We start from the raw sequence: 281,492 nt of genomic DNA on the forward strand, positions 1-281,492 counted from the left end.
GGGCACCCGTCCCCCTCCTGGCCTTCCCGCTCTTCTTCCTCCGACATGGAGGCGTAGGAGACGAGGGACTCATTTCTCAGAGGCGGGGACATGGCCGACATCTCTGGAGTCCGCAGCTCCGGCCCCGATTCGGCTGAAAGAGAAGAGAAGCTACCAGGTCAGTCTATCAGCTTCACCCCCTTTGGCGCCATGCGTTAGATTCCCAATTGGTCCCCTCTCCCCACATCCCTGGGACCGCCCCAGGGTCTTCTTCTGACTAAAAATCACTAAAAGCAGCCACAGAAAAACACACCCTGGCAGGGCTGCATGGGCGCTGGTCAGACCCAACAGGAACGTTCCTTTCCCGACAGAGGCCAGAACCAGCTACTTCACAGGCAGGTGTAAAAAGCCAGCGGTAGCAGATATGGGATAATCTGGCCCCCAGTGGGAGTCTCCTCCTAAACCCTAATACTTTGAGGCTGCCTTGGGCCCTGAATCATGAGGTTGTTACATCCCTTCCAACATCCTTTTGAGGATTAAGTTGGATAATGCTGGTTATTTTGGTCATCCATATAAATGCTCAATCTCTCTTGGAATCTTGTTAAATTCTTGACCTTGACGACATCCTGTGGCAGTGAGTTCCACAGGCAACTTGTGTGCTGCAGGAAAAATATTTATTGTCTTAGATCAGTTTGGAATTTGCTGCCTTTTCGTTTCGTTGACCGTCTCCTTGTTCTTGCGTTAGGAGACCTGGACACTAGAGGGCAGGAGCGCTGGAATAGTCACCCACAGTTGGAGCACTGTGAACGCACAAGTGTTTGCCCTGAAGCTAACCACTAGGCTGTTCGACACTGACAGTGGGGACACGTCCTTGCAAAGAGTTTCCCTGGGAGTGCGTGGAGGGCTGAGATTTGACTATGGGGCCCTACTCCATTCCTGGTGCAACTTCACTGGGGCTACGTAACAGATATGCTTGGCCCAGGTTCTCAGAGTCACAATCATTTCACCATTTTCAACAACAAACACTCCTTGGCCTTCTCCAGCATCCCCACTGCAGCGCCTGCTGGAGACAGCGCGTCACAGACAAGTCATGGACAGTGTGATCATTTCCCCCATGCTCAGGATTCCTGGCTGACCCTTTAACAGGCACCAGCAATAGGCCTGTGCCCCGGACAGTCAGCCTGGCCTTTGCTGTAGCTATCGGCAGCTTCCCCATCACCCCTACCTGAACTGCTCTGCCCCTCGCCTCGGCTGTATTCACAGATCACAGAAGGGTCTGGACTCTGGACCGCGAGCCGGGGCACAGCGGAACCTTCCACGTCAGGCAAAGAGGAGGGCTGCCCATTGGTGTCTATGTAGATGCTGGGGTGGCTGACTGCAGGCTGGAAGGACATGATCGATTGCTTGGACGCACCTGGGAAAAACAAGTCTGCAGGAGAAAGAGACGATTGACTTAAGAGGATAGACACGATCATTCCACAGGCTTCGTGTATCACAGGCTAGGATTCCCCTAGGGAAACTTCCTATATGACTTTTCAGAGATCCCAAGGCCAGAAGGGACCATTGTGATCATCTGGTCTGACCGCCTACATGACACAGGCCAGGGAACTGCCCCAAAACGATTCCTAGAGCAAATCCTTGAGAAAAACATCCAACCTTGATTGAAAATGGTCACTGATGGAGAATCCACCACCACCCTTGGTCAATTCTTCCAACAGTTAATTACTCTCGCCATTAAAAACGTATGTGTTATTTCCAATCTGAATTTGTCTAGCTTCACCCAGCCATTGGAATTGGGATGAAACCCACAGGGGCATGTAAAAATTACTCCAACAAACTACAGAACTTAAGAGAACTAGATCCTTTCTATAGGTTTTCTGAATGGTCCTATAAAATTCTATAGCAGGGAGTTCATTCTCTGATCAGCTCTACACGACGGTCCAAAAGCACCCTACAGAAAGATCAGGATTTTCTATTAAGTCCAACTGGATATTTCCATTGTGTTTTTATATAAGCCACGTCTAGCCCCAAAACAGCCTGGATTTTTTGCAGTATATATTTAAACTAACAATTTGTGCTTGTATGTCCCTCTTTCACCAAAAGCTAGTGGTCTGATCTGAACTTAAAGGTGACCAGCAAAGGGAACGAAAATTGGATTTGGCCCCCTTTATTTATTTTTGGTCCTCTATAAGGTAGAAAAGGCCGCCTGAAATGGGTCTTTAAACAAACGAACAAAAGAATCAAGGTTTTGAGGTTTTGTTTGTTTGATCTTCAACATATTGAGAATGTCCAGTCTGGTCTTCCCTGCTTTACTGGCAGTTCCAGACATCTGGACTAGGAGTTCTTTCCATGTTTTGTTGAAGGAGGAGGAGAGTCTTTAACCCTGAGGTTTTTCTCCCAAGTGTGTCTCATGTATTTGAGTTAAATAGTGGGTAACAAAAAGCAAATAAAACAAAGAGTTTTAATCATTCTGGAAAAAAAAATCACTCTCTCAATTAGGCCCCACTTCTGCAAGGTACTTAAGCACATGCCTAACTTTAGCACCAATTCAGCAAAGCACTTAAGCACGTGCTTAACTTTAAGCACGTGTGGGTAAGTATCACTGAAGTCACATGTGCTTAAGTGCTTTGATTAACAGGGATGACCTTAAGTATGTTAAAAAAGTTAGACAGGTGCATCAATGCTTTGCTGAATCAGAGCCTTCATCAGGTGACTCCTGCATGATTTGTCTGATGTCATGTTCCTTCAAGTTCTACAGTAGCGCAAAGAGTCTCCCAGGAAAAAGAGGGCAGAGGACACCTACATTTCTAATGTAAAAACAAGCAGAATCCCTTGTGCCTCCCCATCCCACCCATTTTGATTTTTGGATGTGGGGGGAGAACCCTCCTTGATACACCTGAGGACTTGTCGTCACTGCAGAGTTAACTCGAGTGCTGCCCAAATCCTGCCCCCACACAAAAGCCCTGAACTCGCGTTGGCTGGCTTAGCCGAGGATATAGGCTAAAGCTCAAGTGAGCATAACGTGTCAGCACGCGCACCCACTCTGCACACCTCCAGAGCTATTTCACAGTGGCACTGTTAACTCAGAAGAACACATACCCATGCAGTCAAAAGGGGGCACGAACCCATGATTTTCCCCCCGGCAAGTCACCTGTAAAAGGGATGTGATCAGGCTAGACGCAGTATTTCGATGTTTTTAAAAACAAAAAAAGTTTTACAAAACCGAAGATCAACAGGAATATTTCCACCATTTTTTTTTTAAATTCCAGGGAAAACTATTTCCTTTAGTTTGGCTATTTGAGTATAAATATTTCCCAGCAGCCCTTGCCACCGAGAGTTTACAGTATTCTCCTACTGCAGGAAAACCCAAAAGGGAAACTGACTAGAAAAAAGGCAGAATTGACAGCCTTTTTTCACCATCCTCTCTGAGCTAGCACAATAAGTAAATGTTCACCAAGAACCAAGTCCCAGAGGGCCAGGGATTTGTTACATTACTATGAGGTGAGGCTGGTGTGTTCAGATGGTGACAACAGGGTGGAAACAGATGTTCATGAAAGCCCCTTTCCCTGGAGGAATGGTCTTCTGGCTCCATCTCCTTTACCCATAGACCTCCCCGACCCTACCACCATTGTGAGCTCATGCGCACCAGACCTGCTATCAGAAAAACCCAAAGCTTAGCTCACCGGGGTCAAAGATAATCTCGGGCTCTGAATCATGGCTGGCCTGTAAGAAGGTGGAGGCCACCATCTTCTCCAGGGGAGTGAGGCGGGGTTTGTGGAGAGGCCCCCCTGCCCTGTTCATAGGGGGATGCTTCTTGGAGGTGATCTTCTTCTTGACATCCAGCCGAAGGTCTCGCCACTTGTGCTTGAGGTCATCAATGGAGCGCTCGGTGTAGCCCAGGAAGTTGACCCGGCTCTGGATCTGGGTCCACAGCTGCTTCCGCCGCACAGGGTGAGCTCGGAGGGATTCGGAGCCGTAGAGGGCGCTGAAGTGCCGAACCACGTTCCAGACCAGAGTCTCCGTCTCGTCGTTGGAGAAGTTGGCTTTCCTCTTCCGGCCAGATGTGGCCAACCCCTGGGAAGCTGCGGCAGAAGTGGAAGGGGCACAGTTGGACCTAGGTCCCCACTCCTCTCGGTCGGCTCCCGAGGAAAACATCGGGCTCCGGGACCCAGAGGGAGCTGAAGAAGGAGGAGCAGAAGCCAGAGCAGCTGAGGAATCCATGGTGCCAGGGGGGAAAAGGCCTGGAGCCAATCCTGCTCCGGGACACAAATCCGGACAGAGATGGGTGGCTTGGGGAGATTAAATAACTGCTCCAGAGTGCCAGGTGGCGGGGGAGACGCTCATCCCAGCTTGAAAGCACCTGAGAGAAGAGAAAAAGCCAGAGGTAAACGCGGGCTCTCTAAGCACCCTCCTTAGACAAACCATCTTGTAGTGGAACAGTTAATAACCCCCAGTTTGACCCAGTAGCCCACTCCAAGCCTGGGATCCTCCGTGGGTGGAGAACCAGAGCTAACACCTGCTCGGTCAGACATGGATTACAGAAGAGAGACTTGCCAGTCCTGCTAAGCTCTATGTGCCTCAGTTTCCCCATGTGCGAATGGGGATAATATGCTCCCTGGCCTCACTGGGGAGTTATGAGGACTGCAAGGTGCACAGAGACCACAGCGATGGGGACCAGCGAAGTACCGAAACAGCTGGATATCAGACCTGGTCCAAAATTGTCCACAGAACCCTGGTTTTCGGTCAGAAAATGCCCCTTTGTCAAAATCGAACTGTTCCACGGGAACCTGCCCATGCCAGCAAAATTCGGTTTAGAGAGTGGGGAAAACGGTGAAATCAAGCGTTTGGACAAGGCTTGAAACGGCCCCTTGAGACCTTATCCAGGCGGAACGCTCTGACGTCTCGTTTCAAAGTGACTTCAGAATTTGGTTTAGTGATATTATTATTTCATTTGTAGATATTACTCTATAGGTTATAAAATATAAGCTATAGCGCGCACACACAGCCATACCGTGGAGAGACACACACAGAGCCATACTGTGCACACACAAACATGCACAGAGCCATACTGTGCACACACAGAGCCATACTGTGCACACACACACACACACAGAGCCATAGCATGCACACACACACAGCCGTACTGTGCACAGAGCCATAGCGTGCACACACACACAGCCGTACTGTGCACAGAGCCATAGCGTGCACACACACACACAGCCAGACCGTGCGCACAGAACCATACCGTGCACATGCACACACACACAGAGCCCTACCATGCGCACAGAGCCATAGCGTGTGCACACACACACACACGCAGAGCCATAGCGTGTGCACACACACACACACACTCCAAGCTCAGCATTTTCTGCATACCACGGCCGGCTGGGGAGCTAATCTGCTCTGCTCTCCTCTCCTCCCCCTCCCCAGCGCTGAGCCGCTCAGAGGCCTCCTGCGAGCTCAGCCCGCCCGGCTGGGGGCTCGGGCCGGCCCCCCGCGTCCGGCCCCCCCGGGCTGCTCCTGCGGCAGCGGCGGGGCTGGCAGGCGCAGCCTTTTGTTCGCTCTCCCCCTCCCCCGCTCGGTCCCTGCCGCGGCGGGGAGCGGGGCTGGGGCTGCAGGGCCGGCCGGGGACGGGATTAGCCGGGGGGCGACTCCGGGACGCCTGGGCCCCCCACCCCGGGCAGGCCCTTCCCAGGGCCGGCCTGTGCACCGCCCCCTGCTGCTCCGGCCCCGCTCCCGGCGGCAGAGCGCGCCCAGCCCGGGGCGCCCCGGCCCCGGCCGAGGACAATGGGAGCCGCTGGCGGCCGGGTGGGCTCCGCGGTGCCGCGGCAGCGGGGCGCAGGAGCCGCCTCCCCTCCGCCCCGGCGCCTGGCTCGGCTCCAGCCCAGCCGAGCCGCCGCTGCAGCGGGTAGAGACGCGCGGAGCCCCCGGGGTTCGCCCCGCAGCCCGGGGCCAGCCTGTCCGGCGGCCCAAGTTCTGGTGCCGGGGAAGGGCCCTGCCCAGCGGGGCAGCCCCAGCCCCCTGCAGGGACCCGCGCTCCCGCCGCCCCGCGCAGCAGCAAGTGGGTCCCGCTGGCAGAGCGGGGACAGCGGCCAGAGCCTGCATCGCCCCCCGGCAGAGCTCGGCTCCGCTCCCGCGGGCGGCCCGCAGGGGGAGGGCGGCCAGGCGCTGCGCCCTTGTCCGCGAACTCCCAGCCCCGCCGCTCGCCCCGTGCCCCGGCTGCGGGGGCCAAGCGGCACCGCCGCCCCCGCCAGCCCCGCTGCCAACCTCCCACCTGAGCAGGGCGGCAGCGCTCGGGCCCCCTCCGCCGCGGGCTGGGCTCCGCGCTCCGGCTCCCCGCGCCCGGACTCACGGCGCTGGGCGCTCCAGCTTCTTGGGCTAATGGCTCCTGACTCAGAGGAACTCGCCTTCATTTCCTCTGCCTCCGAGTGGCAGGCACGGCGAGCCGCCGGCGAGCCTGCTGCTGCCCTCTGCTGGCTCCCGCCCTATGGAGGCTTGTTCTCCAAAGGGGGTGGTGGGGGAGAGAGGTCATCTACCGGGTTTGCTCGTTGGAGGCACCCCCTAGTAAACGGTTCCCCCCCCCCCCTTGGCCTGGCACAAATGCTGCCTTCTCCCTCCTCTTCTTTCTTTCTGCTTGGTTGAGTTCCTCAACACCGAAACCTCAGATGGAGCAGGTGGAAAGAAGCCCTCAGGCCAGGAGAGATGGCCTCTACTCTGGGCTCTGCTACAGCCTTCCTGTGTACCCTTGGCCACATCCCCTAGCCTCTCTGTGCTTCAGGTCCCCAGCACTAAACTGGGGACAGTAATGCTCCCCTACCTCACAGGGAGTAGGTGAGGATTAATCCATAAATATCTGGGACGAGCTGCTCAGATGGGGGGGGGTAGAGTGTCTAGGCAGATTGCAGTTACATGAGGCAATTTTTCTCTGTTTCTGTATCGTTTTGTTTCTCTTATCTCCCAACCCCGGTTTGTTATATCCAATTGTTGCATCCTGTCTGACACCTAGATGGTAAACTCTCTGGGGCAACGACTGTTTTCTTTGTTACTTCTCTGTACAGCAGCTCGCACAATGGGGCATGTCTCTTACATTCAAACTGAGTGTAGGAAAAGGAATCTTAGAACCTAGAAAGCTACACCGTTGGGTCACATGCAGTCCATCTAGGGGGAGCCTGGGCAGGATATTTCCTGATGCATAATCGAGATAGTTTAGTTCAAAGCTGACTGTGAAGAGTTACAAAGGGGTCTCACTAAAATGGGTGACTGGGCAACAACATGACAGATGAAATTCACTGTTGATAAGTGCTAGATAATGCACACTGGAAAAAATAATCCCAACTATACATACAAAATGATGGGGTCTAAATTAGCTGTTACCACTCAAGAAAGTGGTCTTGGAATCATTGTGGATAGTTCTCCGAAAATATCCACTCAACCTGCAGTGTCAGTCAAAAAAGCAAACGGAATGTTAGGAACCATTAGGAAAGGTAAGATAGATAAGACAGAAAATACCATAATGCCACGGTATAAATCCATGGTGCACCCACACCTTGAATACTGTGCCCAGTTCTGGTCACTCAAAAAGGACAGAGTGGAACTGCAAAAGGTTCTAAGATCATCCAGGGTATGGAACAGCTTCCATCTGAGGAGATATTCAAAAGATTAGGGCTGTTCATTTTAGAAAAGAGACAACTAAAGCAGGGTATGATAGAAGTCTATCAAATCATGAATGGTGTGGAAAACAGGAATAGAGAAATGTTATTTATCCGCTTCCACAATACAAAAACTCAGGGTTACTCAATGAAATTAACAGGCAGCAGGTTGAAAACAAACAAAAGGAAGTACTTCTTCACACAACGCACAGTCAAGCTGTGGAACGCATTGCCTGGGGATGTTGTGAAGGCCAAAAGTATAACTGGGTTAAAAAAAAAAACTAGGTAAGTTCATGGAGGACAGCTCCCTCAATGGCTATTAGCCAGGATGGCCAGGATGCACCTCACTCATCGGTTGTCCCTGAACCTCTGACTGCCAGAAGCTGGGACTGAACCACAGGGGATGGATCACTCAAAATTGCCCTCTTCTGTTCATTCCTTCTGACGCACCTGTTGGAAGACAGGATACAGGACTAGATGAACCATTGGTCTGATGAAGTATGGCCGTTCTTATGTTCTATATCCAGTCCAAGATGGAGGTTCCCTTGGGAGACTAGCCCAAAATCTAATAGCTTGGTAGAGAAAGTCAGGGGTTATGGCTGAGATTTGAAAAGCAGATGGTGAGCTGATAGGACAGAGGATTATGTTTTGTCTACACACACATTAGAATCCATTTAACTATACCGATATAATGAAAGTGGTACAACCCTCCTACTGTGCATGCAGTTCTGCTGGTCTAAAGGGGCTTATACCGGTATAGCTGATACTTGTCAGAAAGGGGAATAAGCTATAAGACACCTTTATACGGGTGAACCTGTGTCCACACTAGCAGTTATATTGATCTAACGAAGGTGGTTAAAAAAAATCACACCCTACTCGAAATAGTTATACCAGTACAAAAGCTATCCCTACTGTTACTCACAACTTCTTGTCAACTGTTGGAAATGGGCCATCCTGATTATCACTACAAACGTTTTTTTTCTTCTGCTGATAATAGCTCACCAAATAGCTCACCTTAATTAATTACCCTCGTTACAGTTGGTATGGCAACACCCATTTTTTCATGTTCTCTGTGTATATATATTTTCCTACTGTATTTTCCACTGCATGCACCTGATGAAGTGGGTTTTAGCCCACGAAAGCTTACGCTCAAATAAATTTGTTAGTTTCTAAGGTGCCACGTTCTTTTTTCAGTACAAAAGCTATAAGGTGAGGTCTTATAGGAAAGTTACAGGGAGAGAGTGGCCGATCTGAGACTCCAGGAGAAATGCTTTTGTCCCTGGGGCTCCCCTGTGATGGGGTCCAGGGACCAAGTCAAGGACAGGATTGCGGGCGGTTCAAGAGCCGAGTAAATCCCATTCCAGAGTTGCATATTAGCCGATCACGGACAGCTGGTGGCACCCTCGAGACTGGATGCTGAGTTTGTCTGGAGGAGAAGAGCTGCTGTTAGAGAGGGAGTGAGCTAAGGAGGAGGAGGCAGCATCTAAACGGGAGTGGGCGGGAAGAGGTGGCGGGTTCATTCTCTGCCCAGTGACAGCGCGGCAACAACCTCTGCAGCCCTGGAAACCAAAGGAGGGAGTGGCCAAGCAATATCTGCGGGAGTTTCGGCAGGAGGCAGGAGGCAGGTGAAGCGCGAGGGTGTTTGCCTCTGGCTCGTGGACCGCATCTGTCCCCCAGGAAGAGAATGGCTGCAAATGGTCACCAGCGAGGGAGCAACCTTTCCTGGCGTTCTGCTTCCTGCAAACAGACTTTCACAAAGGGCCTGATCCTGCCACTGCCAGGTCTGCGAGGTGCTGCGCACCCTCAGCTCCCACCCTGCACTGTGCTTAATCATAACACAACAGCACCGCCTGAGGAGCAGTTTGCTCAGCGTGCCAGGGTGACCAGATGTCCCGATTTTATAGGGACAGTCCCGATATTTGGGGCTTTTTTTAATATGGGCTCCTATTACCCCCCACCCCATCCCAATTTTTCACACTTGCTGTCTAGTCACCCTACAGCGTGGGATTAAGAATATTAGATTAAGAACGGCCGTACTGGGCCAGACCAATGGGCCATCTAGCCCAGTATCCTGTCTTCCAGCAGTGGCCAGTGCCTGTGCTTCAGGGGGACTGTACAGAACAGTCCGAAGTTTAGGGTCATCCTGAGCATGGAATTGCATTCTTGATCATCCTGGCTAATAGCCACTGATGGATCTATCCTGCATGAAGTTATCTAATCCCTTTTTTGAACCAAGTTATACTTTTGGCCTTCACAGCATCCCACGACAATGAATTCCACAGGTTAACTGTGGATTGGGTGAAAAGGTACTTCCCCTTGTTTATGTGAAACCTGCTGGCTATTAATTTCATCGGGTGACTCCTGGTTTTTGTATTACGGGAAAAGGTAAATAATACTTCTCTGTTCACTTTTTCCACACCATTCATGACTTTACAGACCTCTATCATATCCTCCTTTCGTTGTCTCTTTTCTAAAATAACAGCCCTAATCTTTTTAGTTTCTCCTCATATGGAAGCCATTCCATAGCCTTGGATTATCTTTGTTCCCCCTCTCTCAGGGCCAGCTCTGGCTTTTTTGCTGCCCCAAGCAAAAAAATAAAAAATAAAAAAATAAAAAAAATGTGCAGGGCGGCCGGAGCAGCGAAACAAAAAAGAAACCCAAAAAAAAAAAACAGGGTGCAAAATTTCAGTGCCACTTATTTGGCGGCTCGCGGCTGCCTTGTCTGGCCGCGCTGGCGAGCCTCTGGGCAGGCGGTGGCTGCACTCTGGCTAGCGGGACTCCCTGTGCTGCAGATGTGCCCCGGGCAGCGGAGTGCGCGCCCCGGCTAGCGGGGGGGGGGAGAGATAGAAGGAGGGCGGCCAGGGCTTCCTTCAGCCGGGGCGCTCGCCACTCGGCTCCTCCCGCCGCGCCGCCTGCCGGGAGGGCTCCTCCCGCCTGCAGGTTAATTGAAGGTCGGCAGGGAGGGAAGGACGTGGGCTGCCGGGCTTGCTGTAGACCTGGCACTGGCTGGGGCAGACGGAGCAAGCAGAGTGCTCCCCTCCTCCGCGCCGCCGCCCCCTACGGGGCGGCTGGAGCGGCAAACCAAAAAAAAAAAAAAGGGCGGCCGTGCCGCCCTAGGATTGGGCGGAATGCCGCCTCTTAGAATCTGCCACCCCAAGCACGAGCTTGCTCAGCTGGTGCCTGGAGCTGGCCCTGCCTTCTCTGGACCTTTTCCAGTTCCACTCTATTCTTTTTGAGATGGGGTGACCAGAACCGGACACAATATTCAAGGTCTGGATTTATAGAGTGGCATTGTGATATTTTCTGTCTTATTTTCTATACCTTTTACTAATAGTTCCTAACATTCTGTTACCCATTTTGACCCCTGCTGAGCATTGAGCTGAAATTTTCAGAGAAGTATCCATGGTGACTCCAGGATCTCTTTCTTGAGTGGTAACAGCTAATTTAGAACCCATAATTATATATGTGTAGTTGGGATTATTTTTTCCAATGTGCATTACTTTGCACTCATCAATATTGAATTTCATTTGCTATTTTGTTGCCCAGTCACCCAGTTCTGTGAGATCCCTTTGTCACTCTTCACAGCCTGTGTTGGATTTAACTATCTTGAATCATTTTGTATCATCCACAAATTTTGCCATTTCACTGTTCACTCCCCATTAATGAACACATTGAACTGTACAGGTCCCAGCACAGATCTAGGGGGACCCTGCTATTTAACTCTCCATTGTGAAATCTGACCATTTATCCCTACCCTTTGTTTCCTGTCTTTTAACCAGTTATTGATCCATCACAGGACCTCCCTATTATCTCACAACTAGTTAGTTTTCTTAAGAGCCTTTGGTAGGGTGACCAGACAGCAAGTGTGAAAAATCGGGACGGGGGTGGGGGGGTAATAGGAGCCTATATAAGAAAAAGACCCCAAAATCAGGACCGTCCCTATAAAATCGGGACATCTGGTCACCCTAGCCTTTGGTGAGGGACCTTGTCAAAGGCTTTCTGAAAATCCAACTAGACTGTATTGACTGGATCACCCTTATCCAACTGCTTGTTCACACCCTCAAAAGAATTCTCCTAGATTGGTGAGGCATGACTTCCCTTTACAAAGGCCATGTTGATTCTTCCCCAACAAATCATGTTGTTGGATGTGTCTGATAATTCTGTTCTGTATTATAGTTTCTAGATGAGTTACTAGTCCAGGGGTCGGCAACCTTTCAGAAGTGGTGTGCCGAGTCTTCATTTATTCACTCTAATTTAAGGTTTCGTGTGCTGCCAGTAATACATTTTAACGTTTTTAGAAGGTCTCTTTCTATAAGTCTATAATATATAACTAAACTATTGTTGTATGTAAAGTAAATAAGGTTTTTAAAATGTTTTAAGAAGCGTCATTTAAAATTAAATTAAAATGCAGAGTCCCCCAGTCTGGTGGCCAGGACCCGGGCAGTGTGAGTGCCACTGAAAATCAGCTCGCGTGCCGCCTTTGGCACGCGTGCCATAGGTTGCCTACTCCTGCACTAGTCCATAATGCAGGAGTGGTCATTTTGACATTTCTCCTTGGTAGCTGAGCCCCTCACAGCAATTGGATTAACAGAAAAGTCCCTAGAAGCAGCCATTTAAAAAGTCCCAAGGGGTCCTGTATTTAGCTTTGTTAGAACTCTGCAACACCCATCACAGCACGTTATCAGAGTCACCACCTCAGCAATCCATGGGCAGAGGTGCCAGCATCTGACAAACGTCTTGAGTTAATCCCGACGCAGCGACATGCCAGCAAAGGAGAGAAGAAATACCATGGCACGAAGGCCAACCAGATACCCTCCCTGCAAGTGGCACAGAAAGTTAGAGCCAAGGCAGCAGTTAGACCATTTACCCCAACAGCTGATGTCAGAACCACCCCGAGGCTCCGTGCTACTGGAGGTGCAGGAGACATCTCGCTAGAACCAAGTTGCACATTGGCTCCCTTGTTGATGGACATCCCACAACGCTACCACCCGTGCTTCTGTGACATGCTGTAACTAGCCCCACTGCAGGGAGTGGCTGTGGGACACCCGTCCCGAGTGGCCTGGTAGCTCACAGGGTGCACCATGCACTCAGAGGCCAGCACTGTAGTCCTCCAAGCAGTGGGGTCTACGGGCTCCAGCAGGGTTGGCCCCTGCCCAGGCTCTCCTAGGATTGTCCCTTTTTTGAGGTAGCTGTCCCAGGAAATCTGCCAGGGTGCTCTGTACCCACTGCCAGCTGTCCAATCTCATGGGCTCAGGATCATCCCAGCTGTCCCAATTCTTTGTACCTCAGACTCCAGCCCTCCTGAGTTCCGCACACAAGTCACACACTCTGAGTGACAGCGGATTCCTTTCCTAGGGCCGGCTGAAATAAACAGGAGCAGGCACCTTGGGCACGGTTACTGCCCCAGTTAAACCAAGAGAACCCAACCGATCCTCGCCCAGACTTTGCAGCAGTCTAACACCTAACAAAGGCCTGGGTAACCTCTCCACATTGTCCGCTTGCCTGCAGGCCACAGCCCTGTGTCCTCCTGCTGTAGCTACAGCCAGCGCCACAATGTGTCTGTCCAGCTCTCAGGGCCTCCAGCCCCAGCTCTCAGGCTGTCCGCTATCCAGCCGTCCCTTTGCAGCCAGCTCCCAGGCTGCTGCCCCCAGCTCCCTTCTGAGCCAGGTCCACTGTGACCTCCTTCACTGATTGCTGTGCTGTAGGGATTATGGAGTCCTCTGCAGGCTGGGTGTTAAACTAGGGGCTAGCACAGTGCTCCCCCCCCAAGTACACCCTCCCAAATGTCTCCACCCCCTTGGTGAAAAAGAAAACCAGCAGCCGCTGCAGCAAACACAGGCTCCAGGACACAGCCCACCATAGCCACTGAGCAGAGCAGTTCTGATACCAAGAAGTGGCTGTGCGATCAATAAGCCACTGAGGTCGAGAGGCTCTTATCTGTCAGGGGCTGAGGTCGTCTCATGGCCTCCTTCCTTGACATCTCCACAGATGGGTTTATCCACAGCCTGCGTTGGTCTGTGAGGGTTGTTTGTGATTGGCATTATCGGGATTATGAAAGACGTTGTCATGAACATACAGCTACGGGTAGCATAAAATCCCTCCTTTACCTGTAAAGGGTTAAGAAGCTCAGATAACCTGGTTGGCACCTGACCAAAAGGACCAATAAGGGGAGAAGATACTTTCAAATCTGTGGGGGAAGGTTTCTGTTTTGTCTCTCTCTCTGTGTTCTCTCCAGGTCAGTGAGGAATCAGGGCAGGGAAAATACATCTCCCAAAGCCAGACCTGAACTAAGCATCTAAGATTACAAATTGTAAGTAATAGGAAGGAAATGCATTAGATTATCTTTTGTTTTAGCTTGTGAACTGTCCCTGTGCTAAGAGGGAGGTTTATTCCTGTTTTTTTGTAACTTTAAACTTTTGTCTAGAGGGGAATCCTCTGTGTTTTGAATCTTATTACCCTGTAAATTACCTTCCATCCTGATTTTACAGAGGTGCTTCTTTTACTTTTTTCTTTATAATAAAGTTCTGGTTTTTTAAGAACCTGATTGATTTTTAGTGTCCTAAAAACCCAAGGGTCTGGTCTGTGCTCACTTTGTTAACCTATTTGGTTGGTATATTATTCTCAAGCCTCCCCAGGAAAGGGGGTGAAGGGGTTTGGGGGAATATTTTAGGGAAACAGGAACTCCAAGTGGTCCTTTTCCTGAATCTTTGTCTAACTCACTTGGTGGTGGCAGCAGTACTCATCCAAGGACAAGGAAAGGAATTTGTGCCTTGGGGAAGTTTTTAACCTAAGCTGGTAGAAATAAGCTTAGGGGGTCTTTCATGTGGGTCCCCACATCTGTACCCCAGAGTTCAGAGTGGGGAGGGAACCCTGACAGACGTAACAGCAGAGAAAGGTCTGGCACCATCCAATGGCTGGGAGTTGAAGCTAGAAACACACAGACTGGAAATAAGTCCTAAATTCTTAATGGTGAGAGTAAATAACCAGTGGAACAATTTACCAAGGGTCGTGGTGGATCCTCCATTGCTGGCAATTTTGAAACAAGACTGGGTGTTTCTCCTAAAGGATCTGCTGTAGGGAAGTGATTGTGAGGACGTTCTCTGGCCTGTGCAATATAGCAGGTCAGACTGGATGAGCACCATGGTCCGTTCTGGCCTTGGAATCCATGAATGGGGGCAGTTGGGACTGAGTCCCGTCATCATGTGAGAGGGGGAGGAGCCTGTGTAGCCCTGACCCCATCCGGTGACTGGGGCCAGGAAATAACATTCAATTGTCTCTGACCAAGCACTCCTTTATTACAACCTGGCCAACTCCAGCGGAGCCCGGTGGCTGCTGGCACTTAACCTGGCATGGGGTCCCGAGCTGCCCTGAGCTGGATTCAAATGCCCGGTGGTCCCAATGCCGGCGACCTGTCTACATTAGGGAAGCTGCAGGTAAAAACAAAGGATGGAGCAAAAGTGAACAGCTGGTCACGCAATGAGTGACAGACAGATGCTGGCAGGGGGAAAGGGACAGAAGGGAATGCTACCCGAGGAAAATAAGAATTTGTGGACCAGGGGCAGTAGGTGGTGATTTTGGGCCCCACAGATCTGACGAGCTCATTTTCCAAGCCGGAAGTTCATTTCCAACGAGTGAGCAAAGCAGCCATTAGGAGAGACTGATCTGCAAGGGGAGGTAAAACGTAGAGCCGGATCTGCTGCCCTCTGCCCAGCGAGCCCTGAGAAACGCGATCCCCCTAGAATCTGTAGATGGCTAATTCAGAGGCGACAGTGACAGGGGAAGTGGCTGCAGGGGCTTCTGCCAAGGTGAGAGCTGGGCAAGAACAATCAAGACCAGACAGGATCTCTGGATTTGTCCTGTCAGTGGCTCTCTGTGGTCCTCAGAGTCTAAGATTTTGTTAGTAATAATGGCACATTTCCAGCCCTTCTGGTTGGGTAGAGGCTTCCGAATGTAACCCTGTTTCCCTGGGGGATCTGCATTGCTAGTGGCTGCACCAGCCGCTCCGAAGGAAGCATGACCTGTCCAGGGGTGATGGTGCCCTTTAAAGGCTGGTGTTGTTAACCCTTTCACTGCTGAGCTTCATGTCAGAAACACCCAGCGGGAGCCCTCATCCAGCGAGGCTCCGGAAGTCCCGCTCATGAGAGCAGATGTTCTGCAGCAATAAGGCTGAGAGCTTGGAAAACACACAGAATATTTGACTCTCTGATCATTGAAATAACAGCAGATCAAAATCTACCCTGTGGGCCTGATCCTGAGGGGTGCTGAGCTCCTGCAGCTCCCCCGAAATCATTCCATTCAGACCAAATCGCAGGGCAGGCCCTTCCCCCAAGCACGGTGGCTTTCTCAGCTAGCCCTTATCCTCCCCACACGGGATCTGGAGACTGCGGCACCCACATTACCCCCCCCCCCCCACACACACACACACAGCAGCACAAATCTAATGTAGCTGTGTTACCAGGGCCATTCCTGTCTCCACCTCCCCTCCCCAGGACCCCCATTCTAAGGGGGATTTCCCTCCTACAGAAAGGGCCCATGGACGAGATAATACAGCTCAGGTGCCATGATTTTTTCTGGGTGTTCTCCATGCAGCTGATGGGGGAACCCCCCCATCCCTCCCCAAAAAAACCAAAACAAAACCAAAACCACACCAGGCTGAGGGTCAGGGCCAGCCTGTGGACATGGAGCAAGCTGCTTACTATCAGGACCGAAGCGAAGGGCAGAGATCAGTCTGGGGCCAGGCCAGGCCAGGCTGGGTAAAAGCTGCAAAGTCAGAGTCCATTACCAAACTAAGAACTGGGGTCAGGCCTGACCTAGCCAAGGTCTTTCACCAGGGTTGTTACCGGCACAAAATTCTCTGTTACACACGCTCTAAGGCTTCCAACTTTACCCTACATTCGTTGTCTGCACACTCTAGGACATCCCACCTCTACCTAGTTCCTAGGGCTCAAGGCATAACCCGGTTGATTTAGGCACCCCCACCCTTTCCCAGTTCCTAGGGCTCCAGGAGAAAGGCACCTAACTTTACCCCTCCTTGGGCTCCGGGCTCGACTCCTCTGAGGGCTCTGGGTAAACACCATTCCCTGTGGACTCAGAGCAAACACCCATTCCCTGTGGACTCAGGGCTTAATCTTTTGCGGGTTTACGGGGTCTTTTCCCAGTGAAAGAGCCTTACACATGTAAGCAGAGTCAAAATTAGCTCTGTTATTACACAGTGGAGAGAAGAGGGGTAAAAGTGGTGTTTAGGGCCCTCAGAAGGGGCCCATACTATGGGGGAGGGGCCTGAAGACATATTGGTGAGCGGCTAGCAGAATGGCTGGCGGAGAGGCGTGACTAGCAGGGCGGCTAGCGGAGAGGAGCGGCTAGCAGGATGGCTGGTGGAGAGGCACGGCCAGCAGGACGGCTGGCAGAGAGGAGCGACTAGCAGGATGGCTGGTGGAGAGGCGCGGCCAGCAGGATGGCTGGCGGAGAGGAGTGGCTAGGAGGACGGCTGGTGGAGAGGAGTGGTTAGCAGGGTGGCTGGTGGAGAGGAGTGGCTAGCAGGGTGGCTGGTGGAGAGGAGTGGCTAGGAGGACGGCTGGCGGAGAGGAGTGGCTAGCAGGGTGGCTGGTGGAGAGGAGTGGCTAGGAGGACGGCTGGCGGAGAGGAGTGGCTAGGAGGACGGCTGGCGGAGAGGAGTGGTTAGCAGGGTGGCTGGTGGAGAGGAGTGGCTAGCAGGGTGGCTGGTGGAGAGGAGTGGCTAGGAGGACGGCTGGCGGAGAGGCGCGGCTAGCAGGACGGCTGGTGGAGAGGAGTGGCTAGGAGGACGGCTGGCGGAGAGGCGCGGCTAGCAGGACGGCTGGTGGAGAGGAGTGGCTAGGAGGACGGCTGGTGGAGAGGAGTGGCTAGCAGGGTGGCTGGCGGAGAGGAGTGGTTAGGACGACGGCTGGCGGAGAGGAGTGGCTAGCAGGGTGGCTGGCGGAGAGGCGCGGCTAGGAGGACGGCTGGTGGAGAGGAGTGGCTAGGAGGACGGCTGGCGGAGAGGAGTGGTTAGGAGGACGGCTGTCGGAGAGGCGTGGCTAGCAGGGTGGCTGGTGGAGAGGAGTGGCTAGGAGGACGGCTGGCGGAGAGAAGTGGCTAGCAGGACGGCTGGTGGAGAGGAGCGGCTAGGAGGACGGCTGGCGGAGAGGAGCGGCCAGCAGGACGGCTGGCGGAGAGGCGCGGCTAGCAGGACGGCTGGTGGAGAGGCACGGCTAGCAGGACGGCTGGTGGAGAGGCGCGGCTAGCAGGGTGGCTGGCGGAGAGGAGTGGCTAGCAGAATGGCTGGTGGAGAGGAGTGGCCAGCAGGACGGCTGGTGGAGAGGAGCGGCCAGCAGGACGGCTGGTGGAGAGGCGCGGCTAGCAGGGCGGCTGGCGGAGAGGCGCGGCCAGCAGGGCGGCTGGTGGAGAGGAGTGGCTAGCAGGGCGGCTGGCGGAGAGGCGTGGCTAGCAGGGCGGCTGGTGGAGAGGAGTGGCTAGCAGAGCGGCTGGTGGAGAGGAGTGGCTAGGAGGACGGCTGGCGGAGAGGAGTGGCTAGGAGGGCGGCTGGCGGAGAGGAGTGGCTAGCAGGGCGGCTGGCGGAGAGGCGCGGCCAGCAGGACGGCTGGTGGAGAGGAGTGGCTAGGAGGACGGCTGGTGGAGAGGAGTGGCTAGCAGGGTGGCTGGCGGAGAGGAGTGGCTAGGAGGACGGCTGGCGGAGAGGCGCGGCTAGCAGGGCGGCTGGCGGAGAGGAGTGGCTAGCAGGGCGGCTGGCGGAGAAGCGCGGCCAGCAGGATGGCTGGTGGAGAGGAGTGGCTAGGAGGACGGCTGGCGGAGAGGAGTGGCTAGCAGGGCGGCTGGCGGAGAGGAGCGGCCAGCAGGACGGCTGGTGGAGAGGAGTGGCTAGGAGGACGGCTGGCGGAGAGGAGTGGTTAGCAGGGTGGCTGGTGGAGAGGAGTGGCTAGCAGGGTGGCTGGTGGAGAGGAGTGGCTAGGAGGACGGCTGGCGGAGAGGAGTGGCTAGCAGGGCGGCTGGCGGAGAGGAGTGGCTAGCAGGGCGGCTGGCGGAGAGGCGCGGCCAGCAGGACGGCTGGTGGAGAGGAGTGGCTAGGAGGACGGCTGGTGGAGAGGAGCGGCTAGCAGGGTGGCTGGCGGAGAGGAGTGGCTAGCAGGGTGGCTGGCGGAGAGGAGTGGCTAGGAGGACGGCTGGCGGAGAGGCGCGGCTAGCAGGACGGCTGGTGGAGAGGAGTGGCTAGCAGGGCGGCTGGCGGAGAGGAGCGGCCAGCAGGACGGCTGGCGGAGAGGAGTGGCTAGGAGGACGGCTGGTGGAGAGGAGTGGCTAGGAGGACGGCTGGCGGAGAGGAGTTGTTAGCAGGGTGGCTGGTGGAGAGGAGTGGGTAGCAGGGTGGCTGGTGGAGAGGAGTGGCTAGGAGGACGGCTGGCAGAGAGGCGCGGCTAGCAGGACGGCTGGTGGAGAGGCACGGCTAGCAGGACGGCTGGTGGAGAGGCGTAGCCAGCAGAACGGCTAGCGGAGAGGAGTGGCTAGCAGGGCGGCTGGCGGAGAGGCGTGGCTGGCGGTGAAGACTGCAGCAGAACCCCACGGAGGGGCGTGGAAATCGGCCGTCGACCCGAGCAGCAGAGCATGTAAGCTGCCCCCATACCTCCCCTGCCTTTCACGCAGGCTGGGAGGTGGACTCTGTGGATGAAGTTTTGAACTCTGGGGGGGCTGTGCTGACCAAGGACAGAAACCATGGGTGGGGTGACTGTTGGGTTGCTGGACTTAAGACCCTGAGGAGAAAAGCACACTGCCAAACTTACTTGGGGGTAAGTCTTTTGCTCATGGTCTGTGTTATGAATCCTGTTTGTGGTGTTTCCCCACCATAATGCCGCATTGTTTCCCTCCTTTATTAAAAGGCTTTTGCGACACTAGGGTACGTCTACACCCAGCCGCTAGTTCGGCGGCTGGGGATCGAAGTTCCGAGTTCGATTTATCGCATCTGGTGTGGACGCGATAAATCGAACCAGGAAGTGCTCGCCGTCGACTGCGGTACTCCAGCTGAACGAGAGGAGTACCGCGGAGTCGACGGGGAGCCTGCCTGCCGCGTGTGGACCGCGTCTGAACCGCGGTAAGTTCGAAGTAAGGTATGTCGAATTCAGCTACGTTATTCACGTAGCTGAATTTGCGTACCTTACTTCGACTTGGGGGGTAAGTGTAGACCAAGCCTTAGACTCTGTGCTTGTGAGAGGGGAAGTATTGCCTCCTAGAGGCGCCCGGGGTGTGTGTGTGTGTGTGTAATTGTCCCAGGTCACTGGGTGGGGGCTCGAGCTGGTTTTGGACTGTGTTATTGAAAAGGAACCCCTAGATACTGAACCCGGCCCTTGTTGCTGCCGGCTCTGACGGGCAGAAGGGTCACACACAGTAATATCCTACTTAACCTCTATTTATTAACAATCACCCAAACAGAAGGCACACACTAAGCATGCAGTGCTCACCACTCCCAATAAGGCAGATGAACTTTCTTGCTGGCCAGTCAGGATCAGGTCATCTGGGGAACTCCAGCTCCTGCCCGGGGTCATTGGCAGAGTGTTGAGGTCTGGCAGCTCTGATCTTGGGCTGTGCCCTGGAGTTGGTTCCAAAGAACTTCCTCTTGGACCCCAGTTTATAGAGTGACACTTGAGTCTTGCTTAGCTGCACCTTAACCAATCATTTTACTAAAATATTACTAAACAATTTTCTAACCAATCCTAACATGTTGTAAACCAATCCTTTAGCCAATCATACCCCAACACCATGGTTGATTTACACCCAGGGCTGGCTCCAGGTTTTCTGCCGCCCCAAGCAGTGAAAAAAGAAAAAAAAAAAGCCGATCGACGGCAGCTCAATCATGCCGCTCCATTCTTCGGTGGCAGTTCGGCGGCGGGTCATTCGCTCCCTCTCTTCCTCTTCGGCGGCACTTCAGTGGCAGCTCAAAGAGGAAGAGAGGGACTGAGGGACCCGCTGCCGAATTCCCGCAGAAGACCGGGCCGGGCCGCTCCAATAGCGGACGGAGTGCCGCGCCTTTGTATTGACCGCCCCAAGCACCTGCTTCCTTAGCTGGTGCCTGGAGCCGGCCCTGTTTACACCTAGCAAAATTAGTTATGCAACAGACAGAAGCAATCAAAGAGCCAGACAGAGCCCAAACAGATAAACAATAGAGAAGTAGGGACCATAAAGGCAAAACAATAAAGAAGTGGGGATTTCACAACCACAACTTGTTGATAAGTGATTTCTTGTCAGACAGGATGCTATCAAACAAAGTTTTCTTTAACCATCTTAAGATTTGTTTCTTTATCTGGTGATGGTGGGTGTTATTAGGACAGGATCTCCTTCTTAACAGCCTGATATTACATTGTTTTAATATTATTTAGATGGAATGTGGGGATGTGACTTTCTGCCTTTTAGCTCACGGCTGCTGCTCTCTTAATATGGCCACTGACAAAGGCCTCAGATTTTACAATATGGCAATAGGAAAAGGCCTCATCCTTACAGGGTCAGGCACAATCTTAGGCCAAAGACAGAAAACCAGGAATGGGGGTAAGGAGCCAAGCCTACGTTGAGTGCTGGGAGTATGAGATCAAGGCAGGTGTGCACCAGAGGTCTGTGTTACTCAGACAACTCCCAGAAATGGCTTCCTAGTTTATATTGAAAATGCCAGCCAATCAGGAAACCACAGAGGGCTGTCGCTCATGCCCCTTAGGACAGGACTTCCTGCAGGGGTCAATCTCTCAGCACCTTCTGGTGTCCACCCTGCCTGTGTCCCTGGTGGTGAAGCAGAAGCGGCAGCTGTCTCAAACCCTTCCAGCCCTGGCTGTAGGCTGTGGGTTCTTACGTCAAGACTCAGGGTGTCAGAAGGTGCTGAGTGTATAATGCTTCTGATTGCAGGGCCCAGTGGGGTTAGGTGACATCGCTGCCTGTGTCTCCTGGGAAGAGTGGAAGGTTGTAGCTGTATCAGGATTTGATGAGGGAGAAGCACTAAGGGCTTGTCTACCGGATCAGCGGGCAGCGATCGATCCAGCGCTCTCCCATCGACTCCGGTACTCCACCAGAACGAGAAGCGTAAGTGGAGTCGTCAGGAGAGCGTCAGCTGTCGACTTACCGCAGTGAAGACACCACAGTAAGTAGATCTAAGTACGTTGACTTCAGCTACGCTATTCATGTAGCTGACGTTGCGTATTTTAGATCAACCCCACGCGGTAGTGTAAACAGGCCCTAAATGTTGACCTCGCTGGGTAAGGATGTCAGACCTAGGAGTAAATTGCTTCTGGATTATCAGGGATTTTCCTACACCCTCCCTGAATTTTCCCAGCACCCCCACAGTGGTCAACTAGTTAAGCAGTGATGCCAATTTAGTCATTGGTTGGAAATCTGAATTGAAATTGAAACTTTAATTCACACTTTAAAAGCATATACAATATGTGATAAAATAATTGTACCTGAAAAAGCATAACAGGTTTGAAAAGTATGAACAAAGACTAGCTTCCGCACACAGCTGTTGTTTTTTATGGCAATGTCGGCGCATTTGTTTCTGGGATGTTGGCCAACCTAATAATTTATATTATGATTTGTAAGCAAGGTCTGAATGAGCTCTTTCCCTGACAGCTAGTGATCAGCTGGGGGATGAGGGGGAAAGGCTTACATGAACACACCTACTCTGCCTCTCTATCCAAGCAGACAGAGCTGTGTTGCCCAAGTGATCAATGTTGGCTGGTGTTGGGTTACAATTTTGGCTGGTGTTGGGTTACAAATAGTTTCTTAGCCTACGTGGCTAAGACCATGAGTATACATTCTCAGGTACTGAGGGACAATCTTCACTCATTGATGTATTTGCTTTCCACAACCAGCCCTCTGTATAACCTTTCATGTGTGATGTACCTGAATATTTAGAGACCTATATCTAAACTGTATCGTTAAATTTATTCACCTAAATTTGGGTTATTGCCGATTATGTACTATATGTATTGCATGACTTTTAAACCAACCTTTGTACTTTTGGATAATCTAAGCACTATACCCATCTGTACAGACACTCTTTCCTTAACCTGTGTATTATATAATCTTAACATTAGCTTTAATAAAAAAAAAATTTGAATGTGGGGGGTAATTAAATGTTGTTATTGTATGAATAAAGGGCAGCAGAACTGTGCTTAGCCTGTCCTGATTGAGGGGGTCACCCTCAACTGAACTGCACTCGCTGAGCAGGAGGTTTGGATGGCAGATGCCGGGACGGGAAGGAGACAGGGGTTTTGTTCGGTGGTGTAGGCTCTGCCTAAGAGTCACAGGCACCATTTAACCTGCCCCTCTCCCCTGTTTAGAGATAGAGCTGATTAGGCTCCATAGAGAATCTTTTGTTTTAAGTGACCACTGGAGCTGAACTCATTGATAAGCAGGGGGGAGGGATAGCTCAGTGGTTTGAGCATTGGCCTCCTAAACCCAGGGTTGTGAGTTCAGTCCTTGAGGGGAGCCATTTAGGGATCTGGGGATTGGTCCTGCTTTGAGCAGCGGGTTGGACTAGATGACCTCCTGAGGTCCCTTCCAACCCTGATATTCTATGATTCTAAGTGCTTAGACCTGCTGTGGGACAGTGTTTCTGTGGAAGAGATGGCCCAGCCTGCACTAGCAGTGAGGTTCGAGAGCTGAAGTCCCTGAGAACTGGGTAGAACCTCAAGAGACCAACTCGCTGAGCTCACAGTGGCAAGTGGCAGCAGAAGGTGACAGCATCGGGCCATTGGCGACAGAGCGGTGGAGTGAATGGTGGCATGATTGAAAAACAGTGGCCAGAGTGAGTGGCAAGCGGCTGTAGGAACTAGTAAGGTGACTCCTCCTCACCCCTGTGAATTCATGTGAAAGCACCTCTGAACTCTGAGGGCTAGACTATACTGGCAGTGACTCCAAGATCTCTTTCTTGAGTGGTAACAGCTAATTTAGACCCCATCATTTTGTATGTGTAGTTGGGATTATATTTTCCAATGTGCATTACTTCGCATTTATCAACACTCATTGCCAGGGAACGTTGTGAAGGTCAAAAGTATAACGCGGTTCAAAAAAGAAGTAGATACGTTCCTGGAGGACAGGTCCATCAATGGCTATTAACCAAGATGGTCTAGGAAGCAACCCCATGCTCCGGGTGTCCCTACACCTCTCACTGCAAAGACAGGGGATGGATCACTTGATAAATTGTCCTGTTCTGTTCATTTCCTCTGAAGCCTCTGGCACCAGCCACTGTTGGAAGGCAGGAGACTGGGCTAGATGGACCTTTGGTCTGACCCAGTATGGCTATTCTTATGACCTGGAGCTGGGCACTCTCCCACCCCACCCCACAGATACCCTCACCCCACTTGGTCTCAGACAGTGAGTGCTGCAATCCTATGGGAGCTGTATCTGTGAACTCAGAGCTGGAATCTTAAGCACTGGGGTCCTAGATGAAACCAAACCCAGCTCCTGGAGGGTTGTTTTATTTTGATTGATCTTTTCCATGTTGAACTCATGTCTAGTTCCCACATCCAGTTCGTCTCTGGGGTGAGACATGTGGGGTCTCCAGATGAGAAACCTAGGGCTGTGCCTTGTCACTCTTTAGTCCCCCTGATAAGGGGCTGGCCCACAAAGTGCAAAGTTTACACAGGTCTGTGAGGCCCCCCCAAAGCATGGGCCCATCCAAACAGAATGAAAAAGAACGCTCAACTGTAGCTGTTGTGACTGGGAGTAGCAAGAGATGGATTCCTACTTCTTTCAGCCCAGGAAACAGAGCACAAAGATCGGGTCAAGTCACTAGTGATCATAAAAGAGAAGTTGCAGTCAAATCTACATGAATTCGTCGTAAGATATTCCACTCTGTGCTCAAATTCTCTATTCTGTCCTGATCACATGGCAGCCCCATTGCTGGTAGTGCCTCACTCCACTTAACCGTCAGTGTTTTATAGGACAGGCATTGGTAAAAACTACGTAGAGGTTGAGTAGAATCCAGAAGTTGCTGTTGTCGATTTGTAAGAATCAAGTCTGTGTGCTTTTTCAGCTGTCTTAACAAACACTTCTTGTTCTTTTCATTTAAGGATTCAGTATAAGTGCCTTCATTAGTCAACTTCTGGACTGAAATCTTTGCTTCTTCCGGTATGTTTTCAATTGATATCTCTCTGATTGATCCACGTGTAGCTTCCATTGCTGGACAAAGATCTACTACAGTTGTAGCAGATGCCTGGATGGCATTGTATAGTGACTCAAGTGGTTTCAACAGTAGACTTACAAGAGAGAGAATGGCGATTGTGTTCTCTGAACATAGTAGCAAAAGTAATCCACCAGCCTCACTACTTAGATCTGTCCCATCTTGGTAGATACTTTCCAAAGCCAGTAATAACGGTTGCAGTAATTTTAAGATAACATCCAAGGATCGCTCATGAGAAAGCCAGCGGGTTTTCCCAGGGTGGACTAATTTGAACTTCAGATCCAGTGTATCTTCTGTTTTTTCCAAGATGTTTAGTCTTTTTGGACTCTTGCTGAAAAAAGAATATAATGAAGACATTAAATTTATAGCTTTTTAAATGTCTTTTGAAGAGTCTGCAGCTCGTACTAGCGCTAGCTGGAGTAGAAGGCCTCTGCAGTGTGTGTATAGGAGAGATTAGGGTTACACTTTTCTCTGAGCAAAGCCTGTACTCCACTATGTCTTCCAAGAAGTTTGCAGCTCCATCAAATGCACAAGCAGCTATCTGTTTGGGGTTCTATCAACAAGCATTTAACTCTTCTAAGATGTGGGTTGTCACAGATGCAGCCGACGTGCCTTTTATAACCAGAACATCTAGAAATGCATCTACTGGCCTACCCCTGACATCAAGATAAGATATGCAATGACTTAACACTTGACACCCTTTTGCATCGGTGCATTCATCAGCCATGTATGCAAATTTTTTGACTGTGGTGAGAGAGTTCTTCACTTTTTCAACTGCTGAGTCTTTCACTGTTGCACTGCATGCTTCTAGCCAGTCAGTTGAGTTTCTTGCAGAAAGATAATGAGCATTTGCTGGTCTTGGTCGGAATCAGTGTCCACCTTCAGGATTAATAAGTGACAATGCACTTAACATGGCCTCCAGTCTGTAGTATGTGGTATCTCTTGCTTAAATACAAAGTATGATGTGACAGCCATGTTTGTTCACATAAACTGTGTTGTGTCTCCAGCATTCTTAACAGCCTCATTAAGTACTTCTAAAATTGGCTTTGACAGTAACTGGCTAATAAGGCTTTCTGCATGTCAGTGCAATCCAGAGGCTTGGTGTTTTGTAGCCTTTTCACGTAGTTTGCCAGCATTGGCTTTGCTGATTGATCTGGCAAACCAAGCTCCTCCACTTTTACCAATTGTAGCATTAGGAAGATTTCCTTCTTCATAAACTTTTTTGCAAGAGGTGCACCAATAACCATCTTTTGTAACTTCACTAAATTGGAAAACTTTGACCGACAAACATCGGGAACTGGCTTTAGGTTTTGGACAGACTGTTTCTTCAGTAGGTAGCTGTATTTGTGCTTTGGACTGGTTGGATGTAGATACACCACTTGAACCTTGAGATGACATGTTGGTATATTCTGGGTTCTTGATGTGTTCTTCATCTTGGTTGGTTTTTGAGGTCTTTGAGTGCAAAAACTGTAGCATTGATTTTTGTCTTTTCATTTTCACTTTGACCTGAAACATATAAAACATATATGAATAAATTAAATGTTCTGTTAGGATAATGCAAACTTAAAATACGGATAATGCAAGTTACGCCAAAACACATAACAGTTCTAGATTTTTAAAACAAAAAATATCAAAACATTTTAAAAATATATTTAATTTAAATTGACTTTTGAAAAGTAAGCAGTCATGGGATAAGAGGGAAAGTTCTCTCATGGATCAGTAACTGGTTAAAAGATAGGAAACAAAGGCTAGGAATAAATGGTCGGCCCTCAGAATGGAGAGAAATCAACAGTGATGTCCATAGGATTTTGGTGCTGCAGAAGGAGCTGTCGTGATAATGTGAGAAGGTCCTCTAGGCCCGTGATTGTCAGGGCTGGGCAGAGCTCTGTGCGAGAGCCTCAGGGCTGAGGACACAGACCTGGCCTGCCACTGAGCCCTGCCTTCCACACATGGCCCTAGAGCAAAGAGCGGGTCCTGGGGCACTGGGGGTAGGAGATTGGGGAGGCAGGGAAGTGGCGTTGCTGGATCAAGACAGTAACAGGAAATGGCTGGCAGTCCCCCTGTCTTAGGGACAAGAAGAGGGTAAGTGCCATCTCCATATGGACAGCCACGCTGAGGAGTGTATTTTGTATGCGTTAAAGGTTGACTTTTCAACCTGGAGTTATCACACAGGTTGGCAGAGGAATAGAGGGGAGTTTAAAATGTCATAACACAGAGTACACCATGATTTGATTTATTTTTTAAAAAAATCTCGTGGTTTTTGGGCTGATCTCATGATTTTTAGAGTCTGACTCATGATTTTTGATCTCTTGAGGCTGACAGTATTGTGGATGGGGGTGCTTAGGTACGGGGAGGGCAAGAAGGCTGGTATCCCTAGAGTTAAAGCTATGGTTGGCGTGTAGTCTTTGGTGTACAGCAGTGGGAAGCTGTGTACCTTTGGGTAGAAGAGTAGAGGCTACGTACTGTCAGGTAGTTTAACTTTTCCTTTTCTTGCTGTTGGGGCTTTGTGTCAGGTGTATAGGGTGTGGAAGAACCAGAACTGTTCCACAGCAAAGCCGTGTGTTAATTATCCTGGTGCTGGCTGCTTTATACTTTGTGACTCTGACATATCACAGGGTCTCATTCAGTCCCCAGTAGGCTTCACTTCACAGTGTTCAGCTTCATCCTGCTCCAGCCCCAGCAGACCCCTCCCCCACCCCCTAGCTTCCTGCTGCTTAGTTAGGCACTGAGCCAACAAAGCACTTAAGCATGTGCAATGGGACTGCTCACGTGCTTAAAATTAAGCACACATTTTAGTGCCTTGCTGGCTCAGCGCCTCGAGGACTTGCTGCTGTCAGCAGGAAAAGAAAAACAAAATACCTGATCCAGCAAAGCACTTAGGCCCCACTCCAACAAAGCACTTAAGCACGTGCTTAATTTAGCATGTGAGTCATCTCATTGGCTGGCTACTCACATGACTCCCGTGCTCGACTGGTTCAGGGCCTTAAGCATGTGCAATGGGATTACTCCCATGCTTAAGTGCTTTGCTGGACAGGGGTCTCTGTTTGCTCTAATCCCACTCAGGAGCAGGGGGAGAAAACCCTGCTGAAACAACACTACATTGTGCGTTGCTGCACATAAACCTCCCTCACACACAACCAGCACAGCAAGGGAATGAAGTTGAGCCACCTAACAATAGAGACCCGTCCAGAGACACTCAGCCTAGTCCCAGCTGCACAAAGGGGACGTCTGCCCTGGAGCCGGAGGGGTCATTTCCAGATCAGACTAGTGCACTCAAAATGGAAGTGTAGCTCCGGTGGCGGGCTCTAGCGCTAGCAGGGGAAAGTGGCCTTAAAATGCATCAATTACATTTCCCCCCATTTTCAGGCTCCTCTGGACTGCCAGAGCAGTGTGAAAATCCTTGATGTAAATGAGAATCAGACTTCACTATTAGTACAGGCAATGTATGCTACAGAGCGCACCTGTAACCCGAACTGCCTCAGACATGTAGCATCTCCTTCCCCAAGCTTCCCACAAGGGCAGAGTTGAGGTTGCAGCTCTTCTGTGAAGCCGGACTGTTGGGCACCACCTTATCTTCCCTTGGATCTCCCCGAAGACTCACACTGCCCGCTTATATTGGCCAGGCAGGCACTGAGCTGCGACTGCTGCTTATTTCTGCCAAATCATGCTTGTTCTAACGTTACCCAGCGTTCTCCCCCCCCATACTTGTCTGTTTCATCCCCCAGTGGTGCTTATCCTAAACCTAGATCGAGAGAGGTGTACAGCATCAAGCACCTTGAGTCTTGACTGGGGCGTCTGCATGCTATTGTAACATAAATAATTATCTCTCTGCCTCCAGCCAGTTCAAGAGCCATCTCCTATGATTCGAGGGCCGCCCTCGAGCTAGTTCTGTTTGGTGTCTGGGAACTCGTGGCCAGCAGCAGAAAACGCCAGCATCGGAAGTGGAGTTTGGCTCAAAAAACTGCCAGGGCTCAAATCCCTCCTCTGTTCTCCTCACCCCCACCCACCAGAAACAAGAAATTCCATTATGGCCATTTGACTGTCGCCCCGGAGCATTGGGGCTGTTGGCAGGGATGCCAGAGGGACCAGCCAGAGACTGGATGGGGCAGGGTGAGGGGAGGCCCCCAAAGGCCCTGATCTGGGCCAGTGAGCTCCTGGGAGAGGTGAAGCTACACGGATAGCCAAAAGAAGGTGACCCAGGGCAAGTACAGGCAGCCTGACGTGCCCACCCCAAGATAGTGCAGAACTGGCTGCCGGCTCGACCCCAGCATTAGGGAAGGTCCCCATGCAGTAGCAGCTGGAGGTGACCCCAAGGAGATGGGGATGGCCTGTAGGGAGGCAGTAGGAAGCTGAGGTGCTTGGGTTCTGGCTGCCCAGGGAGAGCGGGTCCCAGCAGTAAGCTCCGTGGTCAAAGGCAGGACTGGAGCTGTCCCTTGGCTGGGAGAGGAGGGCCTGAGGGATCGCTGGCCCTCACCCATGTGAACTACTGAGGCCGATCCAGGGAGACCAAGGGAGGAACCTGTCTCAGAGTAGAAGACAGATACACACACTCTGGCCACCAGGGCAAGCTTGGCAGTTCTGTGCAGGGAGTTCCACAGGAACTTACCAGGAGGATCCCAACCCAGCAATGTGGCCGCAGGGGGAGGAATGGGACTCCCCCTAGGAGAGACCCCACAAAGGGTGACACTTGCAGTGGCACATAAGCTAGCAGTCTAGAGAGCAGGAGACTGCCCGCCTGGGAACTGGGGGAGATGCCAGTACCCCAAGGAAGTTTGCCTAGGAGCCCAGTGAGGAGGGGGAGGAGTCGCTGACCCCACCCGGGAGCTGGCCTGATCGCACAGCAGAGTTGCCCCAGAATTCAGGCCACTTTGACAAAGTTGGGGCCATATCTGGAGGCCCCAGAACATCAAGGGCTGCAGTATTTGGAGGGCCCAAGCCATCTGTGTCCTGGCCTCCATGGGACTGAGGGGCAAGAGCTGTTCTTGGCCACAAAGCTATGTGGCTTAGGTCTCAGGGTATGTACACAGTGTAGCCAAACACCTTGAGACAGTGAGAACTGGGTCATTGCTAAGGGTGTTACATGCCTAGTTTTCTTGTATTTGTCTGCTGAGGTACCTCCTTAGCGTCTAAAGCCCATGGTCTGAGGAGGGGCTGGGGATCTGGACCTGTGTGTGCCAATATGCAATGCTCCATCTTGATCTATGCAGCCTTCTGCTTAAATAGACATCATCAACTTAAAATCACATTTCTGTCTGAGTTTTACCTCCAGTTACTAAAGGAACATCTGCGAGGGCTGTAGCGGAAAGAAGTTAGAGAGAAAAAATCTGTTCTTCCAGTGAGTTTTGTGCATTCAACAGCTCTCTGGGTTAAGCTGGTGTCACTGTTCCTTGGGTAGTCGGTCACTTTCCCCTGCTTCTTGTACCGGACTTTCACGCAGCAACAAGGGAGAGAAAGACGTCTGGAAAAATAGGAACCTACGATTGTAAACAACAAAAACAAAAAAACACCCAAAATTTGGCAGTGAGACCTTTTTGAAATTGACTAGATTTCAAGTTGTCAGTGTTTATTTGATTAATAATACAGTCATTAATAATGAGCAGGCGTATTTTCCAACATCCAAATGAAGGACAGACTTCACATAACTCCATATCTTCTACTTTAACTTTATTTAACTACACTTCGATACGCTCAGTCTCACATACAATTATGCCCTTACAAGTTCTTTATACAAATTGTAACAAAAATTACATTGACCAATATTCTCATTTGGATAAGTGTAAATTGTGAAGGGCTGTTTGAATCCCCCCAAAACATAATGTGTTACGTTGCACATTCTGGCTGTAGACTCCACTGGGCAAGTTCTCTGCATTGTAAAACTTTCTGCTACTTATGGCACCCACAAGAATAATGCAAAAAAAATGCTGAGTAGATTAATCCTGAAACTATTACAGCTGGGGCACTCAGACTCGGACTGAGTGGGGCTATGACAGAGGTCTATAAAATCAGGATGGCGTGAAGAAAGTAAATAAGGAAGCGTTATTTACCCCTTCACATAACACAAGAACCTGGGGTCACCCGATTAAATGAATAGGCAGCAGAGGAAGTACTACACACAATGCACAGTCCACCTGTGGCACTCACTGGTCATCAGTTCACGAGAGTTAGACTATATCTACACTGTGCACCTTACAATGGCACAGCTGTGCTGCGACAGCCGCGCCTTTGTAAAGGATGCCGAGTAGCTGCCCTCTGTCGCCAGGAGAGAGCTCTCCTGAGGACAAAATAAAATCACCCCCAGCGAGGGGCGGTAGTTTGGTGGCAGGAGAGTGTCTCCCACTGACGAAGCAGTGTCCCTACCAGAGCTTTCCTTGTTAAACTTATGTCGTTCGGGGGGTGTTTTTTTCACATCCCTGAGCGACGAAAGTTTTAACGACGAAAGTGCAGCGTAGACATAGCAACGCTGCAGCACGGCCTTCCTTCCTCCGGCTACTCGGAGGGGACTCCCCTTCCCCACCCCCACCCCCAGGCTGGGGGAGCTGCCATCCAATCCTGTCCACCTCCCACCTCTATCACTGTCCTGTGCACCCCCTCAGCCTCCCTCCTGCCCCCAAATCCCCCCATTCCCCTCTCAGCCTCCCTCCTATACAACACTTCTCCCCTGCTCTCCCCTCAGCCTCGCTCCTGCCCCCCATATTCCCCTGCTCCCCCCTCAGCCTCCCTCCTGCTCCCCCCTCAGCCTCCCTCCTGCCCCCCATAATCCCCTGCTCCCCCTCAGCCTCCCTCCTATACAACACTTCTCCCCTGCTCTCCCCTCAGCCTCGCTCCTGCCCCCCATATTCCCCTGCTCCCCCCTCAGCCTCCCTCCTGCCCCCAAATCCCCCCATACCCCCCTCAGCCTCCCTCCTGCCCCCCATAATCCCCTGCTCCCCCCTCAGCCTCCCTCCTGCCCCCAAATCCCCCCATTCCCCCCTCAGCCTCCCTCCTGCCATCAAATCCCCCCATTCCCCTCTCAGCCTCCCTCCTATACAACACTTCTCCCCTGCTCTCCCCTCAGCCTCGCTCCTGCCCCGCATATTCCCCTGCTCCCCCCTCAGCCTCCCTCCTGCCCCCAAATCCCCCTATACCTCCCTCAGCCTCCCTCCTGCCCCCCATAATCCCCTGCTCCCCCCTCAGCCTCCCTCCTGCCCCCAAATCCCCCCATTCCCCCCTCAGCCTCCCTCCTGCCCTCAAATCCCCCCATTCCCCTCTCAGCCTCCCTCCTATACAACACTTCTCCCCTGCTCCCCCCTCAGCCTCCCTCCTGCCCCCAAATCCCCCCATTCCCCCCTCAGCCTCCCTCCTGCCATCAAATCCCCCCATTCCCCTCTCAGCCTCCCTCCTATACAACACTTCTCCCCTGCTCTCCCCTCAGCCTCGCTCCTGCCCCGCATATTCCCCTGCTCCCCCCTCAGCCTCCCTCCTGCCCCCAAATCCCCCCATACCTCCCTCAGCCTCCCTCCTGCCCCCCATAATCCCCTGCTCCCCCCTCAGCCTCCCTCCTGCCCCCAAATCCCCCCATTCCCCCCTCAGCCTCCCTCCTGCCCTCAAATCCCCCCATTCCCCTCTCAGCCTCCCTCCTATACAACACTTCTCCCCTGCTCTCCCCTCAGCCTCGCTCCTGCCCCGCATATTCCCCTGCTCCCCCCTCAGCCTCCCTCCTGCCCCCAAATCCCCCCATTCCCCCGTCAGCCTCCCTCCTGCCCTCAAATCCCATTCCCCTCTCAGCCTCCCTCCTATACAACACTTCTCCCCTGCTCTCCCCTCAGCCTCCCTCCTGCCCCCATATTCCCCTGATCCCCCCTCAGCCTCCCTCCTGCCCCCATATTCCCCTGATCCCCCCTCAGCCTCCCTCCTGCCCCCAAATCCCCCCATTCCCCCCCAGCCTCCCTCCTGCCCCCAAATCCCCCCATTCCTCCCTCAGCCTCCCTCCTGCCCCCAAATCCCCCCATTCTCCTCTCAGCCTCCCTCCTATACAACACTTCTTCCCTGCTCTCCCCTCAGCCTCGCTCCTGACCCCCATATTCCCCTGCTCCCCCCTCAGCCTCCCTCCTGCCCCCATACTCCCCTGCTCTCCCCTCAGCCTCCCTCCTGCCCCCATACTCCCCTGCTCCCCCCTCAGCCTTCCTCCTGCCCCCATACCACCCTGCTCCCCACTCAGCCTCCCTCCTGCCCCCCACTCCGGCTGCATCTCCTTCAGCTTCCTTGCTGCCCCACATTCCCCTGGTCCCCCATCACCCTCCCTCCTGCCCCCCACAACCCCTGCACCCCCTAAATCTGCCTCCTGCTGCCCCTCACTCTCCCCATCCCCCTTTCACGGGGTCTCTGCTGCTCCTCACAGCCCCTGTGCCCTGTCCAGCCCCCTGAATCCTGCAGTGGCAGCCAGTATGCCTGTGGTCAGGGCTTCAATCCCATTGAAAATAGTGGGAGGTGGAAGCCATCTTTACTAAGGGCAGCCTCACACTCCCATGGGAGATCTCAACCATAGGGCCATGGCAGCGACCTTTCTGGCTTCAACCCATTGGCAGTAATAGGAGATGGCAGCCATTTTGAATAAGGGAAACTTCAGAGTGGGCCCCTTTCATGGTGTTTTCTTGAGACAGGTATAAAACCAGGCCCGGATGGCTAGAGCATTGCAGCAGTACTGCAAAAGAGGACTGAAGCAGTACTCCAAAAACAAGCACTGAAAAATCATCCATCAACCCTCAAAAAACCGGGCACCCTGAGGCTTCCTGGCATAGGGAGCAGGCATCTTTCCTGCGGGTAACCTGGCTTCACTCCTGTTGGTAACAAAGAGAAGCAGCACCTAAATCAGTGGTTCTCAACCGGGGGTCCGCGTACCCCTGGAGGGATGCAGAGGTATTCCTGGGGGTACATCAGCTCAGCTAGATCTTTGCCTACTTTTACAACAGGCTACCTAAAAAGCACTGGCAAAGTCAGTCCAAACTGAAATTTCATGCAGACAATGACTTGTTTATACTGTTCTATACAGTATACACTGAAATGTAAGTACAATATTTATATTCCAACTGATTTATTTTATGATTATATGGTAAAAATGAGAAAGTCAGCAATTTTTCAATAACTGTGTGGCTGTGACACTTTTTTGTATTTTTATGTCTGATTTTTGTAAGCAAGTCATTTTTAAGTGAGGTGAATTTTGGGGTACACAAGACATATCAGACGCGTGAAAGGGGTACCATAGTCTGGAAAGGTTGACAGCCACTGAACTAAATCTTCTTCTACATAGGCTGTACCTATGGTGCGTACCAGGCCGGGCGGGTCCAGTCCCCCCAAAATCAAAGGTCAGCTCCCTCAACCGAGGGGAGGAACCACTGAGTCCAGTCGGCAAGTGAGGACGGGACTGAGAGTCATAGAGCCAAAACAAGGGATCCAGAGGGGGACACCAAGCAGAGAACCTCACACCACCAAGCTCCTCACTACATAGACTGTAGGGAAAAGGCCTCCACTGAAGGATAAACCTTCAGTTACGAAAAACAACAGCAAAAATAGCCCTTAATCCCAGTTATTTCTTGCAAAAATGCCACCTTGTACCAGATCTTCTCAAGATGCACCTCTCAGCCAATGTTTGTGCAGATACACAATATTGTTTTGAAGATATACATCAGCAATATACAAATCTGACATCAGGAATCATAACACTCAAAAACCAGTAGGAAAACACTTCAACTTCTCTGGCCACTCAGTAACAGACCTGAAGGTGGCAATTTTGCAACAGAAAGACTTCAAAAACAGACTCCAACGAGAAACTGCTGAGCTTGAATTGATCTGCAAATTAGATACCATTAACTCTGGCTTGAACAGAGACTGGGAATGGCTGAGTCATTACACTACTTGAATCTATTTCCTTATGATAACTATCCTTACACCTCTTGTCAACTGTCTGTAATTGATCATCTTGATTATCACTACAAAAGTTTTTTTCCTGCTGATAACAGGTCATCTTAATTAATTAGCCTCTTAGAGCTGGTATGGCATCTCCTCTGTATGTATATATATACTTTTATTATATGTTCCATTCTATGCATCCGATGAAGTGGGCTGTAGCCCACGAAAGCTTATGCTCAAATAAATTTGTTAGTCTCTAAGGTGCCACAAGTACTCCTGTTCTTTTTACGGATACAGACTAACACAGCTGCTACTCTGAAATCAGCAATAACGTATAAGAAATCCATACATATCTCAGCCAGAGACCAATTTTAGATACTGCTCATCATAGATGCCGACTCTGTGGGTGCTCCGGGGCTGGAGCACCCATGGAAAAAAAATAGTGGGTGCTTAGCATCCACCAGCCACCAGCCGATCATCTTTCAGCAGCCCCCGCCGCTCAGCTGTTTGGTGGCGGGTGGGAGGCACTGGGGGGGAGGAGGTGGAGTGGGGGTGGGAAGAGGTGGAGCAAGGGCAGGGCGCTTGGGGAGGGGGCGGAGTGGAGGTGGGGAGGGGGGCGGAGTGAGGATGGAGTCTTGGGGAAAGGAGCAGAGTGGGGGCAGGGCTATGGGGCAGAGTAGGATTGCCAGGCGTCCGGTTTTCGACTGGAACGCCCGGTCGAAAAGGGGCCCTGGCAGCTCCGGTCAGCACCTCTGCCTGGGCCTGTTAAAAGTCCAGTTGGCGGCGCAGCAGGGCTAAGGCAGGCTCCCTGTACCCTGGCGCCGTGCCGCTCCCCGGAAGTGGCCAGCATGTCTGGACCCTAGGCGCAGGGGCGATCAGGGAAGCTCCGTGTGCTGCCCCCGCCTCCAACACCTGCTCTGCAGCTCCCATGGGCCGGGAACGGTGGCCAAATGGGAGCTGCGGGGGTGGCGCCTGTGGGCGTGGGCAGTGCGCACGGTGCAGAGTCCCCTGGCCTCTCTGCCTAGGGGTTGAACATGCCGGCCGCTCCCGGAAGCAGCACGGAGCCAGGGCAGGCAGGGAGCCTGCCTTAGCCCCGCTGGGTTGCAGACTGGGAGCCGCTTGAGGTAAGCGCCGCCCAGCCAGAGCCCACACCCTGAACCCTCTTCCCCAGGTTGGAACCCTCTCTCACACCCTAACTCCGTCCCAGAGCCTGCTCCTGCACCCCCTCCCACACCCCTACCCAAGCCCGGAGCCCCCTCCTAAACCCCAAACCCCTGAGCCCCACCCCAGAACCTGCACCCCCAGTCAGAGCCCTCACCCTCTACTGCACCCCAACATCCTGTCCCAGCCCGGAGCCCCCTCCTGCACCCTGAACCCCTCATTTCTGGCCCCACCCCAGAGCTCGCACCCCACCCACACCCCAACCCCTCTAGTCCAGTGAAAGTGAGTGAGGGTAGGGGAGAGTGAGCAAGGGAGGGAGGGGGGCTGGAGTGAGTGGGGGCAGGGCCTCAGAGAAGGGGTGGGGCCTAAGGGCAGGGGCAGGGCAAGGGTGTTTGAGTTTGTGCAATTAGAAAGTTGGAAACCCTAGGGCAGAGCCAGGATGGAGCACCCACCCATCTAGAAAACTGAAAGTCGGCGCCTGTGCCACCCATTACAAATGGATTACACAGAACCCAGCCAACACTACACCGGAAGTTCAAGGGGCATGACAGCTAACACCATATGAAATTTCACGTGGAATAAGGCTGCCTACATAACAAAACAACCAAGAATGTGTGTCTCGTTTTCAAGTGCATTCCAGAACTCAGCTTTTACTATGGAGTTGTTACTTTCTCCCAAGCTGCTTTGTGCAAGCCGGCTTTGCACTGTCCTTGACTCGGTATTCCAAAGGCAAACTCCATCTGTTTCGTTGTTCCGGCACCCAGCAGCGATTTGTAAGACCACCCTCTGGCCTTGGTCCAGCAAAGCACTAAAGCATGTGCTTAATTTTAAGCATGTGAATAGTCCCATTGCACGTCCTTGAGTGCTTTTCTGGACTGAGGCCAAGCTAAGCAGCAGGGAGCTGAGGTGGGGACATGGCGTTGAATGGAGCTGAACTTTTTTTTAGCGAAATCTGCTAAGTGATTAAATAAGATTCCATGATGTTTCATAGTTACAAAATCTAAACCAACATATAACACTGGTGTAATCTCCCAACCAGCTGTGTGCAAGGCAGTTTTACACGGTCCCCTACCCAGTGCTTCAGAGGCACCTTCCAACCTGACGTCTGTTTTTTTCATTACAGCATCCGTCAGTGATTTGTGAGCCCATGCCCGCTGGCCCCTCTCCAGCAAAGCACTTCAATACGTGCTTAATTTTAAGCATGTGAGTAGTCTCACTGCATGTGTTTAAGTACATTGCTGGATACAGGCCAAACCAAGCAACCAGAAGTTGAAGTGGTTTTTTTGCAGAGGTTGGTTGGGAGATGTATGGAGCTGAAGTCTGTGTGTGGGGGTTTTACTAAATGACTAATAAGGCTTCATGATGTTTCAAAGTTAAATAAATAAAATAATAAATAATTAATGGAGATATCCCATCTCCTAGAACTGGAAGGGACCTTGAAAAGTCATCAAGTCCAGCCCCCTGCCTTCACTAGCAGGACCAAGTACTGATTTTGCCCCAGATCCCCAAGTGGCCCCCTCAAGGATTGAACTCACAACCCTGGGTTTAGCAGGCCAATGCTCAAACCACTGAGCTATCCCTCCCCCCTCCCCCTGAGTGTTCCATATAAACCAGCAAACAGCAATCAAATCTCCCAAGCAGTGGCCTGCAAACCAGTTCTACACTGTCCCTCACTCATCGGTGAACCGGCAAATTCCAGCCTACCAGCATACACCTGTATTTTGCAAGGACACGTACTCTGGCTCTGAGCCAGAAAAGCACTTAAGCACGTGCTTAATTTTAAGCATACGAACAGTCCCATTGCACATGCTTAAGTGCTTTGCTGGAGCAGGGCCTAACTAAGCAGCAGGAAGTCGAGGTGGGGTTTTGGCAGTCTGACATTGGAGAGATCTGAACATTTTTTGTAGTCCTTAGTGCCACCTCCTGTATCTGATGAGCAATGAGCCGAATAGTACCCATCGCTGGCCATGGTCTCCTGTGTGGGAGAGCGGCAGAGGTGACACAGCTGGGTGTGGTGCTGGGTGCGCGGTGTGGAACAGCGTGTGCTCCTGACAGAGGTGCGCTGCAGGAGGGAATCTTTTGATCACAGATTTATACAGCCGCAAATTTTCAGTCACCGCTGATGACAGATGTCTCAATTTGGGCTCCCAAGCAGTCATACACCCAAGATTAGAGACCAGCAGAAAAAATATAGGCCCAGATCCACAAAGATATTCAGGCTCCTAATTTCTTCTGGGCCCTAGTCCCTAAATAGGAATCATGATGGCTTACAATGACTTAAAATCTCGGCGAGTCTGAACACCAGAGTGTTCCATACTGTCAGTGCGTCTGTGATGAACCTTTGTTACCCTGTTTTAATGGACTGCACGTTAATCTGAGCTGTAGAGGGAGCCTTTATCTGCTATTTAGGTGCCTTGTAGCTGAGTGTCAGAGCAATTTCTATGGCAGCTTCTTAACATCTTGATTGTGAAATACTGCATTTGCCTGGGCAGGTTTTGCACATCCATGCTGGAGATTGGCATGAAATTCAACGGTCTAGGGAAGTGTTGGGGAAAGCAGTAGATGGTGCTATTCTCCATGGGTCTATGCCGTATATGCCCAGTCGCATTGCCACGGAGGGTGTTTCGCACACCACAGTGACTAGTGTATTTCTGAGTACGTAGCAGCAATGGGATGCGGTGTGCCCGTCACTGCAAGCTGGTAATTGAGAAGTACTGCACTGCGATAGAGGCCGCTCGGCTGGGTGTGAGTGGGGGGTCGGGAGTGGGGGAATCGATCACACACTAAAGAAACTTTTCCCTCGCCGGTAATGATTTCTTGTGCCTCTTTGGTGTTTACCCCCATCAGATATTGGTAGACTGTTATGTCCCCCTCTCAAATGTCTCTCAGCCAAGACAGGAGGATTTAACTCATATGTTGATCTTTCCAGCCTCCTCAATCTTCTTGAGGCCTTTCTTCGAATAGGAGCCTCTGGGCTCCAAATCCCGCCTTCTCTTTTCCTCTTTGAAACCTTCTGTTCTTTTACTTTCTCGGCTTTTTTATCCTCTTTTCCCTCTGCTCCTTCCTCTTCTCTCTTCCCTCATCCTTCGATCTATTCCCTCTTTCTCAGCCCTGCCCAGCTCTCACCCTCCTCTTCTCCCCGCCCGCTCATTCACACCATCATTGTCACGGGCTCAGCTGCTCCTGGAGGTGCCTGGTGGGCCAGTCTGTATTCTGCCCTGATCCCATGGCCCACGGGGGATATTAGTTGGCGGCTCCTTCATGGAGCCGGGAGCAAGGGCGTGTACCTGGCAGGGTTCCCTGACACTTGCCCCTTTTGCAGCATGAGGGAGACTCTGGTGCACATCTACCTTGAGTGCGCCAGTTTGCAACCCCGTTTCCTTCTCCTCCAGAATCTTCTGCTTCGGTTCTAGCTGCACTTTTTCCCACACCTCCTGAACGCACATCCTGTCCATGGCCCCACGAAGTCACGAGACCTCCTCACCAACCTCCTCCTGGTGCTGGCCAAGGAGGCCATCGATTCCACCAGGAGGAGGATGCTGGATGGGGAGGTGCTGTGGGTCTGTGGGGCCCACTTCCGTTCCTCCCTTTGATCACTTGTCTGAGCAGAGCTCCTCTGAGCCGTGTCCGCTGGCTCCCTAGACACCTTTGAGGAGCAGTGGGTGCTGTCTGGGGTTCTCTGCTCGGTGCCCCCTCTGGATCTCTGATTTTGGACCTATGACCCTCATTCCTGACCCTATTTGTCATTATCCCCCAACCTCACTTGAGTCCTGGATTTGGTAGCTCCTCCCCTTCGGCTGGGGGAGGGGCCTTCAGGTGTGGGCAGGCACAGGCTCCTCCCAGAACTCAATAGGTGCTCCTGGAGGTGGCCAGACTGCAGGCATTCACAGACATGGGGGAAGAACACTGTGGAGGAATAAGCTGCAGTAGCGTGGAGGAGCTCTGTGATGTGAGGAGAGCTGGGTTTGAAATCCTGCCCCATGTGTGTTATCAAAGAACCAGGTGCGTGCGGACTGAGAGGAACTTCCAGTCCGCGCCATTTCAACCCAGAACTGCGGAGGTTGTAGCGGAGCCCCAAAATTGGGTCATTGCCAGGAGTGAGGCGGGACAGGAGAGCAGTCTGTGGATTCAGCGATGCGGAGGGGAAAGTCCAGGGCTAGGTGGTATCCTGTGTGCAGGTGTGACAGGGCTGTAAAAGGGTGCGAAGGGGTCGTTAAATCGCCCAAATGTGGCATTCTGTGGGGGAAGCAGAGTCACTGTCTGAGCATAGAGCAAATGCAGGCAGTGCCCTGTCCGTTACAGGGGAAAGGCACAGTGGGAGGGTGCGCGTTATGGGCAGCGCTCAAAGAGGGCAGAGTTAAGGTTATGTTGGCACACAACACAGCATGTCCTGGTTTTCAGACATTTGCGGTTTGCTGAGCTCAGCGTTCTCGAAGGGCACAAGCTGTAGAATCACAGAACCCTAGAAAGGGGGGCTGGAAGGGATGGGGTGGGGGGTCACCACGTCCAGCCCCCCTGCGATGAGGCAGGACTGAGTAAACCCAGCCCAACCCTGACGGGGGTTTGTCCAACCTGTTCTTAAACACCCCCAGTGACATGCACCTGCAGCCCCCCTCGGAAGCATTAAGGACCCTGCGAACTAGAGGTTTCCCTAACATGATCTCACCTAACTCCCGCTCGCTTAATGACGCTCCAGCGTGCCAGGGACGGTGCTATCCCGATTTTAAAGAAGGGGAAACTGAGGCAGCGGGTTCCGCAGCAGCGCTGGGATTGAATCCCGACTCCCAGGCGGCCCCGCCAAGCAGAGCAGAGGGGACCCTCGGAGCAGCAGCCGGCGCCGGGGCGAGAGCCGGGCAGGGCACGGGCGCTGGGGGCGCTGCTCCGCCGCGGGAGCCGCAGCCATTTCGCAGGCAAGCCGGAACCAGGGGGAGGGAGGAGGCAGCGTGGGCCAAGCGGCTGCCGCTGCCATCAGCTGGGACCGGGCCGCCCGCCCGTGGGCCCCTCCGCTGCGCTCCGGGCGGAGCCCGCTGGCCATGGCTGCGGCCCAGGTAGGGGCTGGAATGCGCCGGGGCCCTGGCTAGCGGGCTGGCCCCGCCGTGGGGCTGCGGCTGCGGGGGGCCCCGGCACGCGATGGCTCGGGGCAGCCCCCGAGCCCCCCTGCAGCCCGCACCCTGGGGGGTGGCCGCAGCCCCGGCCTTAAAGCCCCGTGGTGTGAGCACAGCTGAGCGCAGCGCCCCGGGGGAGCTGGCCGCGGGGCTCCCCAGCCCGGGGGGGTGGCTCGCCGCCAAAGCGGGCAGGCTGGCTCCGCGGTGGAGATGCGCTTTGGCAGGGGCGCCTGCCTGGGGGAAATCCCCCAGCTTCAGACCTCATCAAACCCAAAAGGCGGCTGTCCGCTCTCACCCTCTCCCTGGCTCGGCTCCCTCTGTGCCCTGCCCAGGGCTCTGCCCTGCACCAGGGGCCCCAGGGCTGGCCGGGGTCTTTAAGCACCGGCATAACCCTAGCGGTGGTCTTGCCTTGCCCCAGAAGCAGCATGGAGGAACTGCGGGGGGGGAACAGCCCCTCCATTCTTGGAGGTCTTTTAAACAGAAGGAATGGGAGAGGCGGCATGGCCTAGCGGTCTGAGCACAGTCGTGGGAGTCAGGAATCCCCCGCCCCAACCTTGTCTCTGGGCCCTGTTGAGTACTTCACCTCTTTATGCACTGCTTCTGGTTTCCCTTGGGGGGTGGCACTGATGAGACCCCCCGGGGGTTGGGAGGGAGAGGTGGTGGTCCTGCTGCGGTGTGAAGTGTGCACTTTGCTCTTCCTTTGCAGTGTGCGAAAGCACTTCATTTCCATGCACACAATTACCTTCATCCTTGCCGGAGCCAGTACTGGAATTGCTGGGGGCTGGGGTCTCTTGCTTCCTAAGGGTAACCGTGCAAGCTGGCATGGGCCAGCTGTAGGCGTCTAATTGCACTGCAGACATATCCTAAGCTGCGAACACAACCCCCTGCTGCCCATCTATCCCTCAGAAGACTCGGTAGAGGAGTTAGAAGTTCTGTGTTGGTGAAAGGTTCAGTGGCTCATGGGGGAGGAGAGACAGGCCTCGGTTGTACTGAGCGTAAAGGGGATTCCTTACAGAGGGAGCTGGACGCAGACAGACCCTGTAGTTCTCTTGCTCCCCTGCTCAGTAAACACAGCCTGTGCTGCTTTGAGAACTTGCCTATGAGCCTTGAGGAACTGGGAACAGCCAGAGTGCCGTGTACTCTGCCCGTGCCTCCGATCTGAGGAGGAGAGGCTGCGGGAACTGGGGTTATTTAGTCTGCAGAAGAGAAGAGCGAGGGGGGATTTGATAGCTGCTTTCAACTACCTGAAGGGGGGTTCCAAAGAGGATGGAGCTCGGCTGTTCTCAGTGGTGGCAGATGACAGAACAAGGAGCGATGGTCTCAAGTTGCAGTGGGGGAGGTTTAGGTTGGATATTAGGAGGGTGGTGAAGCACTGGAATGGGTTCCCTAGGGAGGTGGTGGAATCTCCTTCCTTAGAGGTTTTTAAGGTTTCTTTAGAGGTTTTTAAGGTCAGGCTTGACAAAGCCCTGGCTGGGATGATTTAGTTGGGGATTGGTCCTGCTTTTGAGCAGGGGGTTGGACTAGATACCTCCTGAGGTCCCTTCCAACCCTGACATTCTATGATTCTATGATCTGCCCCCGAACTGGGAGCAGGGCAGGCCTAGAGCTCTTACACCTACACTGGCTGGCGAGGGGATAGAATCAGGGGCTGTCTCCATCCACTTTCAGGCACCTCCGTGCTGCAAGAGTGGTATAAAGAGGCCTTGGTGTAACTGAGAATCCGGCTCACGTGAGACATGATGAAAGAGGAGTTGAACCAGCCTGTAGCAGCCCGGGCCACGGAAACAGAAATGGACGGTGACCTCCCCCACTGTGGGCAAACCAAAGTGGTTTGGTTCAGATGTTTGGTACGGGAACGAGGCACAGCTTGTGCAGTGATTTCAGGGCTGTCCAAGTTTTCCGACTCAGAGAATTGAAATGACCCCATTCGGGTACTATTGGTTTTTGACCCGGCTCTGCCACATGCTGCCAGTGTGATCTTGGACAAGTCCCTTAACCTCTCTCTGCCTTGGTTTCCCCGCTTGTAGAATGGGGATAACTCTCTTTTCCTACTTGACAGGAGGGCCGTGAGAATGACCAGATGCTCTGGGTTCCCCAGATGGAAGGTGCCATAAAAATACAGAGAACCGTATCCAAAGTATCTGTATCCCTGGAGCGCTAAGAGCTGTGGAGCCCCTCCTGTACATGGGCTCTTCTTACCCTCAGCCTGCAATTCCTGCCTGGAGGAGGTGCCATGCAAAGAACCATCACCTCTACCCCCAGGATGGCACGGAGTCTAGCTCCAGTGACTGCCAGTTATCAGATTCCCTACTTATAGGAAGGCTCTGGCTGTATGTTACTTTAGCACCAGTCAGGATCAGGCCCCGTTGTGTGAGGTGCTGTACACACACACACAGTAAATGACTGGCCCTTCCCTGAAGAGATTAGGGTAGGAGGTGTCCTCGGAAACTCAGGAAGGAAAACCCGGCAGTCTTGTCAGAGCTGGCAGGCGATGGACGCAGACAGGGTTGAGTAACTGCTTGTGATTTCAGGTGCAACTGACCTTTGAAGATGTCACCATCTCTTTCTCCCGGGAGGAGTGGGAGGTTTTATCGGAGTGGCAGAAGGAGCTGTATCGAGAGGTGATGAAGGAGAATTATGCCAGTCTGATCTCACTGGGTAAAGATCAGTGTTCGGTTTCTGGCATGGAGCTGTGGGATCTTTGGAGGGGTTTTTAAAGGGCTTTTGATTCAGGGCTAATCTCCTGACCCGTGGATTCCTGATGGAGCCCAGCTATGCCCACTCTAAACAAAAGTGGAGCAATCTCGCTTACTTCCTTCCATCCACGTGGAATGGGGCACGATGGAATCCCGGAGCACAAACGGACAGAAATAGGATTTACAGCTTTGTTCTGGTTTAATAGTAATATTTCTTTGTAACTGACATTTCGGGGTCTGATCATCCTCAGCTCCTGCAGATGGTGATCAAGAGCTCATGGGACTGGGCCAGCTCCTACCGATGGCTCTGTAATCCCTTTGTCTGTGTTCACAGGGTATCAATCTGGGAGTCCTGCCATTTTATCGCAGATTGACCCAGAGGAAGAGCCGGGCCTCTCGGATCAGCTGGATCTGAAAGGAAAAGAATCACCTGCGTGTGAGTGGCAACATTTGCATAGTCACTAGGCCTGCGCCTGCGTTCCTGGTGCATTCGAAACACCCAGGGGCAGATCTGCTCCTGGCATGGGGGGAAGCTGATGGAGCGTAAATTGAAGTTGTTGGAGCTGTGGCAATCCCACAAGCTGTGGATCCAGTGAAGTGCGGGTGACTCGGGCACATCAGGAATGCAGGATCAGGCATTGCCCCTGCAGGGCTGGCCCTTTGCACCCTGTTGAATTGCACCGGCTAAGTGCCGCGCAAGTGCTTGGTGCTATTACCACCTTTCTCGCCAGAGAAGAATGCTCAGCGTCAGATGTGAGGGGGTTTGTATCGCTGCAGAAAATGGCGAATGTGTTTTATTCTTGGCACCAGAGTCCACGTGTGACACTTTTCAGGGCTAACCTAGGTGCGTGGGTTGAATCGCTATTACCTGCTAACAGCATGAGGGAGTCTTGTCTGCGCCCACCAGAGGAAACTCTCCCGAAGCTACACAAATTCCACAGCAGGCTATCGCAAGCCCTGCTCTTTCCCACTGCAGGTTAGCAGTTTAGTACAGCCGAGTGCCTCGTCCCCTGTCTTCAGGACACCCACAAAGTGCGCTGATCTGTTGCCTCCCTGGAAGCAGTGCTCTTGGGTTCACTGGCCTCACCTCAGTTCAGCGTTCTCTTTGGCACAAGGCACTTAGATGTGTCTACGGTAAAACCAAATGGAAGTTTATTTAGCAAAGCTTCAGTAAAAGATTCAAATGAAAGCAAGTGAAAGGATTTGGAAACATAAGGATACAGGTAAAAGACATAAAACGCAAACTAGAGCCTGTAGTTATTAGACTGGAAAGGCACTTGTTAATAAGATATTTCTCACCCAATGGTCGGTCAGTCCGTCCAGCCAGCACTTGTCCAGCCCAGAGAGCGGGGATCCCCTTTCCATGAGACACTCCCGCTGGCAGAGCAGCACCTCTGGATGGATAACATCGTGTGCCCTTTCTTCAGCTCTTATACAGTCCCAGACTTTTTATCTGTTTTCATAATCGGGCCATCACATTAACTTCAGCTCAGCCCAGCCCTCAGGGCCCCCTAGTCGGAGTCGTCTCTTGGGGTCCTTTTGTCTTTGTCAGTGCTCAGGCCTGCAGGTGGTCAGACGCTGGGCTGGGTCGTGTTCGCACTCTTGATTGAGTTAGTTCTGGGCCCTGCCCCGCCTCAGGTGACATGCTGTGTCTCCAACACATTTTCCATCGCTCTTAAAATATTTCCTGTACTAACCTCTCGTATTCTCCATGAGGGTCAGCTAGTTCTGAGCTTTCGGCAGAGCCCACACACTACCCCGTCCTTAGGTGAAGTATCAAGAAGGTGATTGGATATGCAGTAGATCTAATGCCTGCCTGGGTTGGTCTAGGCATGCCTACATCATCACAGCCCCTCTCTGATTATACCAGTTTTCCTTCTTGTCTCCCTTTATCAACGGGAAGTTTACGGTGGGTTCTGTGGTGTCTGGCCGGATAGAGATTCCCTTCCTTTGCTCAACATGGCTCAGAAAAGAAGGTGTCTACAGTGATCTCTGTTAATATGGAATTCCTGCCCTGTATTTTGGGCAACTCAGAGCCGTTTTGTGCAGGTATAATCCTCCAGCCACTAACAGGGAAGGGGGTTCAGCTGCATTGGAATGACCAACCTTGCAACCCCCAGTAATGGTTGGAGTCAGGGCGATTAGAAATGTAATCAGTTCTCTCCCTCTGCCAAAAACAAAATTCTGCCGGTCTGTTGTTCCGGATGAAATGGCTTCTGCTGTACCCGCACTTAGCAGGGAAAGTGATGTGGGTCAGATCCAGGCCCAAAACCTCGGGGCGGAGGGGGCAGTTGTATTCATTTCACTGTTGAATTCACATCTTGGTGTAGAGGGTGGTGGGTTTTTTTTTACAATTCAGGTCTAGAGCACAGTGTCTGGATAGCAAATTACCTGCCAAGACATGCTGGTGGGTTTGTGGAGTCAATTTTGTCCATCTTAGGCCAAGTCTACACTACGGACCTTACAGCAACCCAGTTGTACTGCTGCAGCTGCGCCGCGGTAAGGTCTCCGTGTAGCTGCTCTGTGCCAGCGGGCGAGAGCTCTCCCACTGGCATAATTAAACCACCGCCAACGAGCAGCAGGAGCGATGTCAGCAGGAGAGTGTCTCCCACTGACTAAGCATTGTCCACACCGGCACTTTTGTTGGTGACACTTATGTCCATCGGGGGAGTGTTTTTCCCCCCACACACCCCTGACCGACAAAAGTTTTACCGACAAAACTGCCGAGCGTAGACACAGCCTGAGAAGAGCCCTTGTGTTCTGGACTAGGAGCCTGATGCTACACGTTGCAGAGTTCCTCTTGCCAAGTGGATTTGTGAGCCCCGAGCTGTTCCCCTGGCAGGCCCATACGAAGTTTCTGAAAGGCTCCGTGTCTTGGAATCCCCCCGTGAAACAAAATCTATTGTCATGTCAAGATTCTTTGTCTCTGACCATTGTCTGGCCATTGATTCTAATCCTGCAGATGCTCTCGGGGTCCGGCTCAAGGTGGAGAGGCATGACGAAGGGTATGATGGAAGCCTGGGACAAGTCAGTATATTACCCGGGGACTGTAGGGAGCAGGCCTTGCAGGTGTCCGGCGAGGAAGAAGACTGCCCAAGTGAGAGCAGTGTCTCCAAGCAGAACAGGAGGCTGCCCACGATGTTAGCTCTGTCCAGCCTGAGCCACAAGACGTCTGCTACAATCCCAAATCCCTCGGAGCGGGACAAGAAGAAAAGGAGCCAACGTGAGAAGCACTTCTCAAAGCATGCAGATCCGGACTGTCACCAGCTCACACATGCAGAGAGGACCCGTGTGTGTGCTGAATATGGGAAATGCTTTGCTCAAAAGCGAGACCTGGCAATGCGCCTGAGAGTCCACACAGGGGAGAAGCGGTTTAAATGCACCAAGTGCGAGAAGTGCTTCATTCAGAAGCAACAGCTGCTCAGGCACCAGGAGACCCACATAACCAAGCCACTGTGCCTGTGCAGAGAGTGCGGGAGACGTTTTCAAGCCATTCGTGATCTTCAGCGTCACCAGGTCACTCATGCAAGAAAAACGCCGGTCTCGGTGATCATGGTTCCAAAGTTCACTTTTCCTGTTGTGCGTTACAATAAAACAAGCCAGGAGGCTTAATCCGCTGGGCCGCAAGTTGCACAGAAAGAACAAAAATCTGACATTTCATTGCACGTGGGGAAAACTTGCCCGGACAAATGAAAACATATTGTGCACCCAAGTTAGGAACAGCATCCAAAAAGTGTAAGAAATATTCCCCCACCCATCTGATGCGATGGACACTTTAAAGCTCATTGTTCAGTTCACCCTTAATGAAACCACCGTACATCAGCACATAGGACTTGAATGGAACTATTGAAAGGGTGGTTTTACTCTGAAGAGTAAGAATAGCATGTTCTTGCTCAACACATCTGCTGGCTGTGTGTGTTTAAGTTTTGCCCCTGTGAAAATGACTTGAACTTAAACAATTCTGTTGATGATTCCTAGATTCCAAGGCCAGAAGGGACCATTGCAACCATCTAGTCTGACCTCCTGGATAACACGGGCCATAGAAAATCCCCACAATGATTCCTGCTGATGTCCAAGAAGGTTTAGAATCCAGCTCTCTCCCCCTTAGCTGGTCTAGCTCTGGAGAACTAAAAGGAGTCAAAGTAGTGGCCATCTTTGTCGTTAAAGTCGGTGGAGAGGACTGTGAAAACGTGTGTGCGCACACACAGATCTGTCACTTAGGAAAGTCTCCAGGAACCTCTAGGGTGGCTCAGTGCTTCAGCTGTCTTCTGGTAGAGGTGAGATGACACAACATGTGCTGAGGTGTTAGAGCTGATGGAGTCACCAGGCTTCGCAGGATCTCCAGGCAATTTTTAAAAAAGTCGAGGAGCACTGAAGAGCAATTCCTAATGAGAGGGTGAGCTTTCTGCTGCTAGGTTTAAATCTCGCTGGGGTTGATAGTGATGGAAAGTGGCCCATGAGAAATGAATATGCTGGGTCTCAGCCATTTTACCAGTAGACAGCTCTCCATGTATTTCCTGGCATTCCCAGCAGAGAGGCTGAGGTTTGAATGAGTTGTGCAGAATTACCGGTCCTGCCTGCTAGTACTGGACTTCCCCAGATCAAGAGCACGGTTTGGGTTGCTTGCACCACGCTGTCTATGTACATGCTCTGGGGATAGAGGAAGCCTGTCTCCGGGGCTGTCACCTTTCTCCAGCACCACACCGAAACATTCAGACACTTTTAAAAAAAATCTAGTCTGAAGTTTGTGTGCCTGATGCTTCTCTGAGCCAGGCTAGGGCTTGATTTTCCTGTCCTTGCACCTCCTCGTCTGTGGGAGCTTGGAAGGCCCAAGAACGGCTGGCATCAGCGGAGGCGTTGGGCGTGTGCTGCAGACCTCACTTGGAACGCACAATAATCGTTCGCTGGTGTGAGTAGCAATGGCAGAAACCAATGTCTCTCTCTAGTGGTGAGCGAAGGGCTTTATTGCATTGTTGTCGCGTGTGGTAGAACCGTACAGCAGTTAGGGATGTAAAATGTTAACCGATCAGTATTAGTCTTACCGTTAATAGATTCCAGTTAATGTTTAAAACAGATTGGTAAAATAATTTTGTGACATTGTAATAGCTAACGTGCACATCAAAAATGTAACAGCAATACCCAGGGGACGCGGGAGCTTGCAGCGCTTTTGCAGCTCGGGGTGCCGCTGGATCAGCCTGTGCCCGGCAGAGAGGGCACCGCTGGGGGCAGGCCAGCAGCCCCCCCAGCTCTGCTTCTCTTGCAGCTGGCTGCAGCGGTGGGTCTGCCCGGGAACCACTGGATCTGCTGGAACACTTGGATCTGCCCTGGCACCGCTGCTCTCCCGGCAGTAATCTGCCGAACTAGCCGCACTCAGCAGTGCCTAGAAACTGGGAGAGCGAGAGGTGGCAGTGCCCAGCCGTGCACATGCAAACCGTCCCGCAGCCCACTGCACTCCACCTCCGAGGAGAGACGGCAGGGTGGGTCCCCCCACGCCAGGGGTAGATTGTGAACTGGTGAACGATTAAACTGTTAACAATAGCATTTTAATAGTTTAAACAGGTACTTCCTTAAACGATAGTTACATCCCTACCAGCAATACCTGTGAATCCTGTGTAATCTCATGGACTGGGTGCAGGGTGTTTGGAGCAATAAAAATAGTGTATTACAAACCGAGCTCTTTCTGCAGATCTAATTAATTCCAGGGCACGGCCACTGTGCTTCTCAAGCACGGATTCATTACAGCCTCAATCCATTCAGCCATAGGCGCCGACTCCGTGGGTGCTTAGCACCCACCAGCTGCCAAGCTCCCCTCCCTCCCCTCCCAGTGCCTCCCCCCTGCCCGCAGCCCCACTGATCAACTTCTTCCCCTCCCTCCCAGCGCCCCCCGCCCGCTGCGGATCAGCTGTTCCGTGGTGTGCAGGAGGTGCTGGGAGGGAAGAGGAGGAGTGGGGACAGAGCGTGCTCAGGGGAGGGGGCAGAAAGAGGCGGAGAAGGGGTGGGACTGGGGGCAGAGCAAAGGTGGGAAGGGGTGGGGTGACGGCTTGGGGGAAGAGGTGGAGTGGGGGCAGGGCCTGGGGCAGTCGAGCACCCCACCAGGTAGAGAGGAAGCCGGCGCCTCAGATGTGGCAGAACTGACATAATGCCTCAACAAATCCCGCTAACGGTTTCCTAAATCCCCCAGCGGAAGGGAGTCCAATACAGACTCCACAGGACCTACTTACACAGCCCTAGAGTGGGTGGGAGAGAGTCGAAGTCGGTGTCATTTCAAGGCCACCCTCCCCTCTTGGTTCCTTGGTGAGTTCCACCAGTTTTGACACCCCTATATGCCATAGTCCATCTAAGGGCCATTTAACTTACAGCTCAGAGACTCTGTCCTTCACTTGTGCGTCTCCTCCAGCCTCCGCTCCATGTGGAACACTCTGTCCCGACGGCTCCTAGCCCGGGCTGGCAGAGGATGGATGAAGGCAGGTCTTCTATTCCGTGGTGCAGGGCCAAGGCACCCAGTCCCTGTGCTGCCCGCTCACTAATGGCAGCTTGTGACGCTTCCCACGACCCCACCACCACCTGTCCTTAGTGGGAGGATGTCTTGTCTGGACCTGCTGTGGATTAGCTCCCTGAAACCACCAGCCTTCCAGGCCTCCGCCGCCCTTGCTCTCTGTACAGGTTAGCGATAGGCATCTGCCAATGGCCAAGTCCTTGGAACATCCCTCTGGAGTGCTCAGCCCTGATCCACTTGTTCGAGGGCTTTCTTTTCACCCCCTCCCCCAGTTCTTGTCACGCAGACAGAAAACAGAAGACCAGAAGTCCGATGTGCAGGCAATGCAATCTTCATTGGGGTTAGGTTCAAACAAGCATGTCCATGATTCTGACACCACACAGCCTTGTTTCCCAGTGTCCTGGTCCCAGCTCCGACGCCGCAGAGCCTTCACCCCGCGTCCCCCTGCCCGGCTTCAACGCCGCGGAGCCATCACCCCGCGTCCCCCTGCCCGGCTCTGACGCCGCGGAGCCTTCACCCCGCGTCCCCCTGCCCGGCTCCGACACCGCGGAGCTTTGCCTGCGTCCCCGTTCCCTTTTAGCAGGCATAATTATACGTGCAATGCACACCCTCGGTCCCACCCCTTACAAGTTATGGTCGTGTCCCGTTTGGGGGGGGGGTCATGAGTCTGGGGTCTTTGTCCCACCTCTTTTGTACTCCATGGGAGGGGCAAGGAGTGAGGTTGTGTACCGTCAGGGACAGGCATTTCTTTGGCCTTTCAGTGTTTTATACCTTCCCCCCAATCCCCCTTGTCCCTCCCGACTGGTTGCTTGACTTTGCCTTGAGATAGGGATAGGCAGTCTTCAAGTGTGCACTCGTATATTACACTCCCACCATGCCCAGTAACGCTTTGACTGTTATCATGTGTTCTATACTTCAACTGCTCTTATCTGTTCCCGTTATACTAACAAACCCATCTGGCCAGGCAGAAGCAACACACACAGTGTCTTTGTCCTTTGTTCACACATATTAGTAAGAATATAAGTGTATCAAGAATCAAACAGGCAAACAAGGCCCAAAATTCTATCTCAGGTGAAAATACAGGCCTGAATCCTACATTATCACTTGTTCTCCTAATACCACTGAATGCAGAGCTCTCGGATTCGCTGCTCCCAAAGGATCAGAACACGCCCGCTCAGGGTCCCCGCTCTGCATCACACGGCTCTGGTAGATGTATAGCGACAACAGGGATATGTTTAACATCAGAGAACTGAGATTCAAGCGAGGGACAGAAAGGATGTTGGAAACAAATGGTTACATATGAAACAAAATCATAGCATGCTCGCTAGCACCTAAACAGAACTCTCAAGGCACGCCCCTGGCTCCTGCAAGCTAGCTGACCCCCTGTCCTTTCCCCAGCCTTTTCAACCCCTTCCCATAAGATCAAGCCCACTGGTGGTTTGTTCACATAGACTGAAGGAGAACTGGGGGTTCATCTACACCCCAGATATACTGTAAAAGGATAACCCCGGGTGTTCTTGTTTTGTCCTGCAACCTCCACAATCTAATGACTAGCATTTTGCTCATATGGTAAATGGCCGTCCATTGTGAATTGTACAGTACTTAATTTGCACATGACCGCAGAAATAAAGGAAGAGGGAGGCACGCATCAGGACCCTAATTGTGCCCTTGGTGATCACTACTTCCCACCACCCAACACAGATGTAATGAGGTTGAGTAGTGCCCATATAAGAAAAATTAAAACTACTGATTATGCCTCAAAAAAGGTTTTAAATGACTTGACTATAAAAGCAACACAGACAAAATAAGAAAAGCAAGATTAAAGACCAGCACTGAATAAGGATTAATATAAATGGCAAGTTATACTGAAGACAAGCACAAGTACATGTAAAATTATTATTCATTAGCTACTTACTACTATTTTAACACTATAGTATCAATACAACTTGAGATCAGTTCTGCCCAAGCAACCAGACTTCTTCACTCCATAACCTTACCCTGCATTCACCCGAGAATACATTACCCTTCAGTCAGCCGTTTTCTGCACGGCCAGGTACAGACGGTCGCGAAGTGCACGTCCCTTCGGTTCAGGGGGTGTGGGTCAGGTTTCCCTTATGTCCAAAACACACACGCAGTCCCGTGCCTTTATACTTTTTATCTGATCTGTCCGCCATGTCTTAAAACAGATCGACCCATTAGGCTCAGCCAAATCTTTATTGTGATTAGCGTTGTCGCCTTGGCTGTATAATTTATGCTTACGTATTTTCTTGTAGCCAATTGTTTTAATTGTGAGTTAGACAAGCTGTGCCCCCCTGGGGCACAGCTTATCTCCTTTTATAGGAGTTAGAATGTGTTATCTGGTTGCAGCGCGTTTGGATCACAAGTCTTAGTTGACTTCTGCCAAGCATGCCCCTTTCGCCTCTGCCAAGCGTGCCCTCTTTGCCTCTGCCAAGCGTGTCCCCTTTGCCTCTGCAAAGCAGAAGTTTGAGGCGTAACACTGACAATACCTTTGTTTATTTTAAGCTTGGCAATACTTTTGCTCAGAGATTAATCACAGCGACCAGCCAGAATGAGATGAGCATCAATTACCCCCTGCCTGACAGGAGTTTGTGGATCACCTGTCAGTGACTTGCCTTAACTCACCGACCTAGAAAACAGAGTTTTTAGCATAAAACAGAACTCAACATATTTTCCATACATGCATCTTGCAATGATTATGATAACCAGTGTGACACACACTTTCATTGGAGACCCTACATGACATTCATGGGCCGGCTACTGCATACATACCAGACCCGGGGGATCCTTGCAACCCTTATGTACCGCTGTGCCATCTGCAAAGAGGACCTTGGGTCACCATTATTTCATGAAGTGGTTGTAGTGGAGTTTTCTTGCAGTGGGATGCAGGCTGAAGAAGTGAGAACTGATAAATCAATCATTCCAGAGACTCGGTGAAATTTTCCTCTTGCTTTTACACTGCTATAAATCCAGAGTGACTACACTGGGAGCTGAGCAGAATATAGACAGCTGCGCCGCATGCTGTTATACACGTATCAGAGTTTGGCTTGGAGGCCCCTCAGCCCTGTGCCATGTTAACAAAGTCCAGGGCTGAAAAAGCTCTTCACCCTTCCTGATTTGCATCATCACCTTACACAACGAAAACTGCCTCCTCTGACCAACCCCCAAACCACCTCTGCTGGAAAGAAAGTACTGATCAGAGCATCATGGAATATTAGGGTTGGAAGGGACCTCAGGAGGTATCTAGTCCAATACCCTGCTCAAAGCTGGACGAACACCCACTAAATCATCCCAGACAGGGCTTTGTCAAGCCTGACCTAAAAAACCTCTAAGGATGGAGATTCCACCACCTCCCTAGGTAACGCATTCCAGTGCTTCACCGCCCTCCTAGTGAAATAGTGTTTCCTAATATCCAACCTAGACCTCCCCCACTGCAACTTGAGACCATTGCTCCTTGTTCTGTCATCTGCTACCATTGAGAACAGCCGAGTTCCATCCTCTTTGGAAGCCCCCCCTCAGGTAGTTGAAGGCTGCTATCAAATCTCCCCTCACTCTTCTCCACCAGTCACCCCGGGGCTGGGGCAAGTAGCTAATGGGAGGAACCAGCCCCCGGCCCCTAACATGCTTTAGGGTGGCTGGTTTTTGGACCCAGAACCAACTTCTGTTAATGGCTCCTTACAACTGGCCAGCCCGACCCCTGGCCCCGACCCCCGCCCCACCGAGGGGGGCCTGAAGCTCCTGCCCATTCGCACCTGTCGGTGTGGCAGAAACGCGCCGGTGGGGGCGGGGGCGGGGTCTCCGGTAATTACACACACGTGGCGCTGGAGCGGGGGTCAGCGAGCCCCGCAGGAGGCGCTGCCCAGGCGAAGCGGGAGCGTGCGGGGAGCCCGCGGCTCCCATGAGCAGGGGTTGGGAGCGGGGCTCGGCGGGGTCCCCGCTCGGCTGCAGCGGCGCCCGGGCGATGGCTGGCGGGGCCCCTGCTCGGGTAGGAGCCGGGGGATGCTGCGGGTGCTGGGCGGGCCCTGGGGGTGGATCCCAGCAGGGCGAGGGAGCGTCCCGGGGAAAGGGGCAGGGCCGCCCGCGGGGACCCCCGCACCCCGCTTCACCGGGAGTCAGGGGCGGAGTTTGCAGGGCCCTGGCGGCCTCCTCTGGGGCTGCGGGGAGCAGCTTCCCCTGCTGCCGGGAACACCTGCCCCGCTGCTGCTGCCCCCCGCCTCTTCCTCGGGGGGCTGTGAACTGGGGCGATTCCCAGGGCTGCCATCAGCTGGTGCCAGGCAGGGGCGCCCCCCCCCCCCCCGCGGCAGGGCAGGGGGTGGGTTCCCCTGGCCCCACTCCCCCAAGCTCTGAACGCCCCACGCTGCCGGGATCCTGCAATCCAGGGGGATAAGCCCTGGCACCAGGACTGGGCTCCAGCCAGGCCCCCTTGCCCAGCACAGGATCGGGGCCCGAGATTGGAGCAAACAGCCCGACTAGGGCGCTCGTTACATGCAGTGTGTCCCTTGGCCCCCTGCAGGTGTAACGCTCAACTCTTCTGCCCTTCCCAATCTGTTGGCTGGGCAGAGAGACAAGGTGGGTGAGGGAATCTCTCTTGTTGGAGCAGCCTGTCTCTCTCCCCAACAGAAGCTGGGCCAATTAAAGATCTGACCTCACCCAACTTGTCTCTCTAATCTCCTGGCACCAACAGGACAGACATGCCAAACCCGTGGAAAAAATGCAGAAATTTGGGCTTGTTTTTGGCTTAATTGGCTTGTGAGTTGCTTGTTGGCTAGTTTTTGGCTTGGAGCTTGTTTGGCTTGGAGCTTGTTGCTGCTGCTTTTTTTGATTGGCTCCCGGCAAGCAGGGCAAGGCTGCAGGGGCAAGGGGGCGAGAGAGTCAGGGGTCACAGCAGGCCCACCCCAGTCCCAGACTGCACGCTGGGGGGGTCTAGTCACATAGAGTGTTGGGGTTCTTAGGGATTGGCTATTTTGGCCTTGTTTTGAAATGGGATTAGCTTGATTTTTGGCTTATTGTGAAAGTCAGGGGGCCTATTTACCGTGTGAAAATTGGCAACTGTGCAACGGGGCTACAGCACTTTATAGCCTGCCGCGGCTGCTTGTGCTCTAAAATCAGGGAAGTTGGTGCTGTAAACGCTGGGCCTCCATCATCTAACCGTTAAAAGACAAAAATAAATGTCAGTGTCAGCCCAACATGTTCCAAAAAAAATTTGCATTCAGTGCTGTGAAGAGCATGGAAAAGATGCAAAAGTCTCAGGCCGCATTGAAAGCCCACTGGAGTCTAGAAAGACTTGCATTGACTTCAGTAGGCTTTGGATTAGCCCTCTGTGAGATAGACCATGCAGATGTGTTTTCACGAGAAGCCGTAATCTCCTATTAGGTGTGGAGATTCTATATGTGCAATTTATAGAGGTGATGGATTCAATACACTGTAAGGAATAACCCACTAATTGGGGCACAGAAAGGCAGGGTGCAGAACTATATACTCAAAAGACAAAACCTCTGAATTGTAAAGTGCCTCCAACCAATCAGGACTTTACTTTTCTCTCTCTGGAGGTTCTGATTGGTCAGAAGGGGCCTGTAGCAAGTGATTGGCCAATGTATGGTGTAAGACTAGGGCCTTGGCTACACTTGCAGCTGTACAGCGCTGTGAGGTAAACCTGTCTTCGTACAGCTGAGTAGGGAAAGCGCTGCAGTCCGTCCACACTGACAGCTGCCAGCGCAGTGGCGTGGCCACACTTGCAACATTTGCAGCTGTGTTGGGAGCGGTGCATTATGGGCAGCTAGCCCAGCATTCATGTGGCGCAATGTGCTTTTCAAAACGGGGGTGGGGTGGAGTGGAGTGTGACAGGGAGTGTGGGGGGAGAGAGAGTGCTTTTTGGAGCGTGTCAGCTCTCTATTTTGCAAGTTCCAAACTCCCGGCCCCCTGCTCATTCATTCACTCACTCAAAGCAAACAGCAAACTGTTTGCTTTTTCTCTGTGGTACGAGCTTTGAAACCGGCACTTCCACATTCCTGCAGCCGGTCACAACAATGGAGAGGATTGGCCACTTGACAAGGTGATCAGTACAGCGCTGCAGGTTGATTCCTGGTACACACTCACAGGGGAGAGTCCTAGCCACTCCGCTGTATCTCTTATGCTTCTCGGAGAGATGGAGTACCTGCAGCGGTGTACCCAGGGAGATACAGCGCTGTACGTGCCTTGCCAGTGTAGTCGGTCAGTGAGTTACAGCGCTGGGGGCGGCTTTACAGCGCTGTAACTCGCAAGTGTAGCCAAGGCCTGAGAGTTCCAGATGTCCAGGAAGAGTGGAGGACAGGCCTGTGTGTGTAGAGATGGAGCAATGAGGAAGCCATGTAGCGGCAGCAGTAAAGTTCAGACTACAACTTCTAAGCTCCTTTGGGGCTTTTTATCTCTTTGTTGAGGTGCTCAGATACCACTGGATAAATTAGTGAGCACTGACTCTGTACCAAACGCAGTTCCTATTCCTGGGAGTTTACACGTGTCCAAAAATGAGACTGTGTGTATGAAACATCCACAGCAGAATATAAACCTGCTGTACAGCATAGAAACACGTCCCTCTGCCTGTCTGAGTCTCAGGGCGTCAGCAGTAGGTGCTGAGTGTATGTCCCCCTGGATTTCAGGTGCCAGTGACATTTGAGGACGTCGCTGTCTATTTCACCCTTGAAGAGTGGGAGAAATTGACAGAATGGCAGAAGGCGCTGTACCGGGAGGTGATGAGGGAGAATTATGATCATCTGATTTCACTAGGTAAAGATCGGTTTTCATTGTTTGACTGCGTGTTGGAGGAGCTTTGACGTTCCTGGGTGGGATCAGAGATGGAGGCGAATATCCGAGCTCCCAGCTTTCCCAGGACATAAAAAGCTGCAGAGTTTTTGCAAATGAACATTGAAGTGCCGAGTCCTGGCCCCACTACTGAGTGATGCCGCTCAGATGCGGGTGTGGATTGCTAGCGCTGTCGAGAGCTTGCTCCAGGGGGTGGGAACAGGGAAGTCGAGCACAGGGTGGAAGGAGACTCTTTCAGACTGTTGTGTAATCCTGTCTTTGTGAACAGGGTATCCAGTTCCCAGACCTACTCTTGTGTTGCTGAACAATCCGGAGGAAGAGCCATCGCTCTGGGAGCATCAGGATCTGGAAGAAACAGAATTACCTGAAAGTGAGTAAGAATTTTACTAGCTTCCCTGCCATAGAAACCGTGAGCAAATTGCTACCATCTGAGACAACAGCAGCAATCAGAGATGAGTGTTTGTGTTGGGCTGTATTGGGAAAGTGATCCAGGCCGTTATCAATCCCAGGGACCCATGGGAGAGTTTACTGTCTAGTGAAAAGAATGAATTTTTGTTTCGGGGCGATTAACTGGAGGATGAGATCCAATGGAGTGTGGAGCTGGAGTAGAGGATTCAAGGAATTTTAGAGCAAACGCAGAATGGGTTGATCTCAGAGTATCCAGGAAAACTCTCTGAGGGGTCCAGGCTGTGAAACCTGTTATGTGAACAGGACTCACTCCGGCAAGTCCCTCAGCTACATTGATCTTACAACTTAATTCAATACCACACACTTTTTGGAAAACTGTTCTAACATACAGCCAGATTTTTGTCACCCGTATCTCACCTTACTCCAAAGATAGTCCCACTGATTTCAATGGGAGTGCTTAATGCAAGAGTGGCAGAATCAGACCCATAATTAGGCCTGCTCGCAAGTGTATTGAGCTGCAGCTGTAGCAGACCTGCGTGACAAGGGCTGAAATTCTTGGAAGCAAGGGTTAGTTGGTAACAGATTTGGTCTTTGCAACCAACACATGTGGATGCCCAGAATGTTTTTTTTCTTTTTAATTCCAGCAGCTGATTTCAGGCTCCTAATTAAGGAGGATGAGGATGATAAGGAAAATGCTGAGAACCTGGGACAAGTCGAGACACCATTCAGAGACTCTGAAAAGGAATATAATTTGCTTTTTTCTATCCAGGGAGTAAACCGCACTGGTCAGGGCAGCCTTGCTGTGGGGAGGAGAAAAGCCCACCTGAAAGGAAAGCATGTTGAAACCACAAATCCACAGCAGCTCAGCCCAGATGAGAAACCTCACAAATGTAGCGAATGTGGGAAAAGCTTCCAGAAGCGTGGGAATCTGAAATGCCACTTTCGGACGCACACCGGGGAGAGACCCTACCCCTGCCCGGAGTGTGGAAAGAGCTTTCGCCAAAAGCACCATCTGGTAACACATCAGAGAACCCATTCAGGGGTGGCACCGTATAACTGCCCCCAGTGCGGGAGGAGCTTCAGCACGTCTGCCCGCTTTAAAACACACCAGAGCACCCACCTGGGGGAGAGGGCATTGCATGGCAGAGAGGGTGGGGAAAGCTTCCAGACGCACGGGGTTCTTCACTTTCACCAGCGAACTCACGCTGGGGAGGAGCTGCACGTGCGTAACGACTGTGGGAGAAGTTTCAGCTGTAAGCAAACCCTTAGGATCCACCAGAGAATCCACGCTGGAGAGAAACCGTACAGAAGCCCTGGCTGCGGGAAAAGCTTTTGCATGCCCGTGCATCTCAAACTGCACCAGCAGATCCACATGGGGGAGCGGCCCCATACGTGCGACGAGTGTGGGAAAAACTTCCGGAAGAGCGAGCACCTGAAGCGGCACAATCGGATCCACACAGGGGAGCGACCCTTTGCATGCACGGCGTGCGAGAAAAGCTTCATCCAGAAGCAGCACCTGGTGAAGCACCAGAGGACCCACACGGGCGAGCGGCCCTACCTGTGCAGCGAGTGCGGGAAGAGCTTCCGGATACGCAAGGATCTCAGCTTTCACCAGCAAACTCACACGGGAAAGAGGCTCCACGTGTGTGAGGCTTGCGGGAAGAGCTTCAGCCACAGGCAATCGCTTATGAGGCACGCGAGAACTCACGCGGGGGGGAGCACCTACACGTGTAATGACTGCGGAGAAGGCTTCGCGGTGCACAAGCAGCTCCGACGGCATCGGCAAAGTCACGCTGCGCAGAAGCCCTCCGAGCACACCTGCAGCGAGTGTGGGAAGGGCTTCCGGAAGAACGAGAACCTGAAGCGCCATTTGCACACGCACACAGGGGAGCGCCCATTCCTCTGCACCGAGTGCGGGAAAAGCTTCATCCAGAAGCAGCACCTGGTGACACACCAGAGAACCCACACGGGCGAGCGGCCCTACCTGTGCAGCGAATGTGGGAAGAGCTTCAGCACCGCTGAGTGCCTGAAGATCCACCGGAGAATCCACACAGGCGAGCGGCCCTACCTGTGCAGCGAATGCGGGAAGAGCTTCCGGACACACCGGGTGCTGAAAGTTCACCAGCAAACTCACACCGGGGAGAGTCTCTTCATCTGCTGCGACTGTGGCAAGAGCTTTCGGCACAAGCAGACTCTGGTGACGCACCAGAGGACGCACGCTGGCGAGAAGCCCTAAGACTGCACCCTTTGTGGAGACGCCATCAGGACCCTCAAGCTCCTCAAGATGCATCAACACAAGCACACTGGAGTCTGGCTCTACGCCTGCAGCAAGTGCGGGAAGAGCTTCCAGAAGGGCGAGAACTTGAAACACCACTTTAAGACTCACACGGGAGAGAGACCTTACTGGTGCATCCAGTGCGAAAAGGGCTTCATTCAGAAGCATCATCTCCGCATGCACCAGCGAACCCACCACGGGGATAGAGCCCATGTGGGTGAGGGATACGCACCTGTCTTCCCCCAGGGTGAACGTCTGCAATGTCCCCTGGAAACCCACCTGTACACGGAGGAGCTGAGTGGGGAGCTCCCATTCCAGGTGGTCATTGTCGACGACTTTCCTTTTCCTGGCAATGAGGCACCGGGGTAATAGCCTATCCGGAAGGAGATGGCAGATGAACATCTCAAGCATTGGGAACTGAATCCAGGAAAATCTCTTGGGTGAGTGAAGATCAACAAAAGCTATTGGAGATGCTCCCAGTTGTTGTGAGCTAACAAGCCACAAGAAATCCAGGGTAACCATCTACCCCTTTTAAATATGGGGAGATGCAGAAACATATCTGGGGGAAAACTCCTCAGCAAAGTGGGCTGCCTTATGGACTTAGGAGTGGAAGGAACTCTTTCAGGTGTATGAACTTCTGGTCAGCCAGGGAAGGCTGTCGGAGAGTGACATTCAGAAACAAGCAATGAACAGTTCAGCACAAGGGAGCCCACACAGGAGAGAGGCCAAATCAATGGACCAATCAGGTGTATGACTGGGAGTCACTGAGCAGAGTAATAACCAAAGGAAGGAGAGAAAAGGTCTAGCGTGGCGAAGGGGGAATCACTGGAAATAACAGGCGGAAACGGAGCAATGGTAAATGTAGGCTGAATAACCGTCTCCAGAAGGGAGACCTACTTGTCTGAGACACGGTCTCCCAGAGGAAGCTGTGGAAGCCCCAAAGCTGGGACCTTTTGAAAGAAGATTGAGCAAAGCCTGGGGGAGCGGTGCTGCCATGGCAAAGGGGAGGAGTGCTTGAGGTGGCTTAATATGTCTCTCGCGTTCAGCTGCAAAATCAAGTTGCCATCCGCAGCAGACCAGTGATGGGAGAAACCAGGACTCGAGTACAACAGCTGGAAATGAAAACCAAACCCAACCCACCTACTGTTAGAAGGGATGCCCAGTTAAGGCCAGATCCTCCGCTGGTGTAAACTGGTGTAGCAACAGTGACCTCAAAGGCGTTATCCCAGTTTACACCAGCTGAGGATCAGGCTGTCCTTCAAAGCGGTGCCCAGAGGAAGGACGTGAGTGGATTTGCCGTTTGACAATGCTCCAAGTAATCGCCCTGCAAATTTCATAAATGCTCCTGAGAATGAGTCCTCCTCAAATCTATAGGCCAAAGGCATCCCTGATGTAAATCTCCTGACTTCAGTGGCAATACACCAGTGATTTGTTTGGCCCTTGGTCTCATACTATAAACAGGAGATGAAGCGTTGCCAGTGTTTGCGTGTATTTTGCTACTTAAAGAAACAAGTTGGCTGGGGTGTTACAGACAGGCCAACCAGTCGTCCAGGACATCCCATGTGCTTTGTTTCAAGGCAGTTCTATTAGAAATGTACCAAAGTTTATCTAGAGAAAAGACCCGACCGGGGGTACAGATGGGTTTTGTTTCTTTCGTAGTGCCCATCATGGAGCACCCTAAAGGGTCAAGTAGGAACACACCCCATAACCCCAGATGGGCTGAAGAAAGCTCCTTGCCCCAGTAGTTGCAGAGAGAGCCTCGTGAAGCAGGTTCCCGCGGGCCTGTTACAAGAGCCACACTTGTGACGCTGAGCTCATGGGATAAAGCTGGGAGGCGGGCATTAGCCACGTGAGGAAGAGCCATATAGAGATGTGGGGCTGGGCTCCTCATGGCGCTGAGCGTTCTGCCCGCCCACCGATGCCAGGGAGAGCATGCAGCACTGCCCGGGAGGGGCTCGGCGCCCAGCATCTTGTGCATCTTCTGGAAAAGAAACCCAAGTAAGAGGTCAGCTCTGACCACCAGCAGGGGAGGTGGGCAGAGGAGAGAGCAGGCATTGGAGGATCCCTGACCTCCACGGGTGCTGTGCATGCCTGGAATGTGCGGGAGAGGGCCAATAAATAGACTGCCCTCAACCGGAGTTGTGGCTGAATTTTGTCCAGCAGGTCTAACGGTGAGAGCATTGCGGGGGAAATTCAGCCCATGCAGATGGCCTATGCACCTCTCAAATCCCACTTCAGCCAGCGGCCCCGGCGTGCGCACACGTACACTAGCGCTCAGCGAGCGAGCACAAGTATCACTAGCAGTGTGGCTGTGGCAGCAGTGGAGACACGACTGAGCTGGGCCGAGTACAAACGTGCCTGAAAGCAGCGGGTCTGTGTTCTGCACGGCTCAGCCGTGCCTCCGCTACCCATGCTGCTGCCGCCAAACTGCTAGTGATACTTGTGCTAGCTTGGTGTGAGCAAGCGTGAGTGTGCCTGCACAAGCAGGAGCCTCGTGCCCCTCGCTCAGAGAGTAGACATAGCTTCGGAGTGAACAGAGCTCACCAAATGTAGCCACAGAGGCAGGTATGTTGTGAGCGACAGTCTAGGAGCCATGCGCTCCTGAGTTCTGATGCTGGCTCCCGTGGGGGCTTGGGAAGATCAGGTACTGTCCTGGTGACCTATTTCCTGATCGGGCAGACACAGGGCGGACGGGAGGGGGTTGGGAGGGTTATCTAGCACTTGAGTGCAAAGTGCTTTTGAGCTTGGCTGCAGCTCGTTGTCCCATAAGGAAGTTAGCGGTGGAACGGGAGAGCAATCCGTTGAGCTGGGGTGGCTTGGACGCTTTGGGCGGTATCCCTGTTCTGTCAGAATGTGCTGACACCGTTCCGAAATGAAAGGGGGGATCGTAGAGTAAACCTCAGCTGACTGCTCTCCCCATGGGGGGGAGGTTCTGAATCAGAGGTTTGCTGGGTCTAGCTTCTTGTGTCTGTTCTGCTGGACGCTTGGCATTAAAGCAACAGCATGTGTGTAACATGGCAACACCTGCTGCTGCTTCGTGGAATCCATTTTGCTGATTCGTGTTCTCTGTTTCTCTGCCCCCCACCTGCATTTTTATCCAATGCCAGAAAAGATCTGCATTCCTTTAGCGCTCAGCTGTGTCGACTCTCATTTGCCACCTTAACTCAGCCTCCCCCCCCCCCACACACACACACCGGATTGGTGGCAGCACAAATAGTCACTGTACTTTTGGGGACAGTATGTCTAGGGGGCCGAGTAGGGGACGGAAGATTCAGAGATTTATTTTTGATCAATATGGTTCTACAGGGTACTGGGGCGTGGGACAAAAAGCACAAAGCTGTGGGCAAAGTGCCCCTCCCCTAAATGAACCAGGACTCTGACCTGCTAAAGACGCAGGGAAAATACAGGCCGTAGGTCTGAGTCCATCAGTAAACAGGGCCCAGGAGAGCTTCCCCTGAGGTCTACCGCTCTGACACTCCAGGGAGTTGCTGTACATGACCTGGCTGGGAGAGGTGCTACTGTAACCACCCCTGCCAACCGCTATACGAATCCAGGGACTGTTCCCCTCGGGCCTTCTAAGGCCGTTAAACTCAGCGGGGTGGTACGTGCTGTCTGGCCTGACTTTCCCTCTGAGAGGGGCTGAGGGTGGTAGGGTCTTTTCTCACCAGGGACCTCACTGCGGGAACTCCTTCCCCAGGCTATCTGCCAGAGCCCCTGGGCCCTTTGCTGTCAGGTCTTTACAATGAGGGTCAGTCCAGCCTGGACATTTTGGACTCCATTTTTTTCTCCACAAGGAAGGAAAGAGGGACTTGTATCTAAAGCGTTGGCATGGGGTCAGGACACCCCAGTATTTGTGTGTGTGTGACCCCAGCCAGCCGCTTAACCTCTTTGTGCTCCACTGTCCCCAGCTGCAGACCGAGTAAAACTCGGCTGCTTGAAAGCAGGGTTGTGAGACTTAATCGTAATCAGGGCCGGCTCTGGCTTTTTGGTCGCCCTAAGCAAAAAACAAAAACAAAAAAACCCGGGACGGCTAGAATGGCAAAGCAAAAAAAAAAAAAACCTGTGGTGCGGCCGGAGCGTGGGTGCAGGGGGACTCCCTGCGCTGCAGATGTGCCCCGGCTAGCAGGGGGAGGGAGCGGGGGGGAGAGAGAGAGAAGGGGGGCAGCCAGGGCTTCAGCGGGGCACTGTCACGTGGCCCCGCCGCCTGCCGGGACAGCTCTGCGCTGCTCCGGTCGGCTGGGAGGGAAGGACACGGCTGCCCTGCCGGGCTTGTTGCAGGGCGCTCCCGTCCTCCGCGCCGCCGCCCCCTACAGGGCGGCCGGAGCGGAACACCACCAAAAAAAAAAAGCGGCCGTGCCGCCGGGATTGGGCGGAATGCCGCCTCCTACAAGCTGCCGCCCCAAGCACCAGCTTGCTCGGCTGGTGCCTGGAGCCAGCCCTGATTGTAATGAAGCATTTTGAAATGTTTGGACAAAAAGCGCTTGGGAATGGGAAAGCCCCGGGGCCTGTTCTATTTTCTACTTTGTCTAAAGAGCCAGACCCTGGAGCTAGAACTTGGCAATTACCAATACAAGAAAGTAGCCCTTTCCCCCGGCAATGGTTTTTCACACTCCTGCTTCATCCAAGAGATTGGGCAGCTCCACAAGCACTTTGAAAACAAACTCTTCAGCTCCCTGGTAAACGTTTCTGTTTTCAACCCCACCCGGCTCTTCTCTGTCTTTGCAGAGCCGAGACGCTGATTTCCCAGGTTTATCACGAATCGCTCCAAGGAGGGGCGCAGAGTGAGGGCTTGTCGACACAGCGAAGTTGACGGGCAGAACTATAGTGGTATAATACCCATGTAGTCCAGCTCCCAGTGAGAATCACATGGACATGGGATCAAACACAACCTGTAACCCTCGCCTGGGTGTGTTGTACCCTCCCCTGAGACACAGGCGAGGGGCCTGTCCTTTTTTTTTTTTTTCCTTCTTATGCTTCGGCAACACTTGTATCCTAACTTGTCAGGCCCATAGAGTTTCAGGGGATTGAACATACGCAGCAGGTGCTGCTGTGCAAGGCTGAAGACGGGGGCTAGTGATGAGAACATTTGCAACAGGATGGGTAAAAATGCTCAACCAGGCAGGCCCCCGATGAACTTACAGCAATGTCTCCCAACCTTTTTGGGGGGAGCTATCATTTACCAGCGGCAGAATACCAGCCAGTGTCTGCTGCCGCCCATTCGCCTCTGACCTACAAGGAAGCTGAGCTGCTCCTGACCCCGGGCTCATGCTCACCGTGCTGTGGGGTGGGCAGCAGTATGGTGCCAGGGCTCCTGCACAGAGGCACATCACTAAGGAGAGGGGGCAGCGTGCCTCTGGTACCAGTAGTGCTCTGGTAGGCACCAAACGTGGCCGCCTCTGCAAAACTGGTGGTACAGATCACGTGACACTGAATATGTTAATGGAATTTCTGGAGCTTTTTGCTTTTGACCATCTGTCCCCATTCAAGTCAATGAGTATATGGGCACCTCAAAGTTTAGGTTGAAGACAGCTTGTAACTAGTCTGCTGTAGGTCTTGATGATACCAGTTTTGCTTTGAGTTTTTCACTGAAAGTTGGTTTCAATCTTTCTCTAGTGTATGTCGAATACAGGGTATCTGCCCCACGTTAAGCTGTCTGGAAGGGCATGAGTACCAACCTCAGGGCAGATCGTTAAAAACTAGGGCACAAACTCCAGATTGGCTGAGAGTTCTATACTGAGATTTCACCAACCAAGTATAAATTCCTCAGGCACTGTAACAGTCTTACCATGGAGTCACAGACCGTCTCCTTGGGTACTCTGGTCTGTCTTGCCACCCAGGTAAGCTTGCTGTGCGCTAGATGGTCACTTACACCCAAAATCACAACAATATTCAGGTTGTTCCTAGTCCCAAAGGACCAGTTACTTACCTCAGGTCAATTGCACTTTAGATCTCACACCAAAGACAACCCTTGTAGCCAATCCTAGAGTAAACTATCTACAGATTTATTAAGTAAGGAAAAGAAATGAGCGTTATTTACATGGCTAAAGCAGGTAAACATACACACACAAATGAGTTACAAAAGGTGACAAAGCTGCTGTAATAGGGCAGTGCTATACATCTTTTAGGGCTAACCCAGGCAACACAGTCGGGGCTCCCTTCCTCATGCTTAGAAATTTGTGCCCTCCCAAATCTCAAGCAGCAGGGGGACTCCAAATTCTCCTTGTTGGGGCTTTTTATCCCCTTCTCCCCAGAGTCCGAGCTGAGGGGCTCATTCACACACGGGTTTGCTCTTCGGGGAGTGGGGAGGAAAGCAATTCAAGTCTGCGTTCTTTCATGTTTCACAATGGCTTGTTTGGTTTCCATGGGCCTCCTTGGTGGGCAGGACCGAGCATCATCTGCAGAACCCTGCAGTTGACGGGTAATGCTGCTTTCCTGGGTGGTGACTTACAGAGACAGAGGTTTACAATGCAAACACGATCACCATACAATGGGCTGCTGAGCAGTGAGATCAATACATGCAGCATCCTACAAGCGTTTCATAAAGTCTAAACACATTCTTAGAAGCTTAACATCTATTTGAACAATATTAACACACAGGGGAGCCAGACTGGTTTCCAGCTATGCATGGTCTAAGGGGCCTTGGCACGAGCTGGCACCTGGTCTGCCAGCATCACAGTTGGAGTCAACCTTTTTCTGCGGTATGAATACAGGGAACTTATATTCTTACAGCACATAAAGGGAGAGAACAGCTTGAATGGCAGGAGGGGAAACAGCACAATAAGGATAATGGAGTTCAACCTAGATGGAGCTACAATAAGGTGGGAGCATAACTGGTTAGAAAACTGTTCCCAGAGAGTAGTTATCAGTGGTTCACAGTCCTGCTGGAAGGGCAGAATGAGTGGGGTCCTGCCAGGATCAGTTCTGGGTCCAGTTCTGTTCAATATCTTCATCAATGATTTAGATAATGGCAGAGAAAGTGCACTTATAAAGTGTGCAGATGATACCAATCTGGGAGGGATTGCAAGTGCTTTGGAGGATAGGATTAAAATTCAAAATGGTCTGAAGTAAATAGGATGAAATTCAATAAGTACAAATGCAAAGTACTCCACTTAGGAAGGAACAATCAGTTGCACACGTACACAATGGGAAATGACTGGCTAGGAAGGAGTACTGCGGAAAGGGATCTGGGGTCATAGTAGATCACAAGCTAAATATGAGTCAACAGTGTTACATTGTTGCAAAAAAAGCAAACATCATTCTGGGCTGTATTAGCAGGAGTGTTGTAAGCAAGACACGAGAAGTCATTCTTCCGTTCTACTCCACTCTGATTAGGCCTCAACTGGAGTATCGTGTCCAGTTCTGGGCACCACATTTCGGGAAAAATGTGGACAAATTGGGGAGAGTCCAGAGAGGAGCAACAAAAATGATTAAAGGTCTAGAAAACATGACCTATGAGGGAAGATTGAAAAAATTGGGTTTGTTTAGTCTGGAGAAGACTGAGGGGGGGACCTGATAACAGTTTTCAAGTACATAAAAGGTTATTACAAGAAGGAGGGAGAAAAATTGTTCTCCTTAACCTTTGAGGACAGGACAAGAAGCAATGGGCTTAAATTGCAGCAAGGGAGGTCCAGGTTGGACATTAGGAAAAACTTCCTAACCGTCAGGGTGGTTAAGCACTGGAATAAATTGCCTAGGGAGGTTGTGGAATCTCCATCATTGGAGGGTTTTAAGAGCAGGTTCGACAAACACCTGTCAGGGATGCGATAGATGGTGCTTGGGCCTGCCATGAGTGCAGGGGACTGGACTAGATGACCTCTCAAGGTCCCTTCCAGTTCTACGATTCTATGGCGCGGGTGTAATGTCAAAAACTGCTACCCAACAGAATTTGCTGCTTGACTTGTATTGAGCATGTGCAAGTGGATTGAGCATGCTCAGTAGTATCTGCTGAAGCCACTGCCCTCCCTCTGCCCTTACTTGGGATTAAAATCTGCTGCCTCCCATTCACAGGGTTTCAAAAGGGGCAAATCAGTGGGGGGAATGAGCAGGGGGCAGAAACTGACTGCACATTTACATGCAGCCTCCCCCTACCCCCACCCCCACCCCCACAAAAGTGTGTTATATATTTTGAGTATTGAAAAGAATCCCTTATCAGTTTATATAGAATCATAGGACTGGAAGGGACTTCGAGAGGTCATCTAATCCAGGCCCTGCACCCATTCATGGCAGGACTAAGTATATGTCTGCATAACATCTCCTAGCAGTTCACAAATGTGTCTTATCTGCTGCCGATTCCCCGAATTGCACTTTCTTGTAATGAATTTTAAATAGAGTTTTGCTCCTTCTAATTTACTTTTAAAAAATGTTTTTACTCCTCTTATTACTCTTAGCACTTCCCTCATTTACCTTTGTCAACATTGTGCAGATGGAGATCACTGGGCTATTTAATTTATAGCTTAATAGCAAATAATCATTGAAAATATTTATAAGTAACTAGTTGCTAGCAGTTTTAGCAATGACACCTGTGTTTCTAGTATTGCACTTCCTATATTTTACTGTGATTTTTCTATTGGAATTTTTAATTCAAATTTGTTCTTTTTCTAGCACAAATGTATTCTGTTGGATCATGTGATTTCCAGTCTGACAGATTTCCTGGCCTGGTGTCAAAACATCTTCATTTTCATTTCATCCACCAATGGGGAGTGCCTTTCTCAACTCTTATTTTGCCTCTCAATCCAGCCCTTAGTGATTTTTCGCATGTGTGTTGAACCTGGTTCCCAAATATTCATTAAGGGCAGCATACTATCTAATATTAAATCCTTCTCAAAGGCAAAAATCTACTATCATTTTTACTGTACATAAGAACGACCATACTGGTCAGACCAATGGTCTATCTAGCCCAGTATCCTGTATTCCAACAGTGGCCAGTGCCATGTGTTTCAGAGGGAATGAACAGAACAGGGAAATTACTGAGTGATCCATCCCCTGTCGTCCAGTCCCAGCTTCTGGGAGTCAGAGGCTAAGGACACCCAGAGCATGGAGCTGTATCTCTAATCATCTTGGCTAATAGCCATTGATGGACCTATCCTCCAGGAATTTATCTAATTCTTTTTTGAACCCAGTTATAGTTTTGGCCTTCACAACATAATGAACACACATCTACAGTCCCAAGATTGCTTGACAACCACACGAATTCAAAAGTCATGAGTTATGCACCCTCAAGTCATGAAATTTAAAAAAGAAATAAATGATATTGGGTTCTCTTTATGTGCCCTTTTGTTCTTGAGCCTGTTGGATGCAGGAGGCCCAGATCCACAAAAGTAGGAGCCTAAACCCCTGAGTGAATCTCGGCCTCGCCTCATACTTTTGCCGTTACCTCTCCCGAACGATTCATATATCTAAGGCCAAACCTACACTATAAACTTATGTTAACTCAAGTTCTGTCAGCATACAGTTGCCGGAGTTAGTATGTCACTTGTGCGCGGGCCTACTTGGCTCCTTGTGTCAGCGGTGAGCGTACGCCCCAGGAGCGCTTGTTTTGATTCAGAGTGCGGTGCATGATGGGTATGTATCCCACTGCACAACTCATCACTGTCCACTGCACTGTATTTTGGGAACACATGTTGGGGCCCAAACGGGTCGCACAGGTGACTGGGAGCATGGGATCAGCTTCCCATAATGCAGCATTCACCATCCCATAATTTCATACATATCCCATAATTTTTGTATCTTTTTTCCTAAATTCCATAATCCTGCATGGCCCTCCCCACAGGGGCCCATTTCAGGATGGCGGGGGGAGGGAGGGGGCCTCACAACTTTATCCATGATTCCAAGGGCTACTTAGACACCTGAAAACTCTAGTTTCTTTGCAGATCATAATTAGAAATTAGCTGACAGGAGTCCTGCATCTAATTTTTATAGAAAGAAAGAAAAAAAAATACAAACCCCAATTAAAGCCACATTTTAAGTTTATATGTAAATTTAGAACACTCAGGAGATAATACAGCACGATATTCCCAATCCCAAACCTCAAGGTGTCAGTTTTGGAGCCTTAACACAGATCTCAGAAACACACGTTTGATACTTTGTACACTATCGATAGTAGAGATAAATAAAAATAAATAAAATCTGCTTAAAATCTGCTTACTTTCTCTAACAGACACTCTGTGTTACTGCCATTATCTCCTCTATTTTAGTTGATTGTTTCTCACTCCACTATAAACATATTTACTTAATTTTAACATGTGGTTAAGTTTTTTTCTCTTTTATTAACAGGAATTTATTTTTCTGATTAATTCAACATTTATGTTTACCGATCTCAATCATGTACATGACTCACTAACATTTGACTCCGTCATTACTATTAGTGGCAGACATGGTACCGCATTTATTTTCATCTGTATTAAATTATTTTACAGATATAATTAAAAATACAATTTGAAAATAAGCGACCTTCATCTGCACAGTGTCTAAAGTTATGTGTTTAGCTTTATTTTTTTTTTTTTTAAACCGGCACTGCTAAGGTGAATACAAGCTAAATTTACATTCTAGACACATATTATTATTATTTGACTGTACCACTTTAAATAATAAATGACAAAGCACAATATGTAACAATGATAATTACTCCAGCCAGGACAGGTTAGGCAGTTTAGCACTCACTACTCAAAGAATTCAATTTAAGCATAAGAGAGAAATAAAATTATGAAATGCACAGACCAGTCCAAAAACTCAAACAACAGCACTGTGATCCTTAACGAACTCTGAAAGATAAAAGGACAGAGAATATATGTGTCTTGCGCATTTCGACAGGAAGTACCAAGAAGTAACAACAATAATACAAGGGTGTGAGGGCGAGAGAAACTGCGTATTGCAGGGAGGGAGGGAGGGAGAGAGAGAGAGAGAGAATGTGTGTGTGGGGAGGAATGTGTGCGGGGACCGTGTGCCTGAGCAGTAGCGTAGCTAGCGGGGTGCAGGGGAAGCAGCCGCTCCCCTCAGTACATTTTCCAAAAGCGGCACCTTAGTTAGGGGTTACCATAGTGCCAGCGGGCGAGGCCCACGCTCCGCTCTGAAGCTTGGCCTGCCGGGCCGGCGCTGGGCTCCTACAGGCAAGGGGGGCAGCATAGCCGGAGGAGCCATGGGGAGGGGGCAGCTGCACGGCCGGAGGAGCCATTGGGGGGGCGGCGGGGGCGGCACGGCACGGCTGGAGGAGCCATGGGGGGGCGGCGCGGCCGGAGGAGCGAGGGTGGCCTCAGGCGAGGAAGGGGAAGAAGACAGGCGAATGGAGCTGGCGGCTCTCGCTGCTCCGGGGTGCGTGAGGGGAAGCGGGCGAGCCCCAGGGAAGAACAGAGGCATGCAGGGATGTCAGCCTAGGCGGGAGCCTCTGGCTCTTTGCCGCCCGGCCTGAGCCGGGCAAGCGGGGGATGAGTTCAGGGCGGCCGGCGCGCAGCCTGGAGCGCAGAGACTCCCCGAAACTGCCCTACTGCCCAAGGGGCTCGGACCCGCCAGGAGCTGTGTTCCCAGCCAGCCGTGAAGGGTCAGAACCCCTGAGCAGAGCTGGGCCCTGTAACCCCGATCCAGGCTGTAACCCCCTCTGTTCCCTGCCGCACCCCAGGCTTGAAGGGGGGGCACAGCATGGCCGCAGCACAGCCGGAGGAGCCATGGGGTGGGGGGCGGCACCGCTCTGCAGCTTGGCCTGCCGGGCCGGTGCTGGGCTCCTGCAGGCAAGGGGGGCAGCATAGCTGGAGGAGCCATGGGGGGGGGGGCCCGTGGGGGCGGCACGGCATGGCCGGAGAAGCCAGCTAAGGGGGGGGGGGGCGGCGTGGAGCGGCCGGAGGAGGAGCCAAGGGGCGGTGCCTTTTTAATGTTTGCTCCCCCTGCTCTTAGAACCTGGCTACGCCACTGTGCCTGAGTGTGTCAGCGCGCTGTCTCTTTAAATCAAGCCCTCAGGAGCCTGAATGCTTGTTCAGTACAGAAGCAGCTGCAGCTCCCACTCCTGAGCCAGAGGCGCCCTGCCCCCGCCCAACCCCCTGCTCAGCGGAGACCCACTTGGGCACGCCCACCTCTAGCATCGGGCAAGCTCCCCCCGTGCCACACCAGCCACGGATCAGCTTCCCATAGAAGGGGAGCTGCTGGCCGGGCGCCCAGCTCTGGGAGGGGTGGCTAAGGCAAATGTTGGGGTGGCAATAGCCCCCCCAGCGCTGCCCCGTCTATAGAACAGAACTGCCTCGCTGGGGAGACAAGCTTTCCAGCCACACAGCTCTGCAATTCTTAGCTGTCTGGCAGGTGCTTTCGGAGGGCGGCAGCAGCTGATTTTGACCTGCCAACTATAGGCACCTTTTGATCCTCAAAGGGAAATGCATTTGGAGGCTTTCCACTCTGCAACGTCAGGCTCCAGCCTCGTGGTGGAACAAAACCAAACGCCCAGCAAAGAAAGCGAGAGACGCTTCATAGCAGGAAATATTTAGTGCCTCTACAGCTGCCTGGTCCGAGTTCACGTTCGTCCTCTCGCCTCCAGTTCGAACAGCTGCACTTGTTTCGCTGTCAGAGCTCTTCCCCGGCATCGGACAAACGTTATCCCCCACCGAAACCTCTGTGGTAGGTCAGCACGAGAGTCCCTATTTCAGAGGGGAAACGGAGCGAGAAGGGAAGTGACGTGCCCAGGCACAGAGGGACACAGGAACTGCCTCTTCCAGGCGAGGTTTATACCCGCACCTGGCTCCCCTTCATTGTGAGATCCCTGGATATCAGTCATAGCATTGCTGGATCCAACGAGCAGCCCCTGAGCGGATCAGCGGAACACACAGTAACCCTTGGAAACGAGGCTGGCACCAGGGAAATGGTGGATGAGTTGACAGAGGCGGGGGCTGCCATGCTGGAGCAGGGAGGGGGAGGATTCCTGGTTGCTGGGAAATGGGGGTGGGAGACTCAGCAAAACCTCCCTCCCTAGTAGGATTCCACCCTCCCGCCTTGCCCTGTACCACCGCCCTGCCGCCCGATCCTGGGCATGCCTTCTGGCTGGGAACCAGCAGGAGGTGGCTCTGTTGGGCCGGCCAGGAATTGGCTTTGCATGGCGAGACTCCGTGCAGGGAGGTGGGGTCAGCCAGGGGTTCAGGTACTAGGGGGAGTCGGGGTGATTTTTCTCAGCTGGGGAAGAGAGGCGCCAAGTGTACGCATCTCCAGTGCCTCCCTTCAGAACCCAGAGGAGCGGCCCCCACAGCCATAGGTAAGTTACACCACTCAACACAGGAAGGGCCAAGCGTCTGCGTCTTCAGGGGCTTGTGGGCATGGATGCCCCGAGCATCTCTGTGATCTCTACCAGTCAACATGGTACCCTACAAAATAACGACACAATCCCTCCCACTCTGCAGGGTTCAACAAAGAACTAGATAAGTTCATGGAGGATGGGTCCATCAAGGGCTATTAGCCAGGCTGGGCAGGGATGGTGTCCCTAGCCTCTGTTTGCCAGAAACTGGGAATGTGCGACAGGGGATGGATCACTTGATGATTACCTGTTCTGTTCATTCCCTCTGGGGCACCTGACATTGGCCACTGTCGGTAGACAGGCTACTGGGCTAGATGGACCTTTGGTCTGACCCAGTAGGGCGTTCTTATGCACATCGGTGGTCTGACCTCATTTCACCGGAGCTGTTGCTGGAAGCAGCCCTTTGTCTCTCTAGCTCTCCCGTTTCGCTCTGGGACATTTTGTTTTACAGCCAGAGGCCAGAGCACCCCTAGGAGCCCAGCCAGTTGAATATTACAGACCTGGCTGTTTTCCACGCAACTGCTTAGCACACAGCGTGTTCTGAGAGCAGGTTCTCAACAGCTGCAATTGCCAACGCCGTTGTGCTCTGCGGTTTGATTTTTCCTCCCCATTCTCCGTTCCAGCTGCTGACACAACTGGTTACTGATGTTCAGCATCCCCGGCGGCTACCTGCAATCTGGGGAGCTCCCTAGCCCGACACTCTGCCTTTGCATCCAACGCAGTGTTAGGCCTTGATTCGGTAGCTCTGATATATGAGGTTTGGCAGGTGGAGGCTGCCTGTCCCACCCACTGCAAGGCCTGGCACTGTGGCTAGAGACAGTGACTCGGGGTTCTCTTCCTTCTGCACAAACCACACGGCTAAAGGTCTAGCCGTGGATTTTAAGGCCAGAAGGGACCGTTGTGATCATCTAGTCTGGCCTCCTGCACAGCCTAGACCCAGAACCCGCCCCCGCCCCCCCGCAATCCCCACACCAAGCCTGTATTTTGTGGTTGAACCAGAGCATGTTTATTACAAAGCAGCCATTTCTCGTGGGAATTTTCAGGGGCTGCGCATGATTCGACTTCAGAGGGAAACTTTCCTCACCTGTTTCCATATGCACCTTTCCAAGCAATCCGAGTGACCGCACTTAGAAGAGGCAGCATTTAAAGAGAACGGAGTTCTCCACCATCACTTGAGCAGAGCCACAGGGGGCCAGTCACCCCGCTAAAGCCACAGCCCTCCTTTAAAACAAAACCCTTTTCCCTTACCCCAGTCTGCAGGTCAGGGCTTTTCATTCCCCGATCTCTCTGGAATTCGGACAGTCCCCACCTCGAGGTAGGGGATGTCCCACAGTCATTTCAAATCCCAAACGTTTACATGCTCAGTTGCACCAGTTTAACAGGTCTGATATTGATCCTCTTTAATGAAAAGAGCCAAAAACCCATGTGAACACTTTTCTTTCTCTTTAAACCAGGCTTACTTCATTTATTTTAAACTGACCAGGAACAGATTTAATCTAAGCCCAAATAAACTGAAGTAAGAGTGTCCACACAGGGCTTGTACTAGTTTAACTAAATTGGTGCAAACTTGTGTGTAGACAACCCCTAAATCAAAAGTTCAGTCTCTGTAAAATGAGCAAACCAATCCAAACAATAGATAAGCTGCCCCTTCTTCTCAGAGACCCCTCCTGGCTCCCTCTGAGTCTCTCTCGCATTTGAAGGAAGGTAGATTCTTATATACCCCAGCCCTTCCTCAATAGGCCTATTACAGTCCTGGCTTCCCTGGAGCCTACAATTCCCAGAGTCCCTTGCTCTGTGGGTCTGGTAAAAGAGAGGCTAGATGGATCATACAGAACCAACTTGATCCCTCAGTATTAAGAGCAGAGGGTTCCAGCCCTGCCGGCACCTTGGAATCCCGGCTCAGGCCTTGAACAGGGGCAGCAGTCGGGAGATACTTCCCTGACCACACCCTGCCCTCCCAAGACCACTCCCTCTCCCTCTCCCTCTCCCTCCCCACATTCCTAACTCACAGATACGTCTCTTGGAGACGCTCCTGGAATGGGGCAGTGCCGGGCCCAGAGGGCTGGTACATGTCCACGCCCAGCTTCCATAAGCACGAGGTTACGGCTTCTTCCCCGCATGGCTTTTCAGGTGCTTGGCCAGTTCGTTCTTCCGATGGTAGCTCCTCTGGCACTGGGGACACTGGTATGGCTTCTCTCCGGTGTGGACCCTCTGGTGCGTGGCGAGCTCCTTCTCACTCCGGAACCTTTTCCCACATTCGGCACATTCCGGTCGCTTTTTCGTGTGGATTCTCTGGTGTTTGCGGCGCTGCGAGACCCGGTTGAAGCTTTTCCCGCAGTGGCTGCAGTTGTAGGGTCTCTCCCCGGTGTGGGTCCTCTGGTGATCCGTGAGCGTGCTCCTCGTGCTGAAGCTCTTCCCGCACTCTGCGCACGGGTAGGGGCGCTCCCCCGTGTGGATCCTCTGGTGCTTGACAAGCCCGTTCCGGCGGCGGAAGCTGCTCCCACACTCGGTGCATTTGTAAGGCCTCTCACCGGTGTGGATGCCCTGGTGGGAGGCCAGAGCCGACTTGTGCCGGAAGCGCTTGTCGCAGTCGCTGCACTGATAAGGCCTCTCTCCCGAATGGATCCGCTGATGATATTTCAGGCGGGAATTGGTGGCGAAACCTTTCCCGCACAGGGCGCAGGGGTATGGCCGCTCCCCGGTGTGGATTCTCTGGTGATACCTCAGCCCTGGCTGTGTGGTGAAGCATTTCCCACAGTCGGCACATAGGTACGGCCCTCCCTCCCCGGCATGACTTTTCTGGTGCGTCAGGAGCACCTTCCTCTGGATGAAACTCTTCCCGCACTCCAGGCATTTATGCGGCTTCTCTCCCGTGTGGGTTTTCTGGTGCTGGGTCAGGTAGACTCTCTGGCTGAACCTTTTCCCACACTCTGTGCATTTAAAGGGCCTCTCCCCCGTGTGGATGGTCTGGTGTGTGAGGAGGTTGGACTTCTGGCTGAAGCTCTTCCCGCACTCGGTGCACTGGTAGGGTCGCTCGCCCGTGTGGATTCGCTGGTGCGACACGAGGTGCTGCATGCGGCTGAACCTCTTCCCGCACTCGGTGCACTCGTAAGGTCTCTCTCCAGTGTGGATTCTCTTGTGCGTGCTCAGATTCTGCCTCCTGGTGAAGCTTTTCCCACACTCGGTACATTTCAGCAGCTTCTCTTTTGTGCGGCAGCTCTGGAGATCAGGGTCGCTGGATCTTCTGGTTTGTTTGCACAAAACCTTCTCTTTGAACGTTTTTGATGAGGTCCCTTGAGCTTCCGGGTTTCCATGACATTCTTGCAGGTCCGACTCCCTTTTAGTTTTCTTCCTGGACCAATTCCCTGATGGAAAATTACAGAGAAATTCCGCACGGATGATACGCTTCATATTAGAAAGCTGCATCACGATGAGGTGGGAATTAACTGTCTAACCACTGTGAAAGGTCAAGTTACAGACACTCTCAAGGTAAAATTCATACATATTCCACACAGAACAACTGCATTAAAGGAACGTTATTTAGGTGGCAAAGCCAAGCATCAGAATGTTGGAAAATTCAGATTGACAGATGCCCACGCAAACATAATTCAACCCCTCGTACATCCATCCTGTGTGCTGAATGAGGCCAGGGTCCTATGCAAAACCAATATGTGATCATGTAATTAAAGATCTTAATGATACCAGGGGCTGAATTTAAGTTGCATGGGGAAACATACATTTGGCATTTCCTAGCTTTGGAGTGTCTGACTCTGCAACCCAAATCACGGGATTTTAACATGGATTTTGTAATGAAATTTCCTAGTTATTTTTTAAATGGCAACAGGGAAAAAAACCAGTGATATTCTGTTCAACTGCAGCAACCCCACCCACTCTTTTATGCATTGTCAGTCAGGTTTGAACCCTGAGCTGTTAGCACTGCTGCCTAACTTCTCCCACCTGAGCTACTAGACTGGGGGTGGGCAAACTTTTTGGCCCAAGGGCCACATCTGGGTGGGGAAATTGCATGCAGGGCCATGAATGTAGGGCTGGGGCAGGGGATTGGGGTGCGGGAGGGAGTGCGGGGTGTGGAAGGGGGTGCAGTGTGCAGGAAGGGGCTCAGGGCAAGGGTTGGGGCACAGGAGGGGTGTGGAGTGTACGAGGGGGCTCAGGGCAGGGGTTTGGGGTGCAGGAGGGGGGAGGGGTGCGGCAGGGGGCTCAGGATAGGGGGTTGGGGTGCCAGAGGGGTTCAGGGTGCAGGCTCCGGCCCGGCTTACCTTGAGCGGCTCACCTTGAGCGGCTCCAGGGTGGCAGCGGCGCGCAGCTGGGCTAAGGCAGACTTCCTGCCTGCCTTGGCCCCGCGCCGTTCCTGGAAGTGGCCGGCACCATGTCCCTGTGGCCCCGGGGGGGGGGGGGGGGGGGCAGAGGGCTCCGCGCGCTGCCCTCACCTGCGAGTACCTCACCTGAAGCTCCCATTGGCCGAGGTTCACCGTTCCCGGCCAATGGGAGTTGCAGGGGCCAGATCCAAAGCCCTGACGGGCCAGATCCGGCCCACAGGCCATAGTTTGCCCACCCCTGTACTAGACGAACCACATTAGCTGGCAGTAGGAAAAGACTGTTATCCCAGCCGATTTTCGTGGTGTTTAGGTACCAAGGTCCTACAAGGGGCAGAGGTTCGTTTATAAAATGCTGCTTTTACTTCACTAATCTTGATGAAAACTCCCAGTTTATAATGGGCTGCACTTTGAATTCACTTCTCAGGTTCTGATCTGTCTCAACTCAGGCAAAACTTGCCTTAACTTCAACAGCCCAAATCCTGATCTCGTCGCTCAGGGAAAGTCCCAGGCTGAGCTGGCAGGGCTGGGTCTAAGCAGTCGTTGGGAATACTCACCCCTGGAAGCACTTGGAAGAATTTCTCTCCCCTCCGGGGCCTGCTGGTCCCCGACACACAGCTCTTCTCGTTCAAGTTTGGTTATGATCTCAGGTTTGGCATCTGCATGGCCTGTTTATGTAGAGAGAAAATTGCATTAGGTTTGGACAGATCCAGCCCCTGGCACCTGCAGGGCTCACTTGTCTGCCTGATTTCAGGGCTCTAAATGTCAATCTGGTTTTAACTTTCACTGAAGGGAAACATCAATTTCTACTCTTGTACCGCAGAGATGGCTTCAAAAATCTAACTAATCATCAGAGTTGGAAGTGCAGCACTGATTACTGAAGGGGCCCCCTACAAAGGGTTAATGTGCAGCAAGGGGAAAACCAGTCTTGGGATCTGTGACACTCACATCTGTGGATTCCGGCATATTTGGAGGTCACCAAACCAATCGGCAGCAAAGTTAGCGCTAGCCAGGCTAGCTTGGTTGGGGCTAGGGCTCCCTCTCTCTCCTGGCTACTGGCCAGCTCCCGGCAGCCGAACTGATTCCTGTATTGGCAAGCAGGGCGGCTGCATGGCTAATATCTGACTGAGTGTTACAAAGGGCACAGGTTATTTCAGGCCATCCCAGGATATTTCAAATGCTTATTGAAGGGATTCTGAACGTGTCTGAACACGAAGCAGTGACCATGCCTCCAAAATCCTGTATCCTCCAGCCCAAGTCACTTGTTACAGTACCTAGAAGAAATAGATTCTCATAGTTCTCCAGCATCACGGCCCGGTACAGCTCCTTCTGCCAGTCTGCCAGCATCTCCCACTCCTCCCGGGAAAACCAGACGGCCACCTCCTCAAACATCACCCGGCCCTGCAATCACAAGCATTTCACGCTCAGCCCCTGCTGCTGCTCCCACCTCCTGACACCTGCCGCCCCACACTCAGCCCGGCAGGAGGGTCACACCTGAGGGCAGCCCAGCTGTCATCTGATCACAGCACCTCACCTCACATGGGTGTAACGTCAAGGTCCCGGAAGGGAACAGGAGGCCCCCTTTGCTTTCTCGGGGCTCACTGGGCTGACAGACACTATCCGAGCTCTCTCATGGCTCATTCGGATGGTGCATATGCTATCCTGGGATATTAACAGGGAAGCCAGGCCTGAGTCCAGCCTCCACTCAGACATGCTTTTATTATCTAATACGTGCATTTCGGTAGTGCCCAGAGGCCCCAGGCAAACTCAGCGCCCCACTGCCCTGGGTGCTTCGCACACACAGACTAAGGAACAGCTGACAGTGTAAGTGGGCAAGACAAACCCGAGCGGGGAAAGGAGCCATAACACACAATAACAGAATCGGAGCAACGCGGGGCTGGACGCAACCTCGGGAAGTCATCAAGTCCAGCCCCCTGTACTGAGGCAGGACCAAATAAAGCTAGACCATCCCTGACAGGGGTTTGTAGCCACCTCTCTCCTGAAGTGAAGTGCCCCGAACTGGACACAGTACTTCCGCTGAGGCCTCAGCAGGACAAGACAATGGCCTCCTGTGTCTTACGTACGACACTCCTGTTAATACACCCCAGAATGCTGTTAGCCTTTGTCACAACTCCATCACATTGCTGACCCATATTCAAACTGTGCCCCACTCTAACCCCCAGCTCCTTTTCAGCAGCGCTGCCACCAAGCCAGTTACTTCCACATACAAGCAGAGCAAACCATGAAAGTGTCAGGGACCTTCCACAGTACTTTTTGTTTAGATCTGTAATTTGGGGGTAGGGTTTTCTTACATTATTATTAGGGCCCTACCAAATTCATGGCCCATTTTAGTCAATTTCAGGCTCATAGGATTTTAAAAATTGTAAATTTCATGATTTCAGCTATTTAAATCTGAAATTTCACAGTGTTGTTATTGTAGGGGTCCTGACCCAAAAAGGAGTTGTGCGGGGGGGGGGGGGCTTTGCAATACTGCGACACTTACTTCTGCACTGCTGCTGACGGCGGTGCTGCCTTCAGAGCTGGGGAGCCGGAGAGCGGCGGCTGCTGGCTGGGAGCCCAGCTCTGAAGGCAGAGCTGCCGCCAGCAGCAGCGCAGAAGTAAGGTTGGCAATACCACAACACCTCCTCTAAAATAACCTTGTCACCCCCCCTTGCAGCTCCCTTTTAGGTCAGGACCCCCAATTTTAGAAGTGCTGGTCTCCCCCATGAAATCTCTATAGTATAGGGTAAAAGTGCACAAAAGACCAGATTTCACGGTCTGTGATGCGTTTTTCATGGCTGTGAATTTGGTAGGGCCCTAATTATTATACATATTCGGCCTACAACAGGACAGGAGTGGGAGGGAAGGGAAAACAGGAACTGATTAGCTCAAAGGAAGATGCAGGAGAGGAAGTCGGGGACTGGGAGAGGCAAGAGCAGGGAGAGGCCGAGGGTGAGGATGGAGGGCAGCTGAAGTGAACAAATTGGAGGGGGGCGCAGGGGGTCTGGAGCAAGCAGCCAACCAGCAGACAAGAAAGACCATTCTGAGTTTATAAGGGCTTGTTGGTAGCTGCCCCTCACGTTCCAGTGGAGAGACGGCTGTATGGAGAGGACAGCCTGCATCTCACAGGTGGTGGTGGGGCTAATCTCGGTTGGAGACTAGCTGGAGCAACCAGGAGGGCATTAAACTAACAATAAAGGGGGAGGGGAAGGGTGTTAAGGAAGCAAAGGGGATATAAACTCACACTCAGTGTCTCACAAACAATTTGAATGAATGTGACAGAGAAGGAAGGGAAGAAATGTTTCGATTGCTTCTATACCAATGTAGGAATCTGGGTAACAAGCAGACAGAATTGGAAGTTCTCACTGATGAGAAGGAATTTGATACAACTGGCATTACAGTTTTCAAGTACATAAAAGGCTGCTACAAGAAGGAGGGAGAAAAGTTGGTCTCCATAACCTCTGACAAGAAGCAATGGGCTTAAATTGCAGCAACGGAGGTTTAGGTTGGACTTTGGGAAAAACTTCCTGTCAGGGTGGTTAAGCACTGGAATAAATTGCCTAGGGAGATTGTGGAATCTCCATCATTGGGGATTTTTAAGAGCAGGTTAGACAAACACTTGTCAGGGATGGTCTCGAATACTTAGTCCTGCCTTGAGTGCAGCGGACTGGACTAGATGACCTCTCGAGGTCCCTTCCAGTCCTACGATTCTATAATTACTAAAGCCTGGTGGGACAATTTGCAAGACTGGCATGTTAAAATGAATGGTTATAACATGTTTAGAACGAACACAGGGGCTAAAAGAGCTGTTGGGGGGACACATTTCTACACCTGTTTTAGAGTTTTTGATACCTCAGAACCTCAGGATCTTGAATGCATATGGATCAATATGCTAACTACAAAGCACAGGAAGGGGTACTGGTAGGGGTCTGGTACACACCACCTTATCAAGCCAAAGAACAGAGTGAGTTTCTCCATAGGCACCTGTCTGTAATGTGGGGAAAGAAAAATTGGGCCACTCTGGGGGACTTCAACTTGGAATGATGTGCTGGGGGCCTCATGCAGCCAATAATAAAACATCACTAGGAGTTTCTAAAAATTAGGAACCATTTTTTTGTTCTGTGTTTGTACAGTACAACGAATGGCATCTGGTCTGACAAGCACTTCTAGACACTACAGTAATGCTATTATTATTTGTCTAACCCAAAAGGTATTGCCCCCAACACAGGGTAACTATTTTGGACCTCATTCTGGCTGGCAAAGATAAATTAACCACTGGACTGGAAGCTATGGTTGCCTCAGGACCAATGATCACGACCTGATTACATTCAATATAGGCAAACAGGACAGTCCCAACCAGTGATACATATACATGGTGCTTCAAAAGGGCTAATTTCCCAAAGCTGAGGAAAATTTTCAGTGAATTTGAAATGTTCCCGCTCCTCCCCCTCCCTCCCAGCATGCCGCCAAATGGAGGGAAGCGCTGAGAGGTAGGCGGTGGCAGGGCCGGCTCCAGGGTTTTGGCCGCCCCAAGCAGCCAAACAAACAAACAAACAAAAAAGCCGCGATCGCGATCTGCGGCGGCAATTCGGCGGGAGGTCCTTCACTCCGAGCAGGAGTGAGGGACCGTCCGCCGAATTGCCGCCGAACAGCTGGACGTGCCGCCCCTCTCCGAAGTGGCCGCCCCAAGCACCTGCTTGGTAAGCTGGTGCCTGGAGCCGACCCTGGGCGGAGGAGCGGGGACGCAGCATGCTTGGGGGAGAGGAGGTGGTGGTGCGGTGGGGGAAGGGAGCTTGGGTGCAGAGCACCCACTAATTTTTCCCCGTGGGTGCTCCACGGAGTCGGCACCTATGGACACTCTACCAGAGAAGTAGATTGTATCATGGAATGGGCCACCCACATACCCCGAGAGAGCCTGCTTCCATACAGAACTAAAGCCCCCTGACTATACACCCCTAGTTGTCACCTACCACCCCCCACTGGAACCCATACGGGGTATCATCAAACAACTCATCTGTGACAGTGTACCCCATAAGGCTTTATGGGGGGGTGCTTATAAATGTATGTATGATAGAACTGGAATAGGGTTTTGGTACGTATGCCATGTAACATATCTATGTAAAGGTTATGATCTACTGGTTATGTTCATCCTAGTTGTATGCAGGCACCAGGTGTGTGTTCAAAGTTATGAATATTGGCTGTATAATTGCTTGATTTCTAAGTAGCCTTAGTTAGAACATTTGGTCACTTCTTGGGAAAGGAATGTGCAAATTAGGTGCTCAATCAGGAAGCACTTAACAGACAAAAGAGCTTGGAAGACTCCAATCCACATAAGAAGTCTACCTGAGGACCTTCAAGGTAGCATGTGGGTAATGGCTACTACCTGCAAGTCCTGAGTCATGCATGGGCATGTGACTTGCCCGTGTGATTCCGAATCTCCATTTTGTGACTGGATTCTACACAGGGTGAGGAGGGGGTCTCCACCCACAAGAGAAAGTCTATATAAACCCCTGGGAGACCCCTCCATTTTGTCTTCAGCTGGCTAAAGAAGGAGCCTCTCCACCCCCCAGGATACTTGAAGGAAACTGGAACAAAGGACAGTAACTACAGGGGGTGTGAGTGATTGCTGGACCCAGGCTAAAAGGAGATTAGCCTGTAAAAGGGAGCATTCTGGAACTGGTGAGGATCTTATCTGTATTCAGTTTGATTAGACATAGATTTGAGCATTTTATTTTATTTTGCTTGGTGACTTACTTTGTTCTGTCTGTTACTACTTGGAACCACTTAAATCCTACTTTCTGTATTTAATAAAATCACTTTTTACTTATTAATTAACTCAGAGTATGTATTAATACCTGGGGGAGAAAACAGCTGTGCATCTCTCTCTCTCAGTGTTATAGAGGGGGAAAACGGATTTATTTGGGTTTAGACCCCATTGGGAGTTGGGCATCTGAGTGCTAAAGACAAGCACACTTCTGTGAGCTGTTTTCAGGTAAACCTGCACCTTTGGTGCAGGTAATTCAGACCCTGGGTCTGTGTTGGAGCAGACGGGAGTGTCTGGCTCAGCAAGACAGGGTGCTGGAGTCCTGAGCTGGCAGGGAAAATAGGAACAGGGGTAGTCTTGGCACATCGGTTGGCAGCTCACAAGGGGGTTTCTGTGATCCAACCCGTCACACCATCCTCAATGGAGACCCCATCCTGAAAGAAATATTTCCTGAACCCCCACTTCTGGGCACCAAACAGCCCCCCACAACGCCAAACTCATCATCAGAAGCAAGCTTCCCGCAGACCTGGTAACACCAACTCAAAGCAGCACCAGACACTGCCAGAACAGATGCAAAACCTGCAGACATATCTCCACTGCTACAATGATCAACACCGCCCACAACGCACCCCTCAAGATCCATGGTCCTACACATGCCTATCACAACATGTGGGATACCTCGTCCAGTGCACGAAATGCCCTGATAGGAACCACATGGGTCACACCAGACCATCACGACGCTCTCAAATGACCTCACACAGGCAAATGTTAAAAGACAAAAACACCCTGTCACCTGTGGGTGATCACTCCATATCTGACTTCTCAGTTCTCCTCCCCAAAGGAAACCTGCACAACACCTTCAAAAGAGGAGCCTGGGAGCTTAAATTCATAACCCTGCTAGGCACTAAAAATCATGGACTGAACAGAGACCCTGGATTTATGGCTTATTACAACAATCTGTAAACCTTTTTGTCCCTTGACTGCAGAGGTGTTAACCAGCAGGGTCGGCTCTAACTTTTTTGCCGCCCCAGGCAAAAAAAAAAAAGCACCACCCTGCCATAACACCCCCCCCGAGCGCCGCGCCACCGAACCCCCCGCCCCCCCCCAGTGCCGAGCCCGGCCGCCAAACCCCCCCATCCGAGCGCCATGCCGTGCCGCCCAAACCCTGAGCGCCGGGCCGGGCCGCCCAAACCCCAAAAGCCGCGCCATGCCAACCTCCGCCCCCCCAGTGCCGCGCCGCCAAAGCCCCCGCCCTCCCCGCGACAGCCCCCGCCCCCCCAGTGCCGTGCCGCTGAAACAAAAACATACAAACAAAAAACCTCGAGCGCCACCCCACCGAACCAAAAATACAAAAAACCCCGAGCGCCCCCCGCCACCCCAAGATTGGCCGCCCCTTCCCAGGTGCCGCCCCAAGCAAGTGCTTGGTCGGCTGGTGCCTGGAGCCGGCTCTGTAACCAGCCACTCCACCTTGAATGATCCTAACTACTTACTCTCGGCTAAACAATCTCTTCCACCTTGTATTTAGCTGCGAGGCTCCAGTACCTTTCCCAGACCTGAAGAAGAGCTCTGTACAGCTCCAAATCTCGGCTCTCTCCCCACAGAAGCTGGTCCAGTCAACGATAGGACCTCACCCACCTGGTGTCTCTAATCAAGAGGACAGCTTTGGCTAACAGCCCATCCCGGTTCAGTGGTGAAGTAAAGGCAACATTTAGATATAAAAATCAATAGAAAAGTGCAGGGGCGGCTCTATGTATTTTGCCACCCCAAGCATAGCAGTCAGGCAGCCGTCGGCGGCACGCCTGCGGGAGATCCGCTGGTAACGCGGATTCAGTGGCATGCCTGCAGGAGGTCCGCTGGTCCCGCGCCTTCGGCGTACCCGCCGCCGAAACCACGGGACCGGCAGACCTCCCGCAGGCATGCCGCCGAAGGCAGCCTCACTGCTGCCCTCACGGTGACCGGCAGGCCGCCCCCCATGGCTTGCCGCCCCAGGCACGCGCTTGGTGCGCTGATGCCTGGAGCCGCCCCTGGAAAAGTGAAAAGAAGGGAAACGAGACAACAATCATCAGAGGGGTAGCCGTGTTAGTCTGGATCTGTAAAAAGCGACAAAGAGTCCTGTGGCACCTTATAGACTAACAGATGTATTGGAGCATAAGCTTTCGTGGGTGAATACCCACTTCGTCAGACGCAAGATGCAATAGACATTAGAAATGCAGAAAAAGACAGGAGCCAACCTCCTGTCCCACCCTGGGGGCAGGACCCCACACGCCCCCACCCCAGGGCCTCCCACCAACCCATCCTGGGCGTTCGCAGGACTCTCCCCCCAATAAAATGGATAAAACAATAAATTCCACCAAATCAAACTAACCATGATTAGAAAAAGCCGGGAAATGCGGGGGCTGGATCGGTCCCTGCTGGCCCAAGGCTCAGGGACTTTACTGGGGAGGGTAATTAAGCCCTGGGACAACGCTGCGCCGCGGGGCGGGCGGATTCCCCATCCCTGGCCGGGTTTCAGCCCAGCCGGGCTCTGCTCGGGGGTCACCTGCAGGCGGGTCTCTGGCCAGCCCAGAGCATCCCCAGGGCTCCGCGGGCAAACCCGCAGCTCGCCTGGACCGGGCATGCGGGGCGTCCCTCCAGCGGCTCGGCTCGGCTCTTCCCAGGCTGCCGGCTGCGCCTTCCCCCGGAGCCGGGGCTGGAAAGGGGAAGGGGGCAGCCCCCTGCGGCCAGCCCGAGGCAGGAGCGGACACGCCGCAGGCTCCAGGCCCCGCTGTGATCGCTGCTGGGCCGGGGGGCGCCCGGCCCTGAGCCCCGGCCTACCTGAGCAGGGGGCGCCCCGGCCCGCGGCCTCTTCCTCCCCATGGCGCGGCGCCCTCGGCTCCCGCCGCGCCCCTGCTGGCGCCCCGGGAGGACGGGAAGCGAGCTCCGGAGCGGGGAGCGATGGGCCGGGAGTCCTGCCACAGGGACGCCTGGCGGCCCCGCTCGGAATAGCCCCGACCTGCCGGGAGCGGCGGCACCGCAGGGCCCCAGGCAGCTCCGGGTCTCCTCGCCGGTCTCCTCCCCTTCCCAGCGCGTCCTGCGCTGCGCCCCCGGGGCCGCGCCGCCTGCCCCAGCTGGGCTTTGGGGCGTCCTCCAGCTCTGCGCCCCAGCCCCTTTCGCCGCCCTTCCTGGCTGTGCTGGGAGCGGGCCGGGCTGCTGGCTAGTTCAGGGGAAGGGGGGAGGCCTAGCAATGCCCAGCCTGGCCAGGGGAACCCCTACAAACGGGGAGCCTGTGGGCACTGGTACCCGGGCTCTGGTTAATGGCATGACAAGCTGTGACACTGTTTCAAGAGGCCCAAGAGTGGGGTCTATGCCACGTGAAAGCGGGAACACAGGACCTGCCCCCTTGGGTCAAACCAGGGATTTAGGACCATCTCTGACAGTGGGCAGCTCGGAGGAAGATGCAAGAAACCCCACTGTACATGTGGGATAATCTGCCCCATTAAGAGTTTTATCCTCATCTCCAATAGTTGGAGATTGTTTTAAACCAGTGGCTCTCAACCTTTCCACATGACTGGACCCCTTTCAGGAGTCGGATTTGTCTTGTGTAGCCCAGGGTTCACCTCGCTTAAAAACGACTTGCTTACAAAATCAGAGATAAAAATGCAAAAGTGTCACAGCGCACTGTTACTGAAACATTGCTGACTGTCTCATGTTGTCTGTATGAAATTTTAGTTTGTACTGACTTTACTGGTGCTTTTTCTGTAGCCTGTTGTAAAACTAGGCAAATCTCTGGATGAGTTGATGTACCCTGGGAAGACCTCTGCGTACCCCTGGTTGAGAACCACTGGTTTAAACCATGAAGCACAAGGTTTAGCTCCTTTCCCTTTTTGTTAGCATTAACTATCGAAACTCTGCCTATCCTGGTTAGCCATGTAAACATCAAATTCCTCTTTGAATCTTACTGCATTCTTGGATTCCATGTGGCAGGCAGTTCCACAGTCTAAGTGCATTGTGTGAAAAATATTGCCTGCGATCAGTTCTAAATCTCCTCGCCTCCCTTCCAGTTTCATTGATATAATGTACCGGCCAGGGGCTAGGGCTTTGCAATGGGTATGTGTCTCCTTCCCCTTCTCCCATACAAGCTTCCTTCTCGTGTTTGATCCCAAACACAGTCAGGTTTATTTGTAGGCTCTCCTGTGGTGCTCGGCATAGAGGGAGCAGAGCAGTTCACAAACAGGAGTGATTTTATCCTTATAACAGCCCCCCACGGGGAATGTTGGTGCTCGTGTCTCCATTCAAAAAAGAACTAGATACGTTCATGGAGGATAGGTCCATCAAGGGCTTTTAGCCGGGATGGGCAGGGATGGTGTCCCTAGCCTCTGTTTGCCAGAAGCTGGGAAGGGGCGACAGGGGATGGATCACTTGATGATTCCCTGTTCTGTTCATTCCCTCTGGGGCACAGGTGCCAACTTTCCAAAGTGCAAGGGGGTGCTCGACCCCTGGCTCTGCCCCAGGCCCCACCCCCGCCCCGTCTCTTCCCCCCCAGATCCGCCCCCTCCCCGAGAGCGCTGCATTCTCGCACCTCTCCCCTCCCTCCCACCCCCCACCTCCTGAATGCTGCGAAACAGCTGATTGCGGCGGGCAGGAAGCGTGGAGAGGGAGGGGGAGGCGCTAATCTGCGGGGCTCGCCGACAGGTGGGAGGTGCTGGGGGGGGGGATGGGAGGCGCTGGGGGGATGGGAGGGAGCTGATAGGGAGGCTGTCGGTGGGTGCTCAGCACCCACCATTTTTTTCCCATGGGTGCTTCAGCCCCAGAGCACCCATGGAGTTGGCGCCTATGCCTCTGGGGCACCTGGCACTGGCCACTGTCAGAAGACAGGATACTGGGCTGGATGGATCTTTGGTCTGACCCGGTCTGGCTACTCTTATGTGCTTATTATACAAATGGAATTGAAGCCCCAAGAGATTAAGCAATGCACGCAAGGCCCCAGAGGAAATGTATGTGATAGTCGGTAACTGAAACCAGGTCTCCTGAGTGCTGGCCCTGTGCCTTAATGACAAAACCACCCTTCCTCCCACATGTCTTTTCATCTTGGGCTTTGTGACGGAGTCACAGGCCTGATATTTGGGAACTGCTCTGTATGAAGCCAGCCAGGACTCCGGGTAACGTGACTCCCCTCAGGACTGTCCAGGGCAAAAAGCCTCCTCGGCTACGGCCTTCCCAGTCTGACCTCAGAGCATTCAGCCCCTCTGTTCACACTGCACACTTCCCTTGGTGGGTCCACATGGACAGGACCCTGGGGAAGCCAGAGGGCCCTGCACCCCAACTCTGCAGCCAGCCGTGACTCTCAGCCAGCGTGTAACACAGAAGGTTTATTAGTCAACAGGAACACCGCGTAGAACAGAGCTTGTTAGCACAGAAATCAGTGAGTTTTAGCAAAGTCCATCTTGGAGAATCCTGGGCCAGACGTCCTGGACACCCCCTCTGAGTCCCAAACAGGAGACTGCCCAGCTTCCAGCGACCCAACCTCCGACATGCCCGTTGCCCCTCCTCTTGGTCTTTGTCTCGCTTCCAGGGCAAAGTGTCACCTGGTCGCATCCCCCTCCTCGCCTATGTGCAGGCAGCTGGAGCTGCCTCACCTGCCCCCAAGGGTCTCAGCAAAAATCACACACCCTTATCCCCACCACCTAGGCATTGGTGCAATACACAGGGAAACTGAGGCACACAGTATTCGTGTAAAAGAGTAAGACTCACATAGGCTCGCGTACAACATAATGAGGAAAAATCCACTTTGTCACAGGCTTCATAGTAGGTTTAATGCCCTGTGCCCATCTGTCATTGTTTGGTCTGGCCTGGCAGGGGCAATATGCACATATGACCCATCTGTGCTTACCTGAATTTTGATTCTTCTTGAACTTCATTGTGGTGGGAACTTTAAAGTAGCACCGTTTTGCTCCTTACTCCCTGTGCACAGGCAGCGTCTGAGCTCCTACACTGTGGCAACACAAAGTTTTTCCTGGTTTTTACTCCTGTCAGCCCTGCAGTGGCAGAGAGTGGGTGAGGTGAGAGTTCTGGGAGAGTGAGCTGGATTTTAGTCCATCTCAGGCATCAGCAGCAGAACGTTAACCATGTTCTAATTGTGCAGTCTTCATGAGTGGCGGGTGACCCACCAGCTTGCAGAGACTAGCCCCTGGCCGGCCCTGCCCCTCCCACCCCCCTTCCCCCACCAGAGCCCCCACACACACACAGTCGCCAGCCCCATCCCTCCCCCCCCCCCCCGGAGCACCGGGCAGGCAGCATGCGCCCCCCAACCCCGAGCAGGGGGGTACTCCCCGAGTGCCAGGCGAGCAGCACGCAGCCCCCCGGGCAGGCAGCACGCGGTCCTCCCTAGCCCCCCCTGAGAGCCGGGCAGCACGCCCCCAGCACCCAGGGACTCCCCAGCATTGGGCGGACCCAGCTACCCCACGTCCCCTAGCCCTAGCCCCAGCACGCTTCCCTGAAGAGGAGCAGCCAGCCTGCCTGGGCTGGGGGGCCAAAGGGGAAGGGCAAGCACAGGGGCCACGCTGGGCTATTTGGGGTGCCATAGTCTCCCCCAGCCTACAATACGCGCCACCCATGGCAGTCTTTATTGCTGGTGACTTTTACTTTTCCCGGTGGCTGCTCCAACCCCGCTCCATCCCTTCCCCGAGGCCTCGCCCTCACTCTGCCTCTTCCCACCCCTGCTCGTCCCCCTCCCAAGGCCCCGCCCCCGCTCCGCCTCTTCTTGCTGTCATAAGAACGGCCATACTGGGTCAGACCAAAGGTCCATCAAGCCCAGTATCCTGTCCTCTGACAGTGGTCAATGGCAGGTGCCCCAAAGGGAATGAACAGAACAGGTCATCATAAAGTGATCCATGCCCTGTCACCCAATCCCAGCTTCTGGCAAACAGAGGCTAGGGACACCATTCCTGCCCATCCTGCCTAATAGCCATTGATGGACCTATCCTCCACGAATGTATCTAGTTCTTTTTTGAACCCTGTTATGGTCTTGGCTTTCACAACACCCTCTGGCAAGAAGTTCCAGAGGTTGACAGTGCGTTGTGTGAAAAAAATACTTTCTTGTGTTTGTTTTAAACCTGCTGCCTATTAATTTCATTTGGTGACCCCTAGTTCTTGTGTTATGAGAAGGAGTAAATAACACTTCCTTATTTACTTTCTCTATACCACTCATGATTTTATAGACCTCTATCATATCCCCCCTTAGTCGCCTCTTTTCCAAGCTGAAAAGTCCCAGTCTTATTAATCTCTCCTCATACAGAAGCCGTTCCATACCCCTAATTATTTTTGTTGCCCTTTTCTGAACCTTTTCCAAGTCCAATATATCTTTTTTGAGATGGGGCAACCACATCTGCATGCAGTATTCAAGATGTGGGTGTACCATAGATTTATATAGAGGCAATATGATATTTTCTGTCTTATTATCTATCCCTTTCTTAATGATGCCCAACATTCTGTTCGCCTTTTTGACTGCAGCAACACATTGAGTGGATGATTTCAGAGAACTATGCACTGACTCCAAGATCTCTTGCTTGGGTGGTAACAGCTAATTTAGACTCCATCCTTGTATATGTATATTGTATATAGTTGGGATTATGTTTTCCAATGTGCATTACTTTGCATTTATCAAAATTGAATTTCATCTGCCATTTTGTTGCCCAGTCACCCAGTTTTGTGAGGTCCTTTTGTAGCTCTTCGCAGTCTGCCTGGGACTTAACTATCTTGAGTAGTTTTGTACCCCACTTCTTCCTGCCCCTGCTCAGCCCCTCCCCCAAGGCCTGGCCCTTGTTCCGCCTCTTCCCACTCCCGGTCTGACCCCTCCCCTGAGGCCTCCCACATGCCGCTCACTACTCTCCGCCCTTCCCCGAGCACCTCCCGCCAGACGTCAGCCTCGCTGAACAGCTGTGGCTTGTGGGTGCGGAACACCCCCTATATTTTTCCATGGGTGCTTGAGCCCCGGAGCACCCACGGAGTCGGCACCGACGCTTCATGGGCCAGCATTGAGGCATCTTGGTATGGGGAAATATAGGCTGTTGTGCCCCTCCAGCTTTGTACCTTTTTGCTCAGGATCCAGAGACGTTGCATCTGGTATAAAGGTGTTTCTGGGGCCTGTTTCTGAAGGTTGGGAGGAAGGCATCTTATATCCACACGGGGAGGATTAGCTGGGGACGCATCGGTTGGAAGTAACGGAGGAGGAGAAGGACCTAGGAGTCCTGGTTGACCGCAGGATGACTATGAGTCGGCAATGTGACGTGGCTGTGAAAAAAGCTAATGCGATCTTGGGATGCATTAGGCGAGGTATTTCTAGTAGGGACAAGGAGGTGCTGCTTCCGTTATACAAGGCGCTGGTGAGACCTCATTTGGAGTACTGTGTGCAGTTCTGGTCTCCTATGTTTAAAAAGGATGAACTCAAACTGGAACGGGTACAGAGAAGGGCCACTAGGATGATCCGAGGAATGGAAAACCTTTCCTATGAAAGGAGACTCGAGGAGCTCGGTTTGTTTAGCCTAACCAAAAGAAGGCTGAGGGGGGATATGATTGCTCTCTTTAAATATATCAGAGGGATAAATACCAGGGAGGGAGAGGAATTATTTCAGCTCAGTACTAATGTGGACACGAGAACAAATGGATATAAACTGGCCGTGGGGAAGTTTAGGCTTGAAATTAGATGAAGGTTTCTAACCGTCAGAGGGGTGAAATTTTGGAACAGACTTCCGAGGGAAACGGTGGGGGCGAAAGACCTCTCTGGCTTCAAGATTAGGCTAGATAAGTTTATGGAGGGAATGGTTTGATGGGATAACGTGATTTTAGTCAATTAGGCAATAACGTGCCATCGCTGGTAAAATGAGGGTCCGGCTGGAGAATCTTGCCTGTATGCTCGGGGTTCTACTGATCGCCATATTTGGGGTCGGGAAGGAATTTTCCTCCAGGGTAGATTGGCAGAGGCCCTGGAGGTTTTTCGCCTTCCTCCGCAGCATAGGGCAGGGGTCGCAAGCTGGTGGATTCTCTGCGACTTGAAGTCTTTAAATCACGATCTGGAGACTTCAACAGCTGAGTTAAGGGAAAGTGGGTGGGTCAGCTTTTGTGGCCTGCATCATGCGGGAGGTCAGACTAGATGACCATAATGGTCCCTTCTGACCTTAAAGTCTATGAGTCTATGAGGATGGGCAAGGTCCTTGGGAGTGTTTACAACTCGGTCTTTTCCATCTCCAACTTGTGTAGCTCAGTGATGAGGAGACCTCAGCTAGGAGTGCGCAGGGAAGTGTTTGAGAAGGAAGTATTTGCTAGCGGAAGACAACGTCTTCCCACCCCTCTGCCCATGATGTGTGTAAACGTGATGAGTTAAAGGAATTATCCTGTAAATTAAGATCATATTACACAAGAGCTTGTCTAAAAAGACCTAGGTTCCTCCTCAATTCTCCCTTGAAGCTGCAAAGGTCAACAGGCTGTTAATGAAAATGACATCATAAAGAAAGGAAATATCCCCATTGGCTAATAAAGGATCTTGCTTCCCATTGGTTCATACCTGACGAATCAAAATGTAAGGTTGCCATCCTTCCTCCCTCCCTTCCCCCCACCACCACAGTGTTGAATCCTCAATCTGAGCCTCTTTCGCTCATCTTGCTGTTTACTGCACGGAGGGCCACTGAGCGGCAGGAATTTGCAATCATGTCTGGGCTGGGAAAAACCAGGGAGGCCCCTCAGGCAAACTCCAAGTCCCAGTCTTCTCAGGAGAAGTTGCAGTTCCCTGTGAACCATATAGAGAAGATGCTGCGTCAAGGACACTGCATCAAGCGGATCAAAGGTGGAGCACTGGTTTACCTGGCTGCCGTGATTGAGTACCTGACCACTGAGCTCTTGGCACTGGCTGGGAACGCCACCCGGGACGACCCGAGGAGATGTATCACGCCGCGGCATCTGTGGCTTGCCATCCGCCGTAACAAGGACCTCCACAAGCTGCTGCTGGGCGGTGATGCTGTCTTCCAGGGGGGAATCCTACCCAACAGCCAGGCCATGCTGCTGAAGGTCAAGAGCAGCAAATCCTCCAGGAACAAGAGTCTTCGCCTGCCGGGGGATAACACCCTCCAGGAGAAATAGGAGTGACTTTGACCCTTCCCTTTCACAGCCACCCACGTGCTCTATTAAAAGATACAAACCCAGGACTGCTTTTCATTGCCAGGGATGGATTCATAAAAGTGTATATGGAGAAGAGAAAGAGGGCGCCACGTGGGATGTATCTGAGCCCGGGAGGAGTGATGTCCTGAGTTCTAATCCCAGTTTTGCAGTCGGGCCTTGGGCAAATCCCCTAATCTGTGTCTCTCAGCTTCCCTATCTGTAAAAGGGGGGAATCAATTTTTACCTACCGTGGACTCCTCAATATCTCCACAGTGCTTTGCACATGAAGGGCCAGACCCTGTCTTGTTGACGCCAATGGGAGTTTTGCCATTGGCGTCAACAGACCAGAATTCGGACCGTAAAGTCCTAGGTGCTGTATGGATAAGTGGCTTAAAGAACCATGGCTGTCGGCAGCGTATTTTGCTCTCTGTCTTTTGTGATAGGCTGGAAGCCCGATCGTTCCTCCCATGAGAGCAGCTGAATTTGCACTAAGGTGCTGGAAGGTAAAAGGCAGGAAAACAAACGTATCCTGGGGCACGAAAGGCCTGGCGGGGGAGGAGAGATGAAACAATGTTAGATTTGTTGGTTTGAACCCCATCTTAAAATGTCGTATTAATCATGTCGGGCCAGAGCCTCGGGTGCTGTTGATCAGCAGAGCTCCAAGTCTTCAATGGAGGAGCTCTGCTGATTGACACCAGCTGAGACTCCGCCCCTTAGTACTTTTCCTGCTGCTCCACCCTCGATCCAATAGGCCTCTGCGGCTTTCAGAACTTCCCTCAGAGCTTCACTTCCTCCACGATGGCTCTGTCCCAAATCTTCCCTGGTGGAGCCAATGGCAGCAGCCCAGGGATGTTCTTTGGACCCCTAACCCTAGTCTTCCTGCAGGGGCGCCATTTTGGGGGGGCTCCTCCCCCCCCCCCCAAGTTTTGAACCAGAAGTCCGCTCATAGCGCATGCCCCAGCCCCCAGACAGAGCTTGAGGCCTTGGCTACACTTGCGAGTTGCAGCGCTGTAAAGCCGCCCGCAGCGCTGTAACTCACTCCCCGTCCACACTGGCAAGGCATTTGCAGCGCTGTATCTCCGTGGTTGCAGCGCTGCAGGTACTCCACGTCCCCGAGAGGAATAGCGAGTATTGCGCTGCCGCTGCAGCGCTGCGGCGCCAGTGTGGCCGCCCAATGCGCTGTGAATGGCCTCCAGGAGTATTCGGTAGTATCCCACAATGCCTGTTCTAGCCACTCTGGTCATCAGTTCAAACTCTACTGCCCTGGCCTCAGGTAACCAACCATGTGACCCGCCCTTTACATTCCCTGGGAATTTTAAAAATCCCCTTCCTGTTTGCTCAGCCCGGCGTGGCATGGAGTGCTATCAGCGAATCTTTCCAGGTGACCATGCCTCCACGCGCCAAGCGAGCCCCAGCATGGAGCAATGGCGAGTTGCTGGACCTCATCAGTGTTTGGGGGGAGGAAGCTGTCCAGTCCCAGCTGCGCTCCAGCCGTAGGAATTACGATACCTTCGGGAAGGTATCAAAGGACATGATGGAAAGGGGCCATGACCGGGACGCCCTGCAGTGCAGGATTAAAGTGAAGGAGCTGTGGAGTGCCTACCGCAAAGCCCGTGACGCAAACGGCAACTCGGGTGCTCCCCCCGCGACTTGCCGATTCTACAAAGAGCTGGATGCGATACTTGGGGTTAACCCCACCTCCACTCCGAGCACCACCATGGACACTTCAGAGCCGGGGGGAGGAGGAGGAGAAGGAGGAGGAGGAGGAAAACGGGAGTGAGGGTGGTGGGCCGGATGGAGACACCCCGGAATCCCTGGAGCCAAGCAGCCAGGAGCTCTTCTTGAGCCAGGAGGAAGGTAGCCAGTCGCAGCGGCCGGTACTTGGTGGAGGACAAACAGAAGAGCAGGATCCCGGTAAGCAGTTTTTTTTTTCGGGAAGGAATTTTTTCGGTGCGGGCTCTTTGGGAGAGGAGGGTTAGGCATGCATGCCTAGATGCGGAATAGTGCATTGATGTGGTTCATCACATCGCGGTAATCGGCCTCGGTAATCTCGAATGTCTCATCCAGAATGTGTGCAATGCGCTTGCGCAGGTTTATCGGGAGAGCCACCGTGGTCCTTGTCCCAGCCAGGCTAACGTGTCCGCGCCACTGTGCCGTGAGGGGCGGGGAGACCATTGCTGCACACAGGCAAGCTGCATATGGGCCAGGGCGGAAGCCGCATTGCAGTAGAAGTCCCTCCCTTGCTTCCCAGGTCACCCTCAGCAGCGAGATATCGTCCAGGACGAACTCCTGTGGAAAATGTTGGGACAGTGTTCAGTGTAGGTGCCCCCTGCAGCTGTTGGCTCTCCCCAAGGCACAGAAACCCAGAGGACAGTACAGCCCTGAAATAATCAGTCCCCCTTACTCACCATTTTGAGGCTGCCGTGGGATATGTGTGCTCTGTTTCAGATGGGAAAATTATGCTATTGTGTAGACCCTGTGTGTTTTCTACTCCTGAAGTGCGGGGGGAATAATTACTCTGTCTGGTATAAACAATGCTGCCTCTGTTAAATGTTGCATTTTGCCTATACAGCTGCATCAACCTTGAGACCTCAGCCGTCCCTCTTATCGCCTGCTCAGAGACTGCAAAGACTCAGGAAGAGACCGCGAAAAAGCAAAGAAGACATGCTGCAAGAAGTGATGCGGCAATCTATTAAAGAGAATGAGAAAGCACAGGACTGGAGGGAGAGAGAAAGCAGGATCCGCCAGAAAAACGCAGTGCACTGGCGGCAAAGCACCGCGCACCGGCGGCAAAGCACTGATAGGCTCATAAGCATCCTGGAACGCCAAGCAGACGCTATCCAGGAGCTCGTAGGCATGCAGAAGGAGCAGTACCGCAAACGCAAATGCCACCCCCCCCCCCACAGCCCTTGTCCCAAAACTCTTTCCGTTGTGCCCCACTGTCACCTCCAACCCACTTTCCCCAACTTCCAGGTTCTTCACACCACCCGCTGCCTCCAACACCAGTATCTTCACCACACAGCCCTGAAAACCACGACCCTTACCCTCTGCACTCAACCCCCATCACCATGCAGTATAGCTATCCAGAAGTGCAGCACTCACTGCACAGCACACCAGACAGGACATACGCGAATCTGTGATTGTACCGTTCCCCACTCCACCCCCTTGTTTCTTTTCAATAAATATTTTTTTTTCTTTTCAATAAATGGATTCTTTGGCTTTGAAAACATTCTTTATTATTGCATAAAGTAAAAGACTCCTTAGCCCAGGAACTAAACAGGCACTGCAAGTCTGCTTGTCTGCTTAGCAAACACTGATTCCTAAAGATTGGAACTACTGCACTTCACTCCCGTGCAGGGCACCAAATATCACTGCTGGTTTGCAGCCTGAAATTGCTCCCTCAAGGCATCCCTAATCCTTGCAGCCCCGCGCTGGGCCCCTGTAATAGCCCTGCTCTCTGGCTGTGCAAATTCAGCCTCCAGGTGTTGAACCTCAGAGGTCCATGCCTGAGTGAAGCTTTCACCCTTCCCTTCACAAATATTATGGAGGGCACAGCACGCGGATATAACCGCAGGGATGCTGTTTTCGGCCAAGTCCAGCTTCCCATACAGAGATCGCCAGCGGGCCTTTAAACGGCCAAAGGCACACTCCACAGTCATTCAGCACCGGCTCAGCCTGTAGTTGAACCATTCCTTGCTGCTGTCAAGGCTCCCTGTGTAGGGTTTCCTGAGCCACGGCATTAACGGGTAAGCGGGGTCTCCAAGGATCACAATGGGCATTTCAACTTCCCCTACCGTGATCTTCCGCTCTGGGAAAAAAGTCCCGGCCTGCATCTTCCTGAAAAGCAAAGTGTTCCGAAAGATGCGTGCGTCATGCACCTTTCCGGGCCAGCCTGTGTTAATATCAATGAAACGCCCACAGTGATCCACAAGCGCCTGGAGAACCATAGAGAAATACCCCTTCCGATTAACGTACTCGGATCCTAGGTGGGGTGGTGCCAGAATAGGAATGTGCGTCCCATCTATCGCCCCTCCACAGTTAGGGAACCCCATTTGTGCAAAGCCATCCACTATGTCCTGCACGTTACCCAGAGTCATGGTTCTTCTGAGTAGGATGCGATTAATGGCCCTGCAAACTTGCATCAACACGATTCCAACGGTCGACTTTCCCACTCCAAACTGGTTTGCGACCGACCGGTAGCTGTCTGGAGTTGCCAGTTTCCAGATTGCAATAGCCACCCGCTTCTCCACTGGCAGGGCAGCTCTCAATCTCGTGTCCTTGCGCCGCAGGGTGGGGGCGAGCTCCTCACACAGTCCCATGAAAGTGGCTTTTCTCATCCGAAAGTTCTGCAGCCACTGCTCGTCATCCCAGACTTCCATGACGATGTGATCCCACCACTCGGTGCTTGTTTCCCGAGCCCAAAAGCGGCGTTCCACGGTGCTAAGCATGTCCGCGAATGCCACAAGCAATTTCGTGTCGTACGCGTTACGCAGCTCGATAGCATCATCGGACTCCTCACTCTCACTGTCACTTTGGATCTTAAGGAATAGTTCGACAGCCAAACGTGACGTGCTGGCGAGACTCGTCAGCATACGCCTCAGCAGTTCGGGCTCCATTTCCCGCAGACAGATCGCGCTGCACAGAAACCGTTGAAAGATGGCGCCAAAGGTGGATGGAAACAAAGGGATTTCTGGGATGCGAAGCGATGCATCATGGGATGTTGGGACAGGACCCAGAATGCCCCGCACTCACGCCCCCTTCCCACAACCCACGGCACCAGAATGGGAAGAGGTGCTCTGTGGGATAGCTGCCCATAATGCACCGCTCCCAATGGCGCTGCAATTGCCGCAAATGTGGCCACGACAGTGCGCTGGGCAGCTGTCAGTGTGGACAGACTGCAGCGCTTTCCCTACTCAGCTGCACGAAGTCAGGTTTAACTCACAGCGCTGTACAGCTGCAAGTGTAGCCAAGGCTTGAGTGTGGACTGTGATGAGTTCTCTGCTGCTAACAACTTCTGCCCTTGGGGCAGGGAGTTTGTTTATAAACAGAGGTGGGTGATTAAGATAACAAAAGGCTTGTCATTAAATTAAATTAAATTAAATTAAATTAAATTAAATTAAATTAAATTAAATTAAGGATCTTTAGATGATCCTGAAAGCATTGCCAGGCACTCCAGTTAAAAGATAGGAAACAAAGAGTAGGAATAAATGGTCAGTATTTCGTAGTGGATTGAGGTAAATAGTGGTGTCCCCCAGGGGTCTGTACTGGGACCAGGGCTGTTCAACATGTTCACAACTGATCTGGAAAAAGGGGATAACAGCGAGGTGGCAAAATTTGCAGATGATACAAAATTATTCAAGATAGTTCAGTCCAAAGCTGACTGAGAAGAGTTACAAGGGACCTCACAAAACTGGGTGACTGGGCAACAAAATGGCAGATGAAATTCCATGTTGATAAGCACAAAGTAATGCACATTGGAAAATATAATCCCAACTATACATAGAAAATGATGGGGTCTAAATTAGCTGTTACCTGTCAAGAAAGAGCTCTTGGAGTCACTGGATAGTTCTCTGAGAACATCGGCTGAATGTGCAGCGGCAGTCAAAAAAGCGAATAGAATGTTAGGAATCATTAGGAAAGGGATAATAAGGGATAGATAATAAAACAGAAAATATCATGTTGCCCTATATAAATCCATGGTATGCCCACATCTTGAATACTGTGTGCAGATGTGATCGCCCCATCTCAAAAAAGTTATGCAAACCTGACTTACGGAAATCTGGATTTACGGAAAAGTTCCGTAAGCTTTTTTTTTTTGCGTAATTGTCGGAGATACGTTCCTGACTTACGCAAAATGCGACTTACGCAAGGCGAACAGAACGCCTTGCGTAAGTCGGGGAGCTTATGTATATTGGAATTGGAAAAGGTTCAGAAAAGGGCAACAAAAATGATTAGGAGTATGGAATGGCTTCCGTATGAGGAGCGATTAATAAGACTGGGACTTTTCAGCTTGGAAAAGAGATGAGTAAGGGGGGATATGACAGAGTCTATAAAATCATGACTGGTGTGGAGAAAGTAAATCAGGAAGTGTTATTTACTCCTTCTCATAACACAAGAACTAGGGACCACCAAATGAAGTTAATAGGCAGCACTGGCCACTGTTGGAAGACAGGACACTGGGCTAGATGGACCACTGGTCTTACCCACTATGGGCATTCTACTGTTCTTATATATAACCCAGATGTAGCTGCCCCTGCTGTAACCCACTAGACCCCACTCCCCTCCGAGAGCTGGGCTAGGGCATGTGCTGTGAGCAAACCCCTGGTTCAAAATTTGATGTGGGGGACAGGAGCCCCCCCTGCCTTTCCCTAAATGGTGCCCCTGCACTAGACCCCACTCCCCTCCCAGAGCTGGGCTAGAACCCAGGAGTCCTGGCAGGGTCTCTCTCTCTGCAGAGTTAGTAACAAAGTAAGAATATACATTAAAATTTTAAATCTAATCGGTGTCCCTTCAGTGACTGGCCACAAGATGTCAGAACATGTTATATTAGAGCTGAGTGGGTCTAACAGTTATTTAAATGTTCTTTCTTTTATCTAGGAATTAGATACAGGGCTCCTGTCAGTTAATTGTTAAATTATCTGCCAGAAAACTAGACTTTTCAGGTGCGTACATACTACATACAAACTAGAGTTTTCAGGTGCCTCCTGCTACATAGCCCCTGGAATCACAGTTAAAGTTGCACCCCCTTCACCGAAATCTGAAATGGTGCCCCTGATTTTCTCCCTCCTCTCCCCTGAATTCACCAGAGGAAGCTTGGATTTCCCAGCTGGGAGCTGGCAAAGCAGCCAGCGTAATGGACACGCCAGGCTGAGCCAGGTCCTTCTCTCTCCTGGCCTGAGGGCCGTAGCAGAGACGGTGCCAGGATCTCAGGGGTGAGTGGAGAGGAGGAGCAGCGGGGCAGGAGGGAGCTGGGGCTGGATGGTGGCGGGTTGGGCTGGAGGCAGAGATGGGATGTCGGGTTGTCTCTATGGGGGACGAGCGACGGGCAGAGGAGACCCTGCAGCTCGGTGCACAGAGCCCCGTCACTGCAGGGCCCACCCAGCGCCCCGGGTCGGGCACCTTGGGCAATAACAATAGCAGGATGCCAGCCTCCTCCATCAGCCCGAGCCCCGTTAACTGCCATCTGGTGTACGTGAACCTGCCCGCTTGGTGCTTGCTGGCCAGGCTGCTATGTCTACCTCTCCTCCATTGGCTTGGGAGCGCTGCTCCTATCGGCACCTGGGCCAGGGCGGGGGTGAAAAGAAGAGGCACAAATAAAAGGCGCCCGCAGCACTTCAGCCTGAGAAGGGCCTTGGCTGCCAGCAGCACCTCCAGCTGGGAGCACGGGGTGAGCTGGCCCTGCTGGGGACAGGCGTCTGAGCGCTCGACTGTGTGCCATCAAAGGAGACGGAGGGGATGGAATAACCTGCGCCAGGCGCGGGACAGGGGACCAAGGGGCGCTCCGCTCCCCCATCCCTCGGTGCATTGCCAGCCAGCCAAGCACCGCTGCCGTCCGTGTTCCCCACTCCTCGGCCCGTGGGACCCCACTTTTCTGTATGTAAAGGGAGAGGCCTGGTGCCACAGGCTGGCTGGCCCTTTAGGGAGAGTCTGGTCCAGTCTCACCTGTGACAGATCACCTCCCCCAGCTGATCCCGATTGGCTGGAGAGCAGGCGGCCCTGGTCAGTTACTAAACCCAGCTGGGAAGGGGTCCTGCAATGCCGACAAAGGGCGAGATTGCTCAGTTAGTGCAAGGAGCTGTGGAAGGCTCTGGGGACCGGCTCTGGAAGAGGGGAGGCTCCCGGAGGAAGCCCTGAGAGAGGAGCAGGAAGAATTGGGTGCTGAGCCCACAAGAGGCCAAGGCCCTTCTGTTGATGCTGCCCCTGGGACTGTTGTCTAAGTGTGTGTCCGGCACAGAGAGAGACCAGTGTCTGGGAGAGTCTCCCCAGAGGAAAGGCAGGCCTGAGGCAGGGAGCGCTGGTGAGGGGTAACTAGCTAAACCCAAGTAGAAGGATGGGGCCCAGCCCAAGACTGGGATGGAGGCTCTTCTGTTGATTTTGTTATATTTGTTTGGGAATGTTGGTTTCCTGGGAGGGGTGGAACTTCGGGTGAGGGGTAAGTCGTCACAGCATCAGACCACGTGGGAGGCAGCGGCCAACCATGGACTGAGGGAAACTGAGGCAGGGTGAGTATTGTCCCAGTGGGCAACCAGGGGGCACTGCAGAGGCTGACTCTGCCACAGCTGGCCCGTGCATGTGTCTGGTTCCCAGGATTTTTGCAGGGTGTTTTAAGGAGACACAAACTCCTTACCACACCTGGGGGGAGGGATAGCTCAGTTGTTTGAGCATTGGCCTCCTAAACCCAGGGTTGTGAGGTCAATCCTTCAGGGGGCCACTTAGGGATCTGGGGCAAAATCACTACTTGGTCCTGCTAGTGAAGGCAGGGGGCTGGATTCGATGACCTTTCAAGGTCCCTTCCGGTTCTAGGTGATGGGATATCTCCATTAACCAAACTCTCATTCATGCAGTGTGGGAAGATGTGGTTTAATAGCCCCAGCTGATGTGACCATTCAGACCCCATGATTCATAACAGGGGGGTTGTTACTATGTGGAGATCATCCACCCACCACTGAAATGGAGCCACTAGCAAGGCAGTGCAGTGGTTTAGGACAGGAAGTGAAGGAGAACAGCAGATTCAGTTGGAACCAGGAGGAAAAGGCAAGGAGGGAGGTGCAGAGGGTAATTAAGCTGGAATTTGGCAAGGACACTGTGGTTAACGATCTGACTCTCATAAATAGTGTCATCCAGAGGAGGGGGGTAGATTCACACATGCTGGCTCAGAGAGGGGTAAATTCCACCCTGGAGACAGCACACCACACTGAAGGGAGGATGGGCAGCGTCACAGCTGCCTAGGGTGACCAGACAGCAAGTGTGAAAAAGCGGGATGGGGGTGGGGGGGTAATAGGAGCCTATATAAGAAAAAGACCCAAAAATCAGGACTGTCCCTATAAAATCAGGACATGTGGTCACCCTACAGCTGCCATCATCTCTGAGTTCTGTTCAGGGCTTCCAAGGCTGGATTGTGACTCGGGTTTGAGCCCAAGCCCCCCTTCTGTCCACACAGAAATCAGCAAGTACTCAGGGCCCAGGTCCTAGGACCCAGCTAGGAGGGTGGGTCAGAGCCCGAGTCCAAACCCTGTCACTTTGCAGTGTGGACACACAGCTCAAGCCACAGACTTGAGTCAGAAGGTCTGTGCAGTGCAGTCTGGATGCGTTAGCATAGCTTTGAGACCTGTGTCCAGGAATTGTAAATCCAGGTCTACAGTGCAGTGTAGATGCTCAAGTGCGGGCTTGGAGCCAGCAAATCCACAAGAGAAGACCTGTCCAGTAGCACACCATGGATGGCACAGACAGTTGTCCCATGGCGGGGGTGGGGCATGAGACATCTGGGTCATTGGTTCATAGAATCAGACATAACCAGCCCCACTCCTTGCAGTGGAGACTGCAGCTTAGGGCTGTCTTGTGGACACTGCCTGTATCTAACAGGAGGTGCGGAGGTGAGAAGACACAGGCTAGGGCGACACAAGGAGATGCCAGACTTTGGAGACTCTGAGTGAGCTATTACATCTACTATGTTCTTGGTGTAATAACTGAATAAAAGCAACAGAGGGTCCTGTGGCACCTTTAAGACTAACAGAAGTATTGGGAGCATAAGCTTTCGTGGGTAAGAACCTCACTTCTTTCCATTACTTGCATCTGAAGAAGTGAGGTTCTTACCCACGAAAGCTTATGCTCCCAATACTTCTGTTAGTCTTAAAGGTGCCACAGGACCCTCTGTTGCTTTTTACAGATTCAGACTAACACGGCTACCCCTCTGATACTTGAATAAAAGCAATTCACTTGGGACTCGCTGCTTCCTCATGAACAGCAGAGGAACCACCCACATCCTGGATCCTGATGCACCAAATACTGAACTGAATTCAGGTCTGTCTAGACCAGTGGTTCTCCATCTGGTTGGGCTCAGGACCCATTTGTAACCTTGACGGCCCGTCGTGACCCAGTAAATAGCTTTAATGCAAAAACCATCTGGTTTACTACATATTTCGTATCCACAATCTATAATATACACATTAATGTAATAAGTACTAACTAGGCACTCTGTGCGTACCATGGTGGTGGGTCCTGCCGTTCCTGTCCCATGGGGCTGGCAGGGCTCGGTCGGGTCCCCTCTCCCAGTGTTGTGACCTTCAGGATTGCAGTGTTCAGCGGCGTATTATCGCCTAGGCCAACAAGGTCTAGGCCTAGGGCGGCAAATTTGCAGGGGCGGCAAATTTGCTCGCGCCCTCCTCCCCAACTCCGCCCCTTCCCCAAATCCCCGACCTGCCTCCTCCCCCAGGCATGCCGCGCTTCCCTCCTTCCACCTCCCTCCCAGGCTTGCCACGCAAAAGCGCTGGGAGGGGGGGAGAGGCGAGTAGCGGCGCGCTCAGAGGAGGCGGAGCAGAGGTGAGCTGGGGCCCGCGGGCACGGGGAGTAACCGGGGGGCCGGGAACCGCTCCCTGCCCCAGCTCACCTCCACTCCACCTCCGCCATCCCCCGAGCGTGCCACAGCTCCCCTTCTCCCCCCTCCCTCCCAGGCTTGCTGCAGGGGAGCGGAGATGGGCTGGCGCGGGGGGGGAGGGAGGCACGGCAATTTTTTGAGGGCCTACGGGCGGCAAATTTGTTAATCTGCCCCTGGCAGTGCTGCTCAGGTTTGGCCCTTGCCAATGGGTGGCCAGCCAGGCCAAATTTGCGTGACTGGTGTTGTGACCCGGCGCATGGGTCGCACCGCCACGCACTCAAATTTGGCCTGGCTGCACCCCTGTTATCATGACAGAGGGCTAGCTGGGCCAAACCTGGGTGGCACCGCAACCCGGTGCACCAGCTCAGAGAGCCCAGAGCAGGGAGCTGAGCCCAGCCAGCCCTACAGGAGCGGAGCTGACGGAGCTGCCACTGTGGGGTGGGTGCAGGGCAGGTTCTACATCCCCCCCCCCCATGGTTCCCCCCAAAGAAGCAGGAGCTGACCCCCCCCTCCCCCCATAACCAGGCCTCCTACATTACCCTTTGACACATTCTGATGGCACAATTTTAGGTCATGACCCACAGGTTGACCCCCTGAGCTAAATTACACCAAGGATGAATTTTCCCCATTGTTATTTACTCTCTGGAAGGCAGAAGCAGTGAGGTGTGAGAGGAGACAAGACTGAACTGCAGCCAATATATATCTGCATATGCTCATTTAATTAGAATCTGAATACTACAAAGTACTGCATATAGTTGTTTGGTGTATTTAAGAATATAACATCAGACTGGCCATACTGGATTAAACCAATGGTCCATCTAGCCCAGTATCCTGTCCTCTGACCGTGGCCAATGCCAGGTGCCCCAGAGGGAATGAACAGACCAGGTAATCATCAAGTGATCCATCCCCTGTCGCCCATTCCCAGCTTCTGGCAGACAGAGGCTAGGGACACCATCCCTGCCCAGCCTGGCTACTAGCCATTGATGGACCTATCCTCCATTTGATTTGGAATCACTTCGGCAGCAGTGTAGAAATAACAATACAGTGCGCTACTACGACCCCTCCCCTCTGGGATGTCAATAAACACAGCGGGGATCTCGACACCACATCTGAGCCAGCACATCTCACGGGTTTTAATAAAAACCCCTAATTAGGAAAATAAAGAGTTCAGCCCTATGACGATATGGGGCCAAATCTTCCGCAGTGTAAAGTCAGTGGAGCGACAGGATTTACACCAGCTGAGGAGCTGGCCCCTGATATCTCAAGAAGCAGCCATGTTCTTCTGCAAGCCCTCAGTACATGAAACGCCTCCCATTGACGAAGTAACGGGCTGGCAAGATTGAGCTTTTAGTGAATGAAGCCCCCTGTGCAATGAATACAATCCCCCATTTACACCTGAGGAAACTGTAGCACAGAGAGGTGAAGCGTCTTTCTCAAGGGCAGAGACAGGACCAGGCCCCAGAAGGCGGCGTGAGTGTCAGTCCCTAACCACTAGACTTTATGCCCTCCTGGGTGGCTAATGTGACACACTCCCCAGTTTAAAGCTCCCAGGAGTGAGTTAGGGCAGGTCTACACTACAAAGTTACATCGGCGCAGCTCCACCGCTGTCGCACATCTGGTGAAGACGCTCTAAGCCGACGGGAGAGGCGGTAGCTATGCGGCCGGAGAAGCTCTCCCACCAAGACAGTGCTGTCTACATGGGTGGGTGTGAAGGTCGGCATAGATACATTGCTCTGGGGTGTGGATTTTTCACGCCTCTGAGTGACATAGTTAGACTGAAGTGTAGACCAAGCCGTGTAGACCAAGTGTAGACCAAACCACAGTCAATCACAGAAGGGGAGACCAAATGACCGTATCTGCATGTTACCCTTTAAATGTAACAAGTTAACCCTTTTCTAACTGAACTGTTGAGATGTAATGAACCCTTCCCTCATAAGTCTGCAGCAGGGTTTCAATCCCAAACCTTCAGCTCTACTGAATCAACCTCTACCACTGGAGTTAAAGGTGGGGAGGGATAGCTCAGTGGTTTGAGCATTGACCTGCTAAACCCAGGATTGTGAGTTCAATCCTTCAGGAGGCCACTTAGGGATCTGGGGCAAAATCACTACTTAGTCCTGCTAATGAAGGCAGGGGGCTGGACTTGATGACCTTTCAATGTCCCTTCCTGGAATAGGATATCTCCATTTCATTTTTAAAAAAAAGAGTAACTTCAATAGCAGTAGTAGGCCAGCCAGTTGAGGGGGACATGACACATGCTTCACCAGTGGATTGCAGAGGCATCTCTACATGGCTGAAATTTTTATTTTCCAGCTTGGATCTATTGATGTGGGAAACATTTTGGATTTTTTTCCCTTTACAGATGTGGTTCAAGGATGAGCTAATCTAGAAGCACAGTGATGGAGCAGTCTGCCTAGACAGTTAATAAAAGTATAACCCCAGTAAGAGTTGGAAGTTCAAACCAGAGACATTACCCGTTAGGCTACACAGTCCTTTGGTTCAACTGACCCACATTTACCGGCCCGAAAACCACTAAGGGGAAGTGCCCTGAATGCAACAGGAACACATTGAGACAATTCCACTTTAAAAAATCCAAACCAAAGAGCAGGGCTACAAAGTAATTTCCTTGGGCCACGCTGAGACCTATGTCCCTGCACACGCCCCTGCAAAGAAGCCAGCACTCACTGTGTGCTTTTGCTTCGGCAACACAAAGAGCTTCTTTAAACATCTGCAATAAAGAGGAAGGGCCAGGTCTTGGCACAGCAGCTCTGAGCCAGGGGAGACCTAGGAATCTTCCACATGCCGCTCAAGCCCTAGGGGGTGGATTTCACCCAGCACAAGTAACACAGCAGAGCACTGAGGGATGCAAGAGTCCAAAGGGAAGAAATGTTCCTCTCGGGGCCTTCTTCCCCGAGGCTATGCCTCCTTGGCTAGCCTGTCTGTAACGCCGAGGTATTAGTCTGCAATACAAAGCCAGGGCCTGAGCTTGCAACCCAGCCTCATGGGAGCGCTCCCTGCTCAAGATGGCCGTAAGCAGTGGTCTACGCTCATCCTTCAGAGTCCTGGGTTCTAGTCCAGGAGCAGGCAAGCTTTTTGGCCTGAGAGCCGCATCAGGTTTCCGAAATTGTACGGAGGGCCGGTTAGGGGAGGCTGTGCCTTCCCAAACAGCCAGGCATGGCCTGGTCCCCGCCCCCCTGACGGCCCCCCCAGGACCCCTGCCCCATCCACGCCTCTGACCACCCCGACCCCTATCCACACCCCCGCCCCCTGACCATCGCCCCCGAACTCCCCTGCACACTATCCACCCCGCCCTCTTACTGCCCTGCCTGGAGCACCAGCGGCTGGCAGTGCTACAGCCGCGCCGCCCGGCTGGAGCCAGCCACCCCACCGCGCAGCACAGAGACCGGGTCAGGCTAGACTGCCAGCTCTCTGGAGCAGCAAATCTCTCTGTGTGTTTGTGCAGCACTCAGTATGAGGGGCCTCCAGAGGCTACAATAACAATGATAATATGAATGAAAAAAGTCACCCCATTGACGTCAAGGGGCCGGATTCTGATCTGGCTCATGCGAGTGTCAGTCAGCAGGAGTATTTCCACCAGGGTCAGGAGGGGCATTGGTTTCAGTGGGACAGCTGGCTTGAGCAAGGGTCATGGTAGCTGGATCAGGCTGCTTCTTTTAAAACCTAACCCTAAAAAAGACTGCGTGAGTCTTACAATGATCCCCAGGGATCCTAGGAATCCACTTGCTGTGGGAAAACGCGGGATTTGCGTTGTTACAGAGAATCTTGTTTTTCACCTTTTGTGAAAAAATAGAAACATCCATTAACTATTAACTAGATTTTACTGAAAGTACCAGTGTCACTTATTCAGTGCGTGCAGCCTCTCCCTCTTGTGGTTGATTTTTAAATGTGCTTTAAATGTACATAGCTAAACACACTCCAATAAACTGCTTCTGGCGTATAGAGCTTCGTGTTTTACTGCATCTCAAATTTCACTTCAGCCTCCAGCCGTGAGTAATTAAAGTTATGAAAAGATGCCACACACTTGAAAAATCACCCCTAAAGCCCATGTCACTGAGTTTGGCAAGGACAAATTTCACATTGATGGTAATGTGCTGTTCTGTAATGTATGCAGCAAGGCTATAGATGACGTTTGAAGGCAGACAGCTGTAGAACACATGGAAAGCACTAAATACAACCTGAATTTTAATCGTGGGAAAACATGGATTTTTTTTTATTGGAGAATTTTGGGGTTCTTTGATCACTGAAAACTAGGATCCCTGATGATCACCAATGAAAGGCAAGCCTCTACCAACTTTGGGCTATCAGAGACATACTGAGCGTAGGAAATAACTGTGACATCATCACTAGGGTGATGATAAATGTTGGCTGTATAATGGTGTAGCAGGGCGGTCACCCCGCTCCGGTTTGGAAGGGGTTAAAAACAGCCTTGGGAGAGGGCTTCCCCGGGGAGCCAATCACGAGTGGGCTGGAGGCAGCCAATCAGGGCCTGGCTGGGCCAGTATAAAAAGGGCTCCTGGGGAAAAGGAGGTGAGTCTTGCTTCAGCAGTGGAGCAAGAAGGACCTAGCTGCCTGGTAGAGACTGGGGTACCTTGGACAGAGCAGTGCTGGGAAAGGGCAGGCTGAGCTGGGGAGCTCTGGCCTGGCGACCTCACAGGCTGAGGCCTTGCAGCAAAGGCCTGAGGAGGTCCTAGGGCTGCAGGGAGGCAGTCAGGGCAAGGGATGAGTGGCCATTTCAGACTGCAGTTTGCCCTTTGAGAGAAGGGGCTAGATGACAACTGACAGTAGTCACTGAGGTGAGGTGGGCTCAGGGGAGTGGGGTTCCCTGGGTGAGGGGCAGCACCCCAAGGAAAGGGCCACCGTGGTCCAGGAGGGACGAGGGGCCTACACAGGGTGGAGATAAAGGGACTGCAGAGAGGCAGGTAAGGGCAGGGAAACTGGCCAGAGGAGGGCGCTCCTGAGCTGGATGAGCTAATTCCCAAAAAGAACAGGAGTACTTGTGGCACCTTAGAGACTAACAAATGTATTTGAGCATAAGCTTTCGTGGGCTACATCCAAGTGGGCTGTAGCCCACGAAAGCTTATGCTCAAATACATTTGTTAGTCTCTAAGGTGCCACAAGTACTCCTGTTCTTTTTGCGGATACAGACTAACATGGCTACTACTCTGAAACCTAATTTCCAAACTGACCAGCAGGAGGCGCCACACTGGTGAGTGCCCCAACCTGTTACAAATGGCAACCACTGTATGGAACACAGCACCTGCCAATTTCAAAGCATTTTATGGCCAATAACTAAACAATGCATTCAGATTCATAGATTCTAGGACTGGAAGGGACCTCGAGAGGTCATCGAGTCCAGTCCCCTGCCCGCATGGCAGGACCAAATACTGTCTAGACCATCCCTGATAGACATTTCTCTAACCTACTCTTAAATATCTCCAGAGATGGAGATTCCACAACCTCCCTAGGCAATTTATTCCAGTGTTTAACCACCCTGACAGTTAGGAACTTTTTCCTAATGTCCAACCTAGACCTCCCTTGCTGCAGTTTAAGCCCATTGCTTCTTGTTCTATCCTTAGAGGCTAAGGTGAACAAGTTTTCTCCCTCCTCCTTATGACACCCTTTTAGATACCTGAAAACTGCTATCATGTCCCCTCTCAGTCTTCTCTTTTCCAAACTAAACAAACCCAATTCTTTCAGCCTTCCTTCATAGGTCATGTTCTCAAGACCTTTAATCATTCTTGTTGCTCTTCTCTGGACCCTTTCCAATTTCTCCACATCTTTCTTGAAATGCGGTGCCCAGAACTGGACGCAATACTCCAGCTGAGGCCTAACCAGAGCAGAGTAGAGCGGAAGAATGACTTCTCGTGTCTTGCTCACAACACACCTGTTAATACATCCCAGAATCATGTTTGCTTTTTTTGCAACAGCATCACACTGTTGACTCATATTTAGCTTGTGGTCCACTATAACCCCTAGATCCCTTTCTGCCGTACTCCTTCCTAGACAGTCTCTTCCCATTCTGTATGTGTGAAACTGATTTTTTCTTCCTAAGTGGAGCACTTTGCATTTGTCTTTGTTAAACTTCATCCTGTTTAACTCAGACCATTTCTCCAATTTGTCCAGATCATTTTGAATTATGACCCTGTCCTCCAAAGCAGTTGCAATCCCTCCCAGTTTGGTATCATCCGCAAACTTAATAAGCATACTTTCTATGCCAATATCTAAGTCGTTAATGAAGATATTGAACAGAGCCGGTCCCAAAACAGACCCCTGCGGAACCCCACTCGTTATGCCTTTCCAGCAGGATTGGGAACCATTAATAACAACTCTCTGAGTACGGTTATCCAGCCAGTTATGCACCCACCTTATAGTAGCCCCATCTAAATTGTATTTGCCTAGTTTATCGATGAGAATATCATGCGAGACCGTATCAAATGCCTTACTAAAGTCTAGGTATACCACATCCACAGCTTCTCCCTTATCCACAAGACTCGTTATCCTATCGAAGAAAGCTATCAGATTGGTTTGACATGATTTGTTCTTTACAAATCCATGCTGGCTGTTCCCTATCACCTTACCACCTTCCAAGTGTTTGCAGATGATTTCCTTAATTACTTGCTCCATTATCTTCCCTGGCACAGAAGTTAAACTAACTGGTCTGTAGTTTCCTGGATTGTTTTTATTTCCCTTTTTATAGATGGGCACTATATTTGCATAGAAATATAGATTTGCAAAGTCCTCTCTCCACCAGTCAGATCCTCAGCTGTTGAAGCCAGTGGAGCTAATCTGATGGACACCAGCAAGGATCTTCACACTACGACCTGCATGCATGTAACATTTAATGTACAGTGTTGGTACTACATAAATAATACAATCAAATAGTTAATAACCAACCAAACCATCTATGATATACTGTATGATTTGTTACTTCATTGAGGAAAAAAACTATTTAAATACTTTCATTGAACACAAAGCAAGACCCGGATCCTGTAAATATTCACGAGCAGGAGGAGAACTGCCTACATGAGAGAAAGCACCACTCCAGATACAAAGTGTTTGAAGGATAAAGTCTCATTTTTGGTGGTTGATGATAATTAAGTAGTGAAAATATAACAGTTGATTTGCTGCCAAGAGAACAAAGTCTCCTCATATAACAGGATTTGAATTCACCACCTTTGAAAGCCCCAAGGTCCAATCCCACTCTGGTGTGAGTGGTTGCAACTCCCAGCAATTTCAATGGGAGTTTTGTCTGCTTATGTCCAGGAAGAATTTGATCCAGAGACCTTATCCACTCAGCTATACAGTCTGTTCTTGTCCTGCATCTGAACTGACATGGTGAAGTTAACGACAAGGAGGCTTTGGCATTGTTCCCTGAATGCATTATTTTATTTGATTTATCCATAAGTATTGCTGTCTCGCTCATCGCCAGTGGGTGAGTGACTCAGGGTATTGATCCTTCATTTTACATGTAGGAGGTAAAACTCTGAACCTTTCTCCCTTTAATCTGTCTTCTTCCATTGGTAGCTGATGATGTGGGGGAATGGTGTCGTTACAACCTGGTTGCATGGGGAAATGCTGGTTTCAGCGGGTGTCTTCTTGCAGCATCCTTTCGAGGTAGTGAGATGTGCGTATCAAGCTGATATGCTGGGGAAGTTGTCACAAGCGTGGGCTTTTCACCAAGAACCTTGTTCTTCTGCTGTCACAAGGTGAAATCTGGGCTCGGTCACCCTCAGAGTCCCAGCTGAGTGTAGGAAGGATAGTGGGGAATGGAGGAGACAGGTGGTCCCAGAGGTCTCTGGACTCTAGCCCATTCAGGGCAAGCACCTAGAAATGGACCCATCATTTGACCAATCATTTGGGGAGGGATAGCTCAGTGGTTTGAGCATTGGCCTGCTAAACCCCAGGTTGAAAGTTCAATTCTTGAGAGGGCCACTTAGGGATCTGGGACAAAATTGGTACTTGGTCCTGCTAGTGAAGGCAGGGGGCTGGACTCAATGACCGGAGATAGGCTATCTCTATTAATTAATTTTTGTATAGACAGTTTTGCTTAGAAGGCGCAGCGCCTTGGTAAGCCCAGATAGAGAAGGTTGCAGCACATTCATGGGTCTCTGTGGCTGGGTCCACATCAGAAAGGAATGAACATAATTGTTTGGCCAATGGAAGGTAGCAGCAGGATTTTCTGATCACCGCAGCTAGTTGAAACTCAAGAGCAATGAGTAACCAAGCAGGATTCTGCTTTGAGTGGCAGGGTAAATATACTCTGTCAGTGAAGGGCAAGGTCACCTTTGCAAACAGTTCCTCAAAACACTTCCCCTGTCCACTTGCATCAGGGCCGGCTCTAGGCACCAGCAAAGCAAGCAGGTGCTTGGGGCGGCAAATTTGCAGGGGCGCAAGAATCCAGCCTGGGAGCTGAGAACCAACAGGGGGCCCTGGGAGCTGTAGTTCCTTGGTTAGCTCCCTGCCTATAGAGCCAGCCCTGGAGCAGGGAAAGAACTACATTTCCCAGCATTCCCTCGGCCACAATTAACAGGAAAGGGAGGGGGAAGGAGTGTGGAACTGAAACCTCATGCTGCGGCTTGCTGTGAATGGTAGGGACAGAGCCAGCTCTAGGTTTTTTGCTGCCCCCCACCCCAGCCCTGGGCTCCCCCCCACACCCGTGTTGCCCCAGCCCTGGACTCTCCCCCCCCCCGCACCCCCTGCTGCCCCAGCTCTGGCCCCCACCTGCACCCCCGTGCCGCCCCAGACCTGGGTTCTCACCCCCCCCCCCCGCACCTCCTGCCGCCCCAGCCCTGGGCTCTTCCCGCCCCCCCCCCCCGCACCTCCTGCCGCCCCAGCCCTGGGCTCTCCCCCAAAGAAAGAATTGGGTGGACTAAATGGACAGTGCCCCTCTCTATCTGAAGCCTAGCAAGGGAGATCCCACTAGAATTTAAAATGAAAAGTAAGGGAGGGGAGGCTCTACTAGGACCTGGGCAGCTTTAGATACAGTACCAGGCACGTAGGAGGATTTACACTTCTGAGCCATGGAAGCAGAAATTGACTTTTCTTTTCCAGATTTAGCTAATATTCAGAAAGGGAATCCAGCACCTGCCTTCCAGATTTGAACACCCTCAAAATTCAGGAGTGCTCAAGCTCAATTTGGGCAGCTGTTACTTCATTTCCCACAAATCAAATATACTGATCCACTGTAACTTGCTGTAGAAAAAGTAGAATAAATTGAGCAAGAAATGCTTCCCAGTGGTTATTAGGACTGGAATTGCTATTTTCAACAGCCATTGCTTTTTTTTTAGTTTTAGTTTTATTTGTTTAAAAGGAAGACAGTGATATTACATTGGCAAATTCCCCATAGAAACGAAGAATGGAACAAAAGAATAATAAAGGCACCTCAACTTTTCCTCATTTATGTAGGACAGTCTTATAATATGCATCCAGATATCCTCCAATCACACAAGCTGAAAATTGTTCCACTTTACTGCAGTTCTGTAACCATATGGGAACCAATCCTGTCTGTGTTCTGTGCACATCCAAAATTCCTGCTGAGTGACCCACCCTGGGAGCGAGTTACCAGTGACCCAGGGCTGGGGCGGCAGGAGGGTGCAGTGGGGGCGGGGGGGAGAGAGAGAGAGACAGGGCTGGGGGGGGCAGCCAAAAATTTTTTTGCTTGGGGCAACAAAAAACCTAGAGCCAGCCCTGACTTGCATCACCTCTGTGCCTTGTCTGGACTGAGCTTTAGCCGGCTGCTCCTTGCCCAGCTCTCCATTCTGATGTAACGGAAAAAACAGCATTCATGTCAGATGAGAAGGCGACGTAGAGGTGGGAGCCATCCATGGCCAAGATGAATTGAAACACCAGTCCCCAGTCCCATGAGCATTCCAATCATAGAACTGTCTTTGGAGTCAACCAGACTCCCGCGCACGGAGCACTTACAGAATCAGACCCCAATTATAACCCAAACCCCTGGGCAATATGGACTGCGGAGTTCAAACCAAGCCAGCTCCCTGCTCCACACCCAGGCCTCCGTGCATGCAGCAAGACGTGGAGCTTACACTACAGGAAGCAAAACAGAAAGCAGACCAAAAAAAGGCAATGAATCAAAGACCCTGAAGAATTTTCCTACCTTTGAACTACATGTTGTGCTTTAAAAAGGCACCTATTAAAATGGGGGGCGGGATAGCTCAGTGGTTTGAGCACTGGCCTGCTAAACCCAGGGGCCACTTAGGGATCCGGGGCAAAATCAGTACTTGGTCCTGCTAGTGAAGGCAGGGGGCTGGACTCCATGACCTTTCAGGGTCCCTTCCAGCTCTAGGAGATAGGCATATCTCCATAGATATAATTTTGATATGGTACATAATGGAAACAATTAGATCAGTGCATAAACAAAAAGGAAACAGCATTCATTAAAGAGGTGTGTCGGATCACGCATGAGGAGCGCAGACAGGAATACCAGCCTGAGAGGCAGTTTTACAAGTTTGAGGCCACTGTGTTATATTTTCTTCTGATCTGTCTGGATAAACGTCACTTCCTCCTTGGGTTAAAGAAGACACCAGTTTAAATCCGGTTGATAATGTTCATTTAAATCAATGGTTCTGAAAAGAGTCTCTCAGTTACTGGGTGATGTGTGGGGACTGCACTGGAGAGAAGGCTATCGGAGCACACGGTTTCATGATCTTCGCCATGTCATAGCATGTATATTTCCACATAAGCAGGGCAGTGATCTCCTTCACTGATGTTTTTGAAAGAACGGGTTCATCTATTTGAAGTAGTTTGGGATAAGTTTAATCAATTCAGCATCCAGGAAATAACTATTATTGGGATAGTTCTGACATTATTTCTTACTCGCCACTGAAAAAGCATCAAGAATAATGCCTTTTGATCACCCACGCATCAGGATGCGTTTAAACCTGCCACACAGAAATAGAACTGGGTCTGTGAGAAGAACAGAAAAACGGATTCAGCATTACTCACTGGCCTTTGCTGTTCTTGGTCAACAGCCAGATTTGCAAAAGCATTTCGGTGTCTAGAGATGCAGCTAAGCGCCTATGAGAATTTTCAAAAGCTCCTAAGCAGGTTAGGCGCCTCCAGCCAGATCCTCCAAGTATAACTCCCACTGGGAGTTAGGTGCGTAACTACTTTTGAGGACCTGGGCCAGAGATACCACTGAGAGTCAAGGGGAGTGGGGTGCCTGACTCACTTAGGTGCTAGTGCAGTGGTTCTCAAACTTTTTTACTGGTGATCCCTTTCACATAGCAAGCCTCTGAGTGCAACCCCCCTTATAAATTAAAAACACTTTTAAATATATTTACCACCATTATAAATGCTGGAGGCAAAGCGGGGTTTGGGGTGAAGGTTGACAGCTTGCAACCCCCATGTAATAACCTTGTGACCCCCTGAGGGGTCCCGACCCCCAGTTTGAGAACCCCTGTGCTAGTGAGATTGACAACAGCACCTATCGGCATCTTTACACACCTAAACACCTTTGTGAACCTGGCCCCAAATAATTTCTTTGAGGGACAGTTTTCTACAGCTGAATGAACACTTCAAAAAGTTATTTCTTTGATTCATTGCTCAACAAGAACCAAATCATATATTTGCTGAATATTATTTGACCAGCTGTTCTTCATACCCCATTAATCATTCTCCACCCCTTCCAGCCCTCCATGTTCCCATTGGCTAGTTGAGGGTACTGCTGAGGGGTCTACCACGCCATACCCACATTCTACAGTCTTCCTGAGGGTCAGTCAAGCTCAGAAGGTTCATCATCAGGCATTTGGAAAACCCAAGGTTTGAATCAGCCCTGCGTCTTCCAAGCTTGCCCCTTCTTCTCCTGAGGGAACGCTCTGCTGTTCAACATGGTTCCTGCTTTGCCAGACGTTTTCTGGACTTCTTGACAATTACATGCTGTTTCCTGACCTGCCGAGCCTTAGAAAGTCCAACACGGTCTCTGTGTTAACCGGAAGGCAGGTTTGAAATATCCCCCCTCTCCTGACGAGGGCAATTCAAAGAGCTGTTTAAACTCTTTCTGGGACGTGTTTGGAAATCTCCAGCTTGAGAGCCCCAATTCCTCCCTTGTTTGCTCCCCAGTAAGCGAGAAGATATTTACGGATGGATCCATACCCAGAGCCATGCACCTCCCTCGATCTGCACGTCAGCCCCCCATTGGCATCAGCCGGAGTGCCATGCAGAGCTGGACGGGAGGGCATCGCCCTAGGCACATTCACTCAGTTGCTGACCCACGTGGATCCTCTGATGAGCGATCAGACTCGTCTTCTGGCTGAAGCTCTTCCCGCAGTGAGCGCACTGGAACGGCCGCTCCCCGGTGTGGATCCGCTCGTGCGACACGAGCTCGCACTTCTGGCTGAAGCTCTTCCCGCAGTGGGCGCACTGGAACGGCCGCTCCCCAGTGTGGATCCGCTGGTGTTTCACCAGGTTGGCACGTTGGCTGAAGCTCTTCCCGCACTGGGTGCAGGGGAAGGGACTCTCGCCAGTGTGGATGCGCTCGTGCTTCACGAGGTTCGACTTCTGGCTGAAGATCTTCCCGCACTGGGCACAGGTATAGGGGCTCTCCCCGGTGTGGGTGATCTGGTGAGCCACCAGCTCATACCTCTGGGAGAAGCTCCTCTCGCACTGGCCACACTCGTAGGGCCGCTCCCCCGTGTGCACGCGCTGGTGCTTCACCAGGTTGGATTTGCGCACAAAGCTCTTGTCGCAGTCGGCACATGGGTAGGGCCGCTCCCCTGTGTGCAGGCGCTGGTGGGAGATGAGCTCATAGGTGCGGGAGAACCGCTTGCCGCACTGGGAGCACTGGTGAGGCCGCTCGCCCGTGTGGGTGCTCTGGTGTGAGGCCACGCCTGACTTATGCCGGAACCTCTTCCCGCACTGGGCACACTGGTGGGGCCGCTCGCCCGTGTGGGTCTTCCGGTGCGAAAGCAGGCCCGACTTGTGGCCGAAGCGCTTCCCGCACGCCTCACACTGGTGCGGCCGCTCCCCCGTGTGGGTCCTGTGGTGCGACACCAGGCCGGACTTGTGCACGAAGCTCTTCCCACACTGGGCGCACTGGAAGGGCTTCTCGCCCGTGTGGATCTTCTGGTGCTTGGCCAGGTTGGATTTGCGGATGAAGTTTTTCCCGCACTCACTGCACTGGTACGGGCGCTCCCCAGTGTGGATTCTCTGGTGGAGGGTCAGGTTGATATGCTGGGTAAAGCCCCTCCCACACTCTCCACACCGGTAGGGCCGCTCGCCGGTGTGGATACGCTGGTGGATGGTCAGGTTGACGTGCTGGCTGAAGCCCTTCCCGCATTCAGCGCACTTATATGGCCGCTCCCCAGTGTGGGTCCTGTGGTGCTGAACCAGCTCCGATCTCCAGGTGAAGCTTTTCCAGCACTCGTCGCACTTGTGTGGTCTTGCCCTTTTCTTGGGTGCCTGGTTCCCACTGGGCCACGTGCAATGGCTGTTCCCTCTTCCACCTTCAACCAGCTGCCCCAGCCAGCCGCCTTCCTCGCTGCTTGGCTCTGGGACACGGACGCTCTGAGTGCTGCAGTTCTTTGCCTTCTCTGAGCCGTTGGCCGAGCTGTTTCCAGTCGGCAGCTCCGGGGCTTCCAACTGTTCAGCACATTCCTCCTCATTTTTCTTCTTGCTTCTCTGCCTGGGCCAGTCCCCTGCTGGATGGAGAAAAGAGTTCAGGCATTACTTATGGATGGGATGGTGGTAACGAGTCATAGATTTTTAAGGCCAGAAGGGACCATGCCCATCTTCCAGTCTGACCTCCTCCAGAAAATTTCACCCAGTGATTTCTACATCCAGACCAAAACTTCTGGGCCAGCTAACGCATGTTTTTAAGCATGACATCCAGTCTTGATTTAAAGCCTTCAGGTGATGGTGAAATGATCACATCCCTATTCCAATAGTTATTATTCCAATAGTTAATTACCCGGCCTGTTACAAAATGTGTGACTTATTTATAACCTAACTTCTCTTGCTTCACCTACCATTCGGCATTTGTCTGCTAGGTTAAAGAGGAATCTACTATCAAAAATCTCTTCTCCATGTAGGTACTCAGAGATTGTGATCTAGGCATCTCTTAACCGTCTCTTGGATAAACTGAAGGAAAATCCTAGACTCACATGTATCCTTGGAGTAGCTCCACTGGCTTCCCTGAACATCGGGAATGAGTCTGGCCCCCAGTGTTTGGAGAGTTATAAGAACATAAGAATGGCCATACTGGGTCAGACCAAAGGTCCATCTAGCCCAGTATCCTGTCTACCGACAGTGGCCAATGCCAGGTGCCCCAGAGGGAATGAACAGAACAGGTAATCATCAAGTGATCCATCCCCTATCGCCCATTCCCAGCTTCTGGCAAACAGAATCTAGGGACACCTTCCCTGCCCAACCTGGCTAATAGCCATTGATGGACCTATCCTCCATGAACTTATCTAGTTCTTTTTTGAATCCTGTAGTAGTCTTGGCCTTCACAACATCCTCTGGCAATGAGTTCCACAGACTGACTATGCGTTGTGTGAAAAAATACTTCCTTTTGTTTGTTTTAAACCTGCTGCCTATTAATTTCATTTGGTGGCCCCTAGTTCTTGTGTTATGAGAAGGAGTAAATAGCACTTCCTTATTTACTTTCTCCACACCAGTCATGATATCATAGACCTCTATCATATCTCCCCTTAGTCGTCTCTTTTCCAAGCTGAAAAGTCCCAGTCTTATTAATCTCTCCTCATACAGAAGCCGTTCTATACCCCCAATCATTTTTGTTGCCCTTTTCTGAACCTTTTCCAATTCCAATATATCTTTTTTGAGATGGGGCGACCACATCTGCACACAGTATTGAAGATGTGTGGGCGTACCATGGATTTATATAGAGGGAATATGATATTTTCTGTCTTATTATCTATCCTTTCTTAATGGCTCCCAACATTCTGTTTGCTTTTTTGTCCATGTTTCCTCTTTTTGTGCAAGTCCTTTTTGATTTTCAGGTCATTAAAGAGCTCCTGAGGCAGCCATATTGGTCTCTAAGCACCGATTTTAGAACTTTGAAACATCCTATTCAAGTTATTTGTGTGTCAGGATTATTATTGCTTTTCAAAAAATATTTAACGGAAAAACTGCTCTCAGCCCTGACAGCAAATGGATACACCAGTGACTGTGTGCGTATATGTGATGTCACAGAACAACACAATCTGTGGGTGTGATTCTCGGCCCTGACTTGAGCTGGTGTACTACACCGGATTCGGAGTGAGGGAGATAAACACGGATAGGAAAGAGAAACTCAACAAAATAATGAGCAATTTCCCAAATAGGCTACACCTCTCTGGGGAGTTACATTCCCCCATTACCACCGGGATTTGTCCTTTGGATGCTTTTCCTATTTGTTCTAAAAATACCTCCTCCTCCTGATTTGCTGGTCTATAGCGTCCACTCCCCTACCATGAGCGGGACGTGTCTGGTGCTTCAGCCATGGGCTGGCCCTCTGCACAGGGGCGAATTTCTCTCCCTCCATTCAGGGAAACTGAGCAGTGACCTGCTTCTGCTTGTGATGACGCATTCCACTGATAACAGAGCTGCACTGAGGACCGCTGGGAATGCGCGTGTCACTTTCCGTGTCCTGCTTTGCTGCGGAGCAGTTCCAAGAATGTTGCTTCCTGTTTTACCAAGTGGGGCTCAGACAGGAAGCCTCTGTGGGGGCTGGGAAGGTGCCGGAGGCTCACGTCAGTGACAGCAGCATTAGAAAGGCTTGTGTTTCCCACATGCAAGAGGTTTGAGGGTCAAGGCTGGAGCAGCATGGGGTGCAGTGTCACCAGGGGGTGGTCGTCTGTTACTGTCCCCCAGGAGCACACTGTCTTTCCCCAGCGATGTCACGTCAGGGGTCGGATCCGTAGCTGGTGTCAGTCAGTATAGCGCTATTGACTTCAATGGAACTACGGACATTTGCATCAGCTGATAATCTGGGCCATTGCATGCTTACTAAGTAAGACTTATCCTAGGACCGGGAGCTCCCTGGAACAAGGACGAGCTTTTTAAAGCCAATGTGTACAGCACCTGGCACTGTGGGGCTCTGATCCTGGACTGGTTGCCCCTAGGGGTTACTGTAAAACCAATAAATAATAATAGACTAAAGACAGCCCAGGGATTTCAATGATCCTGCTGCACCCGGTAAAACAATGAAGGCTGATCCTTACCCAGATAAATCAGATTTGCATAATTCTCCCTCATCACCTCCTGGTACAGCTCCTTCTGCCAGTCTGCCAGCATCTCCCACTCCTCCCGGGAGAAATAGATGGCGACGTCATCGAACGTCACCGGGACCTGCAATAACAAGCACCATACCCTCAGCACCTGCTGCTTCAGTCACCACTCGTCCCTGGCAGTAGTGGCGTTCCAGCCCAGCCTTCCGACCTCTCTAGGCCCCTTCATATCCTCCCCTGTCCTCCCTGGCGTTGAAAAGGCTTCCCATTGCAGTGCCATTGGTGCATGCAATTCGTGGGCCGGTCCCCTCTTTTTCCAGATCATGAAACACACAGTAACCCTCCTGGATATCTCTCTCCAGCTCCACCCGGCACTGTTACTCATTCCCCTTCACTTCCGTTTATAACCCCACTCCACCGCGCCCCCAGGTTCCAACCCATACCCCAGTGGTGGTGTCCAAACCAGTGCCTATTAGCGGTCAAATTAAGATTTTGTGACACCCTGCACTTAGGCTCCCTTAGTGTCTAATTCCATTGCTGCTGCTGATCTCCCCATACCCACTACTTTTGTGAGTTCATCAGAATAAAAGCAATCACATTCGTCTGGCGTGATTGGTTCTTTATTAGCCCTCGCTGCTTATTGCTCATGGTTCCGCCAGCCTCCAGTTGCTTACAGGGTTTTTAACTCTTCATATTCCTTCCGGTGATGAAAGGTAGTGTAATCTAGTGGGAGAGAACTGGACTGAGACGAAGGAGATTTGGATTCTATTCCTGGCAGCACAGTGCGTGACCTTGGGCAAAACACCTCCTCTCTGTTTCCCCTCCCACCCATTGTCTATTTAGACTGTAACCTCCGGTGGAGGGGACCATCTCTTGCCACCTGTCTGTACAGTGCCTAGCATAATGGGGCCCGGATAGGGTGTCCAGATGTCCCGATTTTATAGGGACAGTCCCGATTTTTGGGTCTTTTTCTTATATAGGTTCCTATTACCTCCCACCCCCGGTCCCGATTTTTCACATTTGCTGTCTGGTCACCCTAGGCCCGGATCTTGACTGCAGCCTCTAGGCTACCATCAGTATCTATCCATATATTGATAGACATTGCTAGAGATTAAAGTGTGACAAACCACACAGCGATTGCTAGGATTTCTCTCTTTTTCCACACGCCACGATCTACCTTCTTCCTGTCTGCTCAGCCTCCAGGCTCATTAGCGAATTCCTTTTAAGCCTTACAATGCCTGTTATCTGGATGAGCTGCTTTGGATATATTCTGGTTCTTTGCATGTATCCCATCTCCTGCTGTCCATCCACAGCTCCAGCCTAGGCGACCACACCTCCTCTTTGGTAATTTTCTTACCCATGGCCAGATTTAAGCAGCACGTTATTAGGCGAGCCATTGTAGAGCCCTCATTGATTTCATCCCCTGCATTCACTCCCAGCCTTACCTTTTCCTACAGCGTTTTTTTGTTACCCCAAATCACCACAATTTTCAAAGTCCTTCTTATTCCTCTTAGCTCCTGTGATGGGGTGTCCTACTCAGATGGGTCCAGGCCATTCCGAAGTGCAGGATGGCTTGGAGGTCCCCTCTCTGCTTGGCACAAGAGGTGCTGGCGGACAATATTTTTAGCAAACAGTGAATTTGCTGGAAAAGGCATTTTTCCGGGCACCGAAACGATTTGTGAATGTGGGTCAAAATCAATGAATAGTTTTGGACAAAAAAACAAAATGAACATTTCAGAAATGGCAAAACATTTTTAAGCGTTTGGTGAGTTTGTTCTGAAATGACTTTTTCCAGACCAAATGTTGTTTCCAATCGACATTTGAAATCTTTAGTTGGACCCAGATGAAATTTTTGTGTTTGTTCATTCTGCTGAGAACATTTTTTTTAAAATTCAGTTTTGGTTTGAAGCCAACCAGAGTTTTTTCTGGCTGTTTGGGTTTGGCCCCTGACTCAAAAACCCAGTTATTAACTCAGCTCCAGAGACAACCCCCAGACAGCAGTCGCAAGGTCATCCTGACTTTCTCCTGCCCTTATCTTTTGCTTTCACAGACTGATTATTCCTATTTGGCTGCCTCCCTTTTTCTGTTTCCAGCCTTTTTGGTTCACAGGGACCCAGTGAATTATAATTCTCCCAGTTGCGTTGCACACCTACTCAGCACTCTCTCCCCAGTGTCTTGTAGATTCATCTGATATCCTCTCTTGTACTGAGTATGCACCAATCTTCTGCCCCAGTGCATACCCCATGCAAAACTCATACCACGTCCTAATGCAATATGCTTATGAAGTGTGCTGCCTCTCCTGCTAGGGGTGGGTTTGCATAGAGGATAATAGCCTGCTACTGCTACCATCTTATAGTGCTGCCCCTTCGGCTCAAGTAGTGGCCTCCTCTCCCCTATTTTGGTTCTGAAGCACCTAGGTTCAAATCCTGCTGGTAGCTTTAGAACTGTTCCATTATTTGTCCCCTAAGAAGTTCTTCACATAAACAAACATATGCACAAACACACACAAACACACACATACACCCCCCCCCACACACACACATACACCCCAATTAAATAAATCAAGCTCTTTCCCCCCCCCCCCACCTTATCGGCTAGGAAGGAAGGAAGAAATTGTTACTGTCACTTCTTTAGTTACAAAGCTCGGGAGATGGCTCAGATGCTGTGGCCATAAGAGCCATATCTGCAGCCAGCCAGCCTGCGTGTGCATCAGGGTACCACGCTCCGGGCACTCCGGACATGTCTGCACGCATCCTTGGTGCCCCTGGTGCAGGGGGTAAAGGCCCCCGTCTGGCAGCGAGCGCAGCGCTGCGCATCGCCTCCCCCCCGCTCCATAGCCACACAAGGGAAGTTGATTGTAAAATCTCCTACCTGAGCCAAAGCCCCTCCCGGCATTGTCCCGGCGGCTGGGCCGCAGGCGGGGGAAAAGGCTTGGCTGGAAGCTGGCCAAGCGGCCAGGGCTCCTCGCGCCCCGGCTCCAGCTGGGGGGTTCCCCCGTCCTCCGCTGCGCTCGCGGCTCCGCTCCCCGGGGCAGCCGCAGCCGCAGCCGGGCTCAGACGCGCTCCGGCTGGAACTGGAGCTGGCGGAGGGGGCGGAGGGAGACAAAGGCTGGCGAGCGGGGAGGGGACGGAGCCGCGCGGAACCCGAGATGTCTCCGGATTTGCCCGCACGAGCCGCGCACAGGTCTGGACACAAAGCGGCGCGGCGGGGCGCGCTCCGGGCATGCGGCCATGGCACCGAGCCCGGGTCACGGCAATGCCTCGGGCGCCCCCAGAGCACCAGGCGGCCCTAGCCGCGCTAAACCGGATCACTAGGGATCCGGATCTTCCGTGTAAACCCCCCAAAATCACCCATAAAAATCCGCGTTTTCCCAGGTTTAAAGCGAACTTGAGTTTCCCTAGCCACAAATGTCTATATCCGTGGTGCGCACAATGTGTCCTGATGTACAGGAGAACCCCACTGATGGGAGTCTCCGTTATCCGGCTCCTGTATGACCCGAACCACCAGCCGCCTTGGGCTGACAGCGACGGGCTGGAGCAGTCAGCCCCAACCCCATCAAAAAACAAAGGGTTGAAAGCTCTTTGCCAGTTCTCCTGATTCGCCCAAGTTTGGGTTCTCCAGCGGGGCCCAGTTCGAGTGGATAAACGGGGCTCTGCTGTACATTTAAAGCGCCTTCAAAAATCAACCCCAGAAGGGGGAGGTGCACTCAGCCGGTGACACTGGTGCTGTCAGTAAAAACTAGTGACTCGTTCACACCGGCTTTTCTTTTTTTACACAATGTAAAAACTAAAGATTCTCTGTAAAAATGCAAATTCCGCGTTTTTCCCCGTGGCAAACGGATTTCTAGGCTCCCCGATGATCACCCGGTTCTGGGGTAGCCTGGATCTTCGGCCTGCAGCACCAGGACAGCGATGAAGCTGGGCTTCTGCCAACAGACTTCTGGGTCCCACACTACTCTCAGGTAAACCCTACAGCGTTCCCAGGCCCTGACACCCCTCCATGAAGCCAAGCCAGACCTCTCTGTCCTGGTGGGGCCGAGGTCTGGGGCTCTCACAGTAGGTGGCATCAGTCCCAAAGCCCTGTATGCACGCGATGGGAATGTCACGCCTCCCCAGCTGCGGCAGAAAGCAGCCCCTGGGCCCAGAAATGGTGTGTGTGTCAGGAGCTGGAGCTCAGTGTCATGTCGTTGGGGGGTCAATCAGAGAGAGGTGTGTCCTGAGCATGGGGCTGGGAGCTAAGCCGGCTCCTGATCCTGGCTCTGCCACACAACGCTTTGCAGCCTTGGGCACATCACTTAAGCTCTGTGTGCCTCACTTCCTCCCCCTGAGAAATGGAGCGAATTCCACCGGCCTCTCACCTCAGGGGGATGCCAGAAGGGGTTAACGATGGCTTCTGAAGCCCTGTATAAGGGGGGCAGCTTGGGGGGCATAGAGCCACCATAATGATTCTTACATGCCCCCATCTTAGCAGAGAACATGGCCAAGAAAACGGGGGGTGGCACAGGCATCCCTGTGTTATGCTGATCCCCGGCTACTGGACTGGCCCCTGGGGGCCGTGGCTAGCTGAACTAAAACAGCCCCAGGAACAAGCATCCAAAGCACAGTTCAGGCTCTGGGTCATTAATATTTAAGATTTAAAGGGCCCAGGGCTCCGGCTGCGGTAGCAGCGGCTGGGAGTCCCGGCCCTTTAAATCCCCCCTGGAGCTACCGGCTGCAGAGGTGGCTGTGCATTTGATTTTTCCTTCCTAAGTGAAGTACTTTGCACTTGTCTTTATTAAATTTCATCTTGTTGAATTTAGACCAATTCTCCAATTTGTCAAGGTCACTTTGAATTCTAATCCTGTCCTCCAAAGTGCTTGCAACCCCTCCCAGTTTGGTGCCATCTGCAAATTTCATAAGCATACTCCCCACTCCATTATCCAAGTCATTAATGAAAATATTGACTAGTACCGGACCCAGGACAGACCCCACTAGATACGTCCTCTCAGTTTGACAGTGAACCATTGGTAACAATTCTATGAGTACGGTCTTTCAACCGGTTGTGCACAATTTTGCACAATTGTACTGTCTATCACCCAACCCAGGAAGGCTGTGGACCCTGCTTCCCGCTCCCTCCCAGCTCCCTGAGGATGACCAGCAAAACTCATCGGAGGATGAGAACGAGGAGGCCAGAAAAGCCAGGATCCCTTTGGGACTCAGGACCCTGACACCGGCCACAGAGAAGGTGAGCCCAATTCCTGCCGTGAGACTGATTCCTGCCGTGAAGTAACCAAGCCCGATTCCTGGACAGAAACCCAACCCCTCCAGGCAGGCCTGAGTTCCTCATCTGTACAACAATTCTAGTAGCACGTCCCAACCTTCCCAGGGGCTGTGAGGATAAATACATTACAGAGCGTGAGGTGTTCAGGTGCTGGGGGCCAGGTGAGTACCTGGAGAGAGCATGTGATTCAGAAGTGTCAGCCCCGGAGCCCTCAGCAGTGGGAGAGGCTAGTGGGTGAGATTATCTAGCAACAGAAGAACACACTGTGCAGTCTTCAGACACGACATCTGTCTGAAGGGGGCAGGGAGGAGGGTGTTGGTGATGAAATCCAGAGCTGGGAATCAGGAGAGCTTGGTTTCATTCCTAGCTCTGTAATTGACTCACTGGGTAGATCAGCTAGGCCAAACCTTTCAAACCTGGGTGCTGAATGGTATGGAACTACATTGGGGGTCGGCAACCTTTCAGAAGTGGTGTGCCGAGTCTTCATTTATTCACTCTGATTTAAGGTTTCGCGTGCCAGTGATACATTTTACTGTTTTTAGAAGGTCTCTTTCTATAAGTCTATAATATATAACTAAACTATTGTTGTATGTAAAGTAAATAAGGTTTTTAAAATGGTTAAGAAGCTTCATTTAAAGTTAATTTAAAATGCAGAGCCCCCCGGACCAGTGGCCAGGACGCGGGCAGTGTGAGTGCCACTGAAAATCAGCTCGTGTGCCGCTTTCGGCACGCGTGCCATAGGTTGCCTACCCCTGACCTAGATTGTATTTTATTGATTTCAGGGGGAGTTGCTGGGTACTCGGCCTGTCTGCAAATGAGGCTACTTATTTAAGTGCTTTAATATGGATACAGGGGTCTACTTTAGCTACCCAAGTTGGAATATTTTGGCCTTAGTTGCTTGGTGCCTCAGTTTCCCTTTCTGTAAAATGTTATGCTGCTTCCTCTGCTATACCATATCTCTTTCTCTATTTGAGCGAGCATGCTAAAAATAGCCATGTGGCTGCTGCTCCACAGGCGGCAGCTCAGACTAGCCACTGGTGTCCAAGACCCCCAGGGTCCGAGCTTGGGTGACCGCCGTCCATGCCACAGAGTCCACACTGCTCTTTTTAGCCACTACTTTGAGCAGAGCTAGCATGAGTCTGTTTCCCCAGGCCGGGAGGCACGCTCCCAGCTGCAGTGTAGACATACCCATAATTAGTTAGCTGCTTCCCAGCCTGAGGGGGTGGGACTAGAGGGGTCCTCTGATGCTTTAATGGACACCTGGGCCTTGTACAAGGCCTGAGAGAGCTCAGGCTGGGAGAGGAATCACAGGAAGTGGGCTGGCTGCCCGACCCCGCTGGAGAAGGCCCGGAGCCAGCGTCTGCAGACAGGATGCCAGTGGAGCTAGGCTGGGGGCTGAGAGCTCTATACTGGAGCAGGGAGAAGACTCAAAGCTAGCCCAGAAAGGGATTAAGAACAGGGCCCAGAGGGCAGACTGAAGAAAAGCCCAGGAGGGGCAGAAGAACCCTTTGTTTGCTGGGACTTTTCAGTTAGACTTGTTTGTTTGTGGCTTGGCCAGAAGGCTAAGCCACATCTCCAGCACTGACCCAGCGGGTGGAGTTTGAGGGCCTGAGGAAGATGGCAATGGAGGCACGTTGCCCCTGAGCGGCCAGTGGCCACAAGGGGGTGCACAGGAGGTGGCCTCACCCTGTTATAGAGCAGGAGACATTCCAAGCAGTTTGTCTCCCAGGACAACATGACACTTGTGTCCTCGTGCCATAATAAAACACGGCACAATGTCCCGCTTGAATGGAGAAATGCAACGAGGCAACTGCCCTGCGACCAACCAACCCATTTTAAGGTAGATGGTAAGGGGCATTTTACCTGAACAAAGGATCCCCCTTAAACGCAGAGCGCCGAGGGACCCAGTTAGCTAATGGCGGGGTTTTGTGATGTGGACATGTGGTAACTGGACTGCAGCTTAACTCACATAGGCCACTGCTCAGTGACAGATCTGTCTGCTCCCCTGAGGGTGCCTGTCCCTCCTAGCCTCGGACAGGTATGGAGCAGTAGGGGCTGCACTTCGCAGCAGGGAGATCAGCTCCCCCACCACAAAGCACCTCCCTTTTCCCAGTGGGGGCTGAGATGGGCCTTAAGTTAGACACAGAGTCCTGCCCCCTGCTCCTCCTCTTCTCCCCGAGGCCCCACCCCTGGCCAGGCCGGAAGACGGAGCCAAGCCATGGTAAGGAGCCCCGGACCCTCCATCTGCCCTGGGCAGCGTGCCCGGGGGGGTGGGGACATGGCCAGGGGCTGCTCTCGGGTATCCTGGCCCTGCACGCAAGGCAGGTGGAGGATCCAGAGCTCCCCACAGCTGCCTGGGCTCCCTGAGCGGCTCTTACCATGACCCAGCTCTGGGCTTCCAACCTAGCCAGGGAGCGGATCATTGGGGAGAAGAAGAGGAGCAGGGAGCAGGGCCACACTTCCGGCACTGGTGCCCCCAGTCTTCTACACAGGATCTAAAGCTCCCGTCATGTTTCTCAGACATCCCTAAAATTGTTTTTAAGCATGAAACACCACGCCTCTGGTTAAATTAAATACAGCTGTCAATGTATTGTTTCAGAAGGTGGAGGATGTACCTGGGGAGCACTATTTTAGATTTGATTCTGACTCACAGGGAGGAACCGGTTGAGAATCTGAAGGTGGAAGGCAGCTTGGGTGAAAATGACCATGAACAGAGGTCATTATTCTCAAGGCAGGAAGGGAGTGAGAGCAGCAGAACAGAGACAATGGGCTTCAGAAAAGCAGACTTCAATAAACGCAGGGAATTGGTAGGTAAGGAGGTCCCACAGGAAGAAAATCTAAGGGAAAAAGGAGTTCAGGAGAGCTGGCAGTTTGTAAAAGAGACAATATTAAAGGCACAATGGCAAACTATCCTGATGTGAAGGAAAGATAGGTAGAATAATACGAGACCAATATGGCTACCTCAGGAAATCTGTAATGACCTGAAAATCAAACAGTAAAAAGAGGAAACGTGGACAAATTGCTAAGGATGACTACAAAAGGACAGCACAAGCATGCTGGGACAAAATCAGAACGGGTAAGGCACAAAATGAGTTACAACTAGCAAGGGACTTAAAAGGCAGGACAAAGAGGTTCTATAAATACATTAGAAGCAAGACAAGGACAAAGAAATGTACAAGTCCATTACTTAACGGGGAAGGAGAGCTAATGACAGAAGGAAATTTTATCAGATGGCACAGAAGGCTGAAGTGTTTAATACCTTTTTTGCTTCGGTCTTCACTAAAAAGGTTAATTGTGACCAGATGTTTAACACAATTAATATTCAGGGGGAAGGAAAACAGGCCAGAATAGGAAAAAACAGGTTAAAGAATATTTAAATAAGTGAGATGTATTCAAGTTGGCAGAGCTTGATTCAATGCACCCTAGGGTACTTAAGGAACTAGGTGAAGCCATCTCTGAACCACTGGTGATTGTCTCGGAGAACTCCTGGGATAGGTGAGGTTCAGAGGACTGGAGAAGGGCAAACAGAGAACCTATCTTTAAAGAGGGGGGAAAGGAGGATCAGGGGAGTTATAGACAGTCAGCCTTACTTTGATCTCTGGCAAGATACTGGACCAAATGATTAAAGAATTTGTAAGCGCCCAGAGGATAATAAGGTGAGATCCAATCTAATTTTTTCTTGGTTCATCTTCCTTCCATCAGTTCTAGGTTCTCCTCCCTAACCCATTCCTGTGCTTCCTTAATATGGATGCATTCTAAGGGCCAGATCCTCAACTGGTGTAAATTGTCAGAGTCCTATTGAATGCAATGGAGCTACACTGGTTTTCAGCAGCTGAGGATCTGCCTCCAGATATTGATATTTGTGTGTTTTCTCTGCAGCTGCTACCATTGCAGCTTTCAGGGCCTCCCCCTACTCACCGGTGGAATGTCTGCGCCAGATAAGGAGGAGAAAGAAGAGGGCTCAGGATGACAAGTTGCAGGAGATCCAGCAAGCCAGTGCTGCATGAGAGAACAAGCACAGGGCCTGACCCCTGGGGCACTCCGCTTGATACCGGCTGCCAACTAGACATCGAGCCGTTGATCACTACCCATTGAGCCTGACAATCTAGCCAGCTTTCTATCCACCTTATAGTCCATCCATCCAATCCATACTTTTTTAACTTGCTGGCAAGAATACTGTGGGAGACCGTATCAAAAGCTTTGCTAAAGTCAAGGTATAACACATCCACTGCTTTCTCCATATCCACAGAGCCAGTTATCTCCTCATAGAAGACAATCAGGTTGGTCAGGCATGACTTGCCCTTGGTGAATCCATGTTGACTGTTCCTGATGCATAGATACTCACTTTCAGTGCATAGCAAGGATCCATAGCTACCTCCAGAGTCAGGACTTTGGCACGTTCCAAGAGATCCCGCTGCCTTTGCCCAGGATCCGTGGAGGTACATGGCCCCTCTTCCATGTGAGCATCCTCCAGAACAAGGAGTTCACTGCAAACTCTCTTATACCGAGCAGATTCCTTGGGACTCTTTCCAGTCCTGTCAGTCTGCTGTCTCTCTGAACTCCCATGGGTCATTTTCTGCTCTACCCTTTGGAAAATCTCCTTGTGATGGATTGCCCTCCACTCCAGGGTGCCACCTGACATACTGGGGTCCCAGTGAGACCACTCGTTCCACCAGCCTGGGCTCCCTCACCCTGTCCTGCTGTGCCAGGCCCGCAAGCCTCCTCTAGCGTGCACACACAGAGGTAGGGACATGCCCAGCTGCAGGAAGACACAGGCACTGAAATCAGCTCTGCATGGGAAGACTCAGCTAGGGGATTGCCCAGGACTCAAGTGCACACCCCCTCTGGGGTGCAAACCCAAAATTATATTGTCTTGCGCTGCACAGAAATCTGTACAGTGTAAGCTCAGGAAAATTGCCCCCTCCCTCAATGTAGAGGAAGATATGCATAGCGTTTTGCCCCCCTAGTTATGAATTGCACGAACTGGTTTATAGAAAACAAAAATGTATTAACTACAAGGAATAGATTTTAAGTGATTATAAGGAATAGCAAACAGATCAAATTAGATTACTGAGCAAACAAAGCAAACACACAAACTAAGCTTACTACACTAAAGAAACTGGCTACAAGTAGTAATTTCTCACCATAAATGTTGTTTTAAGCAGGTTGCAGAGATTCCTGAAGACAAACTTCTTTTGCTTGCAGCTTAGAATTCCAGATATTCCTTTCACAGGTCAGACACTTCTAGCCTGGGTCCAGTTCTTCCCCAGTTCAGTTTTAGGTGTTTTTAGCAGTCATCTTGGGCCGGGATTCAGTGAAGAACCGACCCTGATTAACTCACTCCCCAGCCTTAAATAGGATTTACATATGGCGGGAATTCTTTGTTTCCCAGTTTGAACCCCACCCCCTACTAGTGGAAAAATACTAGCAGTCCAAGGTGTCCAGTACAAGGTGACACGATCACATGACCCTGCAGTGTCAAAGCAGCATCCCAGGAAGCTTCTCAGGAAGGTGCGAGATTAGTATCTTCAAAGTCCTATTGTTCTCCTTAATGGCCCATTCAGGCTGATTGCCTACTGTCTGGTGGGCATTCCCCAGGTGTATTGTTACATAGTCAATATTCCTAACTTCAGATACAGAATTGATACATGTATACAAATAGGATAATCATAGTCAGTAGATCATAACCTTTCCAATGATACCTCACATGACCCATCTTGCATAAAACATACCTTAGTTATACCATATTCATATCACTTAGGAAGGAAGAATCCCATGCACCGCTACAGGCTGGCTAAGCGGCAGTTCTGCAGAAAAGGACCTGGGGATTACAGTGGATGAGAAGCTGGATATGAGTCAACAGTGTGCCCTTGTTGCCAAGAAGGCCAACGGCCTTTTGGGCTGCATTAGTGGGAGCAATGCCTGCAGATTGAGGGAACTCTATTCGGCACTGGTGAGGCTACACCTGGAGTATTGTGTCCAGTTTTGTCCCCCCACTACAGAAGGGATGTGGACAAATTGGAGAGAGTCCAGCGGAGGGCAACGAAAATGATTAGGGGGCTGGGGCACATGACTTATGAGGAAGGAACTGTGGTTATTTACAGGGCCGGCTCCAGGCACCAGCCTACCAAGCATGTGCTTGGGGCGGCACCTGGAGGGGGGCGGCACTCAGGCCCGAGACCGGGGCCGCGATTGGGCTCGCCGCCCTCCCCGCGGCGCTCCGGCTGCCGGGGAGAGCGGAGCCGCAGTGGGCTCGCTGCCCTCCCCCGGCGCTCCGGCCGGCCGGGGAGAGCGGGCCCGCGGCTGGGCTCTCCGCCCTCCTTGCGGCGCTCCGGCTGGTCGGGGAGAGCGGGGCCCCGGCCGGGCTCACCGCCCTCCCCCGGCGCTCCGGACGGCTGGGGAGAACGGGGCCGCGGCCGGGCTCTCCGCCCTCCCCTGCCGCGCTCCCCGGCGGGGGGCGGCGGGAGGCTTTTTTGCCTGGGGCGGCAAAAAAGCCAGAGCCGGCCCTGGTTATTTAGTCTGGAGAAGAGTGAGTGGGGATTTGATAGCAGCCTTCAAGTACCTGAAGTGGGGTTCCAAAGAGGATGGAGATCAGCTGTTCTCAGTGGTGGCAGATGACAGAACAAGAAGCAATGGTCTCAAGTTGTAGTGAGGGAGGTTTAGGTTGAATATTAGGAAACACTATTTCACTAGGAGGGTGGTGAAGCACTGGAATGGGTTACCTAGGGAGGTGGTGGAATCTCCTTCCTTAGAGGTTTTTAAGGTCAGGCTTGACAAAGCCCTGGCTGGGATGATTTAGTGGGGGTTGGTCCTGCTTTGAGCAGGGGTTGGACTAGATGACCTCCTGAGGTCCCTTCCAACCCTAATATTCCATGATTCTATGATCTTGGATTTTATTGAACATCAGGAGACTCCTGTGGCGAAGGAACCATATAGCTGTGTGGAAAGCTCTAGCCAAAAGCAGGGTCTCGGGAGGCCTGGAGGGGAGTCCATATCATTGCTCTAGGTGCCTGAAAAGCATTAGCTTTAGATCATATCTCCCCATTCACAAATGAACGCACCCAGGGAGAGGCCCTTCTGCTGCACTGTGTGTGGGAAAGGCTTCATTGAGCAACACCCGCTCACCAGGCGCTCCAAAACCCCACACAGACAGACTGTACTGCTGCCCATGGCAAGAGAGGAGCTTTGCTGAGAACATACCAGCCTTCACACAGCAGAGAGGCCGTGCCACTGCCCTCAGAGAAAGAAGGACTTCAGGGCTAAGCGCTTTCTCACCAAACACTCCATAGTCAGTGATGGAGAATCCACCACGACCCTTGTGGTTAATGATTCTCACCATTAAAAAATTACACCTTATTTCCAATCTGAATTTGTCTGGCTTCAATTTCCAGCCATTGGATCATGTTATACCTTTGTCTGCTAGATTGATGAGCCCATTATTAAATATTTGTTCCCCGTGTAGATACTTATAGACTGTAATCAAGTCGCTCCTTAACCTTCTCTTTGTTAAGTTAAATAGATCGACTCAAAGAGCTCAAGCACTAGAAGGCAGGTTTTCTAATCCTTTAATTATTGTCATGGCTCTTCTCTGCATCCTCTCCAATTTATCAGCTTTCTTCTTGAATTGTGGGCACCAGACCTGGACACAGGATTCCAGCAGCAGTTGCACCAGTGCCAGATAAGAGATAAAATAACCTCTGTCCTGCTGCTCGAGTGTCCCCTGTTTACACATCCCAGGAGCGCATTAGTCCTTTTGGCCATAGCATCGCACTGGGAACTCAGCTGATTATCCACCATGTCCCCCATATCTTTTTCAGAGTCACTGATTCCCAGGATAGAGTCCCCCAGCCTGTGAGTATGGCCCTTATGCTTTGTTCCTAGATGTATACGTTTACACTGAGTCATATCAACATTAATGGTCCAGCCGGGTCCTGGGCACTGTGCTTACAATCTAAATAAAGACAAACGGAGGGGAAACAGGCACGGCGTGGAGACTTGTGCAAGAGATCCCCCAGCAGGTTGGTGGCAGATAGAGACTAGAATTGTGGTGTCCTGACTGCTTTTTCCATAGACTTGGCAGAATTTGATTTTTATTTTTTAATTATTTTACAACAGTCAAATTTGAGAGTCAAAAAGATAACGCTTTATCACTGTTAAAACACCAACTGTCAACATGTCCAAATATACAAATACAAATATCCCTTCATTTAAAATCAAACGCTAACAAGTTCTCAGGCAGCATTTGTCTTCTTTTACCTGTCTATAAACGTCCATTAGTAGAGATAGGAACATTTCTGGTAGGTTTCTGTGTACCTGAAATTGACTTTCCTAAGAAAAATCTCTCCATGGGGAGGGGATAGCTCCTTGGTTTGAGTGTTGGCCTATTAAACCCAGGGTTGTGAGTTCAATCCTTGAGGGGGACATTTAGGGATGGGGGCAAAAATCTGTCTAGAGATAGGTCCTGCTTTGAGCAGGGGGGTGGACTAGATGACCTCCTGAGGTCACTTCCAACCCTGAGATTCTACCATTCTATGAAATCTAATCCTTCCAAGTCATGCTGGCAGGGCAATGGTCCATCCATCCATCCCAGTGGCCTGTCCTTGGACAGGGGCCAATGCCAGGTGCTTCAGAGGGAATGAACACAACAGGCAATCAATCATCCAGCTGCTTGGCAGCCAGAGGCCCTAGGGGCACCCCAGGGTGGCGGCGGCTGAGCACCTTGGCGAACAGACACCAGCAGAGCCTATTTAGCCGCTAGACTTCGCTGCCTTGCGGATGCTCGGCACAGGCCCCGCCGCTGCTGGTCCCAGGACAAGCCCGGCTGCCCCAAGCGCCCCCCGCTGGGGTCGTGCGGCTGGAATCCACCAGTCTCAGCGCCGCCTTCCCCAGCCGGGCTCCGGTCACACCCCACCCGCCGCCAGGGGCCGCTGCCGCCCCGCTCCTCCCCGCCGCTCCCGGGCCCCGGCAGCCAGGCCGCGGCTCCCTCCCGGCTGCGCTCGCTCTGCTCCGCCCGGCAGCGGGGCCGGCCCGTGGCGAGGCGGCGCCGGGACTCTGCCCAGCCCGGAGCGGGAGCGGAGCTCGGCCGGGCCGGGCCCGCTGGAGAAGCCCCGCCCGGGGGGGCCATGGCCGAGCGGGCCGCTGCCCAGGTAAGGGCCCGGCGGGCGGGGGAGCCTCGGGCCCCGGGAGCTTCTCCCCGCCCGGCCTGGGCCCCGGGAGCCGGAGCGCGGGGCTGCCCGGCCGGGCTGGGGGCTGAGCCCCGGGGCGGGGGGCAGGGACCAGCCCCGCTGGCTTCGGGCCTTCACGGGAGATTGGCCGCTGGAGGACTCGGGTTTGTCGGGTGTCGGGTAGTTCCCGGGGGGGGGCTGGGTCTTTGTCCCCCCCCCCCCCGGGGGAAGCCAGGAAGTGGTTGAGAGCCAAGTGTGAGCGGAAGGGTCCAGGCTGCGGGGGGGGGGGGGGGGGAAACTGGAGGTCCTGTCTACACTATAACCGCAACAGTGTTTTTGTTCCAGTTTGGGACCTGAGTCTGAACCAGTTGCAGCAAACACGCCTCAGTTGTGTCTCTTCAGCCCCTTTTCCACCCCACGGCCGTTTCCCATCCTCCCTACGGAGCTTGTTTCTGGGCATTCCGGGCTCATCCAAGCACCTACCTGGGTGGCCACCGGCCGCAGGCTGTCGTGTGCCCAAAAATCAACACGCAGTGCAGCACGTGGGGGCCATGCACTCTGGGGCGTCCTAGCAACAGCAGTGTCAACCTGGTTACGCAGGCCTGGCTGCCCATTGTGGTGCCAGGGCTGTGATGCTGATCCATGCCATCCTCACATGTGCTCACCGAGTCTCTCGCCCTCAGCAGGGACCGAGCAGGGTTTTCTCAGCACTGAGTGCTTGGACACTGTCTGTCTCTTCCTGCTCTCAGGTCCCCCCACTCTCCCCGCTGGTGCCCAGTTGGTGTGTGCTTGTCACGAGCAGGGAAGAGGAGTAGGAGGAGACAGATATTGGCAAGACCAGAGCCTCCAGGCTCGTGTTACCCCCCAACTGGTCTTCCCAGGCTCTACCACTCCTTCCACTTGAACCAAGGCTGGCCTGGTCCCTCTCCAATACATCCATCTTGCTGGTTTCTCCAGGCTCTCTTCCACCCTGCGACTCCCTCCCCTGCACACCTCTCATACCGCTCACGGTCAGGCCGTGGGGGCGATGGTTGGCTCTTTCCAGCGGTGAGAAATGTCATGCATGGAACGCCACTCAGCTGAGTGGTAAGAGTCTCTGGTGTGGGATAGGCCTGGCATGTGGTCCCCAAGAACCTTCTCCACGTCTGTTTTGAAATGGCAGCGGAATTAGGTCCCCTGGTGGAAGAAGCGTTCAGATCAGCGGGTGTAGCGAGTACGTCGGTGACAAGCCTGAGAAGTTTATATTGTTAGAGTCCCAAACCCACCAACGTGAGGCTGACAGAGAAGGGTCTGTTGCCATTTTTGTTGTTGCATCTGGAAGGCAGCCGTAAAAGATTAACTCTCGGGCCCAGAGAGCGTGGAGCAGCCTGGAACACGTGAGCGGGCTGTACGCCCTTTCTCTTTGTGGCCGATCTCTTCTTTTCTCCTTGCAAGCAGGCTCCGCAATGGGATGTCACAGCAGAGCAACCAGTGCCTTTAACCCCCCCGGCTGCCTCTGATCATGCTTCTGAGGCAGAAATGCAGCTGCCGCTGGAACAGACTGCCATGTGGCCCGAGGTGACTGTGGAGACGACCGTGGAGTCGCATGCCACGCGACTGTTGACGCTAGAGGGAAGAATGGGGATGGCGGAGAACAAACTAGTCGGCTGCGAGAGGACAGTGGTGGAGTTTGGGAACCAGCTGGAGAGTAAATGGGCTGTGCTGGGAACTCTGATCCAGGAGTACGGACTGCTGCAGAGGAGGCTGGAGAACATGGAGAACCTGCTGAAGAAAAAAGATGTCTGGATTCTAAAACTTCCCCCAGGCGCACAGGGAGAAGTCCCCAAGGTAACAATATCCCAGCTAGCACTGAGGGGCAGAAGTAAAGCTGTCCCCTCTATTAGATGTCCCAGGGGTGTGTATCCCAGGGATATTCAGGTCTGTTACAAAATGGCTTGGATAGACTGGGTGCACTGGTGCACAACGAAGCACTGGTCGGGGCTCCTTAGCTCCATTCTGCTCCTCCCCATCTACAGACCAATAAAAGGGGGAGAACTACAAGACACTCTGTCTTACGCTGAGATACCGTGACAGGCTCTCAGATCCGGAGTGAGTACAGGGAGCCATGCAATGAGAACAGGAAATTAGCAAGTGTAGTCTAGAGCTATCGATTTGAACGTTGGTAATCGAGTCTTAACCTGTAGTATTAAGCTTGCAGCTTTTCGTAGTTTGCAACTGGTCAGTGATCAGTTTAAGTGCCAGTCTTTGGTTTTATGTATTTTCCTTCATAAGGAGCGAGGGATGCAATTGCTGATTCGGCACCCAGAGAGAGGAGGAAAGGGGGTGAAGGGAAAACAGGTGATATTAATTGGTCCAGAGCATCCTAGCCATGGTCTCCTCCCATAGAGCTATCACAGATTCGGCGAGCAGGTATCCCTGCTGGCAGGGAGAGGTTTGAGGGGGCCAGGGGCGAGGTACCTGCGGTTACATCAATCAAACTATTGCAGGCTAAGGCATGAAGAGGGGAGTAGAGCCATGCTCAATCAGCAGTGGAAGGCTAGATGACAGTATTGGGTTTGGAGAAGGCATGAGGGAGAATGCTTGGCATACGCACTGCTGGAAGCTTTCAAGATGTAAGGGCCAGCATGAGAAGAGACATAAAGTCAGAACCTGGAGAAGCTGACAGAGTGTTAAGAACAGGGAACTGGGCAGAGTACGGGCATGAGAGGGAGCGTTGGGGGCGCTGTGAGAGGCAGGGGTGAGCTGCGTCACGCTCTGACGGTGATGACGAAGGAGGTTTGTGTGACACTGTGCTGGGGAGGGGAGATGCTGAATACTCTCCCCAGTGGGGGCAGGAGGTGCTGAGGGTGTGACGCTTGTGATTTCAGGTCCCTGTGAAGTTCGATGAGGTCTCGGGCTGTTTCTCCGGGCAGGAGTGGGGGGTTTTAGAGCAACGGCGGGAGGAGCTTCACAAGAACACAATGAGGAACAACTATGAGACGTTGATCTCGCTGGGTAAAGATGAGTAGAAAATTCCTTTAGTATCAGTCAGATCTTGGAAGTGCCAGATGCTGCTCAGGCTGTAGGCACCTGCTAGCCCGGCCTCTGGAAGACTCTGGTCTTATGCACAAGGAGGTAGGGAGCCCCTCTTCCTGATCTCTCTCCCCATGCATGATGGGGGGTACCTAAAGCGTATCCTGCTCCACACTACTTGGCTGATCAGATTCGGGGAGCACTTCTGTGATCAGCTCACAGTGTCTGAGCCCAGACAAAGCGAGCCAGTCCCACATCAGCCCTGTGGGTTACGAAAGGAACAGCCACCCTATCATTTACTGCCACAGGTGCTAGCCATGGCCTCTGGTGATGGAAGGGGGCTGGTTTAAACTAGTTAAAGAGTCTGTGGATTTGTAGGTGTGAACTCAGTGAATTATTAACCAAACCCTAATCCCCTTAATATCCTTTCCCATGAACAGACAATGCTGCTTCCACGCCTGATGCTCAGTCCCCGATTGAAGCCGGGGTAGAGTCTCGAGTCCAAGAACAGCAGGAATCTCAAAAAAGAGAAACCCCGCCGGATCCCAGCACAGGTGAGGAGGAACTGACCAGAGCAACTGGAAGCAGCAAGAAGTCGTCAAGGGCAGGAAATTAACATGAGCTTCCTGTGCTCTTGTAGTTGTTATATTTCTTCTGATGAGCTCGATCAACATGTTCCTTCTCTGTGGGAGTTTTCGCCATTCACAGCTAGTGCTGGCACCAGCCAGCTGTTGCCATCTGCCCTGAAATCCTCCCTAAAGGGTTCCGCGGATGTGAGAGAAACCTAATGTCATTCTCCTTCCCGTGAACAGGATCTCCCACTTCTAATCCCAGCGACAGCTCATGGATTAAACAAGAGGAAACGCCATGTGCTGAGAGTCAGGGGGGCTTGGTGGAGAGAGAAATCCCTACAGAGCCCATCAAGGGTGAGTTACGTACACAGGAAATGCTTTGCCGGCAGAGAAGAGGGATGTTACTGGGCAGTGGAGGTAGCTCACAGGCTGGAGGACCAGAACATGGGGGTGGGAAGGTGATAAGTATGTAAGGACAAGGTAGCTATGGTGAAGCGGGGGGGGGGGGGGGGGGGTTTGTTATGATTGTTTATTTGTATGGCTCCAGCAGTGTGCTAGGCACTCGGCAGACAGGAACCCTCTCCACTCACAAACACCTTCCTGGGCTTCCCTGGTGACTGAGGAATGTCCTGGGAAGAGGTTGCTGTAAAATCCTCTCTGGATTCCCTTTGTATTCCAGCAGATGAGTGGTGTCTTGAGGACAGTGCTGCCATCCCGGAACTTCCCGGGGGGGCGCAAGGAAGCTCAGAGGAGGATTTCCAGAGACCTGCTGCGAGATGGAGCCCCGGAAGTCAGTGCAGCTCACTGACACAGCACGGAAACCCTGCAGGAAGCAGCCTGGGCCAGCCCACTCTGTGTGGAGGAGACTTCAGCGGCCTTGCACCAGCCACTGAGCAGGAGGAAAGTCACCCAGGAGAGGGGCCATATATATGCAATGAATGTGGGGAAAGCTTTGTCTGTAAGCAGTTGTTCGCAGTGCACCAGGGAGTCCACGCAGCAGGGGGAGTCTGCATTTCTCCAGCATGTGGAGAAGGCCTCAGTCAGAAATCCAGTCTTCTACATCCCCAGAGAAGCCAGGTCCTGGCAGGTGCAAAGCCCTACAAATGCTCTGAGGGCGAGATAAACTTTAGCCTCAAATCCAGCCTTCTCAAGCACCAGGTCAGTCACACAGGCCCGTACACCTGCGCTAAGTGCAGGAAGAGCTTCAGGCTGAAGATAAGCCTCCTCGTCCACCAGCGACTCCACGCGGGGAAGGGCGAGGGCTCGCTGCTCTGTACGGACTGCGGGAAGAACTTCACCCACCCCTCGCAGCTGGTCCGGCACCAGCGGATCCACACGGGCGAGCGGCCCTACCAGTGCACCGACTGCGAGAAGAGCTTCACGGAGAAGTCCAAGCTCACCAACCACTACCGCACGCACACCGGCGAGCGGCCCTACGCCTGCGCCCAGTGCGGGAAGCGCTTCATCCGCAAGCACCACCTGCTGAAACACCAGCGCGTGCACACGGGCGAGCGGCCCTACCAGTGCCCCGAGTGCGAGAAGAGCTTCACCCAGAAGTACTACCTGGTCGATCACCGGCGGCTGCACACGGGCGAGCGCCCCTTCCAGTGCCCCACCTGCCAGAAGAGCTTCACCGAGAAGTCCAAGCTCACCAGCCACTTCCGCATCCACACGGGGGAGCGGCCCTACCACTGCGGGGAGTGCGGGAAGCGCTTCACGGAGAAATCCCAGCTCACCAACCACTTCCGCATCCACACCGGGGAGCGGCCCTACGCCTGTGCCCAGTGCGACAAGTGCTTCATCCGCAAGCACCACCTGCTGAAGCACCAGCGCGTGCACACGGGCGAGAGACTCCACCGCTGCCCCCAGTGCGAGAAGAGCTTCCGCTACAAACAGTCACTGAACTGCCACCTGAAAATCCACCTGGGGAACCACTGCCCCATGGGCAGCGCCCTGTCCCCTGAGCAACAAACCCCGGCTAGACCTCTTTGTGTGTGAGAGAGACTGGGCAGGAGTCCCTGGGCGGGGAGTGCCTTGCAGGTCCTGACGTCATGTGACGTACAGGGAGGCTGGGATTTCCAGTTTGACCTACAGGAGTGTGCAGTGTTGTCATAGCTGTGTTGGTCCCAGGATATGACAGACAAGGTGGGTGAGGGAATCTCCTTTTATTGGACCAAATTCCGATAAGATATTACCTCACCCACCGTGTCTCCCTACAGGAGTTAGACATCCAACTCCGGGGCATCACCTTCCCTGAGGCTGCTTGGAAAATCGCAGCCTAAAACAACCCACTAAATTCCTTACATCCAGCCTACAGCCAGTGCTGGGTAACTGTTTTATAACTGCTGGCAGTTTCATGCCACCATCCTGTAAGGGGTATTTAATAAAACTACCTAGTTCTCACGTGGCACTTTTCATCAGTAGAGCCCAACATGCTTTCCAAATTTAAAATTATTTTAACAGGGTCTAAATTTTGGGAGCCCAGCTGGAGAAGCCTTAACGGAGCCTGCTTGGCACTTGCTTAAAATCAGACCTCTTGAAGGCCAAATCAAAAACTGAGGGGGCCCCCAAATCACTTGTCACTGCTGAAGAACATAGGCCATGATGTGCAGCTGACTCCTGTTTAAAGTCTCTTTGGTAATAAATATGAACTTTTTCCCGGGGGGGGGGCGCTTTCAGGTTGGGAGGTGTTGCCAGCTATTCATTGGCTTGTGGATATTCGGAAGGGGTACAGGTTCCACTTTCACTGTTGTTCCATCTCATTTTGCTGCCACACCGAGCCAGGAGAGGGAAGCACTAGACTAAAAAGCCCGGTGGTGTTGAAACGCCATGATCAGCGCTCCTACCTACGGGCCAGGGGCTGGAACGGGGACTTCCTCCCCGCCCTGTTTGGAAGGGAAGGTTTATGCTGGGTGGAAAGAAGGAGGCAGATGCACAGTCTAAGCCTGACATTACCAGGTACTGAGTGGTCTCCGGTCCTGTTGACTGCAATGGGAGTTGATGGCACAGCTCAGCACTTTGTAGGATTAGACCCACAGAGTGGAGAGCTTAAAAGCAAGAGGGACCGAGGGCCTGCAGTGAGCAGCTGGATAGAGTAAAGAAAGCATGGAAAGGGCAGCACTGGGGGGGATGGGGAGGCAGGTGGCAGTGAGTAGGAGAATGGAGCAAAGGGGACAGTGAGGAGGGATGGTGGGGGTGGGGGGAGAAAAGAGAGGTGATCCTCCCAGGAGGAGAGCAGAGTCCCGCAGCTCTTCGCTCCGCCTCTGGTGAGGGGAGTTTGATAGCAGGCAGGCTCAGGCTTGTTTGGTTTGGGGCCAGTGGAAAGGTGGCCACAATCCATTCAGATTCATAAATGGAGGGGGTGTCACTCTTGGTCAAGTAGATCATGGTTTCTGAGTACACTTTCCAGTAAACATCCTAAAGAGCTGCTGGGTTGGTGACAGTAAAACCTGGCAGGGTGTCTCCTGAATGATCCAAACCATGCGGACAAGGAGGGAATTCAAACACTTGTGTAAATATCAGTTGAATGAACACGGTGCCTCTAACTAAACGTCTTTCCCTTGGTTCAAGTCAGGTGCATGGCTGTGTTTTGTACCATACCCCTTTCCATTCGGCCACCTGTGTAACTTGCTTAATGAGTGTCACTAACCCAGCCCACCTCTGTTTTTTCCACTGGTCTATCTTCCACTCCTCCCCTTGCTGCCGCCACTCTAACCTCCGCCTACTACAAGCTGAGTTTCACTAGCACTTTCCCAATGCTTGTCGGGTGAAAGACCCATTTTCAGGGTCAGGCCTATTAATTAACACCCCCAGCGTTGTGAGGTCAGTGAATATGCCCATTGGACAGATGGGGAAACGGAGGCAGTGAGTGCCGAAGGCACTAGTCCAGGGCTGTTGTTATTAGTACTCCTGTTAGAGGTGTATGAAACACTTAAGTGAATCTCGTGCATTAACCTGAAGTTTAAGACTGATGTGAATGGAGCCACCAGCGTGTGCTCCTGAAAAGCTTGTGGTTGTGCATGGCCACTGTGCTGGCCTCCCCCCCCCCCCCAAGTTTGTGCCCACGTTGGCCTGCACACCCAACTCTCCCTCTGTTCCAGTCTAGGGGGCCCATCTCCTTGGCTTGCCTAGGAATGGCAGAGGGGTGCTAGGTGGCCGGTCCCAGTCCCCTCGTCTGGTTTTGGGGAGGTGCCTGGTGTTGGGCTGCTGTTGCCTAACCCTGAAAAATCTTCCAGGGCGGAGGGTAGGACACAGCCTGCCACCCCCAGCCTGGGGCTGAGGGATTAGCAACTGCCCCCTGCCACTAGGGGTCAGCATTGAAACGTGGGCGCGGGAGAATCTCAATGGCTGGCACCGGGGGAGGGTGATGGGAGGGTGACAGCAGGTACCCCCCCCCCATTGCCCAGCGCCAGCTTGCCAGGGGTCCTGGGACATGGGAGCCCTGCTCTCACTGGGGCGCGTTTGCTGCGGGGAGGAGGAGAAGCCGCTTCCCCGCCCCTGCCAGGTGTAACGGGGGTCTAGCCAGACCCTGCAGGGGACGGCGAGGGGCGCCCCCCGTGCCCTGCCCCACAGCTAAGGCGTGGGGCGGGGGATGTCCCGCAGGGTCTGTGACCTGCGCCCTCTCCTGGGCGGCTGTTCTACCGGCAGGGCGGGGGCTGCCCGGGGCGGGGCGGGGCCGGGCTGCAGCGCCCGGACCTTCCCCAGCTGCGCGAGCTCCCGGGCCCCGCAGAGACCGACTCCGGCTGCTGTCCCCGGCAGTTCCGCCGCCGGGGGCGCTGCCGCGCGGCGTTCGCCTTGCTGCGGGCGGCGACGTCCTCCCGGGGCCGTTGGGCTGCCGGGGGCGGGGAAGTGAGCGCTGGGCCGCCGCCGCCGGTGCAAGGAACCCCCTTTTCCGTTCCGGGGCTTCACCCCGCCCGCTACCCCGCCCCAGGGATCCCCGCCCGGTGCCCTGATACCCCGCTGCTTCAGGGAACCCCCCAGGCTGTTTCCCCAGTACCCCCCGCCCGGTGCCCTGATACCCCGCTGCTCCAGGGACGCCCCAATACCCCCCGCCCGGTGCCCTGATACCCCGCTGCTTCAGGGAACCCCCTAGGCTGTTTCCCCAGTACCCCCCGCCCGGTGCCCTGATACCCCGCTGCTCCAGGGAATCCCCCAGGCTGCTCCCACATTGACCCCTGTACCCCTTCCTCCCAGCCAGCTCCCCCCACCGCCCACTGGCCCCCCAGGGATACTTTCCCTCTATCCCTGCCAGGCAGTTCCCCTGGCATCCCTCCGAGCTAGCTCCCCCCCCCCCGGCAGCTGCCCGAGAAACACCCCCTGGGGTACCCCTCCCTCCTCCCAGGTAGCTGCCCTTTCACCCGAACCGCTCCAGATACTCCTGACTTCAGTCATGCAGCACCCCCCATCTACCCACCTGCCCCAGACACCCCCAACCTTGAACTCCCAAAGGTACCCCTGGCGCCCTGCCAGCCATCAGCTGCCCCAGTTGATCACCTCTCACTATTAAGACCCTCTGGAGCCCCAACCCTACCCCCGCTGCCAAACTCCCACCCACCAGCTGCTTCCTACTCTTCCACCCTCAGCAATAGTGTGGAAGGCTGCCTGGGCTCCCTCACCACCACAGGCCTGACTCTCCTCTGAGAAGTGTCACACACCAAGCTAGGCAAATTTGGCCGCGATGTGTGTCCAAAAGCCAGTCCCCTGCCACTGGCGTGAAAGGAGAATCCCCGTTAGCAGTACTGAGTCAATGACACACAGCGGAACGGACAGATGCCACCCCTGGGCAGACACCAGCCAGCGGGTGAGATACTAACGCTGCAGTAGCACAATGCTAAGGGTGCAAATGTTTAAGAGCTGGGCAAGGCAAATGCAATGGGCGGGGGCACCCTGCCGATGCCACAGGGCACCCCGCCTGCCGTGCCGCAGCCGGGCTGTGCACTGGGCCAGCACCCACAGAGGTGACGCGACTCCTGGTTTCTATTTGAGCTTGACACCCTCCCTCTCCGCCGGAGGGGTGGGCGCTTTGCAAACCCCTACGTGCCGTGCGCCCCTCCCCCCTGCAGGGGGCGCTGCTGGCGCGGGGATCCCGGGACCCCCCCCCCCCCGTCCCTGGCCGGCGAGCCGGGCTCCCAGCATGCATTGCTCCCCCAGCATGGCCGCTGTGCCCAGCCCCTATTGAGGAGGTGCTGGGACTCGGCCCAGCCCAGAGCCGTCGCTGCGCTCGGCCCCGCTCCCAGGCAGGCTCCGGCTAGACGATCCCAACCCAGGGCCATGGCTGAGTGGGCGCCCGAGCAGGTAAGGGGCCGGCGGGGGCAGGGACTGCCGGGGGGGGGCAGCATCCTCCCGCTGGGCCCGGGGACCGGGAGCCGGCCCTTCGGGGCGCCCTGGGGTTCCCTGCCCAGGCCCAAGGGGCTGGGGGGCGGGTGTGTCTCAGCCCTGCACCCTGGGGCAGCTCCCTGGTTCAGGGAGCGGGGAATGGAGCTTTGCTGCTTCATGAGCTACAAGAGCCCCCCCGTGTGTGTTTCTATGGCAGCCCATGCTCGGCCTAGGGCTGCTCCCACCGCCTCTGTAGCCCAGAGAAACCTCTAGGGCAGAAGGCTCCGAAGGGCTCCGTCAACGTCAGGAGCCCTCTGGCTGAAAAGCTCTTCCCCGCTGTCGTTACATGGGATGCCAAATGTTCTTACAAGTCACAGATTAGAGAAGGGGAAATTGGGTGGTTGGGTTCCCCCCCCTCCCCCCAGTTATTTGCTTTGTGCCTTTGACAGCCCTTTGTGTCGACTCAGTTTCTGTTTTCTCGGTGCGGGTGGTCTGTTTCCCCTATTGTTGGGGGTGAGGAGGCTTTCACACAGCACCAGGGGAGAGAGGAAAATATCAAAAATACAACTGTCAAAACACAAACATTGGTGGGGTTTCAGGGACAGAGAGAGGAACCGAAATTGCTTTTAATGCATCTCATTGCTGCATCTTTAATGTGACCCGATAGTAATAAAGATCCAGACTCAGGAAGCTCCCAGCAGGCTGTAGCATGTGGCTCGTTTGTTGTTTCTCTTTGTGACTGACTCTGCTACTTGGGAACATGACCCCCCCTTTCCAATATCTGTCATTGCAAACAGGCTCTTGAATGGGACATGGAGTCCCAGGATCTGTCACTTGAACAGCCTCTTGCTGTCCCCGAACCAACTTCTATGGAAGAAGCAGATCTTCAGACAGCAGAGATTTCCCTTACGGTCGTGGCGGAAATCCAAGCTGTGGACAGGAAGGTTGAGGTTCAGGCAGCACAACTGATGAATCTGGAGGGAAGAATGAGGATGGCAGAAACGAAACTAGTCGGTTGTGAGAAGACAGCGGTGGAGTTCGGGAACCAGCTGGAGAGTAAGTGGACTGCACTGGGAACTCTGATCCAGGAGTACGGGCAACTGCAGAGGAGGCTGGAGAACATGGAGAACCTGCTGAAGAACAGGAACTTCTGGATCCTGAGACTCCCCCCTGGCGCTAATGGAGAAGTCCCCAAGGTAACAAGGTCCCAGCTAGTGCTGAGGGGATGTAAAGCCAGACCCTGTACCAGACACTGAAGGGGCGTTTTGTACACTCAGAATGTTCTGCGCAAGTAGATTTGTTTTAAGGGAGTCATACTGTGGGTTTTCCCATCCCCATTCTTGCTGCTCACCTGCTCTGCAGCTTCCCTTTGTCCCATCGTTTCAAAGATATATGGATTCTGCTTCTAACGTTGCTTTCTTTGGAAATTTGACCTCTTAGCTCAGGGGGGAGGCTTTCAGTAATCACGTGACAAACAATTTGAGAAAGGGAAGAGGCTAATGAACCATTAACCAGCCATGGAGAGAAAACCAACAGTGTTTCTTTTCCTCTTCTGTGCCCATCTGACTCATGTATTTGGTTGTATGGAGAATTCTAATGTAAATGTAACAGTGTGGCCGGCAATGGCATAGCTGTATTTAATGGGGGATTTAAATGCAGGGTGTGACCTCCCCAGAGATGCCAACTCAGCCAATTGGAACAGGACTTTGCAACTAAAGTATCTTTTTTTGGATACTAATTGTGCAAAGTGCCCAAGGCAGCTCAGCCTACATAGTGTCTGGTGTATGCATGGCATTTGACAACACATAGGTAAGACATTGCAGTGTCTCATGCAGTTTGGGGGGCTTTGCACGCGTCCCAGGGGCTGCTCATGTCCTTCCCTTTGCAGGATCAGGGGTCAATTGCAATAGACGCAACTAAAGGATGAAGCAGGCAGCAGGCTGTCCAAAGGCTCTGCGATGGAAATCCTACAGAAGGCTTCGGCTGTAGGAAGAGGCGAGGACTCATGAGGTGAAATCCTGGCCCCAGTGAAGTCAATGGGAGTTTTGTCACAGACTTCAGTGGGGAATGGATTTCAGCTGTGTACAGCTGACGGGAGCCAGGCCCAATCTTGGAGCGGCAGGTGGGAATGAGGAGGAACAATAAAATCCAAAAGAGGATATGGCGACCGAGGGAGAAGACAGGGCATAATGGGGTGTTGGAGGAAACAAGGGGTGGCATGTAGACAGAGAGCAGAAGGTGTTGAGTGTATCACCCTTGTCATTGCAGGTCCCGGTGACTTTCAACAACAACTCGTTTAATTTCTCTGAGCAGGAGTGGAAGAGCTTGGACGAATGGCAGAAGGAGCTTTACAGGCACATCATGAAGGGCAATTACGAGGCTGTGATCTCGCTGGGTAAAGACTGGCTGGGGTTTTGTTCCTGTCTTCGAAGCTGTGTGGTCTCTGAAGTGCCAGATTTCCCCAGGGGCTGAGCTATACGAGCTCCATTGCACCCTGGTGGAGCAGGGGTCTGGATGGCTTGGGGCGGGGTGGGGGGTCTGATAATGGGATATGGAGACTTTGACGCAATAGCGGGGTGTTCAGTTAATTATCCAGGCTGCACTGTCAGTCCCCATTGATAGTCAGTGGATGGGTGTGTCCATCACAAAAGAACCCCCACAATTAGCACACCTTGCTCAGGGCTTGTCTACACTACAAAATTAGGTCCACAGCCACCGCAGTAATAAAATCAGCTGTTGGTGTCCATGCTCCCCTCCTTCTGCCAGTGGTGCGTGTCCTCACCAGGAACGCTTGCACTGACCGAAGTGGTGCATTGTGGGGCACTGACAGCCGTGCAGGGCTTATAGCTAGAGTTCCCCCACCCCAGGCCTGACAGCCCTAGCAGTGAGCCAGGCGCTGGGCTCTGTGTCACAGCAGGGAGCCTACCAGCCGTGAAATTGATATTCATGTCAGTTTCACGGCTGCTGCTATGTCCCATTTCCCCTCTGGCTCAGGCTGTCAGCCCAGGCAGGGCTCACAGCTAGAGACCCCCCAGCTCTGGGACTGACAGCTGGAGCCCAGACAAAATGTGAAATAATAGCAGCCATGAAACTGACAAGAATGTCAATTTCATTGCTGGTAGGCTCCCTGCTGTGAAATGAGCCCAGTGCTGGGCTCACAGCTCAGGCTGTCAGCCCCGGGGGTGGGGTGGGGCTCCCGCTTTGAGCCCCACTGCCAGGGCTGACAGCCAGGAACCCCACTGACGACTCCCAGTGAGGGATTGAGTTGCGGGCGAGGAGAGTCCAAGCCCAGCCACCTCCCAGTCAGGGATTTGGGGGAGGGAGGAGAGCCCGAGCCTGGGCTGCAGCCGGGTTCAGGCTTTCCTCCCCTCGCCCCCCCCAGTCCCTCACCAGGAGGTAGCAGCAGGGCTCTGGACTGTCAGCCCCCGTGGCCAGGCTCCAGGCTGTCAGCCAACAGGCGATGTAAGTAACACAGACACTGCGTCACCCTAACTACATTGACCTAAGCGCTACGCCTGTCGCAGAGGTGGAGTTTTTAGGTCACTGTCGTGGGCAACTTACATCAGTGGGAGCACCATTCTAGTGTAGACACTTCCATAGTTAGGTCGACGTAAGCTGCCTTATGTCGACCTAACTCTGTAGTGTAGACCAGGCCTCAGCCTTGACAGGCAGTCCGGAACTTGGTGAGAACCCTGAATACTGGAGCGGAGACAGACAGTTCTCACAGAGCTGGGGCACAGGTAGGAGAGGGATGCTCTCAATGGAGAGAGGGGAATTTACTTTTCTTCTTCCTGCTAAGGTCCAAATCCATTAAGAAGGGTACTTCAGTCTGCTTGACTCTTGGAGGCAGAACCAGTCTGTCAGTCACTGGCAATAAGAGAACACCCCGTCCTCTGTAGTTCCCTCTTGTTTTCTGCGTCCCCAGCAGCTGGGCATCCCCCAGCCGTCCCTGCTGCACAGCATTGCTGAGGGGAACTCCAGACTTCATTTCAAATGTTCAGCCTCAGCGCGGGGCTCCGTATTTTGTCTGCTTCCCAGGGCAGCATTGGATTTTGAAGGAGCTGGTTCCCTCAGCTCTGCTTCCCATTTGCAGGCATTGCCGTGGCTGCTGTCACTCCAGGCTTCGGGGACGGAGCTAGGCTGGGAACAGCCAGAGGCAAAAGGAAAGGTCTGTCTCCTGCTTCACTCCCTTAGCGAGTGTCTTGTTGGGTGCTCAGCCGGCACCGTGTGTGGAGTGCAGCTTGCTCACAGCCCAGTCTGGGCGGGGTCACCGTGGGCCCAGCTTGCGTGGGCAGGAGAGGTGGCAGGTAGGATTGGAAAGCGCTGGCCCTTGGGCAAGCAGGCACCCCATCTGCATGAAGGGGTTGGAGCTAGAAGGGCAGCGAACCAGCATGGAGTCCCCACAGCCCGCATCAGCAGCCACGCCTCTGATTGCAGCTCTGCTGCCACCTCCCGCTCCCCTTCCTCGCGGGTTGTGGATGGAGGGAACTGACACAGCACAGATGCTGCCAACACCAGCGAGGGCAAGGAAAGGGCCTCTGGGCCCAGCTTCGCCCCTGTTGTCCTCTCTCTAAAGCCCCCCCTCCTCCTCCACCTGGATCCTTACTTATATCCCAGGCTGACACTTCCAAAGTAAACCCAGGCCTGACTTGCCCATGTGGATCCCAGGCCACAGAGAGGAGTAGAACTTCTGGGAAGCCCATCCTTGAGCCCCAGGCCAGTACCTTCCTTGAGAGACTCAGAAGAGACGTGTGGGGAAGGGGAAATAAAGAAGTCCAGCCTCTGCAGACAGGGAGATCATTGGCAATATTTTCAGAGCAAGCAGAGCCCAGTTGCACGCTTCCTGCTGAAGCGGCCCTATGGGGACCTATTCCCAAAGGGGGAAATGAATAAATAGAATGAGCGCTGTTTTCCACACTCCCCTGCCCAGCATGCAGCAGGGCCGAGCGATGCAGAAAAGACCAGGCCGTGGAAATATACGGATTCCTCTAGGTGTGTGTGCACACACGCTCCCCTGCAAAGGGAGAGGGAGGCCAGCAGTCTAAAGCAGAGGAAAGAATCAAATAGCAAAAAACAAAACAGGATCGACTCTTCCTGGCAGGAGTGACTGGAGTACTGTGGAGTTTCGCTGACGGGGTCTGCAGCTGCCCCAGACAAGCTATAGCTGTGTATAGCCCAGTGCACCTTGGGAAGGTGTAATGGAGGACAGGGATTTCCTGCCCCTCCTGAAAACCTGAGAAAGCATTGGGCTGTCATCCCCAACGGCTGCTGTGGGGCACCATGCCTTGACGTCCTGGGTATTGCTCCCAGCTTGTGTTGCTGGTCCCATGCTTCGCCCCTCCCTGCTGCTCCCCAGCAGATGGTTATGGAGTGAGGAGAGGGACAGCAGCCCGGCTGTGGAAGAATCAGGAGGGAGGAACGTGCCTCTTGGCCCATCATTTGTTAGTTTCTACCTGACCCCAGTCTCCATTTTCTAAGGCCAGAAGTTTCCTTATTGTGCACAAGTCAGTTTCACCTGGTATCACTACGAGGACAAGTGTGGTTATTTCCTCTGGTGGTCGGCGATTCAGCATTTCTCACCAGGGGAGGTTTTTACCTGGAAGAATGGACTTCTCACTCTCCAGGCCCTTCCCGGACAGCCAAGGCCAGGCTGGGGTCATTTCAGCCCCTGCTTTGGGCATGAAAACAGTCAGGTGACATCAGCCAACCAAAATAAACAAATATGAACTGTCATCTGATGCTCAAAGTGCCCCCCATGCTGCCACAAGCAATGCTAACGTGGGTGAACAGTATTGCAAGTATGGTCCCTTTCAGTCTATACATTGCATGGCCTAAGGACTGCACCCGGGAGGATGGGTGGGTGGAAATTGTGACATTCCCATCGTTCACATAGGTTTCCTGGGATGCATAAACAGGGGAATCTTGAGTTATTTACCTCTTTATTTGGCACTGATGCAACGCTGCTGGAATCCTGTGTCCAGTTCTGGTGCCCACTGTTCAAGAGGGATGGTGATCAATTGGAGAGGGGTCAGAGAAGAGCCACGGGAACGATTAAAGGATTAGAAAACCTGCCTGAGAGTGGTAGACTCAAGGAGCTCAGTCTATTTAGCTTAAGAAAGAGAAGGATAAGGGGTGACTTGATTACAGTCTACAAGTATCTACATGGGGGGAAATATTTAATAATGGACAAATTATTAAATATTGTTAATAATGAACCACTGGAACAATTTACCAAGGGTCATGATGGATTCTCCATCACTGGCAATTTTTAACTTGGGATTGGCTATTTTCTAAAAGCTCTGCTCTTGGGATTATTTAGGGGAGGTTCTCTGGCCTGGGGCGTCAGCCTGGATGATCAGAATGGTCCTTTCTGGCCTTGAAAGGAAACTCCTAGATTGAGCGATTCTTTGAGTAATACGATCCACAGATCCGGCCCCCTAGGAGACAAATGCATCCTCCAGAATCGAGATGGAAATTGACCTCCAGGGATTTGCGTTTGTTGTTAGGTGGAATTTACTGTGCTCCGCAGTAGGAGAAATGGTTGTGCCTTTTCCTCAAGGTATAGTTACCACAGTCTAGAACTTAGGAAAATAGAATGGAATGATCCTGGCTGTGGAAGTTCCCTCGACTGGAGGGAACTGCATGGCGCAGGGCGTTCCCCCCCTGCCGTCAGTGACTGACCAGGCTGCTTCTGCCCCCAAGCTGCAAGCAGGCTCTAGTATCCGTTGCAATGAATCTGGTAACCTTGTTACTCGAAGAAAGGAAATGTTCAGGTAAGCACAGATAAACCTTCCTACTCTCCTCCCCATGCTGCAGGGTGCGTGCCTCGGGAGCGCTCCTGGTACCTGAGCCAGGCAGAGCGAGCCACGGGCGGGTGAGTGTGATTGCTCAGACGGTGGGTGTGAGAGCATCTTTAGCCCCTGTTCCCGTCACCCCTCGCAGCGAAAGGGTGTAGCCGGCAGTGATTTTAAGGGTCTGTGTGTATTCTGACCTGCACTCTGTGAGTATGAATAAAACTTTTTGCCCCCAATATCCATTTCCATATACAGACGCTGCCATTTCCAAACCCGACCTCCTGTCCCGCATTGAACGAGGGGAGGAGCCCAGTGTGGGAGATCAGAGTGACTCTGAGGAAAGACAGATCCCTGCAGATCCCGGCCTGGGTGAGTAATCGATTAAAACTCCTCATAAACAGCGTGAGAGATGTTGAAACCTGGGGCAGTCTGCCTGAGTCTTTCCTGCGTAGCTCTGCTGCTGAGTTTTGTCAATGTTTTTCTTATCCTCAGGCCTTTTTGCCTTTTCTAGCTAGCCCTGGTTCTAATCTGATGTTGACTTCTCTCCTGAAATCTTCTCTAAAGCACCCAGTGGATGTTAGTAAAACAACACGTAATTCTCTCCCCTGTGAATAGGATCTCCCGTTTCTACTCCCAGTGAGAGCTTGTGGACAAAATATGAGGAGCCGCCTGTCGTGAATCAGGGAGTCTCTGAAGAGGGAGGGATCCCTACGGACCTTGGCACATGTGAGTTTTAGACACAGAGCGTCCCAGAGCTCTACGTAGTCAGAGGTGGAACAGAGATGGCGCTGTGTAGATCTGTGGAGGCTGAGAGTGGTTAATTGCAATGAGGGAAGGGGCAGTAACAGAGAGGCCGTGGGCTCTGGAGGGATCATAGCCTCCATGGAAAAGAGATGGGCAAGAGGGAGGGAAAGGGGAGGAGTTTCACGTAGATGGAGTCAGCAGGGCGGAGTGGTAGGCAGACACAAGGTCGGAGTATTAGGGAAGAAAGAGTCTGCTGAGGTATCCGGGGAAAACAGTGAAGGAGCAAACGAGGGGGCAGGGGTGATACTAGAAATGCAAGAATTGCTTGGTTTAAAGGCTGTCTGATCCCTGAAGTTTGAGGAGTGGAGATTTAGAAGAGTCGAGTTGCATTGCAGGGGAAAGGATAAGTGGTGAGGCTCCTAGCCTTGAGAGGAAAGCTGTGGAGAGCAGTAATGGAACTGGGGAAAGAGGACTTCGGCCTATGGTAGTGGGTAGTCGGTGTAGCCAGGACTACAAGCGGGAACAATGCACGTCTTCTCTGCTGGGTGGGGGGTGGAGAATCCAGCCTAGAGAGATGAGGACACATAAAATAGTATTTAAACGTATCTAGAGGCTAGCTGAGCTCTGCCCTGTGTCACACTTGGGTTCTGCTGATGGGATCCCATGGAAGTGAAGGAGGGTGGAAGTCACCCCTTTGCTGAGGCTTCCTGCAAAGCCTGGTTAAAGGGACGTTGGACACGTAATGGGACCCACAGAAACCATGTTACAAGTACATTAAGGTCCCAAGTGAAGCACTCATGGGTTAGGAAGTGCTGGGGTTAAGGTTGCTCGTGCAATGCTCAGTTGCTCTGTGGGGATGGCGCATGCGCAGTCCAGCACACACAACCTAGGAGGGTCTGGAGCATGCGTGGCACGGACAGATTCCTTGAATAACTGATCAGTGAAGCTGTGAGAGTCTAGTGAGCATGTGCAAATTTAGAATTTTCAGAGGGTTATAACTTGGCCAGATTTGGGTGGATTTTCACAGGAACATCAAAAAGCACATCCCTGGCTCAAAGGACCCACCTCTTACTGCCAAATTTCCAGTCCCTGCCCCAAAGCACGGGAGTGCCAGAGCTTCTCAAAAAGAAAGGTTGCAAGGATTTTAACACTGAAAAACAAAATATTTCCCCCTAGCCTTGTTCTCAGAAATGGCTGAACTGTTTTGGCTGAAAATTTACCCCCACACAAAATTCAGCCTGAGGCAGATACGCAGCATGGAACATTCCAACTTGAACCATTAACATTTGGCAAAGTTCTAAACAACTGAAAACAGGGTGTTATACTGGAAAGTGTTGGGCAACTTTAATAATAAGTGATGCCACCAGCCCAGCCCCACCTGTGACTAGTTTTAAAATCATAAGAACGGCCGTACTGGGTCAGACCATCTAGCCCAGTATCCTGTCTGCCGACAATGGCCAATGCCAGGTGTCCCAGATGGAGTGAACCTAACAGGTAATGATCAAGTGATCTCTCTCCTGCCATCCATCTCCAGCCTCTGACAAACAGAGGCTAGGGACACCCTTCCTTACCCATCCTGGCTAATAGCCATTAACGGACTTAACCTCCATGAATTTATCCAGTTCTCTTTTAAACGCTGTTATAGTCCTAGCCTTCACAACCTCCTCAGGCAAGGAGTTCCACAGGTTGACTGTGCGCTGTTTTTGAAGAAGAACTTCCTTTTATTTGTTTTAAACCTGCTGCCCATTAATTTCATTTGGTGGCCCCTAGTTCTTCTATTATGGGAAAAAGTAAATAACTTCTCATTCACTTTCTCCACACCACTCATGATTTTATAGACCTCTGTCATATCCCCCCTTAGTCTCCTCTTTTCCAAGATGAAAAGTCCTAGCCTCTTTAATCTCTCCTCATATGGGACCTGTTTCAAACCCCTAATCATTTTAATTGCCCTTCTCTGAACTTTTTCTAATGCCAGTATATCTTTTTTGAGATGAGGAGACCACATCTGTACGCAGTATTCAAGATGTGGGCGTACCATGGATTTATATAAGGGCAATAAGATATTCTCGGTCTTATTCTCTATCCTCTTTTTAATGATCCTGTTTGCTTTTTTGACTGCTGCTGCACACTGCGTCGACGTCTTCAGAGAACTATCCACGATGACTCCAAGATCTCTTTCCTGATTCGTTGTAGCTAAATTAGCCCATCAAAGCTTAAATTCTGCAGCAATCAGAGATGTTTTCAGCTCTCACCTAAAATTGCTGAGTCTGCAATAGTCCTGTCTCTGTGTTTCCGTCCAGTGTCTTTGATAACTGCCAAACACGGAAGCGGAGCAGGACCCCATTGTGCTAGGCGCTGTACTAACATAGTACAAAGATGGAGCCCTGCCCCCAAAATATTTAGTATCTTTTCCAGTGTAAATGCCATATTCTCCGAGAGCTATTGTGCTTCATCTCCTGAGAAACCGGCCATCTCCATCGAGCTGGGCCTCGTCGCCATAGCTTCAGGCTTCAGTTGTGAATGAGAAATGTTTTGGTCTGTTTGCATGCCTGTAAGGTCTGTAGGCCCCGGCTGGGGGTCATGGCCCCATTGTGCTAGGCACGTACACACACTGAACAGGACAGTCTGCCCCAGAGAGTTTACAGTGTACATAATGAGGCTTTTGTTATGCCACTGGATGAAGTGAATGTCTCTGTTCTCTCTGTTCTGGCAGACGAGCAGCAGTGTGGTGAGGAAGGTCCTGCAAACCTCGATCTTCCTAGCCTGTTACCAGGAGACTGGGAAGAGCTTTTCTCCAGTCCTGAGGAGGAATTGACGAAGGAGAGCCAGTCCAGCTCAGCGATGCTGCAGAGAAACCCTCCCGGGAGTGGGCTGAGGCGATCTGCTCGCCGTGGAAGAGATTTAATGAAAAATGTCTCTGAGGAAGCACATGCAGCAGAGGGGCCATACATATGCTGCGAGTGTGGGGAAAGCTTCCTAGACAAACAGCTTTTTGCCACACATCAGAGAATCCATGCATCAGGGGGAGCCTGCACTTCTCTGGAGCACGGAGAAAACATTAGACAGAAACCCAAAATCACAACTCCGCCAAGAACCCAGGCGCCCGTCCGTTCAAAACCCCCTAAGCGTCCTGAGCCAGAGAAAAGCTCCAGTCTCAAATACGGCTTCGTAAAACACCAGGCAAACCATATGGTGGAGAGGCCCTATACATGCACTCAGTGCAGGGAGAGCTTCAGTCTGGAGGTGAGTCTTATCTTACACCAGAAACTTCACACGGGGAAGGGCGATGGGCCCCTGACGTGTACGTATTGCGGCAAGGACTTCCGGGACCTCTCCAAAGCGATCCGACATCAGCGGATCCACACGGGAGAGCGCCCGTATCAGTGCACGGAGTGCGGGAAAAGCTTCATCCGCAGGGATCATCTCCTGAAGCACTGGCGGGTCCACACGGGGGAGACGCCGTACCAGTGCCCCGTCTGTGGGAAGAACTTCCGCTACAAGGAGTCGCTGAACTGCCACCAGAAAATTCACACGCGGAACCCCCAGCCCCTGGAGGGCTCACAGCAGCTGGAGACGGGAACCCAGACCACCCTCCTCGGTGTGAAAAAAGAAAATAAACAGTAGCTCCCCCCTGGGTGGGGACTGAGGGGCTGTTGCATTTAAAATGGAAGAAAGCATGTGAGGTGCAGCACAACGGCGAATGAACAGAAGCCACGGCCTGTCCTTGTGGCCGTGCTACGAAGCTTTGCTTCACTGACGTTTAAATGGAGTTCCTCTTAATAACTATTGGGGTGAAATCCACCCCATGCAGGGGGCCAGCAGGAGGCCTATGCACCACTTTAACCCTGTGGGGGTTGCATGGGACTTAATAGGCCTTGTGGACTTCACCCTTAGAGAATAAATGAGCTATTCCCCGAGTTGCCAGCAGGGGTCAGCATTTAGCAGGTGTTTCCTCACCTACCCTGTTTCTGGTGCATATTTATAGGAGTGATATGAATTTTCAAGGTCATTGTTTCCCCCCACCATTCCCAGCCAGCAGGCCAGTGGATCTAGTAGAAGAGAAGAACTTGGCTGGGGAGGTGATGCAGGGGTGGGGAAAGGGACACACAAAAAACCCCCAAGCGGGAAGAAGTGGATGCAGAACCGGTCCTGGAATGGGAAGCTAGAGGGGATTGGAGCAGAGGGGACTGGTGGGAGGCAGATGGACATGGCTGAAGGCTGTTGGGTGGGAGAGTAACTCCAGAGGAGGATGTGACTGCGGAGATACTCTATTCTCATTCCACTCCCAAGGGGGTGAAATTACTTACCAAGCAGGCTCTAGACTCTATTTTGGACTTGGCCCAATGGAAAGCTGCCTGTGATTCATTCATATGAACTTCCACTGAAGGTAATTTTACTGGTCACAAGGGTAAGTGACACAAGAGAGAGCAACTTCTGCTAAACCCTGGAAGGGGTTGTTTTAGTTAATGATATATCAGAACTAGAATATTATTCTAAGATACAATAAAACATGTGGCACTATACTTCACAGTTGATCTAAGCTATTTAAATGTATGAAATAACTGACCCAAGTTTTTCAGACTTTTGTAAATATTGGTTGAATTATATAAGAAATAAGTGTTGTTAAGGAGTGACTGTAACTAGATGTCTCTTTCTCTGTGTAATGTCAGCTGCTGGTTTGTGGTTGTGTTTTTGTAATACCTTTTTTGCAAAATCTGTCAATACAGTGTTTCCATTCTGAAGCCCTTGTCTGGCGAATCAGTGGCTGGAGCTCTGTCCTCCCTCCTTGCCAGTCTCATCCTCTCCCCGCTGTATAGTTTGTTCTCCCTTTCCCCCGCTCCCATGCCTGATGCTCGCTTGGCTGTACCTGTTAAGAGTTGCAAGTTTTCGTAGCACTTTCCTAGCAACCGAATTAGTTTGTCAATTGCATGGTCTGAACTAGCTCCCGCTTGTAGTCAATGAGAACAATATTGTCAAGGCCAAGCATTGAAAAATCATGTCACGCCCCCCCCCCCCCAAATCATGAGATTGGTTTCAACATCCTGAGGTGTTAAAAGTAATAAACGATGGAGATGTGTGTGTGTTTTCAAAGCTCTTCATGACAATTAGAACCTTCCTTGTATTCCTAAGTGAAAGTGGTGAGTGGCAGGTGGGCCCAGGGCTCAGAACGTGGGTGTTAAGAAAAACACCAGGGCCTGGGAGATGACAACAACAAGAATCCTCCACTGCTGCTAGTCCGTGTCCCCGAAGGTGAAGCAGAGACAATCCCATGTCATCCAGCGTTGCAGGCCAGTCAGAAAGGGACCGCTCCTGTGGTTCCCATGGCAATGGTGCTGGGGGGGTTCTGGGCTCTCCCCCTGCACGCAGCACTGCAGCCATCTCGTTCTGTATGGCGCTAAGGGGCGGCTCTGGGGCCAGTGCTGTATGGGGGGGCTCCAGCCGCTCCTGGCTCAGGGGATGTTGGTACCTCGGAGACGTTTGAGTGGGAGCTTGAGCGTCGCTGGGTGTCAGACTGCAGCAGGGGATTGGCACCGAGCGAACCTGCCGGCCCGGGGGAGCGAACTCCGTCTGCTGGGGGCCCCGCACCTGCTGTCCACCCCCCGTGGAGGCTACTCAGCCCCCCGCGCCCGGCCTGGCACGGTAGGGAGCTGACGGCGGGAGCTGCCTTGCAGCCGGCCCGGGGAGCTGCGGGGACCTGTCCCGGCCCGAGCTCCAGGCGGCTGAACCGGGTTCGCTCAGACCGGCCCGAGCGACCAACGCGTGGGGCCGGGACAGATCCGGACCCGCAGAACCTCTGACAAGGCCCCGAGATCGGGATGCCCGGCGCCGCGATCCCCCCGCCGCCAGGGGCCGCTGCCGCCCCGCTCCTCCCCGCCGCTCCCGGGCCCCGGCAGCCAGGCCGCGGCTCCCTCCCGGCTGCGCTCGCTCTGCTCCGCCCGGCAGCGGGGCCGGCCCGTGGCGAGGCGGCGCCGGGACTCTGCCCAGCCTGGAGCGGGAGCGGAGCTCGGGTTCGAGTCCGGATCCCGCCGCCCGGCTCGTTCCCTCGCCCGGTGCCCCCAGCCCGGCCAGCAGCGCTCCCCGGGCCGCCCCCGGGCCGCGGTGAGGGGCGAGCTCCGGGCCGGGACAAAGGGCCATGGCCGAGCGGGCCGCTGCCCAGGTAAGGGCCGGGGCGGGGAGCCGGGGCCGGGGCTTTGCTGCTCGGCAGCCGCGGTGTCTGTGCGGTCTCGGCCGGGCGCGGTGGGCAGGGTGCCCCGCACCCGGTTCCTGCCGCCGGGCCGCACGCGCTGGGGAGTGGCCCCGGACGGGGCTTGGCCCTGCCGGGGGCGGGGAGCAACTGGCGGCCGATGACACCGGGTCCGGGGGCAGGTTAAACTGGGGCATCTGCTCCGCCTGCCAGCCCCGGAGCTTCGCCCTTTGTCGTTGCTGGGAGCCTGCGGAGCCCCCCCGGGGCAAGGGGGTAGTCCCGGTCCTGGGCGCCCAGACCGCGGGGCCCGGGGGTTGCTAACGGCACAGGAACAAGGGCACCGCTTCCTTCCCCTGCCCCCTTGGGCTGGGCTCTGGGACAGAGCGAGGATTTTCTCACCCTTCCCTTCGGCCCTAACACGTGTTTGGGGCTCGGACCGGATGCTGCCGGAGGAGGCGTCGGGTAATGCTGCGTCCAGACGGCGCCGCCGCAGCTAAGGGCGGCTTTGCTACCCCTTCCCCCCAATGCTTTTCTAAAGGCAGCCTGAGCAGAGCGTCTGCTTTGCTCCTCTGAGCACCGTAGTCCATTGTATTTGACCCGCTAGCGAAAAACGTCCCAGCTCCGCCCTGGATACACTAGGTTAGCTCTGAATAGAGCCCTCAACAATGCTGGATCTGCTGGGCCTGAGAAGGTGGAAATGTTCCAGTTCTCACTTTGCTGGGTCTGTAGGGCGGTTACAAATACTCAGCTGGTCTTTCAAGGGGGGGCTTTAGACAGGAGGTCTGAAACTTTTTCATGGTGTAGCCCACATCTTTAATAAGGTGTGTGTCTTGCGGACACCCCCCCCCTTCCTCCCACTGGCGGTCACCCAGCCCATCTCCCGCTGGTTTGCACAACTTCCCCGTGGCAACAACAGCAATTCCTTGCATGCAGAAATGATCTCAGGAAAGTGTTTCGCTGTTTGCAATTGTTCTGCTGGTGGCAGCGGTCCCTGCGGGTGGCTCCTGGTTCCTTTCCAGCAGCTACTACTAAAGGCCGCTGGGCTTGGCTCCGCCTTGGCCCCTGCTCTGTCTACACGTCATCAAGTTCTTCCTTCCAGCGAAGGGCCTACGTCCCTGTAGAAGGGAGAAGGTGGAGCTCACGCTGGGTGACCTGTCAGCTCTCCACAGATCAGCCGTGGTCCATGGGCCGTAGTTTGAGAACCTGCTGACTTAGCATCTGGGGTGTGTTTGCAGGGCTAGGGTGGTGTCTTTGTACCATTTTTTTCTTTCCACACTGGGCAAAACTGTTCTGAAAATCACAGACACAAACATGGAGTCCTAGGGCCCTGTTTGCTGCAGAATCTGATTTCAAAGCAGAAATGTGCCTGGTAGTTGATCTTTCAACCTTAGCTTCTGGAATGTCATTACTTTTGAGTGCTTAACTTCTCCACCTGACCTTAGCATAACCTCCTGCTTGTACTCTAGGAGGTTTTGTGTGTGCATTCAGTAAGAATAAAAATTGGGTCCGACAAAGCATCGAGCAGCCTGTAGCCTGAGAGCGGCTGTTGCTCTTAGGAGCTGATGTTGACAAAGGGAATGTGTTCCCAGCTCCGTTTTCCATGTCTTTCCGTACACACAGGCTCCAGAATGGGACATGGAGTCCGAGCACTGGCCTCTTTCACAGCCCCACGCTGTCCCCCGACGGACTTCTGCGAGAGAAACCCCGCTGCACACGGCGGAGATCTCCCTGACTCTAGTCGCTGCCATTCAAGCTGTGGAGAGAAAAGTGGATGCTCACGCCATCCGGTTGCTGAATCTGGAAGGGAGAACAGGGACGGCTGAGAAGAAATTGATAGGTTGTGAGAAAACCGTGGTGGAGTTTGGGAACCAGCTGGAGAGTAAGTGGGCCGTGCTGGAGACTCTGATCCAGGAGTACGGGGTCCTGCAGAGGAGGCTGGAGAACATGGAGAACCTGCTGAAGAACAGGAACTTCTGGATCCTGAGACTTCCCCCAGGCACTAAGGGGGACGTCCCCAAGGTAACTATCTCAGCTAGTTAGATCATACTGATTAACGATGGAGGGAAATTCTGAAGTCATTGAGTCAATTTCTCCTCCACCCACGCAAGGGCCGATGTAACACCCCACCCAGCCCCACGCAGGATGTACAGGTATTAAGCTGATCAATTGTTTTTTGGCTAAGAAGCAGCATCTGCTTCTTGTTACCTTGTGATTCCATCCATCACCTGCCTCTCCTCCTCCCATTGTGTTCTGCACACACCAGTCACAGCTCTGCCCTGGAGGGGCAGTGAGGTGTCTGGAGCAGGGAATCGCTTCTGTGCGATGTTGTAGTGCCTCTATAGACTCCACTCCTGACTGGGACCACGAGGGGCGATCACGATACAAAGAACTAGGATAGAATCAATGGCTAGAAATGACTTGAAAGTGGCTTCAGGTCATCCTTCACCCCTGGGTCCCCCAGCCAATTCGTGAGGGTCTGAAAATCGCTCTTTCATGTTAAGCCGTGGCGGTGTGGGAGACCCACGCAAACAACAGGGAAACTGGCCGGCTTTGCAAGGGAGATGACGGAAATGCGACTCACGCAAAGGTGCTGTCGTGCACATAGCAAACAGGCTGAAAAAAGAGAGAGGAATATCCCTCCCCTCCCCAATCTCTTTCGGTTCTGGGCTCCGTAAGAGTTACATATTAACAGGGAAGTGTGTGGTGGGGGGGTTAAACTGAGGGCACCCCTTTAAAAATAGAGAGTGATCTTGAACCGGATCAGAGCGTGCACTGGACTGGGAATCCGGAGAGTGGGGGTCTGTTCTTAGGTCTGCCACCAACCTGGTCTGTGACCTTGAGCAAATCCCTTCCCTTCTTGGAGCCTTTTCCCCTCCCGCCCTATGTCTGCCTTGTGAGCTCTGCGGGGAGGGGGCTCTCTTCCTGTGTGTGTATACAGCACGCAGCACAATGGGGCCTTGAGCGCAGCTGGCCCTTCCAGTAACAGAAGCAATGGAAGGGGAGTCAGACCCAGGTGATCTATAAATCTGATATAAACCAGCCTATGAGGGCACTGCAAAGCCCTGGACAGAGCTGATTAACCCCATTCTGCTCCTTCCTACCCACCGGCCAATGAAAGGAGAGGGATGAAGCGTGAAAGGGCTGTACTGCTGTGTGTTCTTCACTGGAGCGCGCCTGTCACTTACCATGCGACAAGGATCCTACTGCCGGGGCTGCTTCCTAGGGTGATTTCACCTCTTCGTGTAGGGCCAAGTGGGAGGAGGAGCTTTGACAGATCCGGCAGGGGACAGGGAATTCTGGAGGGGAAACAGGCCCAGATTGTCACGCCCTCACTCACATCGAAGCACCTGAGTGCACGCCCTATTCACCAGGAATAAGGGTATAAGCATCTAGCCCTGGGTGACAGAAGGGGATGAAATGTGATGATGTTTATTTCCTCCTCCCTGTGCGAGTTGCTCTGAGTCGTTTGCCCAGTAATGTGCTTAGAAAAAGAAGAAGAAAAGTTGTGACGTGTTTCTGTGGCATGTGTGTTAAATATTCTCCCCTGGTCTCGTCTGTAGCGTCACGTGACCGCGCCTGCTGCTGCCATTACGATTTGACAGCTGCTGCTGAGCGTGCAATGCTTGTGGTTGCAGGTCCCCGGGCCGTTTGATGACGTCTCCGTCTATTTCTCCGAGCAGGAGTGGGAGAACTTAGACGGAGGGCAGAAGGAGCTGTACAAGAACGTGATGAAGGGGAATTACGAGACCCTGATCTCGCTGGGTAAGGATCCTCTCATAAAACCTGTGACCTTTGAAGTACCCGCCTTGCTCTGGGGGAGGGATACTTTCAGGTCTCTGCCTTCCGGTGGCTGTTGAGGACTCAAGTGAATTTAATGTCCTCTATGCAGCCTGGTGCCCTTCACCGGCAGGTTTCACATGCTACAGGGCTGGAGGGTCAGGCAGCTGTTACCAGCTATTGAATTAAATGCTGGTGTCAATCCAGGAGGTTCCCGCCCCTTAGACCGCAGCCATCACAACTGACATGCTGCTTGGCCACTTCATCAGAGGTGCTTAGGGGAGAATGGGCCCCATCCAGAGCACACGTGGGGGGAGGGATAGCTCAGTGGTTTGAGCATTGGCCTGCTAAACCCAGGGTTGTGAGTTCAATCCTTGAGGGGGCCATTTAGGGATCTGGGACAAAAATCTGTATGGGGATTGGTCCTGCTTTGAGCAGGGGGTTGGACTAGATGACCTCCTGAGGTCCCTTCCAACCCTGATATTCTGTGATTCTGTGATTCTATGTGGGGCAGGGGCCTGGCCCAGCTGCTGATCCAGAGGGTCCTGTGCATGCCCGTGGTGCTCTCTTCTCTCTGTTCCTTCCCTGCAGCTGGGCTAGGGGATCCGCGTGCCATTCCCTCCCTGCATGGAGATGAGTCCTGGCGGCTGTCCCATCAGCTAGCGGCACCCTTTCTGCTTCATGCCTGGCTGGGGAGCAGTCGTGTGATCGGAGCCCACATGGAGCAAGCAGGGCTCCACTCCCTGTGGTTCCTCACTGACCCACCGGGGTGGGGAGAGCAGCTTTGCTGGTGTCGTGTTTGCCTCCATCCCTCTTCCCCATCCCATCGCCTTCCGCGACCAGAGGGGGCTGGTTTGAAAGCCGGTCCCACTCCGTGTGCCGGGTAGCCGGTGAGTGTCGATATCTCTTCCCATGAACAGACTACGCCGTCTCCAAACCCGACATCGTGTCCCAGATAGAGCAGGGGGAGGAGCCGTGTGTCAGAGATCGGGAGGACTCCGAGAGCAGAGAGATCCCTCCGGAGCCCTGCTCGGGTGAGTTCTAGACAGCCTCACAAAGGGCTTTCTGGCCAGAGGCAGGAGAGAGCGAAGGCGCTGGGCTGAGCTGGGGGCGGGGAGGGGGGACTGTGTGCAGAGCAGATGAGCTGGGAAAGCCCTGAGTGAATGTTGCAGAGAGGGGAGGTGGGAGGAGGAGAGGGACTCGCAGGGAATAGGGAACATGCTCACACAGGCCGCAGGAGTGACAGCCGGGCAGACTGGCAAGGGAGCCACGGTGCAGAGCTGAAGGAGGCGATTGAAAGCGGAGCAGAGTTAGCATGTGGGTAAAGAGCCCATCACAGTGGGCCAGGCAGGCAATATTTCAAGCCCCTGGCCCACACGGGAGGGTGTTAATGGCTTTGCTCAACCCCCGATGTTGACCTCTGGCTGGGAGGGAGGGCAGTTCACCTCCTGGGATCCAGTGGACAGGCCACTGGAGAGGAGTTAAGAAGCTGGCTGGATCCCATGGCTGGAGGTTGAAGCTAGACTGGAAAGAAGGTGCCATTTTTGCCGATGAGCGTAATGATCCACTGGAAGGCGTTACCAGCAGGCAGGGCAGGGTCTCCATCACTGACCATTTTTAAACCAAGGCTGGGGGATTTTCTAAAAGATTTGCTGTAGGGGCCGTTCTCTGGCCTGTGTGAGACGCACGGTCCGACTGGGTGATTCAATGGTCCCGTCTGGCCTTGGGATCTTTGCGGCTGTGTGGTCTGCAAGGCTGGGCTCTCCAGCGCGCTGGCTGCGTCCTAACGGCAGGGGGAGAAAGCCACTCGTTCCCAGCAAAGTTCTGCAGAGCGCAGCTGATCGCGGACCCCTCCCCTGAGATATGCAGTCAGCGATTTCCCTGCACCTGGGTGTTCCCCCCCCCCACACACACACACACTGTCTGCTAGGCACTGAGGCCAGCATACACTGACAATGGAGGGAGATCTCCCCTCCCGAGGGCGCTGGTACAAACTGTCCGCTCACGCTCTCGCCACCTGCCCTCCGGAAGAGTGTCGTAGTGGTTGAGATGCTGCTGGCGCCAAAAGGCGGCCGGCACCGATGGCACTGAACCGGGGCAGTGGGAGACTTGCCTGGAGCTCTGTGCAGACGAGGCCTTAGATCAGTAAAACACTATAACTGCCCCCTCTTTCCCAGGGGTATTGTGAGGGGCTTGTTCAGCTCCCTGGCCCTGGTCAGCCCCAGCCCGTCCATGGGCTTGCATTGGGAATCCAGGATGCCGTAGTTTCAGGAGGTTGCCTCCATCCCCCGCCTATGCAGTGAATACAGCCTGGCTTCTCTTTGTATTGCTGCAGATAGCAGGGTGGTGGTCAAAGTGGAGGAGGAGAGCCCTGAGGAGGAGCCGGAGAACATGGAGCTACAAAGGACATTGCCGGAAATGGAGGTTTTCCAGTGTCTGGAGCAGGGAACGACCCGTGAGGAGAGTCTGTGCAGCCCCGAGAGGGTGCCAGCGGACCTGCCCGGAAACGGCCTGGAGGAGCCGACTCGGTGCGGGACAGACCCCCAGGAGCTCAAGCCGTTGCTTGTTCACCTGCAGAGCCCCGCGGCAGCCAGGCTGTTCGTCTGCGCCGAGTGTGGGAAGAGCTTCCGCAGCCGGCAGCATCTCACCCTGCATCAGAGGGACCACGCGGGAGCAGGGGCCTGCCTGCCGCAGCCCAGGGAGAGCTTTGCCCTGAAACCCGGCCCCAGACCCCACCCCGGGGCCCAGGCGGGAGGCAAACCCTACAAGTGCTCCGAGTGCGAGCGCAGCTTCTGCCACAAGTCCAGCCTGCGGAAGCACCACCTGGCGCACACCGGGGAGCGGCCCTACACCTGCGCCGAGTGCCGGAAGAGCTTCAAGCAGAGGGTGAGCTTGGTGCTGCACCAGCGGATCCACTCGGGGAGGAGCGAAGGCTCCTTCATCTGCACGCAGTGCGGCAAGTACTTCAGCCACCACTCCAACCTGACGCGGCACCTGCGCATCCACACGGGGGAGCGGCCCTACAAGTGCACCGAGTGCGAGAAGAGCTTCACGCGCAACCAGTACCTGGTGGAGCACCAGCGCATGCACGCGGGCGAGCGCCCCTATCACTGCGCCGAGTGCGGCAAGAGCTTCCGTTACAAGCGCTCGCTCTACTACCACCAGAACATCCACCCCGGGAAGGGCTTCCCCGGGCCGGGGCCAGGGCCGGGCCACGTGGGGTAACAGCAGGGCCAGAAGCCACGCTCCGGGGGGGCTTACAGGGGGCTGCCTCCCTCCGAAAGCAACACCCGGGAGCTCCAGCCGGCTGGCACCGCAGCACGCACTGCAGCGACTTTATCGCCGGGAGATTTTTACAGGAACGAAGCTATATTTTGAGTGCAGCCTTTTGTTAAGAGAAGTAGGCGTCAGACTGGTTTTAAAACGGAGGAGGCAGCGGAGGGGCCCTGTTCTGGACTCAGGGCCGGCAGAGCCTAGCTGGGAGGGAAGGGTGAGGAGATGGGAGGTAGTTTGAAGGGGAGATGGGGCCCTCCTAGCCCCACCTCCATTGAGTTGTTCATGTTTCAGAGTAGCAGCCGTGTTAGTCTGTATCCGTAAAAAGAACAGGAGTACTTGTGGCACCTTAGAGACTAACAAATTTGTTTGAGCATAAGCTTTCATGGGCTACAGCTCACTTCTTCGGATGCATAGACTGGAACATACAGCAAGAAGATATTTATACATACAGAGAACATGAAAAGGTGGAAGTAGCCATACCCACTGTAAGAGGCCAATCAATTGAGATGAGCTATCATCAGCAGGAGAAGAAAACCCTTTGAAGTGCTAATCGAGATGACCCATAGAAGGTGTGAGGATATTTTAACATGGGGAAATAGATTCAATTAGTGCTATTTCCCCATGTTAAGTTATCCTCGCACCTTCTATGGGTCATCTCGATTATAATTTCAAAGGTTTTTCTTCTCCTGCTGATGATAGCTCATCTCAATTGATTGGCCTCTTACAGTGGGTATGGCTACTTCCACCTTTTCATGTTCTCTGTATGTATAAATATCTTCTTGCTGTATGTTCCAGTCTATGCATCCGATGAAATGGGCTGTGGCCCACGAAAGCTTATGCTCAAATAAATATGTTAGTCTCTAAGGTGCCACAAGTACTCCTGTTCTTTTTGAGTTGTTCATGTGGGGCTGGGCACTGATTTCTCTGCAGTGTCCCAGCCCCTGTGTCCCGCTGTGCCTGAGTGGCAAAGGGCCCCGGCAGCACGGGAAGGGGGCGTCCACGCCTCAGGCCCTGGGTCTCCTGCAGCCACGGCCTGGGTTGGGGAACGCCCGCACCAGGCAGGTCCGCACCCAGCTCGGTTTTAGCGGGTGTTGCCTGGGGATCCCCCGGCTCATGAATATTCAGATATTCGACTTCCTCAGTTTGCTGCCCCGTTGGAGCCTGGGAATCTGTGCGGGATCCGTGTATTCTCATAGCAGGGGCCGTGGACGACCCAGCCGTGATCCTCTAGGAATCTTGCTCGGGATTCCTTCCTTCCCTGGGCTCTCCACAGTTTGTTCCTGTGGTGATCCTCCTTGCAGGTAATTTCCCCACCTGCCTGCTGTTTGGCTGGGGCGCCCTGTGATGGTCCCTGGGGCACCTTGTTACCACCTGCCCTTAGCGTGGGGCAGCTTGGTCTGTGCCTGCCAGGGTTCAGCTTCCCAACGCCAGCGGGCAACACAAGCCCTCCCTGCTAGGCCAGGCAGGACCCACTTCCTCTCTGCTGGTTACCGATAGGCCCCCTCGAGCCTGCAGCGTCTCCCTGGAGTGTCCAGCCCCTGGCCTGCCGGCCACTTGCAGGAGTCACAGATTTGCTGCTTCCCAAGAACCAGCCCGCCCCCCAGCCGCCCCTCAGTTCGCCGCTCCGCTTCCCACCCAGCACATGGTGAAATCGAGGATAAGGTTATTTAACGAAGCCCAGAGCGTCAAGCGATAGCAGAGGGTTCCAGCTAAAATAAAATCATAAGCAGTGTTGTAGGACCTGGCCTTTTCTTTCCCGAGAGCCCCCACGGCTGGTAGAATATTGCTCATCCCCCACTAGCTGCTTGCCTCCGAGGTGAGGGGTTCCGTGTGGTTCTTTGCCCCCCAACCTCTACCAGTCCCATCCTTTGTCTTTATTCATAAACAGGACGTCAGCTGCTGTTTGTGTCAGTGTGTGCAGTCTGCGCGAGAGGACAGTGGCTCAGTGTGCAGCCGGGCCCGTGGTGTGAGCTGTCCCGTCACACACGGCTCTGGAGGGAGAGCGGGGTCTGCTACCTCCTGCCTGAAAAGAGCATTTCCAAGGTGTGTCGCCTCCTGGTGACCTGCCTTGTTCCCTCCAAGACCCTGGGAAGTCCAGAGCCAGCTCTCCTTAACTATTCTCTGTACATACGTCGTGCAGTGATTCTGATGACCGGTAGGTTACTGGCTGTGAGTTGAGACCTTCGGTGCACTCTGAGGCGTACATCCGACCTAGGGGATCCTTGCAAACCCTGGGCCCTCTGCCCAGTGGCACCAAGGAGTCTGCGGGTCACAAGCCCCTCTACGTTGTAACCTTCCTCCACCCCATCTGTAAGGCCATTTCAGCGAGATGGGGCAGAGTGCGTCGCCTGTTGCAACTCAGGCACAGATCCGACCCCATGTGCTTCCGCGTCACTGAGCCAGGCATGGTTTCCACGCTGCCTGAAGCACATTGGAGCAGAGCGCCCCGGGGGACGTGGCCCGAGAAGGACCAAGGTGGGTGGGATGAAGCAGAGAGAGTATAGCTAACACCATCTAGAACTTAGGAAAATAGAATGGAATTATCCTGGCTGTGGAAGTTACCTCAACTGGAGGGAACTTCATGGCGCAGGGCGTCCGTCCCCCCCCCCCCCCCCCATCAGTGACTGGAAACAAGGGCAGAAAGCCAGGAGGAAGGAACTTGCTGGGTTGGAAGGTCCATGGGATGAAGTTCTCACAACAGCCTGGGAGGTAGGGCAGGGCTATTACCTATTACCCCACTCTACAGCTGGGGAAACTGAGGCACGGGGTAAGTGACTCACCCAAGGTCACTCAGGAAGTCAGTGGCATAGCAGGGAACTGAACTGAGGTCACTGAAATCCAAGGCTGGTGCCGTAGCCACTGGGCCATCCTGCTTCTCATTGCCATTTGGAGACGGGGAGAGGAGGGCAGGTTGGTAGCAGCAAGAGTCTGGTCTGGGCTCGATTTGTTTTTGGCCACACGGGATGGTAAAAACAATCCACCCAGCCTCATGACTGAATCCAGTGCAACTTGCCCCCGGCCTGCTGCAGTAGTCCGGCTCGCAGTCTCCACGGACGGCCACCAAGGGCTGGTTGGTCACCGAAGGATTTCTGTGCAGGGGGCAGCCCGTTGGCACGCTGCTAGTTAGCGTCTGCCCGAAACGAAAGTGAAGATGGCTTTGAAGTGACCCCGCTAACCAGGCTCTCCAAAGCGTGCAAGGAGGTGGAGGGAAGCTGTGAACCGGCTGTGACTGGGTAGGTTCCCCTCTAGGTCCTGTCAGGTGCTAGTCTGTATCTTTTACCTTTCTGCAGTTTTCTCCACGCTGACCCCCTGGTTTCCTTGAGAGCACCCACCTCATACCCCTCCCCCACTGCTGATCGGATACCCCCTTCCTTTCTGTAGTTTCCCCCCACACTTACTCCTCCCCCATGACCAGTGTGAGCTGTGGAGGTGGCTAGCTGTGTTTGTGTTGGCTGTTTAGACTGTAACTTCTTCGGGGGCAGGAGCCGCGTCTTCTGTGTCCTGGCACTTAATAAATGATGATTATTCCCCTTACGGTGTGACTACCTTGTCTACTTTGACAGTGTAACGAGAGCACACCTAAACCCTAGCTAGGCTGAGCAGCTCTCCTGAGCTGCTTCCAGGGGAAGTGAGGAGCAAGGCAATGGGGTGGGGGGCTAGATGGGAGGGCTGGAGAACTGCAGGAGAGGGGAGAAAGGAGGGGGCAAACTTTGGAGAACAGGGAGGGGGATCTCGACTTTGGAAACCCGTAAGCCCACGCAGGGTTGGGGGGAGATGGAGAAGGTGAGAACAGAAGAACATGCAGGGGAAGGAGAACAGACCATGCGGCTCGGGGGAGCCCTGGAATAATGTTCTCTGAAGCTTGGTGGGGAAAAACTGACAGGTAGCCCAGAATTTTGGCCACCCACAGCAATAACACATCCTGCAGTGGGGTGCGTTTAGATGGACCCTTATGCCTGTGTGGATCCCCCTGCAAGAGCAAGGCCTTGGTTTTAATTCAATACAAAACATAACAGAGAAGCTGCCTCCATCCCTGGCAGAAGAGCTGGTGAAACCCACCACCAACCAGCCGGAGCAAGGATGGCGCATGGTCAGTTTTCAGACCAAACAACCTTGTGCCCTTGTTGTGGGTGTGGCCAGTTTTCTCACTGGTCTGTGCTGGCCCTAGGAGGCCCCTTGCGAGGCGTCATCATCACAGGGGTCTTAGCTGCCAGATAGTTCTCCCTGAAGCAAACAGCATCAGCCGTCGTCTCCGGTCGATGCCATAGGACCTCGTCCTTTTCCCCAGGGGGGAATATCTGGGAGAATTGTTCAAGTAAAATCGTCTCTGCCAACTGGGCCTCCTGTTTTCATCTCAGGTCTGAGGGTGATCAGACATGGCCGTCTTCCCGGAGGATCCCACTCCTTCTGGAAACATAGCCAGAACGTCTCTTCCCCGATGTCCAGAGCGTTAACGGCTGCTTTGACTTGCACATAATCTTGGGCAGTAACATGGTCTAAAGCGTGATAAGCCATTTGCACCATCCCGGTTAGGTACGGGGCCAGCAAGCCTGCCCATTGGTTCGACGGGCCACCAGGCTGCTGTGACACCCTGCAGAGGTTTCAGGGAAGGCCAGCAGGCCCTATCTTTGTAAGCCTGATGGGAATGGGGGTCGCTTCCAGATCGAGGCTCATTGGTCCTGCTGTAGCGGGCAGCCATAGCATGGTGACCCCCTGTTGTACAGCTGCTGCTGTTGGGTTGTTAGATCATGGATTAACTGCTGCTGGTTTTCCATTCAAACCTTTCTCTGATGAAAAATTGCCTGGTTTTTAACCTGAAAATGTACACAAAAGGCTTTCTTTTTTCCTGAACTTGTTCAGGTTTTGGGTTGTTTTTTTTTTGTCCAAACGGCAAATTTCATGTTTTGCTTTTCTCCTTTTTTGCCACGAAATGCCAGAAATCAAATAAGTTCTCAGGTTGGGACTCCCACCCCGCCCCCCCTGCATTTTTTTATTCTTTCTTTTGCCACATACTCACATCCCCAACTCTAGCCAGAGGAAAAAAGAGACCACGTGTCTCTGCCGTGCTGTAGCTTTTCCAGAGTTGGAAAGTTTTGAAAAGTCACGGATGAGCAAAACGAAAAATGGAGAAAACCCAAAGCCTAGCCATTATTACACACAACAGCAAGAAGGAAAAAAGAGAGAGAAAACAGCAAATCTCCTTTTTTTAAAATAGTATCTGAAGATTTTTAGAAAAAATAAAAATTGTTCCATTTTGAATCCTGACAAACGGCAACAACTTTGAAATTTTTTTCTACTTTTTGACCAGCTCTTATAAGAATGAAAATCATTGACAGAATCAGTCCCATCCAATTTGCAAGTGCTGGATATGAACCTGCAAGTGGATGAAGCCAACTGCTTATTACTGATAACGTCTTACTCCAGAACACCTTGCTGTCCCCAAAGCGCAGGACCTTACGTGACATCCTCTCAGCCTTTAAATCCTGATTAAATACCTATTGGTGTGTACTCCTAGCTACTTCATCATCAGTGAGATCTGTGTGTGTGAATGTCTTTTCCTTTTCTGTTAATAGCAAGGGTTAAATCCAACTGTGACGGTGCACCCCATAATGCTTTATGGAAATCTGCTTATGAATGTATATATGTATATATGACATAACTAGAATATGTTTTATGCTACATATGCCATGTAACATCTCTCTGCAAAGGTTATGATCTACTGAATCTATTCATCCTATTTGTAGGCACGTATCATTGTTGTATTCAAAGTTATGAATATTGTCTGTGTACTGGTTTGATTTTAAGTAGCCTCAGTAAGGCATTTGGTCAGCTTCTTTAGAAAGGGATTTGCAAGTTAAGTGCCCAATCAAGAAACACTTAACAGACAATGGGACCTTGGAAGACTGCAATCCACATAAGAAGTCTACCTGGGGATGTTCAAGGTAGCATGTGAGCAATGGCTGCCACCTGTAAAGTTCTGAGTCATGCATGGACATGTGCCTTGCCCATGTGACTCCAAAATTCCATTTTGCAGCTGGATTCTGCGTAGGAGAGAGGAAGGGGTCTCCACTCACAAGAGAAAGTCTATATACAGCCCTGGGAGATCCTTCCATTTTGTCTTCAGCTGGCTCAAGAGGCAGCCTCTCCACCCCCATAGGATACCTGAAAGAAACTGGTAACTACAGGGGGTGTGAGTGATTGCTGGACCCAGACTAGAAGGAGGCTAGTCTGTAAAAGAAGCTTACTGGAACATCTCTGAGGGTGAGATTTCATCTGTAATCACTTCCTTACTGTATTCGGTTTAGACTTGCGTGTTTTATTTTATTTTGCTTGATAATTCACTTTGTTCTGTCTGTTATTACTTGGAACCACTTAAATCCTACTTTTTATATTTAATAAAATCACTTTTTACTTATTAATTAACACGGAGTATGTATTAGTACCTGGGGGGCAAACAGCTGTGCATATCTCTCTATCAGTGTTATAGAGGGCAAACAATGTATGAGTTTACCCTGTATAAGCTTTATACAGGGTAAAACGGATTTATTTGGGGTTTGGACCCCATTGGGAGCTGGGCATCTGAGTGTTGGAGACAGGAACACTTCTGTAAGCTGTTTTCAGTTAAGCCTGCAGCTTTTGGGGGACATTGTTCAGACCTGGGTCTGTGTTTGTAGCAGGCTAGCGTGTCTGGCTCCAACCGGGCAGGGCACTGAAGTCCCAAGCTGCCAGGGAAAACGGGCTCAGAGGTAGTCTCAGCACATCAGTTGGCAGTCCTCAAGGGGGTTTCTGTGATCCAACCCATCACACCAATGTCCAGTCCTTTAAATGTAAATTTTTCCTTGGAGTTAAACCTCAATTTCACACAACTGCAACTTGATCATTTCCTGATCTTCAAGTGTTTCACATTGCATCCTTCACATTTTTAATGCCATTTTTGGTATTTAATTTCCTAGATTTAAAATAAAAACAATTACTCCCCACCCCTAAACTGCACAAGTGCAAGCCCTGTCCAGCTTCACTCAGGGTCTCTGCACCAGACCCACACAGGCAAAGGTGGAAGGCTATGAGGGGGGAAGGCTAGGGCTGGGTGAGGGCTGGGAGCCAGGTTTATGCAAATCCTGTGTTGCATTCTAGGGATGCGGAGAGACTGAAAAATACCAAGCTCGCAAAATAAACCACTGTAGCTAAAACTAATAATAAATCGGTGGCCTCAATTTTTATCAGTAATGGGGGATTTTGGGTGCCCTGATTTCCATGTGCCCAATGTGAGCCATCTGAAAGGGTTCTGATTTTCAGAGGCAGGTTACTCAGCACTTAAAAAAACGTGGGCCCCATCCACCTATTTAAATTTGGACACCCAAACATGTCACCTCATTGTGACATACTATACCTTGGGGGGAGCGTACTGTAACCCCCATTCCTCATCTGTCTATAATTGTGATCTTGCATATAAAGCAGACCATGTGAGGTATCAGGGGAAAGGTTATGATCTGCTGAAAGTCATTTCTCTATCCATATATGTATATCATTAATGCACATGAAGTTATGAGAATTGTGTTGTATGGTTGTCACTAAAACATGCGGTAAATCAGCCAGATATTAGCTCCCCAGAGGCAACAACAAGGAAAGTAACCAATGCCTGAGCGAGGTGTCAAACAACCCATCAACTGCCATTGTCCAGCAAGGGAGCTACAATTCAATGACTCACCTGCATGAGGCCACACCAGGGGAATTGCTCAGTCTTGCCTGGGGACTCAGCAATGTCCCCCAGACATGCCTGGACTTGTGTGTTCCCTAAGCACCTGGGACTGAGGGTATAAAACAGAACACAGCAGGTGCATGCTTCTTCGCCTTTCTCCTGCCCCCACCAATGCTGCAAGCAACAACGACACTGAGAAAACTTAAGACTCCAACAGAGAAGACTGGCCCAGGTTTCAAGGGTGAAATCTGTGTACTATGAACTGCAATATCCAGTGGGGTGAGAAGAACTGCTTCATCTTGATGTTGCCCAGTCTAATAGGGTTGAGAGTTTAGACTGCGTGCTTATATTTTATTTTATTTTATTTTGGTAACTAACTCTGACTTTTTGCCTGTCACTTATAGTCACTTAAAATCTATCTTTTGTAGTCAATACATTTGTTTAACTGCTTATCTTTACCAGTGAGCTTGCACGAAGTGTAGTAAATCTGCTCAGGTTTACAAAGGTTGGTGTATATTCACTTTCCATTGATGAAGTGGTGAACCAGTTAATAAATCTGAACGGCTCGTCTTGAGCAGTGCAAGATGGTATATTCCGGGGGTACAGTGCTGGGAGCTGGGGGGATTTGGCTGGTGCCTTTCCCTGTGTGATTCATGAGTGGCTCTGGGAGCATTCATGCAATTTAGCTGGGTGTGGGTCTCCACATGTGGTTGTGCTGAGTGATAACAGCACCTGGAGGGGTTTGCTGCTGGTCACTAGCAAAATATTGTGAGAGACAGCCCAGGCTGGAGAGCGTTCGGGGGGGCACAGCAGTCCCACAGTCCCAGGCTGCACCCTGGGGATCCCGTCACACTCATATCACAAGTTGCTTTTGAAACATTCAGCCTGTGCCAATCTCATAAGAACATAACGTAAGAGCATAAGAACGGCCACACTGGGCCATACCAATGCTCCATCTAACCCAGTCTCCTGTCTTCTGACAATGGCCAATGCCAGGTGCCCCAGAGGGAATGAACAAAACAGGGCAACTATCAAGTGATCCATCCCCTATCGCCCATTCTCAGCTTCTGGCAGTTGGAGGTTTAGGGACACCCAGAGCATGGGGTTGCATCCCTGACCATCCTGGCTAATAGCCATTGAGGGACCTGTCCTCCAGGAACTGATCTAATTCTTTTTTGAACCCAGTTATACTTTTGGCCTTCACAATGATTTTCACAGGTTGACTGTGCATTGGGTAAAGAAGTACTTCCTGAAGTTTGCTTTAAACCTGCTGCCTGTTAGTTTAATTGGGTGGCCCTTGTGTGACACTGTATGGAATCTGGGGGACACTTTAGGATATTATGACGACCAATATTGTAAAATTGCAATGAGTTGTGCCAGATATGCCATGTAAGGTATCTGTGAAAATGTTATACTGTAATTTGCCAAGTATGATAATCTTTTTTATATATACTTGTAGCACCTTTGTATTGTAAGTTATAGATATGCATGGTATATCTGTATTTCCAAACTTGTGCTCTGCATCTGGGTGACACCCCCAGACAGATTGGCATTAGCACGCCCAGCCTGCTTGATGGCCCATCAAGGGACATCAGCTGTACAGTGAACCCATTGAAAGGGTCAGAGGCTACATCTTATGACTCAGCAAGGCATGCAGGGGCATGCCTATGAACAGAACTCTAAGGTTTCCTTGCCATGTGCTGGGCAGCTTGTGTTTGAAATAAAGGAAGCACAGGCTGCATGGCAAAAGACTATAAAAAGACAACTGCATCATCTCCATTTTGTCTTCATTCCTGCCTCTTACCTCTGGAGGAACTTTGCTACAAACTGAAGCTCTGAACAAAGGACTGAATGACCCATCCCAGCTGTGGATGTGTTCCAGGGGGACTTTCAAGCCAGTAAACTCACCAATACTGCTAGGAACCTATATATATATGGACTTTGAAGTATTTGTATGTAGGTGACTGTTTTACCATTTAACAACTCTCTTCTTGTTCTTTCTTTTTTCTTTATAATAAACCTTTAGTTTCAGACACTAAAGGATTGGCTGGCAGCGTGGTATTTTGGGTAAGATCCAACCTAATACTGACCTGGCAATGTGGCTGGTTCAGAAGAACGTTTTGTATATGTGAGCAGAGTTTTAAAATAACTTTTGACTGTACTGGCCCTAGGTGCTGATTGGGAGCCAGAGAACTGGAATGCAATAAGGGGTGTGTGTAATTCCTTTTTTTGTGCTTCATTATAAACAGTGGGAATCAGAAGCACAGTTTGTGACTGGTTGGAGAGTTTAACTTCAGTGTTAACCACCAGTTTGGGGAGTGTCTGCTCTCCCTTTTGCAGCCTGCCCTGACCTTGGCATTTCCAGTGAGGGCAGCCCTAGGCACACCAGGTCACATTGGCGTAGTCGGCAGGATCCACAGACCCAGTTCATTTGGGTTTTGGATCAGAACCCCCACACTATTCCAAATTTAAAATTTTGATACTGAGAGTGTTAAAGGTTAACATTAGGCACAATGAGTGATCCACAATCAAAACTGCAAGCCCTGAGAAACAGCCAGCATCTTCAGCATGAGAAAGAAATGGCAGATCTTCGATGGCAAGAAAAGCAAAAGATACCGGATATGGACAAAGAAGCTCAAAGGCAGATGGAACGGCTGTCTGCTATGGAGAAAGCTGCCAAGGAATGCAGAAGGCTGGAACTGGCTGCTGAGGAAAGAGTTGCCAGACTTAAACCCCAAATCAAAGTAATAAAAGAACAGCAAAAACTGTATCTTCCTGAAAGTCCAGATCCTCTCAACAGCAAAGTTTGGGAGATAAACTGTCCGGTTTATAACAATGTTGGTATGTTGTTTAATAATGACATGAGAAATACGCTTAATCAGGTTAATGTCATACCCAGTCCCAGAAAAAGTATGAATGTCAATCCTCTGTATTATCTGTAACTAACAGGGAGATTTGTGAAGGAGGGTGTCTGACAGGAAGCAGTTTTCTGTGTTTAACCAAGTTAAAGCCCTAACTATGGGCAGAGTTTTGGTGAGTGATGGATTGTTGGCAAGTGAAGTTTGTAAAAGTGAGCCTGAACCAAATAGCAATGTTTTGCTTAAAGTAACTCAGTATGATGAGCCACTGTTTGTGGAAAACAGCAGTTTATCTGTTGAGGGAGAAACTGTTTCCAATTGTTTGCCCGGTGCAAATAGCAGTGTGCCTGCTGGAGAAGGAGAGTGTACTTCCAGTCCTTTGTCTGTAGAGCAGACAGAAGGTGCCTTTCAGCCTACGATGGGTGAGCATATTTCAGTTGTCCCAGAGGTGGTTCTGGACCCCAAGAAGGAATTGTTCCTAAGCTTGTGTGTGGGTAACCTGTATATTGCCAGTGAGGAAAGCTGCAGAGGGAAAGAGAGTGCCTCTAACCCTTTAACCACGGGGTTTAGCAGCTTGCCTGAAAGGAGGTTATGTGAAAATCCTCTTGATGTTCCAGAGGTGATTCTGGATGTAAGTGAAAGTCAGAAGAAGTTTGTTGTGGCTCCACAGAGCAATGCTTCTGTAGAGCAGAAAAAAGATGGGTTGTTGTTTAGAAAGTTTCCTGAAGAGAAAAATCTTCATGGTAATTTTTGCAAGCAGTTTGCTGCAAATGATGGGTGTGATTTGATTGAGTTAACTCAGGGTGAATCAATGTATGGAGAAAACAACAGTTCATTTGGGAGACTTGTTTCAGTTCCTAACTGCTGGTCTTTCAGAGGTGTATGGATCCACTGACCTTGCTTTAGAAAGATCCACTCTGGATAGCCTAGAGAAGGTGAAAATGGCTAGGGAAATTGAACAGCCTCCTGGGGAGACAATGTTGTTGGAACATCAGTGTCTCCAGGCTGATCCTTTAAGTAAGCAGTCTGTGACTCAGGTTCTGAGGAAAGATTTGGTTACTGTTTTTTCAGAGCAGAACAGCCTTATGACTGAACCCTCAAGGATGCAGGGAAGAGCAGGCAGACTCTCCTCTCTAGACACTTTGGATATGTTTGGTAGCTCTTTAAAACAGAGTCCAGTCTCTAAGCTGCTGCTGCTGGTGGTGGTATATCCAAAAGCATGCATGCATGAGAGTGTCTGTGTAGAGCCGGGGTGGGAACCTATGGCCCACGGACTGGATCTGGCCCCTTGCTTAAATGCATCCGGCCCGGGCCCTGACCCTGGTCCCCGGCAGGAGCGCCGGGCAGAGCTGGCCAAGCCCCTGCGCCCTGAGCCCACTCCCCATCAGGAGAGGCGGGCGGAGCAGGGCAAACCCCCATGCCCGGACCCTGCACCCCGGCAGGAGCGCCGTGAGGGTGGAGCTGGGCAAGCTCCTGTGCCCCGACCCTGCTCCCTGGCAGGAGGGGGGGAACTGCAGGCAGAAGAGGTGGGGAAGGGGCCTGTCATAGGTTTCACCCCCACTCTGAACTTTAGGGTACAGATGTGGGGACCTGCATGAGAACCCCTAATTACCAGCTTAGATCAGTATGCTGCCACCACCAACGTTTAAACAACCATTTATGAGTCATTTGGGAACTCTTGTCTTCCCCCCCCCACCCAAATATCTCCCTCCCAAATACTATAACCCTTCCCTGGGTAGCCTTGAGAGACTTCTCCACCAATTTCCTGGTGAACACCGATCCAAACCCCTTGGATCTTAAAACAAGGAAAAATCAATCAGGTTTTAAAGAAAAGACTTTTAATTAAAGAAAAAGGGTGAAAGGAATACCTCTATGAGATTAGCATGCAAGCTATTCTCACAGACAACAGATTCAAAAAACACAGAGGATTTTCCTCTGGGCAAAAACCTTAGTTACACGAAAGAAAAACCCAATTTAATTCCCCCTCTATTGCAAAACAAAGTCAGAAAAGGAAATAAACATAAGCTAATTTATTCCTTCTCTAATACTCACTACCCTGGTTGATTCCTGGATCTTTTCACTCCGGCACAGAACTTAATGAAGAGAACAAAGGAAAAACTTCCCTCCTTCCTCTTGAAAAAACTTGTCCCCCCATTGGTTCCTCTGGTCAGGTGTCAGCTAGGCTAGGTGAACTTCTTAACCCTTTACAGGTAAAAGAGGCATTAACCCTTAACTGTCTGTTTATGACAGGGCCCCACAAAACTGTACTCCCCCTCTGTGGGGGGAGACTGCTCCCGTCATTGCCCACGCACCCGAAAGCCGGGGCCCACCCAGTTTTCCTAGCCTTGCTTTTTATTTGTGTGTGGGCCCCGATTGATTTTTAATGTGGGTCAATGGCATGTGATAGAAAAAGTTCCTCACCTCTGGTGTAGAGGCTCATAGCGCAGAGGGGCTGTGGTTGGTGGACAGACCTGTAAGCGGGAAGGTTCAGATTTCAGCCTTCTAGGAGAAGGGGAGGGGGGGAGGACCCAATGCTGCTGATGGGAACAGCGTCCAGCCTTGGAAGTAGTAGCAGATGACAATTTGAAAGCTAGGGTCTGGACTGATGCAAATTACCTGGCTGACGAGGGAGGGGGAATATTTGCCCATAGCCGTTAGCACAGAGGACACACCTGGCCAGCCGAGGGATTTAATGAAACAAGAGGCATGGTATAATCAAGATACTTATAAATTAGGCTACGTTTTGGTCACAGGTATTTTTAATAAAAGTCATGGGCAAGTCACGGGCAGTAAACAAAAATTCATGGCCCGTGCCCTGTCCATGACTTTTACTATATACCCCTGACTAAAACTTGTATGGGGGCAGCCCTGGGGGTGCCGTGGGCACTTGTGTGGGGGGCATGGCCCAGGGGGCACAGATCGGGGGACACCATGGGTGCAGGGGGGGCATAGCCCTGGGGAGGGCACAGGTGCTCAGGGGGTGTGGACTGGGGGACACCATGGTTGCTCAGGGGGGTTGCAACTCAGGGGGGATTGTGGCCTGGGGGGGGGGCACCACAGGTACTGGGGGAGCCAGGCTGGAGGGGGTGCCGCGGGTGCCCAGGGGTGTGTGTTGTGACCCGGGGGGGGCGCTGCGAGTGCTCAGGGGGGTGCAGTCTGGGGGGAGCGCCACGGGTGCTTGGAGTGGGGGTTGGCGGGGGTGGGGCAGGTTCCCTACCCAGCTCCTGGGAAGTGGCGACCTCCAGCTCCTAGCTCCACGTGCTGCCTCTGCTCCTCCCCAAGCCCCGGTTCTGCAGCTCCCATTGGCTGGGAACCACGGCCAATGGGAGCTACAGAGGCGGTGCCTGCGGGCGGAGGCAGCAGGTGGAGCTAGAAGCTGAGGGAGAGACGTTCCTGTCACCCTTCTGGGGAGCCCCCCCCCCCGGTAAGCACCACCTCGCACCCCAGCCCTGAGCCCCCCCCATGCCCAAACTCCTGCGGCTGGGGGCGCCCGAGACTGCCCCAGCAGTGGCCAGTGCGACTGGCCCAGGGCCGGGCTATTTGCACGGGCTGCTGCAGAAGTCACGGAGGTCACGGAAAGTCACAGAATCTGGGACTTCCGTGACCTCTGTGACACACCTGGAGCCTTAGTTATAAGTAGTGGGTTGTGGGTTTGGGGTTTTTTTGGGAGAGGGTTTCTTCCGCTTTTTGTTTTTCATTCTCACTCAGTCTCTGCTGTGCGTAGGGTGACCAGATGTCCCGATTTTATAGGGACAGTCCCAATTTTTGGGTCTTTTTCTTATATAGGCTTCTATTACCCCCCACCCCGTCCCGATTTTTCACACTTGCTGTCTGGTCATCCTAGCTGTGCGCTTGCAAACAGTTCTAGGGGGAACTGAAAAAAGCCTTTAAAAAAAAACTTCCTTTGGCCCCTGAGCTGTCAGAATTGTGTTTATAAACAGTGATTAACGGGTGATTACAATAAGAAAGGGCTGTTTGGATGTTTCCTAAAGTTAAATGATTTGTTCCAAGCTTGTGAACTGCAAAAAGTGAGTAGCATAAATGATAGAAAGTAATTGAAGATTTTTCTACAATTGTTTCAATTGTTGGATTCAAGAGGTGGTAACAAAGTTACTAATGTCTTTGAGAAGGTAACTGATTTTTTAGACAAAGGAAATGCAGTAGGTCTAATATCTTGCTGTCAATAAGGCATTTGATACAGTTCCACATGAGAAATTATTAGTTAAATTGGAGAAGATGGGGATTAGTGTGAGAACTGAAAGGTGGATAAAGAACTGGTTAAAGGGGAGACTACAAAGGCTCATACTGAAAGGTGAACTGTCAGGCAAGAGGGAGCCGGTTACTACTAGTGGAGTTCCTCAGGGTCAGTCTTGGGACCAATCTTATAAAACATTTTTATTACTGAGCTTGGCACAAAAAGTGGGAGTGTGCTAATAAAATTTGCGGATGACACAAAATTAAGAGGTAGTGCCAATATGGAGGACCAGAATATCATACAAGAAGATCTGGATGGCCTTGTAAACTGGAGTAATAGAAATGGGATGATATTTAATAGTGCAAAGTGCAAGGTCCTGTATTTAGGGACTAACCAGAAGAATGTTTGCTATAAGCTGGGAACTTATCAGTTGGAAGTGACAGAGAGGAGGAGAAAGACCTGGGTGTATTTGTTGATCACAGGAGGATAACGATGAGCTGTCAATGTGATGTGGCCATGAAAAAGGCTAACACGCTCCTGGGGTGCAGCATCATGTGAGGTATTTCCAGTAGAGACAGGGAAGTGTTAGTAAAAACAACGAGGAGTCCTTGTGACACCTTAGAGACGAACAAATTTACTTGGGCATAAGCTTTCCTGGGCTAAAATAAAATAAATGCCCAAATAAATTTGTTCGTCTCTAAGGTGCCACAAGGACTCCTAGTTGTTTTTGCTGATACAGACTAACGCGGCTACCCCCAGGGCCGTCCTTACTGATACGCAAAGTATGCAGCTGCGTGCTGCTCCAGCCCCTGCTCTGCCTCTTCCGCATGGCCCCGCCCCTGCTCCACACCAGTCCCGCCTCTTCCTGCCCCTGCTCCACCCCAGCCCTACCCCCACTCCACCCCTTCCCCAAAGCCCCTGCCTCTGATCCGGCCCAGCCCTGCCCCCACTCCACCCCTTCCCCTGAGGACAGCATCAGGGGTTGGGCCTGCCCTGCACTCACTGGGTGGCAGGAAGTGGAGCGGCCCGACCCCAGCCCGCTCTGCGCCGCCGGCTCCCACCCGCTCTGCCAGTGAGTGCTGGGGGGTGGTTTGCCCTTGCCCCCCAAGTCCCAAGGTTGGGAGCCAGAGGAGCAGAGCGGAGCGGCTGGGGCCAGGTCACTCCACTTCCCGCCTCCCAGTGAGTGCGGGGTTGGGCCTGCCCTGCACTCACCCGGCGGCAGGAAGTGGAGCGACCTGGCCCCAATCCACTCCGCTCTGCCGGCTTGTGCTGGGGGGTGGTTTCCCCCCTGCCCTCGAAGCCTGCTCCTGCCACCCCCCGCAGGGGGGGCTGCATAGGGCACCAAAATGGCTAGGGATGGCCCTGGCTACCCCTCTGGAAGTGTTTGTGCCGTTAAACAAGGCACTGGTGAGACCTCATCTGGAGTACTGTGTGCAGTTCTGGTCTCCCGTGCATCGGCGCCGACTCCATGCATGGGTGCTCTGCAGCTCAAGCACCCACGGGGAAAAAAAGTAGTGGGTGCGCAACACCCAGGAGCCAGAGCTTGAGTGTGGACTGTGAGGAGTTCTCTGCTGCTAACAACTTCTGCCCTTGGGGCAGGGAGTTTGTTTATAAACAGAGGCAGGGTGATTAAGATAACAAAAGGGCTTGTCATTACAGTAAATTAAGGATCATTAGATGATCCTAAAAAACATTGCCAGGCACTCCAGTTAAAAGATAGGAAACAAAGGGTAGAAATAAATGGTCCATTTTCAGCATGGAGAGAAGTAAATAGTGGTGTCCCCTGAAGGGCTTGTACTGGTCTGGGACCAGGGCTGTTCAACATATTCATAAAAGATCTGCAAAAAGGGGGAAACAGTGAGGTGGCAAAGTTTGCAGATGATACAAAATTACTCAAGAGAGTTCAGTCCAAAACAGACTGCGAAGAGTTAGGTGACTGGGCAACAAAATGGCAGATGAAATTCAATGTCAAATGCAAAGTAATGCACATGGCAAAATATAATCCCAACTATCCATACAAAACGATGGTGCCTAAATTAGCTGTTACCCATCAAGAAAGAGATCTTGGAGTCACTTACAGCACTCTGCAAATTCATAAGAATACTTCTCACTATGCCTGTATCATCTTGAACTCATTCTCCAGCTTCAGAAGATTTAAAAATCATTCCAGCCATCAATCGAACAGACTCAACTCAATAATGTAACTGTCCTTAACGTGCATCAAAACAATCCCAGGGAACTAGATGTAAAGCAGATTGCTGACAGTTTCATCCAGAAGGGACAGTGAGATAGAATGCCTTTAAACTGGGACGTTAGTGAAGGCAGCTTGTGATTTCAATGGTTTGAATATACTGTAATTCAGGATAATGTAATTATGTAGTTCATAACAATTGAATCATTATTAACATAGACACATTCAATAACTAGAATTTGAAAGACGTGTATAAATATGCTGAAAATAGCCTCCGCCCAAAACTGGCAGAGTGCCCCCCCCACCCCTCTTCAAAAGCACCCACCGGCCAAACGAATCCCAGCACCTTTGTGTTCTGACTTTAGTAAGTGTATCTGAGCGAGCTAAGGGCTTGTTCCAGTGCCGCCCCCAGCAACTGAGGCAAGTCAGGCCAATCTTCTGTGTCCTGCTGTTTCCCTTCTATGAAATGTGAGCCCAGCCTTGCAGACCACACAGCGCGCAACGGGCATGACTGGGGGGGTGGCCCGTGCAGACCTCGATAACTGGGGGAAGGAAGCAGCAGCTGACAGATCCCCCGACCCCCGGGGAGCGCGGTTCGAGTCCAGGCTCACCCTAGAGCCCGTCGGGGCTGCGGGCCGGCCCAGGGAGGCGAGTGGGTCAGCGACCCGGGGCGGCCCTGCCCCGGAGAGCGCCCGGCGCCGCGATCCCCCCGCCAGCAGGGGCCGCTGCCGCCCCGCTCCTCCCCGCCGCTCCCGGGCCCCGGCAGCCAGGCCGCGGCTCCCTCCCGGCTACGCTCGCTCTGCTCCGCCCGGCAGCGGGGCCGGCCCGTGGCGAGGCGGCGCCGGGACTCTGCCCAGCCCGGAGCGGGAGCGGAGCTCGGCCGGGCCGGGCCGGGCCCGCTGGAGAAGCCCCGCCCGGGGGGGCCATGGCCGAGCGGGCCGCTGCCCAGGTAAGGGCCCGGCGGGCGGGGGAGCCTCGGGCCCCGGGAGCTTCTCCCCGCCCGGCCTGGGCCCCGGGAGCCGGAGCGCGGGGCTGCCCGGCCGGGCTGGGGGCTGAGCCCCCCAGAGGCGAGCAGCGCTGGGCGCCGAGCGGGGCAGGCGAGCCAGGGGTTGCAGGAAGGGGGCCAGGCTGCTTGGCGCGGCAAACACCCGCTCTTTGTGCCTTTAGAAATACCAAACAGCCGGCTGGTCACCTGGGTCTCGCTCTCCTCTCGCCCCAAACGCTTCCTAAACCTGTCCAGAGTCTTCCCTGCCTGCTCTGTTTGTTTCTTTGTTGTTGGTTTTTTTTTGGGGGGGGGGGTTTAAAACCGGGGCACGCAAGCGCAGAAGCCAAAATGTAAGCACCGAGTTTGCAAATCGTCGCCTTCTTGCATTACAGGCAAACACGACAACGCTGCTTTCTTCGGGTTACTTTGCCATAAGCAGCAGCTGCCTTTTTCTCCAGGGCTCTTCTTGTGTGATGGCCGGTAGGAAGGGGGATGTGCGGGAGCGCAGCCCTCTGTTGAGATGCGGTCCACGTTATGCAAACCTCTGAGAGCCCCCTGAAACAGATTCGTGTGTTTTCCATCCTGCTAATGCTCCCTGTTACCGCCCCCTGTTGAGCGGGGAAATGCTATCTTAGCGGTTTTACGACAGTGTCCACACACACAAAATTAATAAAATTAAAACGAACAGCTGTGAAAATATGCCAGGCAGATGTACAATTATTTCACTGATTTAAAAATAGAAAACAACAGGCAAACCAGCAGGCTCAACATTGCTATCACTGTGGTCTAAGAAATCTACCCCCGTCCCTTGCCTGTCAGTAAGGAACTGACTTAAGCTACATGGATATAGGGCACTTTTATATTGAAGTCAAAGTGCCCTCATGTGGGGACTGCAGTTTCTTAACTGATTTAGTTAAATTGGTACAACGATCTCATGTAGACAAGGGCTGGAGGAGACTCTCCTAGGTTGGATTGAGACCTCAACTCTCTCAATTTCTATCCTTGCACCCAGGCTCGGGAATGGGACATGGAGTCTCTGCACTTGGCTCCTCTGCAACCCCACGTTGTCCCCAAACGAACGGCTGTGGGAGAAACCCCGCTGCAAACGGCAGAGATCTCCCTGTGGACTGTCGTGGCTGCAATTCAAGCCGTGGAGAGGAAGGTGGATTCCCATGCCACGCAGTTACTGAGTCTGGAGGGCAGAACAGGGACAGCTGAGAAGAAAATATCTGACACAGAGAAAGGAATGATGGAGTTTAGTAACCAACTGGCCATGCTGGGATCTCTGATCCAGGAATATGGACTGATGCAGAGGAGGCTGGAGAACATGGAGAACCTGCTGAAGAACAGGAACTTCTGGATCCTGAGGCTTCCCCCAGGCACTAAGGGAGAAGTCCCCAAGGTAACGATATCCCAGCTGGTGCTTAGAGGGAACTATAATGTCTTGAAGCTGGATCAGATATTGAAAGGGGAATTGAAGAGAAACGATCCTCTCTTGTATCTTATGTGCTCTTTTATTTTAATATCATTTGTAGTGTGTGGTTTTCCTCCTCCACTCTCTCTGTCTGCTTCCATCCTTGCTTACCAAGTTATTTGGATTCTGTTCCACCACTGCATCTCTGGGCAGTTTGATTTCTGTGGAGCTAAGAGGAATAAGAAGGGCTTTTACAAATTTATCCAAGGAGAAAGAAATGGATAAATGATCAGGCAGATGTGCTGAATTGCTCTTTTAAATTTGTCTTTAATGAGAAAAATAAAACAAGGTGTCTGAGCAGTGAAGAGGCAAGGAAGGCCTTGATGGTGTAGCTGCTGATGTATATAAAACAAATTTCAGGTAAGGAGGTTATGTTATATTATATATCTGAGCAGGTCAGGGTAACATGAATCCTAGGCGCCAAGGGGAACAGAAACGATAAGCACTGAAGGTTAACAAAGGATATATTTTGCCACAGAGAGTTGCTCTTTTTTTTTTTTTTTTTTTAGATTGAATTGCAAGATTCTCATCTGATTTAGCACACCAACTCAAGGTGTGTAGCCCCACTGAAGTCAGATGAGTAAAGACTTCCTGAGTGATTGAGGGTTTGGAGGACAGGGTCCCTTAGGCACTGTCTGAACACAAATAAAGCATTTAATTTAGTGTCTTGTATTCATACTACAAGCATTAATCTAGATTGGCTGGATATTGGCATTGTTACCTGTATAGAAATCTGAGGGAAGGCCCAGAAACAAAGGGCAAACCCTAAGTTAAGTGGATATTGTCATGTTAACATCGTGTTTTGTTTTTAATTCTTTACCTATATTACAAATGGTTAACCCTTGTGATTTCAGGTGCCAGTGACGTTCAATGATGTTTCCGTCTATTTCTCTGAGCAGGAGTGGGGGAAATTGGATGACTGGCAGAAAGACCTTTACAAGAATGTGATGAAAGGCAACTATGAATCATTGATCTCACTGGGTAAGGATCAGTTTCCTTTCACTCATCTGTTAGAACGTCAGTGATCTCGGAAGTAAACCCTAGAGATGGTCCTTCTAGGACTGGGGGAGGAGAGCAAGCTTGCAGTGCTGTTGCTAGTGCTATATCCATTCTGTGGATAAAGGCCTTCAGTCCACAGGTGCAACAGGCACCTTTCACCAGCAATGATCATTCCAGTGGAGCAGCGCTTATAGCCTTCAGTTTGTGCGTCACTCGTTCCTTCCATTCAGCAGAGAATGAGAGATCTGCAGCGATTGCTCTGTCTGCAGCTTTCCAGCCCTGAATAACAGTTCCCTATCATCGTACCTGTTCAGCCGACACACCCTGGTGCTGATACAGTTTGACTATCCCAGGCCTGCTCTGTGCATTGTGAATGTGCTATTGGATGGGCTGGACTCGGCGGAGGGCTGGGGCTCTTGCCAAGGGTGGTGAGTGAAGACTCGGGTGCTCGCTGTCATTACTTTGCTGTGCTGGGTGTTCTCTCTCTCCCTTAGTAGTCCCAGCCTTTAAAATGTCTCCCAGTTTCTGGCATCACGAACCTCAAGAGCTAAACGCTCAGGAGAAGGAAGGAAGCAATAGTCAGGAAACTGATACACAGCAAATCTTCTAGCTTTATTCGGTTGTGTCTGAATTCGGGAGCGTGGGGAGGGGGAAGCAACCCGCCAGCTCTCTCCCGGCTTGTCTGAGGGCACTGCAGCTTGAAATAGGCACGCAGAAAACTGGGCTTCTCACCGGGCTGCCTGCCTGCAGGAATGGAGGGCTCCTCCCTGCACCTGAACTGGGAGGGCAGATTGGTTTAAAATCACCGTTGTCTGTAAATAATACTCCGTGCCTATGACTAACCCTCCCGCCCCTTCCTGTCCTCTCACATGAACAGACTACGCCATCTCCAAACCTGACCTTCTGTCCCGGATTGAACGGGGGGAGGAGCCGTGGGGGGGGGCTCAGGAGGACTCCGAGGAGAGCGCGATCCCAATGGAGCCTAGCACAGGTGAGTTATGTGGAGTGTCATAAGGTGCTTTGCTGGCAGATGTACGAGAGGAAGGATGGCTCAGTGCTCAGGGCACTAGCCGGGGACTTGGGAGACCCAGGTTCAATTCCTTCTCTGCCACAGACTTTCTTTGCAACCTTGTTGTCTATATGCCGTATCTGCAAAATGCACTTCCCTTCCTCACAGAGGGTGTTCTGAGGATAAATACTTGGGGTGAGGGGGTCTCAGATTATAGTAATGGAGGCTTTGTAAGCACAATAGGTAGGTAAAATAGTGCTGCACAGAGTTGGATGCACAGATCGAGAAGGAGGGGCTCTGCAAGAACAGGAGCTCCCTCTGGCTGTGGAGTGTGAGGTGGTTCTTTACTCATCGGGTACACCGGATGACACAGAGAGAGCGATGAGTGAAGCCACAGAGTTGGCTGGTTTGGAAGCAGTTTGCTCTAACTTCAGCCAGCCAGGATGGAGAGAGCCATGGAGGGGTTCGGAGATGGAAAAGAAGCCAGGAAAGCTTACGTTCCTTCTCTGGTGCAGAATAGGGTGAGCTCCCTGGAGCTGAGGGCCAGGAATTAGGAAATGCAACATAGAAGGGTTTGTACTAGGTGCGTGATTATGGTAGGACCCATATTTCAGCAGAGATAGAGGAAGGTAAGGACTGAGCCTTTGCCCACTGGCCAAGATTTTCCAAAGGGACTAGTGACTCTGAGTGCCATAACGTTCGGGTGCAAGTGCAAAGAGCCGTGAAATCCAGCCTGGTTCCCCACCATACACACCAAACTTCTCTATTGGCCTAAAAATCAGGAACCAACAAAAGCTGCATCTTCACTGCCTTATTTTGTGCAACCCTCTTGCTTGCTCTCCTCTCTCCCTGCATGGTGTTGTACCTAGCCCAGACTGTAGCACCTTTCAGCATGGGCTGTGTCCCTTTCTCTCTGTATAGCACCTGGGTGCTCTGGGTAAACGTTAGCTAATAAAAACATGTGAGTGGGTGGATGTTAGCTAATCACAATGCGATTTCTCTCCCCTCGCAAACAGAATCGCTGAGCCTTACTCATGACACTGTATCGTGGGTAAAACAAGAAGACCTGTACATCAGGGATCAGTGGGACTCAGAGGAGAGAGAGATCTCTACAGAGCCCAACACAGGTGAGTGAGTGATTGGAACGACTCAAACAGTGAGTGCAACAGGAATCTGTCAGTCAGGAGAGACCTTTGTCAGCTCTTAGCGTCCTGTCTTGTCAGATAATCCTCTCTCTCAAACTGCATTTCTCAGATCACTTTCGCAGGACTCAGTCACAGCTTCCCACCAGGCCTGATTTCCAATCAGCCATCTCTTTTGGGGCTCTTTGGAAGGTGGGTTGGAATGGAATTGGTGGTTCTCCTTTATATGCCAAAGGGACGTTCTCCTCTAAGTCTCTTAGCCTGGCGCCTCTCTTCCTTGGCTGGCACTGAAGTACTGTGATTGCACCAGAAGTCCCTGCTCGCTGTCGCCCTGTGTAGGGGTTTTAGAGCGGGGCAGTAAGTTGGAGACACAGTTTTCTCAGGCAGATGGTGCCTGGCAGGGTACTGAGAGGCAGGTGGTGGATGGACAAGGGGCAGAAAACTAACAACTCTTGGTTTCTCCTCTGAGTCCAGCAGATGACGAGGCTGTAGTCAAAGCTGAGGAGGGAATCCCGGTGAGCCTGGAGCTGTACAGCACGTTGCCTGGACGACCAGAAGAGACTGTTTTCCAGTACCCTGAGCAGGAACCGATCTGTGATGATCAGGGCAACGTCAGCATCCAGGGAGAATACCCTGATGGGAACAGACTGGGGGACTCGGCTGCAGGCGAGGGAGACTTCAGTAACTTCACCACAATCATTGTCCAAGAGGAGAGCCTCCCAGGAGAGGCGCCGTACATCTGTTCTGAATGTGGGAAAAGCTTCCTCTACGAGCAGCAGTGCGTACTGCACCAGAGGATCCATGGCGGAGCCTACACGCCTCCTGAGTGCAGGGAGAGCTCCAAGCAAAACCACTGCCTCAAATCCTGCCCACAGAGCCAGCCGGGGGAGAGACTCTATAACTGCCCTGAGTGCGAGCGGAGCTTCCCTCACAAGTCGAGCCTCAGCAAACATCAGCTCTCCCACACGGGGGACCGGCCGTACACCTGTGCTGAGTGCAAGAAGAGCTTCCGGCTGAAGATCAACCTCATGATACACCAGAGGAGTCACGCGGGGAAAAACATTGGCTTGTATATCTGCAACGAATGTGGGAGGGGCTTTAACCACCATTCGAACTTCATTAGGCACCAGATGATCCACACTGGGGAGAGACCCTATGGCTGCACCGAGTGCGGGAAAACCTTCATGCGGAAGGAGCACCTCCTGACCCACCGGCGCCTGCACACGGGAGAGCGGCCCTACCAGTGCACCGAGTGCCGGAAGAGCTTCACCCGCAAGCAGCACCTGGTGGGACACCAACGCATCCACACGGGGGAGAAACTCTGGGGGACGCTGGCAGCACAGAGACGCTTGCACGACCTGCCAGGCAAAGCGCACAGGGGAGAGCCTGTGTCGCTGCACTCGATGCACAAGGAGTTCCCCCCGTAGATGCTGTGTTAAATGCTACCAGGGAGCTCTGGCTGGGGACAATGATCATGATGGCATCTGAGTGAGACCAAGTCTCTGGGTGTTGAACAGAGAACTAAATGGCAGCAGGATGATCTGTGGAGAGGTCTAGGCTGCTGCTTTGTTAACAGTTGAGTCCATTCCCACTATGGCAAAAAAACAGCTAGGCAGCCTCAGTGCTCCATGGGAAGCTTGTTGTTCTTTTCCTGTGTTTCTCTCTTGCTAATTCATTACACTAAAGGTAGTTGCATCTTTCTTAAACCAACGAGAGCTATTTTTCAGTGTTCATAGGTGTTTGGCCTGTCAATCAGGATTCCCAGCTTGTGGTATGCAGGTAAGGTGCCCTTTGGAAAGGGGAAACCATCTCTGTCAGTTAATGGAACACGTTCACTTTTACAATTTTTAATCATTGTCACTGGCTCATGTTCAGTGTTCTTGATGGCAGCGGACATCTTTCCCTTGGGGCTGTCTCAGGCACCATTCAAATGATGGATTCCGTGCTGGAGACATCACAGGGCTGCTATTAACCTGTGAGCATCGTGAAATCGGGATAAATGTCCAGGAGCCCATTGAAGTAACAGACTGCTTGGGGGACATTTTCAGCAGTGCCTGAGTGACTCAGTCCCATTGACTTTCCAGAAGGGGGTCGAACGGGGACTCGTCCACCTGGGCCTGTCCCCCAAGGGAAGTAGCTGGTTAATATTTACATTCCTCTGTTCCAGTAGTTCTAAACCTGCGGCCTGCATGCGGCCCAATTAGCACACAGCTAAAGGCTTCCGGGCTGCACGGTGGGGGCCGGGCTGCACGGTGGGGGCCGGGCTGCCTGGTGCGGCGTGGGTCCAGGGCTGCTGCCCGGCCCCGCACAGCAGGGAGTCTGGGGGGTCCAGGGCTACCGCCTGGCCCCAAAAGGTCTGGGGTCCGGGGTTTGGGTCCGGCCTGCTGCCCAGCTGCCCTGCCACCCGGCCCCATGCGGCCGGGTCCAGGGTCGGGGCTCCTGCCCGACCACACACAGTGGGGTCCAGGGTCCCTGCTGCCTGGCCCCCTGCCCGGGGCTCTGCTCCTGGCCCCACTCTGTCGAGGGGTCTCTGAGTGGGAGGCACTGAGGTTAAGAGGGTCTGTGGGGGGAAATTCGGAGGGGGGAGGGATGGGCGCGCGCTTTGGTTCTCAACCTGTGGCCCAGGTAACACGTTGTGGGCCTCATATATGGCCCACAATGATAAATAGGTTGAGAACCACTGCTCTGTTCGTATCCATGTGAGTAGAGCTGTTGCCCTGAGAGTCATTCACATGTGCGTTGTCTCAAATCCTCTTTTCAAAATGCACAATAATAAAATGTACAATCAACAGCAAAACAAAGATACCATCAGAAACAGACCATCTGCCAAATGCAGCTCAGCCTGCCGCGCAGCATCAGTACGTTTCATTGCACTTATCCGTCTGGTCTGAAATGCCGTGATACATGGGGAGTGATTTAAAAAGAATTCTTACTTGAAGTCTTTGAGATAATTACAAAAAAAAGCTTATTGAAAAAATTGTCAGATGATTAAGATCCTCAGAGGTACCCTCCATATCTGCCTGATTGTGAATTCCATACCCCCATAATGGAGCAGTTACTGGCCCCATTGATTTCCGGGGGACTGAGCATAGGATAAGTGCTCACCAGTGAGAGAAAGGGGGTTTGGGCCCAGCCTACACAAGCTAGGAGGGAACGGTGGGGCTGAGACCAGCTTGTTGTGCATGTAGAAGTCTTTGAGACTCACCTACGCCATGTTGTTCACACAGATGTAGAGCCAGAAGCTGGTTTCCCTGAGCAGCATCCTGGCCCAAGGGTCCTTTATTGTTAAATTATAACATTGATATTGTGGTAGCACCTCAAGGCCGCAACCAGGTCAGGGCCCCATTGTGCTGTTCACTGTATAGACGTAATACAGGACAGTCCCTGCCCCAAAGAGCCTACAGTTTGCAAGACAAGATGCAACAGATAGATGAGACAAATGAGTGGGGGAGACTACAAATATTTAGCCGGATGCTCTCCACCTGCCTAGCCATTATCAGTTTCCAATGTGCATTTTGGAAGACGTGAGTTTTGAGGAGAGATTTGAAGGACAAGGTGTGGTGGCTTTATGGATTTTGACTGGGAGCTTTCCCCACAAGTAAGTGGTGTTGTGAGAGAAGTGGAGAATCAGCAGTGGAAGCTGGCATCATTGGTGGAGCAAAGGCTGAGTCAACGTTGCGCTGAGGGAAGAGGTCCGATCGGGTAGGGCTACATTGTGGAGGACTTTGTGTTTGATGTGATACAAGAGGAGGGGCCAGTGGAGGGAAAGAGAGGATGACAGTGATGAACCAGGAACAGGACTTTAGCCACACCATTTTGAATGTGTCTGAGGGCTGCGAGATTGCTGACATTGAGGAAGAGAGAGTCAAGATGTGAGATGATCAAAGCTTGGACAATAATTCTGGCCACATGGGCAGAAATGAAAGGTCAGACACTGGAGATGTGGTGTGGTAAGAAATGGCAAGATATAGACATGGCCTGGACGTCCGATTTAAAGGAGAGAGCCGAGTCAAAAATATTATCCAGTGATAGAAGGGGCGAGGGGAGAGCTTTGGGGGAAAGATCAGGAGCTCTGTTTTGGCCATGTTAAGTCTGAGTTGACCGCTAGACCTCCACAAGAAGATTTCAGAAAGACAGGCTGTGTTCTGTTGTGGCCATGATTGAAGAAAGGCCCCCAGCAGAACAGAGTGGGTGTATCCATGTCTCAGCAGCTGCTTTTGGGGGGAGGCAGGCTGAGCTTCCTACACCCCAGAGAGAGGGGGTGGAAATAATTTTTCTGATCCATCACATGGGCCTGCAACCTGTGAGTGGGTTTAGGAAATGCCCTGGCCAGGCAGGGCTGCACCAAAGTTGGTATTTAGCAGGTGTTTCCCAGGCATCAATTGGCTCAAGAAGGTTCGGATATTCAGCTTCGTTTTATTGCCAGGTTGAAGCCACTGCGGGTATGTCTACACTGCAGTTAGACGCCCGTGGCAGCTGGCTTAGGCTAATTGCAGTGTAGACATTCAAGCTTGGGCTGGAGCCTGGCATCTAGGACCTGAGAGGTGAATGTCTACACACTGCAATTAAACAGCCCCTTAGCCGAGTCAGCTGGCACGGGCCAGCAGTGGGTGTCTAATTGCAGCGTAGACATTCCCAGTTTCACCCATGGAGTGAGAGAGACCTGTATGTTTTCATACCACCGGCTGTAATAATCCAGCTTGGATCCCTCTAGAGCAGCGGTTCTCAACCAGGGGTCCGCATACCCCAGGGGGGACGCAGAGGTCTTCCAGGGGGTACATCAACTCATCTAGAGATTTGCCTAGTTTTACAACAGGCTACATAAAAAGCACTAGTGAAGTCAGTACAAACTAAAACTTCATAGAGACAGTGACTTGTTTATACTGCTCTATATACTATACACTGAAATGTAAGTACAATATTCCAATTTACTTATTTTATAAATGCTGTGACATTTTTATATTTTTATATCTGATTTTGTAAGCAAGTAATTTTTAAGTGAGGTAAAACTTGGGGTACACAAGACAAATCAGACGCTTGAAAGGGGTACAGTAGTTTGGAAAGGTTGAGAGCCACTGCTTTAGAGGGTTCTCCTTTCCTCCAGGGCTATCTACTATGGGTTACTGTGGTTTAAGCCTGCTATGTCTGTGCAAAGCCTTGTGTCTGAGTGTAACACCTGTGCCAACAAAGCTAGCTTGTCTCTGATGGAGCCAGTGCAGCAGTCTGCCCCACTTTAGGTCCACACTTTGGAGAGACAGGCATCACTTCAAGCTGAAATGGTGAAGCTAAGTGTTGCCAGAATCAATGGTTACTGCAACAGTTCAGCATCTCCATATCCCTCACCAGTGTTAGCTGGGCCATTGTGTGCGGGACATTTGTGCTGCCCCCAGCCATTTCTGTACCACTGCATTGTGGTGCCTAGCCCATACATGTTTAGCACAGCTCCCCAGAGTGGGAGGAGGGGTAGTTGTGGGAAGCACTTGATGTGGTGGAGCAAGTGCCCACCTCAGTCAGGAAGGGGTTAATAAGCACCCATAGGCACAATCAGCTCCCAAACTGGCACATCTGTGAAACCTGCTGCACCGGGAGAAGGGCAGCTCCCTAAAAGAGAGGTACCAAGCCCTGTAAGGGTGGCACTCAGGGGGAAGCAGAGCCAGGGCCTGGAGCTCCCTGAATCCACAGAACCAGGATGCTGACTAGGAAGGCTGCGGAAGATCCTCTGCTGCCCAAGTCCTCTGGATAAGCAGAGGAACCTTCTTGGAATTGTTTTAGTTCCTTAGAGCCCAGGACGCTCAGCCTGGGCCTCTCAGACTGACAAGGGGTTAAAGAAACCCACCTTTGACTTAAGAGACTGACTTGTTTGCCTTGCAAGACAAGCCGGGTGGATCCAGACTGCGTTGGGGTTGCAGGACTGTTCTACTTTCCCTTTTTGTTCAACGACTGCTGGGGGAGGGCAGAACTACTCTCCTGAGACTTGTATCTGGAAACACACAGCTCCTCTGCAGATCAACTCTGTAACAACCCCAGCACCCAAAGGAAGACACCGGGAACAAAAGGAGGTGCCCCTACCCACGCCCCAAAGGGGGCACTCTAGAGGTAAATCCTTTGACACCTGCCATGCTGTGTGTGGCCAGAAGGATATTCTGGGATTTTGTAATGAGCATCCTGGAACTCCCTGGGAACTGCTGCCGTTTCCTATATTCATCTCAACGTGGAGGAGAGAAGTGATTCATTCCATCAGAAAGTCTAATTTGATTGAAATCTTGCTGAATCAATTGGTGGCCAGGACTGGAGACTGTGGCGAGCAGAATTCCAGCAGAGTCCAGGCATTGGGGAGTGGATATTGCTGATATCCTAGAATCCATCCTGGAACTGCAGGCCCTGCCCCAGAAAAGGGGAAGTGAGGGCTCAGGCTGCTGATCGAGATGTCGTTCTATCCCACTGGAGGGACCTGCTGTCTACGGCTTGTCACTGCGATGAATGCCCCTTTGGGATCAGGACCCCTCCTAGTGCCAGAAACAACTCTGTGGGAACCTGGCATGGGGATTGTGGCTGCAGAGCTTCTGACTGGGCACTGAGACTGGCTGTCGGTCATCTCTGGCGGGTGGGGGGGTGGGGGGGCTTGTCATGACCGTGGGACTCCAAGTGAAGTTATAGATTAAAGGGTTATGGATTCTGACGTACCATGTAGCTGCCCAGAGCCAGTCATTCTGGGTGGTACTCCTAGCTTGGCTGGGCAGTGGACTGTGCTCTGCAGATCTAAACTGCCCATTTGGCACTCCCATACTACAGTGAGAGGCACTATAGGAAAAACCTAGTGTCACTGAGCAACATGGTGCATTGCTTAAAAAGAGGAGACTGGGGGGTAGGGCAGTTAACTGAGGGGTGTATTTCTAGCTCAGCCACTGAGCTGCTGGGTGATCCTGGGCCAGTTTCTGTGCCTCTGTTCCTCTCCCTGTCTTGGATTGTGAAGCCCTTGGGGCAGAGACCATCTCACGATGTGACTGTACAGCGCCCGGTTCCCAATCTCTCTGGGGGCCTCCAGGGCTGCTGCTCTGACTACTAATAAAAGGGAAGACCTGGTACCTTGTGAGAATTTTCGGAATTCCTCAAGGGCGTTGGTGTGAGAGAGACAAGGTGGGCGAGGTTGTATCTTTTCTCTGGTGGTAAAAGAAACAAGTCGCTGTCAGAAGACAGGATAGGGGGCTGGATGGACCTTTGGGCTGACCCAGTTTGGCCGTTCTTTCAAGCTACACCACCCTTCTGCAGGGCTGGGGATCCTCGTTCTCAGACAAGCGAATGAGAGTCCAGCGTGACGGGGTTAGGGCCGATCTACACAGCCCTGCCGGCCCTGGGAGCAAGGGGCTTTCAAGGCCGGCCCAGCTAACCTGGCTGCAGTGTTACCCAGAAGTGAGGATGGGGGCGGCAGATCTTACTGCAGGCCTGCACCCATGTCCAAGGTTTCTGCTGCAGCCCTCAGGGTTATCAGCCTAACCCGGGCTAAGGGGTGTGAGGAAGAAGGGAGCCAGGCTTGTTGCCGGGCAGATGAGAGGAGATGGGGGAAGGCTGCAGGGTGCTCACCTGGCCCAGGGAGTTGGAGCCTTGTGATTGGGTGAACCCTGGAGGATGGAGGGCTGCCTAAGCCAATCGGAGTGGGGAGGAGGGGAGGTCAGCTCTGCCAGAGGGGAGCGCGTGCCCCCCGCCCCCACATGAGGGGAATGCAGCTGCGGCCAATTCCCCCCCTCCCGCCTGAGGGAAGCAGGGGCCACGCCCACTCCCCACTGTCTCTCCCCCGCCTGAGGGGATCGCTCACCCCCCCCACTGTGTCTCTCCCCCGCCTGAGGGGATCGCTCACCCCCCCCCACTGTCTCTCCCCTGCCTGAGGGGTGCACTCACCCCCCCCACTGTCTCCCCCCCGCCTGAGGGGATCGCTCACCCCCCCACACTGTCTCTCTCCCCCGCCTGAGGGGATCGCTCACCCCCCCACTGTCTCTCCCCCGCCTGAGGGGATCGCTCACCCCCCCCACACTGTCTCTCCCCCGCCTGAGGGGATCGCTCACCCCCCCCCACTGTCTCTCCCCTGCCTGAGGGGAGCACGCGCCACCCCCCACTGTCTCTCCCCCACCTGAGGGGAGCACGCGCCACCCCCCACTGTCTCTCCCCTGCCTGAGGGGATCGCTCACCCCCCCCACTGTCTCTCCCCTGCCTGAGGGGAGCACGCGCCACCCCCCACTGTCTCTCCCCTGCCTGAGGGGATCGCTCACCCCCCCCCCCCACTGTCTCTCCCCCCTGCCTGACGGGTGCACTTACCCCCCCACACTGTCTCTCCCCTGCCTGAGGGGAGCACGCGCCACCCCCCACTGTCTCTCCCCCGCCTGAGAGGTGCACTCACCCCCCACACACTGTATCTCCCCTGCCTGAGGGGTGCGCTCACCCCCCCCACACTGTCTCTCCCCCGCCTGAAGGGTGCGCTCACCCCCCACTGTCTCTCCCCCGCCTGAGGGGTGCATTCACCCCCCCCACTGTCTCTCCCCCGCCTGAAGCGTGCGCTCACCCCCCACTGTCTCTCCCCGGCCTGAGGGGTGCACTCACCCCCCCCCACTGTCTCTCCCCCGCCTGAGGGGATCGCTCACCCCCCCCCCACTGTCTCTCCCCTGCCTGAGGGGAGCACGCGCCACCCCCCACTGTCTCTCCCCCACCTGAGGGGAGCACGCGCCACCCCCCACTGTCTCTCCCCTGCCTGAGGGGATCGCTCACCCCCCCACTGTCTCTCCCCTGCCTGAGGGGAGCACGCGCCACCCCCCACTGTCTCTCCCCTGCCTGAGGGGATCGCTCACCCCCCCCCCCACTGTCTCTCCCCCCTGCCTGACGGGTGCACTTACCCCCCCCCACACTGTCTCTCCCCTGCCTGAGGGGAGCACGCGCCACCCCCCACTGTCTCTCCCCCGCCTGAGAGGTGCACTCACCCCCCACACACTGTATCTCCCCTGCCTGAGGGGTGCGCTCACCCCCCCCACACTGTCTCTCCCCCGCCTGAAGGGTGCGCTCACCCCCCACTGTCTCTCCCCCGCCTGAGGGGTGCATTCACCCCCCCCACTGTCTCTCCCCCGCCTGAAGCGTGCGCTCACCCCCCACTGTCTCTCCCCGGCCTGAGGGGTGCACTCACCCCCCCCCCACTGTCTCTCCCCCGCCTGAGGGGAGCACGGGCCGTCCCCAGACTCTCCCCGCCTGAGGGGAGCACGGGCCGTCCCCAGACTCTCCCCGCCTGAGATGGGCATGGGCGGTTCCCCCCTGACTGCCTCCCCGCCATGCTGGAGAAGACAGGTGACCTCCCCAGCCTGCCTTGCTGGAGCGGGATGCAGGCAGCCCCCCCATCCCGCAATTGCCTGCCCCCCGCCCGAGGGAAGCGTGGGCGATGCCCCCCCCACTGCCTTCCCCTCCCGTCTGCCGAAGGGGGGGATGCCCTTCCCGCTGTGCGCGGGGGGGGGGGGGGCGGCACAGGCGATGCCCTGACTGCCTCCCGCTCTGCCCGACGGAGAAGCATGGGTGACCCCCCCGTACCTCTCCCCTGCCTGAGGGGGAGTAGAGGGACCCCCCCGTGTCTATTTTGCCCTGACAGGGGTTTGCTGAGCTACTCCAGGGGAGTCAGGCCCCTTGCTGCCGCAGAGAGCGGAGCGCCCCGGCGCATCGGCCCCTCCCCGCCGCCTCAGGCCTGCGCTGCCTCAGCCAGGTACGTGGGTCCCCCCCCCCACGTGACAGAGCCCGGGAGTGCGGAGCAAGCTGGGCCGGTGAACGCAGGGAACCCCCCGCTGTGGTACCTGGGGGTCGGATGGTGTCACTGCTGCAAACCCGCCTGCCCCGTCCCTTCCTAGGCCCCCTCCCCGGGTCAGTGCGGTACAGAGGGGCCGGGATCGCTGCTCCGGCCCTCGAGGAGTCAGGAGAGGGGATGGAGGGGATTTGAGACTGGTCCTGGAGTGAGCCCCGGGGGTACCTGAGCCCGCCTGGGGCGGGACCCCGGGTTCCCGACTCCCCGAGGCAGCCAGGGGGCGGCACCGCTAGTGAGTAGCGCAGAGCCCAGCCCTGGGACCCCAGAGAGCCGGGGAGGCCCCGGTTGATGGGCAGCTGCCTAGGGGGAGAGCGGCTGTCACGGCCCCTTAGCCGAAGCAGCGCGTTGTTCCTGGAGGCTGAGCTCCGCCTGGGATCCCCTGACTCCGGGAGCCGGGGCTCGCAGGAACCCCCGGCCCGGCTGCAGTGGAAGGGGAGGTGGCGGCGCAGGAGCCATCGCGGCTCTGCAGCCACCTGCCCCGCGGGGGCCCCGCTCCAGCCCGGCCGGTGCCCTGCGCCCCACCCGCCGCCAGGGGCCGCTGCCGGCCCCGCTCCCCGGCCGGCTCCTCCCCGCACGCAGCTCCCGGACCCTGCCAGCGAGTCCGCGGCTCCCGGCTGCGCTCGCTCTGCTCCGCCCGGCAGCGGGGCCGGCCCGTGGCGAGGAGGCGCCGGGACTCTGCCCAGCCCGGAGCGGGAGCGGAGCTCGGGCTCGGCCGGGCCGGGCCTGGCCCCGTTGGGATCCAGCCGCGCGGCTCGTTCCCTGAGCCGGCCGGCGGGCGAGTCTCGTCGTGACTTCCCCGGGTCCCTGCGGAGCAGCCTCGCCCGGTGCCTGCCCGGCCCTTCCCGCCGCCAGCCCGGCCAGCCGGCAGCAGAGCTCCTCGGGCCCGGGGCGCTGCCCCGGGCGGGCGCGCGGGGAAACGCTCATGTCCGCCCCTGGGCCGCGGTGAGGGGCGAGCTCCAGATCCTCCCGCCCGGCCGAGCTCCGGCTGCGCCTGGGCCGGGAACAAAGGGCCATGGCCGAGCGGGCCGCTGCCCAGGTAAGGGCCCGGCGGGGGCTCCCCGAGCGGGGCAGGAAACCGCCTGGCGGAGGAGCCTGGACAGTGGGCCCTCGCGAGCTTCTCCCTGGCCTGGACCCGGGGAGCGCGGTGCTGCCCGCTCGCTCCCGGGGCAGGGCACGCACGGCCCAGGCTGGAAGCTGAATGGGGAGGGGGGTCCTGAACCCCTGGGGCGGAGGCGGGAGCAAGAATGGTCTGGCTGGTGTTTCTCAGACACTGGGGGCAGCTCCGCTTGTGCGGGGCCATTTGCTGCTGGTCTGGGGAGCAGGGACCGGGGCTTTGCTGTTCCCCCAGTTGCAGGAGACCGACCTCCCAGCCGGGCCTGCCCTGGCAGCAGCCAACGCCCCAGCCTGGCTAGGATAGCGGGATCGGGCTTCTGCTGCGGAGCTCGAGGAGAGCACTTCATACCCATTTGTTGTTGAACCATAACTCAGGGTATTGTGTTGCGCACACACAGAGTAGCATCGCAGCCGCCTTCCAGAGGTGGCAGAAATGAGCTTTATGGGACCTTGTGACTATTGGAGAGTCCCTCTCTCTAATGTTTCTGCTTAATGATGATGGTTAATAATACATTCTCTTTTATTTCACAACACTTCAGGTGTGGAGCTTTTATCTTTTGTTTCTCTCATAGTCTGGACTGGAGGGGTGAAATCTTAAAGTGTCTGTTGACTTGACCGATAACTCCACAACCCCATTTCTGTGACTTATATTTCACATCATAACAGACCTTAAGGGCTCTGTGTTGTTAGTAATGGTGGCTTTGTTTCTCTAATTTAATTACTTGGATTTTATTATTCTTTGTATAGCTACTTTAATCCCCCAGAGTTCAAAAGCTTTTCATAAAAGGTATACATATTTACTGGGATCCCTAAACAGAGAGACCTCTAGGTGGAATGGAATGTGCCTTCTTTACCAGTGTGTGCAAAACATGTACACAAAGTCAAGGACCGGATATCAAAAATGCCTATTAAACTAATTCTGTGGGCGAAATCTACGAAGAAGGAAAGTCCAGTATTCTCTTGTTAATACCATGACGCTTGTGGAAAGTATTAAGGAATGTTAAATTACCACAAAGAGTCACAGAGGGTCCTGTGGCACCTTTAAGACTAACAGAAGTATTGGGAGCATAAGCTTTCGTGGGTAAGAACCTCACTTCTTCAGATGCAAAGCTTATGCTCCCAATACTTCTGTTAGTCTTAAAGGTGCCACAGGACCCTCTGTTGCTTTTTACAGATTCAGACTAACACGGCTACCCTTCTGATACTTGACACAAAGAGTCAGGTTCTCACTTTTTCTCTCTCATCTGAAGGTATGTCTACGTTGCACACCACTGGCCACGGCTTGTAGGGTATGTGTAGCTGCACGCTGCAGTGATAGGTAGGCTGCAACCACCCTGCAGTATGTAGCTACACCCAGCAATGAAAGGCTTTAGCAGGGGGAGGCAGCGGGGAAAGGCTTCTGCAGTGAGGAGTTGCTGGAACCTTTCCTGCTGCCTCTTCCCTGCCAGAGCCTTTCCCCGCTGCTGGAGTCTTTCACTGTGGTGGGGAAAGACTCCGGCAGTTCCCTGCTGCCAGAGCCTTTCCTCGCTGCAGAGATCTGCTGGAGCCTTTCCCCACTGTCTTCCCCACTGCTAGAGCCTTTCCTTGCAGTGGTGAAATGCTCCAGCAGCAGGGAGACAGTGGGACACTACACTGCTAAATCTAGCAGTATATACAAGGGAGGCACAGCTTGGGCTTGTAGAGAGCTGTGTAGGGTACAAACCCGAAGATTCTGCCATGTCTTTACTCGCCTAAGCAGTGCCTCACCGTCTGCACTGCCGTTTTTACCTGTGCTGGGGGGCATGTATTGTATGTACTCTATACACTGCCATAGGGAGAGTGCAGTGTAGACATACCTTGAAAGATGGCACCTCAGTAGCACAGTGCCTCTTGAATTTCTGATGAATCTTTGCTTAGACATCAGTGCAGAACCAAATCGCCAAAACCATTTCCAGCAGCAGCCAGGGTCTCCCTTCCAGGTTTTCCTCCTGAAAACTGACAAGACACATCCCTTATTTTGTGTATTCGAGTGAGAACGTAACCTAAGGATGGTATAGGAGTGAGCTTCTTAATGGCTTCAAATCCATACTGTGACTCTCAACAATCTAAATACTACTTAAGAGTCTGGCACACGTAGGGAAAAGGGACTACAGACATATAAGAGAGTGATGTTAATTTCCCCTTTTCTAAATCAATTAAAAGATTGAAAAATAACTCTCCCTTTAACTGAAGTCTGTGGGTCCCCTAGATATGAGCAGTAGCTGGACATATGCACTGACTGCTTTTTGAAACCCATGGGAATGTCCCCATAAGACTTAAGATCCAATACTAGGTATTACTAAGAGCGGGAGACTCTTGCCCTGTTTCTCTCTCTAGCTGACCATGTGACCACAACTCCATGTCTAATATCTGTCTTTGCAAACAGGGTCCAGAACTGGATGCAGTGACACAGTGCCCATCTCCTTTACCGCCTCCCATTGTCCCTGAACGAACGTCTGAAAGAGAAACTCAGACTGCAGAGATTTCCCTGACTGTTGTGGCAGCAATTCAAGCCGTAGAGAGGAAGGTGGATTCTCATGCCACACGGTTGTTGGATCTGGAGGGGAGAACTGGGATGGCTGAGAAGAAATTAATAGACTGTGAGAAAACAGCAGTGGAGCTTGGCAACCAGTTGGAGAGTAAATGTGCTGCGCTAGGAACTCTGATCCAGGAGTACGGGCTGCTGCAGAGGAGGCTGGAGAACATGGAGAACCTGCTGAAGAACAGGAACTTCTGGATCCTGAGACTCCCCCCAGGCACTAATGGAGAAGTCCCTAAGGTAACAATATCTCAGCTAGTGCTGGCAGGGAAGACTAAATGTTCAACCAGTCTCTAGAGCTTTGCATGCAAGCTCAAGCCTGCAGTTTGGGTGCAGAATTAGAGGCACATTTTACAAGTGCCTACTGCAGACTAGAGAACAGTAGCACATATGCTATGGCTGGAGTCAGGGGTTGGAGGGGGAGCTGGGAAGAAGTGAGCCCTGGTGAGAGTTAATTAAACTAGGAGCTCAAAGAAATTCAGAAATAAAACTGCCCCTTAATAGCTTCTTGCCTCTTTTCCCTCTTGGGAGCTGTTTGTGGGAAGTGGATCAGAGGAGAATGTCCCTGTTGTGAATAAAAATGATATTAACATAAGAACAGCCATACTGGGTCAGACCAGTGATCCATCTAGCCCAGTATCCTGTCTTCTGACAGTGGCCAATGCCAGGAACTTCAGAGGGAATGAACAGAACAGGCAATCATCAAGTGATCCATCCCCTGTCATCCACTCCCAGCTTCTGGCAAACAGAGGCTAGGGACACTCAGAGCATGGTGTTGCATCCCTACCCATCCTGGCTAATAGCCATTGATGGACCTGTCCTCCATGAACTTATCTAATTTTTTTGAACCTTGTTCTAGTCTTGACCTTCACAACATCCCCTGTCAAAGAGTTCCACAGGCTGACTGTGCGTTGTGTGAAGAAGTACTTCCTTTAGTTTGTTTAAAACCTGCTGCCTATTAATTTCATTGAGTGACCCCTAGTTCTTGTGTTATGGGCAGGAGTAAATAACACTTCCTTATTCACTTTTTCCACACTGGTCAAGTTTTTATGGACCTCTATTATATCCCCTCTTAGTCGTCTGTTTTCCAAGGTGAAAAGTCCCAGTCTTTTTAATCTCCCCTCATATGGAAGCTGTTCTATACCCCAATCATTTTTTTTGCCCTTTTCTGTGCCTTTTCCAACTCCAATATATATTTTTTTGAGATGGGGTGACCAGAACTGCATGCAGTATTCAAGATGTGTACACACCTTGGATTTATATAGATGCATTATGATATTTTCTGTCTTATCTATCAGAGGGGTAGCCGTGTTAGTCTGTATCCACAAAAACAACGAGGAGTCCGGTGGCACCTTAAAGACTAACAGATATATTTGGGCATAATCTTTCGTGGGTAAAAAACCCACTTCTTCAGATTAAGCTTTCGTGGGTAAAAAACCCACTTCTTCAGATAATGCATCTGAAGAAGTGGGTTTTTTACCCACGAAAACTTATGCCCAAATAAATCTGTTAGTCTTTAAGGTGCCACCGGACTCCTCGTTGTTTTTGTCTTATCTATCCCTTTCCAAATGATTCCCAACATTCTGTTCGCTTTTTTGACTGCTGCTGCACATTGAGTGGACGTTTTCAGAGAACTATCCACTGACTCCAGGATATATTTCATGAGTGGTCACAGCTAATCTACACCCCCATCATTTTGTATGTATAGTTGGGATTATGTTTTCCAATGTGCATTACTTTGCATTTATCAACATTGAATTTCATCTGCCATTTTGTTGCCCAGTCACTCAGTTTTGTGAGATCCCTTGTAACTCTTAGTTAAGTCCAAAGCAGACTGCAATCTTGAGTAATTTTGTATCATCAGTGCTACCTCACTGTTCACCTCTTTTCCCAGATCATTTATGAATATGTAGATCAGCACTGGTCCCAGTACAGACCCCTGGGGGACACCACTATTGACCGCTTTCCATTCTGAAAACTGACCATTTATTCCTACCCTTTGTTTCCTGTCTTTTAACCAGTTACTGATCCATGAGAGGACCTTCCCTCTTATCCCATGACTGCTTTTTTTGCTTAAGAGTCTTTGTTGAGGGACCTTGTCAAAGGCCTTCTGAAAGTCTGAGTATACTGTATCCAATGGATCACTCTTGTGCACATGTTTGTTTGACTCCCTCAAAGAATTCTAATAGATTGGTGAGGCATGATTTCCCTTTTCAAAAACTGTGGTGACTCTTCCCCAACAAAACGTGTTCATCTATATTTGATAATTCTGTTCTGTACTATAGTTTCAATCAATTTGCCTGGTACTGAAGTTAGGTTTGCTGGCCTGTAATTGCCGGGATCACCTCTGGAGCCTTTTTTTGAAAATTGGTGTCACATTAGCTATTGTCCAGTCATCTGGTACAGAAGCTGATTTACGTGATAGGTTACATACCACAGTTAATAGTTCTTCAATTTCATATTTGAATTCCTTCAGAACTCTTGGGTGAGTACCATCGGGTCCTGATGACTTATTACTCTTTAATTTATCAATTTGTTCCCTAAGCTTCCTCAGATTTGTCATTTAAAGAGAATGGCTCAGGTATGGGAATCTCTCTCACATCCTGTGCACTGAAAACCGATACAAAGAATTCATTTAATTTGTCTGCAATGGCCTTATCTTTGACTGCTCCATTAGCACCTTGATTGTCCAGTGGTCCCACTGATTGTTTAGCCAGCTTCCTGCTTTTGATGTACTAAATTTTTTTTTCCTGTAGGGATTTTTTAAAGTAGGGATTTCTCAGATCCAGTTCATTAGGATTTGGGGTTAATGGTTCATGGCTGGCAGTCTTCTTCCAGGAGCCAGACTTCTTCTTAGTGTATGCACAATGTGTCTCAGGTGGCACATGACCAGGATTCATCATTGTATTTGGTCCTCTGGCTGGATCATTAGCTTCCACGACCAAGGCCTGGTACTGACGGGGAGTGTGACGTGAACGCTGATCCATGCCCCCAGTAGCCAGACTGATTCCCTGATATTACAAGCTGCTATTAGTGAGGCTACCAAGCAGCAGAAAAGAGCAGGTAAAGGGTGTCTGAGGCTAGGGAAGGGTGGCAGGAAGCAACAGATGGGTGTTTTCTGGTGCCAAGCAAAAGGGCATAGCTGGGACTCAGGAGACAGGCTTGATGTACTTAAAATTGGGACTAGGTGAACAATGCAACCAAAGAAAAAAATAAAAGTTCCTTTAGTGTTCATTCATATTTGCATTGACAGCTTTTGCACTTCACAAATATTTTAGCAAGCATGTTTACTGGTGGAAATGTCATGAAAATGGTATTTAAAAAAACAAAACATTGCTGCATATTCATAGAGACTATCACATTTATAAGTGTGAATACTTGACTGGAAACTTCATTCTGTGTCATAGTCATCCAATCGGAACTGAAACAAAGGCTGTGTGTCCAATCCAAACTGCTCCTTTCAAATATTCATAACAAAGTCCTTGCAAATTAGCTACAGCTTGAAATTATCTGCAGAAATAATTAGTTGGCAAATAACCTTGAAAACTGCAATCTGATGATTTGCATCAGGTGGAATTCACCGTATGAATGAATGATTATGAAATATTTGCCCAGCGTTTCAGAAAAGAGCTGCCTCTATGTGTATCTGAAAACTAAACATTTCTGAATCAGATTTGTATTATAACTAGTGACAGTCCAAAGCTGTGAACCTCAGATCTGGAACAGAATTTCCCCAGAGTTCTGGAGCAGTTGAACATGGGGTTTGAGGTCAGCTCCTTCACAGAAATGAGGATCAACCATGATGCCTGATTCTGATCTCATTTAATAATTTGACACAATAATAACTTGTATTAACAATAATAAATTATAACTTGAATAATTTCAGTGGCCTTGGTCCCAGTTTATATTGATGTGAGATCAGAATCAGATCTGTGGGGTTTGGATAAATTCTGATCTGGATTTGAAGCCGGCAGTGTTCAGAGCCAGGGTTTCAATTGAGATCCATTATGTTGTGGAAATAGGAATCTGAGAATTGTTTCCAGATACACATGGGACTAGATTTCTGTGTTGTGGATTCTTCACCTCACTGAATTAGCTTTGACATCTGAGTGGGGTGGAGAGAGGTTTTATTCCCCTTTCACTGAAGTTAAGGAATCAGATGCCAAGATATAAGTGTTGCAGAAGGTGCTAAGTGTGTAACATTTGTGATTCCAGGTGCCCGTGACATTTGATGACGTCTCAGTCTATTTCAATGACAAGGAGTGGGAGAAACTAGACGAATGGCAGAAGGAACTGTACAAGAATGTAATGAAGGGCAATTATGAATCTTTGATCTCCTTAGGTAAAGTTCAGTTTTCACCTGTTTGTTATAAATGGACTTCAGAGATTTTACAGGCTGGTGGGTCAGCATGTAGTGTCCCCAGTGCCTTTATGATTGAAGGTCAGCTCCCTTTTAAAAGTAGACTTAAAAATATTCCTCCTTCCATTGCTTTCTAGCTTTGGGTAGTGACTGGACATGTGTGTGTTCATCCCTTATAAATAAGGCTATGATTTTTTTTTCACGGAGATCGTGGAAGTCACGGAATCGGTGACTTCCAGCGACCTCGGTGACTTTAGCCCCTGGTGGTGGGGGGCAGAGCTCTGAGTGGCCCTGGAGCTCTGAGCGAGTCCCCACAGCTGCCTAGCCGTTTCCCGACAGTGTGGGGACCCTGCAGCTGAGGTTCCCATTTTGTCATGGATATTTTTAGTAAAAGTCCCGGACAGGTCACGGTCTTCCGTGACTTTTTCTTTATTGCCCGTGACCTGCCCGTGACTTTTACTAAAAATATCCATAACAAAATCTTAGTCTTACTTATAAACACGGTTAGGCGATCCTCACATAAGGGCAGAGACATGCTGGCAGAGCAGCATGGGAAAAGCCTGCATTGGCTGCTTATGCTGCACCTATTTGCTGGATAAACACAGGACACAGGTCTCCAAAACTCTTAATCCAGTGGGGCCTTTAAGGAATGCGGAGTTCACTTTAAAATGGTGCTTTGGATATAAAAGCTGCTGTAGACATGCCGTATAGACACACAATGAAAGGCTGACTTTCAGCATTGACCTAGTGCTGCTCCCGTTTAAGTCAATGGGAGTTTTACCACTGACTTCAGTGGGAGTGGAGTTGGGCCAATGCTGAACTCCTCTGAAACGTCCCCCCCAAAATCTCCTTCGCTAAAGGGTGGTGATTGGTCATCACTTCTGGAATCTGGGGGTGGGGGAGAAGTGACTCTTATGGAAAGTGGCGAGGAATGGTTCCTGTACGCAGATACTTTTCAAATCATTATGATCGAGAACAAGTGCCCTAAAGGGACACTGTCTAGGTGCTTTCAGACTCTGAGTTAAATGTAATTTCAGGTCTTATGTTGGTTCCTGTGTCCTCCTGCTAATTTTTGTGACTTTATTGCATTTTAAAATAAACTCTCCTGTTGCTATTTGAAGCCCCCTGTGCATGAGGGTGGGTGTGTAATTTCCAGCTCAAGCAGAGATACCTGTGCTAGCTCTGATCAAGCTGGTGTGCTAAAAATAGCAGTGTAGGTGCGATGGCACAAGCAGAGGGAGGGACTGTTCGCCCCGAGTACAAACCCATCTGAAACTCTAGGTAGTTACTCAGGTGGTTAACCTCTCCTGCTGCTTACGCTACCGTGGCTACACTTCTATTTTTGGTGTGCTATGTCTCCTTGAGCTGGGAATCCAGTGTAGACGTACTGCCCCTCTCCCCCCCAAAAAACACACACAGGAGAAATAGTAGAATTGCCTGTGCAGGCAGTGCTGTCAGCTGCACACTGAACAAATTGGAAAAAACAGAGGAATAACTTTTGCCTACTCTGACGGTTACGTTTGTCTTCGATGTTAGTTGTAGCAATAGTGTGTTGCGAGCCCTGTTGAAGTCCATGGGAGTTTTACTGTTGACTTCAGGGGGACCAGGATTTCACCCAGGAAGCTGAAACATTCTCAGTGTGATTATTTTTTGTTTGTTTTGAAGTTGAGGGTGCCCCGTTAATCCTTTCTTTGTACATGAGGGGTCTCAAATTCCATTAGGCCTGGAAATTCCTGATTTTCATCTAGGGAACCCAACCAGATGCTCATGAGATTCATTTCCCTTTTGCAGAGTCTGCATTAAAACATTCTTGTGTCCATTCACTGTACCCACTGAGGAAAGGTGAGGGGAAATGTTGTTAAATAAAGCTTATGGCACAATAATCTCTTTCCCACTAAATAGACTCTGCAATTTCCAAACCTGGTGTTTTGTCACATGTCGAACAAGGAGTAGAGTCACGGGTCAGAGGGCAGCAGGACTCAGATGAGGAGAGAGAAATCGTTACTGACCCCAGTGCAGGTGAGTAGCAGATTAACGCAATACAGGGTAAATGTATTCATTGTAGAATAATGATACGGTGCGTTGCACATCTGGGGGCACTGATTCTGGGCAGAATGCAGAGTTCTACCAGAGATGGAGTAGAGAGAGAGAACAAGGGCAGGAGTATTCTTTGCTGGGTTGCTACAGTGAGGGAAGGACAGAGACAGTAAGGGGAGAGGGAAAGCACAGTTAGGGTTAGAGACAATCTTAGACTCAAGGGAGCAAGGTTTGGACAGGTAATTACTCAGCATCTAGATATAGGTCAGCCTGCAAAATAGTGTCTCTCCAGACTGTGGAGAGTCATGGGAACAGAGCTGTAAGTGGTGGAATGACTCAACAGGGAAGACAATACAGCTGCAGTCAGCAAGTTATCTTCTCATGGGGTTAGTGCTTATAACAAGGAAGGAGAATCAGGTAATATAAGCAGGGAAATGGACAGGGACCCTCTCCCCTGCTGGTGGTTCAGCCCAACCTTTCCAAAGGCCCACCTTCTCCCCTGCCTCCCAAGCAGCCGCTCTTATAGCGCTTCTTTCTATCTATCTACCCCTCCTCACTGTAGTATCTAAGCACCTCACAGTCACTGATGGATTTATCTTCAGACTATCCCTTTGAGGTAAGTGTGCTGTTCCATGTTTTATAGATCAGGAAACTGAGGCACAGGGTAGATTAAGTGACTTGTCCAGGTTAACACAGGCAGTCTGGCTGAGGCAGACACTGAACCCAAGTATCCTGAGTCCCAGTCCAGGGCCCTGTCCATTAACCCATCCTTCCTAGCACGCCTCCCTAAGTGCACCTTTCCAGGCTGAGGGGAAGCTAAGATGGGGTGAACACCCTGTTCACTGTCTCTGCACCTTGTCCCATTCGGAGAGGTGAGGATTAGGGCAACCAGAATGAGCAGCTGGAGGATCAGAGAGCTAAGGTGGAATGAGCTCACTGCGTGGGCAAGAGGCTGGATATGGAGCTGCACAGAAAGGTGATGGAGGGTTGGGGTGAGATGGTCTTGGAGAAAGAGATTATACTGGCTATCGCATTCTGGACCCCCTGAAGATTGCAGTGTTGGGATTTAGGAAGATCATTAACCCCGGGAATGTTTGAGGTGACTGAGGCACTACTAAAGACTTTGGCAGTAGTGGTTTGAGGTCAGGGCAAATCACCTTCTGCAGGAAAACGCAAAAATGGCAAATCAGCCCTAAAATTGTGGTGTCCGCAGTGCCTCAATTTCTTTCCATGATGGGAATGCTCTGTGAATCAGAAAAGGATTATTGCTAATGGTTTCTTATATCCCAACTCAGTGGAATGAATCATATCTGGGTTCTCTCTTTATTTCAGCAGGTATAAGGGTTGTGATCAAAACAGAGGAGATTAATCCTGAGGACTGCCCTGAAAACCTGGAGCTGGACAGAATGTTGGAACGATCAGAAGGAAGTTTCCAGAATCCAGACCAGGAAGTAACCCATGGTAGTCCGTATGGCTCAGTAACGCCTCCGAGAAACCCCTCAGGGAACTGTCTGGATGAGTCCACTGAATATAAAACAGATTTCAGTGAAATCAGAAGAGTCATTGTTCAGCAGGGTAACTGCACAGGTGAGTGGCTGTATGTGCTGAATGTGAGAAAAGCTTTAGGCCAAGGAGAAGACATGTATTACATCAGAGGAGCTGAGCAAAAGCAAGACTGTATGAATGTACAGAGTGAGGAAAAGCTCCAGGGTACAGCAGTGATGTACAGTGCAGCAGAGAATCCATACGGGAGGGAAGCCCAGAGTCTGCCTGGGTTGGGGGAAACTTTTAAGCAAAAGAACAGACTTAAATCCCACCAGAAACCCATGCAGGAGGAACACCTGTGGAAGTAGTGACCATGAGAGCAGCAGAAGTCACACATCAAGTCAGGGGACTCCAGAGAAAGACACACCAGACACATCTAGTAAATGTCAGAAACATCTCTCTGAAGACCAGTCCTACTGCACAGCAGAGACTTCATTCATTAGTCTGTAACAGGTCACTAGCATGTTCCTGGTGGGGTGAAGGCTTCGACCACTCTTTGTGTCCTATTAGACATCAGAGACTCGAGAGTGAGACACCTTGCCAATGCATTGAGTATGAGAGGAACTCTACAGTGCAACATCTTGTAAAATGCCAGTGAGCCCACACTGCAGACACTCACTACATGGAATGGAGGAAAGCATTAGCCAACCATATCCGCTTCTCCATCACCAGCTAGTCTGCTCAGAAACTGGATCAAAACACTGAAGAACTAAGTGCTTCAGAGATAAACAAGCTCGGATATCCCCAAACAATGCTTTCCCTGAGGGTTTACCACACCCTAGTCAGCTGTCGAAAGCAACCCCCTCTGGGTAGAAGAAAACTGCTGTGTAAATACTACGAGCTAAAATAGGATTAAGGTAAAATTGGAAGTGTGTTAGGATGACTGTTACCTAGGAACTAGAGTTAAGTCTTGTAACCTGTCAAAGGGCTTATTCCTACAAGGCAAGGAATTGGGTATAAAGTTATTGGTGGAACCTGCTAAGGGAGAGCAGACACCCGGACTACCTACCGGGCCTATATGTACACCTTGGACATTCTGTGCCATGTAGCGTGACTGGGAACTAATCAAATACCATGGCCAGTGGAAAGCAGAATCTACCTCATACTTAACCCAGAGGGGCCTGATCACCATGCCAAGTTTTCCAGGAAGACCCAGAGTGATGGTTAACTGGGTCCTGTGATTAGTGCAAATATTTTTCATTCTGCTAAGTCTGTCTTGCTAAAGTGGGCAAAAAGGAGAAGCCAGCCTCGTCCTAGTTCTTTGTGGTCATAGTGATTTCTTCCCGTTTTGCCTAACACATCCTTTTCCTACAATTGGGGAATGCAGAGGGAGAATCCTAAAACAAACCTAAAATGGATCAAATTGTTTTAGCCAAATTAACATTATCCCATCCAGGACTTTACCATCCAAAGTGAAACTCGGATGAAAGTCCCCCCACCTTGTAACTAAGTATTATGTGCTGCTTTATGGTATTTTGTGTTGCCAAGATCTCTTTGGCTTTTGTGAAGATCAGTAAACACCCCATACACACACACCTTTTTTTTTTTTTTTTAAGAAACCTTTTCTTGTTTCTCTCAGTAGCTGGCAGCCAACTATTTATCTGGGTTATATGTGCATTCCTCTGTTTTCTCACCTATCCCCTACCCACACACAGTGAATTGGAACAATTTTTGACAAGACTTTTAGTTAGCTTATTTCATAGATATGTTTAGCTCCATCCTAGGTGATCCTTGATACACGTGATGATAATTTGCTGCTTAGGTGGTGGTGGTGTAGTGCTGTCCTATAGGACCTGAGCTGTCTCTCACTTACAATCCCTGACTCTCTCGCGTGTAAACGCTAATAATAGCTTTGTGTAGATACAAATGGCAAGACCGAACCAGACTCCTGCTGCAGGACTTAAGGCTGGCAAACAAGCGCTCTTCTCAGGTTGGGGGCTGCACAGTGTCTGATCTTGCTGAGAATGATCTATATTCAGCCAATATTTTTTTAACAAGGGGATACCACAGAATTGTGTCCCTGAAGTGTATGCCAAGCCACATTTGTTTCAGGGAGAAGTGGGTGAGGGGACTGCTGAATAGATTAATTTGTTTTCCTATTTAAACAAATATGCCTTCTCATACCCAAGTCGGGAGGCAGCGTTGCTGAGGAGCTATGCTTAAATTAAGCCACACTTGCTGGAGAGGTTTCCTCAAAAAATATCCTGAGTATACAGACAATTTAGCTCAGTGTTCATTTGGCGTTGATCTAAAGCCCATTGAAATGGGATTTTATAGGGAGATCTGCACAGGTCCATCCCCAGGGGATGTTTTTTAAATCCTTGCGATTCAGTGAAATCTAATCCATTTCAAATGCAAAAAGAATTGTGCTTCAGAAGAATATTTACAACGAAAGCCCCGGGCTAAGTCCTCTCTGGCAGGGTCTGATGTATCCAGATCCAAAGAGGGAAGTGACTTTACCTGAGACAGGCAAATTGCCCCACACTGTCTCTCAATTTGAAAGCAGAATTTTTAAAAAGGGCTCCTGGGAGCCCCTGCCAGCACATCACTGACATGTGGAAGAGCGAGGACAGATTAACGCAAGGCTTCTAGCCTTGAGAGCAAAGTTCCCAAGAGTGATGATGGAGCCGAAGTCCTTGCACAGATTCCTGCCAAGCTGCGTTAACCTGGTTGCAGTGTCAGTTGTGCCCTAATAGCTCTGTGCAACAGGGACAGCTAAAAGCCTGATACTCTCAAAACAAAATCTAAGAAAATGGCAGCAAATTGCTGAGCAGCTCTAAAACAGTGGAATCTGTGATGTTCTTCCAGAGCTGATTCGCCAGTGTCCTTGGTAATGTCCTAGAATTCCCAAACATTGAGACAGGCAAGCAACATCTTTTGACCGCCTCTCTAAGTAGCAAATCCAGAGGGTTTCTCCAGGAACTCTGGCAGGAATTCCTTGCCAGAAGATGTTGTGAAGGCCAAGATTATAACAGGGTTCAAAAAAGAACTAGGTAAGTTCATGGAGGATAGGTCCATCAATGGCTATTAGCCAGGATGGGCAGGGATGGTGTCCCTAGCCTCTGTTTGCCAGAAGCTGGGAATGTGCGACAGGAGATGGATCACTTGATGATTACCTGTTCTGTTCATTCCCTCTGGGGCACCTGGCACTGGTCACTGTTGGAAGACAGGCTACTGGCCTAGATAGACCTTTGGTCTGACCCAGTATGGCTGTTCTTATGTTCTTATGTCACTTTGCTCCTAAAAACTCTTCAGCAATTTCCATTGTGTATCAAGAATGTCTTAATCATAAGAGGCTTCCTTTATCCTAAGCAGATGAAATTAATGATGTCTTGGTTCTCTTTTAAATTCTCCCAGATGATGGGATTGTGATCAAAACTGAGGAGGAGGATGATCCTGACACCCTGGAGCCATATGCCATGTTCTCAGGCAGAGCAGAGCAGCAGATTTTCCAGAATCATGAGCAGGGGACAACCTGTGAGGCTCAGTGCAGTTCCAAAATGCAACAGAGAAACCTAATCGGAAACAGGCCAGGGCAATCTGCTCCCTGTGAAAGAGACTCCAGTGAAACGAAGACGGTCATCGTCCACCAGAGAAACCGCACCAGGGAAAGACCTTATATCTGCCCTGAGTGTGGGAAAAGCTTCATGCTGAAGATCAACTTTATAATCCACCAGAGGAACCATCTCAAAGAGGGGCCCTACGAATGTAATGAGTGCGACTTAAGCTTCAGGATCAAGCAGCAGTTTATCCTGCACCAGCGCAGCCACACACGACGGGGAGTCGGCCCAGCCCGGCGTGTGGAGAACTTCAGAGACAAGCACAGCCTCAAGCCAGAGCAGAGAACGCCACCGGCAGGGAAACCCTATAAATGCACAGAGTGTGAGAGCAGCTTCAGCCACAAGTCGAGCCTCAGCAAACATCAGATCACGCACGTGGGGGAGCGGCCGTACACGTGCAGTGAGTGCAGGAAGAGCTTCCGGCTGCAGATCAGCCTGATCATGCACCAGAGGATCCACACTGGGAAGAGCGAGATGTCCTTCATATGCCCTCAGTGTGGGAAAAACTTTAGTCGCCCCTCCCATCTCCTCAGGCACCAGAGGACTCACACGGGGGAGCGGCCCTATAAATGCACCCAGTGCGAGAAAACCTTCAGTGAGAAGTCCAAGCTTACCAACCACTACCGCATCCACACGCGGGAGCGGCCGCATGCCTGCACTGAATGCGGCAAAGGCTTTATCCGCAAGCACCACCTGCTGGAGCACCAGCGCATCCACACTGGGGAGCGACCCTACCACTGCACTGAGTGCGGCAAGAACTTCACTCAGAAGCACCACCTGCTGGAGCACCAGCGGGCTCACACTGGCGAGAGGCCCTACCCCTGCACTGAGTGCACTAAGTGCTTCCGATATAAACAGTCCCTTAAGTACCACTTGAGGACGCACACGGGGGAGTAGGAGCCAATGGGAGCTGCACCCCACCTGGGCATTTGAGTCAGGAGTCTTTGTGGAAGGAAGCAGTGGTGCAACAGTGTGTAGGGACTGATAATTTGATGTAAAACAAATAAAGCAAATAACATGCAGCAAAATTTAAAAGAACAGAAAAAGCTAATTTAGGGTAAATATTCATCATAATGTACAGGATATTTTGCTGAAGTAGGACTAACTGCTTTTTAAATCTATTCTTTTTGATAATAAATGTGAAGTAACTTTTATTTGATAAGCAAATTTAAGATTTCATTTTTTTTAAATATATAATTTTACACTGTACATCGTACCTTTTAATCTGGAAAATCCCAAAGTGGTTTACATGCCTTCTACAGGGATCGTCTCACCTGCTGCTGAGATGCAGCTGCCCCCGGGTGGAACATGGCATCTCTTTAACCGTGCACAGCAATAGTATGTGCTCCAATCCCGGTCGAGATTATTAGTATATCCACACAGAAACTACAACAAGAATTTTGTATGGATTATTTACATGTAAAATGATAAAGGATGGCTTGCCCTAACACAATCATTAATTATACAATACAGTGGAATCCCAGTCACATTAAAATAGTCATGCCACCTGGAAGCCAGCCAACCACCTCTTTATCGTTCTGGGAAGGTAGACAGTGTCAAGTGGAAATTTGTCTAGCTGACTGATGTAAACGCCCCTGCTCTTGCAATGAAAAGGATCTACTCAGTTATCCAGTCTGTCTCCCTGCCAACACATGATGTTCCCAAGTGTGTTGGTCATTCTAATTTCAAATGACCCAAGTGGTAAAGTTTCCACTGCATCCCTTGGCCAGCTGTTGTCAGCTGCCCCATCTCCGCGTTAGAAAGTTTGCAGATATGTGCTAACTCTCTAATGGGCTTTATGGTCAGGCTTTGGTGTTCTATTTCATCTGAAAGAGCACTGCCCTGGGGCATTGGCTCAGTGCATGTTCATTCAGTAAGGGCTGGGAGGGGAGGGCAGGGCTGGGAGAACCTTGATGAGTATGTGGATCCTTGGAGGAGTCCTCCCAGCCCTAGTTTCACCACAGTGTTCAGACTGATGTGGAGCCAGGTGCTGGTTTCCCTGTGCAGTGTACCTGTCTAGTGTGTCCTGCTGTGAATGGGAAAAATCAACAGCAGCACAGGGTGGGGTGGCTGTGTCTCCGGTGCTCTTCTGTGGGTGTTTTGGGGTAGAAGAGATGGCTCTGAATCTCCTGCAGCCCAGGGACAGGGTGGAAATAGGAATAAAGCCTTTGGTTGGGTTTAGAAAACACCCCTTGCTAGATCCAGTTGTGCCCAGGTCAGTAGGTGTTTCCCAGGGATCCACTGAATGGTGAAAATTCAGGTATTGAATTTCATTTTATTGTCACACTGGAGTCAGTGCAGAGTGCGGGACCAATAGATCTTCATACTGGGCTATAAACAATCCAGCTTTGTGCTACTGGATTACTCATTCCTCCCAGTGCCTTTTTCTGAAATTCTTACAGCTCCGTGATTATTCCAGTCTGTCATTTCATGATTCTTGCAGTTCACATGATTAGTGGCATCAAATTTAATTTTATTGGCTTTTGTCACAGATTAAATCTAGAGAAATTTGAGCTGAAAAGTCGTATTAGTACAGTCCACTCCTGGGTGCCGATGTAGAATCCTCTCCTATTGGATGAAATTCTCCCCTGTGCAGATGGCCAGCAATTGGGTGAGTTAAGTAGGATTTTAGTGGTGCCAGCGCCTTATTCTGGCCTGACCATAGATAAATTGCACCCGTTTGGACAATATCTTCAATAAACCATGGCGTTTATTTTTTTAAAGCTGTTAACATGTTTTTCAGACTAAATTGTGTGCTACGTAAAAATAAGCATCTCATTAGAGGTATCAATGTATGTTTTATTTATATAAAATGTAATGTATTAGCTAGCTATGCACTGACTCTATCTTAAGCACTTATGTGGCCCCAATTATCATAGTATCGAAGTACTTTACAACCTGTAATGTGTTTATCCTCTCTCACTCTGTAAGGAATTGAACTCAGGTCCTATACGTGCTAAGCAACAGCTCTAATCACTGGACTACCCTTGCTTAGTGAGCCCTTACAACCTGATTTGGCAATAGAGCATTTCATTGCAAATTGCAGTTGTACCTCCCTCCCCCAAATTATAATACATATTTCCTCTGGCTGTTTTAATTGCATGGCTCTAATGCTTGGAATTCTCCTCTTCCAGATAAAATACAAGCATTCTGGATCAAGAGAATTTAAAAAGTAACAAGATATGCTACAAAGATATTGGGAACCAATATAAACCCAGTCAGTGATTCGGTGGTCAGGGACTGTCTCAGCATTTGAACTATGGACTCACTGCTGGGTGTCCATACTATTCGGAGACTGGCCTGTTCTGTGAGCTCTTCCCCTGTACAGGTGGTGCTGCTCATGCCCAGAGCTGAGGAAGAATCTTCTCTGGGTTTTGCTTTAAATGGCTACAGGCTGGTTCCCAGGCTGCACTCTGTCTCGTCAGCATAGCTGCTGTGCCCATCGCCTAGTGAGGAGAAACTGGGACTGCCCAGCCCAGCATGGGAGAGGGAGAGTTGGGGAAACACTAATGTCCACTCCTGTGCAGAGATGAGGGGGTGAGATCTGGAGTCCTACTGTCCCACTGAGTTCCATCTGCATCTGGGCTTGGGAAGGTGGATCATGGCTTAACGTGGGCTCCTGCTCAGGTGAGCGATTTAATCTAGGATCTGAAAGCATAAAGCTGTATTGCCTCAGCTGAGAGACCCAGGTCTATTGGCTCAAAGGCTGTAGCAAACTCAGACTTGTGTGTTGTCCAGCGCTGGCCTGTGAGCATTGGCTGCACGTGCAACACAACTCCACTCTCAGTTGGGGAAAGACAATTGTGTTGTACATTCCAGACTGCATACGTATTATTTTGAATGTCACGCTTGGAAGGAGGTTTCCTTTTTCCAGCCTGGTAATCCTTTGAATCAGGCCAGCCAACCCAAACTTTAGGGGCTGTCATTGTTTCACTCTCTGTATTTAAGTTTAAATTAAACCCATAGCATCAAGTTCTGCTCTCGTTTTCGTACAGGCACTGAATGCAGCCGTTAGAAGAATTTGGCTCTATTTTCTCAGTATGTTTTTAAATTAAAGTTCCTTTCTAAATGTTAAAGATTTAAGAATGTTTCTCTTATTGTCATGACACATGGGCTGTGGGTCCCTCTGAGATGAGTATTTGTCAGTGGAACTGGTTTATTCTCAAGTTATAGGTGCTTGGGTGAAGGAGTTTGTAGGCTTGTGCAGAAGCTGCTTTGCAAACCAATGTAAACCGAACATACTGAACCAAATAACAGAAATCACCAGTGCAGACAAGACACCAAGCATCTTAAATAGGTTTTTTTCTTAAATGAGCCTCTGATCTTGCAATCAGATCAGTGTGGGTGCAGGGGCACTGGTTTGTGTGCCTAGCATGTGTCTGTATAGTGTCTTGGTCAATGGAGTCCCGTCTCAGTTGGGGCCTCTTGGTGCTGCTGTGATACATCATATGGTCTGGCCATGCGGATCTGATTGCAGGTTGGGGGCCAGAGTCTGTCTTACAAACACAAGGTCCAAAAGGATCAGAGACTTATCTGGGACTGCTCTGGAGACAGACAATATCTGAAAGCTGATGTAAAGAATTTGGGGGGCGGGGTATGAAACAGCCCTGCTTTGGTGTGTGATGTGCATGTCAAGTTTCAGCCCAATGCAATTTAAGATGTCGAGATTTAACTCCCTCCTCAATCAGCTTCACAATGAACACCTCAGTAAACCATAAAGTATCTCAACTGGAATGTGACCCCGTAAGAACAAAGATCCAAGTTCAGGAAGCACGGAGGGGCTAGTGGCAAGTGAGAGCTCTTGAGCTGTGTCTCTTGTAGCTGACTCTGCCAGACGAGAAGATGATCTTGCATTCCTCTAATTTTCTGTTCTCGGAGACAGGTTCTGGGATGGATTGTGGAGTCATGGCATCCAATGCATTTACAACCCCCTGCAGCCTCTGAGTGAACTTCATTGCAAACTGCAGAGATTTCCCTGTGGACAATAGTGGCTGCAATTCAAGCTGGGGAGAGGAAGGTGGATTCTCACGCCATGCGATTACTGAGGCAGGAGGGGAGAATGGGAAAGTCTGAAAAGAAATTAGACTGTGAGAGGACAGTGATGGAGTTTGCTAACCAGCTGGGGAGTAAGTGGGCCGTGCTGGAAATTCTGATCCAGGAGTACAATCTATTGCAGAGAACGTGGAGAACCTGCTGAAGAACAAGAACTTCTGGATTCTGAGATTCCCCCGGGGCACTAATGGTGAAGTTCTCAAGGTGACAATATCTCAGCTGGTGCTGGGGGGTAGGAGCAAAGCCTGACTCTGAGTCAGACATTAAAGAGGTGTTTAGCATGGGCGGAAAGAAGTTTTTGTGATTAACACACACAACTGAGAGTCATGAGATCTGGGTTCTATTTCTGCTTCTGCCAGAGACTTCCGGTGTGAGCTTGGGCAAGTCATTTATGTTACTGTAGTGCCTAGGAACCCCAGTCTAGGATCAGGCCCCATTGTGCTAGCTGCTGTACAGAGAAGTAACAAAGAAAACAATCCCTGCCTCAGAGGGGTTGCAGTCTAGATGATGGACAGGATGCAACAGGTGGGCGGAACAGACAGCTGAGGGGATGAATGGACAATAAAGCAGAGTTTTGCCAAATCTAGGAAAAAAGTGAGGATCACATTTTTAAAAGCAGCCTCTTATTATGGATCCCTCAGTTCCTGGTTGCCCATCTTCAGACATGTAGGGCTGGCCTGGCTGTTTCCGATCTGAGATCCTGGCTTCTGATATATAATGTTAGATACCTAGGAACTGAGGGCACACTGAAGCTGCTACTGATAACTTGGAATTTTGCCTCTGGGTCTAAGATCCCTGTTTTAGTAGTGAGGGAAAATAGTACTTGCCTCTCTCTCTGGAGAGTTGTGAGGATGCATTCATTGATACTTATGAGGCACTCCTATGATCCCCAACACTGGATCATTTGGGCATTTCAAATATGTTTCAGAGCGGTAGCCATGTTAGTCTGTATCGGCAAAAAGAACGAGGAGTCCTTGTGGCACCTTAGAGACTAACAAATTTATTTGGGCATAAGCTTTCATGGGCTAAAACCCACTTCATCGGATGCATGCAGTGGAAAATACAATAGGAAGATATATATACACAGAGAACATGAAAAAATGGGTGTTGCCATACCAACGATAACGAGACTAATCAAGGTGGGCTATTATCAGCAGGAGAAAAAAAACGTTTGTAGTGATACCATTGTCAACTGTTTGAAATGGGCCATCCTGATTATCACTACAAATTATTTTTTCTCCTGTTGATAATAGCCCACCTTAATTGATTAGTCTCGTTAGAGTTGGTATGGCAACACCTATTTTTTCATGTTCTCTGTGTATATATATCTTCCTATTGTATTTTCCACTGCATGCATCCGATGAAGTGGGTTTTAGCCCACGAAAGCTTATGTCCAAATAAATTTGTTAGTCTCTAAGGTGCCACAAGTACTCCTCATTCAAATATGTTTGTGTTTCAAGATACATGGCTATTCAGCTAATACATTTTATTCAGCAGTTTAATTGAACTGTTTAGTGAAGTTTAGTGAAACGTTGAATCTCTCAGTAATGAATTGAAGATGCAAAGGAATGTGAATTGCAAAACATAAACATGTTGGCTGTAATTTGCACAACAATGATACTAGGGGAATGTGAGGAATGTTTATATGAAGACTTTTATATTCTCCTCCTACTCTTCCTATTTAATAATAATATAACTGAATAAGAAAGTGTGGCATGTGAATGCTCATGATTTCAGGTCCTGGTGACATTTGATGAAATCTTGCTCTATTCCTCCTGGGAGAAGTGGGATAATTTAGGAGCTTTACAAGAACATGATGGAGAACTATGAATCTTTCATCCCTTTGGGTGAAGAGAACATTGTACTCCCTTATTAGAAGCTTGGTGATCGGTGACGTTCCTGGGTTGTCCCCAGTTCTAGCTTTTTTCCCTCTAGTTGCTGAGGGTTCTGGAGGGTCAAGGCTTAGAGATCTCTGAAATCAGCATTGTTCTGAATGTGCTGTTGGGAGCGGGAGCAGGACCGACCTATCAGACATTTTACTTTTCTGAGGATTCCTTAGTAGCTTCTTTGCTTTGGATCACCCTTCCCCTCCAGTTTCACAAGCAGATTGCTCAATAATCATATTTATAATTCCTTCCAACTAGTATTTCAATGAATTGTATATTGTTCCATAAACAGATTCTACTATTTCCTAGTAGCCTACAGTGAACAAGACGGGGGAGCCATGCGTCGAGGATCAGGAGGACTCTGAGGAGTGAGAGATCCCTGTACAGGTGAGTTACACAAAATACTGCCGTGAGAGGTTGGGGAAGAAAGGGAAACTTTGTATGGAGAGGGCGTTGAGAGAAAGGTAAAGGGCTGGAAAGGAAAAAAGCAAAGCTCTCAGAAGTTCTCTTGCAAATTAGTTACTGAGAGGAGAGGATGGAAAGATAGCGACAGAGATTTTGGAAAAGGTGATAGGGTTCAGAGCAGATCTTAATCTAAAGGGAATAGAGAACAGGAAGTGAGTCAGGGTCTTGGAGAGGCAAAGAGTTCCATGGAGATAAGGTACCATAGTGTCTGTACCATCACATTCAGTACAACCATGGGGAGGGGGCGCAGAGGCTGGAGGTGCATAATGAGTAGAGGACAGTGTGGGTGGCTGTACAATTGCAGAGGTGGTGGAATGAGTTTGCTGAGAGCTCTGCAATCAGGAGGACAATCTTGAATTAATGTCAGAGATTGTAGCAGGAAGCCATTGAACATGACAAAGGATTAGACTGATACAGTATCTAATATCAGCCATGTCACAACCTAGCCTTCATTCTAATGGGAACAATATTGTGCCTGAAAATCGTGTTTGCACTGTTCTGCCTGCAATGAATTGTGGTGCAAATATGAGTAGTTAGACATGGCGTTATCTGATCTGTTGGTGGCTAGACCTCTGACTACTTTGATTTAGAGATAAATCTATACAACTCTGGCCCACGGTCATGTTTCACAATCTCAGCTAATAGAACAGGCTAGCTCCAGAATTCAGGACCTCCCACAGATCAGAGTGGAGGGATTTTGGAAGATCATGAAACAGGGAAGTGCAGTATTATAAACCAGGTCTGACGAGGAGATAAGTAAAGACTTGATCAGACTCTGAAGAAAGGATTTGGTAACGTTGCATTGGCTCCTCTGTGATAGCAGGATCTGTGATGTTCCTTGTTTACACTTTTTAATTTCAAACCCTTTCGTTCAGGTTAATCCTCACAGCATTCTCTGAACTGTTTCGTTTTACAGATTGGGAAACTCAGGCAGGCTGGTTAAGTAACTTACCTCCTCCTTCTGTTGCCATGGTTATCTGAGCAGCAATTCGAATTCAGAGTCACCCTTGGTAGGTAACACAGCTCATTTAAGAAGGAAAGGTTAGTGTCATGATCCAGTCAGTGTGGGATGCAAATCCAGACCAGGGAGAGGTTGCGTCACCGCCTGCCCTATAACTTTGGGTGCCTCACAATGGTTTGCTGCTGTGGCTCCCAACCTGTGCCGCTCCCAACCAGCCTACCAGCATGCAGGTCACACCCTGAGTGCCTGTGTGGTAGACAGTCCTAGTTAAGCAGCTCTGACCCCAGCAGTGTAGTACAGCCTCATTCTGACTTCCATCAGCCTGGGTTACTACTTGCACCCTGAGACGCTCTCAGTTCCGAATTTTCCCAAAACCATGAGCTCTGCAATGTCCTGGCCTGTTCTGAGAAATAATATGGTTCATTTGTTCCTCTAAAGACACAAAAACACACCACAGTTTATTAGCTTAACTGCAGTGAATATACCCTTCCCTTCAAACACAGCACTCAATTGGTTTATAGTAAAATAAAACAAACCGATTAATAATAGGACATAGGTTAAGTGATGCTAAGTAAAAGGAAAAAAATTAGGAAGGGTTATAAGCAAAAGTGAAAACGCATCTAAAAGTCTAACACATAATTTAGCAAGATACAGGCTTTGTTCAAGATACTCTCTCACCAGTCATTCTTCTTCCCAGCCAGGGCTGACTTTCTCTCAGGACTTTTCACAAAAGCACAAGGGGCTGGTTTCCTTTGTCTTCCTAGGTGAAAGATCTTTGCCTAAGCAGGTTTCTCATCTAAATTCAGTTTCAGAGACTTCAACTCCCCCTGGTTGAAGGACCTGTCTTTCTAAGCTTGCAAGAGTTCTGGCCTCTTGTGTCTGTCTAGTGATGGATGCCTGAAATGGCTTATCATCTGTCCTTGCTTATATCTCCCAAAGTTCAATGATCTTGCTTCAGAAGGCAGGAAGCCCTCCTGGGTACTCAGCTTGACCTGTCCACCAGGCGCTGAGCTCCTGCTGTCTTTCCCTTCCTCTGAGCTTCCCATCCCCGTGTATGTAAATAGGGCTTCCGTTGTTTTGATTCTACCATGCTTAATTTACACAAGAGACAGGTAAATAGCTGCCCTCCCCCTGCTGTCTGCACAGGAACTATTCCTGCCTTTGTTGGACCACACACTTTAAAACATAAAATAAATGAGTATTCATAAGTCCTCCTATAGTGTTAATACATTTCACAATATAAATCACCAGTGTGTTACAGGCATTCATGAAAGACCTTCCATGACACAAGACTATTGCATTCAATCAGTTGATTCAATTGCTCATTATCTGAGGTTTAGACCCACCCACCCATCTTTATAGCTCAGATAAAGTTTCTCTTCCCGGCTGAGGTGTAGCCAGGCTGTCTCTTCCCCCAATTTGTTAGCTTTGTTTACCTGGATGTAAATGCATCTCATTTATTTAATTTATCCTTACTGGAAGCATTAAAAATAAATGAATAAAACATAGATGTTATGTCTTTTCCTAATTTTAAGAGGAAAACATGCTTCTTATGCAGTTGGTACATTTATAAATAAAGTCTGGTAAACAAGCGTGCAAAGCTTGAATGACAGAAGACTAAAGGAGAAGTGTTAACATTCATTTTTAGAAAAAAAAATGTATGGAGTTCGTACTTTGCTAAATGAAGCTATCGCACAATTATTTAATGACTTTCTGACAGAGAAAGGAGAAGTGTTAATACATCTATACATGTACAATCACATGCAATTTTCTCCATTTTAGAGAAAAACAGGTTTAGGTTTAAGTCCAGGTTTACTTGGTCCTGCCTCAGTGAAGGGGAGCCCTACATTTCTATGGTTCTATGATTCTATAATTTTAATGCAGTTATTTAATGCACTTCAAAATAAAATAATTAAATAATTTACAAAAATTTTAGTAATTATAGAATACAGATTTAATGCATATAGATTAACACTACATTTTACAAAAAAACTTTATACACAGTGCATTTCTAAATAAAACTTTAATGTCAGAGCAATACAGAAATGTTAATACATCATATAGAATTATGCATTTTTAGAGAGAATTTTTTATGCATTTAGTGCATTTTTAAATAAGGTAATTAAATAATTGTACCTAGTCTTAAAGATGGTAATAAAGAAGTGATAGTACATACATATATATGTATAATACATAGACAAGTATAATACATACATATATACACCAAATGTTTACAGACAAATATTTTTATGCATTAAGAACGTTTCTAAATACTCATTAAATAATTGTACAAAGCCTTAATGATAGAGGAATAAAGGAGTGTTATATAAAATTGTGCATTTCTAGAGGAAAATATGGTTTTTATGCAGAGAGTACAATTCTAAATAAACAGTAAACAGCTGTACAAAGTCTTAATGACAGAAGAATAAAGGAGAAGTGTTAAGATGCATTCTTAGAGAAGAATATTTTTTTCTGGAATTAGTGTTTTTCTAAATAAAATCTATTAAATAATTGTAGAAAAGGTTACTAGAAAAGAATAAAGCAGAAGTGTTACTTAATACATATATATAATGCATTTTGAGAGGAAAATATTTTTATATGCAGTTAGTACATTTCCAAAGAAAGTCATTAAACAATCTTGTAAAGGCTTAATGACCGAGAAAGGCGACCTTAATACATATACATGCATTTTTCTCATTTTTAGAAAAAAAAAATCTTGATATGCATTTAGTGCATTTCTAAACAAAGCCTTAAGATCAGAGGAATAAAGAAGTATTAATACTGACATATAATCATGCATTTTTAAAGGAAAAGATTTCATATGCTGTTAGTACAGTTCCAAATAAAGTTAATTAAACAACTGCACAAGGGTTGCAAAGTATTAATGACCGAGAAAATATAACTTGTGTGTGTATAGTTATATTTTCTCTTTGTCATTGTATATAGCTATATAAATAATTACACATATATGGTATAACTAGAGAATTAATTATATTGTACAGGACATAGTTGTTCTCCAGCCTCCCTTCAGAGATGACCAAGAAAGTTTTAAAATAACACAAAAAGGAAAAAGGCCGAGAGAAGAGAAAAACTTCCCCCACCTCCTCTCCAGATTGGCATGAGACAAATGGCAGAAACCCCTGTTCTGGGACCTTGGGACAAAACACATCTCATAGGCTCAGCCTATCAGAAGGTATTCTTGAACTATGGGACCTTTTGCAGAATCACACCTCATCGAAAATTAAATTGCATCACATCTTCCTGAGCCAGTCTGTAGGTTTATTCTAGTCTCATGGCCTTCTATGGAATTATTCTCTGTATCATATTAACGTGTAATTAATCCTAAGCAAAATAAGTATGCATATACACGTATCCAACTTTGTACAACACCTATGTAAACTTAGCAATTAGCCATATTTGTTTTTTAATTGTGGACCAGGAATAAAATTTCCTCTTTTTACACATTTCCTTTAGCAAATGTCTTTAACAATGGCTAGAGAGACCACAATGGAATTACATGGCTAAACTTTATTCCAATTTCCCTTATTCCATTTACTCAAAGTAATGTATTTTTTCATAACCTTTTATATTTATTAGAAATTAGCACCTATTGGCTTAGACTGTATTAGAGGATTCTTAATTTTTAGTAAAGTTTTTGAAAGGCCCATAAACTTCTTATTATTTTTTAGCAAAACACACACTCACTCACTCACTCACTCACTACCACTGATGCCCGTCCTCTGCCCTACTTCCAAAAACAATTAAGTATACATTTAAGCCAACCTGTATACTATTTTATAGATAAATGACTGTAAGCATATATTCAAACTAGTTTTATAGTATTTTATTATAGGTAAGACCCACTCACACACATCTTCACACTTATTTTTCTGCATTATTTTATACAAAATACACACACAGCCTAACTTAAAAGAAATCTGGTGGTGTAAAATTGTTTAATACACCCCAGGTAGGCAAAATGCAGACCTAGTTTGAACTATTTTATGTAAAAGTTTATTACACTTTTTACCAAAGATGATAACATTGTCCCCTCCCTGCATTCACAAACACATGTGTGTGTATCTATATAAATACACACAGCACCAACAGCCACCCCTCCCTCTTCCGTCCCAGAGCAATTAAACATACATTCAAACCAAACTGCATATTATTTTATAAACTACCTGAAGCATAAATTCAAATTAATTTTATTTTATAGATAAGTCTCTCTCTCCTCTCTCTCACGTGCCCACACACACACTTGTTTTTCAGTATTATTTGATAGGTTATGTGTGGGTTTTCTAACTTCAAGGAACTCTACTGCAGTAAAATTGGTTAATACATCCCTGTATCAGACAAAATGCAAATCCAATTTAAACTACTTAATGTATAAAGTAACACTGTAAATGTTTAATGTAAAAAGAGTTTGTAACACTTTTCACCTCTTTTTTCCACAAACTGTTCCCTTTTTGTTATGGTAACCCAGGAACTCTTTCAGAATTTAAGGTATGGAATGTACATTTAATTAAAATTAACATGGATTTAATAAATAAAATAAAAACAGCAATGGAATATTAGGGAACCCTATATTTGGTATTTCAGAGGCAGTAGATAGACTGAATGTTAAGAACATTTTATTTTTATCTTAAATACTTTAGCAGTAACTATTTAACACTATTAACTTATTAGACACATTTAGCAAAATACAAAAAAGAAATTAAAAATCATTAAACACTTAGACTTTTAAAGATAACACACAAAAACGGAGCTGGAGGATGAGAGCTGGTCTGGATTCTTAGGAGTGTTGTAGGAACATTTTGGTAAATGTTTAAAAACTTTATTTTGTTAAACAGTTTTATACCTGTTCTTTGTAGCTGCCATGCTTTAGCCTGGGGGAACCACTTGTCATACAAAAATTCTCCCCAGCCTCATGACACATTATATTATCCCTTTTGTTTTTTCCAGTTTTTCTAATCACTTTTCACAGGGGGCCAGAAATAGTAAATAAATAATATTTACAAAGGCATCAGGAGTTATGAGTATACATCCTGGGGCAAAACTGCAAGTCTCTGCTGAATAAAACCCCCTGGACCATAATAACCCATTCCTTGTCTTTGCAGCCTGAGTGATATTTTATAGAATTACCTGAAAAGCAAAAAGAACTTTTGTTCATCAGTACCCCAAGACACACACTGGCCCCTAAACGAAGAGCAGAATGACTCAACATGAAACCTAAAGGAACAATGGGTGAACAAAGCTATTGGCTGCACTGTGCAGTTGCACTGGTGCAAAACTTCAAGCCCAAACATTTTTTTTTCACGGATACAAAGCCCTGTAATGTAATCAGAATGCATCAATATCTTTACTTCTGGAGCAATACTTTACAGAGCTAGCTGAAAAACAATTACTTTTTCCCCATTTTATGTGTCATCACATTGAAGTGGCCCCAAAGAATTAATTTCCCTGCCCTTTTATAAAACTCTTCACTGTGCAGCACCTTTAAAACTGTAAGCTGTAGCACAGCCTCCTCCTCCTACCCCACCACTCATCAATAAGACATTTTGGTTTTGTCTTAGCCAAAGAGGAAGAAGTTCATTATGTTTAAAAGATAGACTATCCCACCTTTAAAAAATAGGGTTAGCTTGTTTTGAAAGTTTTGCCTACACATCCATTGCCCAGCATACAAAAAACCCCAACCAAATAAAAACTTCTCTACAGGTAGTTTACAAAGATGGGGCTATAGGCCTCTTACTAGGCTCATCGCTTGTGAATGCACACTCCTGAGTTACGCCAAATTTCAAAGCAATCTGACTAAGCATGTTGATTTTAGAGCACTTAGAAAGGTGGACCTTTAAACAAATGTCTTGCCCAAACCTATAATACAAGGGATCTTGTGGCTGAGGAGCAGCTGTCCAACCCTCCAACTAACAAGAGGGAAGCTTCTGATACGGTCTCCCACAGTATTCTTGCCAGCAAGTTAAAGAAGTATGGGCTGGATGAATGGACTATAAGGTGGATAGAAAACTGGCTAGATCGTCGGGCTCAACGGGTAGTGATCAATGGCTCCATGTCTCGTTGGCAGCTGGTATCAAGCGGAGTGCCCCAAGGGTCGGTTCTGGGGCCGGTTTTGTTTAATATCTTCATTAATGATCTGGAGGATGGCATGGATTGCACCATCAGCAAGTTTGCTGATGACACTAAACTCGGAGGAGAGGTAGATACGCTGGAGGGTAGGGATAGGATACAGAGGGACCTAGACAAATTAGAGGATTGGGCCAAAAGAAATCTGATGAGGTTCAACAAGGACAAGTGCAGAGTCCTGCACTTAGGACGGAAGAATCCCATGCACTGCTACAGACTAGGGACCAAGTGGCTAAGCAGCAATTCTGCAGAAAAGGACCTAGGGCTTACAGTGGACGAGAAGCTGGATATGAGTCAACAGTGTGCCCTTGTTGCCAAGAAGGCTAGTGGCATTTTGGGCTGTATAAGTAGGAGCATTGCCAGCAGATTGAGGGATGTGATCATTCCCTTCTATTCCGCATTGGTGAGGCCTCATCTGGAGTACTGTGTCTAGTTTTGGGCCCCACACTACAAGAAGGATGTGGAAAAATTGGAAAGAGTCCAGCGGAGGGCAACAAAAATGATTAGGAGGCTGGAGCACAAGACTTATGAGGAGAGGCTGAGGGAACGAGAATTACTTAGTCTGCAGAGGAGAAGAATGAGGGGGGGATTTGATAGCTGCTTTCAACTACCTGAAGGGGGGTTCCAAAGAGGATGGATCTAGACTGTTCTCAGTGGTGGCAGTTGACAGAACAAGGAGCAATGGTCTCAAGTTGCAGTGGGGGAGGTTTAGGTTGGATATCAGGAAAAACGTTTTCACTAGGAGGGTGGTGAAGCACTGGAATAGGTTACCTAGGGAGGTGGTGGAATCTCCTTCCTTAGAGGTTTTTAAGGTCAGGCTTGACAAAGCTCTGGCTGGGATGATTTAGTTGGGGATTGGTCCTGCTTTGAGCAGGGGGTTGGACTAGATGACCTCCTGAGGTCCCTTCCAACCCTGATATTCTAGGATTCAATTCTATGATTCTACGAAGGCAGGGTCTCAGTGGGATTCCAGGGACCTGGGTTCTACTCCTGCCTCAGCTACTGGCTTGGAGAGTTACTGTAGCCAAGTCACTTAATTTTGTGCCTCAGTTTCTCCTCCCCTTCTGCAAATTACTCTGTACAGTACAGCTTTGTTGTTGTTATTTAAACAGCACAAAAGTGTACTAGACACTTCACAGAAGGAATGTAGAGAAGGCTCCTGCCCTGAAGAGTTTACAGTCTAATTTTGGATGTGATGCAGTGACTCCGAATAACAAACAATGGGGTGGAGGATGCCCTTCCAACAAGTGCGGCAACCGATGGCAGCAGAGCTATGATACTGGGTTGCTATTTATATGCTTCAAAAAAACAGACTTCAACAAACTCCGAGAACTGGTGGGTAAGTTATCCGGGGAAGAAAATCAAAGGGAAAGAGGCGTTCAGGAGAGCTGGCAGATCCTCAAGGAGACAATATTAAAGGCACAACTGCAAACTATTCTGATGCAAAGGGAAGATAGGAAGAATAAGTAAGGAGCCCTTTAAGGACCTTAAAATCAAAAAAGAATCCTACAAAAAGTGGAAACATGGTTAAATTGATAAGGAAGAGTACAAAACAGCACAAGTCTGTAGGGACAAAATCAGAAAGGCTAAAGGCACAAAATGAGTTACACCTGGCAAGGGACATAAAAGGCAATCAAAAATGGTTCTTTAAATACATTAGGAGCAAGAGAAAGGAAGGAAAGTGTAGGTCCTCTACTTAGTGGGAAAGGAGAGCTAATAAATAACTGATGAAATCAAGAAAGCTGAGGCACTTAATGCCTACTGTGCTTCAGTCTTCACTAAAAAGATTAATGATGACCAGATTTAAACAATTTAAAGCTAATGTTAAAAAAAGTATATAATACATAGGTTGGGAAAAGAGTGTCTGTACAGCTGGGTATAGGGCTTAGATCATCCACAAATACAAAGTTTGTTTTTAAAAGACATATGATACATAGAGTACATAATCAGCAATAACCCAATTTATGTGAATAGATTCGGCAATACAGTTTAGATATCAGAAGCTGAATACTCGGGTACATCACTCATGAAAAGTTGTACAGGGATTTGGTTGTGGAAAGCAAAATATATCAATGAGTGGAGATTGTCCCTCAGTAAACACAATTAATATTAACAACCAGGAGGAAGGAATACAAGCCAAAATAGGGAAAGAAAGGTTAAAGAATATTTAGATAAGTTAGATGTATTCAAATCAGCAGGGCCTGATGAAATTCATCCTAGGGTACTTAAGGAAGTAGCAGAAGCAATCTTGGAACTGTTAGCAATTATCTTTGAGAACTGGAGGATGGGAAAAGATCCAAAAAACTGGAGAAGGGCAGACATAGTATCTCTCTTTACAAAGGGGAACAAGGAGGACCCAGGGAATTATAGACCAGTCAGCCAAACTTCAGTACCTGGAAAGATACTTGAGCAAATGGTTAAACAATGAATTTAGAAGCATCCAGAGGACAATAGGGTTATAAGGAATAGTTAGCATGGCTTTGTCACGAACAAATCATGCCAAACCAGCTTAATTTCCTTCTTTGACAGGGTTACTGATCTAGTGGATGGGGAGAAGCAGTGGATGTGATATACCTTGATTTCAGTTAGGCTTTTAACACAGTCCCACATGACATTCTCATAAGCAAACTAGGGAAATGTGGTCTAGAATGATGAAATGACTATAAGGGGGGTGCCCAACTGGTTGAAATATTGTACTCAAAGAGTAGTTACCAATGGTTTTCTGTCATAGTGGGAGGGTGTATCTAGTGGGGTCCCACAGGACTCAAGCCTGGGTCCAGTACTATTCAATATTTTCATTACTTGGATAAGAGAGTGGAGAGTATGCTTATAAAATCTGAGCTGACACTGAGCTGGGAAAGGTTGCAAGCACCTTGGAGGACAGGTTTAAAATTCAAAATGACCTTGACAAATTGGAGAACTGGTCTGAATTCAACAAGATGAAATTCAATAAAGACAAGTGTAAAGTTCTACACTTAGGAAGGAGAAATAAAATGCACAACCACATAATGGGGAATAACTGGCTGGGCGGTAGTGCTGCTGAAAAAGTTCTGGGGGTTATGGTGGATCACAAACTGAATATGGCTCGTCAATGTGATGCAGCTGCAAAAAAGGCTAATATGATTCTGGGGTGTATTAACAGGAGTGTTATATATCAGACACGGGAGGTAATTGTCCTGCTCTACTCGGCACAGGGGAGGCCCCAGCTGGAGTACTGTGTCCAATTCTGGGTGCCACAATTTAGGAAAGAGGTGGACAAATTGGAAAGAGTCCAGAGGAGAGCAACAAAAATGATAAAAGGTTTAGAAAACCTGACCTATGTGGAAAGGGCATGTTTAGTCTTGAGAAAAGAAGACCGAGGGCAGACCTGGGAACAGTCTACGTTAAGGGCTGTTAGATAAGAGGATGGGGATCAATTGTTCTCTCTGTCCATTGAAGGTAGGACAAGACATAATGGGCTTAATCTTCAGCAAGGGAGATTTAGGGTAGGTATTCAGGAAAAGCTTTCTAGGGATAAGAGTAGTTAAGCTGGGGAATAGGCTCCCAAGGGAGGTCATGGAGTCCCCATCGTTGGAAGCTTTTAAAAACAAGTTGGACAAACACCTGACAGGGATGGTCTAGGTCAGCGGTTCTCAAACTGTGGGTCAGGACCCTATTTTAATGGGTTCACCGGGGCTGGTGTTTAGACTTGTGGGGGCCCAGGCCCGATTCCTGCCGCCTGGTGATCCTCCTGGGGTCGTGTAGTAATTGTTATCAGAAGGGGGTTGCAGCGCAATGAAGTTTGAGAATCCCGGGTCTAGGTTACTTGGTCCTGCCACAGCGCGGGGGGCTGGACTTGATGACTTCTTGGGGTGCCTTCCAGCCCCACATTTCTATGATGCGATGCTTGTGCTTATGAGGGGAAGCTCCCTGCAATTCTGCTGTGGCCAGCTGTTGCCCCCGGCGTCTCTGAGATGAGCCTGGCAGTGGCACACGATCGGGGTGGGGGGGTTAATTCTCTGGGAAGGCCCCCGGGAAGGGGGAGAGCAGGGACAGGAGGATCCCAGCTGCGCAGCCCCCTCCTCTGCCACCAGCAGAAAGCCCAGTCCTGTTGCCCCCGTTCCCAAAAGGGGGTGCAGGTGGGTGGGTTTCCCTGCAGAGCAGGGGGCAGGGGCTAAGGCCTGCTGGGGAGGGCTTGTAAAGGCTGGGGGCCCTGTCTGGGGCGGGGGATGAGGCGTAGGGGCACGAGCCCGCCCAGCCCAGGAGGACCAGCCACGGGGGCAGTCGCTGGGCCCGGCTAGGGGAGGCGGGGGGCCCGCTGAGGGGAGCGGGGGGATCACGGGGCCGCAGCGCCCAGGGGAACGAGGCTGGGGAGACCCTCCCCCGGCTCTGCGATCCCCCCGCCGGCAGGGGCCGCTGCCGCCCCGCTCCTCCCCGCCGCTCCCGGGCCCCGGCAGCCAGGCCGCGGCTCCCTCCCGGCTGCGCTCGCTCTGCTCCGCCCGGCAGCGGGGCCGGCCCGTGGCGAGGCGGCGCCGGGACTCTGCCCAGCCCGCAGCGGGAGCGGAGCTCGGGTTCGGGTCCGGATCCCACCGCCCGGCTCGTTCCCTCGCCCGGTGCCCCCAGCCCGGCCAGCAGCGCTCCTCGGGCCGCCCCCGGGCCGCGGTGAGGGGCGAGCTCCGGGCCGGGACAAAGGGCCATGGCCGAGCGGGCCGCTGCCCAGGTAAGGGCCGGGCCGGGGCGGGGGCAGGAACCCCCCTGGCTGAGCCCCGGGGCGCGGGGGATGATTTTCATTGATACCGGCGCAAAGATAAATCCGGGGGGTGCCACGGACCGGCCCAGGGAGCCAGAGAGGCCCCGGCTCAGCCCAGCGTGGGATGATCAGCAAGTAGAAAAACCTCCTGCCGGAGTGTGGGGCTGGGGCCTTCCCCACAGCAATCCCACAGCCTGGCCCTGTTTCAACTTGCACCTTCCTCATCCCTGACCCATCACTCTTCGTCAGGACAGGCTGCCCACGTTATTAGCGGCACTAGATGTGTTGGGGTTTTAATAGTCATGTTTCATAGTTTTCCGTGTGGGGTTTTTTCACATCTCAAAGTTCCCCCTTGGGGTTCATTGGAAATGGTTTTTGTTCTAGGCCCTGATCCTCTGTAGGTGCCTGTGCAGAGCCCCACTAAAGTAAGCGTGCATGGGTCTGAGACCCAGAGTCCCATTGAATTCACGTGGCGCATCACACAGGTGCATGCAGATGCAGAATTGGGGCCTTGACCTATTATCGGTTGGGTGTTCGGTGCCAGGAGCTAGTCAGCCATTGGTTTCCTGTATCTGTAGCTGCTTTTGAAATTAAATGTCAATTTAAAAGAAAAAAGCAGAAGTCCGGCAAAAGTGGTTGGAAACCACAGAGGAAAAATAAACCACCAGACAAATCTGGATCATGTAACTGAGAAATGGGAAAGAACAATACAATCATCTTGTCCATTCCCATACCCAGGCCTTTGTGCAGTCTTGGCTTAAGTCTCCCAAGCCAACAGCGCTCCCACCCCTTTTCCTGGGAGACTATTCCACAGAGGAATATTGACTGTTGTTTTCTGTGAATGCGATAAAGCCACTCCATACTAAGAGCGACATTTGTTGGTGTTACATAGAATTTTAAAGAGTTGTTTCCATGTGTACCAAAGATGGTTGCATAGCCCTCTGGGGGAGAGGTACAAACTAATGTCATGTCAATTGTATTTAGTACTGTGATTACATTTTGATTCTCTGTCTAAACCACGCTTTTTGTTAATCGTATTAAACTCAACACGTGCTAGATTGTGAATCTCTTACTCACATGAGAGATCCTTCCGCCGCATCCCATTGTCAGTGGGAGCAGTCACATGTGGAAGGGGTTTGTGTTTGTCAGGCAAAGAGAATTGAGTTGAAAATGCACCAGGATTGTTTTTAAAAGTAAAACCACATCTCCAGCAAGGGGACAAGTACTGAGAGTTGCTTAGCACCTGCTGCTCCCCTTGAAGCTCATGATTTGGCCCCAAATTTATTCTTGGTTCCTTTGAAGTATAAGACAAGCAACATTTGCTGAACATTTGTGAGAATTTACAAGTGCTGTTTTGACCCCCAAAATAATTCCATGTTGTTCCACAAATTCAACAGAAACCTATTACATAAGAATGGCCATAGTGGGTCAAGTATCAGAGGGGTAGCCATGTTAGTCTGTATCCACAAAACTAACCAGGAGTCTGGTGGCACCTTAAAGACTAACAGATTTATTTGGGCATAAGCTTTTGTGGGTAAAAAACCCACTTCTTCAGATGCGACTGAAGAACCCAATCTGAAGAAGTGGGTTTTTTACCCACGAAAGCTTATGCCCAAATAAATCGGACTTCTCGTTGTCCTAGTGGGTCAGACCAATGAACCAATCTAGCCCAGTAGCTTGTCTTCCAACAGTGGCACCGATGCCAGATGCTTCAGAGGGAAAGAACAGACCAGGTAATCATCTAGTGATCTGCGTCTGACGAAGTGGGTATTCACCCACGAAAGTTTATGCTCCAATACATCTGTTAGTCTTAAAGGTGCCACAGAACTCTCTGTTGCTTCCTTTTGTTTGTTTTAAACCTGCTGCCTGTTAATTCAATTGGATGGGGTCTGTTTTTTGTGTTACGTGAAGGGGTAAATAACACTTCCTTATGTACTTCACACCAGTCATGATTTTATAGACCTCTATCATATCCCCCCTTAGTTGTCTTGTTTCTAAACTGAACAGCCCCAGTCTTTTTAATCTCTCCTCATATGGAAGCTGTTCCATACCCCTAGTCATTTTTGTTTCCCTTCGCTATACCTTTTCCTATTCTAATGTATCTTTTCTGAGATGGGGTAACCAGAACTGCACCCTGTATTCAAGATGTGGGTGTAATCGATGTATATAATGGCATTATGATATTTTCTGTTTTATTATCTATCCCTTTCCTAATGGTTCCTAACATTCTGTTAGCTTTTTTGACTGACACTGCATGTTGAGCAGATGTTTTCGAGAACTATCCACAATGCTCCAAGATCTCTTTCTTGAGTGATTTCAGCTAATTTTAGACCCCATCATTTTATATGTATAGGTGGGATTATGTTTTCCAATGTACATTACTTTGCATTTATCAACCTTGAATTTCATCTGCCATTTTGTTGCCCAGTCACCCAGTTTTGTGAGGTCCTTTTGTAACTCTTCACAGTCAGTTTTGGACTTAACTCTCTTGAGTAATTTTGTATTATCTGCAAACTTTGCCACTCACTGTTTACCCCTTTTTCCAGATCATTAATGAATATGTTGAACAGCACTGGTCCCAGTACAGATCCTTGGACCCTGCTATTTACATTTCTTCACTTTGAAAACTGACCATTTATTTCTACCCTTTGTTTCCTGTCTTTAACCAGTTACTGATCCATGAGAGGACCTTCCCTCTAATCCCATGACTGCCTATTTTGCATAAGAGTTTTTGGTGAGGGACCTCGTCAAAGGCTTTCTGAAATTCCAAGTACACTATGTCCAGTAGATCACCCTTGTCCACATGTCTGTTGACCCACTCAAAGAATTCTGATAGATTGGTGAGGCATGATTTTCTTTTACAAAAGCTGTTTTGACTCTTCCCCAACAATTCACACTATAGTTTCAACCAGTCTGCCTGGTACTGAAGTTAGGCTTACTGGTCTGTAATTGCCGGGATCGCCACTGGAGCCTTTTTTTTAAATTGGCGTCACATTAGCTATTGTCCAGTCATCTGGTACAGAAGATGATTTAAACAATAGGTTACATATCACAGTTAATAATTCTGAAATTTCATATTTGATGTCCTTCAAAACTCTCAGATGAATACCATCTGGTCCTGGTGACTTATTACTGTTTAACTTATCAGTTTTGTTCCAAAATCTCCTCTACTGACAGCTCAGATTTGTCACCTAAAAAGAGTGGTTCAGGTGTGGGAATCTCCCTCACATCCTCTGCAGTGAAGACTGATGCAAAGAATTCATTTAGCCTCTCTGTAATGGCCTTGTTTTCCTTGAGTGCTCCTCTTCAATCGTCTAGTGTGGCCCCACTGATTGTTTAGTAGGCTTCCTGCTTCTGATGTACTTAAGCTCAATTTTTTTTTTTTATGAGTGAACATTCCTTTCAAGGGAAAGAATTATGGGGCAATAGACACAGAATTAAACACATGCTCATAGCTATTACTGTGCTATGCCTATATACCGTACAAATGTTTGTGAAAAGCAGGCTGAATTTACTTTAGTTTTGTTTTCTTACCAAAAGAAATTGAGTAGAACAGTAATTTTCTAGTATGGCTATAGATTTCTCCCATTTGTTAGGACACCTATTAAAATTAGTTTGGGGTATGTGATGTTAGGGCATATCCACACTACAACGTTAGGTCAGCTTACGTCGACCTAACTATGTAAGCGTACATGCTATAGTGTTCCTCCCGCGGCTGTAACTCGCCTATTACTCCGACCTAGTAAATCCACCTGAACGAGAGGCATAAGGCTTAGGTCGGCATAGTTTGGGTGACACAATGTCTGTATAGACACTGCCTTACTTGCATCGCCTGTTGGCTGTCAGGGTGGCTGACCGCTGGAGTTGTGAAATTGACAAGAATGGCAGTTTCACTGCTGGTAGAGTCCCTGTTTCGAAATTGAGCTTGGGGGTGGAGGGGAGGGGGAAGTGTTTTTTCCAGCTGTGAGCCCCAGAAGTGCTGACAGCTGGAGCCTCACTGCCCTGCGCTGAGAGACCAGGCTGTGGGCTCCCCACAGAGCTTCCAGCTGGAGCCCAGCTGTAACCTGGGCTCTCTGATCCCACTACACACAGAGCTCCCAGCTGGAGCCAGCTCTAACCCGGGCTCTCTGATCCCACTACACACAGAGCTCCCAGCTGGAGCCTGGCTGCCGCCTGGGTTCTCATCTCCCCACTCCGCATGGAGCTCCCTCTGCTGGGAGCTGAGAGCCTGGGTGGCATCTGGGCTCTCAGCCCCCCAGACTGCCCCTCTTAAGTCAGTGCAAGTTCTCCTGGTGAGGACATGCACCACTGACAGAAGGAGGGTATCGTGGACGTGAAAAACGGCAGTGATTACTGTAGTTGCTGTAAGTCTACCTAAGGGCTTGTCTTCACTAAGGGGGTCAGTCGACCTAAGTTACGCTACTCCAGCTGCTACGTGAATAACGTAGCTGGAGTCGACTTACCCCCATGTCTTCACTGCGCTGTGTCGACGGGAGACGTTCTCCGGTCAACTTCCCTTACTCTTCTCAGAGAGCTGGAGTACCAGGGTCGACCGGAGAGCGCTCTGCCATTGATTTAGCAGGTCTTCACTAGGCCCGCTAAATCCATCTCTGAGCATTGATCTCCCGGTAGTGGAGACAAGCCCGAATTTAGGTGGATTTAATTGTGTGGTGTAGACGTGGCCTGCCTGGAAAAGGAGCTAAGTTCCAGTGCTCAGTGTTGTCACTAACACCAAGCATGGTCCTGCAAACAGGAGGATAATTTCTTCTCTCATTTATCCTGGTGCCAATCCAGAGTAACTCCATTGACTTCTGTGGAGTTACTCTACATTCATATTGGTGTAACTGAGAGCAGAATTTATCTGCTAACTGCAGTGCTTACTCTGCATTTTGTCTCCAAATTACTACAGTGGTTGAATAGCCCGAAAAGTGCTTTGAGGTCTGATTCTTCTGATGAAAGACACTGCGGAAATGTCAGAGTTTAATACCAGGGGTTTCCTTTTGCAATGTGAATCCACACACAAATAACTCTCCCTTTCACTGGTGTGACATTAGGCCTGAGTTATGCGACAGCATCAGTGGTAACATTTTGTAGTTGCATGTTATTGACTCTTGCCAGAGAAAGAGTTGCTGGATATGTGCGTCAGGTGCATTACAAACCAACATAAACTGAATATCTTGAAATATAAAGCACAAGTCACCAGCATAGGAAAAATACTGGGTTAGGAAAAGAAGCAGTTACCAAGGCAAAGGAGGGGGGGGAAAGTGCCTGAAACTGCTTAAGAACCATCTTGGAAGTGAAAATTGTGCAAAGCTGATTAAAAAAACCGGATCCTCGTTAATGCATAAGGCCCTTTTATGCTTCCCTAGTGGTGTAACGGGACATTACTGAAAATGAGGATCAGGTTCAAATATTAGTAAAACATGGTCATTGTCTGTGCAATGCAGCTATCAAGCATCAGCCCAATGCAGTCTAAACGGTCAGTTATAAAACTAGCAAATTAGTTGTATAATAGTGTTAACCTGCTTTTTATGGTCACATCTGGAGTGTGACCCTATAAAAATAAACATCCAGACATAGAAAGTGCTGAGTAGCCTGTGGTGAGCAGTTCTTGCACTTTCTCTTTGTAGCTGGGTGTGACAGATGGTGAGGGGACCCCAACTTGATCTCAGTTTCTCTTCTTGTGAATAGGATCAGGAGTGGGACATGGAGTCCCAGCAGTGGACACCTTTCCAGCCCTCTACTGTTCCTCAACAAACTTCTGCTAAAGAGACAAAGCCAAACTCTGCAGAGATTTCGCTGTGGACTGTTCTAGCTGCAATTCAAGCAGTGGAAAAGAAGGTTGATTCTCATGCCATGCGGTTACTGAACCTGGAGCGTAGAACAGTGACAACAGAAAAGAAATATTTTGACTGTGAGAAAACGGTAGTGGATTTTGGGAACCAAATGGAGAGTAAGTGGGCCGCGCTGGGAACTCTGATCCAGGAGTACGGGCTGCTGCAGAGGAGGCTGGAGAACATGGAGAACCTGCTGAAGAACAGGAACTTCTGGATCCTGAGACTCCCCCCAGGCACTAAGGGGGAAATCCCCAAGGTAACGATGTAGCTAATAATATTCAAGAACTGTAGTAAAACAGTTTTCATTATATCTCGATTATTACCGCCCTGACTCTAACATTCCCAAACGCCTTTATGCTGAAATTTTGTATACGTGGCCTGTTGGCAGCGGAGGGATTTTCTGGGAACGTCTAGTGTTAAATGGGCCCATTATTTTTGAGAGAGGAACATTTTCAAAAGGTTTCACTCTTCAAAGAGTCTTTATTTTTGTAAGTTGACTTCTCGCACAACTTGGTGTAGAAACTCCATATCTGTTCGTTTTCCTCTGTGAGATCTAGTGCAATATGTTATATAATGGTAGAAACTTGAGTGAATCTGAAAGCACCATGTTGTGTCTGTGGACTTTATAATCTTTTCGATCTTGCCACTTTTATAAACTCTACAGCAGTAGCCAGTGGAATTTGTAAATTCTACAAACCAAATACATAAGCATAAGCTTTCGTGGGTGAATGCCCACTTCGTCAGACACATGCGTCTGACGAAGTGGGCATTCACCCACGAAAGCTTATGCTCCAATACATTTGTTAGTCTTAAAGGTGCCACAGGACTCTCTGTTGCTTTTTACAGTTCCAGACTAACACGGCTACCCCTCTGATACTTCTCATTAGATATTGAACAGGGCTCTGCAGGGGTAACTCGGATTATTGCCTTTTCATTACTCTTTACAAAATCTTGACTGCTGTGAAGTGTCATAAATAAAACGAAATCTATCAGCTAAATGAACGTTGTATTGTATCTGATCACAAAGGAGCAGATGCACAAACCATTACTCACTCTGAGCAGTATCTTCATCCACCACTAGTCCCACTGAAGTCACTGGAACTACTCTTGAAGTAAGGGCTTGTCGGCATGGGGAAGTTACTGCAAAATAGTTGTGGTGTGTATTTATTTGGCGCATGCAATCTGGTCAAGCCAAGCCACAGCGTTCTTATCAATGATGTTCAAGGCATGAAAACCGCCAGGAAGTTGAGTCATTTTGCTGTCCTCAACAATGTGTGTCATGGTTTGTGGCTGCCCACATCAACCTAATGGACTGTCTCTAAAATGCCACCGAAATGCCGCTGCAGCACAAAGTCCATGTCCAGTATGAAACCGGTTCAGAAGGCTCCATTGCCTTCGCAGTAAATCAAGCCCGGGTTGATGTTGAGTGGGGTCCGAGACAAGATAATTATTTGTCACTTTCTCTGCGGATCATGAAGCTCGCCACACATCCTCTACCATAAATCCCTCACCTGGTAAACTTATGCACAAAGGGCGCCGTGAGGGCAGACGACCATGTGGTGTATTAAACAAGGCTTTAATTAATGGTAGATGTGGCATATCACGTAGTTTCATCATGAGCTTTGCTGCCCTTTCCTCTCTGCGAACACTGGAGCAACATTGCAGAGAGCCAGTAACCATGGTAGAGGAGTAGATTTAAGCGTGCCTGAAATAATACGCATGGCAGAATTACGTTGTACGTCGATCACCTTTGTGTGAGATGAGCGAGCCCAGGCTGGAGCGCAGCACTGCATTGCTGAGTCACAGAGTGCCAAGGCTGAAGTGTGTAACAGTTGGGCCTTGGCGCCCCATGGCGTCCCGGCCAGTTTTCCAAGCAGGTTGTTGTGTGTTTTGACCTTACTTGCTGTCTTTGTCAGATGGTCACAAAATGTGAGCGTTCTCTCCAACGTGACGCCTAGAAGGACCGGGTGTGAATCGTGCTTTATTCGCGGACCATTGAGAACTACGTTCAGCTCTCTGCCCGTTTGTGCATGACGGAAGTGGAAGGCGCTCGCCACAGTCTTACTTCCACTTGGTATCAGGCGCCTCCGACGACAATACTCGGCCATATGGTGTGTCTAAAAAGCAGAGTACCCCATGTGGACGCTCTTACTCGGCACTAAGACTGCCTTCTTGCTGTTTAGGTTAATCCACTTCCAAAATGGATTAACCTACACTACACAAAGGCACTCTTAGTGTGGAATAGCTGTTCTGCACTAGCTCTTCTGAAATTCTTCCCCATGTAGACACGGTCTAAGATACTGCTCAATGGGAATGAGGGTACCAGTGCTTTGGCATTCACAGTGGGCTTCCCAGTAAGTAACACAAATGATGCTCTTCTAGAGAGTGTGGTCATTCCCCTCCCTTTTGTTCCTCTCCTCATGTTTGTGTCTGAATTCTAGGCATTCGGAGGGGAAGCATTGTGGATTTCTGTACAGTACCTGGAACTCTTATGGAAGCTGTAAAAATAAATTATAATAATGAGAAATGTTCTTGTGTGTCGTCCCCCCCACCCCCGTCTCTTAAAGGCTAAAGAAGATGAAAGAGGCAGTTGACTTTATGGCACTGGGGTGCCATACAAGGTGCTGAATGAATCTGTAACCTCTGTGATTACAGGTCCCGGTGGCATTTGAAAACGACTCTGTTTACTTCTCTGAGCAAGAATGGCAGAACTTAGACGAATGGCAGAAAGAGCTTTACAAGAACGTGATGAAGGGGAACTATGAGTCTCTGATCTCGCTGGGTAAATATTGGTTCTCACTCGTTTAGTAGATGTTCTGCAATCTCAGATATTCATGGGCCAGCTCCAGCACTGGGCTAATGGATTTGCACTTGACATAGAATCTTCGTGATGGATCAACACATTTTTCACTGTTATTGATGCCAGTTTAGACTGAAAGGTATGTAGGGATGACCTGGTCCCTCCATCTCCAGAGCCTTCTGGCTGTGGATAATGGTTGCATTACTTGGAAGTACGCATCCAGAAACCTGCTATGTTCCATGTGTGGTGCCGATGAAAATCTTCTACTGAACAGGGTAACAGAGGAAGAACACCAGGGGCAGAGAATTGTTTGGTGGGAAATGCACAGAGGCAACATTGTAGCTAGAGGGAGGCATGACCGCATGTGCTGTTGGTGTAGTACACAAGCACCGTGGATTATGGAGGCATTGACTTGATGGCCTGTGGCTGAACTGTGTATTGGAGACACCTGGGCTGCTGGAAACCTCACAAGCTTTGATGGGAACAGGTTGGATTAAAGACAGTGGGCAGGAGAGACAAGGGGCCAGATGGGGAAAAACTCAACAAAGGGGAGGGATCGATGGACAATCAGCTTGTGATGGGATCTGGTGCTTGTAATCCACCCTTTAGGTCTAATGTAGGAGACTAATAAACCAAGCAGGTTCTCATTCTGGTCTCAGGAACTGTGGACACAAAATAACCATCGCTTACCCCCTAGACAGGCTCTGGCCTGGATGGGTCTCTGGCCTGACTGCAGGTTAATAACTAGGGAAGTAGCTTAATACTTAGTGCCTGAAAGATAACGATCTCTCTCTGCATGGAGAGCCCTGAACCTCCAGCAGGCAGCCCTGCTCCTCCCTCACCAGGCATTTGTTTCTCTAGGAGCTTTGTTCCTATTACGCACCACTTCGAGTAGTGACGGGGTGCCTAAAATCTCGTACTGCTCAATGCAACATGGAGCCAGGGAACGCTGATCTGTTTTTCCATCAATAGACTATGCACTCTCCAAACCTGACCTTCTGGCGCGGATTGAACGAGGGGAAGCGCCCTGCGAGGGGGAGGAGGGAGACGTAGAGGAGAGCGAAATCCCTGCAGAGCCCAGCACAGGTAAACTCGTCATCTTTTCCTTATTTTAGGGCTTTCCGTGGTGTCCTCTCCATCGTATCTAAGCAGGAAACAAAGGTGTTTGTGAACTGCTATAGACGCAGTTTTTCAGCTCCGGCTGAGTGACTCGTTAGCAGCTACAGTGTAGAGATGTTAGAACAACATAATGGGATTTCTCTTTCCCATGCACAGAATCACTGGTGTATACACCTGACGCGACCTGCCAGAGTGAAGGCGAGGAAGAGCCGTGCATCAAGGGACAGGAGAACTCGGAGGAAAGAAAGATCCCGGCTGAACCCCCAGTCGGTGAGTGCTGTGCTGAAACAGCAGTGTCTTTGTAGCTATCTTGTCACAGAATGTGTGGAGTGAGGTAGGAGAGAGGCCCCTGCTTTAGAGAGCTGGGGAAAGCTCTTATGAAAAGGGGCAGAGGGAGCAGAAGACGCGGGAAGAGAAGTCCTGTGTAAAAGCCATACAGCTTGGAGTGAACCTGCTGGCGGTTGCAAGGGGAGGACAGAAGGATGCTGCGATGGGGGCAAAGGGGATTCACAGAAGAAAGTCAACTTGCCGCCTGTTTTCTCTTTCCATTAATAGAGTGCGCGTTTTCCGAGCCAAGCTGTGTGTCCCGGGTAAAGCGAGAGGAGGAGCAGGGGCCCTCGGAGGAAGTGGAAATATTCTCAGAGCCCAGCACTGGTGAGTTATCAGCGGTCTCCCAAAAGGCTGTGCAGCCTGCGGTAGAGTGGAGAGCTGGCACCATACAGGGACTTCCCTGGGGGGGAGGTATATGTGGAGGGGGAGGAAGCGGGGTGGAGCTGGGAGTGTTCTTGCAGGCTCATGAGGGAGACAAGGGTCCAGAGCCAGTCTGAGGACAAGGGGAGGGGGAAGGAAGGGTTTAAGGCCAGAGTTGAGTACAGAATTTCCCCCTAACGGAGGGAAAGTACCAGGAACATGTGGCAGCTTAAGCAATGGAGTAACCCACCCCCAAAATAAAACAGACACATGGCTCCTGGTCTCCCTCTCTCCCTCCTGGGGCAGCAGATGCTATGGCAGTGACCACCTTGTGGGGGAGACAAAGGACGACCAGGGAGGGTCCCGAAGATGAAATAAGACAAGGCGAGTACATTGGCTGGGAGGGGCAGCTCCCTGATCACTTTGTGGGGATGCTGGGCCCCATGGTCAGCTCCTAGCTGACAGTTCCGTCCTGGGGCTGCCAACCAGGAGTATGGCCCATTCAGTCTGTTGGGCCACCAGTGAGGAGCCTGCCCCCTGCATGGGGTCTCATAAGCCCTGCCCATGCTCACTGCCTCCCTGCTATCACCCCCAGGCACCCAGATGGAGCGGAGTTGCTGACTCCAGCCCTGAGAAGGGGTTGGGTGCCCCTCCCTGAGGAGGGGATGGGGAATCACAAAGGTGTGGTTGGGGCTCAGGTGCTCTGCACAGCTCCAGAAGGCTCCGAACTCCAGATGCCAGGCCTGAGGACTGGGCCATTAAAGCTTTCGGTCTTTGCTCATAAATCAGCCCCGACAGACCGGATTGCTTTGGTTACTCTTCCCATAATTCCTCCCACCTGCTCATTAATGCTGGCACCGATGTGTTTAGAAATGAAAGCTGGATTCCAGGTACAGTCTAGGGTTGTCAGGCGTCCGGTTTTCGACCGGAACGCCCGGTTGAAAAGGGTTCCTGGCAGCTCCAGTCAGCACCGCTGATGGGGCCGTTAAAAGTCCGGTTGGCAGCGCAGCAGGGCTAAGGCAGGCCCCCTGTGCCCTGGCTCCGCACAGCTCCCGGAACCGGCCGCCATGTCCCTGCAGCCCTTAGGCGGAGGGGCAATCAGGGAAGCTCTGTGCGCTGTCCCCGCCCCCAGCACCAGCTGCGCAGCTCCCATTGGCTGTGAACCACGGCCAATGGGAGCTGTGGGGACAGTGCTTGCGGGCGCGGGAGGTGTGCAGAGCCCCCCTGGTTCCTCCACCTAGGGGCCGGATATGCTGGTCGCTTCCAGGAACTTGAGCAGAGCCAGGGCAGGCAGGGAGCCTGCCTTAGCCCTGCTGCGCTGCAGACTGGGAGCTGCCTGAGGTAAGCACCGCCCAGCTGGAGCCCATGCCCCGATCCCCCTCCTGCACCCTAACTCCCTTTCAGAACCCACACCCCTGCCCCAGCCCTGAGCCCCCTCCCGGAGCATGCACGCCACACCCACTCCTGGACCAGTTTTTCTAGTAGCTGTGTGTAGAGGCTGAATAGTACCAGAGACACTAAGGAAGTAACCCTGAATGCAGTGGTGTTGTAATCATGTTGGTCCCAGGGTATTAGAGAGACAAGGTGGGTGAGGTAATAGCTTTTATTGACCCCCTCCTGCACCCCAACCCACTGACCCAGCCCAGATCCCCCTCCTGCACCCTGAACCACTCATTTCTGGCCTCACCCCGTCCTGCACCCCAACCCTCAGCCCAGTGAAAGTGAGTGAGGGTGAGGGAGAACAAGCGACGGCGGGAGGGGGAATGGAGTGAGTGGTGGGCAGGGCCTCTTAAAAGGGGTGGGGCAGGGGCAGGCCCTCGGAGAAGGGGCGGGGCAGGGGTGTTCGGTTTTGTTGATTAGAAAGTTGGCAACCCTAGTACAGTCTCACAACAGCGGTATAGAGAGGGACGATGCCCTCTGCCCAGTGGGGAGATGTCTCTGTGCTGCCCCGAACTGCATTGGCTCTTTTCGTCACCAACTTTGTCGTAAAAGCTCTTAACTAATGAACAGTCTGTTCCCACCCCATGGGTCACTTCCTGTTTTTGAGGTTCCTCCCACTTTCTGAGTACGCGTTTTCCCAGGTTGTTTCCCCCTCAATGTGCTAATTGTGTTTTCCAGGTTGAATTTCCTTTTGTTCTCTTACCCACCTTGTTATCTTCTCCTGGTCGTTCCTCTTGATGTTGTAACCTGCCCAGTTTAGTAACCTTTGTCAATCCCATTAATACGCTATTTACTCCTCCTTCCAGTCATTAGTAAAGACTAAAATAAGCCTGATCCCTGCTTTGCCCTGTCGGACTCCTCCCCCGACTCGATAGCCGTTATTTATCGATGCTCTTCGTGCACTGCCCTTTGGCTGGGTTGTGGTCCGTATCACAGGTTCATAGCCAAGCCCGTTGGAATGAAATGCTCAGATTGGAATGGCCAGATGGCGTGGCCTGGTCTCCCTGGAGGATTAGCCTGTCAGGGTTCTGGGAAGATTGTGAAGCCAGCTTGGAGATGAGAGGTGACTGGAGAACTGTGGCAAATGTCCTGACGATGAAACCTTCTGTGTGGTCTGACCCATCGTGACGGGATCCTTGTGCACAGACAGTGGTCGTTCTGCCCAGGAATGGGAAACAATTAGCCTGCTCATGTTTCTTCTTCTAAGAAGGACATCTGCGCAGATACTCCCAAGGGAGCAAAGGGGAAGGTGCGTGCCCAGGATCCAAAGAGCCATTGGAAATGAGCCCACTCCCTTTGAAGAATGAAAGATGCTGACCCATTTGTATAGGGAAGGAAGCAGCAGCACAGACAGTTTGAGCAAAGGAAGCTTAGTGAAAGATGCTGTAATGTGGCGATGGCTGTGGGACGGTGGTGGTGACGTGGAGAACGTCTCATGTTCATGAGGTCTCAACACCTACAATAACCCAAACCGAGGCTTCTAAAGAGGGTTTGACTGGCTCCCTGCCGGGGGGTTGTGAGGATGGACGGAGGGCCTCCTCCAGGGAGCACCGAACCTGAGGGAGAGAACAGAGGCAAGGGGCATGTTTTTGAGAGCCTGCTGGACAGACAGTGGCTGTAAGGACGAGCAGTGCTGACTGACAAGGCTGTGAGAGAGCTTTATCATGGAAAGCCACAGCTACCGATTTCCCCCCTTTTCTATCGAAGTCTCCGAGCCTGCTCTAGTGCGGCTAGCCACAGTCGCCGCTAGACGAGGTGAAGTTTAAGTGCTGTTCTCTGTTTCTACTTCTCTCCGGTTTGTATAAAGTCTCTTGTTTAGATGCTACTGTAACTCGGTTGACGCGGGCGACAGCTGCTGTCCCCGAGGCGGAGGAAGAGAGGTTGGATTCTCTGGCCCCAAGGTCGTAGGAAGAGCTTTTGGCAGAACTGTGGTCTGCGTTGCCGTGAAAAGGCACCACAGACAGAGTCCTCTGCCATATATAGGAGCCAGGGAACAGTGACCCTGGGCTGCAGGCCAGAGTGAGGAGTTCAGCAACAGCCGGGACAATGTTAGGAGGATATTTTAAAAAACTGGTTTAAATCTATATCCAGTGTGGCCAGCAAAACCCTTGACACCACTTCCCAAAGGGTGAAATTCACCCGGTGCAGAAGGGCTCCCAGCATCTCTTAAAACCCAGACCTACTCTGTAGCTGTGTGTGAACATGACCCTGTCTTACTCAGCCGGCTCTTAGGTTTACTCATTCACGTCTGCTGGCATGAGAGACTAAAATAAGTTCTTACAACTCAAAGCCTAAAAGGGAGTGAGCTGGATTCCTCGTGCATCATCAACAGAATTGTTCGTTAGGTTCCAGTGACAGGGATAGTCCGTTACGCCTGCGCACGCCCACTGAAGGCGAGGGAGGTTGTAAAGGCGTCCCTAAAGACCTGAGCCGGCCTGCAGAATCTTTGGGATTCGGGGTGATGTGCTATAAGGAAGAACCCAACTTGCCTCTCAGATCCCAGGCTGAGTTTGCAGAGCTGGTAGCCAGAGGATGCACTGTTTGATTTGTAAACTAAGCACAGCTGATGTGGAGCAGCCGAGAGTCAGTGAAGATGGAAACTCCTGATGCCATTTGTATTGTGGCTTTACGCAGTTTAAGTGCTGTGTGAAGGCTTTAAGTGCGTTGGGCGAGTCTTCTGCACTGGGGGGGAATTACAGCCAGTAAAATGCATTGTCTCTTTAGACATGAAAGCTTAGATTGTGAGGGGAAATGTAGCTGCTTCGCCCCGATTCTCCAGTGGCCTTGGTAACAGTCTGGTGTTCCCAGGCATGAAACAGGAAATCAAACTGCTGTTGAGCTCATTGTCTCCAAGGGGAGCCGGATGCTCAGCGCTGCTGGAATCTGTCTTTTCACCCTGTCCTCCTCCAAACACAAACTATTGCACAGGACTGTTCTAGCTCGTTTGCTTGGGAGAACCGACCGTAACGGGCTTTTGTAATGACGTGGGAATGATTAACAGGTTTCCTTTATTCCCAAGCAGACAAAATAAAATTTTCTGTATTTTTATTTTTGTTTTATTCCAGCAGATAATGGAATCATGTTCCAAACTGAGCTGCTGGAGCATGGGGAACATCTCAAACACTTGCAGCTGCGAAGGACATTCTCTGGACTGTCTGAAGAAACTGTGTTCCGGACTCCCAGGGAGGGAAGGCCTTTGGATAGTCCAGACAGCTCAATAATGCAGCCAAGGAACCATGTCAAGGACAGGCCGATAGAGTCAGTGCCCGGGGAAGAAAGCTTCAGGGAAAGCAACGCTGTGACTTTTTACCGGCGAAGCTGCCCAGGTGAGAGACCACACGTGTGTGCTGAGTGTGGGAAAGGCTTTCGGCTGAAGAAGAGCCTCACGATGCACCAGAGAAGTCACACGAAGCTGGGATGCTACGAACCTGCAGCGTGTGAGAAAAGCTTTGTGTACAAGCAGCACTTGACAATGCACCAGAGAATCCACACTGGTGGGGCCACTTACAGCTCTGTGGAGTGTGAGGAAAGCTTCAAACAGAATCACCACCTGAAATCCCACCCCAGAATCCAGACAGCGGACAAGCCGTACAGTGCCACTAAATGCACGAAAAGCTTCAACGTCAAATCACCTTACAGGCAGCACCAGAAAAGCCACGTGCGAGAGAGACCCTATAAGTGTAATAAGTGCCAGGAGTGCTTCTCTCAGAAGAAAAGCCTCATCACGCATCAGAGAATGCACACGGGAAGGAGTGGAGGGTCGTTAATGTGCACGTACTGCGGGAAGAACTTCAGTCACCCCTCGGATCTGATTCGACACCAGAGGATCCACACGGGGGAGAGACCCTACCAATGCACTGAGTGCACAAAAAGCTTTACGCAAAAGCAGCATCTGCTCCAGCACCAAAAAATCCACACCCGCGAGAGGAACCGTCTAAACGTGCAGAACATGAGAGACGCTTTGCTAGACAACATCTTCTTCTAGCTCACACAGGGCCCACTCAGCGCTATGGCCCTGTACTGTCGCCATGTGCTCATTGGTGCAGACAATTTATCGCCAAAGGAGGCACACTGTAGGATAGGGGCCACACAAACTTCTTGCTGGAGTGGTGGTGTGTTGCGGTATCTCGCAGCTCACTTTTAATGTGAAATGCTCCAAGTTTTAAAACAAGTGACTTGAATCACTTAATTGAAGTGATAACTAAATATGTTTCTCGGGAATATCTGCTATTTGTCTGGAATTGGCAATATGCAAGCTACTCCCCTCGATGATATCCTGCAGCAGTCAGTTCCATAAGTTAGTCCCATGTCGTACGTGCCCCAAACGGTCTACAGGTTACTAAAAGTATACACACACACGGGGCACTGAGTGATACCCTTGCTGACCGTCTCTGGGCAGATGCCAGGGAATGGGAGTTGGTTGCTAGGGGTAGGGCAGTGATGAGGCATATGAACAGGGCAGACAGAGGAAGTTTGCTCTGCAGCTGCCAAATTCCCTAGAACTATCCATCCAACTCCTTCTCTAGCACTGAAACTGACTTCTCATGTGCTGTCAGTTGGGCCAAATTCTTTCTAAATGACACTGTAAATCTGGGGGAACCCACTGAAGACTCTGGAGTAATTCCAGACTTATGCTGCAGTAGTTGTGATCAGAATTTGGTCCAAGACTCATCGCACGTGAGTACATCTGCAGGCGAGAGCGCATTCGCAAGGTTTCCTTTTATACCTCTGTTTAAGACACAAACAATGCAATTGAATAGAAAAACAAATTGTTAGCAGGAGACAGTACTTTCACTACACTCAAACGCTTGCTGAATTTCATATTGCAGTGAATTACTGTCTTGATTGCCCTCTTTTTCCTGGTAGCTGTATCATAATATTTCTGTTTATTTATTATCTGGTCAGTATTTTTCCTGTCTGCACAGTATTTTGTTTGTTTCCTTTCTGTGCAGCTCATGGTGTATCTGCGTCTCTTATTCTCCTCTCAGTTCTTTTACTCTCATTTTTGGGAATCAGGGCTTGCCATACTCCGGGACTGTTAAACTCACACAGCTTGGTAACATTTATTTATTTGGTACATTGTCTAAATGTTTAGATCTCAGCTACACTGGGGCGAAAACTGCTACCTGAAGTGGTTTGAAACCTGTTTTAGTTGGTCACATCATATTAATCCAGGGTTAGAAACTATATTGTCCTCTCCTGGGTTCCAGTTTGGGCCTGTACCTGGTGTCTGGTTGTTAGGACTATGGCCCCTCAGGGAGGGGCAGAGCTGTTCCACTGACTCAGTCTGGCAGTCAGACCCGGGTGGGTCTCATTAGCTCCATTTGGGAACATCAAAGGCTGTGGGCCTTTAAGGAAGAGAGAGCTAAAGGGGGACCTGCAGGGAGAAGCCTTAATACAGTTTCGCAGGAGAGAGATTGGCTGGTGATTGACTTTGGGGGCTGGGCTAAGGTCTTTGTTTCAGTACAGTCCTGCCGTAAGGTCTTGTTCGGTCATTTAAATAAAGGCAAACTCCAGAAGGGCGCTGAATTTGGACAGTAACCATTATGGGAGCATGGAGTGGGGACTGTAGCCATTTACAGTGCCTTTTCCCCACTCCCTACCTAACCCGATTTGGGCCCATCTGCACTCCCGAGCCAAGCTGGGTTTAAACCCAATGAACCTGAGTAGAGTTTTTTTTAAAACCAGTTCATGACTGTTTTAGTCCTTGTGCAGCTGGGAGTTCGTATTTAATATACTGTGTTGAATTTTTAGTTGAGAAGTTTATTTTTCCCAGCATTGGTGAGTTCTTTGATTTCCCAGTGGCTCTGAGGGTTGTGATCAGGTCTCTTGTTGGTCTCTGTGTGTATATTCATTTTTCCAAGTGTACTAATCCATGAGCACCTCAGGCTTCACCTGTGCCAAATTGCTGCACACCATGGCCATCCTGACCCACCCGAGGGCAGCAGGGCTAGAGCCCAGATCTTCCAGAAACACAGGGCCCTGCCACATGTGCAAAAGGAGAATCTCTCTTTGCATTTAGCAACATAGGGCCTGTGGTAGGTGGAGGAACACTCCTGATTTTGTCCAGTACGCGTATACTAGCCAGTTCTTCAGTGTCTGTTTTTTTAATTACTTCACTTAACCCCCTTATTTCCCTTTTAAACTTGTACTGTTTAGACTGTGAGCCCTCCTGGGCAGGGAACCTGTCTCTGTCTCTAAGTGCCGGGTAAATTGACGGCAGTAGATGCTTGATTATTAATAATAATAAAATTAAGCTTGAACAAACGACTGAAGCTGCGAAGTTCTGAATGTTTCTTTTCTGTGATGTCCATCTTGTGAGCTCTGGACAAAGTCCTAGCTGTGAAAGCAGCTCTGCGTGGCCCTGGGGTGCGGGCTAAGGAGGAGCTGCACAGTGCATCCCCACTGAGCTCCTATGGAATATATGATGTGTCTTTGGACTTTTTTCTCAAATGGGAGGCCCCCCTGTGCCTCCTCTAAAAGATGGAATTCTGCTGCTAAGAGCAAAACCTAAAGCCAGGGGTCATTCTTGTGATGCTTCATTCTCTCAATGGAGAAGGGGTCAGAGGTGAGTGAATCTCCACCTCACACCAGGAAGACTTGATTTAAAAAAATACAGCAGTGGAATTTGAGTGTGTGCGCGCATAGCCAGTACCAGCTTTGAACAGGACAGTGCCCATGCAAATGCCAGACAGCAGAGATAACCTTCTAAACTTGGCGTGTAAACAAGGAGCTACTCAATAACTAGGGATCCAGTGCTGCTTTTACAGACTGAGCAGGCAGTCCAACAAACATCCTCCTGGCAGTAAAATAAGCCTAGAGCATGCACACTTCATTACTGACTCCAGCATGGCCCATGACTTGATTGCAAGGAATTCACAGACCTTCCAAGATAAAGATGCAAAATAAACTGGATAAAACAAAGGATGCAGAGACTCTTGGTTACCGCTCAGAAACTGCAGCCCCATAAGTTCAGATGTTTGATTTCCCCGTAACTGGAACATGCCCTCCTGCAGTAATCTTCTCTCTAGTATGAGATTATTTCTGTAGCCTGCACAAATTATAATTTCATTTACACACATGGTAGTCGCCACAGGTGACTTCTGGCTGTTACGGTATCTCCTACAAAAAGATAACAAGCACAGCAGTAAAGTCCTAGAACTTCTTTATCTCTACTCTATTGAGTCTTTATTAGCCTACCCATCGAGGCCAGTGCAGAATTGTTCTTTCTAGTGTATTTTCTAGTGTTGATCTTTTAATTCTTCATTGTTATAAAACGTATTTCAGAGCATTAGTGAGAGAGAGAAGTGAATTGGTTGATTGATATGGTGTCTACTTTCTGTGTCTTTCTACTCCTAAATATTTTGCAGATACAGGCAGACACTAGGCACCTTAGAAATGGGTGGGTAGAAGAAAGCAGATGGACAGTAACTAACTTTTGATTAGGAGTTTTTTAATTAAAATGATTTCTTTTTAAGCCTCCTAAGCATTAAAAAAGTCAGTAGATTACATTGGATGTAAAGTCTCCATTCCCTAATACTGCCTTAGATATTAAAGGTGGACTGCTGTTTGATACTAGGTGAGACATGCTTCACTTCCCTAAATCCTGTTACTCTACAAAGTTTAGAAGCTAAGAAATCTAGATTTTAAATGTTCTGGGCACTCTTGAGATTCATGCCTCAGAACTGATCTGAGCCAGGAGCCGAGAAGAAATAGCACAGTATTGCCCAGCTGACTAGATTCAAAGACTCTTGGCTGAGGCAGACACCAGGTAAAATGGGATTAGTGGCCAGTTCCCATAGGGCGATTCCAGGCTTCCTGTTTAGACGCCACTTTAAAAAGGGCCAATTTCTCTTCCTTCCCTGTGTTCTCGGACAGATGGCCGCAGATGGGGAAGGAGGGGAGACAGGAGCAACAGTAGGATGTGGGTCAGAAGAACTGTTCTTTCAACATTATTAAATACCCTAGAAACCCATCTGAAAATGATTTCCTTCAGCCGGTGGCTGGTTGTCCGCGGTGTCACTGCAGGCCCCACCCCTTCTCTGTATCAGGAAGTGACAAACCAAAAATGTCTTTCATCTGAAGACGACTAAGCGTTGTAACAGGGCTGGCTCAGATGCTGCTGCCAACCCTGCAGTCAGAGGCTCCTGAGTGCCCACCTGGTGAGGAACAAGCTGAAATGCCTGTGTTCCAGTTCGGGGAGCTGCCTGGCCCTGACGGCTGCAGTGACAGTGCCTGGGGGAACTGGGATGCTGCCGTCTGTTTCGTAGTGCTGTCTGGGGCCTCTCCTGGGTTCCCCACATCCTCCCGTTTGACAGGAAACTGTCAGATGCTAAATCTCCCATTCCCTCTAAGTGTCTCTATTGGTCCTGCCATGCTGCCCATCTTCCTTTGGCCCCCAGCTGCCATTGCATAGAGGGGTGGGATGAAGAAGGTGGCACATTGACTCTGGAGCCCGGCATCCGGGGCACGTGGACTTTCTTAAAGCAGCCAGCCTTGATTTCTTCCTGGAGCCGATCCGTTCTCGAAACAGCTCCCTGGGCTCTCAGGAGGTTTGTAAACAGGGAAGCTGCCTAGGGAAGGTCTGCCTTACAAAGCTTTGTCAGTACGTATAGCTGGGTTGGTCATGGATGTGATTCCCCCCCTCCCCCCCCGGCAGCTGACACAGCTGTGCTGGCAAAGCCTCCAGTGTAGGTGATCGGCACAGTAATGTCATTTGGGGAGGTGATGTTACCGTACTGACAGGAAAAACTCCTTCTGTTGGGATAAGCTGCCTCTACGCTAGGAGGCCTCAGCTGTTCTGGCTAGGAATTTGTAGCGGCGACAAGGCCTTAATGCTTGTTTTGTATATGAGCCGTCCAGTCCCCTGGTGTCCTGGGACCCCTGACAGGCTTGCATGGGACAAATCCATCTTCTCCCAGCTGTTTTATTCTCCTTTGGCCAAAAACATTTGGTTTGAGACGTCGGCTCCGTCAGTGTCAATAAAACATAACAGCCCCCAATGTCTCTTTCCATAGATTATGCAATTTCCCAACCTGACATTTTATCCTGGATTGTACAAGAGGAAAAGCCGAGTGTCAGGAATCCAGGAGCCTTGGAGGAGCGAGAAATGCCTACGGACCCCGGGCCAGGTGAGTTCTGCTTGCCAGTGAGTGAATGGAAAGGCAGCGCCCTACAGAGATGGGGGCAGACTCTTGCCCAAGCAGAGAATTTACAGCCCAGGAAATTATGGGAGAATGGGGGCACGGGGGGCAGGCTCATGTATTGGAGGGGCAGATAGGCAAGCGAGTCCTCTTGCAGACTTGGTGCCCAGAGGACAGGATGGAAGGAGGCTGTAGTCTGCAGAGTTTAAAGCCAGAAGGGACCAGTTTGACCTCCTCATAACACAGGCCATTGAATCCCACCCAGCGACTCCTGCATCGAGTCCAGTAACGTGTGTGTGTGGGGGGGAGGGGGGGGAATTGGGGTTACAGCTGACTGTAGACCCAAGATAATAGGCTGACATCCTCAGGTGAGGTTAGAAGAAAAAGAAGAGGGAGAGAAAAGTGTTGCAGGTAGATGAGGCAGCACAAGCAAATGACGGACCTCCCGCCACCCCTCTGTCCAAAGCAAGAGAGAGGCCTGGCTGTGGGAAGGAAAGGAGGCCACGGCTAGGGGCGCAGATGGCTCCGAAACGAGGGCAGTAGGGAGGGAAGTTTGGAAGCCAGGAGGTGCTCCCCTTGTTCCCTTCCCCATTGTCTTCTGAGAATTCCAGCTTCTCTCCTCCTTTTGTCTCTACATCACCTCAGAAATCCCTCCCTCCTTCGCTCCCCTGCAGCTGTAACCTTTATCCCCACCTTGATCACCTCCTGCTCTGACTGCTGCGACCTCTTCTCTGGCTGGGCTTTCCCATGAGCAGAGCACCAGGGGCTGGGCCTGCGTGTGCTCCATGGCTCTGAAAACCGGGCCTCTTTTCGGTAGAGGGGTAACTGGATTTAGGGGCTGTGAGCTTAGGCCCCCAGTTTTGAAAACTTTGGTGCATGCAGGGAAGGCAGCTAACAAATAATAGCCATGAATAACAAGGCTGAAATAAAAGCTCTCTCTCTCCTATCCAGCAGATTATGGGATCCTGATCAAAACTGAGCAAGAGGAACGCCCTGCCATCCTGGAAGCACTTGGAACGTTAACAGGAACGTCCCAGGAGGACGTTGGGCAGGGTCTGGAGGAGGGTTGGTGCAGTGCAGTATCACAACTGAAGAACCACCCCGGAAGGAGAGGACCAGCTCAGCTTGAAAGATGTTTCAGCAACAACAAGCCAGTCGCCATTCACCAGAGAAAGTCTGCCAAAGACAGGCCTAATAAGTGTGCCGAGTGCGGGAAAGGCTTTAGGCTAAAGAAAAGCCTTATCGTTCACCAGAGGAGTCACACCAGAGCAGGACCCTATGACTATCCAAAATGTGCAAAGGGCCTCAGTAACAAGCAGCAGTACCTGCTGCACCAGAGAGTCCAGGCAGGAGAGGGAGCCGGCAGCTTGCCAGACCGTCAGCAAAGCGTGGCACAGATGCTCAGTCTCCAATCTGACCCGGCAAGAGGCAGATGCTGTCCAAGCACGGAGTGTGATAGCAGCTTCAGTCCGAACTCCAGCCTAAGCAATCCTCATCTCCTGCAGGCAGGAGAGCGGCTGTACGTGTGCACAGAGTGCAGGAAAAGCTTTCGGCTGCACATCAACCTCCTCATACACCAGAGAACCCACGCCGAGAAGTGCCAAGGGCCCCTTATCTGTCCATACTGTGAGAAATGCTTCAGTCGCTCTTCCCACCTCATCCGACACCAGATGAGCCACACGGGGGAGAGACCCTATAAATGCCCAGCGTGCGAGAAGAGCTTCACGGATAAATCCAAGCTCACCAACCACTACAGGATCCACACCGGGGAGCGGCCCTACCACTGCAAGGAGTGCGGCAAGAGCTTCAGCCGCACGCACCATCTCCTGAAGCACCAGCAGATCCACACGGGCGAGAAGCCGTATCACTGCACCCAGTGCCCAAAACGCTTCTCGCAGAAGCACCATCTCCTGGGGCACCAGCGTGTTCACACTGGGGAGCGCCCCTACCAGTGCACGGAGTGCGTCAAAAACTTCACACGGAAGCAGCACCTCCGTGAGCATTGGCGGGTCCACTTGAGAGAGCCCCCGAGTGCTCCGAACACTTTAGACATCAGCGGACTCTGAAATGTCACCTGGGAGAACAGGATCCACTGAGGGCCTGAGTATAACCAGCAGGCTAGTCCATGGAGAATGTGTTGGCAGTGGGGGGAGACTTATAGGCTGGTATCTCTTTACACTGAAAGCGTCGCGAACACAGAAAAAGGAACCAATGAAGAAGAAATGAAAGCCTGATCCTGCAGGTACTGCATTCACCTTGCCTTCAGTGAGCTGTAGGCCAGGGCTAGCAGTATTGGACCCTTAACCTGCAGTGAAATGTTCGCTAGTGTGCTGTAACATTTATAAAGCATTCCTTTTGAAACACTTGATATTGTTATGACAAAGGAATTCCATGTATTTGGTGTTCACTTGGTGATTTCAGAGTGATTTTTAAGGCTCCCTCGATGTTTTATAGTGCATGGATCGTAGTCATTGAATACTCTATGTAAATGCTGCCATTTCTGGCGTGGAGCACGGTGGCCGTCTTGCATCACCAGCATTACATAAACTAAAGACAAAGCCCAAGACTATGGAATAAACTCCCATCAGAGCTAAGGCCTATCCCAAACCTCACCAGCCTCTGCTCTAAAGGCTCGTCTACACGGCCCTGCAGTTTGGACTACGGGGTTGTAAACTGTAGTGCCGCACTGTGATTATCCTACGAGTGCGGACGGAAAGTGACCTAGTTCACATTAACGTAGTCCACCTCTGGTCATGTGAACTAAAGACCTTTTTAGTTTGCACTTGCAGGGTCTACACAGGGCGGGTGCCGTGCAACGTTGTAGTGCACCCTGCAGCATCCCCCCCGGTCGTCTGACCTGCAGGGCCATGTAGACGTGCTTGGGGCAGTTTTTAGACCTTGCCTTCTCTGACATAACCACAGAGCTGTGTGTGTATCCAGCCTGGACGCTCCACTGCAAACACTGCTCCACCTGGGGAGAGAACAAATGGCCCAGCTGTTAGTCACAGTGTTTAATGCACTGCCGGGAGGTGCTCCAATGCTGTGGGGAGGAGTGTGGGGCGAGAACCTGTATAGAACAGAATACAGCCCCCAAAGTAAAACTACACACGCTATTGCTGTAATGCCTGCAGCCTCCTGCCTTTCCTTGGAGGTCTGGTCTTCCATCCAGTACTGACCAGGTGCCATTTTACTTAGCTGGTAACAGTCCCAGCCCAAAAGGAGTCATGTTTGTGTGCCACATGGCGATGGATAAAATCAGTGTGAGAGCAGGAGTGTCACATTTGGGGGACTGTCAAACGAAGGCTGGGAGGGGCTAGGGAAGGCTGGAAAATAGCCTGTTGGTGATGTGAAGCCCTCTCAGCCCTTCCTCTGGCTCCTTGTTAACTGAGGTAGAGCCAGGAGCTGGCTTCCTTGTGCAGCATCCCAGCCGGTGTGTCCTGCCGTGGTTGTGTCTGGCCAAGGCTGCCAGCCTCACCAAGTGGGAATTTGTGTCTCTGCAGAAGCTGGGGGCCCTGAGCCTCATGCAGCTTGGGGAGTGGGGGTGGTGGGAATGATTATTGGGCCCTAGGGCATGGCTGTGACAGACTGGGCTTAGGGTCGGCCCTCCCCACACAGGCCTGCACTGGGGTTAGCATTTAGCAGGTGGGCTGGAGGGAGCCACTGGGTCAGGAACATTCAGATATTCATTTCCCTTATTTTATTGCCATGTTGGGGCCGAAGAGCCGTATCCTTCAGGAGGTGTTCTCCTCTCTGTGCCTTTCCTCTCACGGGCAGGGCCAGCTTCCGCTCCTCGCATTGGGTGAGTCTCTTCCCAGAAGCAAAGAGAAGCTGCTTTTCCAGGCCAGCCCCATGGCTCAGGGGCCTGGCAATGGAGGGGGGAGATTTTCCCCTCCTGGAGCAATGGTTCGGATCCGGTGCAAGTGGCTGAGGGTGGGGTGGTAGTTTGGTTTCTATCCGGCTCACAGCTGCAGCCTGGGCCCCAGGGCTTTGCCTGGCAGATCTCGCCTCAGGCCTGCTTAGGGTGATCAGACAGCAAATGTGAACAATTGGGACGGGGTGGGGGGTAATAGGAGCCTATATAAAAAGATTTTATATGCTCTAATAAATTTGTTAGTCTCTAAGGTGCCACAAGTACTCCTGTTATTTTTGCGGATACAGACTAACACGGCTGCTACTCTGAAACCTATATAAAAAGACCCAAACAGTGGGACTGTCCCTATAAAACCGGGACAGCTGGTCACGCTGGCCCCACTGCAGGGAGCGGTCCCGGGTTTCAGGGGAACACAGGAACCCCGAGGGAGGGCGGTCGCGCTTAAAAGCGAATCAGGCAAATGCAGAGCCCGGGTTTCCTCCTGTTTCTCAAGGGGAAGAAAACCCGGCCCGGCCCTCGGTGCTGCCGCAGCGCCCCCCCCCCCCCCGCTGCTGGGCCAGGGCGGGGCTCCGGGCACACGCGGCCGGGGCGGGCCTAGCTCAGGCTGGGGGCAGAGCCTGGAAGCCGCGTCCCGGGCCGCGCGGAAACCCGACTCCCCGGCAGCCAGGCCGCGGCTCCCTCCCGGCTGCGCTCGCTCTGCTCCGCCCGGCAGCGGGGCCGGCCCGTGGCGAGGCGGCGCCGGGACTCTGCCCAGCCCGGAGCGGGAGCGGAGCTCGGCCGGGCCGGGCCCGCTGGAGAAGCCCCGCCCGGGGGGGCCATGGCCGAGCGGGCCGCTGCCCAGGTAAGGGCCCGGCGGGCGGGGGAGCCTCGGGCCCCGGGAGCTTCTCCCCGCCCGGCCTGGGCCCCGGGAGCCGGGCCGCGGGGAGCGCGGGGCTGCCCGGCCGGGCGGGGGGCAGGGCGACCCCCGCCGGTTTTCATGGAGTCACAGACACGCGGGGCTGGAAGGGACGGGGGTGGTGGGGGGTCGGGTGCAGCCCCCTGCGCTGAGGCCGGGCCCAGTGACCCTGGTCCAGCCCTGAGCGGACTTTGTCCAGCTTGTTTGGAAACGTTTCCAGTGAGGGGGACTCCACCGCCCCCTTGGGGCCTGGCCCAGAGCCTCGGGGGTGCAAAGCGGCTCTCAACGAGCCCCCGAGCCCGTTCTCTCTTGTCCGCCTCCGCTGGGGGGAACAACTGCTCATCGACCAGCCCTAAGGCGCTGGGAGCCGGAGCCGGGCTCCCCTCCGCGCTCTTCTTGACACTCAACGTGCCCAGTGTGTTTTCAGCCCTTCCGCCCAGGCCAGGTTGGCTACACTTTTTTTTTTACCGTTTTTGTCGCTTTCCTCTGGACTCTTTCCAATTTGTCCACCTCTTTCCTCAGTCCTGGTGCCCAGAATTGAACTGGGAGCTCCCCCTGGCTGGGGCTCCCCAGTGTGGAGCAGTCTCACCTACAACACTCCTGTTAACAGATTAGCCTAGTTTGCAGCTGCATCACACTGACACCTCCTCTTCAGTTTGTGGTCAACTGGAACCCCCAGATCTTTTTCAGCAGCCCGGCCCCCCAGCCAGTCCGTCCCCAATTTGTAGCTGTGCATTCAATTTTTCTTTCCTAAGTGGAGTGCTTTGGACTTGTCTCTGTTGAATTTCATCTTGTTGAATTCAGACCCATTCTCTGATTTGTCATGGTCAGTTTGAGTTTTAAATCTGTCCTCCAAGGTGTTTGCAACTTCTCCTAGCCTGGCGTCCTCGGCAAACTTTATCAGCGTGGTCTCTAGCTCCAGGGTGTCTGAACGGGGAGAGGAGTTAAACTGATCCTGGCTTTGGTGCCGTCTCGTGCTTTGACCTCTGAATTCCCTGGGGCCTGCTGTCCGGGGCAGGGCTTGGAAACTGTGTCTCCAGCCCCTCCGGCCTGGCGGTTTGGGGTCTGATTGTCGGTTGGAGCTGGAGAGAAGCGCCCTGTTCCCTGGCCCAGCATTGCCAGAGGCCTTCGCTGACCTCCTGCACCTCAGTGTGTGGGGCCCGGTGTCAGGCACCTCTGGAAAGCGGGGCAAGGTCTCTCCTTTCAGGCCCCCCACACACGGAGGCCTGGGAAGTCAGTCCAGGCTGCCAGAGCCTGTCAGCAATGGGGTGTATTTAATGGCAGCAGGGCCGAGAGCAATGGATGGGGTGTAAAACTGCTCATCCCTGACCTAGGGAGCAAGGTGTATACTCTGCTTCAGTGGTTCTCAAACTTTTGTACTGGTGACCCATTTCACAGAGCGAGCCTCTGAGGGCAACTCCCACCTTATAAATTAAAAACACTTTTTAATATATTTAATACCATTATAAATGCTGGAGGCAAAGCGGGGTTTGGGGTAGAGGCTGACAGCTGGCAACCCCCCCCCCACACATAATAACCTCGCGACCCCCTGAGGGGTCGTAACCCCCAGTTTGAGAACCCCTGTTCTACTTCTTAGGGCCCCAGTCCTATAGCAACCCCTCCCTCGTCCCACAGAGTAACAAGTATTTGGAGTGGGAGTGAGCAGGGAGGGGCAGACAAAGCAGATAACATTAATTGAAAACATTATTTGTGTGTTTTGTGGTAATGGCTAAGAGCCCCCGTTAGGGCCCAGGACCCCTCTGTGCCAGGCGCCCTGCAAACACAGAACAGTTAGATCATATTGTGTTTGAACAGCACCGGGCACAGAGGGGTCTGGGCCATGTCTGGGTCTCTTAGCTATTACCACAAGACACACACAATTCCAAATACTCGTTGCCACATTTCGTTGTGCTGTGTCTTACGGCAAGACCTGATTCTGCGACAAGGTGCTGCACATCTCCTGAGCTCCACCTTTCCGGAGGTGCTTGGCTCTTCCCAGGATCCGGCCTTCAGATTGTAAGCGTTACCTCCATCTTGGCTGCACGGCCCTGTGTGGGTGGGGATGGGTTTCAGGCAGCAGCAGGAAGATCTCAGGTGGAATATTTAGTATAGAAACCTTGAAAGTGCCCGTTTCAGTCAGGAGAGGCAGCTGGAACTGTCACGGCTTTACACCCGATTCATAGTGTTCTTGTATCTCCGTCTCCAGGGGACCCAGATCCCCATCAGCACTGGTGAGTGGAAGCAGAGCTTGGGGCGGAAAGTCCTCTACAGCTGAGACCGGCAGGGAGATGTGACCTAGCGCACAGTCCCCCAAACCAGCCAGAGCTGGAGCGTTAGTGGACAATGCTCTAGTCCAGGGTTTCCCAAAGTTGGAGGGCCAGAATGTTTCAAAGGGCCACGTGGCGGCTCCTCCAGCTCCAGTCTCGTGAGGCAGGTTGGGCTCGACTCCCCACTCTGGGCACTGTGATGTTCGGGGTCACAGTGCCGCTCGGGTTTGGCCCAGCCAGGTCACAAGGCCACTCCCACAGATTTGGACCACTTGGCCCCCTGTAGTGGGTCAGGGCCAAACCTGAGTGGCGCTGCGACCCCGGAGGTCAGGACACCTGGAGCAGGGAGCTGAGCAGGACAGGAGCTGCTGCTGCAGGGTGAGTGTGGGGTGGGCTCTGCACGCCCATCCACAGGCCCTGAGCCCCCTTCCTGAGGCAGTTCTCAACATCTCTCCCCCCCCCTCCCCCCCCGGAGCCTATTTACTGGGCTGCGACAGGCCGTCAACTTTTACCAATGGGTCCTGGACCAAAGGGGTTGGGAAGCGCTGCTCTGGCCATCTCTCCCTGGCCTTTCCTGGCTTTTCAGGGCTGGCTCTCTGGGGCATCTCGCACTTGCTCAGCCTCAGTCCCTTTTAAGTGGAGTTTTGTTTGTGGAATAACGAGTCCCCCAGCTCCACTTACGTTCCTGTCCTTGCAAACAGGCTCCAGAGTGGGACCCGGAGTCAAAGCGCCCGATGCCTTTCCAATCCCGCTCTGATCCCAAACAGACTTCTGAGAGAGAGAGCCAGCTGCAAGCAGCAAAGCTTTCCATGTGGCCTGCAGTAGCTGCAATCCAAGCTGTGGACAGGACGGTGGATTCCCATGCCACGCGGTTGCTGACTCTGGAGAGGAGAGTGGGGACAGCAGAGAAGAAATTAGTCGATTGTGAGAAAACAGTGATGCAATTTGAAAGCCAGCTGGAGAGTAAGTGGGCCGCGCTGGGGACTCTGATCCAGGGGTACGGACGGCTGCAGAGGAGGCTGGAGAACATGGAGAACCTGCTGAAGAACAGGAACTTCTGGATCCTGAGACTTCCCCCAGGCGCTAGGGGGGAGGTCCCCAAGGTAACGATATCCCAGCTGGCGCCGAGGGGCAGAACTAAATCACATGCGGAGATTTTCAATAGTCGGTGCCTAAAGCTGGGTTCCTACCTTCATATTTAGGCAACAAATAAGTGGCCTGATTCTCCACGTGCTGAGCGCCCAGCCGCTCCCATTGGAGTCCGCGGGTGTTGTCGTGTACTCGGCACTCTGGAAAATCGGGGTATTTATTCATTGCCTAACTATTGCCCTTTGTGACCTGCGCGGCCAGTCAAAGTGCCGGGCCCTGGGGGTGTTCCTGCTGGAATTCAATATTGATGGTATTTTCTTTGATGGAATTCTGTTTATTTACAAGGAAGGTACAAAGTCCTGCTTCTCCCAACACAGGAGAGGAACCAAAGGCTAAAAGAGTGTCATCTTAGCTTATAGCCCCAAGCCTCTGTAGCCAGTACCAGAGCCAAAATCTCTCTAGGCTTTTCTAGGGTCCAACACCAACCCATGTTCCCGACCCCCAGGCTGCTACTTGCTGGTTTTCTCCCTCCTCAGTGTCATCATTTCTGTGTGTTACACGCTCGCGTGTGCCCCTCCTCCCACAGGTTCGCAACCCCTTTTGTCTTAGGTGGAGATTTTGGGATTAATTTCCCCTGAGCGACGAAATTAGATCGACCTAAGTTTTAGGTGTAGACCAGGCCATGCTTTAGACATCCACTTTTGAAAATCGTGGCCTCTTTCTCTCGTCAGTCTATTGAAAAGTTTATTTTCCCGTTGACATTCCATCTCCGCAGCAAGATTTCCCCAGTCAGGGCCGCGTGCTGGAGCGCGTTTGCTCGTATCTCTTCTGGAAGGACCAGAGTATGTTCTAACCAAGTTACAGAAACGTGCTACAATAGCGCACAGGCGAATTGTGTTGACATGCTGCTCTGACGCTGCGTTGGCTGTTCCTTATTCACCAGCCTAAAATGGTTTGGACGAAGGGAGTGATACGATCTGGCTGCCAACCTGTGTGATGGTGCCTAAAATCACACTGGTTAGGAACACCGTGGCTGCACTGGCCCCATTCCCTCCCCGCTGTTACTCCATGGCGTCAGCGCACAGCTATCAGCGCTCAGGCTTTATATCAGAGTACAGTGTTCAAATGTCTGCAGGGGAGGAAGGCCGGTCTAGGGGATAGGGCACTGAGCTGGGACGCAGGAGACCTGGGCTCAGTCCCAGGCTTCTTATGTGTCCTGGGGCAAGTCACTTAGCCTGTGTGTGCCTCAGTTAACCATCTGTACAATGGGCATAACAGCACTGCCCTGCCTCACAGGTCTATTCTGAGGCTACATACATCAGGTGTGGGACGCTCACATATGGTGGTAACAGGGACCATATAGGTACCTTGGTAAAGTTTGAATGTTGCTCAGTATTTGCAGCTTCTGAGAACAAATTCTGTAGGCAAAACCTGAACAAAGAGTCGCTCCACAGGGACCTCCTAGCTCAGTTAATCGCTGGGGCCAGATGGTCCCCTTTGGATCAGTACTCAGAGTACTGCTTCCGCAATAGCATCGTCCCAGTTCCTGAAACCTGCTGAGGACCCGGGAAGGGCCACCCCTGTGAAAGGGGGATCTGGGTGCAGCTGCAGACGTGGAGTCCCTAGCAGCATTTGAGCTGTGCTGCCTGGTACCTGGAGGGCGGGCTGGAAGCTCCAGCACTGATCCTGGGGGTGAGCCGCGTCGTGCATTGATGGAGAGGGGGACGCAGTCTCTGCTCTACCCCCCACCTGACCAAATTCAGATTTTCCTTTCCAGCTCTGCCGGCGCGGGGGTGGGGGCAGCATAGCCTCGTGCAGCTCTAGCTATGATGTCTGGTTTTTTTTATGTCAAACCCATTTCTAATCATTTTTCCAATAATAGCCAGACGACATTGATCCTCCCCATCTCTCCTGATTCACACGACAGGTAGGGTTGACCCAGCAGGTACTGAGTGTGCAACGCTTGTGATTCCAGGTGCCGGTGACGTTCGACGACGTCTCCGTCTATTTCAATGAGCCGGAGTGGGGGAGCTTAGAGGAATGGCAGAAGGAGCTTTACAAGAACATGATGAAGGGGAATTATGAGGCCCTGATCTCCCTGGGTAATTCTTTTTTCTTCGCTCGTTTACGAGAAGCTGTGAAGTCGCTGAAGGTAGAGTTGGTTCCAGCTCAAGTTTATTCTCCAATTCCTTTGATTCCTGGTTGATCAGTAGGTAAAATTCTTGTAGTGCACGTCTTTGACTGATGGTGCATTTTAAAAAGAGATTAAAATACACATTCCTTATTGCTCCACCTCCAGTGCTTTCTACTGATGGCCTAGATAGTGGGTATGTTGAGTTGTGCATATTCTACACATCCAACTCTGGCTCTGTGGCATTAATGTCAGATCTCCTGACTGAAGACAGAAGTTGTGTTTGAGCTAATGGAAACCTTTGCAGTCCCAAGTGAACATAGTGACATGGTGTAGCTGGTAGCACTGGAGGTCTCGCCATTTCATCTATGAGCTTCATTCCCACTCACTCCTTGGCCTGTCAGCTAGAACGGCCAGTTACTAGTTCTAACTGAGAAGATGGCTTCTGCAGTTGGGCTGCCTGGAGACCCCAAGTCGCATTACTCAGGTACTTCCCAACCAGCTGCCAGAGATTCCATGTCCTATCACTAATTGTATGGACCATCCAGTTCCAACTCTAGATAGTGGATCAAATTCAGTGCTGGTGTGTGTGGGTACCTGTAACAAGGTGGACTAGATCCAGAGGCCCCCTGCAGCCTAGAGTGGCTGCAAGGGAAGCAGCCAACCAGAGGGACTGTTGGAGCAGCCAATCAGGGGCCAGAAGGGCCATATAAAAGGGAGCAGCAGAGGAGGAGCAGTCAATTGCTGCCTGGAGCTGGAAGAGGGAAGCCTGGGTTCCTAGCTGGCTGGAAGAGCAGCAGGACCACGGACAGCTCACTGCAGGCAGGACTGAGCTCAGGGAAGTCTGCTTGCAGGGACTGGGGGAACAAGAGGTGCTCCTGGCTGTCTGGAGGGGCTGTAAGGGCTAAGGCAGGCAGTTGCTGGCAGGGACCAGGGAAGTGAGGGAATCGCTGCTGGCTGGCTACCACAACTCAATTAAGACAGGCTACGGAGAGGTGGCCCAGGGAAACGCAGGTAGTTAAAGGGATGTGGCTGATACTTAGAGGGTCCCTGGGCTAGGACCTGGAGTAGAGGGCAGGCCCAGATCTCCCCCGTCCCCCAACAGCCATTGGGGGAAGTGGCTGTGCCCTGAGAGAAGGGAGTGTAGACAGGCCCAGGGAAGGGACTGTACATGGACCTGTTACTCCTCCCCCCTCCCCCCCCCCCCGGAACGGAGCTGAACTGAGACTGACCCAGCTGGAGAGCCAGGGTCAGAGGACCAAAGGGCAGGCGAAGAGTCTCCAGGGAGGAAGGCCTAGGGGTTCCATCCCAGAACAGGAGCTGCCAGGCTAGGGTACTGAGCCCGGCCCTCTTGGTCAGACTGAGGAGAGCTAAAGAGGCATTGTCAATGGAGGGGTCCTGTGATGGGCCCGGGTGGACTGTTAAAGGACTGAACCCGGGGAGGGCTGCAGGACATCTTGGACTAATACCCCAGAAAGGGTCCGTTTGCCTCTGGGCTGAGTCCTGAAGACCCATCTGACAAGCGCAGCAGCCGACGGGGGACACCGTGAGCTGAGAAATTGAGGAAAAACTGCAGCAATGCGCGCACTCAACCAGTGGGTGTTCCCGAGACGAGGGTGCTACCCCATTACAGGGCCACTTGCCTTTGCCCCAGCGGGTTCTGAGTGGCCAGCTGCATTGAGACAGATGCAAATGGTGTCAGACCCACAGGATCTGTGCTATGCTCCGGCCTTTAACTGGCCCCTGGAAGGACCCGTTCAGTGCGCCAGACCCCCAGGGGGTCCCACCCTTCCACAAGGGGAGGCCACGCGGTTAAGTGCCCCCGAGACTGAGCCTCCTGTTTCTCACTGAGCTCTGCCCAGCAAGTCCAGCTGAGAGAGACCCCTGCTCAGAGCCCGTCGCCCCTTGAGGGACCAGTGCACTGCAGCGAGCGTGGGCAGGGCCGCCAGGCACTAGAGCCGCTTTATTAGCCAGCTGGGACACGCCTGGGGTCGCGCAGAGACCAGCGGTTACGAGAGTTCAGACCGGCCAGCGCCAGGGCTCCCACGAGCCAGGCTGCCGTAGCAACGACCTTCGCTGCCCTTGTCCCAGGTCTCTGAGCCGTCTCCTGTCACCTGCCCATTGTCCTGCTCCTGCAGAGCCGGGCTGAGTCCACGTGTTCACGTTGTAACGGGAACCCAACCCCTGAACCTTTCTGGATCCTCCAGCGAAATGGGTTGGTTCCACTTCGTTCCGCAGCCTCCACAGTCAGCGCCACCAGTGCGGAATCGCAAGTCGTACCGTTTCCTAGCGGACAGAGAGCTGGAGATCCGAAAAGCAGCTGAAGAGGGGAAAGCCTGATACACATTAGAGATGTAAAAGGTTAATCGGTAACCCTGGCGGCCCTGCATCGGGCAGGCTGCTGCAGGCCGGGATGCACCTAGCCCGCTGGTGGGCTCCCTGGCCGGATTGGCCCCAGGCCCGCCAAGCTACCTTGGTTAACCAATTAAACAAAATAATTGTAATCGTTTAATCGGTTCACTTTTTTAACCAATATTTCCATCCCTAATACACATCATGTAATTAGGAGGAAGGAAAGGAATAATCCCGAGGGTTGACAGTGGACAGCAAATTCGATACCCCAAATGCACTGCCCAGTTCGCCCCAAGTTTTCCTTGGCTAAGATCCTGCACCTGGAATTTCAGGACATAACTGTACGTTGTGTGTCTGAGAACAGCCCCGGCGCCCCCAGGCTCCCTGGCGCGGTTGTATTGTAGTATAAATAGTGTCCAAATGAACCCTTCTGCCCCTCTGTGGGTGGCTCCATGCTCAGCGTCTTGGTGCTTAATAAATAGGCACGTGGATTAATACTTCCTGTGCCCATGGCAGCCCCTTCCCTTGGGAAGAATCAGAGAGTCCCACCCATCGGAGGAACACGCCCGCCCCGGTGCAGGGTATCCCTGTAACAGTGCAGCTTCTCTTCACATCGCCTGTCACCCCCAGCAGTCGGGGGTTGGGTATTTAAAACCACTGATCATGATCTGTAATGAGCATCCTACTGTGTGACTCAAACCCTGGAGCGTCTCTCTCCATCTGCAGACTACGCCATCTCCAAACCTGACCTCCTGTCCCGGATCGAACGAGGGGAGGAGCCGTGTGTCGGGGATCAGGGTCGTTCAGAGGAGAGCGAGATCCCTGCAGACCCCGGCCCAGGTACATTGAAACCGCTCCAAAATTAGCCCTGAGGCCTCTCGCTTCAGCTGGGTTCCCAGTGGTCGTTCCACTGGCTGCCGGGGCATTCCCGGTGCTGGAGGTGTGACTGCCTGGCGAACGCGCACAAGGTGTGAAGTTAAATGGCTCTATCCAATGAAAGCTTCACGAGCTCTTTCATTCCCTCTGTTTCAGTGGGCACTTTTCTGACACTTGTGCCAGGGACAGGAGAACGTTTGGGGGAATTCGGGGGAAATGGACGTTGCTTCCCCTGAATCCCTGAGATTGCACCAGGAGGTTGAGCGTCTTGTGTGTGTTTTATTCCTGTTCTTTGCTTTTTTTAATCTAATCCCAGCCAGCGGGTGAGAGCAGTGATGGGATGAAGCCACAAATCCGGATCAGGATCTTGAAACCGCTTCCTCCCCCCTCCCCCTAGTTTGGTTTGACCAACTGTGAGCAGACACCCTGTGACATGAGATTTCCCCTGGCTGCCCCCCAGGTTAGGCAGGGCGGGGAGAAGAGAGAAGACCTCTCTGGAAGTAGCAAGTGAGAAAAGCTCCTTTGAGATCCCAAAGCCTGGAACAACCCAGGGGCAGTTACACAATTGAACCCTGGCAGCCTGCGTGCTGCAGAACGTCCCGTGTGCTGAACGGGCTCTGAGAGCGGACAGGCTCGCCCAGCCCCCGGGGGAACCACTAGAGCAAAGGGAAGCTGAAGTTCTAGCAAGCTCTCAGAACGTGCAGCTCGTCCCCAGATGTGGATTTCTGTCCTTGTCCCCGGCAAGTGCCATCTGCAGCTCTCCCCCCGTCCCACCTCAACTCCCCTCCCCCTTCCTGACCATTCTGGCATCAAACCCGTCTGCAGCCCTCCATTTCCCCTCCCCCCAGAGCCGCGCTAGCGTCTGTTCCGAGCGGCCCCCTCTGAATCACGGTGCTGGGCGGAGATGGGTGTGACGCTCCTGGGCCCAGCTCTCAGCGGGGAGGAGAAACAGGCAGGGTGTGTCTGTGTTCTGGCTGGAAGGGGGAAGTGCCAGCCAAGGAGCCGTACCCGCGGGAGTTCTGATCTAACGAGCAGCTAACGAGAAGTGTAGCCGTGGGGGCGCACGGAGGGAGGGACGAGCTGCCCCGCGTACGATCTCATCTGAGCCATTACAGATGTACCTGGGGCAGCCAGCCCCTCCCACCGCCACGGCTACACGTCCAGCTCGAAAGTCGACGTACCCTTAATACTCTTGGCTGGGATTGGCTAAGCAGCCTAGCGACTTCAGGCCCCTACCTCCCACTGACAGTCCATCAGAACTGGGTGCCCAACTCCCCTAGGCCCCTCTGAAAATCTGAGCCCTTCTCTTTCCTGTGAACAGAATCCCCCGTCTCTGCACCAGACATTTCATTGTGGATTAACCAGGAGGAGGATCCAGGCTGCGGGGCCCGAGGGGACTCTGGGGAAAATGAAATCAGTGGAAGCCCCTGCTCGGGTGAGTAACGGATTTCGCCATCTCGGAGCTGGCGATTGCAGTGATCGTCTGTGCCCAGCCGTCTCCAGGGACCAGCAGCAGTTTTCTTACCCTCTGGGCAGCCTGTCACCCACCTCTGCATTGCTGTACCCGACTCCTGCTGGCTTGTTCCCCGGCCTTTCAACAGCAACGCCCTGCGGTCGCCTCGCCTCGTGTGGGGCTGGCAGTGCCCCGGGGGGGGGCTGGCAGGGGGCAGCCCCTCTGCTCAGGAGCTGGGACGGGACCTGCCCTGCGTGCAGAGAGGATGTTGTCTCGCTCCCTTGCCTGCAGCGTGGGAGCCTGACCCGTCTGGCCGTTAGTGCACGTGCTCTGCGTTCATGAAGCCCAGCAGGGCGGGGGTGTCCCTTAGTGTTCTGGCTGTTCAGCAAATCCCCACCTTTGGAGTCGCCGAACTTGTCTTGGGGCGGAGGAGGGGTCCACAGCGAAGGTGGTGGGGCCTGAGCTCGGTGTTCGGCTCTGGCCGAGAGCGGGGAACGCGGTGTAATCCTCTTTGCCCTGAACAGAGTTTCCGATTGTCCCCCCCGATGCCACGTCCTGGGTTAAACGAGAGGAAGAGCCGTGTGGGCAGGATCGGCCGGTCTGTGGAGAAGGCAGAACCCCTGCAGGCCCCAGCCCTGGTGAGTAGCAGCCGAGAGCTCTGGGCACAGGGCGTGAGGGGACGAGCGGGGAATCCAGCCGGACCGTTTTACCATTTCTGCTCGTCTGGTCTCAACTTCCCTAACGTGGTGTTAGTTTACAGGCCGCAAGCCAGCCGGTCGTGCCCCGTCCTGGCCCTGCCACCCCCCAGAGCCCCTCCTCCTTTCCCTCTTTGGATAGTCTGACCACTGGTCTTAGCCCCTCTTGAGCCTCACCAACACCTTTGTATCCATTAGAAAGAGGTGTCTTCTCTCCTCCAGCAAGAGCCAGTGCCGGCTTTAAACCCCCAACTCGGGGGGAAGTGGGAGTAGAAACCAAACTGGAACGTAATCCCCCAGGAGTGGAAGGGACCTCTGGGACCCGGAGTCCAGTCCCCGCTATCGCAGGCCACCCCAGCATGGAACCCGTTGCTGGAAGTTTGTTTATAGCCCTGATTTTTCAGGGTGGCACCAGATACTAATTGAGCCGTAAATGTCTGTATTAAATCCAAGCGGAATTTGTACAGTTGCTCCAAACGTGGCTAAAAGCCGCTCTAGTCAGGAGTTGCCACATCCAGACAATGACGGACCTCGATAAGCCTGTACAGATGTTGACGAAGGATACTCCCAAAAAGGAGTAGGCCCCGGGGTGCTCAAACCCACGCTGGCGGCTCCCGCTGGGACAGGCAGACACGCTAATGAACCCTTTAGAAGCTCACCCCATCATACCCTTTCGATCGCCAGCCGTTCTCGTCGCTAATAGCCAGGGATTAGGCAGTTTGGAGTTGTCCTTTCTCTGGCCTGGGCCAGCTCAGCAAGGAATTTTCCTTCTGAGTTCATCAGCTGTGGGTCTGGTTGAATGTCTCCAGCAAAGCGTCCCCTGGCGCCAGGCACGGCCGGTTGAACGCCTCCCCAGAACTGAGAAGTGCCTGCCCTTTACGGAACCTGCCAAACCAGATTGTCTGTAGTCAAGTGCATTTAACCCTGGATAGACGAACCCGCCCCATTCAGAAACATACAAGCTCCACCTTCAAACCCCTTTCTCTTGCCTCCACCTCTGTCGGGAGCCCCTTCCAGGACGTTAGAAACCGTCTGCTAATTCCCAGCCTGCTCTTCCCTGGGAACAGAATCTCCTGCTCCTGCGCCTGCCCGTTCCCCCTGGGTTAAACCGGAGCCGGAGGCGTGTGCTGGGGCTCAGACGGCTTTGGAGCAAAGGGGGCTCCCTGGAGAGCCCAGCGCAGGTGAGTAGTGGAGAGCAACAGCTCGGAACCAGTGAGGGGCTAAAGGAGCTGGTCAGAGCCAACTTCCAGCGCATTGCGACTGCAAACGGGCCGCCGGGATCATCGGGCCCCTCCCATCCCCCTCCAGCACGGCCCCTCTGCCGGGGGGCGGGGGGGGGGGGGGGCGTAGGCCTGGCCCTTCCAGCGTTCCTCCACCTGGGGAATTCCCAGCAGGCCAGGTGAGGCTGCTCTGCAAGCCCAGAGGAGCTCAAAGCAGCCTCGTCACTGGTGATATCGAGGCCCAGGTCCGACCCCAGCACCTCAGACAGTGAGATGGGGAAAACTTCCCCTCTGCCCTGCTCTAGGGGAAGAAAGGATTTGCAGAGCCCGGGCCGGTAAACCAGCACCTCGATGAGTGTCCCAGCTCGCTCCCCACGGCCAACTTCATGGGCCTTGACTCCAAAGCAGGAGCCCCTGAATCGCAGAATTCCCTCCCTCCCTCCCGGCAGGTGACATGAATAACGGCTGCTTTCTTCTGCCCCGGCAGGTGAGATCCCGCTCCAACTTGCAGAGGAGCATCGTGCCGAGGAGGGGGGCGAGGGCCTAGGCCCCCCCAGGGCGGTTTGTGCAACGTCCAAAGGGACCGTGGTCCAGAGCCCCGGTGAGGGCCCTGCGGCTCGGCAGAGAAGCATCCTGGGACGGTCGGCTCAGGGCAAGAGAGGCATTGGGGAGCTCCGAGCGGCCGGGGGCCAGCAGAGAGCCGTGGGGGGCGAGCGGCCCAGCCCGTGTCCCGAGCGTGGGAAGTGCTTGGGGCAGAAGCAGTCGCTGCTAAGCCCCAAGAAGAGCCTGGTGGCGGAGAAGCCCGCCAAGTGCAGGGAATGTGGCAAGAGCGTCGGCCGGATTCAGTGCTGCCTCCAGCACCAGCACATGCCCCCGGGCAAGCTGCCCTTCACCTGCGCCGAGTGCCGGAAGCGCTTCCGCAAGAAGCGGCCCTTGCTCTTCCCCCCCGAGCCCCACACGGCCGAGCAGCCCTTCTCCTGCCCCGCCTGCGGCAAGGCCTTCAGCCAGCGGGACACGCTCCTGGCTCACCAGAAGACCCACCTCTGAGAGCACAAGTCCATGTGCGCTGCCTGCGGCCAGGGCTTTGTCCCCGAGGAGTAAACGCAGCACCAGTGGGCGCACGCCATGGGGGGCTGCCCCACCAGTGCAGGAGGAGCTTCGCCCGCCTGTGCCACCTGGCCACGCACCAGTGGGTCCCTCCAAGGGCACTCAGTGTGGGCAGGGCTTTGCCCACCAGGACAGCCTGGCAGAGCACCAGCGGACTCGTCTCCTGCCGAGGGCACCGCGGGGCTGGCCGCGGGGAGCCAGGGCCTCTCAGGCTGCACCGGCCCGAGCTGGCCTTGGCGAGCCAGCCCCCTACTGTGCCCACGTGACACGTGTTCCATCCCACCCGGGTGCCAGCCGGCCCTGGGCCAGGCGAGGCAGAGACCCTCCAGGAATAGAGTCCCTGGGGAGGGGTTTGCTGCCCACCCGAGCCCTGCAGAGAAACCATCGGTGCAGAGTGCGGGGACAGGGCTTCCCCCAGCTCCGTGGTGGGGAACGTGTCGGGTCGGAGCACTACTGGGGCCAGCACCCGCTGGGAGGAGCAGCCACCGCTCCTGAGCACGGGGAAGGTTAAATGGACACTGAGAATCCAGGCTGGAGGCATCGCTCGCTGTGGGAACAGCCTCGGTCACACCCCACGAGCCAGCCGGGCCGGTGCGTTCGGGTCCCTTTGCGCACCCCTGTGTTCGGGCGGCATGAAGGGGGCAGAAAGCAGCCAGGTCGGGCCAGCTGAGATCCCCGGGCACGGGGGAACTCTCGCCTTGTGCACCTGGCTCCCGTGCCACCCTGGCCACCCAAACCTGTACAGGGGCCTTGGCCAAAGTGCCTGGTGCTCCAGCTCTCCCCACTTTGCCCTGAGCGCCGTGAGCCCTCCACACCTCTGCCTATCCCCCGGGCTGGGGATTTGGCACGTGTGGAAGATGCCAGGTAAAGCAGGGCTGGACAGTGACAGTGTCCGTCTCCAGACCAGGCCCGGCACGTGTAGTGACCATGCTAGTGTCCCCACCAGGCTCTTCCGTTCTGGGGTGGCTGGGCCGCTCCTAACCGCAGAGACTCCAGTGGGGGTCTGGGTCGCACGCTCTGCCTGTTGGTAACTGGACGGTCTGACCAACGGGCTCCAACCACGTCTGATGATAACAATGCTTGGCCGGTACTGAGCTGGGGCCAGGTCACAGGTGTAAAGCTCTGTCCCTTGTGACCAGTCCTCCCCGCTCCCAGCCAATTGGCTGCTCCGATGTCATTGAGTCACGAGATCACAGACCGTGGAGAGCAACCGCGTGCGTGCACTGAGTGTGGGAAAAGCTCCCGGTATGAGCATCTCCCTGTTACCTGCCGAGAGTCACAGCAGGACGTGCTCCTCCTCAGGGACGGGCCCCTGGGCTTGCAGCAGGGAATCAAACCTGGGCCCTTCTGTTCCAAAGCAGAACAGGACTGTTCTGGTTTGATGGTAGAAATATCGAAGCTGTTACCGGCTCAGAAACAGCCCAGGAGTTTAACTCTCGGCGCTGGGAGAACTCAGAGGGCGTAGTTCTCTGCTGCCCTGCACCCTGTGCCGTCTTTTCCCCATGCAAAGTGGGTGCCGAACGCTTCCGGATCAGCTTGCTGCAGCCTCCCCCTCTGGGCCAGTGTCCCTGAGAGCAGAGGGTGCCAGGCCGTGGGGACACAGGCCCAGAGTTGCAGTCATGGACGGTTCTCCAGTGAGGACAGCTAGGTTGGGATTTTCAGAACAGCCTTTGGGAATTAGGTGCCTAAATTCCATTCGAGTCAATGGGAGCTGGACACAGAGGTCCCTTAGGTGCCTTCAAAAAATCCCAGCCGGAGCCTTGGAGCTTAACTCGTTTCTAGAACGTTAGGTTTGGAGTGAGAGAAATCCTTGATGCTGCTGGGTCTAGTCCACGTTCCTACCTGCTTACGGGAAGTGGAAACATACACAGCGAAATGTCAAAATAAGCTGGGAGGGGTTTTTTAAATTACTTTCAAAATGCTGGTTTTGGCTGCCTGTGTTCTCTGCCCTCCCCAGCTCAGCCTGTTACCAGCCCTGTGTGGGCTTCTCCTTTTCTGCCTTGGCTCACACAGCGCGGTACAGTATTTATTCTGCATCACAGAGCTGGGCTGCTGAGGTTTTTCTTTAGTTTCAATTGAGAGGCTGTGGGAACTGACACTCTGACACCCAAAATACACGGGGTTTCCTTTCCAGGAGGGGCCGGGGAAGAGACTCCCCTTCCCATGATCTCCAGGGTCAAAGGGCTGCTGTAAACCTGTCTGCTCCAGAAACATGTAAAGAGCAGCTTGGTAGAAATGGGGTTTTTCTAAAGTCTGTAAATAAAATTGTACAAGCTAATTCCATGGGCCTTGGCTCCTTTCTGTCCTGCGGCAGAGGGGAGAAGAGTGTTTTGGTCTCTAAATAACAGGGAGGGGGGAGTGTACAGTTTGCTACAGATATTCAGACAAACTCTAGCCCTGCCATATGCAGGTGGAACCCCCCTGAATTCTGTGGCCCACTGTCTGTGGACATCTGAAACAGACAGGTATCGATAGCCCCTATTAGTGCCAGGACAGGAGTGGGAATTGGATCCACTTTGCACCCACAAAAAATGGAGGTTGGGTGGGTTGAGGCCTTCTTATAACTTGAACCCTAACCAAGAGAAGGGGCTGTGCCCACCCAAAGTATCCGCGACTCTGGGTGCAGCACCCAGGAGGAAAAGCGGGAATGTAGGAGCAAAGGGCAGAGTCTGTGATCGTCTGTCCAAGAGGATGTGATCATGGGAGCCTGTGGGTCAGCTTGATTTGCATGAGCCTGCGCTGGGCTGCCAGGCCCCAGGCGGCCAAGGAGGGGAGCACTTTCAAGGAGAACCTATTTTTCTGCCCTGCCGTGATTACTTGCTCCTGTTCGAGTGCAGTAACACGCTCTGGAGTGGGCAGCTGGGTCTCAGCCCAGCCTTTTTTAGATGCTGCGTTTCAGAGGGTAGGAAACAGACACCACCTTTAGCCTGCTATGGCACAGTGCGGCTCAGTACTATGTCTAGCACGTAGCAGTGTGTTTTGTGTTGTCACTGCATTGCTACGCAGCATCACAATCTAGGCTCTTGCAGGCAGCTGGGAAAACTAGGCCTTGTTGTAGTGTCCACCAGTGAACTCAGCACTTCCCCGGATAGACAGGTGTCTGCCTCCCAGGAGCTTACAGTGGTGGACTTGGTAGACAAGTGAGGCTCTAACATACAGTGAATATGTAAGTAAATCAGGAAGTGTTATTACTCCTTCACATAACACAAGAACTAGGGGTCACCAAATGAAATTAATAGGCAGCAGGTTTAAAACAAAAGGAAATATTTTTTCACACAACGCACAGTCAACCTGTGGAACTCCTTGCCAGAGGATATTGTGAAGGCCAAGACTATAACAGTTCAAAAGTACTGTGTACTGTGTCCAGTTTTGGGCCCCACACTACAAGAAGGATGTGGAAATATTGGAAAGAGTCCAGCGGAGGGCAACAAAAATGATTAGGGGGCTGGAGCACATGACTTCTGAGGAGAGGCTGAGGGAACTGGGATTGTTTAGTCTGCAGAAGAGAAGAATGAGGGGGGATTTGATAGCTGCTTTCAACTACCTGAAGGGGGTTCCAAAGAGGATGGAGCTCGGTTGTTCTCAGTGGTGGCAGATGACAGAACAAGGAGAAATGGTCTCAAGTTGCAATGCGGTAGGTCTAGGTTGGATATTAGGAAACACTATTTCACTAGGAGGGTGGTGAAGCACTGGAATGCGTTACCTAGGGAGGTGGTGGAATCTCCATCCTTAGAGGTTTTTAAGGCCCGGCTTGACAAAGCCCTGGCTGGGATGATTTAGTTGGGGATTGGTTCTGCTTTGAGCAGGGGGGTTGGACTAGATGACCTCCTGAGGTCCCTTCCAACCCTGATATACTATGATTCTAAAAAAGAATTAGATAAGTTCATGGAGGATACGTCCATCAATGGCTATTAGTCCAGATGCTCAGGGATGGAACCCCACGCTCTGGGTGCCCCTAAACCTCTGACTGCCGGAAGCGGGGAGTGGACGGCAGGGGAGGGATCCCTGGAGAATTGCCCTGGTCTGTTCAGTCCCGCTGAAGCAGCTGGCCCGGGCCGCAGTCAGACTGGGCACCGTGGCCCCTAGGTCTGACCGGGTGGGGTGTGGGGGGCTGGGTTCCCAGCTCGCTGTGCTGAAGAGGCAGCGGGAGCCCAGGAGCGGGGCTGCCCCGCAGGAGTTTCCCCCTCCGGCCCCGGGTGCTTCTGCTGCAGCCCGGCGGGGTCCGCACCAGGGGCAGAGGCGGCCGGGCCGGGGCCGGGGCGGCTGCTGAGGCGCAGCCTGAACCTACCGGCTCCCGGCCCCTGATCCCCGCTGCGGGGTTTGTCACATCCGAGAACCAGCCGCGCTCAGGGCGGGGACTGGCCCCAGCGTCCCGGCCCGGCCCCGCCTGCCGCCGCCAGGGGCCGCTGCCGCCCCGCTCCTCCCCGCCGCTCCCGGGCCCCGGCAGCCAGGCCGCGGCTCCCTCCCGGCTGCGCTCGCTCTGCTCCGGCCGGCAGCGGGGCCGGCCCGTGGCGAGGCGGCGCCGGGACTCTGCCCAGCCCGGAGCGGGAGCGGAGCTCGGCCGGGCCGGGCCGGGCCCGCTGGAGAAGCCCCGCCCGGGGGGGCCATGGCCGAGCGGGCCGCTGCCCAGGTAAGGGCCCGGCGGGCGGGGGAGCCTCGGGCCCCGGGAGCTTCTCCCCGCCCGGCCTGGGCCCCGGGAGCCGGAGCGCGGGGAGCGCGGGGCTGCCCGGCCGCGCTGGGGGCTGAGCCCCGGGGCGGGGCGATCCGGGCCCGTTTCTCCTCCCCGGGGTTTGCCGCACGCTGTGGTCACCTCCGGGTTAGCGGGGAAATTAACTCGGCAGCCGGGACTGTTCGTGGCCCGAGCCCCCGGGGCAGGAGCGTGGGGACCCGGCCCGTGTCCGAGCAGAGGCCGTGGCCTAGCGCTGGTCCGGGTGCCAGCGTGCCCGGCCCCGAGCGGGGCACAGAGCGACCCCTCGGACAGCTAAACCCCAGCTGGCGGTCGTGGGGCGCCTTGGGACTAGCCAGCCAGCGGGGGGAGGTCAGAGCTCTTACTGGACCAGTGAGACTCTCTCCTGGCACTACCCGGCATCCCGCACGGGTACCGCGAGGCAGGTTGTGCCCACTGGAGTTGGAAGGTGGGTTCTGAATCTGCTTGGACCCTAGTTGCTGCCAATGCCGGGATCTAAAAATGCGGCCACCCACTTAATAGAATTGCAGGTAACGGGGCCATAATAAACCCCTTGAGTCTTGTGGTCAAACCCCGCCCTGCGTTGCGCTGGATGTCACGGGATAAGGTCTGTGATCCCACCTGAAGCCTGTGATGAAAAGATCAGTGGATCTGTGACTGGAGGATTCTCTGCGACTTGAAGTCTTTAAATCATGATTTGGGGACTTCAACAGCTGAGTCAAGGGAGAGAATTATTCCAGGAGTGGGTGGGTCAGCTTTTGTGGCCTGCATCATGCGGGAGGTCAGACTAGATGATCATAATGGTCCCTTCTGACCTTAAAGTCTATGAGTCTATGAGACTGCCGCACTGGAGTGCGAGCCTGTCCTTTGAACCCTGGGAAGTGCTGAGCGGCATGGAGCGTGGGAGCAGCCCTGTATTGTGCCGAGGGTGACCAGATAGAAAGTGTGAAAAATCGGGACAGGCGGTGGGGCGGTAACAGGCGCCTATATAAGAAACCCCCCCGAATAACAGGACTTCCTGTATAAAATTGGGACATCTGGTCACCGTAATTTTGCCTCTGTAGCTAGATCAGGGTACGCTCTCTGGCTCAGTTTTCACTTGCTGTCCTTGCAAACAGGTTCTGGAACCGGACTCGGAGCAACAGGGTGTGGTGCCTTTACAACCCCTTGCCGTCCCGGACCAAACTGTGAGAGAAACCCAGCTGGGCACAGCAGCGATTTCCCTGGCTGTAATGACTTCAGTCCAAGCCGTGGAGAGGAAGGTGGATTCTCACATCACACGGTGTCTGAACCTGGAGGGGAGAACGGGGATGACTGAGAAGAAACTAATAGACTGTGAGAAGACAGTGGTGGAGTTTGGGAACCAGCTGGAGAGTAAATGGGCCGTGCTGGAGACTCTGATCCAGGAGAATAATCTGCTGCAGAGGAGGCTGGAGAATGTGGAGAACCTGCTGAAAAACAGGAACTTCTGGATCCTGAGACTCCCCCCAGGGACTAAGGGGCAGGTCCCCCAGGTAACAGTGTCCCAGCTGCAGAGGGATGCGAGCAAAATATAATAGAGAATTATCAGATGATCTTATTCATTCACCGTGCTGTGAATTCTTGGGACCACTTTGGGATGCCCCAGGAGCCACGGCACTATAGTTGCAAATTCAAGAAGGAAGTGGCTGGTAGAGGGATGGGTGATGTGTGTGGCCCCAGCACATACACAGGGAGGGAGGCTTGTCAGCAGCCTGCAGAAGGATGAAGGTTTAAGGATCAGCAGTGCAGGTGTCCCCTGGAGGTGGGGAGGTCCTGAATTCCTTTTAAGGTACAGGGACGGAAGAAAGGCTGCCTTGCCTTGTCCAGAGGGATAGTGACTGCCTGTGGTGACAATGGGGCTGGGGGGTGTTTGTGCTCCTTGTCTCATAACTAATAAAAGATGTCAGGAGCTGTTAACAGGATGGTACAAAAGCAGCAGGCGCTGAACATGTAACGTGTGTGATTTCAGGTGCCGGTGACGTTCGATGACGTCTCAGTGTATTTCAACGAGCAGGAGTGGGGGAGCTTAGATGAATGGCAGAAGGAGCTTTACAAGAATGTGATGAAGGGGAATTTTGAGACTTTGATCTCGCTGGGTAAGGATCCGTTTTCCCTCCTTCGTTAGAAGCGGTAAGTTGTGCGCAGTTCATGGGCTGGAATCCAGCTCCGAGTTATCCTCCACTTACGCTGCATTTTGCTAGGTCAGCACTTGTAGCTCTTGAAGATTTTCTGAAAGTTCAACTCTGTGCATCCTCCCCTAGGAACAGAGAGTGAAAGTTACCCAGTGGTGGCCTGAGCTCTCCATGTGCTGTGCTTTCTCCCGCTGGATAATAACTGCATTTATCTGCTCCGGCCCGAGTCGTCTTTACAGAAATCGATGATGTCCACGTCTGACTTCTCTTGGTTCTTATACACGCTCCGTCGCTGTAGGTAGCACCCACGTGCCTTATCCTCACAAATCCCCGTAAGGCAGGGCAGTAGCGGCACCATTTTATGGATGGGGAATTGAGGCCCAGAGAGATTGAGACACATTTTTTAATGCTCAGCCCCCGCCACCGGGGCCGGATTTTCAAAAGAGCCGTGCTCCCACCATTCTGTGCTCTTTGGAAAATCTGCAATTCTTTGTAACGTCCTGTTCCCTGCTGTCATTCTTGTCTTTGAAATAGATTATGCCATTTCCAAGCCTGACATCTTAGCCCGTATTGAACAAGGGGAAGAACCATGTGTCCGGGATCAGCAGGACTCAGAGAGAGTAGAAATCCCTGTGGAGCCTTGCACAGGTGAGTGCTGCTGCTGCTTCAGTTAGCGTCCCTCTGGGTGCTCCGCTGTCGGTGTATCTGCGCCTCTACTTGGAGAATTTAAGTAGCAGTGTCTGTTCGGCCGCACATGCGCCCTCTCCCGCTTGTGGTCTGCCTCGAGGTTATCTAGCGCTGCACAGGCGAACCGCCCTCTGCTCCTTCTCCATCGCCCTTGGCCCGGGAACGGAACAAGTCATTTTCAGTTTTTAGTTCTTAGCATTTCTGTTAGCATTTGTAGTGCTTAGAGAGCCGCAGGGTATTTTATTTGTTTGAGTCTTAAAAAAAAGAAAATCCTCTGTCGAGCCATTTCCCGAGGGGTGCTCGAACCCTGCTCTGCCCCAGGCCCCGCCCCCACTCCACCCCTTCCCCTAGGCCATGCCCCATCCTGCCTTTTCCATTCCACCCCCTGCCTCGCTCTATCTCTTCCTGCCCCCACTCCTCCCCCTTGCCCCCTGTGCCTCCTGCTCACCGCTGAACAGCTGATCCTCGGTGGACAGGAGGTGCTGGGGGGAGGGGAAGGAGCTGACTGGTGGGGCCTGCCAGGGGGTGTGAGCACCTAATATTTTTTTCCGTGGGTGCTCCAGCCCCAGAGCATCCAAAAAGTGGGTGCCTAAGTAGGGGCATGACCGTTTCCTGCCCTGCTTTAAAAGGTGCCTCTCCTGCAGGGAGGCATTGCCAGTGATGGACGGACGCTTGTTGTGTCCCGTGTCTCTCGGAGAGGCATGTATTCCGCGGAAGTGCAGCTTCTGCGAGCAGCTGAAGGCTAGATCCCGAAAGAACCGGCAACAAAACTTGAAACTCTTCCCCGTGGAGGGTGCTCTTAAACTGGCGTCTGACCCTGGTCCCGAATCCTCTCCAGGATGAAGGTGGTCTCCAGAGAGGGAGAACCGCAGAGAAAGTCGGCTGACTGCCCCTCCAAAGTCTCTAGAAAAAAGGGCTGCAAGCCCTCAAACCGAGCTCTAGACCAGCCAAAGGGGATCCCTGGTGTGTTCGGTCACTTCGGCAGCAATGACTCCAAAGCGTGGCACCAAGAGCTCCATATGCCTTGGGACCCACATCATGCCAAGGGACCCACGGGGCCCAGGCTGGGGAACGGGCACCACTGTCGGTACCGTCTCTACAAACTCGGTGCCAACAAAAAGATCCTTGGCATGGAGCACTTCAAAGCAGTTCCTGTCGGAATGAGCCGCACATAAAAGGCCGTCGTTACCAATGAGTCAGCATCAACAACAGTCCCTGACAGCATCGACCACAGTGGTACCACCGGAGTTCTGCTTCTTTAGGGACCTTATGGTTGTGGAGGAACCAGAGTCCCCACTACTCAGTCCCCAGGCTCCAGCACCGAGCCCATCTCAGTCCCCAGAACCACCATCGGCACTGGGGCGTTCACCTCCAGCGCCCTTATCAGCCCCACCCTACTCCAGCGGGGACTCAGACCGTGACCAGGAGGACCCCTTGTCTCTGGTCTTGCATCACAACCTTCCGTTACAGCATCTGAGACCTACACAGCTGCACCCACGCTCAGATCCCCAATCTTCCTGGTATGGTCACCCGTGGGTAGTGCCACCCATGCCCTTCCCCCCCCTCAGTGGCCTTACTGGGATCCACGGGCAGCCTAGGGGGCCCCACACCTCTCGGGGATCTAGAATCCCCCACAGAGAGTCCACCAGACGATCCCCTCTGGCCTCTGTATCCAGAGCCCCGGAGGCTTGGGAAGAAACTTTCAAGCAACAGGAGGCCAGACTAGAGGTGAAAACCACTCCACCGATGAACATCTCCTCCTCACCTGATGAGGTGGTGATGCCCCCTCCTCCATCAGTAGCTGATGATTTTAAGTTTTTCCAAGAGGGTGGTTGAGGCTCTGCAAACTCCCTTCAAGGAAGTGAAAGACTCACACCACAAATTGTGGACATACTGCACGCCTCTTCCTCTTCCAGAATTGCCCTTCCAGTCAATCAGGTGCTTTTAGACCCTGCCAAGGCCATCTGGCAGACACGCCTCTACTGCACCAACCTGCAAGAGGGCAGACAAAAAATATTACATGCCCCCCAAGGAGGCAGATTAGGCAGACTAGATTAGACCTGTTTACCTACATAGGAGCCAAGGAGTGGAGTGGAATGCTTAAAGGGGACTGTGTTTGGCTTCTTGTTAACCAGTGTGGTGCTACAAAAGCTCGTTTGATATTGGTTTGGTGGCTCTATTATAGAATAAACCACCAGTTCTGGGGGATTACGGGCCCTGTTTCTTGCAGTCTGCCCTGAGTGTGGCATTCTTAGAGTGGCTCATCTGGGCACCCGGTCACAGCTTCCAAAGTTGGTGCAATTCCAAACAAGTGGCTCCCACATCTTCCTCCCTCCCTTTGATCCTAGATTCTGTTCTAGGTCTCAGAAGATCCGGTCTCTCTATTAGCTCGCAGTTAAAGTACATCTAGTGGCCATAGCAGCTTTTCACCATCAGGTGGACGGTCACTCAGTATTCGCCCATCCAGCAACAGGCAGATTCCTCACAAGCGTGAGAAACCTCTTCCCACAGGTCAGATCACCCACTCCAACGTGGGACCTCAGCCTGGTTCTGAAAACTTTAACTAGAACACCCTTTGAACCTTGGCCACGTGCTCCCTCCTACGCCGGTCCGTGAAGACAGCATTCCTTGTGGCCATTACCTCAGCACGGCGGATGCGGAAATAGCAGTGTTATTGGCGCACCCGCTCTTCACGGTCTTCTTTAAGGACAAAGTCACCCTGAGGCCACGTCCCACGCTGCTACCCAAGGTAACCTTATCCTTTCATATGAACCAACTAATTCACTTCCCCGCCTGTTTTCCAAAACCTCCCTGTGACAATAGAGAGGCGATACTGCATATGCTGGCTGTTAGGAGAGCCCTCGCATTTTATTTGGACAGGACTAAGGACTTTAGGAAGTCTGCTAAACTCTTCCTTTCATTCGCAGAAAGATCCAGAAGCACCACAATATCAGACTCTCGAAATGGGTCTCCGGTTGCACTAACCACTGTTACCATGTGCGTTACCTGCTGCCCCGTCAGGAAGCCGCAAGCACTCCACGAGAGCCGTTTCTACCTCAGTCACGTTTCTTAAAGACGTCCCCGTCTCAGAAATCTGCAGGGCAGCAACCTGGGCCTCTGCCCATGCTTTCGCGGAACACTACGCGATGACTCGGGACTCA

The 281,492-nt window shown here is 51.7% G+C and overlaps 12 protein-coding genes across 13 annotated transcripts in view; 10 read left to right on the forward strand and 2 right to left on the reverse strand.

Moving 5' to 3' along the window:
• The first annotated feature begins 38,535 nt into the window (after positions 1–38,535).
• LOC135873893 (zinc finger protein 432-like) lies at positions 38,536–60,027 on the forward strand. Its single transcript, XM_065398502.1, is given in 12 exon segments — positions 38,536–38,607; positions 39,276–39,422; positions 40,668–40,910; positions 43,499–43,625; positions 43,998–44,099; positions 46,626–47,242; positions 56,813–56,939; positions 57,244–57,345; positions 58,028–58,515; positions 58,600–58,952; positions 59,208–59,632; positions 59,693–60,027. Coding segments are annotated over 12 exon segments (3,138 nt in total).
• A 14,992-nt stretch (positions 60,028–75,019) lies between these two features.
• Positions 75,020–122,833, reverse strand: LOC135873894 (zinc finger protein 420-like). Its single transcript, XM_065398503.1, has 4 exons — positions 122,810–122,833; positions 119,933–120,059; positions 116,101–117,409; positions 75,020–76,076 (listed from the first exon to the last, which is right to left on the reverse strand). The coding sequence occupies exons 1-4, from the start codon at positions 122,831–122,833 to the stop codon at positions 75,020–75,022; spliced, it is 2,517 nt and encodes an 838-aa protein (XP_065254575.1).
• Positions 92,696–93,124, forward strand: LOC135875254 (histone H2A-like). Its single transcript, XM_065400262.1, has one exon. It carries the CDS (start codon positions 92,696–92,698, stop codon positions 93,122–93,124), a length of 429 nt encoding a protein of 142 aa, XP_065256334.1.
• Positions 122,834–134,301: 11,468 nt separating the features above from the next.
• Positions 134,302–140,349, forward strand: LOC135873896 (zinc finger protein 79-like). Its single transcript, XM_065398504.1, has 6 exons — positions 134,302–134,343; positions 135,799–136,188; positions 137,229–137,355; positions 137,814–137,927; positions 138,186–138,299; positions 138,625–140,349. Exons 1-6 carry the CDS (start codon positions 134,320–134,322, stop codon positions 139,941–139,943), a joined length of 2,088 nt encoding a protein of 695 aa, XP_065254576.1. The 5' UTR covers positions 134,302–134,319; the 3' UTR covers positions 139,944–140,349.
• A 3,801-nt stretch (positions 140,350–144,150) lies between these two features.
• Positions 144,151–156,791, forward strand: LOC135875247 (zinc finger protein 398-like). Its single transcript, XM_065400250.1, has 6 exons — positions 144,151–144,239; positions 145,058–145,456; positions 146,529–146,655; positions 151,310–151,423; positions 151,670–151,780; positions 154,512–156,791. Exons 1-6 carry the CDS (start codon positions 144,216–144,218, stop codon positions 155,420–155,422), a joined length of 1,686 nt encoding a protein of 561 aa, XP_065256322.1. The 5' UTR covers positions 144,151–144,215; the 3' UTR covers positions 155,423–156,791.
• Positions 156,792–157,931: 1,140 nt separating this feature from the next.
• LOC135873897 (zinc finger protein 282-like) lies at positions 157,932–164,984 on the forward strand. The gene is made up of 5 exons (XM_065398505.1): positions 157,932–157,955; positions 159,603–160,001; positions 161,618–161,744; positions 162,680–162,793; positions 164,095–164,984. The coding sequence occupies exons 1-5, from the start codon at positions 157,932–157,934 to the stop codon at positions 164,982–164,984; spliced, it is 1,554 nt and encodes a 517-aa protein (XP_065254577.1).
• Positions 164,985–184,163: 19,179 nt separating this feature from the next.
• LOC135875248 (zinc finger protein 777-like) lies at positions 184,164–189,291 on the forward strand. Of its 2 annotated transcripts, XM_065400252.1 has the most exons (5): positions 184,164–184,365; positions 185,292–185,418; positions 186,314–186,427; positions 187,462–187,572; positions 188,062–189,291. In XM_065400252.1, the coding sequence occupies exons 1-5, from the start codon at positions 184,210–184,212 to the stop codon at positions 189,012–189,014; spliced, it is 1,461 nt and encodes a 486-aa protein (XP_065256324.1). In that variant the 5' UTR covers positions 184,164–184,209; the 3' UTR covers positions 189,015–189,291. The 2 variants fall into 2 exon arrangements, with proteins under 2 accessions (XP_065256324.1, XP_065256325.1); XM_065400253.1 differs by lacking the exon at positions 186,314–186,427.
• Positions 189,292–197,741: 8,450 nt separating this feature from the next.
• On the reverse strand, positions 197,742–198,713 carry LOC135873898 (collagen alpha-1(I) chain-like). The gene has a single exon (XM_065398506.1). It carries the CDS (start codon positions 198,711–198,713, stop codon positions 197,742–197,744), a length of 972 nt encoding a protein of 323 aa, XP_065254578.1.
• A 2,326-nt stretch (positions 198,714–201,039) lies between these two features.
• ZNF777 (zinc finger protein 777) lies at positions 201,040–213,793 on the forward strand. Its single transcript, XM_065400248.1, has 5 exons — positions 201,040–201,323; positions 205,299–205,425; positions 207,346–207,462; positions 208,813–209,067; positions 212,383–213,793. Exons 1-5 carry the CDS (start codon positions 201,120–201,122, stop codon positions 213,480–213,482), a joined length of 1,803 nt encoding a protein of 600 aa, XP_065256320.1. The 5' UTR covers positions 201,040–201,119; the 3' UTR covers positions 213,483–213,793.
• A 17,972-nt stretch (positions 213,794–231,765) lies between these two features.
• On the forward strand, positions 231,766–254,914 carry LOC135873899 (zinc finger protein 777-like). The gene is made up of 9 exons (XM_065398508.1): positions 231,766–231,789; positions 237,511–237,912; positions 240,312–240,438; positions 241,429–241,542; positions 241,732–241,845; positions 242,131–242,229; positions 246,771–247,637; positions 252,723–252,836; positions 253,803–254,914. Exons 1-9 carry the CDS (start codon positions 231,766–231,768, stop codon positions 254,912–254,914), a joined length of 2,973 nt encoding a protein of 990 aa, XP_065254580.1.
• A 2,622-nt stretch (positions 254,915–257,536) lies between these two features.
• On the forward strand, positions 257,537–270,744 carry LOC135873900 (zinc finger protein 282-like). Its single transcript, XM_065398509.1, has 8 exons — positions 257,537–257,560; positions 260,583–260,984; positions 262,946–263,072; positions 266,180–266,293; positions 267,651–267,764; positions 268,307–268,420; positions 269,545–269,658; positions 270,185–270,744. The coding sequence occupies exons 1-8, from the start codon at positions 257,537–257,539 to the stop codon at positions 270,742–270,744; spliced, it is 1,569 nt and encodes a 522-aa protein (XP_065254581.1).
• A 4,666-nt stretch (positions 270,745–275,410) lies between these two features.
• The window catches only part of LOC135875244 (zinc finger protein 777-like), a 10,117-nt gene continuing 4,035 nt past the window's right edge, over positions 275,411–281,492 (forward strand). Inside the window, exons 1-4 of the mRNA XM_065400246.1 lie at positions 275,411–275,434; positions 276,610–277,005; positions 277,482–277,608; positions 278,179–278,292. Of these exons, the coding sequence (XP_065256318.1) occupies positions 275,411–275,434; positions 276,610–277,005; positions 277,482–277,608; positions 278,179–278,292 (661 nt within the window). The remainder of the gene's footprint in view (positions 275,435–276,609; positions 277,006–277,481; positions 277,609–278,178; positions 278,293–281,492) is intronic.

Source organism: Emys orbicularis, chromosome 2 (assembly GCF_028017835.1).
Source record: "Emys orbicularis isolate rEmyOrb1 chromosome 2, rEmyOrb1.hap1, whole genome shotgun sequence".
Taxonomy (NCBI): Eukaryota; Metazoa; Chordata; order Testudines; family Emydidae; genus Emys; species Emys orbicularis.

Coding starts and splice junctions, on each gene's coding strand:
- LOC135875254 (XM_065400262.1), top strand. CDS start 92,696: ATGTCTGGGCTGGGAAAAACCAGGGAGGCCCCTCAGGCAAACTCCAAG.
- LOC135873894 (XM_065398503.1), bottom strand. CDS start 122,833: ATGCCGGGAGGGGCTTTGGCTCAG. Junction 117,410..119,932: donor TGCAAATCTGATTTATCTGG/GTAAGGATCAGC, acceptor TTCTCCATCCAG/CAGGGGACTGGCCCAGGCAG. Junction 76,077..116,100: donor GGGAAGAGCTTCAGCCAGAA/GTGCGAGCTCGT, acceptor CTTCACCAGGAG/GCAGAATCTGAGCACGCACA.
- LOC135873896 (XM_065398504.1), top strand. CDS start 134,320: ATGGCCGAGCGGGCCGCTGCCCAG. Junction 137,356..137,813: donor TGAGACGTTGATCTCGCTGG/GTAAAGATGAGT, acceptor TCCCATGAACAG/ACAATGCTGCTTCCACGCCT. Junction 138,300..138,624: donor CCCTACAGAGCCCATCAAGG/GTGAGTTACGTA, acceptor TTTGTATTCCAG/CAGATGAGTGGTGTCTTGAG.
- LOC135875247 (XM_065400250.1), top strand. CDS start 144,216: ATGGCTGAGTGGGCGCCCGAGCAG. Junction 144,240..145,057: donor CTGAGTGGGCGCCCGAGCAG/GTAAGGGGCCGG, acceptor CATTGCAAACAG/GCTCTTGAATGGGACATGGA. Junction 146,656..151,309: donor CGAGGCTGTGATCTCGCTGG/GTAAAGACTGGC, acceptor TTCCATATACAG/ACGCTGCCATTTCCAAACCC.
- LOC135873897 (XM_065398505.1), top strand. CDS start 157,932: ATGGCCGAGCGGGCCGCTGCCCAG. Junction 160,002..161,617: donor CTAAGGGGGACGTCCCCAAG/GTAACTATCTCA, acceptor TTGTGGTTGCAG/GTCCCCGGGCCGTTTGATGA. Junction 161,745..162,679: donor CGAGACCCTGATCTCGCTGG/GTAAGGATCCTC, acceptor TCCCATGAACAG/ACTACGCCGTCTCCAAACCC.
- LOC135875248 (XM_065400252.1), top strand. CDS start 184,210: ATGATGGAGTTTAGTAACCAACTGGCCATGCTGGGATCTCTGATCCAG. Junction 186,428..187,461: donor CCCAATGGAGCCTAGCACAG/GTGAGTTATGTG, acceptor CCTCGCAAACAG/AATCGCTGAGCCTTACTCAT. Junction 187,573..188,061: donor CTCTACAGAGCCCAACACAG/GTGAGTGAGTGA, acceptor CTCTGAGTCCAG/CAGATGACGAGGCTGTAGTC.
- LOC135873898 (XM_065398506.1), bottom strand. CDS start 198,713: ATGGCCCCGCACAAGCGGAGCTGCCCCCAGTGTCTGAGAAACACCAGC.
- ZNF777 (XM_065400248.1), top strand. CDS start 201,120: ATGGCTGAGAAGAAATTAATAGACTGTGAGAAAACAGCAGTGGAGCTT. Junction 201,324..205,298: donor CTAATGGAGAAGTCCCTAAG/GTAACAATATCT, acceptor TTGTGATTCCAG/GTGCCCGTGACATTTGATGA. Junction 207,463..208,812: donor CGTTACTGACCCCAGTGCAG/GTGAGTAGCAGA, acceptor TCTTTATTTCAG/CAGGTATAAGGGTTGTGATC.
- LOC135873899 (XM_065398508.1), top strand. CDS start 231,766: ATGGCCGAGCGGGCCGCTGCCCAG. Junction 237,913..240,311: donor CTAAGGGGGAAATCCCCAAG/GTAACGATGTAG, acceptor CTGTGATTACAG/GTCCCGGTGGCATTTGAAAA. Junction 241,543..241,731: donor CCCTGCAGAGCCCAGCACAG/GTAAACTCGTCA, acceptor TCCCATGCACAG/AATCACTGGTGTATACACCT.
- LOC135873900 (XM_065398509.1), top strand. CDS start 257,537: ATGGCCGAGCGGGCCGCTGCCCAG. Junction 267,765..268,306: donor CAGTGGAAGCCCCTGCTCGG/GTGAGTAACGGA, acceptor TGCCCTGAACAG/AGTTTCCGATTGTCCCCCCC. Junction 269,659..270,184: donor CCCTGGAGAGCCCAGCGCAG/GTGAGTAGTGGA, acceptor CTGCCCCGGCAG/GTGAGATCCCGCTCCAACTT.